The 288,358-nt window shown below is 41.1% G+C and overlaps 2 protein-coding genes across 8 annotated transcripts; both read left to right on the forward strand.

Moving 5' to 3' along the window:
* The first annotated feature begins 3,461 nt into the window (after nucleotides 1-3,461).
* On the forward strand, nucleotides 3,462-166,958 carry TEAD1 (TEA domain transcription factor 1). Of its 7 annotated transcripts, XM_075755206.1 has the most exons (14): nucleotides 3,462-3,805; nucleotides 57,862-58,115; nucleotides 117,785-117,849; nucleotides 120,639-120,701; nucleotides 120,790-120,852; nucleotides 129,769-129,780; nucleotides 130,974-131,108; nucleotides 131,296-131,342; nucleotides 131,927-131,988; nucleotides 134,214-134,338; nucleotides 146,764-146,937; nucleotides 158,260-158,400; nucleotides 159,953-160,105; nucleotides 161,106-166,958. In XM_075755206.1, the coding sequence occupies exons 2-14, from the start codon at nucleotides 57,968-57,970 to the stop codon at nucleotides 161,217-161,219; spliced, it is 1,302 nt and encodes a 433-aa protein (XP_075611321.1). In that variant the 5' UTR covers nucleotides 3,462-3,805; nucleotides 57,862-57,967; the 3' UTR covers nucleotides 161,220-166,958. The 7 variants fall into 7 exon arrangements, with proteins under 7 accessions (XP_075611321.1, XP_075611322.1, XP_075611323.1 ...); XM_075755207.1 differs by lacking the exon at nucleotides 129,769-129,780; XM_075755208.1 differs by lacking the exon at nucleotides 120,790-120,852.
* Nucleotides 166,959-207,700: 40,742 nt separating this feature from the next.
* Nucleotides 207,701-211,233, forward strand: RASSF10 (Ras association domain family member 10). The gene has a single exon (XM_075755214.1). It carries the CDS (start codon nucleotides 208,018-208,020, stop codon nucleotides 209,362-209,364), a length of 1,347 nt encoding a protein of 448 aa, XP_075611329.1. The 5' UTR covers nucleotides 207,701-208,017; the 3' UTR covers nucleotides 209,365-211,233.
* Nucleotides 211,234-288,358: the final 77,125 nt, after the last annotated feature.

Below are 288,358 nucleotides of genomic sequence, written 5' to 3' on the forward strand. Positions count from 1 at the left end.
GTATGGTAGACATAGCATGACATGACATGACAGCCTACAGGATATATGAGCCAAGAGGCAAGAAAGATCAACACTTGCAGAATTTCCCTACCTCTGTGTTCAGGGGCTATTGGTTTCATCTGGAGCTTGCTGGCCCACAGACCAGTGTTCAGTAAGCGCCATGGTTTAGTCACCATACTAGTTTGCTGTTCATCTTGGCCTCAGTTTTGGTAGTTTAATTGGTATAGTTGCCTGTGAGCAAGATATTGTCAGGACAGCATTTCAGCCTTGAGTTGGAAACTGTAGATTGTGGATGAACTTTTACATTGTGCTAATGGAAGATCTCCAGTCTTCCCCAAGCATTTGTTTTGAGACCTCACTGCCTGTGAAGACCACTAATGTACAAAAGTTCAGAACCTGAAGAATAATCAGAATTTAGTGAGCTTTCCCTGCTGCTCGCAGTTAACAGCAAAATGTGCAGGCATCAGGTAAATTTAATTATTCTTCTTGAAAGAGTTCTGAATGGCAAAAGAGCTACTGAACTGTCTGTCTGCAGATACAGGCAAGCCACTACAACCTGGTTTAAGTTTGATTCATGTTCATCCACAACCATGGATGTAGAAGTAACCCCCTTTTTTCTTTTCCACTAGGAGAGCATAATCCTGCAAATATTTCTTCACTTTCATTTGTGAGAGCTGCTATAGGTAAGAAGTTTTCAAACTCTATTTATCCATTATCTAGAAATTTCCTGTTCTCCCTCCCTGTGTACAGAGCTAAGATACCTTTTGGGCCCTGCATGGGCAGAAAAGTTAGAGTCAGTAGTCTTGGTACTTTCTCTGCAAGTCTTATGGGAAAAAAAAAAATCCCATTCATTTAAAGTCTTTTTGCATTTCTGTGCATGCAGTGAACACAGCGGAGTGAGTGCAGGTCTAGTGACTAAAAAATCTATGGCATAGAGTCTAGGGGGCAATGGTTTTCCCCCATTTTTCTGTTCTGGCTTTGGAAAAGAGTTGGTAAACTTTGGGTACACTCAAGAGACTATGGCTTTCGTATAGGCATCTGCAGAATGATTGAATTTTATGAATTGTGCAGGCACTTAGACCCTTATTAGACAATATTACTAGGGCTATTTGGAAAAGAAGAAGGGAAGAGAAAAGAAATTCTATGTGTGTAAGAAGGAGTTCCTTATAGCCTACTTTGGGAAAGAAATTTTTCAGCCAGTGTGGAATGGTGTGGGGAAAAATATCCTAAAATATGTTCATTTTTGCATTCTCCCAATCCTTTGACCGACACCTGCTCAAACTTTAGCTCCATTTGATATTCTTCCTTGTTGTATGCCATTTCTGTAGGGTTGAGTTTTAGTAGATTTCAGGCAGTATCATTCGTGTGATCAGCAGGAACATTGCATCCTCTGCTTGCACTGCCTATCATACACAGTCTGTGCTTGCTCCACAAAGGTAAAACCAGTCACAGGCTCTGTGAGAATTGCAACGTGAGCTTTAAGTAAGTGACTCGTTTTCAAGAGGCTCCTGGGTCAGTCACAGGCTCAAATGGTGACTGTTACCTGCATGGCTGTCTTACAAGATTGGTACTGGGAAAGCACCGGGACAAGCGTGTTTCTGGCATTGAGAGAGAGAGACGTGCTCGGCGTCTTTTCTTAATGTCGTACACAAGTAATATACAGGGCATTTATTGTGAATTCTACCAGCATGACATGAAGTTACACGTGATGTGAGCATGTTAATGCTGTCTGATTACACCAACACGTGGTTCTTCTGAGGTTGTAATGTGATTTTCCTGACACCTCCAAAAGTGGTAGCCCTGCTGGGCAAACTTTCAAAGGTGGATAGAAATGTATGTTTGCACATCAAAATAGGCAATTTATTTCACTAACAGGCACCGAGGTGTCCAGTTATCCACGTTGCTTATGCAAATACAAGTTTTCAGGAGCACAACAGCTGTGCCTGCCATGTAATTATTTCCATAAGGTAGCGGATTGTTAACTGAAGGAGAGACATGACTTGCGATAATGCTTGGGGAGCATTTCTGGGGGATGGGTTGTGCCAGTACCAGAAAGGTAGTCGAACGGCACTTAGGCTCACAACTAGAGTGGTGCAAAACTTGCATTGTGAAATCTGAAGCTGGGGCCAGTTTTGTGAGAAAGGTCATGACCTGGATTCAGAGCGAAGACTGTGGACCCCTGGGCCATGCCATGTCCACATTGATGTGGGATGTGACGTGTACAAAGCCTTCCCGCTCACCCTCTTCCAGGACCCTGTTGGGCCCCGGGTGCTGGGGGTAACCTCCTGGGCGCACATCTGCATTTCCTGGGAAGTGGCAGCGGCTCGTTTGCACAGGGCTCTGCGGTGCGCCCAGGGCTTGGACGAGCACGTGGGTAAGCTGGGCTCCCCGGGAGAGCCTCCCCATCCACGAGGGCCCGGGGCCCAAGGTCCTGTGGCCCATTGCGGACCCCATCGCAACTCCATACTCTGCAACCCTGTTGCGGGACCCCGTTGCGGGACCCCGTTGCGGGACCCCGTTGCGGGACCCCGTTGCGGAGCACCGCGGACGCCCGACAAGCGGGTGGCGGCGGTACAGTGCCCCAAGCTCCCGCTCCCCTTCCCCTCCCGCCGGGCCCCCTCCCGCGGGCTCCCCTATGAGGTCAGCGCGGCGCAGAGGCCCCGCCCGCCGCCCCGCCCGCCCGCCCGCCCGCGGCCGCAGGGGGCGGCGGGCCGCGCTCCGCCCCGCGGCCGCCCCGCTCCCGCGTTCATTTCATTCCTCCCCTCATTCCGCGCATTCCTCGCATCGCTGGCGCCCGCGCAGCCCGGCCGGGAGCCCGGCCCGCCCCGCCGCCGGCCGGGCAGCAACTCATCCTCCGAGGGCTCCGTCCGCGGCCCGCGGCAACCTACCGCCGCGGTATAAATAGCCAGCGGCGGATTAAAAATAGGCGCGGGGCCATAAATAGCCGGGGCGGCCCGGGGGCGGCGGGCGAAGTTTGCTGTCGGAGTGCGGCGCGCTGGCGGTGCGCGGAGGGGGGCCGCGGCGCGGAGGTAAGAGGGGGCCGAGGGCGCGCATGCCGCGCCGCCGGCGCTTTGTGCGGTGGGGCGGGGGGTCGGCCCCGGCCGGGGTCGGCCCGGGGGGCCGGCGCCCCCGCAGGTGCCGGGGCAGGCGGGAGAGGGGCCGCGGCAGGGGGAGAAGTTGTTTCCCGCGGAGTTTCTGCCGCTGCGGGGCCGCGGCCGGAGCTGCAACAGGCGGCTGCTGCCCGCCCCGCGCCGCTCCGCTCCCCCTCGCCGCCGCCGCCGCCGCTCGCACTTAGTTGCCTGAGTCACTGCTCTGCAGCCGGGCGCGCACACACACGCGCGCACACACACGCGCACACACACACACACACACACGCGCTCTCTCTCTCTCTCTCTCACACACACACACGCGCGCACCGATCCTTGGCATTTTTCACATTTTTTTCCACGGGGAAGCAAGAAGTTGGGAGCAGCCCTGCGCTGGCCGCAGAGGCTCGCAGCCCTCAGGAGCAATCCCCCGGCGGTGCGGGCTGCCGAGCGGCCCGGCCTGGCTCGGAGCTCTGCTCGGTGCGCTCCCCCGAGTTTTGCTTTCCATCCCCCTTTTATTTTCCTCTAAAAGATGAAAGAAGGAATGTCCTTTTTCGCTGCTTCTTCTCCTTCTCCAGAGCCGCTGCTGCCGCTGCTGCTGGTTAATTGCACATTCAAGTGGAAAATTTTCGGGAGTCAGCAGAAACATTGTATCCAAAAAAGACAAAGTCGCAGTTACAACAACACCGAGGAGATTGTCCCTGGAAAACTTCCTTTCGGTAGGAACCATAGGGTTTTTTTATTTATCCGTCACGTTTTAAAGAGATCTCTTCTACAGATGTCCACAGTGCTGATGCGGAGGGCCGGTGGCAGCCTTTGTTCGCAGAAGGAGCATTTTCAAAGGAAGTACACTTCTAAGGGGGAGGGAAAAAGTTATACAGTACGGCTTTTGTAACAACATTAAAACAACGCGCCCCCCTCCAAAAAGCTAAATACAAACAATGAGGAGAAATAAAGCTACGGGGGGGGGGGGGGGTGGGGGGGGGGGGGGGGGGGGAATCTCTCTTTTTACCAAGTAAAAAAGTTTGCACTCCTAACTTGGTTGAACATAATCCTAGTCATGATTTTTCTCCTCTTGAAATCTGTTTTAAGTTGAATGGTATTACAGTATAAAAATATTTACGAAACAATGAAATACCAGCCACGCATGTTTCTCAGGAGAGTTGTTAACTTATTAGAAACAAGTGCCTGCCTTTGATACGAAGAAATGAAAAGTGACCTCCAGAAGTGCCGGAAAGTTAGGGAGCAGTTCTGCTCCACGCTCTTCGAATGTAAATGGCTCCCAATATTTTTTAACTGTTCGTGGTTGAACACCGTCTGGGAAAGAAAGGCCGAGAAACATCAGATTGTACTGGCATCTTCTGACGTAAAATAGCGTGTATAAGAAATGTAAGCTGAAATGGCAGAGCCTCAGGGAAAAAAGGTACCTCTCCCACTGTAGTCCTGTCTAAAAGAAGCATATTTGCTTTCCCTTAGCGCTGATAAAGTTTAAAAATGCAATATTGCCAGTTAGCGGTTTTACAGAGATATCTAACCTAGGTAATGGCAAAGTTTGGAGCTGTACTGATAAAATACTGTTTTCTCTAACTGAATGTTCAGTTATTATGCAGTATATCTAATATGGAAATCTCTGTGGGAATGCCTCTTACAGGAAAATTCATGTAAATAACTAAGTGCTACCTGCAATTGAATATGAAAACAAAAATGATTATAATTACATTAGGACTTAATTTAAAATTATGTAGGATTCTTCTTATAACCCTAGATTGGTAATGTGGGTCTGTAATGTATGATATATTCTGTCTCTATAAATAGTTGGGGAATACCATTACAGGGATATTAGATTGTACTGATGGTTAGATGATGCTATCAAAAATGACATAGACCTGTATATTAAATTACTTCTGGGGGCGGGAGGGAAGCTTGCATGTTTGTTTGTATATGTGTGTGTGTATATATTTATATGCATATTTATATACACATATGCATGCTTTATTTGGGAATAGAAATACAGGAATTAATACAGTGAATGTTCTTAAAAGACAAAATTCAAGATTTTCTATTTAAGTCACATTTTGAACTTGCAGATTTTTAAAATCAACTTTTTGAAATTATTTGCATTAAGGGTAAACTTCTTTGAGGTGTGTTTATCATCTTCATGGTAAAACACATCTCTTCGCGCTGCACTGACTTTTAATTAGGTCATAAGGCATTTTGTATACCAGTAGGGATAATTCTACATTTTGTTTGCTGCAGACTTTTTTAGCAGAAATTTTAGATGCAAAGGATTTATTTCAATTTTTCTTCTTGGTAATCTAGAAATACCTTTGGAAAGTACTTTATTGCCAAACACATTAGGTGTATTTTGAGCATCGATTTTACATACACAGTTTTGGTGAAGTAAATATTATTAGCCTTCGCACCCAGGAGAGAGTAACAACAGCTCTTGAGATTCAAATTATGGTTTTATATTCTGTATAGTTTCTTAGTGCTGAGTGGGATGTATGCAAGCAGTGAAGCAGAGGAAAAATTTTGATTTGACAGGGGTCTTAATAAAGACAGCCTCTGCTTAAAGGAGTTTTAATTAAACAGCTAAAAAAGAACAACAGAAACTTAATTATGAGCTAGACCCGCCATGAATCTCCAGCTGAGCAATGATAGCGTATCGTGATGTGTGGAGATGCGTGAGCATATGTGTAACATGTTTGGTATAATTTGTAACTAGTGATTTTTTTTTTTAAAATTGTTGTTGCTGGACGGTGTAGTGGTTTTGGATATTGTTAAAGTGGTTTTTAGGCTTTGTTTGTCCGTGCCTGAAAAAGTTAAGCTCAGTGAAGTCACATGTAGAAGAAAAACGCTTTCTACCTTCTTTCTTTTTAAGCTACCTTTGTATATCATATTGTAAGCAAACTTTCAAGATATAGTACAGGCAAAAGAGTAAGAAAGACTTCTGGACCTAGAGGGAAATTCTGGTGCCTTTCACATAATAAAAAGTGAAAGGTAAAAATATATAATTGTGTATTATGATATAGCTGTCAATTTTCAATCTATAAAGTAGGATGGCTACACTGTTGGAACAATTTCCGTAGAAGTAATCTGATTTTATTGGAAAGTGCCTAAGACTGTTTCCAAAACATGAAGATCTTGTGTACAGTTCTGCATGTGTGTGTGTGAGAGAAGGTTCCCTTCAAACAGTACGTTTTGAATGCATGGTTTCTGACTGTATATAGACACACATACATCACTCTCTTTATCTGGTGTTTCTTTGTGATGTTAATATTAATGCTGTATCTGTCCAGAGATGCTTTTAAAACTGTCTTTTTGAAGTGATTCCATTTATTTAAGAAGAAAAGGTTTACTAGATCCAGTTGTTACTCAGGTTAAAGTGACTGGGATGACTCATAGGAATAAAGGTTCACTGGATCAAATACTAAGATACTTACAGCATATGCTTTATGTGCATGGTTAGTATGATATTTGATGTCTAAAGAAGGACATGGGTGCTATTCTGTGTCTCTGATTAAAAAGTATCAGATTTGACACACATGCTTTTTCAAATTTTTGTGTGGGGCTTATGTTCTACTTTGCTTGCAATCTGCATAAAACTTGCAGGCAAATTTCTATTAAAAGTTGGTTGCTCATTCCATTTCTGCTCTTATTGACAGTATGTGCAAATATGAGGTGAGGGCTGATTTTTAAAAATCTGATCTAAATTCAGGTTAATTCCATTGACTTCATATGGCCTCTTTCTATATTACGTTGGCTGTAATGAGGGTGCAAACTGGCCCTTTAAACATAATTTTGAAATCCACAGTTCATCAGAGGGATCTACTTTTGCATGAGAGAAATAGTAGTTACTTATTTCTGGGATTTGAGATTTAATTGCTGTTTTGTCACCACGCAGCACTTTGCCATTAGTGCTTGCCGCAAGTAGGAATGTTTTATATTCTTAAACTACAGCCATTTACTATTAAAAAAAAATAATTTAAGTGAGTCTCAACAAAATTTTAGACCCTGCAAGAGGTAAATCATCTCCCTGAAAGAAACGGCTGTTTGAGGTTTTGTGGCAGTTTATGCAAGTACTGTATAATTTAAATTGTATCCTGTGATATATGAACGGATTAATGGCATTATTTATTGTAAAGCCAACCAACTCTAAGCCACGCTGAAGACACATTTTTAGAAGAAAAATCTCTGCAATAAATTCCCACTTTATGACCATATCTTGCTCTCTGTTCTTGCACAAAACTCCTTTTGACTTTTGCAAGTGGAACAAGGATGGAATAATATTTCCTGGAATAATTTTGTGTTTGGTTTTAATGATTGCTCATTTCCAAAACATAAGAGAGTGAAAAGTTGCAGAGTGAAAAGTTGCAGACTTCAATCCTTTGAGGCACCAACTTCAAATCTGTTCCTCAGATTTGTCGCATAAAATTCGGCTAGGAGTTTTCCAATTTAATACCCGAAACCTTTCTTGGTTTTGTATGAAAACCTGATCCCGCTGCAATCACTGTGAGTTTTATCTTGTTATTGGTAAAGCCAAAATTTCTTTCTGTGTTGATGCAGATTCAGCAACTTTTATACTATATCAGGTTATTAAAGTTCCACCAGAATTATACTAATTTTAAAATACAGAGATTGAAGAAGTGGAGGGAAGAGAAAGAAGGCAATGAGCCTGTATAAAAATTTGGCTCCTAACGCCTAATTTGAGATATTCTACACAGGAAGTCTATGAATGTCTCTGAGTAACCTGTCATGCACTACATGGCCTTATTGGTTAGACAAATTTTTGTACATACGTCAAGAACACGATGAAAATCTGCAGAGTGTGTAAAGGGTTTATAGATGCTTGCCTGGTTGGTGCAGGGCTGCAACCCCATTTCCTAGTCCCTCCAGCTTGTGTCTGGGTTTGTCAGAGGCTGCTCAAGCAGCCCGTTTTAGTTTGGCTCGCGTCCAGTTGAAGGTATCACCTACAACTTTTTGTTCTTTGTCTTCTAGTCATTGTTTACTGGAACGACGTGATTACTCCCTCTGCATCCTGTTGCACCTTTCCAAATGGCCTTCTTAGATTTCTAGCTCTTACTAGCTTTTCGCTAAACTTTCGAGTCGGAGATAGTCTGTGCGGCAGCAGAAGCATATAAGCACAAAATACAAGTTTATTTGCTAGCAGGTCAGAAGGTAGAATGTGAAATCTCAGTGTGCTTGGAGGGGGAAGGGGAGGAAAGTTTAGGATTATGTGTAAAACTATTAAAATGCTATTGACTGGGAATCTAAAACAATGACGAGTGCTGTTGTTTTTACAGATACATGAACTGAAAACTGCTGCTAATGATGGGAAATGTTAATTATGTGAGAACATATTGAACTTATATTCTCTGGCATGAACTTTTTTAAATGCATCAACTGTGCTGCCTTTTATGCGCACAGCTTTCTAATTATCATAATTCAGTACAGCTCTGGCTTTTGGAAAGAGTTCAAGTGCAATCTCAACTTAATATGAAAGGAGGTTGTTTTTTTTTTTTTTAAACTGAGAATGTTCAAGAACAATTTGAAAAGATAATCTAAAAATGCTACGTACTTAGCTGGGTATAAGTCAGAAAATAAATATGTTCCCATAACTGCCTATCAAAACAGAACAGATTATTAGAACAGAAAGTTATCTATTTTTCTCATTATGTCTTTCACACTCCTACAGAACACAACTAAACCCACATTTTCATAATTGAATACCATAGACAGATCTACTATATATTGATTGACAGTAGTTTTTGTCAATTTTTGAAATGATTGAGTGGATTACTCTGTTGTTCTTAAAAGATTTTTCCTGAAATAGTATACAAGTAACAAAGATTTCCTTTTCTTAAATAAAGCAAGAAGACAACTTTCATGATTTTTTTGTGGTATTAACTGATTGTGTTTCTGTAACATATTAAAGTCCCATTGTAAATCTTCCTTATATGTCAGTATTCACACCTTGTCTTCGTGGAGCTTGAGGGGGTTGTAAATATCAGGTCTTTCTAAAGCTTTCAAAAACATTTTTTTTTGTTTTTTAACAAAAACTGTAACAATTTTTTTTTTCATTCAACTTGCACTCTAAATTATTCTTTCACAGATTTTTTTTTTCTATGTGATCAAATTGTTAGTTTCCACATCCCCCCCCCCCCCCCCGCATTTTACTCAGCTTCTATCTTAAAAAGACTCAGATTTTTTTTTTTCATACTTGTCTTTCCTTTACTACAGTACATGCTACATTTCTAAAATGCAAAGAACAGCCCCAGTGAAATAAAATGACTTCATTTGAGCTGGCACTTAAGAGCAGGAATTCACTTCCATAGTGCTGGAAATAAAAGAAGCCAAGTGTTTTAAATAGCCACTCCCCTAGGCCAGAGTGTTTTTAGAAAAGCTCATTGTCTAGATTTGAGCTGTAGCAGTATGCCTGCCTCTGTTAAATCTCCTGATCCAGACAGCTCGATTTCTAAAGTTGACATCTGGTTTACTCTTTGTTCACCTGTTTAAAAAAAATGCAAATAGGCAAGTGTGCCATTGCCCTAGAGCTCTGCAAAAAAATAAAAATGCTGTTGACAGTTTGTCAAATAGTGCTTCCAGTCTTAAGACTGCAGTAGCCTATTGTTATGCCAGCAACAGGCAACAGAAGTTGTGGCACCATATGGCTAGTATATGCTTCAGATAAGCTATCTGTTAATTTAGCTTATCAGTAGCATTTTGATATGCTTCATGTTTGAATCACCAACCAGTATGGCCTTGGGTATTTTTGGTGCCAAATTATTCCTTAACATTATAGACATCGCAGTTATTCCCTTGGTGGAATCTCTCTCCATTCATTCACCTCATGGTGCCCTGAACAATGGTGCTTATTTTTGGAATTAGCTGGCATGTTTTTTTACATGGTTGTCTTTCTGATGGGAGATTATAATTCAGGAATGACATTTTGGTTTTGAGGGGAGAAAATGTCAGAACAGACTTTAGGAGAAAAGGTAAATTCATAGAGGCTTAATGGATTAAAGCCTCTGTTATGTGTATCTCAATTAAAAAATATATAGTGTTTGGAGGCATTAATTTGTGGGAGAAAGGAAATTTTGTTCATATTTAATCCACCACTACTACCATGCATACATACTTTTTGTCCTAACGGTGGTTTACAGTTTAAAATAAAAGGCAAAACTCTGTAAACAGTTTCATTTTCCACATCCCTGATTTTTACTGTTATTCTTTCAAAAAAAAGTAACCTTTGAAAAGAATTGTGTCCCTATATCTGCTGTCAGCTGATCTTTGAAGATTTTTACTTTTTTATTTCTGCTTTTGCCTGATCAACTGAAAACCTTGTAGAACACTTGAAGATTCAATGGAAGTTTCCTCATCTTCACTCCCCACCCCTGCCTTTCTTTGGCCGTAATTATTTTGTTGCAGGAAAGTCTCAAACCATAAACACAGTCTTCCATTCAGTGCCGCAGTGATGTCCTTAGGGTCGGATCTGTCTGCGTTGCTCTCTGACCTTGTAGCACATTCCTCTGTGTCTTCAGCCCTACGGGCTCTGTCTTGCTGTTCCTTACAGGGCACCGCATCTGCCTCTGGTTGCACGGACCCTCCTCTTCCCTCGGGTATGCACTTACTTGCTCTTGGGCACCACTTGATTGGGCTCTCCTTCCTTTGGACCATGGTGGCTTTTTCTTTACCTCCTTTTGCTCTCTATATTGCTAGGCCTTCCTTATCCTATATCTTCTGCTGCTGCCCATGGTCCCTTTGCCCATCCCGGTCACCATGCTGCTTCTACTCCTTCCTCATTCTGGCTATTGGTAGGAAAGGACCACTTGTGCTTGAACAACGCCTTTCCTGTCCAGGATCATTAATTGCAAACAAAAGAACGAGATTCTCTCTCCAAGAATGTTACAATCATCTTCTAAATCTGTTTGCTGACACCATTTTTTTAGTAATGAAAGGAGGTCAAAAATAAGAAGATTTTTCTCCTCTCCTTTCGGAACAGAGTAATATGATGGTCTGGGACAGCGGCCATTCCTTAATGGCCCACTGGAGTCCACCCAGAGAAACTGCATGGAAAAATGCAGGAGCTAGCAGAGCACCTAGAGGCCAACCAGGTGAGCGGTGAAGTGAGAGGTGATGCTCCCACCTTACCGCTGTGCTCAAGTTGACATGGATACCTGCAGAAAATGAGAAGGGTTTTCTGCACTTGGCTTGGCATCTAAAACTGCTAACAGAGGCTTTTAGTTTCTTTGCAGGGACATGAAATCCTAGTGTCTGTCTACTCAGAGCTGGTTTGGGGATGCCTCAAATTTTAAATCTGTTTTAAATTCAGATTTAGAGTTCAGGTCGACGATGTGACTCGGATGCAGTTGGGTGATAATAGCAATTTTTCTCTTTTGGCTCATGCAGATTAGGCCTGTGATCTCTCATTCTGGTGTTATGGGGGGGGAAAGGAGAGGTATTGAGGCTTCATTCTCTGTAAGGCACGTGCACATCTTCCCTATAAGTAATTTGTAAGTGCTTAACGGTGAAAAGCAATTTTCAGTCCACTAACGTATCTAGTTCTCACCCATAATGAGTATGGTTGTCTTTGAACTGATGGGGCCATTAAAACGTAACAAATCTATGTTTATTTAGTACAATAAGATGCATCTCTCATATGGTTGTGGGTTGGGTTTGTTTTTTTTTTATTATACTTCAGAGCCTGTGAAGTTTTAGTTGATTTGGTATTTGATTGACTTGCCTTTACTAGTGTTTTGTTGGTTCCAGTTATTGTTTTGTGATAGGAAATCCATAGCTCCAAATAATGTGCATTTTGCTCTTTAAATTTACTATTATTTATGCATAGTGATTTCTTGCTCTGCTTCTTGGCATATTTACTATATGCTTACTGACCAGTTGTAGATAAGCAGTTGAAGCGGTTGAATTTGCAAGACAATTTTAAAATATGCAGCTTCCTATACCAATTCACTTTAGCCTCTAGCATTAGTAATATTTTTTGTTGGTGAAACAATGACCCATAAATAACTTTATCTTCCAAAATCTCTAAAAATAATACAAAGAAGTCCAAAGGGTAGTAGAATTATCATAGTTCTTGGTTGCTTGGAAAATTAACTAATATTCTGGCCTCTGAGATTTTGGAAACAAATTAAAGAACCCTTTTTTAGGTAGCAGGCTGCTTTTAATGGTTCTTCTGTATTAAGGAAAGTACAGTATTGTAGGTTATTTATTTCTGGGCATGCAGTACAGGGTGAAGAGCCTGCAATTCAGCTAGCAATGCCTCTGTGCCCTGAGGTAAACTCTATTTCACAAAGGGAATTTTGATTATGGTCTACTGCTCTGTAGCATAGTGGAGGCTTCAAGAGGCAAGTGGTAAATGCTACCAAAGAAAAGCTGGATTGGAGCCACTGACGTCATCTAAGTAAATCTGCTGTAGGACTATAGCCATAAAATGACTGCCAGCCACTGAGCGCACTTTGGCCTTTTCTTGTCAACTGTTTTAACTGCTGGGTTTTTTTTTTTTTTTTCTCCCAGCAACATGCATTTTGTTTTCTTTTTTTGTGCTAGTTGTGCACATGCTGAAATATAGAAATGCTAACATCTCTTCCCACCTGCCCGCCCTCCTCCCCAACACTGTACATAGCATCTGAGTAGCTGCAGTTTGCAGTTCAAAAATTAAAAAGTAAACCAGTACTTTTCCATACATGAGCCTCACAGAATTAAGCTTCTATCTCAAGCTATTTCTTAGATGCAAGAGCCTGGCAGTTCAAGTTACAGCATACTGATGAGATTTGTGTTGTGGGCAAAAAGCATTTTGATGCACTGGAGGGCACGCTTCCCTCTGGAAGAACTAAATGTGTAAAAATGGCTGGTTGTGAATTCTGAATTAGCACAAAACGCATGTGTGTTTGAGCGCTTAAGATCCAGTGTTAGTCATTGCTTTATGATTGACCTCTGAGGCTTCAGTCATCCCCGAAACAAAACTTTCCTGTTGTTTCAAACACCCAAATGTATTGTTACGAGCCGATCTTTTGATGATACTTTTTATACACACCGTGTGCATTAACAATAGTAGCTCTAGGATTCATTGATTAATATGTAGCAGTAGATACATGCGTGCCTAAGGGTATATCTAAAAATGCAATTGATATCCCACCTGTCCTCCCCTTGAAGTTCAGCGCTCAGGGTTGCAACAAAAGTATTTGGGTTTTTGACACTGGATTTTGAATTAATTGTCAACATTCTCTTTAAATGAATTTCCAGGAAGCTTAACATACTATTTTTTTTTAACACAGAGTGCACTGTAAAACACATTTATAATTATTAGCCAGTGTGTCCTGTGACAATATTTACTTGATTTATGTACTTTTTTTTACTTTAAAATAAAAATTAAGCATCGCTGTTTTTGAAGTTTGAGTCTCATGATCAGAAATATATTAAACCCAGTATCTTATCCATGAATCATTAGATGAGTCAGTTCCTGAAACCACTACAAGCCTCACAGTTCTTGGCTACGACTGAAAGCAGGAAATCCAGGCTTCAATAACTTCCTTTCCCAGTACTGGCTATAGCAGTGTTAGTGGTTAGTATATGCTGCTTTTGTAAGCAATAGGAAGATGTATGTCTGAGGAACAAAGGCACTCAAGTCAATTTGCTGAAACTGTTTATAATTTGTGGTCTTGATTTGAATGTCAGGATATATTGGCATATACTACATTTTGTGCTGCAGTATATTTTCCAGCAGTGATATTCAGAATATGAAATAGAGGGAACGCATTATGGCACAATTCTTGGACAAAGCCCATCTAATCAGTTTACCAGAAAACGGGAAGGTATTTTAGTGATATCATCCAACTCCTGAAGAGTAATGGGAACGAGAACTGAACACAGTTCAGTTATAGGAGTAAATTTAAAATGTTTATTTAGCAGTTACTTTGTTTTATGCTTGTGCAACAAACTATTTTTATTCTGTTTCAGTGCTCCAAAAGGGCTTGAAAAAAACCCAACCCAAACTTGGAACTTGTAAAATAAAACCACATGATTTGTTTTTCAGTCTCCTTTTTTGTAGTGAAAACTGTTTGCCTCCTCATAATCAAGGACACATTGATTGTCTCTGTGTCAGTGGAGCATTGTTTGCTGCAGAATCTGTCTCTTTAAACGTGGAGTGCCTATACACTACGACATTTGTGCAAGAGGATGCACTATTTACATTTTTGAGCTAACTGGGCCAGATTCAGGTTTGGTACAATGTTGATCTTAATGTGTTTACACCTGGAAAGTATTCAACCCTTTATGTTTTTCTTAAATATTATGAAAGATAGTTTGGTATCTTGTACTTATTATTTGGTTAACTAATTAGCAGCACATAAAAGCCAAACCTACCACCTTTAATTATTCTTTTTGTTCTTCCCTCCAAACAATAATTTTTTCATAACAAACTGGGAAGAACACAAGTATTGAGAGCAATAAATTAGTGAGGCACTGCATTAAAAAGCTACTTTTGACAGCATTGGTTAAACTGTATATGCAGTATTGATTAAAAACACAGAGCTCTTCATTTAAACAGGCAGTATGGTTATTGCACATTAGGCAACAACATCTTTTGTATTAGATAATATGTGAAATTGCTTTAATAAGGCAAACTACAAGTTGGATTCTTTCTTAGCTGGTGGAGTTCAGTGTTGGTAAACTGACTTCACTGTAACTAGTGGCCATTTAAAGAGTGTTGGAGCCAAACGGCTGTCATCTCATACTGATGTCCAGTGTGGTGCTGCTCGAGTCTTGTGTTTGTTAGGCAGTACAGGAAAAGGATTGGGCTAAGGAAAAGGGAGGGAACACAGCTGAGTGCTGAGATCCTTTTTGTGTGGAGACCCATATCCATAATAGAGGCTTTTCCCACCTCCTTCCTCTGCCTGTGCAACTCCGTCCTCATGGAGTTGACCCAGAGAGGGTCAATCCCTTGCTCAGACAACGAAGTCTTTGAAGGACTGTTTTGAGTTAGAGGTGAGGTTGCCCTTGAGGGAGAGGCAGAGACTCTTCTCTCCTGGTTGACAGGTTTGTGTCAGCACAGTTTTCATGGTCGCTTTTCTGATGGCCCATGCCAACTGCTCTTTCTTCCCACAGTAGGGCTGGTAGCATCCATCCAGGGACAGGACACCAGATGTGTTTTGTTATAATGCAGCTGTGCCTGAGGTGGGTTGCTGGGACTTTTGGCGCAGCAGCAAGCACCCAAGCAAGCTGCTTCGTTGACTGTAGAATATGTAATGGGATGCTATTGAGTCATAAAGGTGCAGATAGCATTTAAAAAAATGTGAACAGAGTAACTGGTCCATAACTGCAATTCTCACAGCACCAACACCTCTGGAACAGGAAGTTTGTGAAGATCTCAGCTGTGGATACTAAACTGCCCCAAGTACCTGCTGCTCTACTTCTGAAGGCAAGTCTACATCAGGCAAGGGGGCTCAGCACAGAGCCGTGTCACAGGCAAGCAGAGATCTGTGCCATCAAGCTTCTGCAGTGCAAAGCATCACTGGGCTTAGCACAGTGTAGCTAACTATACAAACAGCTAGGCTGTTTTGGAGGCACGCTGGCTTGTCTCACCCTTCCTTCTCTGTCACGTTTAAGAAAAAGGAGCAGCCTTTGAAAGAATAGCTAGATGCTTATGTCCAGGAAGGAGGCTCCCGGAGAAGCATGCATTATTTCTTCCTTTCTCTTGGCTAGTTTAAGTGGTGCTTTATTCACAGACGCTGTGCTACAGCACCAGCTGTTTGTGTACACAGGAGAAGAAGCATCCCTCAGGTGTGTCCCCTCTGCTATGGGGAGCCAGATGCTGATGCTTTAGGGACTGCAGTGTTCAGCATCACACCACCTATTGTGGATTTAACGTACTGCATTGTAATTAACTTCTTGTAATAACAATAATTACAATAATTAACTTACTGAAATAACAAGGATGTTCTTCATGCTGCTTCTGCATGCTGCTTTTGGGACAGAAATCTTTCTTCTTTCTTATTTTCTGTTTAAGGGAAAATTTAAGCACTTTAGCAGCAGCGAATAGCAGCAAATTTTCACAGGATCCAAGCGTATGTAAAAGGCATTGTTCATGTTTGTGACCATATGAAGTGCAATTTTCTATTAATTAATGTTAAACAACTCATTGTTTAAGGACAAAGAAACAAAACCTTCAAGTGGAATAAGCATTAAAAGTTTAGAAGCAGGTTATAGTTGTGCTTGATTTAATTTATTTCACTTGCAAATAAATGTAAATCATCTAATATTGTTTTCCTAATTGAACAGTCCTGAATATGAGAATTGTCATGCACAAGATCTGGAGATACATTTTGATCAAGTTCATACACTTTAAATGTGTATGAACTGAACATCTTTGTGTTGCTATCGATCAGAGAGGTATCCTGTTGCTCTAATGTGGATTTTGGTTTGGGATTAGAGACCTGGGGCTTTGAATTGCTTGCTGTCTGTAGACCAAGTTGTCAGTAGCTAGTGATTGATTCATTAATTAAAATCAATTTAAATGGATTTGTAAGCCTCATGTAACAGATTATCTTATTAACAGCATGAGAAAGGTACTGTGATCTGCAAGGAATGTGTTGCTTTAGACAAAATATAGCATGATTTTTATGGGAGAATTTCCTGAATTGCTGTTGCTGTAAGTGATCTATGCAAATGGAAGAGCCATGCTTAAATACTGCATTAAACAGACTCTTCCTGTTGAACATGGTTTTTTTTTATTTTTTTTTGTGAGCCTCCTCCAAAAGACTTGACTTTAATCTTAATGTGTGTGTGCATGCATGTGCCCATGTTTGTGTACATATTCACAGTCACAGAGACATGTTAAGTATTGTCGAGCTTCTGATACATTCTGATCTTGGATATTCTTATTTTTTCCTGTAATATCTCCCTCAATTTAAAAATATCCACAACAAGAAAATTAATTTTCTAAATTACTGAAAACAAAATGACAGAAAGAACATCTAATACTGTTTAATCCACGCTCCGCCTGCTCAGCAGTACTGTCTGGAGGAGACACTTTGGACAGCTGGAGGGGCCATGCGGGCAGAGGGGACTTCTGCCAGAAGTGAAAGTGTTGAAGAGATGGCGATAAAAGCTTTCCTGGCTGGGAGGGCGGGGGCTCATCTGTCCTCTTTGCATTTGTTTTGTAACTTCTTTTTACATCAATATGTATAGCAAGGCATTCCAGGCATCTCTATACGTTATTATGCTCTGTGATCAGGCCTCAAGGATATCTAAGCCAAGGTGTCAGCAAAACCAATGCGAATTTTGAATTTATTTTCAAACAGAGCAGGGTCGTTGCCTCCAAATCATAGCCTTGCACACAACTTTTCAGTAATCTCAGTAATGTGTGTACTCTCCAATCTGATTTGTAACCCAGGCTTCTACAGGAAAGGAGATTTTAAATTGTGCATGCTACATTGTACCATCACTTTACATGTTTCTTCTCTAGTCTGTACTCTGTGCATTTGCGTTTAGGGAGCAAACTGAATTTAATTATGAGATTCCTTTTTCATTACAATGAAGCTAGTTTCACTTAATGTTTCATCTGCTCTATTGTAGAAATGGAAGGATCTATAAAGACAGGCAGTACTAAATTGTTGATATCAAGTGAAAAATTTTAATGAACTTCTTAAAAACTACAAAACAAACCCACTACCATCATATAGCTCTGAATTGCCCCAGACACATAATTCATTCAATGTGTAGGCAATTCTTCAAAGCCAAGCATTGTTGATCATTTTTATTTGCTAGATAATATTACTGTCAGTGGCAGTATAAGTTACAAATCTTCAACTGAAAAAGGCCTGAAACTGGATCAACACAGTAAACCCAACTGTAACTGGGTTTTGGTGAAATTAAATGCATTGCCCGAGATGTGTAGAATTTGCCATGGTAGAAAGCTTTTTCATTATTTGTAGGAAATTGAACAAGATGTTTGGGAGAGATGATGTTATTTTAAAAAAAGTGTAATACCTTACTCATTTAACTTGCAAGAAAGCTTGGTGGTTACCTCCAGTTTACTCCATAGTTATCTGTTGATATTCTTTGGATTTTGACTTTGGAGGATGGGTGATTCACCTCACCATGCATGTGGGCATGTTGCCAGCCTGCTGCTTACTAATGGCTCCAGTAAGAAATTTGGGGGACGATTCAGAAGTGCACAAGGACAGTGCAAACTACCAAAACAGCAGCTCTTGGGGCCCCTCAGTGCACGTGTACACCTTCCAAAAAGCCCATGCCACCTGCTGTCCAGTCCCTTTCCTTATCTGAGCCTGCAGCTGGTGCAGATGTGTTAGCGTGGAGGTTCGTGGCTGTGTCCTGCTAGGTCACTTGAGTCTGGGAACTTGGAAGCTAGCATTGAAATCCTGGGTGTGACAAGCTATTTCATCCTGGACGCAGTCCTTGAATCCAAGGAGAAAGTCGTCTTGCCCTGACTTACATTAACTCTTATATTAGCGTGCCAAATGGAAATCAGAGTAGTCATGCAATAATTTTTTTTTTTTTTTTTTTTTAATGAACCCTTTGGTTTGGAAAGGAGCAAGGAGACTCTTGAACTTAGCAGAAATGTGCTGACCGGTAGCATTTTATTAAAAATGAGAGAAGAGAGGAAGGCAGGACATAAGCAGGATGTCGCTCCCTCAAAGTGGCAAACTTGCAGAGAGGTAACTCCAAGGTAGAAGACACAGGATGTGATGCTAGACCTGTCTTCTAGTACTGAAAAGTATATGGAACTGTAGTCCTTTCCTTCAGCTGCTTCATCTTGCACATCCAATTCCTCAGTTGTAGAACCCCAATTTCAATTAATTTACTTTCTTCAGTTGAATTTCTACCATAGGGCTCTGGCTAAATGGAAAAGAACATTGTTGGTGAATAGCTTTTAAATAGCATACTGCATAACCCTGCTATTATGACTTCAGGGAATGTTTTCCATTCTGTGTTTGTCTATAATGTGAATCTTAGTAACATTTGTCTTGTATTAAGGCTGCAAAGTTTTTTGTATGCATGTTGCAAACCTTGTGAAATGTTTTTTATTCTTGCAAATTATACATAGTTTAGTTGGCTCAACTATCTCTTTTGTAAGCACATGATTTTTTTATAATAAGACATAGTTATGGGGCAGTGTTGTACAAAATGCAATTGAGTTGTACAGTAATAAAATTTCCATGGTGTTCTATGAAGGTCAGTGGTATGCAATTAATTGCTGGACTGATGATAGGTGCTGGGTAGGAAGTGCTGCTGCCCTAGACACTAAATATAATAATTAAGCTCAGGGGTTTGTATTAAAAGCATGGAAAATACATGACTCTGTTGTTAACACAGAATTTGTGCTGATATTTGTTTTAACAATACTCTGGTAGATGTAGGTTCATGCCTTAACATTACACTTGCAATTTATAGTTTGCATCTTCAAGGAAAGTGTCTGTCCTGAAGCTTGGAGGGTCCAAATTAAGAGGACTGGGTACTTAAGTTGTTGCTAAATTTTTGGTGCTTGGTAAGCCAGTCTTACTAAAGAAAGTTTCTAGTTCTCTGGATAGAGCTGTGTGCCTTTGAAGGCTTCCAGAGGGAGATCCTGGCCATCCACTCTGTGCCTAAATTGAGGTGGATGGCATCTCCCTTGTCTGAATAGGGAAAAGTAGTTTACTTGGGTGGGGGTAAGGCTGCCATTAGGTGTGGAAATTCAGGTGTGGATTTGAGCACCTCATTCTTTTGAATGCCTAGATTGTCTCTGTCTGTTTTATACTGTAGCTGCCCTTGCCTGGCCTAATGGAAATATGGAAGTATCACTGGGCAAAGAAGGAAAAAGAGGGAAAGAAAAAGAAGGGAAAGCTTGCAGAATGAGGAAGAATGTATACTTGAAAGGTGCCTGTTTTAACTGCACCTGCAAACTCTTTGGTTTTTCAGGCTCAGCAAGGTATTTCTGTTTTACTTTACTGTATTTAGAAAAATTGTAAGAAACAGTCAAAATGTTAATGTTTATTTTCCCCCTTTTTACAACACCGGCCTGTGAATGTAGCCTGCCAGATCCCATTGTATTTAATTCTGCTGCCATGCCATGAGGCTGACTTAGACAACTGAAGAGCGTTTAAAATATACTGTGTGGTAGATTCCAGTGCGTGAAACTCTCGTAGCACACTTGTTATGGTGTGATGCAAACAAGGCATAATTGTGAGGAGCACAGACTGAATATTCTGCTGGAATAGGCCAGATTGAACACAAAATGTCATAACTGTGAAGACTGGGGGTAAATCTTGGCTCCAAATAAGTCAAAGTCATAAATGAACGGAGTCTCTTCCACTTAAATTTATACCTTTATTCACAAAGAGTCTTCTAGAGCAGCCTTCACTCACTGGCAAACAGAGTAAAGAAATTAAGGAAAATTCAGTTCAATATTTGTCAGTTCAATGTCTCCTCTCAATTTCAGTCATGCAGATTTACCCTCTTTAGACAAACTGCCAGGATGATAATTGCTCTCATTTCTCCCCTGATTTTAAATGTGCACATTTTATACGAGGATCAGTTGGTATTAATATAAAAAGACCAGTCTGCCTTGGTTTACTCCATCTTTGTAAGAGCCATGTCTTGGAAATAGGAGAATGGTTCCCCATGGAATGCTGCTGCTGTTGAAGGCATTGAAAGGTGGTGTGAATCCCTGTGGCTAAGTGCTGTGGGAAATCATGAATTAACATTTCAACATAGGGTGCAGAAGCGTTCATAGATACTTCAGTGGAACAAAAACTTTTAAAGTGATGTTTTAGAGGATTTACCATTCCCCTTGAAGGCATTCCCCCTTCAGTAAATCAAACTGCTGTAGATTCAAAATAGAAAGCTTAAAAGTATTTTGCAACATATAAATATAGCATATACAAATTCTTACTAACCCATTTTTAAAGTCATTGGATTAGAGCTCTTCTAATCTGGTGATTTTAACATGCCTGGGGATTTTTTTACTGCTTCTGGGAAGAAAGGTGATCATGTGATTAAGGCACAAGTAAAGGGGCAGAGATTTGCATTTGGTTTCTGGGGCACAGTTGAGTGAGGAAGCTGGGAGAAGTGTTCATTGCTTATATTACTAGTTGGGGGCAGCTGGGGAAAAATTGGAGAAAAATCCATCCCATTGCATTGGGTGTGTGAGTTAATATTTGCAAAGTCCTTTTGTATACCTGTGTGAGAAGTGCTGTCAGTATAAGTGATTGTCTCCGAGATACAGATTTCCCTACTTCTTTGCTTTACACAATTTTCTGTAATTGGCTTGGAGTGATGAGATTGAGTGTAATTAAGTCTCATAATTAATTAATATGAGAAAGCCTACGCAAAAGCAGAATAAGTATTTCAGATTTCATGATTTGTTCCCTTCTGTAAAATTGTAGTAATAATACCTTGTTACTTAATGCTGTAAGCAATAATTGGGTAATAGTTATAAAGTGCTTTATTATGAAAATGTATGTAAAGAACCATTTTTAAGCAGTGAAACCAATTCAGAAGTCTCAGTCCTTGCAGAAAAGCTGAATCTCCACTGAAGTAACATGCTGAAACTGGTGTATCCCAGGACCAGAAGAAGGTATCAAGCCAATATTTAAGGCTGCTCACAGAATGATCACAGCTTTTTGAAATATTCTTGCTGAGGACTTGTCTTTTTTTAAAATTTAAATAATAGTTAAAAAATCCTTACTTAGAGGAGTAATAACAGTGATTTAGACTTCCCACTACACTAACAGTCACCAAACAGGCAAAACAATCATATACATAATTTAGGAAATAAAATCTCTGAGCGTGTTTTATGATGAACTGTTAATAGACTGCTTTCATCATGCTCTGCAATTCCAGACCCGTGAGGATAAGGCAAGTTACAGGGCCCCCTGGATACCTTTCTGAGAATGACCTGCCAGCAGCATTTCTTCTTTTTGCATTTGTAAAATTGAGTACAGGCATTGACCTGGGCATTCACTCTGCTGATTAGACACCGAATGTACACCGAGGGCTGCCTCCACGTGTCTCTCCAGCAGCCCGTGTAGAGGAAAGAATCACCTGTGCTGCCCGTTGGGCAGACATGTCCACTGGTGAACAAAATGAGGATTGAATCAAAACCAGCTGCCCTGATGGCACCGAGGACAGCAAGCAAAGGTCAATAGGTCTCTGCTGGCTGGTGCATTTCTGGGAATAATACTTGGACTAGGGATGGGCCATCAAAAAGCCCATTCTGATTGCTCCCTGGAAAGGTACCGAAAACCATGAAACTGAAAGCTGAAGATTTTCAGTGAGACCGCAAATGATACGGCCGCTGTGCCAAGCAAATGCAGGCAGTTCAAAGCTGTGCCCAGACCGTACTTTTATCAGCTCTCTGGCTTCACTGTACCAGCTGTGCAAAACTGAAAAAGTGCAGGGAACAACCCTGGAGGAGGAAGGATGAACCTGAAGTAATTAGCCTTCCAACTGTGCAGCAAACCATATTTGTGCCTGGCAGGAGGCCAGGCCACCAATACTACGGGTGAGGATCTGGTGAATGAAGCTTGCTTGCAAGTGGTCTATGACAGCCTTGCCTGAGTGGCTCTTGGAGGTGTTCCCTGACGGATCACTCATGGGACTCGTCAGACGGTGGTGAAGCGGTTCACTTTGTAACTCCCAGCACTCTGGTAGTATCCCAAGTTAAGTGAGGTGGTGATACGTTTGCCTGTTGCTAACCTCAGAAAGAAGCCTCCAGAACTGACTTAGTATGGGGAATATAGGAAGGGTATTTCAGAATATGCCTCCTGTAGATGTAGTACTACTGATATTTAACCAGTATAAATGTTAAGTTTTGGAAATGCATAATCTTGTATGATGTTTGGCAGAGAAATGTAGTATTCTCTTTTATTGTTAGCTACATCCTTTTCCTGTGAAAGCTTATGAGAATGTTTTCATACTTAACATGTTTCCTCTCCTCAGTATAGTTCATCTGCCAATCTGACCCTCCCAAGGAAAGTTAGCTGGCTCTGATCATCAAATAGACAAGGGGAGTGTCATCAGGAAAAGAGCAGGCAAATTTAAGGTCTAACCCTTTCTGTAGAACAGGGTTTGGCTCTGTGTGATGCAGAAGGTGAGAGTCAAAGGCCATCTGTGTATCTCTGCAGCACTGTAACAGACGTCAGATAAATACACTGTCCCTTTTGTAAACTACTTAAGAGAACTTCAGAGCGAACTGTTGTTTATAATAAAGCAGGGGCAGCTGCTGCATAGCTAACTCTGCAGTTGAATTGCCATAGTATATGAGCCTCGTGCTGTGCCCCTCATAAAACTGCCCTGAAAGAAAGTCATATTTATCTCAAAAGTGGCAGACTTGGCATGATGCTCTGGTAACTTTTTTCCTAGCAAACCTGAAGTGAAGCTTCACCCCAGCTCCGCTAGATTTGAGGTCACCTAACTTCCTTTTGAGTGAGGCTGAAAGAAAGAACAGGTGGGGAGAGAGGATTACATATAGTTTTTTAGATTCCCCTGGCACATTTCCACTACCCCACATGAAAGATCTTTTTAAAATCACAGTGAAGTTTGGAATATATTTAATAATTAAATTAAGATTGTTCCTATTCAGTTTTGGCTTTGCTGAGTTTAATGCCCGAGTCAAATAACTACTGGAGACATAAGAAAAACAAATGCTTGGCACTTCTCCCTACAAGGCTGAATGTGAGTCAGTATCTAAGAAGGCTTCTCAATGGAAAATGAGAAAATAATCTTAATAAAAAATTCAAATTATTCAGATGAGCTGCTTTTAAATTACGCCCATAAATATAGTAGTTGCCACAATGAGAAACTTCTCCTAACACTTTCTGGCAGACATTAACTTCAAAATAAAGACTGAGAGATAATTACTATTATTATTCTTATTACTACTACTGCTGTCATTTTGGTTTGTGCTGTATTAGCATTGAGACCCAAATGAGCATCCAAAATCCTCTGTTCCAGACTCTGCTCTACTGTAAAGACATATTCCCAGCTCAGGAAGACTTAGTTTTTAAATGCACAAGACCAGGCACAAGATAGGGTCTCAGGCAAGGGAAGTTAGGAGTCTTGTTGAAGCCCTACAAGAACTTATGGCAAGACCAGGGTCTGCTAAATTCCAGTCCAGACTTCTAACTAAAAGCTGCATCCCTCATGTAAGCCTTTTGAATTCCTCTAATGGGATAAGGCTTTACATTTCTGCAATATCAAGATAAGGTATCGCCATCTTAGAAAGGTTGTACTGGACTCCAATTAAATAGTTCTTCAGAAGGAGGTCATGAGACATCAGGATGGTTCCTGATTTTCTTTTGTTTCCCTTTTCCTTCCCCCTCCCCCCTTTATTATTTTTTTAATAACATCCACCACTTTAATTTTTATTTCCTTTTCTGAGAGACTGCACCTCCCTCTCACAACTTGTGGCAAATCGTGGAGTGTGGAGGTGCAGCATCCAGAACCAAAAGAGGAAATGTGCTGATTTTGGCAGTGGACCAAAATGACCTAATTTCTTTGCTATTGGAAGTTTGTGCACTTTTCTGGCAGGCAGCACAGTTGAAAATGTGATTGCCTAGTGCATAGCATGTCTTCATTGAAAAAAATGCTTGCCAGATACTTAAATGTTTTATTCAAATCCCTTGTAGTAGCAGAGCATACCTTATAGGCATAGGCAGCTGGATAGCCTGGTCAGAGGGAGTAAGAGCGGGATGATTGGATTTAGAGGGCAGAGGAAATGGGACAAACTGTCCTGGCTTTGTGGATGAGATCTGATGCTTTCAGGGCTCTGCAGGTGCATGTGAGAGAGGAGCAGCGTAATGGAACACCTGTGACCTTGCACCTGGGGCTTGTGTGCCATCTCGCCAGGTTTTGGAAATGTTCCCTACCTCCCTGTGGTGCATGGTCTGGCATTCCAGCAGCTGGGCTGTTGGTGAGCAATCGCCCAACACGAAATTCTGCAAGGAACTGTTCTTTCATCGGAGCACTACTGCCTCCCTCTCCCCAAATGAAGCCTGAGACCATGGAAACTTCTGGGGAGTGGTGCAGGTGTATCACTAAATGAGATTATTGTAGGGATGTGCTTTGGCTTTGGCTTGCCCAGAAGCTCTGGTGGGAATGAAAACTGACAGTGGAAAAGGACACAGGAGTCTGATAGACTGATCTAAAGCTGGCCTGCCAGAAAAACGGGAATTACTCAGAATTCACATTGAAGAGTCAGGTAAAAATTAAGTCTTCACTTCTTAAGTTAAAAAAATCCTGAAAGTGGTTAATTATTCCAGGAAAAGAAAGTAATAAAAACCTGCATGGAAAAATGGCTATCTAGATTTGAATGTTGATTATGTGATTGTATCAGAGGTACAGATGTACGTGTACATTATAGTCTGCTAGAAATATGTCATCTTCCCAGAAGAACCTGACTGCAAATCACAGAAATCTTCTTTTACTACTTTCCACCCCTCTTGAAAATGTTTCGGGTGTGTCTTGTGCATCAGAAGAGGATGAGATTGTTGTTTGAAGGTTTGGCCTTGGAGAACATAAGGGCCACTGAAATAGTTTGGCAAAGGAGTTGAGCAACAGCAAATGGCCTATTTCCCTTCACCAGGTTAACTGTGTAAGAGACTTCTTTCACCCAGCATGATTGATTCTCTTTTTTGATTTATTTTGTGAGGATACAACTTTTGGCAACCCACTAACTATTTTGATTACTTTTGGAGACTGAAAATAAAGTGACAAAAGCAAATCTGCTGCAAACCTGCAGAAATATTGATGGACCATTATCTTGCAAGGAGCTCTTTACGGGTAGACTCCCAGAATCTACTTGAAATACTTGAGAACTGCTGCATCATGTTGAACAAGTAGTCTATAATTAAATTGTATCAGGCTCTTCCTGGTAAAGACACTGCAATAAGACATTGCTGCTTTTGGGACATGAAACAGCTTTGTCATGATATCTATTCTGCTGTAGATACAAAGGTTTGAATTCCAATAATAGCTTCTTAAAGGTTGGTTAGATTAGATGTTAGCTGTTTAATTGTACAATTTTAGGTGTAACTGTAAATAGATAAAAATCTCAGCTAAGGATGCAGACATTAGAAATAACAAAGAAACAAAACCCTGCTCAAAACTGCTTTCAGGTTAACTGAGAGTGACGATGAATTTGTAAACTATACAGAAGCACCATATTTAAATAAGTACTTGATCATATTCCATGCACCATATGATATAGTTATGCGATGTTTTTAAAAGACAAAAATGAGATTATCTTTCACTGTGTCACCAGATGGTGTGTAATGGGCAACAGAATTACGGATTATGAGACATAACTTTCACTCCTAGGTAACCTGACTTACAAAACCTTTGTGCCTTATAAAAACAAGACACTCAGGGACTGAGTGGATGGCAGAATTATCTTTTCCTACCTGTAAAAATTCCCCTTGACCAGGAAACAAGTTCATACGTGTTGTCAGAGAAAGAAACATGCAATCAAATGAAAAAATTTCTACCTCACTCTTATTACTGTTTGCATTTTTTAACATTAAAACCAAAATTGTTTTAAAAAAGGCTCTCTCCCTATGAATGTAGTTAAATTTCATTAATTGCTGTAACTTGAACCCGGCTGGTGTTCTTTGTATAAATATAGGCTTGAAATAAACCTGGGGGAAAAAAAAAGTAATCTTAAAATGGAAGGCCAAGCCGTAAGTGATTTGGAAGAGTTTCTGGTTACCTGCATGTACTGGTGTAAATTTTGATTTAGCAGAAGCACTCACAAGGAAGGTGTGAGCCAGAGTCGGTACTCTGGAAACAGGGAAGCAGAGTGGAAGGGCTGGAGCAGCCAGCGGTTCCTTCTCCTTCTCTGGGTCCACTCACAAAGTGGCCAGGTCCTGCTTTGGAGTCAGGAGAATCGCCAGCAGTCAAGGGTTTGAAATGCCAGTATGTTGGATTTCAGCCTCCACATCTGGTTCAGAGAGTGGGCACTGCCTGCCTGACCCCCAGGTGAAGGGGTGCAGTAAATCTGACACTGCCAGTCCCCTGACAGCAGTGGGAAACGCAGATTTACGCCTTTGTTTTCTGGCAGCCAGGAGGCCTAGGAATAGGCACATTTTTTAAATGCATGCAAATTTAAATTCTGAAGAGATACATTTGGTTGCCAGAGAAGAGCTGCCTGCCCAGAGAACTGGCAGCACTGTGCCTTTAAATTGATGCATTCACATTAAAGGGAGACATTTAAATAATGCAAAGGGGTAAACCAGCTTGAGTTATGTGTGGTTTTAGCTGGGTGACTCTTACTGCCTTTTATGGAAATCTCTCATCTGAAGTCCTGCACAATTATCCCCAAGGGCAAGTATTAACCCCATAAAAGAAAGGATATCTACAGTTACACATCAGACATTACGTATCTGTGTGATGGCTGTGGTTGACTTTGGCCAAAGATGGTGCTTTATTAGAGCCGATGCTGGTAGCTGGATAACGGGAGGCTGGGCTGGCTTCCTTTATTCATGAAAGAGAGGGAAACTCTTCAGGCAGAGTGATTAACCCATAGTGCTAATTAAGCACTCACATCATTCTACAGTAATGAGGTGCTGTTCATAAAGGAAGGAAAAAAAATAAAGGACCTGTAGTGGCCTCCTTTTTGAAGGCCGTAAGCCTGGCTGTGCTCTGGTGGGGCGGAGGGGGCCCAGCGAGGCTCCTGCGTGTTTCGCTGCAGAGCCGGGGCCAAGTATGGCCTCTGTTTGGTGGGTGCAGAGTCGCAGTCCCAGGGCTCTTTGTCACCTCCCTATCAGTGGTGCTGCCATTGCTACACAAGGATAACATCCTCACCACGCTGCACGTCTCTCCAGCTGGGAGGGCGCAAGTGGGAGCTCAGATGCTCCTGCGGTGGCCGGCAAGGTTTGGTCTATGCTTTGGTGGGGCCTTTGGGGCTTATGGAAGGGGCCGTATAAACCCATGGTTAGTAAAGCAGGCTTGCAAGGAAGTTGTTTATTGATTGAACCACTGTATAGAGCAGTAAGTTAGCATGGCATTATCTGATGCGTGGCTGCCTGTAGCCAGAGCTGCCAAACCTTCCTTGGATTTATTAATCAGGTGAGGTCATGAGTCCCGGCCAGTATGTCTGCACTGGCCTCGGTGCCTGTCGAAACCAATCTCTGGAAAAAAAAATAATACATGTGCAATGGGAGTAGTGAGCCACGGTCTGCTGTAAAGTGTGCATCCGCGTCTTTGGTCACACCGTTCTACCCCTCAGGAGAAATGCTGGCCTCTGCAAACCTAGTTTGGAGCTTGTTTGGAAGCCACTGTGTCCACATGCGTAATACCACATAACAGCTACTAACCTCAGATAGCAGCAGTGTGCTTTCCTGAGGCAGGATGAGAAGAAAAATACTGTCTCTGGTTGAAGATACAAAGTGAAACTTAAGGAGGGACAAAGCTGGAAGGGAGCCCTGGCTGAGACCTAGCCAGAACGTCTCAGCCACGGTAATGCCCTGCCGCACCTGGGAGGGAGCTTAACAACTGCCCGACCAAAACACAGCAGGTAAAAGTCTCTGTAGAGGGATCATTGAGGCTTCGGAGAGATGGGAGGTGCTGGCCTTTGGGTATCAGCCATACTTAGCTTCCAGAGCAGTCAGTACCTTGCTTTTCGCTATGGCTTTTCTCAGTCCTGGGGTTAGAGGCCAAAAAGGTAGAGCAGCAGTAACACTGCAGGTCATTTTGAACCCTCGCATTTTATGTTAACTGACTCTCTGTTCTCATTAATTAAGAAGTTGCTTTCTATGATACACTGAGCTCAATCTCCCTCTTCCATTCTTTTTTTCTGTCATCTTTCTCCACAAATTTCATTTTTCAGGAGGTAAAACCAGAAATATGTAATTACAAAAAAAAAAAAAAATCTTTGAACTTATAAAATGCAGGTTGCTTAAATTATGCAGTTAAAGGATAAAGAAAATCACGGAGCAATTTTAACAAATTGCTTTTAACTGGATTGCACAAACAAACCTCTCATAAGGAATCTTAGAAAGGTGTGTTTGAGGGTGTAATCTTAGCTTGTGGCTAAGTAGAGTTAAACTTGTTTTTCAAGTTGGTTGTGTATAACTTTCTCATGCTAAAGATGGTGAGCATTCCAGAAGGAAAACAGTTCATCTGTAGCAGGGGTTTGATGGTAAATGTTGATTATTTCCAGTAATTCTGGCCCCCAGTCTATGTACAATACTCTATACAGTGACTTTCCTTTTGATCTGCATTCTCATTGGCTGAGTTGTAAAATACACGTGTGTATATATTTTTATGAAATAGCCTTGATGTTTGCAGCAAGTAGTGCAGTTTTCAAATGAACCTGAATATACCAGACCGGACACAGTCCACTCGTACTTCCAAATATACTTGCCTTTTATTGTCAGATGCAAACCAATTTGTAAAATTTGCACGTGTGAAATACTGTCATACCCAAAATTCCCTTTTTTAGTGAACATTGCTACCCCAGTCTTGGGTTCCAAAGACCTATGAAGTTTCCAAATAGCTTTGTAGGATGGCCAACAGGCTTACTCCAACTTTTATAATTTTTTTCCAGCATATACCATTTTTGTTGGTATTCATGTAGTATATGCAAACTAATGTAAACAGCAGAAGAATTACAATGTATGTATGTAAGAAAGCATGATACCTGCAAAATCTTTCTGTACAACAGCCAAGCGTATGTACATACAACTGTTGATCCTCTATTACGGTTTAATTTGTTAATGAAACAAGATGGACTGAGCTCCTACTACACCTCTTTGAATGTTTGAGGCTAGGCACAATTAATTTATTTGTACTGTCTGTGTAGGCGTATGCCAGCTAATGTACTGTAAGAGCTTTTATCTTTATGTTCATAATGAAGAGGGGCAGGTTTTTGGCAACTAGACAAGGATTTTCTGATGACTCATCCTCTCTGGATTGTAAAACACTTTCTTGTAAAATCAAAAAAGAAAAGTAGTTCCTATTAGAAGTGGGCTCAGCCAGAGTAGTTTGTCCTTCTCAATCAAGGTACGAAGCAGAAAGAAGACTTACCTGCTTTCATTTATTTTAATTGTAATTGGACCTCTTCTGAAAAATAAATCATGTTATTTGAGAGGATGTTCTCATTTAAGGTATTAAAGCACCCTGGAGTAAATATGTTGTAGGTTACATTGTCAAATACCTTAGTTTATGCCCCATTGTCTTTATACTGGTCTTTTGATCACCTTGGCAATGCATTGGACTTTCAGCTAAGTTGGAGTGGGCCTCCTTCAACAGTAAGTTGTACTGCTTGGCTTGTGCTATTCATCTCCCTGCTATCTAGGAAGAAATGTAGAGTCCAGGATTTGACAGAAGCTGGAACAGGAGTTGGGTGTGAGCATCTGAGTGCAGAGCTAAATCCATTTCAGTATAATATTTAGTATTGCTTTCTATTTAAATGACACATTAGTTAATGCCAGTATTGAGTAATCAGAGAGTATGATCCATGTTCCTGATAGTGGGGGAAAAGAATGAACATGGACTATTCTAGGGACCCTAGTACTAAACCAAATAAGAATTGGAATGCATGAGTAATCTACTTTATTTAGGTTCGAAGAGAGAAATCCTGCTTTTAATGAAAAATTATCATCACTATTTACCTCGTAGTAGCTGTGCATGTTTTTATGCATGCACACTCCTGTAAACACGTCCCCTCATGCGTTTGCTTTCTCTCTGTGGAAGAAACCAGAGGGTTTGGGCAGCAGAGGGATATCCACTCATGAACTTCCTCAGTCCTTCTTTGCACTCCGTCACAATGCTTTTCCTGAATGACTTCTTGGGTGATGAAGCTACTGCTCCCTCTTATTAAGGTGATGTTTATGCAATCCAGAGTGGATTAATTTAAATCCTTGATTTTAATCACAATTTAAATCAACAAGCAGAGCACTTTGATTTAAATAATTAAGCATAATCTCATTTTGCATTTTTGCTTTCCAGTTACTTTCCTAAACAAAGGCTCAATTTTATTGGTCAATATCATTTGCTAACCAGAGCTGTTTGTTGTACACAATTGGGTTTCTCTAAATACGTGTGTACTGCTTACATACATTTAATCACATTCTAAAATCTGCTTATGTTAGAAATAGTGAATCATATTTCTTAGAAATAATAGGTCTTTTTAATCTCATGTGGTTCATGTGTAGCAAAATGTTGTCATTTGAATTCAATCAAAATACACAAAAGTGACATTTCAAGACTGCTTTGGTGGTTTAACTAGGTTTGATGTTCTGACATACAAGGCCAAAAATTATGTTGGAACATGTGCTAAAACAACTGATCTGTTACACAAAACTAATATCTACAGTTAGTGCGTTATGCCGATTGTTTCTGGACATCAAGTACTTCAAGTTTTTTGAACTACTTATGTAGTCTATCATTTCATATCTCAATTTTATTCATGAATGGAAAGAGGAAAACATACTTTCCTCTTTTCTGAATTCCTAATTGTTTTCCTAACTTACAATGAATTAATTATAAACTGAACTAGCTGAAAATGAAGAAAACTGTTGCTGTAACTGTTGCAGAACAAAAATACCATTGGAAAAAAACAGGGTAAAGCTTCAACAAAGTGTTTTAGATGCTTAGGCAGTCAAAGCTATCCATTCAGTGGTTTAGCTTTCTCCAGAAAAATTAACAGATTGAATAGTGACACACATACAGCTTCAATATAAGATAAAATCACCTGAACATTTTTTGAAAAAGCTTAGAATAAGATGAAATGTAATATAGGTTATCATAACTTAACGGTTTTATTTAGAAATACAAAAAATGCACTCAATAGAAGGATCTGTATTTTAACAATATATATAAACTTCTTTTTAATACAGGTTTTTATATTCATGGTGGAACACTCCTCATCTGTCACTTAAAATTAAGATTCTTGTTGTATGTACCTTCACACCTATCTAAATTTCATGACATTTTTGGCAACAGATTGCTGACTGTGACAGTCAATCTTACTTTAATGTTTTGCTCATTAGAAGCATCATGGTCTGTATTCTTAAATTAGTGCCAGGGAGTTGTAGGTGGAGTCACAGAACAAAAGATTAAAGGATTATATATTCTTAGCCACTATACTGGAGCACGTGAATTAGTGGGTCATAGCTACCACATAGATGTTAACACCTCCATTCACAGAATAAGAAGGGTGATTTAAGGATTTGACACAAAGTATTTAAATTGTAAATTTAGATTCATTTTCCCTAAATGGGAGAACTACAGCCGCATCTAGATATCATGCACTCCAAAACATTATTTAAATGTTCCCTTTCACTGATTACTCATAAGAGGACTGTTAAGACAGCAAGTCTGTAATACTGCACGTGGGAATTTCAGTATTTAGTGTCACTGGGGAAGTTGCACAGCAGAGGTGGGAGCTCGCTCAGTTTAAGATGTCGGAATTTCCTTCTGTTTCTTTTCTAATTGTAGATTTTTCTCCTCTGATAGTGTAACTAGGGAGTGGGAGGTTGATTAAATTTAATTCCAATTTATCTGGGTTCAGTCATGTTATCTCTTAAAATGTGTCTCTAAAGGTTAACAGTCCTTTGGCATTTTCATCTTTGCTTTCCTACCCTGAAGGAAAACTTAGTGGCTTGAATGTCTAGGAAGTTGAAGATAGCTGGTTGTATTTTTCCATATCTACACAGTGATATTATATCTGGATTCTTATCTGCTCCTGGAAAATTTTTTAGGCTTAATGTTTAATTTCCATATGCTTAAAAGGCAAAGTTGTTAAATCCCAAGGGTTCCATTTCTCTTTGCCTCCAGGCAACTTATCAGTCAAGAAAAGGTCCAAAGTGCTGCACAACCCCGTTTTGTGTTTTGCTTCCTGCCCCACGCAGTGTGGAATAAAAGCTCACCACAAAAGGGAGCGTTGAGGGTGCATGTGGTGCCTTTGTGGTGAGGTTGAGGGGGACGGCGACAGATGCACGTGAAGATGCTGACGCTGCCTGCGCCGGCTCTGCCCGTGCGCCCGTCCCTGTTGTGGCTCTGCCTGGGGTCTGCTGGGTAAAGTCTCCTTCCGTGACACTCTACTACAATCAAGGGTTAGGCCTTAGTGGTCCCACCAACTGTGAGCTTCCAGTAAGGGAAATTATCCACTGAAACACTACCTGGAACTTGATACCCCAATATCTTTATCAGAGACAACCTGGGGCTTCACCCTGTAGTGGACTGTGCTTTCCAGTTTGTGAGTTTTGCAGAAATACCGGACATCTGTAAAATATCTTTAATAGGTTTTTACCTGTAAGAAGTTTTCTTTTACCTGAAAAGAAAAGGCAAATGAACTAAGTTTGGGGGGTGTTTTTTCCTCTCCCAGATGAGAGGATCTGGTTTCTTTCATGATGATTTTTTTTAAGTAGAATTCCAGCAGTCTTCTATAGAAGACAAAGTATTTCTGGAATGCAACACCTGCGCAAAGAAAATGAATTACCATGTGCCAAAATCATTCAGTAAATGCTGTGTTGTGTGGGTAACTTGACAAAAGTTTTGCAGCAAACCATAAACATCTGCAAAACATTTGAAAATCTGGCCCAGACTTGGGGCTGCTTGAATTCTATGGCATTTGTAATAATTTACTGTTCCACAATATGTAATTATTTGTGTGCACCTTAGGACTAATTTTCTTGGCAAGAGTAGAAAAAGGCCTATTTTATTAAATATGTAAGAAGGACTGATATTCTTTACCTGTACAACTCCAGGATCCATGCGTTTATCTTTTACTTCTGGAATGCATTTTACTTGTCCCTCTGCACTCGACTATGCGGCATGGATAGAAATGAGAAAAGGGGCAGCAAGTCCAGCCCAAACTGTGGACATATGTTGCTTTTTTTTTTCCCTTGGGGAAGCACTGAAAGGATTGAAGTCATTCAGCTAGCTTTGTTCAGCTGAGCTGAACTTTGAAAAAAACACACCATGTGTGCTTTTAGTGAACTCTGGGCCTAATCCTAAATCTTTTAAGTTCAGTGACAGGTTAGAGTGTCCAAGAAGTGAATCATCGGCTGTACGCTAGCCGCAGCTATGACGCTGCGCGGGGCATTGTCCTCCTCAGCCCGCTCGTGTGAATAAGTATGTACGGTCTCACGCGGGAGTTTTGGCCTGGGCAGGTTCAGCAATGTGCAGTGCAAAAAGACCAAAAGAGCTGACGCTTTTCTGCTGGGGAGAGCACACAGATAGGTGGTTTCATCGTTTCCCGAAGTGCCTGGTATCTACACTTGGTGCCAGATTTCAAAAGACCTCAGCTTCCTGGAAGGCACCTAAATAAGGGTCAGACTTTGAAAAGAGCTTTAGCACCCAGCCTGCCCAGCTTTTCAGAAAATCTGGCACCGAGTGTCAGTGCTGAGCCTCTGTGGAGATGCTAGGAAGAACGCTGCCTTCCCACATGCCGCGCCTGGATAGTGCCGCTCGCTTTGCAGGGCTGGCAAAACATTGTTAAAGGGAACAAAAGCAACAGGGAAAAGAACCCCCCAACTCTGTTTTAACAGATCCTGGGGGGGAGGGTCCTTTCCCTTTTTAAAGATTCAGTTCAGGCATTGTCAAAAGAAATAAATAAAGCAACATCATTTAAAAGCTTTTGGAACAATAGTCTCTTCCACTTCCCTCCCTCATTGTAGAGCCCTGGGCCCAGCTTTTGTTTATTTTGTGCTGCCAGCCTCATGGTGCCTGATTGGTTGGTGTCTGATTTCATTCCTATGGGTGATGTCAAAAGCTGACCCAGAAGTTCTCGGCAAGTTTGCTTTTAGCTTTTAGTTGTTGTTTTTGTGCGTGTATCCGTGTGCACAAGAGTACTTTTCAGTCCTGGGAGGATTCTGTTACAGGCTGAATATTATTCAGCTGCAAAACTAATAAGGAATAATATTTGTGTCAGGAACTGCACGGCTTGTTTCCTACAAATGCTAGGAATAGCAGGCCATTCAGGCACTGTGAAATTATGGAAGTTGTAATTAATATTAATTATAGTTCTAGTATTGCCATAAGACATAAAAGGAAATTCAAAATCTGTATGAGAATTTTATAACACATAACTGAAAATTGGGATGATTAGTTAGAAAGGCTGATTTCACATTCATATGTAACACTACTACCAATTTTCTTTTTATAGCCGTACTAGAACTGTAATGCTAATCTTTATTTAATATCATTTTTATCAGTTGTCAAACTGACAATTTAAATAGCAGGTTCTCACAGAGGTGTGCATACCACTGACAACAATATTCAGTGTTTATTTTTATAGAAAAATAAGCAGTGTTTAAGAGGTTTTTTTGTGCTCTATCTGCAAATACTCCTATCTGTGTTAAACTTTGTTTTCCATTTCTCTGGCCTTAACACTTGGATATTTTCCTTCAGCAGCCTCTGACCCTCTCCTGTGTTTCTCTTTGTTAGATAAGTAAAAGATGAGTGTTACTTTATAAGGACATAGTTTAATACCCTTGTCCTCTGTTAGAGTACAGTCAAGTTGCTTGTATAAACATGAACAGTTTTGCTTACTTTTCAATTTATTCAAATGCCAATGTAAGGTTCTTGAGTCGTATGTGTGCCCCCCCCCGTCTTTTCACCTCTTTGTCCCCTTGCCTCTAGGGAACTGTGTTGTACAACATCTTACGCACATGTAGTAGGAGTGTGTAACTGGTTCCATAGGGAGGTTATATTGGTGCTTCGTATTGCACAAGGTGCGTTTAACCTCTCCCATTACAGAAAATACTACGTTACAGTCTGGAAGAACATTGTAAAATTACCTTCTCTGTCTCTCTCTCCATATATATGTACATGGTTTTGGCAAAGGTTCGTTGCTGTGTCAGATTACACAGCAAAATACTGTTAATCAGAGTTTTATTTAAAGAAAATGAAACATCCCTCCAGCTCTGCAATTCTGCATCCAGCAAAACATCCCTCACTTGCCTGCCCATGGTCTTTTTTTGAATTGTCAAGGCAAACAGAATTCTTGCCCTGAGTTTCCTTGGAAGCAGGATGCTTAGAGAAATTTAGATGCTTCAGAAATACTCCAATATACAGAAGAAATGCAAGGCTTAAGTGCTTTCCACCTAAAGATAACTCATTGCACAGATTCAAACATGTTATTTCAATGCCTGTAGCTTTATGTTCATAAAGGATGCCATTCATTTAGGGAAGTCTGTACAAAGCCCACCAAGGCGTCCAAGGGCTTAGACTCCAGAAGTTGGCCAGTGGATCGCATTGCGTAGTTGTTGGGTCTCCTTTCCCCTGGTTGGGAGCAGCTTGCGTACAGGGCCTGGGGCTGGCCTTGCCGTTCGCCCCGGTGCCTGCTGGGCGCAGCTCCAGCGTGCGTCCCAGCTTTGCTTCCCAGGTGCTCCGTTGTTTTATGAGCGGCTACTTTGAGAGATGGCCTCCCTCATCTCCCCTGGCCAAAAGCAAACACTACAGTACAAGTGACATAAGCTTTAACAAAGAATTTGTTAGCTGATGGTGCCCCCAGTTCTGGTGGAAATGTTAAGAAGGAAAAATGATTTTATCTGCATTCTGAATCTGTTTTAAATACTATGCTTTTTTATGATTTCCATATGATTCTTGGGGATTTTAACATCAAAAGACCCAGATTATCTTAATTGGTGTAAGAGGTTGGAAAAGTTTTCTTCATGCTAGACTTAAATAGGGTTCCTGCTTGGCTGCTTTTGCACTGGCTTAGTCCTTTTGTGACATGAAAGCCAGTTGCAGTTAAGCAGATTCCCCTTTTTTTGTTTAATAAACTGAAATAACTATACTGTTAAGTATTAAAATGCAGAAACATTGTGCATTTTTAAAGCTTCCAGAAATAGCCTACAATGCATTGCAGAAATTAGTGAAGCCATACTTGTAATGAAAAACATTTGGTAATGGACTCTGGATCAGTTAGTAGGCTGATTTACTGCCTGTGTTTTCCCTTCTCTCCGTAAACTATCGCTTACAGATAGGAACAGTGAGGATTTTTTGGAAACTTTTTTGAGGAGAGAGGAAAACCCCTTAGATTTAAAAGTGCAGTAAATAGCTTTGTACGGTTTTGCTCCCAATAATTACTTTCCCTGTTTAGCAGAAAACCACCCTTTTATCTCGAGGGTAGTTTTCCTACAGAGAAAGATCACGCCTGGGTCGCTGCTCCCGTACAATGGGCGTATCTTCACCGCACAGATGGCTGGGCTCGGGGTTGGTACCTGGCCTGCGCTCAGCCACCACCTGGTGCCGGGAGTATTCTTGCCGCAAAACCCTGCCAGCCCCTCGCCCCCTCCCTGGGATTGAGTGCCAGGCTCTGGAGATGTACCCCGTGCTGTGGGGTGTGCTGTGCTGGCAAAACGTCCAAAATAGCCAAAGAGTCCAGATCTGCTGCATCTCTCTGTATTTTGGCTCCGTGGCTTTGCACCTTGAACAATGACTGCATGCTCCTCTGCGAGGTGGGTTAGAAATCTTCCCTCCGATAGCTTGATGTCTGGGCATAAATGTCCATTTGAGAGGTCATAATTTCTATTTACGTCCTGATGTGTTATTGGGTAAACACGTGAGGTAAAAGTATGCTCTGCTGTTTCAGCAGATGTTAAGAGTCCAAGATGCAGATTTTTTCCCTTTATCCCTTTTTTTACACTCTGCCGTACTTGCTGAAGGCGGTTTGAATAAACTATATTTAGCCTGCTCACTACTAGCAACATCCTCTTGAAAAACTAGGCACCAGAACTTGTTTTGGGGCTGAAAACATTGCTTTGCTCCCAATATATTTCTTTGTGGTTTTGAATAAAATTGCAAGCAAAAGAATAGAAAAAAAAAAAGAAGATGGGGGGGTCAAGACAGGCATCTACGCATGCAGGTTAGATTTGCAGCATTTAAATAACTACTCATTTTGTTGTGCTCTAGCTTCTAAGCTATCTCTGTAAAACATTTACTTGTTTGGCTCTAATCGCACCCTTCACTAAATGTTTGCTTTGCACATGAAACAAAGCCATCCTTAAGACTGTAATGAAATCATTAGTTAGTGTGCATTTTTAAAAAAAAGCAAAAGCCAAAATTAAGTTAAACATTCAAACATCAATCAAGAAGGAAAATAATAGTAGTGTTTCTAATGTGGGAATCTCAGTGCAAATCTTAAATAGAATCTGCAATGTTCTCTGCAGTTTTTAACTGATTTTGGCTTCTGTGACCACAGGTCTGAGGTCACAGCAGCCTCCTGATGTGTCAGACAAGAGACAGTTTTTATTATCTGCATACTGTTCTTTTTATTTCTGATTTCCATCTTGTAGTGCATAGTTACTGGACTATTTCTGCAGTTAGCTAGGTATTTACTTGCATATTTGAAACTTGCTTTTTCATTCCCCCTCCTTCACATGAAAGTAAATCATTGAAAGGAAAAGACTACCAGATAGAAATAGATAATTTATATAGCAGAAAAAATAAATATAAAATAAAATAGAATCCTACAGTCCTTTATGCAACAACCATCATCAAGAATGGAAAAAAGAGTGGAGTGGAAAAGCAATTGGAATTTATGTGAAACTCTCAGTGGGCTCATAGACACAGATAAAGATTCAGTGCTAAATGCCTGGAAAGAACATTTCCTAATTTTTGCCCAAAGAACAGTTGTTTGTAGAACTTACAACATTAAAATTGTGGGAGAAAGACAAGAGAAAGATGAGAAAGGAGAAGATACAGGGATACAGACATTCTGATTTTGGCATATTTTTTACAGAAAAAGTTTTTAACAGCAAAATACCGTGCACACAGTTCCAAGTCCCTGGGAAAGAAATCTTAAGTTTTACTGTGAAACAGAAAAGACTGACACAATTTCAGAACTCTTAGTGAGCTTATAAAGCATGCTGGGGAAAGTCCCTCATGCAAATCATTCATAATCACGTCTGTCCAATTGTAAAAGCCAAACTCTGAAAATCAGGGCAACTTTGTTGGAATAGGATGTAGAAATAAAATATTCTGTGCTCCACAGTGCGTATGAAGTCACTGACAACATCTGACACTTTCTTCACTTTGCAGGATTAAATTCATCATATTTTCCAGTTGTGCATGAATGTGTGTATGTATTTGTTTTTCTTTTGTTCTTTAATATTCCTGTGAAATCAGTCCATGTATTAAGCAAAACCTTTACATGTTGCCAATGCTGTGTGCCTCGATAGCCACTTCCTGGGTTAAGTGGAGGTGTGGTGCATCCGATACTAAGGCCATTCATATGGGCTATTGTATGTGTCTTGGGCTGCTTTTCAAAAGCGTTGTATCATCCATTGAATTCACACTGATACTGGTAGGAATCATTCAGGATTGACTCTCCCTGACCCACAACGCCTAGCGACAGACATCTCGCGTTCAAATTCTTCCACTGTTAAACAGTTTGTGCTCAGTTAGCCCTGACTCACTGCGGGTAGTCCTTTACAAGCTTCATTACCTGAATGAGAAGAGAGAGGAGGCCAGGCATGTGATACTGCAAGCCAAGGTGCCCTTCCCCTACTTGGAGTATGCTGAAAGCCTGAGAAACCCAGAGGGGAAGGTTTTTTTGCCAGCTCCTAACTGATGTAGCGGAGGGTGCAGGGCAACAAGAAGCCACTTGCGGCTCCCTTAATCTGCATCACCAGGTCCTACTGTGCAGCTCTGCTTTATGGTTTTGGTGAGAAACCCTCTTAGCTCACAGCTACTGAAGTTACACCACCTCCAGATCAGTCCTGGTGATGAGCTGGACTGCCACAAGCGGGCTTGTGTGTTACAGCAGGAGCCTCCCAGACAATCTAGTTCACAAGCACAATGTGGCAGATGGAAAACACCCTTCTTATCTTTGAGATTTCACCCTCTGTTTCTGGTGCTGATGGGCTGTGCAGCCAAGTCTGTTTGGTGTCACCAACCCCCATGTACTCACTGTCCTCTCCCTTAGCCTGCTAGAATATCTGAAATAATTTGTAAAAAGGAATAGAAGATTCAAGGATGGCTTGAGGATTTTTTTCAAAATTTGCCATAAATTTACTGTAGTAAAGTCTCAAGCCATTCTCAGATCTTCCGTTTTCTACATCAGTTGTCTAACCCTGATGTTACCTAGGAGGAGTGACCTATAATTCAAACTATTGTTCTGTCTTTAAAGGGTAAAAACTTTTTTTTTTTTCCTCTGCATAGTGTCTAGGAAGGAGTGTAATCTGGACATTCAGCTGTCTCCTCCTCAAATTTCTTCTTTAGCTGATCCACGGTGGTTTCTCTGAGGGAGGATCATCAGGATATTCAGAGACATTCAGAGTTTCTGCAGTCCCTCTACGTCATTCTTGGGAGTCTGGCTCTGCTCTTGTGAGTCTGTGTCTGCAGTGTGGGAAGCAGGACACGTGTAGACAGGGGCTTCTGGAGCGGTCAGATCTTCCTATGTGAACCTTCATGCATTTGAGAGCATTGGAGAGTGAAAACCGTAAGAATTTGGTGATTGCGGTATCCGTAGCTGGCATAGAGGTGTTGTAGCTGTACTTCTCCTGGAGAAAGATCTCTCCTGGCAACGTCTGATATAGAGCGCTCTCATTGCATAGGGAAGGGTCAGAGTAACCTTACGTGTCTTAACTGTAGAAAGCAGACAAAGATAGCCTGGGGAGGCCTTGGAAATTAGGGAGCCATAAAGACCTTTGCTCCTGTTCTATGAGTTGTTTGTGAATTTACTAGTGGGAACAAAATGAATCTTAAGCCCAGGACTCTGAGCTGATGCAGTCATTCCCACAGTGTGGTGCAATAAATAACCCTTCTTCTACACGGACATGGCTAGTAATCAGTAGCTTGCTAGGTACTTCTGGCTTCCTAAAACAGCTGCATGCACTTGTGGGAATCTGAACTTTACATACCAATTTTCTGTCAAATCTGGGAAGTGGCGCCTGTGATTCTGCACCTCACATGAGCAAACTCAGTTCTTGCCCTTGAGGGGTGGTGAGTCCCCTGTGATACCAGTTGGCTTCAGTGGAACATGTGGCGCTTGGCACCTACTGGACTTGTGGGTTGGTTGGTATTTGCGAAGAAGGCCGAGCATGAGGTTCAGGGCAAGAGGCCCTCCTAGGGCCCTGGGAAGGGCTCAACAAGCCTCTGCTCCTACAGGACAGTTTGCAGAGTCAAAGTCCAAATCTTCTTGTAAAGCAGTAGGAAATGCAGCAGATGCAGTCTCAGCATGACAATCTTCTAAATCTGAACCACAGCTTGTAAATCTCCGGTGCTCTTCAGTCCTGAGATATGTCCTCCAAGAGGTCTGAATGCAGACAACTTGCTCCAGTCACCTCAATGAGTTGAGAGCTGTGTTTGCCACCTAGGAAGCAAGGTTCAGCTGCAGTTTAGGAGATACAAGGGTCCTTGATTGCTTGGGCCCACTGCTGAAGCTACAGCCATGCCAGTCTCTCTGTAGTGTATTAGTCCATTCCTTAATGTTTCGGCTTTTCATGGAAGCTGGTCCCCCACATACTGTTGTTATCTCCAGGCCAGCCCCCAGTGCTTTCCTACATGATGGCTGTTGAGGGAGTCCTCAAAGGGCAGTGTGCAGCTCATACCCAGCTGCACAGAGCCTGGTGCCTCTCGCACGGTCTGTAGACTGTGCCACCGCAGCAAGGATGGGTGCAATGTTTCAATGTGTATAAAATAGATAAGGCCACACCTTCCTGGTGAATGGCCAGTATAGTCCTCAGGTGGACAAACTTTATCAGTTATGGCTTCAAAATCCTTTCTTGTGGAGATCTGTAACACTCACCTGTAACTTTTATGACATCCCAGCTGGATTAATATGAAGTTACAGAGGCAGCTAATTTACAGTGGACTTAGGAATGACACCTAAAAATGTGAGGAAGTGCAAAACGCCATCAGATGCTTGTGCTGGGCTTACCTATTAAGTTATTTGGTGAATAGACATGGATTTAAATACATGCTTATGTGTAAGTATGAGTGTGACTTACTTAACAAAGCTAAATTTCCCATTTGCTTCCTGCAAAATCTCCATACCTGTAAAGCCCTGGATCTCCTGGGACCTTATTATCTGTCTAGGAAGTGGCCACTGTCACCACAGTGTATAAGATTGACTAGGATATGCCCGCAGCCTAGCTTGTGGTACCTGATTGATGTGTAATTGTTTCTATCTGGTTAAAAATTGTTACCTGAGTTAAATATCCTGATGAAAAGCAGAACAGCTCATAATGTTCACCCGCCATCTGCTGTCATTTATAATTAGACTGTAAACTCCTCAGAGCAATAACTTGCTGTCCTTCTGTACTCCTACAGTGCCAAACACACCGGGGTCTTGATATTAGTTGAGTTGCCATTAATAATAAATAGAGAGTAAAAGGAGAATGTGTAAATGCATTCAAACGTGTAGTGACGCTTTTAAGTATAATTGTTATCGCTGCAAATCTCTGTGTGGTTGGCAGCTGGGCTGCACTGGAAGTGCAGAGTCCTTGTAATTGGAATTTGCACATTTTACTGGTCTGTCAGAGCCTGCCTTTGATGGGTAGTGTCTAGAGTACCTATAAAGAAAGACCCAGGGGCAGGGCTACTCGGAAGTAAAGACAAGCCTTCAGCTCCCTTTCTGAGAGACTTAAGAATTCTCAAGTTCATTACATTAGGATATGGCTCAAGGTTAAGTAACTTTTCAGTAGTTAATACATAAACATAGGGCTACAATTTCATCCTCTGCTCTGCCTTTTTGAATCCCTGTGTAACACTGAAGAGGCAGCTCTCCGCTGGATGGGGCACAGGGCTGAACAAGCCCGCAGAGTTCAAGCATGCCCTATGCCTGCACCCAGGTCTCCTTCACATCTGTACCACTGCGGAGCAGTCTTACGGGGAAGGAGCTGAGAGCAGGCTCCCTTGGTTTTCTTCATTATTTTACCTATTAATGTCATTTTGTCGGTCCTCAGTGTTCACTTGTTCTCTGCTTTGTTTTGATCTGGTTTTCATTATTTAGTTGGAGTGGTCTGTATTTTGGATTATATTTGTGCTACTAAGGTTGTCTCGTGCCAGTTTGAACATGAGCAGTACTGATTTTGAGAACGGGATATTTGGGGCTTGTGACTATATTTATGTAACTCAAGCAATTACTACGTATGGTGGTTAGTGTTGTAAATACTGGAGGCAGGTAAATTCCATAGAATCTGTGGGAGAGTTACCGGTCTGCTGTAATGACTTCTGATGGTGGAATCTAAACTGAGAATTTTTAAACTCTTCTAAATTTGAACCTCTAGCCTTCAGGTTTGGGTTCCCCTCCACTTCCAGGAAAATTGTTCCCTTCAGTTCTGGGCATTGTATTCTTGTTGTGAGAATTCTTTTAATTTCACATTCCCAGAAAAATTTTGTTTTAGTTTGGATCAGCTGCAGGAATAGGTGGAAATATGTAGATAGAGAGTAAGAATCATTTGGTAGGTACAGCTGTGAAACAGAAATAAATCAAGGTGGCAGAAAGGTGAGCTAGAGAGGGAAAGAAAACGGAAGAGTTTGTTATTGTAAATCCATATGGTTAGTAAATCCAGCTGTCGAATTGCAGCTGCAGTGTCAGAAAATATGAATTATATTCTGTTTTAAAAAGAAAAGCATATTAGTAAACCAGCGTGTAATACAACATCTTCCACGGATAACAGATATAAAACCACTTTTGAGCGCAAATGTATTCATTTTAGAAGTAACATTCTTGTTGATCTAAAATCTCATACACTTATATACTATTGTATCTATCTGTGGTGCAATGACATTGAGCCAGAAAATGCTGTTCAAAAAATAATTCAAACGTGAAAAATAAATGTCCTTGGCTCTAAGTCATAATGTTTCTCTACCAAGAGCTAAGCTTACTTCTATTGTAATGTTCATCAGCATATTTTTTTTTAATACTTTCAAATAAAATAAATCAAAAAAAAAGTCATTTGAGGAAACCAACTGCTAGTCTGAGGAGGAAAGCCAAAATACTTTATTTTTTTCTGGGTCATTTCCTGGCTCATTCCCTTTCTGGGTCATTTTTTGCCTGGGTCACCCTCTTCATCTTCTTCATATTCATTTAATAATAATAACAAAAATACTCAAATGAAATACATTTGCTTAGGATTTCCAAGGATTTAACTGGCAGTAAGTAGAAAAAGGCCTGCTTGGTTTTGAAGGCACAGGATCACAGCCTGACCGAGCTTCTCAACAAAGAGAATGGTAAAGCATAGGAAGGTTTAAAGAATCATATAGCAAGTCAATGACTAGGCAGGAGAAAAATCAAGGGAACTCTAATCCTTTTCTTGAAGTGTTAGGTTCACTAGGAACACCACTAGATAGTTCAAGATTGATAGTCAGATCCCCCAGAGACTTGCCATTTTGACATTTGCTTACCGTGCAAGTCCAGAAGTTGTTCTAGCTTAAAGAGCGGTCTACCCTTCAAGCACTGGAAAGCCTTTAATTTAAAAAGAAAAAAGTGCAGTGTTTAATGGTGTTTTGTGGTGGTGAATTAAATTGTGAAATTTGAAGTCCTGGCTATCAACATGAAACCACCCTTAGCCTCTAATCTGAAATGTTTTGGAAAAGTCATGCTACAAGTGTTCAGTTTTCCCTACAACAAAAGCATCGAGTTAAAGGAATTTTTGTGTATAGACGACATTATAAAAACAGAGGTAATTCTGAAGAGCAAATATGAATTAACATAATTAAAAAGTATAAATAATTGTGTCTTGCCTTTTTCTGAGCTTGACAAAACATTTTGGTATAGAACTGTGTGTATGCATGAGTATTAACTGTTCTCTATAAACAGATGTTGATACTGTCTAACCTTTGGATACTAAATAATGCTTGTGTTAGAGGCATTGTATTTATACCAGACAGTGCAACTTTCAGCTGGTTTTAGGGAGGTATTATTAACCACTGTGGACAGAGACACTTTTCTTTTGTCATTGATGACGTTATTGAAATTTTATTGCATACTCTCCTTCATGTGGGGAATCTGTAGAATTTAATATATTTTCATATTACTACAAAACCATCTCCTGAACACCTCAATTAGGATGGTAAATCTATATCAAAAGCATTGAGAAACCATCTTCTATCTCCTTCAGAGACCTTGCATTCTAAATAACAGCATTATTCTGGGAAGGTATTTCTGCCCGTGGTCAGAGAGCTGAGCTGGACGCTGCGGTGCTCGTGCTGTTTCAGGAGTAGCATGTGCAATGTGTGGCTGACACAACCGCTTCAGGTCTTCCTGAACCTGAGATCAAAGTCTTATGGAGAACACATGCAGTAAAATTAGTTACAGTAGGCAGGACCAGCACTCTGGTGAAAGCACTGGTCCTCCAGCTTAGATGTGCCCGTGGATCCTCTGTGAGCACCTTGGCTAGTTGCTGCCTCGCCACGCAGGAGCAGGTGCTGAAAGGAAGAGCCAGTGTGCTCTGGCCACAGGAGGCTGACCAGGCATGTGGCCTTCATGCGTGAGTGACAGAGCAGCCATGGCCTTGCAGCACACAGGTGTCTGAGGGCACAGTGGCAGCTCCGGCTCTGGAAAAAGGAAAAGACATGAGGCAACTGCTGGGGTGATTGCCCATGCAGAGAGAACCAAAATGAGCCTTGCAAGGGTACGCTCTCCTTTTGCGTCCCTCCTGCTGAACAGAGGAGGACTGACAGACGAGAAGGTGGTGGAGGGTCTTGAGTGAGAAGCAGTAAGGGCGTGTCCATGTGTTTCCTTCCTGTTTTTCTAATATACTCTGTGGGTTTCTCTCGTTGCTTTGAACAGGTTCCTTTCTGCAAGGCTTTCAGTTCATGCTCATTTCCCATCCCCCTCTTCCACATGTGGCGGGAACAGACATTAGTCCAGGAGTCAGAGTGAGCAGTGAAAATCCCCAGCACAGACCTCCACATGTGGGGTCGGATGAGTCTGATGCTCCCTTTCCAAGAAACAACTCCAGCTGCTGTGTGGCAGAAGAGTGACTCAGATGGGGGAAAATGGCAGGGGTCTGCCAAGGTTTGGCATGGACCTGCTCCCACACACCCAGCCAGCTCAGGGAGATCCTGGTGTTATGGTCTCTGCCTCACCAGGCGGTATGCATGCCTTTATCAGAGCAGCTCGTGAAAGGCACTGATGGAGCTGGAAGTAAGAAGCGAGGCCTTGGACAGGCAAGCCATTCTTCAGGCAGAGGGAGAGGCAGGTAATGATTGCCGGTGAAACTGTGAACGGTGAGTGGAGGGGAGGAAAGGGTGCTGTGGCAGAAATGACAGTGCACTGTGAAATGGGTATTTCTGTTAAATTCAAAATTTTTAAAGTCCAGTAGGATTATAAGGATTAGTTCCTAGGCTTGTACTTTTTGTTTGGGTTTTTATGTATGTTTTGTTTTCTGCTGCCTGGACTGCGCCATCTTTTCTTTAACTCTGCCGGTGTCCAGTGAATTCACAATCCTAATGGTTGCCAGCAAAGTTATTTTTGTGGAAAATTGACACCTCCTGAAGCAGGATTAAACTACAGTGAACAAGGAGTTGAAATAGACTGGAAACATAAGTCGGAGCTTAAGACAGAAATTGCTTCCTCAACAGGCGATAACTACTAGAGAAGTGTAGAATAACTACATAACTATTATACTGAGTTTTGAAAGTGCTATAGCCAGTTATTGTAGGTTTTACTTATGTTTAGCAATTAAAGATTGCCACAGTTTGGGATTGTTTCAGTATCTCAGCAGGAGAGTCTTTTCTACTCCCTTGTAGAAGATGTAAGTCTTGCTGCATAAAAGCATCCTTACTTCTCAGGAGAATCTTATTTCAGGTGTCAGAAATAAATTTACTATTATGGACAAAATGTAAGCTATAGATCTGTCATTATCTATATGAGACACTCATACTGACAAAGTAAAGCTGATGCCAGTGCATTCACTACCTGTGGAAGGAAAGGTGTTGGAGACAAGTGTGAGATGGAAGAAAGAAGTTGGAGTGTAGAAGTGCTGTAATAGTAATTCTCATTTCCTTACATTGGAGGCTTCCTTTGTACTACACAGATAAACAACTCAGACTTAAAATGTAATTTGGCAGGTAATTTGCCTATAACACTACTGCTAGCAGTTGGAAAACAAAATAAGTTAAAATATTTTTATTTGACAGCTACTGCATTTGCAAACAAAATTGTTGCTTTGATTTTTCTCTATACACAAAAACACAAGGTGGGGTTTCCAGTTTTGGCTTGTGATGAAGACAAGCCACTAGACATGTTTTGACTAGTCGACATGGACCCCAAGTCCTATCTGATCTCACATGCTGGTTTCTGAAATCTCTTTCTGTTTAGAGTTGGTGAGAACAAGGCCAGAAACCTGGGGTTAAATCCCAGCCCTGGTGAGGGACGTGGTGCTGTGATTTTCACCCATTCTTTTTTTCTTTTTTTTTTTTTGTCTTGCTATTCTGTGTCCTGTCTTGAGAAAACCACAGCCTTTCCCAAAGTGAGCCTCTCAGTATTATCACTCCTCTGTTTCCAGGCTCCTCCAGGGCTGATAGGCAGGGCCTTTTTCCAGCCAAAACAATTGCTAATGGAGATGTGAGGAGCTTCATTAAACTTGGAGTGATTATTCATATGTATAAAATGGCTCTGTGTTGGCAGAATCAGAGCCCGGGGCGGTAGCTCAAGTAGTAACGCCAAAGCAGAATAAAACTGTTTTCTCCTGGTTTTGCCTGGTACCAAATGGGCACATTCAGGTGAGCACAAAGCATTCACAACCTTCTCTAGCAGCTTTAGAGTAATAGAGCTTATAGATGGTGCTTGGCAGAGTTTCTTAATTTGTAACATGAATTTTAGCTAAATTTTAGCTCTTTCAATGGATGTTTGAGAAAGTACGCGTGTGCTTGCACTTAAGCAAAGGAGTGTTTGTATAACATCTGCAAAGCAGAGAACAAGTGGGCTGAAGGATAAAAGTTGCCAGGGCTGGATTCCAGAGGTGGCTTTGGCCAATTGGGTGTTGCAGTTGTTAGTCCAAAACTTGCCTTTCTCCTGCTTCATAAAAGAAGGATCCTTCTTCAGCTTGGTATAGGGAAAGGGTTAATGTTGTGGCTATTTCTTGTTTAAACAAATGCACCTGAGTAAATGAATGAACCTTTTACTTTACTGTGCCTTTTTTGTACCTTTTTAACAGAATACTTAAATCATTATATAAAATATTTTTTATATAGACAAAAGTTTTATGTTACATATGAACCAGTCAGACATTGGACCACCCTTCAAATAGCGTTGGTTTTCCCTTTCCTGACTGAACTTACATAAAGTTGTTCAAGCAGGTGGTTTTCTGTCCCTTTTCCCACCTCACTCAGAGCTGTTAGAGGGAACACTCATGTTTCTGCAGCCATTGTGGAAAAAACCCTTTCATCCTCAAAACAAGTTAAAGGGGGGAAAAAAAAAAAAAAATCTAATATTGGAGTAGAGACACCAGTTATTCATATGCCAGGGATAAAATAAGAGAGCTATGAGCGTGAAGGTTTGGATCTGGTTTTGCAAATGTCCGTCTGACATGGCAACCCCAATAAAATTGTGAAGGCTTAAGGAATCGGGGGAGCAAAAGGTTTCAGGGCTACATCTGGACAGAACAACTTGCTGCCTGGTCTGTCACGTGTGAGCAGCGGATCATACATGGTCCCATCAAGAAGCTAGTAACACACCAGAAATCAAGCATGTACCTAATTGTATTATTTATAGTACTTGGTATGTGGTATTGATAGTTTGTCTGTTGGGGTAAAAAATAACTAGTCACGCTCAGGGATGCTGTGGGAAGGCAGTTACAACAAACTACAAAGAAGAGATTATCTGTTGGCACATATGAAAACGACTGACTGCGTTTACATTATTCACATACTCTCAGGTAGATAGGACTGAAACACCATTAGAAGATGGCTAGCTCCGAAGGCAGTCGGTGTTTGTGTCTGTATCCAGGTCCGGATGCCAAAGTTACGTGTATGGAGGGATAGGGAGAGGTGAACATCACTGGAGCTGAAGGAAAGCCAGCGTCTGTTTTCTTTGGGCTTTTATACTGTAATTCATAATTTGTGGAGTCACTGGGAAGGCACAGAGACTGTGCAGGCTGAACCCCTGCCTCAGCCTCCACTGGGTGACTGAACTTAAGCATTCAAGGAAGAGACAGTTGTTAGATGGAAGCAAGAACTGCAACTATTTTTGTGTCCCTTTTTCCAATCTTGTATGTAAAATAAGCCCATTGTCCTGATAGCTACATGTAGTAGTTTTTATTTTCTGTTTGCATGTGTTGGCAGTGGAGTGAATTATAGTGAACTGCCAAACTGCTCTGTAAACATGCCCCAAGCAAAGCAGTGGCTGCAGACCTTGCCCTGAGGGACTACACTGTGGCCTCTACTTACAGGTCTTGGGGCTGGGGAGTGTTTCTTACAGCCATTTCACCTGCCCTGGGAGCAGAGCCCCCCAGGTGTGGGCAGACCCCCCTCGGTCACAGAGCATTTTTCTAAAAGCTGAATAATTGGCAAATAGGTGAAATATTAATAATCCTCATTTCACAATGTAGCAGCTCTTGCCATAGAAAAGTCACAGCTGGAGTACATCTGGGTAAGCACGCCATGGCATTACACTGGTAATAGATGTTGCCGTTGCCATTCACAAGCCATCCCTGTTGTGTGACAGTAGGTGCAGGCTCAGCTCCCACTGCAGAGCACAGCATCTGGGTTGTTGCACAGTCGCCTCCTGCAGTTGCAAGAAGAATGGCTTCTCCTTCTGAGAGCTGGTAAATATTTTATCCTTTCCTTTGCTTCATATTGGTAATTAGCAAATGCAAGTCAGACACGATGCTTGCTATTCTTCATTCCACCGAGTGCCAAGTCATATGTAGAATAATCTTTGTTGGTTACCACCACAATGCAGTATTTGAGCTGGGTTAAATCCCAGGAACACCCTTACAATTGAAACCAGCTGGGCATAAATGAGCACTAGCACCTAGGATGAATGTGACTGCTTCAGTATCACACGAGGAAGGAATTGCTTCTCAAACAGCTGTGACCATAATGAGACAGGGATTCACAACTGGTACGTTAGGGTTCACCTACCCAGTGATAACTTGGTAATCAGTGCAGACCATGGACCATGAGTAAGTAATGTGTAGTGCCTTACAAAGCACTTTGCATGCTGGATTGCTGGGCACTAGCTAGATGTTGTGGATGGTTTGAAGCTGTAGCTGCTCGCAGAAGGCGTCCTGGTGAGCCAGCACAAAGCTGATGGAGCCCGCAAGCGTGGTGTAGTCACAGTCAGAATCCAGTTGTTTCCCCACTGAGAAGATGAACCATTTTATTAATTGCATGAAATTAAAACTAATGGAAAAGAAAATAGGGTTGGAATCAATGACTCAGCATCCGTACAACAATAATTATATATAAACAAAAGCAGCTTTTGGAAAAAAAAAATAGGGCCTCAGAGTGGTACGAAATACTCTTTTCAGTTGCATAAAGAGTGCAGAGAGACGAAAGCTGTTTGTGAAGGGAAGAATTCCCATGTATTAACATCAGCCCACTCTTCGCTGAGTAATCTGTTTCTATAAGCAAAAAATGAGCAATTCAAGGAGAATGCATTGTTTCTTTTTGGAAATAGTTCATATAATCCTAATTTCACATTTGGGCCTATATGCTGCCTACTCTTGCAGATCTAAGTAATTCTTTGTTCAGTAAGTTTCCTCACAGTTTGTGAAAATACACATGTAAGTCTTCTCAGATGAGCAGATTACAGAGTTATGTTTGAAGGAAACTTATCACTTTACTGATGTTAAGTTACATGGGTTTGGTATTTTATACACTGGCATGGCACTGTCTGTCTTCCTGCTACTTTTATGCATACCCTAAGTGCGGTAGTTGAAGGGAAGAAAGTAACGCCTGAATTCTCTCACTGTATAACGCACTCACTTCAGAAAAAAACATTGTGCTGCTTTTCACAGGTGCTCTCTAGCTGTAGCTGAACTGATCATGTTATTCCTCCACAGATCCCAAAGACAAATCTGAAGTAAGTAGCTTGCAGTTAGTAAATAGGTTGAATCCCAAGTGAGAAATGGTAACTTGAATCCTAGGAGAACAGAACTAGTTTATATGAATGATAGGAAGTACATGGAAGCATCATTACATGCAACTATTTGATTTGCCAAAAAGCACAGCATCAGAATTTCTCCTTGAAGTGTTCATGCAGTCAGAGAAAAACTCTTTTTATTTCATTTCAATGGCAAAAGTGAATGGCTGAATTAGTCTGGCTGAATTTTAAAGGAATACTTTATCCTAGAAATGGGCGGCTTCTCTCTCCTGGTGCTCCCTCTTCTTAGAGGGAATAATTGCTGATAAGTAGACCTTGTAACAAAAACACAATATAAAGTCATTTTAACCTAATGATTTTGCCATTGGATGCTCTGTAGATGATTTAAATTTTTATTCTTTGTACTGTGCTATATCCTTTCCTCATAAAACTAAATTATATATAAAATGGCTTGAAAATATATATAGTATTTTCCTGAAAGTAATGCCATTTGAAAACCTCGAAGAATCAGAAAAATCCATACATGCTTACACATTACAACTACAGAATCCAGAGTATGAATTTGTTTTTAAATAAAAAGTGGGGTTTTTTTTAAAGGCTTGAGCATATTGCTTGATTTGCATAAGCACTGCAAAGATACTTTTACTGGCAAAGTAGAAACTTTAGCTTGTTTTTTATTGGAAAAAGCTCCACTTTTAATACTTAACAATGCCATATGCTGCTTTAGATCAGGAGAAGGCTCCTATCTGGCATTTTTTCTAGGGGTGCTCTGTTAGGGAGAGTCAGCAGCAGTTTTCTGTATGCCCTTGGAGATGCCATGACTCCCGTTGATTTCCTCCTTCAGGAGTAAATCCAACCGTCATGGAGACCTGCAGAATTCTGTACTGATAGCAATAGCAGCACTGTTTTATTGTAGTTGGGAGTTACACTAACTTTCTATTAGGGATAATATAAAATCCTAGTAAAATTCAAGCTTTCCAACAATTCCACATTTACTTTAATCGGTGCAGAGCGAGCTTGAGAAATCCAGATGGGTATGGCGTGTTGGGCAGTTTGACAAATATCTGGAAGGAGAACAGGGTGGCTGGGGACGAGGCAGCCTCATCTCTCAAGACTCCCAGAGAGACCATCAGCAGGAGAAGCAGCCCTCTTCTCCCCAGGCTGACAGTTTGTTCTCCCTCCCCATCCTGCCTGTCTTGATGAGTTACTTCACAGGTGGCTTTTGCCAGTGATGTTCACCCAGCAGACTGCCCAGCAGCTGTGCAAGGAAACCATGCAGAGCGAAGGAACACGTAGCTTCATGGGCATCGGTGGTAGGAAGCCTGCCTTCCCCTGGATTCCTGCTCTGCAGCTGACAAAGCTGTCTGATCACTAGGACATCTATGAAGTCTCTTGGGTTCTCCCATGGCTAGTCAAGGCTGTGCTCCCACTGCAGGTTTCCCTCTGTCTTGGCTGCTGAGCCTCATGACATCATCTAGTTTGTTGCTCTGCCTCAGACAGGGCTAAGCGTAGCTGCATCATTCCTGAGAAACATTTGTGTCACCTGTTCCTAACAACACCTCTCCCCCCAGCAGTGCCCCAGTACCCCAAACTGTGATCGCTTCTGGTGTGCAACTGTTTGTAGGGTCAGAACTGTGTTCCAAATGCCTAACCACGGTTTTCTTGCTGCAGCTTAAGTTCTTGCTTCTTGTCCTGTCCTTGGTAGAAATGGCCGAGAGCTGCTTCTCTGCTTTGCTGTTACCTTTTCCTTATTTGAAACTGGTTATCTTCTCACATCAGTCTTCTCTAAATTTAAACAAACCTAATTCCTTTCCTGGTAGGTCATGTTTTCTAGATCTGATAACTTTCTTCCTCTGGATTCTCTCCAGCAGTTCTTTCCTGAAGCCTTAGTGTTCCAGCTGTGGATTTGCACTGCTGAACAAAGCAGAAGGAAAATCCCATGGGCCTGTAACTTTTCAAGCCTTGAGAGAAAATTTGCCATCTGCAAATTCAGAATTAGTTGGTTTTTACTCTTCTGCTCATTATCATCTTGATGTTTATGAAAAGCTTGTTGGATTCTTGGTCCCATTGTTTTTATATAACTGAAGCTAAGATGATGTTGTTCACAAACTAAAAATAAAATGTATTCTTAAAAGTGTAATTTACCACTTCAACACTCGAAATCTTTACCTCAAGAATTAAGATTTTTCTGAAAGACCTGTTTTAGAAATATTGGGCTGGTTGTAAGAATTATTTGGTAGCCTTCTGCAGCCATTCATAACTAGAAGATCAGTGTGGATAACTACACTGATGCTTTCTCATCTGCAAATTCTTGCAGGTGTCATTGCAAGTTATCTCAAAATTATCTGCACTTGATCCCCTTCAAGCAGATAGAATGTAGAAAACTGGGGAGACATAATAATTTTTTCTCAGACTTCTTTCAGAACCAAGATGTGGTTTTAGTCGTTCTCACGTTCCCGCACCGATACCTGCAGAGTATTAATCCTCTTCCAGTGGTTATGTACATATACAAGTGATACCTCAGTGAAGGCACCATTTGGCACCCGTACACTGAAATTCAAGAAAGTAAATTAACTGAACAGAGAAAACGGTTTAACTTGTGCAGGATGTTGTAAAGTAAGATTCAGCTCCGATGACTCTTGGAAGACAATGTTTCCACGTTCGTTCATTGTGCAAGTATTAAAGGATATGAAACATATCAAGGCCTTAAATCTGCACTTGTCCTACACTCCTGTGAAGAGCTATTGATCTCAGTTGTTGGTCTGTGAGCAGCAACTTTCTGGGCAAGTCCAGGTTTGCCTTGCTCATAAAGTGAAGGCATATGAGAATGCTTTATGCAAGCAAAGAAATCATTCCCTTGATAAGGTGTTGCAGACTATAATTTGGTTTTAGTTAAATTCATTGATTTGATCAGCTCTGACAATAGGTATCCTTGTTTCTCTGAGTTTTTAAAGTAACTTTTCAAGTTACTCTACCAAGTGAACATAATGAAAATGTCATATCTTGTACCTCATGAAGCTGTATTGAATGGATTAGCTATAAAACATATTTATAAAATCCAGTATTGTCCCTAATACTTTCTCCATTCCTAAATGGAAAACGTTGCATTGTTTGAGGGGGGGAACATACCTTCGTCATGCATAGAAAAAGTGTCTTAAAAACTACATGAGAAAACCAGATATACTTAGAATTGACTTAACTGGAGAGAGTAGAAAGCAACTGCAAAAAAGATGCATTCAGGTTTGCAACTAAGAGAGCTTTATGCACAGGGAAAGCTGTCTTGAAATAAATTTGAGAAACTGGTGTTAAAAGGGAAACTGAAGGGAGACCTCCTAAGCTGCAGCAAGTGTGCTTTGGACACTTGGAAAGTACAAAAAGGTTAGCCAAAATCTGGTTTTGGTTTTTGAGGAAATTTTTTATTATTATTATTTTATTTTTTTAGGTTTTGAGGTTTTTTTGGTTGGTTTTCTGGGTAGCGTTGAGGTGTTTTAATTTTGTCAACAGAAAGTACAAGCAGGAAATTGGTTCTCTAAAAGTTAACATGATAAAAAGCAAATACAGAACTCTTCAACTTGATCTGTCACGTGTGCAAGCTCTGCTTTTGAGGAGTGGAGGGGTTAATTGCCTCCAGGAGATTAACTCTTCCTCCACTGAAAGTTGGTATTGTAAGATACGGAGTTTGCTAATATATGGAAGGCTTGCCTATTTTTATTTTTTTATAAATTTAAATTGGACTGTAAGTCCACATTTTTCACATGAGATAGCTCATTAGAAAAGTGCAACAAAGCTCATCTTTTGACAGCTTGTATTTTTGATAATCACGTTGAACTCCAGCATCACAGGTCTGAAATTTTTCATCACAGTTGGGTCCTTCGAATTCAAGCTAAGGAGGAGGTGGAATTGCCTTTTGATATGTAGAGCTGAGCTGGAAGTTATTAACTGAGTAGCTCATTATTTTCCTGAAATAAGAGGGAGCCATTTAGTCGTTGTAATACAAGGGGTTTTACTCCTTGGTCCTCTAGCTTGATCTGCAGCGTCAGTGTTCACCAAAATGGAAATCACTGAAAGCAACCTTCAGTACAAGAGGGGTTTTTTCCAGCAGGTTGCTCCCCACCCCTATTGTACAGATGTTCTGGAAGAAACACTTGGTTGTCTTGCATTTCAGAGGCTGGAATAGTAGCTACTAACGCCTGAAGATAATATCCAAGTAGGGAAAAAGGAATGGGAAGGGAGATAGCACATTAGTGAAAATTCACCAGTAAACACAATGCAAGATCTAACACGAATATCAAGTAACATTAATTACTTTAGAGCCTCTCTGTTTTCCTTGTGTGCATTTTAATTATTATTTCAGCATAATGTAATAACGAGGGCTGGTTTATAGGACGATAATAAGACTTGAGGCTATGACTGTGGCAGATTTTTTAAGCAGAGGGTGACTGGGCTGAGCAAAAGATCCCCGTGGCTGTGCTGCGTGTTGCATGCCGTCGTGCCCGGGATCGGGGAGGGGAAAGATTCCCTCCCTGAGTCACCTTTGAAGAACTGACCCAGCAAACAGTCCCACTCGGTGCTGTCTTCCGGTGAAATACTAAACCGTGGACTCGATCATGTGAGGCCAATAAAATCTCCAGTAGCCATTTTTCCCTGCACTGTGGCAGTAAAACCGAAACCCCCCTAATTATCCCAGTCAACATTCAATTACCTCTCATTTACCTGAAATTCCCCCTGTATTTGAAAGCTTAAGTGGACATGATTGTTTTTGTCAGTTCTTTCCCAGTATTGGTGTGTTTATGTTTTCACTAAACCTTGCATACAATGTCCAAATCGTGCAAAGATTGAATCAACCCTTCGGCCTTCTGAGAATTCTGAAGGATGTTTCATAAAGGTTTACATCTCCCTTTCTGTGATGAGACTTGAAAAATATTGTACATTTTGGATTTCCCAGACAATAAGTGGTATATGTGGCCAGACTTCCCACTCACTTATCAATTGCGTGTGGTTCCCTGTGAATCCATCTGCTCCCTCATTATCAGTTATTAAAAGTTTGAGACACTGATAAGCCTTGAGATTACTGGTGGGTAGGCACTAACATTTTCATAAGCTGTGCTGCATATTCGAACCGATGTGAAGTTAAGAAATGCCTCTTTGTAGAAACAGACATGTAAGGAAGGAAAATGGGAGTCCATTGTGCATGTACTGATCCCTCCGAGCTCCTGTTAGAGCCTGAAGAAGTGGAAATACCCCATACTTTGGACATCAGACTGGTAACATTGGTTAGCGAGCCTGAGAGACTACTCCCTGTTTCTCCAGTTTCAGCTCTGTTTTTTTGCAAGGCGCTGTAGCCTCTGAGGGACCGGACTATCAGGTTTTGGTTATCTCTGGTGATTGGTTGATTGGCTAGTTGAGGTGAGGGCTGCTGTAAATATTTCTTCTTTCAGGCAGTTCTCCAGCCCAAAGCTGTTTTGTCAGAGCTGTTATGGTGTCCGATGTATGGCCTCCCCTTCTACGTCTGCGGGGTGAATGCGGTTCTGCTGCTTGTCACCTGTTATTTTACGATGTATTGAGACCCCACTGAGGCATATCAGCATGAGGATGGAGGTGTGCAGAAGGGGAAGCTCCTCTCTTCTGCATGCGGAAAGGGCCTACTTTCGTCTCCCCCAGCAGAATAAAAATGTTGCAGTTTAGGGTTTTTTGAGTGTTTAGCCAATTAACTGGATTTTTAAGTGCATGTGCAGCTCATGCATGCGTGTTTGAACACTGCCATCCACTTAGATCAGTTAGAGTCACCAAACTTCTTCATTTTTCAAAATAAAACTGCATTATGCCTAGACATGTTGAGCCAAATCTGTTCCTGGTGTTATTTCACTGACTTCCCGAAGAATTACACCAGAGATGAATTTGGTCTGGTATAGCAGCTTTTTTGCCTGGAGCAAGCCTTTATAGCAGAGTTGTATTTCGCTCAAAAATATAAAAGGAACACTGACAGATCTGCAGCTCTGGTGGTGTGAGCAGGTGCAGCTATATTAAATTATTTCTTATTAAATTGATTCAGCAACTTGAAGCTTGTAATTTTTGTTCTGCTATGGTTCTGTGACAGAGACCTTTTAAAACAGGCAAAGTATATATCTTTCCTTGTAATTCCTTTCTCTGGTATTACAATTTGACAGATTTCTGTTTGTATGTAGCTCAGATTCTGATTGTATTATTTATTTGGGTAAGATCTGAAAATTACAGCCTTTTCCAGTTAATCGCATTGAGCTGTGTCATTGCTAGTGTAATTCCGTTTACTCCACTGACATCCGGATGAATGTGAGCAATAGGTTTTTGCGTTTGTTTTTAGGTTTAAGTGGTTTTAGGCTCTGGTGGTCGCTTTGGCATAAATTGGTGTGCTTCCCTTCCAGCCAGTGGAAGTATGCTGATTTCCCCCCACCTGAGGATCTGGCTCCTTATTTTAACGGTGCAAATCTTCAGCAGATGAAATGTGTCATGTGCTGCAGAGTTTTCCCCAGTATTAAGACCCACTTTGACTCTCTGTGAAAAATAACCTGATGCTCTATGCCTTGACATAATTGTACACAGAAAATATGCGGTAAAGAATTCCCCTTCTGACAACCTTATCGCTCCACCTCTGCTGATCTGAGGTAGAACAGTTATTAATTTTTTACTTTTTCTGTGTACTTCCCATGCTTGCCTGACTGCATTACTGCTCAGCTGCTGTAATCATAGTATCAGAAGTAGATAGAAATGTTTGCCTGAAGTTCCATGTCTTTAATGCCTTTTGGGGTTGTTTGTTTGTTTGTTTTGTAGGTATATTTCTTTTAAGACTCCAGGCTTAGGCTTGGAGACCCCAGCCATCACCATTGAGCCCAGCAGCTGGAGCGGCAGCGAGAGTCCTGCCGAAGATATTGAAAGAATGAGTGATTCTGCAGATAAACCTATTGACAATGATGCAGAAGGTGTCTGGAGCCCTGACATTGAACAGAGCTTTCAGGAGGCTCTAGCTATCTATCCACCATGTGGGAGGAGGAAAATCATCTTATCAGATGAAGGCAAAATGTATGGTAAGTGGTACATATTTAGCCTTTGGAAATAATTGTCCCAGTGAGAACTGTAAAGCCCAGCTTGTTTTTACGCAAAATCCTTGGCTCTGATTGTGGTACTTTTGGAGTAAATCTTGAAGAAATCTGTGAAGTTGAGGGAGCTCAGCTGGGCTGACGCGTTGCTCGGGATTGTCTGAACCAGTGCCTTCACCACTGGCACTAGGAAGCAATATTGATGCAGAATTGTGTCTTTAATGAATGCTGTGCTGTGGCTGAATGGAAATGTTTAAAAGAAGCTTTTAAATGTGTCACTCCTTGAGCATAAAAAAAACCCTGAAGCATTTTTATTTTTCAATAAACGATGCAGAAAGAGAAATGGGAAATACAGTCTGTGTGACCACATTGCAGAATATGCAATATTAAATAGCAAAGCGATAAAAGTTCTTGTTGCGTTCAGAAGCCGCTTGATGAAAGAGGCAAGTTAGGGGTGCTTTTGTGCCTTTTTTTTCTTTTTTTTTCCTTTTCTTTCCCCTTCCCTCCATGCAAACGGCTATAAATCAGATGACGTGCTGACAGCATTCCATAAATACACTCTCCGCGGAGGGATACTGACGTCTGCACGCACTATGCGGACCTCCATAGCTTTCGTCCGAGCTCTCGCTCCGTCCCTTTTTCTTTTCCACTTTGCAAACCCCTCTTTGCGGGCGGCGGAGCCCTTGCCGCGGCTTCTAGTTACGCGGGAGCCGCTGTGCCTCGAGGGGGGAGGACGCTCACAGGCCGACCTTGCCCCTACCTGGCCGGGCTGTCCGCAGGCAGGGCGGGGGGAAAGCGGCGGGGAGCGGCCGGCCCGGGGGCGCAGCCCCGAGCAGATGGTGCTGCAGCTGCCACCAGCTGTGCCCCCGCACCTCCCCCCCGAGCCTGAGGTCATGGAAAGAGGGACACTGCTGCTGCCGGCGGCGGGGCGGGACCCGCCCCCCTCCGGCTCCCCTCGCAGCTGCCATGTGACCCTGGCGGCCGCACGAATCGCCGAGTCTGGAAAAAGAGAGTTGTGGTGAAGCATCTCAGCTGCCCTTGGCAGAAAGTTGCCGGGCCCCGGTTTCCTGCCTGGGTGTTTGCTTTTTCCCCCCCCTCCCCTTCTCTCCCTGCACAAGGGAATATAATTTCTCTTGTCCTCTCCTTCTCACCCGTTTCCGCCTGTTTTGATTGCGTTTTGCTGTTGTTATTTTCCTTTGGAAAGGGGAGATGATTTGCTTAATTAGAAGGTTGTGCTCTTCCTAGGAGGACATAAGCGTGTATATACAAACAAGCTCATTGTGTATTTATGCTCAAAAGCTCTACTTAGGCTTGAACAGCCTCATCAGCCAAAATAAGGGTGGCTGCATTTTTTAAATCGGGATCCGTGCAACCACAGTAATCACCCCTGAAATCTGATTTTTGGTGTTTTGAAGCGTTCTTTGTGCCATTGTATAAATTAAAGAAATTAACATATTTATCCATTCATTTCGACAATCACTGATTTAATTTAATGGTTCTCTAATCCTGAATGTTAACATTTGTTAAATTAATATGTAGAAAACTATTTATGCATATCTAATTACTGATTAATACTGCTAACTAGTAACACCATAAGCATATATGCACATCTCATATATTTATGCTCATCCTAAATCAACTATGGTGTCTTTTCAATTGAAATAGGAGGTATGCGTGCATGATGCTGAAAACTTGACTTAAAGTGTTGCCCTGATTGGGAAGGAAAAAATGTGTTAGGAAGTGCAGGGTACTGTATGAGCAGAATTTACATCCTGACTTTGCAGTGGATGAACTCATGTTTTCATTCTTCAAGCTGAGTAACTGCTTTGTAGTGTTTGAGGATTTATTGAAACCATGCTAGGTTTCTGAGGACTTTCTAATAGAGTCTTATGGCCCTGAGAGCATAATTGTTCTCCAAGGATTTTGAAATCAAAACAGTGTAAGTGTTTTAGATTCTGTGTGGCATAATGAAAATAATTTAATGCTTTTTAGTGGCATACCAAGTTTATTTCACTTACAAGAGAGACATTGCAATATCACTAAGCTTCCACAGTGTTGGGGGATATTGTAATGTGTCAGTAATTCATGAACCGTGTAAGACAAAAGGTCAAGAGAGCACCATTTCATTTTTGAACTGAAATTACCTTTAGATATAGGCACTAGAACAAATGTGATCTTTATGGAGGCAAATATAATGATCACTCTGTGTGGATTAAGTTAAGCAATTGTAGGGTTTTTTTGTCTTTGGAGAGATGCTTTGAGAAGAGCAGAGATTTTGCTTGAAGAAATATTTTAAGTCTCTGCCTTTCATTTAATGAGAGCTTTGCGACATTCATGTAAGCAGAAGCCAGAGTTTCTTCACTGTTCTTTGTGGTGGTCTAAAATCGTCCTTAAAAGTGGCGTTTCTAAGAGGGCTGTGTACAGGCTCCTGGGCAGTTGGCTCCGGGGGACCCGGAGGATTGCTCAAGCAGGACTGGGGGCCTTGGCATCCAGGGGGCGTGCGGGGTGGGTGGCTGAGGGGCACCTGCCCGCAGTGCCACCTGGGCAGCAACAGCGTGGCCCGCGCTGGCAGAGCGGTACCAAGGGACATCTGTGACCTCTCTGGGCAGCTTGGACTGCTTCAGCTGTTCCTCTACAGCTGCGATCTTGGATGAAGGAGGGAAGGGGAGGGGAGGGCCTTTTCCTCTCCCCTTGCCTTCCCAAAAAAGTAACTTTAGGGCACCAGAAGAGGAGGAGAACAAAAGACTTTCCATCCTACCCCCACAGAAAAGGGTTGCAGGGCCCTGTGGCTGGGGAGGGGGAAGTCTTGACTCTTTTTCGGCCCTGTCTGTATGAACGAAGTGGTGACCTGTGCAAGGCTGGGAGCATTTCAGGGTGCTGCTGACCCTGCTGCCAGTACAGGGTTATGGCTCCTTGAAGAAACCATCAGAAAACAAAATAAAAGCTTAATGAAACTCTTGTTTTTAAATTTGTAGGAAATGATTGGGTAAGAAGAAGCAAAGACACTCACTTTGGTTCAGAGGGGCAAATTCCAGGAATCATAGTTTGGAAATTCTTGAGAGAAAGGGAGTGTGCTGTAAGGCTGAGGGACCAGTGATAAGGGTTCTGCAGGAAAGCACTATCTGCCACTGCTTTCCCCCCTTTCTCTGTGTGTGTCGTTGTGGTGGTCTTACAGTTTTGGTTTTCCTCCTAGTACAGTATTGACTAGTGGTAAATAAATTTAAAAAAAAAGATGAAGGGGAATAAATGCAAAAGTGTGAAGGAGGGTGTAGGAACACATCTATGAATTGATGCTCACTCTCTTTGTGGAAGCAGTTGAGTGTAGACCACGGAGGAAAGACTTGACTCAGATTTTCATTTGTCTTGCAAGGTATCGGCAAGAATTTTTTTCACCTGTGCTGTTTCAAAAGAAGTATTGCTAAAGCGCAAAGATCATCTGTTAGTGTGAAGCGGGACACCCTATAATTTGTCATCCTTCTCAGTTACGATGAATTTCTGTGTCCTTGTTTATCCAGCGCATAGTAAAACTCTAGCCCATTAGAGGGCATTGGCTGTCCTGTATTTGTGCTTTGTTCCAGTTGTTGGTCTTTTACTGCTGACAGTTTAGTTACTCGTAGCAATTCCTGTGAACTCACTTATTGGCAGGATATTTGCCTGTGCTTGTCTTTGCTCCTGGGAGAGTGTTTTGGAAAAGATTACAAGAATGAAAGCTGCTGTGAAATGCAGCCCTACTTTTATCCCTGGTGTAACACTGAAGTCACCGGAGTTACCACGGGAATGAATCTGGCCCTGTTTGCATGTTTTCATCTCTTTCTTGAAATTTAGCTATAGCAAGATGTAACTTTAGTGCAGGTCCAGGGACAATGCCAAAGTAACATAAGTTGCTAACAAGTGTAGTAATGCCTGCGAACATGTTACTATCAGCATTGCTAGCTTAGCCCCAAGGTAGCAAAGATGGCTTTTGCCTTTAAGACAAAAAATAGTTTGTTCTTAATTTTTGAGACCTGTAAATAGCTCTTCAATTACGAACGAAATTAGTCATCGTGATTTGCATCGGAGGTATTAATCTCTGCAACAAAACTACTTAAGAGTGTATTAATGATTATTTAAAAAGGAAGTTTTGTAGTGTGGTTAGTTTTACAGAGAAGAATGAGAACTAATTAACAAGAGAAGGTGCATAGCAGCCTTTCAAAACTGTTGTATATGTTTATTAGGTCATGCATAAAATCTCTTGGCCTGCATTACCATGACAGTAAAGGGAAAATGATACTTTCATAAAAAATTCTGCCCAGATGATAGAATTTTTGTACAATGAGTAATAATAGTCTTCGTTTCCAAAGCACCTTGTATAAATTGAGTATTAGAATTGAACTTTGAACTAGTACATCAGCAAAAGAAATCCTATTCTGTAGGCTTGTGTGATTCTGTAGCTAACTGCTATTATTAGGTATCTTTCTGGCTTTCTATTAGGAAACTGCAAGGTAACTAGCTTTATGAAGAATACAGTAACGTGTTACAAATTAGTTTTACTATTGCTTTTAATTTTAAAAGTTCCATGCAAGTTACTGCCTCTATAAAGACATCACTACCTTATAAAGTTTCCACAGTATTAAATATATTTGAATGCGAATAAGGTATTTGGAGTGATGAAATACCAGATGTGAAGTATCAGGTTGCATGTTTATTCATCTGTTATTGCAATCATTGCACAAAGATACACTCTTGTGTTTTTTTTCTTTTTTTTCTTTTTGGTCTCACAGCAACATACACAAAATGCACTGGAGATAGGACTCCTATTATGAAAGTTACTATTTGGGTTTCTTAGATTGTAAACAAATCTGTCTAGAAACATTCTTGCAATCCTGTGATTGCTTACTGTATTATGTCATGGCACAGTGCATGCATGAAGGCAGGCTGCAAGCATGTGCTGAGCAATCAGTTAAAAGTGAAGAAAATGAAGGTCCAAAGATACAGTGTCTGTTTCAAAAGTTGCTACTTAAATTACTCAGATTATGAACAAATCTACCCATAAACATTTTTGCAATCCGGTGATATTCTTGCAACATCAGGCTTGCAAGGAGGCAATCTGCTTTTGTGAGCTGAGCCGTAGGCACTGCTGTCATTAGAAACGAAGGGTATGGGGCTTACTTGTCGAGGGTTTCTGGAATGTGGGGGAACACAGTTTAATCTTTCTGTTTGGGCTTTCAAGAGTAAATTGTCAATGGTTTGGGATGAAGTGGAAGAGTCTTCACAAGACAGAGAATCTTTCTTTTTTCCCTGTGCTGTAAGCTGCCATCCCCAAGGGAAAATCTAAGTGGGACTGTAAGAGCTGTGTGTGATAAGGGTATCAGCTCCTACCTGGGGAGCAGGCAGAAGAGAGCAGACTGTGGGAAGCACCACATCTGAAAGTATGAGTAATATTGTGCAAGGTCATACATGGCACAGTGATCAATATTCCATTTGGCTGTGTTGGGTCAAGAGAATGATGTATACCAAAGGAAATGGGAAGTTATACTTGAAAGTTTTGCTGAAAAATTATGCATCAAAAAGAGCAAGATATCCTTTGGAAATGCTTTTAAGCACTTTGGTTTTTGTCCTCTTTCCATATGGATGACTGAAGACAACATACTTAGTAGAGAGGAACTCACAGAAAGTTGTTTATAGCCTGATTATGGGAATCAACATCAAGTAAACTGTATGGATGCTGCCCAAGTCTTCCAGTGTTTAGTAGGTACCCTTGTAAAAAGGAGTTACTAGCAACGTTAGTTCTTGCCTGGAACTAAGTGGAAACTACAGGGGCAGGTTCACATCAGGTATTTGACCAGTTAAGAGTCATTTAATGGCTAGTCCTATTCAAATGGCTACACTAAACAGAGTAAGAGGATGTTTTTCCTTTATGACATTGTTCCTTTAGTAAAACCCTTGTTTAGAAATGACGCATGTTAGCATGAGAGCACTGAAGTGATGCAACCTCACTAGAACATCCAGGATACATTTAGGTGATTGTCTAGTATGATTTATATTAGCTCATTTTTCTCCCAGCACTGATTTCACAAGATGAACTTGTGATCCTGTAATTGCAGAAGGCACAGTTTTGCAGCCTTAAGAAATAGGGTTGTCACACTAAGAGGTAGTTAAATCAGCCTTGATCAGGCTGATGTGGTGTGTTAGTTGGTTGCACAGTACAGAGCAAAGGTAATTGCAAATCCTTCATGTAGATATCATAAAAGAAAATGCAGTCATTTATTTGACCTCATTCCTTGCGGAACTGGGATCCCTCCTAGAAGCATGTCAGGGTAAACACCTTCTGGTTCAGACAACCTGGGGACAACTTGTGTTAGACAAGTAAAGCCAACATAGAACCGTTTGGGTTAGAAGGATGGGCAGGGACACTCTCCACTAGGCCAGGTTGCTCAAAGCCTCATCCAACCTGGCCTTGAACACTTCCAGGGGTGGGCGATCCACAACTTCTCTGGGCAACCTGTTCCAGTGCCTCACCACCCTCATTAGGAAGAAGTTTTTCCTAATATCTAATCGAATTCTACTCTCCTTCAGCTTAAGGCCATTAACCCTTGTCCTGTCATGCTCTTGGGGGTTATGATGGGCTGTCAGGTTTGGATTTCTCTTCATGAGACCACTATGAGATTATGATAGAAGTGTTTCCTTTCTCATGAACTTCAAATACGAGCTGAATTATCTCACACAATCATAGCAGCAGTCCATTGACCCACATCCCCAGTAAAGTGCTTAAAGTCGGGATGTTGAAGATGAGTTATATTCATGTTAGACACCCCTGTTCTGGGCATCCTTATGGAAGCAGAAGAGGTAAGAAAACATAGAAACTGTTGTTTTATAAAGAGAGAGACTTGGGCAGTGCAGAGAACGTCTTACATGACCAGTAACAGAAAAAAATTGATGAAACATTGACCCCTTAACCACCACCAGCAGCACCACCACAGCCAGCACCATCACCATGGCTTGCCACCAGCATCCAAAAGCTGCTGGAATCAGAGACTCCTAGCTGGCTGTTCAAGCAGGCAGAGCTGGGGCCAGTGAAATGAGTAGTGAAAAGCCAGGCATCTGAACCATGTTGGGAGGGAAACTTCATCCTAATGTTCCCCCCTTCCCCTAGTGTATTTGCTCAGTGTGGGTGTGATCACAAGTAACACTACAAGGAACAAGGGGCAGTGGCAGCACAAAGAACTTTTTTACAGCATCTTGGGTTTCTGGGGACATGTGGTCTCCCGAGAAGTGGGCTTATATCCCACCCCACACCTCACAGGAGTGAGCTGGGGCTAACTCTTGGAGAGTAAATGCTGTGGCTGTTGTGACGTGAGTCTTACACAATTCACTGAGGGCCATGCTATTCAAAATTAGTATGTGTCTTAATTGTGTCCTACAGGGATTTCCTCACGGATGCATGCAGGATTTTTTTTGTGATGCCTTTGAAAAGTTTGGTAGTCATACCACTGTATGAATATTTTCCTATCCTATAAGCAATTTAATGTGGGACACTGGTCTGAACATCAGAGGGAAACACTTCAGAGTCCAGGCTTCCAGATGACCGTATAGTTTAAAGAATTGGACACTGAATGGATTAACAGTTTATAGACTTTCAGTAGAAGTAATGATTTAGCTAATAGAAAAAGACTCCTCTGAAGCTTTTTTTGGTTTTGTTCTAGGCGTACTAAAATTGTTACATTGGATGATTAAAGGACATGTTTTTGTAAGCAAAAATAATGTGATTGGCAAGGAGGAGAGAGAGGAATGCAAACGTGCTAATGCTATCTCATGAATGCTCTTTTAAACATAGGAAAACTAGTATGGAGTTGTTAGACCTATTGTAAAAGGGACACAGTGCATCCCAAATTCATGATGAAATTGAAACCCTGAGAGAGCATTGCACACTGTGGAAGTTGCTGGGATGTCAGTCAAACACCATTACAATTTTACCTACAGAGAACTTGATAAGTACTGTTAATAGAACCATGGTCAGCAAGCACATTCCTCTGGTGTGAGAAGTCAGTATCACTATTGCGACTGCTTAATTACAGCCTTCATACAAACAGCCATCTCCAACTAGCTCAAGCCTCCTGAGGATTTTCCTGGATTTAGGCAGATTTCATGCTTTTACTGAAATCTCCTTTCTATCTTGTTTTTTTTTTTTTTTAAAAAAAAAAGATAAATCCAGAGATGAGGCTGTCATGCACCCACACAATCTGATAGAGTTTAGTAACTTGGCACAGAATTAAAGTTAGCACAAAATCTGGCCAGCCTCTGTAGGGGGCAAGAAGCTTGCCAGAGGTATGTATGAGCCATGAAAAAAATCAGATCATCAACCCAATTCCTTGTTGGGTTGCCCTCCTTGGAGTGGATAGACAGGGGACCAACAGGCAGCGATGGATTTGGCTTGGGCTGAATCTTCATTTGTCTGTAGGCAACAGTATCAGACTTGATGTCTGACAGTTTTGGGGAGGGCAGCACAGAATCTATGCCTGGGGGCATATTCCAGTAATTTGTGTGGAAGTAGGTGAGCTAGATTAAACTACATTGCAGATAAGGAACAAAATGCTTTTTCAGCATGCCTAATCATTGCAGCAAGCTAAAACATTTCAAGTTTATTTGCCGTAAGCTGCTTGACTTTTGCTTACTTATACCTTAACATCAACTGGTGTTTGTTTAGCATGGAAAAGAAAATCATTACTTAAATAAAAATAATAGTTTAAATTGCCTTTTATGTCATGGTAGCAATGCAAATGAGTAGGGAACACAGATGAAAAAAGCATCTTCAGCCACTGGGATTCAGCATCAGTTTTATCCCTAAACTAACAGGTAACGCTACTATCTTAGACACTGGGAAACAGAAAATGTTAACTGAAATGATTCCAATTCTATGTGGTTGGGGACAGCAGGCTTACTGTTCTTTATGGATATTGTTGACAACTGTAGATAAGTAGTAAAATAATTTTCCATAGTGAAAGTAGTCTGAATCATTTTAACAGGTGCCTTCATGTGATTTGGTAACTTCAGCATTTAATTCTTTGAACAAGAATTGCATTTTCATCTGTTTAGTTCTTCCTTGGATAGACTGTCAGCAATAAACCTTTCAGTACAATTAATGGTGAAATAAGTGCTTACTAATAGCTACATACATATTGCACACATATATATGTGCAAATATGTGTGTGTGAATATAATGCGTTCCCTTCCAGCCAATTAAAATGTATTTAAGAGACCTAAGAAGGAGATCTACACAGAACGAACTGGCTGGGATCTTCCTCCTTTGCTTTGGTGACTGAATGCAACCCACTGTGAGAGCAATCTGCTAAGAAATATTATGATTCATATTCATAGTAATTATTAGATAAGTATGTAGGCATATATTTAGATAAGTGAGGTATGCAGGCATATATTGTCTCTTACATATTTAGACTGCGTGGTGTATTTTTAGTTATAAGAGGTTTAATCACGAGGGGCTGTGAAAGTGCTGAGGAGAATTACTGTAAGGGATAGCGTACGGAGGAGTTACCCGCAGAATTTTCCATCCTGCGAGGCAGTGAAAAAAGACTATTGGGGCTATATAGCTGGATTGCCAGAGAAGTGTCATTAGCAGGTGGGACCTTCAGAAACCCCTTTGGCCTGGCCTGGCTGCCCCCAAAGGCTACGGATCTCTATCAGGCCCCGTTTGGTAAGCAGTTGTCCCGAGTTACAGCCTCCCGCTGACCTCTGTGCGTGTGACATGCCACATAGCTGGTGGGGACAGGGTGGACTCTGACGTACAAGGTTAGCAAAGCGGGAAATAATAGGAAAGATGCATTAGAACTGGAAATACTGAGCAAAGATAAAAATGAGGTAAAATAGCCATGAAAAAAACCACTTCTATTAAAATTACAAGACAGGAAGTTTTACAAGCTGCCTTTACCCCAGTGAAGAAAAGAAGTCTAGAGAGATTAAATAACTTGTCCTATGTCATCAGAGTTTTATAGCAGAGCTGGGAATTGAACCCTCTTTCCCCCAGTGCCATCTATGTTTTAATGCTGAAGGGCCTCCTTTCACAGTTTATCCAGTGACCCTTAGGGAGCTTAGGGCAACTGTGGCAAAACCGTGTTTCCTGCACCACATCCTGAGCACTGGGAGAGCAGGCTGCATCTTCTGAAAAGTACAATCTCTGCATAATGTGACCACAGGATGCCTTGCACCTCTAATAAGGGAGTTGGCTAAATGCCATTTTATTATTATTAGACATTTGTTTAACATAGTCATTCCTTGAAACCAAACAAGAAGTCGTTGCAGTGCTAATATACCGTTTACAAAATAATGGACAGCTATAAATAATCTTAACATTTATATGAACAAGAGAAGTGTATGGGAGAGTGAAACAATATTTAGCCCCATGTCGATGCTCCATGAGCTGATGTGAAATGTGGCCCTTCCACAGAGTAATATAGAGGCTGGTGAAAATAAGGCGATTTAATTTGTTCATAACATCATCATTCAAGAAACAAAAGAGTATATAGCCTCATCCAGAGACGTAATCTAAGACGTCTTTACTCTGTGCCAAGCAAAAATTCTGCTATTTAATTACCGATTTAGAAAATATCTTGGGCTCAATTTCCTCCTCAGTTAAACTGTTATAAATCTAATAGAGTTCTTAAAGATTTATGGCAGTGTAACTGAAGGCAGAATTGGGTCCCTTATGTTTAAAACTTAGTTTGCCACATAAGTAATAATTTCTGTTTTCTAGGCAAGAGTTTAAGAATCTTGCAGACCTCTGTTTCTGTAAAAGAAATATGAACTACAGTAGTGTGGGTGAGTGATTAATGCTGGAGGGGATGTCTAGGGGCAATCTGAATTGGCTGGTGTGGAAAATCCATGTGCAATTCAGATTTAGGATCTGTTTGCAGATGCCTCATATTTTAAAATGTCAAAAAACTCCCAAACCTTAGACCTTTGTGTAGTAAATTAATATACTGCTTGTTCAGTGTGCAGCAAGCTTTGCTGAAGTAATAGCCTCATATGAGGTGTGAACTCATCCTGTTCCCCTTAGTAAGGACTTAACTTCGAAATTGATTGTGACCCTTTAAATCCTAACAGTATCTAAATCACTAAAAAAAAAATCTGTTTTGATTTTATTTAAATCATATATGTAATGACTTAAAAAGGAAAAACGTTGCCTTATTTATCCAGGCCTAAAGAAATATAGTGTTAGCACAGATGTATTTTATCCTTTGGCTTTTCATCTCTAATGGAAGGGGCTTTCTATTGGTTTTTATTGGTTTTCTCCACTTTCGCTTAGGAAAAGAGGTCAACTATTTAAGTCTTTGCCTGAAAAGCAAGTCAGGATCTGCCCATATACCTTATGGAGGTGTCTGGTCCGACCCAAGCACAGCCTGTGCAGCTGTTGCCCACCAGCAAGGCTTGTCAGGTCTCTGAGTTTGCAGGGGGATGCTGTGCCCCAGTTTCCCCAGTAACACACTGGGACTCCGTAACCGGGAACTATGCTGCTCTGGGGTTTATGTCACTTTTGACAAGTTGATGCTTTTTCTAGAGTACTGTTGACCTACAGTTCATTACAGAAATAGTAAAGAATACATCCCAATATATAAGCCCTTTAAAATAGTGTAATTCAATGTCTGTTCAGAATTGCCCATTTTAATGTAAATACAATATTTAGGTCCAAGGTATATTTCTAAGAACTTTGTTTAAGAATGAATTGAAGAATTAATTATTCTAAGCTTTGCAAGCATTGTAAGCTCATATTTTTTAAGATGCAAGAGAGAATAATAGATTAGGTACATTATGTTGTCCTGTAAGTGATTTTTCAATGGCATTTTTTATTAACTGTGAAAACAGTAACTCTGAATGAACGTAAATCATCGTAATGTTTAATACAGTCCTGACTTGACGCATTGATTCATGATACCTGTGACTTCAAAGTATGGATTTTGTTTGTTTTTTAAATACTGATAGATCATTAATTACCTAAAAAATAGTTCAAATTTAAAGAAATAAACCCCGTTGTCATTTCTTGAGGTATTTTGCAACTAAGCAAAGGCTCAGGTATTCCAGATATGATAGATGTGCAGATTGCATAAGACGTTATGCATTGCTCACTCTAAGATACAGAGTCCTGTCTGCCCTTAAACCCTTTGTTCTCTTGGCTGAATGCAGTTAATTAGCAACCGTCTCCATAGCAACTGCCTCATAGTCCAAAAACATTGTCTCGTTTTTGCAGTTTAGCTTATCACACTGTTTACCTGAAGGGCTTTTCACTGCGTTGAGTCTCATTTGAGTTGGCTGCATGCCTGCTCACGGAAGTGAATTGTCAAGATAGAAAAACACCATGGCAGCAAGATGCTGAACAGGGCCCTGTGTGTGAAAGCAAAAACATTTAAAAAGTTCTGTGGAAACAAAAGTTGAAGTTTGCAATGATTTACATCCAGGTTTAAAGCATGTGACTTGCCAGGAATACTGTGCAATTTAAAATGCTGCTTTACTTCTGGGCCTTTTTTGCTGCATCTTGCAGCCCACCCCACACAGTGTTCCCTTACGGGTAACACACTTCCAAGCCCGTGAGCCTCGCAGGCACAGACCTTTGTCTAGGTTCGTCAGGAAACTTGTCTCCCTCCAAACCTGGGCTGTTTCAGGCAGCTCCAGCTTGGTCATTAAGAGGATATCGCTGTACACTGGTCAACTGTGTTGAACATTGTAGTCCTATGCGTTTTCCTTTACATTAACATCTTTTCAAGGGAAATCTGTCAGTGTTGGTTCCGTATGATAAATTAATTGGGAAGTGAAGGAGAAGAACTATTGTGGTCATATAAATAAAAGTACTCTGGAGATTTAAACTTATTTATATTAGCCATCCAAAATGGTGTTAAAATACCTGCCATGTATTCATATGACTCATACAGTTACAATAGGCATGGATTTGTACTAATGCAACTTTGTCAGTGTGGGATGACATACTTAAATCACGTTTGACGTTTATATGGAGGTGTGTCCACAGATGCACACACCTCTATAGAAGCTTACTTGAAGGTGTGAGTGTGTCATTGAAATGACAGTGAAATCTTACTGATGTCTTGATCTGACGTTTATGTCTGGCCTGAAACCAGGATGCTCCTGGCATGAGAGGCTATGTGAGAAGTACTGTTTTCTTGTTTGCTGGACATTTTGCTTATTAATGCTTGGTTTGTTGGGGGTTTGTTTTGTGGGGGTTTTTTCTTAGTGGGCAGCGCAACGGATGAGAGGCTAATTTAAACTGGGGTAATTCTCATTTTATTCCACGCAGACCAGGAGCCAGAGCTTGTTGTTCAGCCACGCCTGTATGCACTGACCTCCCTTCCCTTTTCCAGTGACAGTTTCACCTGGCAAGGGTCATTCTCCTTTTTAGCCCCAAATGGCATGTGGGGCTGCTGCATCTTGATAAAAAGGCTTCATTCAAAATTATGTGCTTGAAACAGTCTTGCCATAGATTTGAGAAGGTGTTTTGGGCTCTTTCAGGATAAAAAGCAGGATGCATGTAAACCCTGCCAGTATTGCGGGTGTACTCCATTATTCCTATAGAGCTTCTGGTTGATAGAGGGTTATTCTCTGTTCATGTTAATGTCTCGCTCATACTATTCCACATTCACTATCATTATTAGTAGTATTTGAATTATAGCAGTGCTGAAAGTCTGCAGGCAGGATAAAGGCTCTATTGTAGTAGGTCTTGTGCACACAAGATGAGACAATCTCTGCTCCGGCTGTTTACAGTCTGTTTTAAGACCAGTAGCATAAGTGGGTTTATCATATGAATAGCAGGGAGGGAGAGAAAATGCTAAAAATGATAGGAAATCTATGGCTACGTGGATCATTTAGGTATCTCTGAGACATTCAATGTTTGTTACATTTGTTACTGTAGAGTAGAAGCTAAATAAAATGCTTTTCTTTTTCCCAATGGGCAGTTGCTGCTGCTCATCTCCGCAGCCAGCATCGCAGCTATAGGGTGCTGTGAGGAAGCCGCAGGGCTCGGGGCGGGAAGAGGCAGTGGGTAGAGCAACTTGTGGATGCGCTGGACCAAAGGGTAGGCAAGGTTGGTGACACGAGGACTGCTGAAGGGGGGAGCAATTTGACGTGATAAATAGCCTCACTGTTAATCAGGAGCAAGCTGTCTGCACCCTTCAGTCTACCACGGGGCATTACACAGGTTTGTTTCCCATGCTATCCGACTGTGGGACTGATCTACTTGAAACAACAGATACTTGAAGGCAATCCCCCCGTAACTCCAAGTGCGTAAGATTGTTTGCTCGCATTCACAGATCTTACACAAACTCACTTTGGATGGAAATCGCAGAGAGTGGTTTCTGACTTTTAAAAAGGTGTTTAGCATTGTCAGCACCTTTGAATCTATGGATCAGTTCTCCTGAAGCCAGACTTGCTAGGTACCTGTAGGGGTCCAGAAATGGAAAACTCTAATGGCCTGAAAATGCCGGCTTAGAACTTGATGTTATTTAATTAGCTTAAAGTAGAGCTTGGCAGATGGCAAAACAGTGGAAAGGACCTCCCTTTTTAAAAATATGGGCCACATCCTCAGCTTGTATAAACTGGCAGAACTCCACTGAAATAGATGTTCAGCTTCTGTCAATTAGTGGGAAAGAAAAAAACTTCTGGAAACAGGAAAAACAGTTATAACGCCACATAAATTATCAATGGGGTTCAGGTACAGAAATTGTTTTTAACATTTTAAAGACTGATCCATTTCCAAAGTAACTGTATCCTTTACAGTCTTGTTTTTGTTGATGTGCAGTTCTCTGAATGAGAAAGAGTTCGGCTTGTTTTCCCAGATCTGCATTAAGTCTACAGAGCTTGCAGCAGTGAAATGTACTGTATGCTGGTTTTTGCAAGTCATTCACTTGTGAAAGTAAGACATCAATAATTCATTCTAATAAAGCCAGTCTCTAAAGTTGTGTAAATTCACCTATTATGTGATAACCTTAACCAACCTCAACTAAGTTTTTTGGAAATAGAGAGATACTTGATTGAAAGTTGTGAGCTCACCTCAGTCTTTTCCAGGGAAAATTCTTGCTGAGATGAAAGCTCCCATATGTTTAAAAGCTGTTGCATTCTTACATTTTAATGTTTCCCATTAATTGCTTGGGGTTTTTTGTTTTTAATTGGAAACATGAAAACAAAGCCTGAACAACAAAACTGACTGCTCACTTACCCTGTTGTATGGTATCAACCTGACAGATTCATTAAATCTATAAAAATACCAGATCAGAATTGGAAGTGAATTGAACTTGCTGAAAGCAACGCAGTCTTTGCAATCTGCTTTCAGACTGGCTTTTCTGTACCTGCTCATTTTTCTTTGAATTAAACCATCTGTGTAATTTAAGAAGATACTGCAGGTTAACCCCATGCTATAGTATATTGTAAGGCTTCAAAGTTCACTGACTCCAAGCTGCAGATTAACTTCAGAAATAAAAGCAGTAAGAAGTAAGCTAACTTTAAATACAGCAGTAAGAGGGATTTGAGATATTGTTACAGGTTGCTAAACTTGGGCCATGCAAACAGTTGTGAAGTCACATTTCTGGGGCGGGTGCTGAGCTATGTGTGGGCAGCTTGTCTCTGCACCCACCCACAGGGGCATGTGGTGATTTAGCCAGTAGGTGAAGGAGGAGAAAGTGGGAGAGAGATCATGTCTGGTGATGTGCAACAGCCACCATCGCTGCGTGGGTACGGCCAGGCCAGACCGCACTCTGGTCTGACAGAGCTGGGCGGTTGCCTTTTTAATTTTTTATTTATTATTTTGTATAATCATGTGATGTTTCATACGTTCTTCACATTCCATAAATCATGTGATTTATGACCTGTTATGATTTATTTTATTTATGATGCCGCCACCTGCAGCATCATTGCTGCCAGGAGCCCTGGTCCCACCATAGGCACCCGGGCACCCCGTCCTGGCAGCTGGAGTAAGGTAAGGTGCCATCTCCCCAGTCCCCAGCAGGAGCAGGGGCTCGCTGCCCTGTGATGTTAACTCATGCCCCAGCTGTTCTTGCCATTGCTGCCCCCTCCCACCTCGTGAACCACCTTCGCCTTCAGGAAGTTATTTTCTCAGCAGTGGACATGCACGAGACCTGCTGTGGCCAGTGTGTTTGTCATGAGCTGGTGACAAGTCTTCTAACCACCAGCAAAGGGTTGGAGTGGGCAGCCACAGACGGTGGCTTTCCAACCTGTGCCGGTGTTTGACTCCAGGATAGCCAAGCAATGGGCCTTTCTCATGCAGGACCGAGGAGGAAAGGCAAGACACCCTTCTCCTCCCCCATTCGTGACAGAAGTCACCAAGAGCAGAGTCCAGCTCTGTGCCTCTAGCAGGCCAAGTTGACCTAGGTTTCTTCTGTCTTTCCCATCAAGGAGGATTCATATATCCCCTATTAATGAATTACAAACCTTAGTAAATGGCTTGAGAGCGCTATTTAGTGGCTGGAGGGCTCTGCTGTTTATGAAACCATCCATTAAAAAAAATGTATTTTGCTGGTGTATCCTGTGAATTAGAGAAGGTTTGATGAGAGTTGGCATGTGTGCAAGCTGGGAGACAGACACATGACATTTTTGTGATAAGAGTAATATGACAGGTTGGCCTATAGTATGCCTGTTATCGAAACATCTGAAATTACCTGAAAATTCATGGTTAAATGAGTAGACTTGCAATGCTATGTGTAATTCCAGGTCTCATTATTTTTGCAGTACTAGACTTCATAACATGCAGTGCAAAATACTCGCAATTGTCAAATTGCTTGTGAGAATTGGAAGTTGTACTGGACAATCGAATGAATTGATGGGCTGGCTACCACAGGCAAAACTTGATTTCTAAGCTTGTGTAGATTAAACTATAATAGATAACCTAAGGTCATAGATATACACCCTAATAAGAGCTTTCTTTGAAGAAAATTGTCTTGCAGGTTGTTAAGAATGATGCTAAAATACAGAACAAAATTCTCTGGACAAAAATGTGATAGCAGGTTATACATACAAAGCCAGATTCACCCGTGCAGCTCCACTGGAGTTTCTTCAGCACAGATGAGGTGAGATTCTGGTCTGAAAACCAGCTCCTCTGGGAAATTGCATCATGAAAAATCTGGCCCACAGCCACTGCAGTCAGGAGAGTGCTGACAAGGATTATTTTTTTGCATATATTCTTACTGTCCGTTTTGGGATGTCATAAGCCAAGATTTCACATTGTACTGAAAATTGGCAGGGTGGAATATAAGTAGAAGACCACTCTCAGGCAAAACTGTGTGGTCATGGAAGGTTGAACTGAGGTTATGGGTTATTTTTAATGGCATTCCCTCCAAACTGAGGTTGTGGATATGAGGGTGCTGCATGCATGAGAAACCCAGCCCGCTCTGCACAATTTTCCCGGTGGTCCTGTTGTCTGGGTAGCTGCTGCTCTGTCAGAGGTCCCTTCAGGCAGCTGGGGCTGAACACCTGTGCCATGCATGGGTTAGTCTGAATACCCCTGGAGAACCCATACAAAATCAGTAACTTGTTGAAAATGGAGGCTCAAATTAATTTCTGGCCAAAGGAATAATTGTTCAATATTATATGAGTTAAAAATTCTGTTCAGGGCTCTGATATACTACCTTAAATAAAAAGCCACTATGCCTAATAAATAGGGGTGTGCGTGTGTGTGTGTCTGTATGCGCCTGACCACTTTGCGTGTGTTTTAACATAATGGATTTTATTAGGAGCTCTGGGAGAAATCAGCAAGGAAGAGGCATGTGACCATTGAGTTTATTTTACAGCATTGCCCTCTCGATTCATAATCTAAGATACCAAAACTGTGGTGGAGGCTGAAGTGCAGTGGCGTGTTGAGACAAAAAGCAAATCCCCAGGTCTGTGAGTGTGGTGAACCTGGGACAGGAGGGGCTGGTACCCAGGGGGAGAAATGAAAGCCCAGGAGAGACATAGTTTTTGTGTCTGGGTTTTCTGCACTGGTGCCTCACTTAGAGGGTAATGCAGGCCTATGTGTAAAAACAGAGCAAGGCTGTACCAGTCCAGTGAAAACTTGTAATACTGATATGTACAGTTTAAATACCTGAGTTCAGTTCTCCATGCCATGGGCAGCTTCACAGATTTCTGGGTCATCAGTGGGATTTTAGGCTTCATGACGATTTTCTGAAAGAGTGTTCAAAGGGAAGATTTTATGCCTTCAGAACAAGACTGTCCTTTTCAGCTTCCTGGCGTACCTGTGGCAGCATGGCAGTCACCTCTTTCCGTGGCAAGGCATCCATGCTAGGCAGCTTGGAACATCAGCTCCAGCAGCAAGGTAACAGGGGTGCCTGCAGAAAGCCCTGCAGCAGCTGATGGGTCACATCTCTCACTTGTGGGGAGTGGTGAGGGCAAAGGCTTGCGGAGTTTGGATGGCAGGGTTTTAACAGAGGCAGTCAGGGCAGGTTAAACAGGAACAGCTGCTTTGTCAGGTGTGGAACATAGGAACAAACTGAAAAAAAAGTGGGGAACTGGAGGAGGAAATTTCAGAAGGTGAGGTGAATTTGGTTTTTGGCTCTGTTTCTGTGCTGTAAGTAGAAAACAGGGAGTGAAATGGCCATGAGAGAAACGTAAAGCATTTGGCGCTTAAGCAATGGAAATTTGGTGTTAGGGTTCTTGACTCTAGGTTGGTACTAAAAAGACAGAGGGAACGATGTCCATAACGTACAAAGTTACTAGGTAAAGAAACATCAGTGTATTTGTAAGCAGTGGAGTCCTTCATATATATAAACTAAGATATAAACAGATTTTTTTTATGCGCTATATTTCGTAACACTTTAAGTCACAGTGAATATTTGTGATAACAGCCAGATTCAGACCCAAAAGGCAAAATATACAAAACTGGTTGCTTAAATCTCAACCTCTAAATCCATACAGGCAAGAACTGAAAGGGACCTGCCTGTCAGAGATGCTCACAGCGAGTTGCTGTGCCACCTCAGTAACCAGAACTTTACAAATAACCGCTACGTACAGGATTGTAGCTGAGGACACTTCACATCCCAAATGCCACCCAGAAAACTTCCAGGCAACTAATGCTAGACAAGTTCTTGCATACTTTGCTGAACTGCAGTCTATCAAAATTAAACACTTTTGGTGAGCTCCTGGTTTCACTGAAATCTGCAGACTTTGAAGGAGGTTTCTTGTGTATGCGTAAAAATTGAGTGATGTTTGGTGTGTGCTTGAAGGGGGCTTGTTTTTGTAGCTGAGATTAGTGAAAACTCATCAGTGTCTTTAGTGGGATTTGAGCTTCTCCAACTCCTCCTGAACCCACTTACATCAATTGAAAAACTTCTCTTGACTTCTGAGAGCATAAGGGGTGGTCCTCAGAGCAAGCTTTTGAACACTTACAGTAATATATTCTTTACTCTTATGTGTATTAAGGTAGCATTTAAGAAACACAGAGCAGAGATCACTACCATCCAAGACTGTTCAGCTGAACCATCTTTGAACTGGCAGGAGTGGAGCGGAGGCGTCAGGAGCCCGTGCTGCCGTCAGTCCTTGCGCAGGCCAGACCCCCTTTTCTTGGGACCTGCAGAAGGACTGGCGTGAACAAGGGAATTTTTGCTCATCTTGGGAAATGAAAGCAAGCAATTTTATTGGAACTGTCTGTTTTAAAGATAATAGGTTTATATAATTACTTTGTTGCACAGGTGTTGGTTTTTTTAAATCCTTCAACTGTAGTTCCTATAATTATGACTCTGAAGTTCAGTCAAGTTACTTTTGAATAGGTGCTCCCAAAGAAAATAAGTCTATTGCTGCTAGTGATGTTGACGAGGTAAAGTGTTCTATCACTTCGCACATTTTTATTAAGCAGTGGGTTGAAAGGCAGCATAATTTGAAAGCCCTGTCATATCTTTGATAAATGCTTTCTAACATTGCTGTGTTTTGCCCACTTATGACAGAACCCATTAGAATGACATATATTTCAGCTGTCGTCAGTTTGGATCTACATACGCTCCAGGAAAAAAAAAGTGTTTCCTCGAGGAAAAGACCTGTGCTGTGGGAGGGGAAGACCCTTCAATATAGGCTTTGGGTGGCGGGCCACACATGACAGACCCCCACAGGATCTTTTTGCCTTGTTTTTGGGCATGGACTTTTTTGTTCTATAGCCATGGCAGAAGTAGGAGGCAATTAGCCCTGCTGGCCCATCAATTGGACCTGCTGCTGTGTATTTATTCATTTATTTAGTGTTTTTTTTCAATCTAGCACAGCAAGGTTCTGCTCTTGGATTTGAAATGGAGGGTGCTAGTCAATATAAATAATAATCAGATATGTGTGTAACAGGCTTCTTAATGCTAACATTGTTTAATGCAGCATTTTTTATGAATAATTTCCACAGCTCCTCTAGCAAGGAGAATGTATGTACCAGGTTTCTTTTGGCGAATATAGAAGCTAACTGAATTTAAATATAGGCATTATTTGAAACTAGAGTGCCAGCTGCAAGACCCTATGTTGCGTCTACTATTGTGTAAAAATTATAATGGTAGTTAAACCAACATTATTTTCCCCTCAAAATTATTAATTTCAAAATTCCTAATAATACCTATTTGTCACTTTTGGGGGAAGACAGACAGGAACCCCACTGTTTCTCCCCTGTGTAGTCAATTTATTATGGTAAAGAGCTTTTTACATAAGAAGAAAAAAAATCAAATACACTTACAAATAAAACTAGAGCAGGTTTAAAGACTAAAACTAATTATTGTCAGAAACTGGATTTAATAAATGAAATTGGTTGGTTAAAAAATAAAACGGATTTTGCCACTTTAATTATTACCGAAAAATACAGTGTGAAATGCCATTGTAACTAGAGTTGACAGTAAATTCAGCTCTGGATCAGACTTCACATTGCTTGAAGTAAACAGAGATATTACTCTGACTAATTTTTGCATTGTAATAATTATTTAATGCTTACAATGAAGCCTTGTCCTTAGGGTTTTATGCTTTAGCTGTTTCTTACCCACGCCTTGGAGTTATTAAGTACAGACAAAGCTGCCATTTGTAGAAATGACATAATGTATATCAGTGTGTGTCAATGAAAAACATCAAAAATAGGCATTTTCTGGTATAATACATTAACTGCATGAAATCTGGAACAGTTCCTCCTTCATCTTTGGAAGTTTCTTAAAGCTGTACATAAGCCCAAAATAGATTTCTTTAAGTACCAATGGTTGTCATTTCAAAATTAACAAATCTTAATTTTTAGAGAAGTAGAACTGCTCCATTTGTGTCCGTCATATGCTTTCAGTTAATTCCAAACTCCTCCTTTTCATACTTAGGACACTTATTTCATCCTATTGATCAGCAAGTGCTTTGGAATGATTGCCTTTTTATTTAGTGAAAATGCTTATATTTTGCATTTCAGTACAAAGAGTTTGCTTGCTGCTGTGATGTTTAGTGTTAGACATCTTTTAAAAGTCTGTAATGAAGGGCTTAATGCAGCATGGAAACTGAATTTTGAGTGGTTGGGTTGTTTTTTAATGTCAAGACTGCAGGATTAGACCTAAACACTGTGTGTATCCTGCTGATCATGTGACGGGACTAAATGACAAGACTGATTTCAATACATGTGTGAAAATTCAGAAGTCCCAATGCTCAAGTTAGACGTTGATGGTACAACACTAGTGCTTTAGGGCCCTAGCTGGAGGCCTGAACGTTTATGGCCAAGGTAATTTCGGTCTGAATAATTTCATTTGAAGTCGAGGTCAGAATCTTTCCTTCCTGAGGGTGGGAAAAGCCACGTGGGAGTTACCCAGTAATAATGCAGGGAAAATCATGTACCCACGTGAAATAACGTCATGGGCTGTTTCTTGCCCTTGGGCGGTAAGTCCTTGCCCTTGGAAAAGAGCCAGATGCTCACATCGTGTAAATCAGCGTGATTCTCACTGGCATGCATGAGCGCGTGCTCGTTTACACCACATGAGGATGTAAGATCTTTTTTCCTCAAGCTCCTTCTAGTTGTGTTTCTTGACATATACTTAGATATCATCTAAGTGCCGACACTGTCAAATATTGTATTGAATATCAAAAGGCTTCTCCATCTCACATGGCAACTGTGAGACTGAACAAGAGTAGTGTGAAATTGTCCTTAGGCTGTTGCAAGCTCTGTGCGTGGATGTAATCTGTACATGCAGAACAAATACTTATGACCTTTTCTGTACTAAATTCTTGTAATTATGAAAGCTATGTGACTCATGAAGTTTAGCACTGTGGCCAGTACTTAATAACTGAATTATAGATGATCACGCAAAAGATGCACTAATTTGAAGAAAATCTTCTTTTCACAAATACATGTAAGGTAGCATTAATATGCAAAAAACCTCCAATCAAACAAACCTGACCTATAGCCTGTCAGTGACTTACTTATTTTTGTAGCATTAGTCTTAAAACTACCTCAGTAAACTGGGCTGAAAGAGGAAAATCCACAGATGTTATTTAAAAACACCAGTTCTAAGGACATAAATGTTGCATGTTTTTATTCACAGAAGTTCACAAAAGAAATCCATTCATTGGCCTCTTCCATGGGACTTACCCGTCTGCATGTTCTGTTTAAAATATTTCTGTGTACTCCTATCACACCATTTTTAATATAATATTACCATGGAGGTGAGTCCTTAATTTTAACTGTTCCATTTTCGCTATCCTTATAAGAACCCTGTACTACTTTCCTGCACAAGACACTACTAATAGGAATGCTTGCTCTGACAGATTGTCATTAATCTGTCAATAATGAGATTTTTCCATTTTATGCTTAGATGTAAGCTCTTTGGGGAAAGGATCATCTCTTTGCTCTCTATTTGTACAGCGCTTAGCACAGTGGGGTTTGGGTCTGTGATGGGGCCCCCTGGTCCCTCTGTCACATGTACCACTCCTATAAATAATTGTGTTTGATGTGGAGTAAGATGAGAGGAATTCTTTGTGTGAGGAAGACAGTTCTTTAAAACCTAAACAGCCAGATGAAATGCTGGATTTTTATTCTCCTTGAGGGGCCTGTACTTTTCTCCTTACAGCGTACAGCTGGCTGCTGGCACAGACAGGCATGGCGGGGCCTTGTGCACTGCGAGCACAGCGCTGGCGGGAGAGCGTGGACAGAGCCAGCCCGCCCTGGGACACCGCCGTGCTCTTTCGCAGGCATGCAGGAGCCGGACGCCAACCAGCAGCCCTGGGAGCGGGGTTATTTTCAGGGCCAGGGTGGCGTTGGTTGACTCTCCTTGCCTCAGCATGCCAGCGAAGTTCATAACATTTACGCAGATTTTTCTGGCTGGCAGACGCCCGCCCAGAAAGGTGATCACTCTGCGCCAGGCAGCTGTTCCCCGACGCCCTCCCAGTGCCCCCGCACGCTTTTCAGTGCTGCCGGCACGGACCCGCTCCCACAGCGACGTGCTGGAAAGCTGAGAATGGTGTGGCCTCCCACAGCCCCAGGAACTTGAAGATGCCTATGAAAGAGCAGCCAGCCTGGTGTGTTCAAACGAGGTAGACCCACATTTATGAGTCCAGGAAGTCATGGGCTTTGAAAGGAGCTGGTTTTCTTACACAGAGCTGTGACTTGGACCCAACCCCAGCGGCACAGTGAGTTTGGTAGGCACAGGAGAGTCTGAGAGTGCTCCTCAAAATGGGGAGAGCTGACAGTCAGGGTTAGGTAGCCGTTAACAGCCATCATTATGTCATGTCTGCGCTACTGCTGCCAGGACAGGTTGCTGTTGGAAAATAACTTAAAAGTTCAGAAAAGTGAAAAGAAAAAAACAATACAAAAACCCACAAAGAAAACCCCCAACAGTCGGGCTCATTTGCAATCACAGAGAAAGATGTATTTGCTTTAAATTACTCAAAGATTAAAAGTGCTGATAATGGAAAAAATCTTACCTATGGCACTTTCAGTTAACTGAGAAAAGTTCAGCCAGCGATTAAACTGCTGAGAGGGAGGAGAGCACAGATTGCATTTCAAAGGAAAATTCAAGAAATGCATTAACGATTATTAATGTGTGTTATTGTTAAAATAATCATATTTATTATGGTCTAGCCTAGGGAGAACCAGTAAAAATGGAAGCCTTGTTCCGGAGACTGCAGAAACATGCACACAGTAGGTGGTCCCTGGCCTGAAGAGCCTGCAGTCTAAATAGTCGTAGATGGAGTGGATAAAGCACCAGCCCGGTTAAGGAAAGAACGGCAAGAAACACTTGGTTTGCATCTGCTTTGCAAGGGCCTGGATAATATCTGTTGCTCGGTTCTCCTTCCAGTGTTTGTTATAGATATGTGAGGGCTTCTGTATGATCCTGATTTAAAAATAAACAAACACCCAGATGTGAAAAGTAGAGAGTTATTGATTTATTGCTGGTATTGGCTCTCATAGACATAGTGGAGGCTGAGGATGGGAGACAGGATAACGTGATTGCCGTTGCAGCATGAGCCACAGACTTGGTTCCCCACTGCTTTGCCTTAATAACAAAAGAATTTTACACCCACTAGCACAGATATAAACATCACCCATGATTAAAAGCAGCAGTTGTTTAGTTGTCACTCAAATATTTTTAATTGTGTTCTGCCTATTTTAATAAGCCAATTCTGCTTGGACGCTTGTGTCCAGGAATGCTCACTGTAGTAAAGGGTTACAAATTTCATCAGTGATACCAGTTTCCTAGGTGGAATAGTAATAGTATACTGTTTTGACATGCAACCAGACAAAACCAAACCAAACTGGTATTAGGGCAGTCTTCCCTGTGCATCCGCCCATGCCTGCCATTACAAGCAGCTGTTTTTTCCTTGTCTTACAAATTGACATTTCTAAGTATGTATTCCCCTTGTGTTTTTGTTATGCAATCACAATCAGTGACCCCTAATAAAGAATAAATTTGGTGGAAAGCTTTTTGAAAAGCTTGGGCTGGAGGTGCATCCCTGTGACTCTTTTAGGCTTGTGTACACTAGGAGAGGTTTGCTAGTCCAGCTGCGCTGATGAGCCCTCCACAGGGAATGCAGGTTCTGGCAAAAGAGGGCATTTGCCACTGCCTGATGCTTGTTCTTTAGACAAGATATAGCTGCTGTCGGGCTGCTTTTCTAGATAGTTATGGCTTCACTAGATCCAATTGTGGGTACAGTTTAGTTATGCAAAGTTGAGGTTTCTCCCTCCTTTTCTCCCCCACAGCACCTTTCCCAACCCCTTGATCTGTTGCCAGGGCTTCACAGCGCTGGCCATGCTAACCTGGAAACCAAGATGATGTGTCAGCATGGCACAAAAAATATACTATTTATAAGCAGGAAGCTCCTTGCTCCAGGGTGTGCTTCTGTGGCAGCTCAGTTCCAGCAGACTGTTTCAGTTGCTTTGTGAGCACGAGGCCAAGTACACAGTTAGTGACGGTGCTAACACAGCTGTACAGAAAAAGTGCAGCAGGGAGGTCTGGTGAGTTCTGCGTGAGGAATATACCCCAGTCACACACACTCAGAGAGAGCTGTGGCTTAGGAAGTCCTGTCCTTTGTTTTGCTTTGGTGCTGAGGAGCTGCCTTTACCTGCAGAGGGACATAGCTGTGCTGGCTGGGGCATTGCACGAGAAAATTAGGAGGCTCTTCCACCCTCCCCACCTGGTAAGGAGGGGAGGAAAACCAGCCCTGTAGCTCCTGCTTTCTCCTTTGTGCTGCGATCGCACTATAGATAGCAGAGGCCCCTTACCCTGGCTCTGTCTTCTTTGACTTACAATTCAGCCAGCTCTAATTATTAAAAAATAAACAAGCCTGTAACTGCTTAAGATCCTTAAATCCCCTAAATGACAGGGAAATAGCCCCGAACACCACCGAAATAGTCTCTTCTATGTCCGCCTATCCTGGCAGCAGATACAAATCATCATTAGTGGGTCACTCTGACACAGATGCCTTAATGTAACTGCTATGTTACATTAACAAGCAAGTCAACAATAATATTAGCAATAAATGAGAAATTAAATTCCTAGTCATTCATCCCTCTGGGTTTCCCAGTGTGTCTCTTGTGTTTTTCTTGTTTTGATCCTAAGCATTTTGAAACAAGAAGTGTCTTTATTTTGTGTCTTGTGGCGGGATCCCAGCCCATTAAAATGGATGACAGTACTGCTGTTGACTTGTTAGCAATTATTGTAGGGAAGAGCACATGGTGTGATTCAGAAATTAATAATAACCATATACACTAATTTTAAAGAGGGGATGTAAAATTGAACTTTCCTGCTGAACGGATTTTAATACAAACTGGTTTTTCCAACAGTTTTTTCCAACAAAACAGATAAAAAACTAATTTGCATTGAATTGGAATACTTTTACTTTTCTGGACCAAGACTGGTAGTGAGGGAGTCACCACTGCTAAGCAACAATAAAAGATGATGTTTTGTACACACTAAGAAAACTCTAAATGTGAGTGCTCCAAAGCAGAACTGGAGTTTTTGGCTGCTAATTTTAATGGAAGATGTGGCTAGACCCTCAAATGGCTTGACAGCCAAAATATTTAAATTGTTTTGCCTGTGTTTTCTGTTGATATATGTAGACTGGAGCATTGTTTTGTTTGTTTTTTTGAGATTACAGCAGTAGTTTAGTTCCAGTATGTGCTGGAAAATTGCTTATTGGACTCTCCTGATCAGAAATCACTGATTATGGGATATTATCTGTAGTGCTTTTATGATGAAGACTATTAAAGACTGAACTGAAACCACAACCTCATTCCTTTCAGAATTAATGCTCAGAGTAAACCTGTCTTGTTCCTGAAAGGTTAGTCTCGAGTGCACTAATTCTTTGTTTCTGTCTTGCCAAACATATTTATTCACTGAATTGCACTGGTGGCCTGAGGACCTCTAATTTTACTGCCTCTACATCCAAAGTGAAATTGCAGTACCTTGTAGCTACAGCTGGTACAGATTGCATGTAATCAATTATGGAACATTAAGTATTGCAAATATAACAAGGCAAGAAAGGGGGAGACTCAATGCTGAGCATTCTCCTGGCACATGCCTATAATTAAACATCCACAAACCTTCCAGAAAAGGGAGTGAGGTGCTCAGTCCTGCAGTGAAGGCTGGGGTTAGGCCTGCACATGGAGACTGACAGCACTACTGGGGCATAGGGTGGGTGTTCCCGCTCCCTGCACCTCCGAGGTTTGGCTCACTGGGAGCAAGTGGGCCACCGTTCCCTTCTCACCCTCCTCTTTGTACGTCCAGGAGCTCACGAGGATGGTTCTGTCCCCCAGTCCCCAAAGACAATTCTGATAGTGGTGTTTATTTAATTGTCATTTGGGATGGCTACTTTGTTACTGGATGTGTCTGTGTTCTCATTGATTTGAAATATTATCCTTATTTAATGGCTTGATGGTTGTCAGTGTGCACTTGGAATAAAGCATCCACAGTGGTGATGCTACATGGCTGCCTGGGGTGGTCTTGACAGTCTCCTTCCCTCTCCCTGCAGTGCTCTGGAGATGGACTGAAGGGTGTTCAGGCGTGACTGAGCACCATCACCCATTTTCTCTTCTCATGCCTCTGGGACAGACAGAGCAGAATAACTCCATAGGACTAATCCCATTGAATGTAATGTGTGAAGTTAAGTAAATAGGGAAAAATAATACTAGTACTACTAATAATAATTAAAAAAACCCCAACAAGCCAAAAGCAGGAATTGGTTTTAATTACTACCAAGTCAGTAAAACTGGATCTGTAGGTACAAAATGGAACTGTAGAATGGAATACCTGGGTCATTAATTAAAACAAGTCACATGTGCACATAAATATTTAGGAGAGGCTCTTTCAGACTTGGATCCTGAACTGTAGAGCTGGAAGGAAGCAAATTTCCTTTAAGAAGGATCCAGTGGTAATCCTGGGCAATGCAGGTCCTTCTTCAGTACTATGACTCTGTAGCGTGTGAGATACAAGGGAAGATCAGATATTTATGTGGATAGTAAGAACGTGCAACTATGTTAGAGGAAATAAATATTTTATAAGGAATATAAACTTCTATTTTTCATGTTACAAACTGGGCATAAGCTGTGGGAAAGTTATTCTGTCATGTTTTTGAATCTTATTTGGAAAATCTAAAGCTCGTAACTGACAGAAACAGGGTATGAAACTAGGTGAGCTACTGATTGAGGCAGGATTTCTTACATTTCCAAGGGACTACATGATATCAAATGCTAAAAATGTTGCCATATTCTTCCGTTGTAGAGTTTAGGGGATTTTGTTTAGATTGTTCTCTTTCACCAGACTTTCTCTCAGTATAAACTTTTTTGCGGCTTCCTTAGATCTACCCACAAGTCTAAATAATATAAAATAAATATTTATAATCTTTAGATATGTAGATTGTAAGTATCATATTTAGTCTCTGCACTGCAGCCTTTCTACCAAGGAGCTGTTATCCCATGTATTTTTCCCCAACATATGGGCTCAATCATTTTCTTTTCCATAACTCAGGCCAGTCAGTCTCACCTCTGTGCCTGGCAAGATCATGGAGCAGACCCTCCTGGAGACTATGCTCAGGCACATGGAAAATAAGGAGGCGATTGGTGACAGCCAACATGGCTTCACCAGGGGCAAATCGTGCCCGACAAACTTGGTGGCCTTCTATGGTGGGCTTACAGCGTTGGTGGACAAGGGAAGGGCAACTGACATCACCTACCTGGACTTGTGCAAGGCATTTGACACTGTCCCGAATGACATCCTTGTCTCTCAGTTGGAAAGACATGGATTCAATGGATGGACCACACGGTGGATAAGGAATTGGCTGGATGGTCGCACTCAAAGAGTTGTGGTCAACGGCTCAATGTCCAAGTGGAGAACGGTGACGAGTGGCGTTCCTCAGGGGTCGGTACTGGGACCAGCACTGTTCAACATCTTTGTCGGCAACAGGGACAGCGGGATCGAGTGCACCCTCAGCAAGTTTGCCAATGACACCAAGCTGTGTGGTGTGGTCGACCTGCTGGAGGGAAGGGATGTCATCCAGAGGGACCTTGACAGGATGGAGAGGTGGGCCCGTGTGAACCGCATGAAGTTCAACAAGGCCAAGTGCAAGGTCCTGCACGTGGGTCAGCGCAATCCCAAGCACAAATACAGGCTGGGCGAGGAATGGATTGAAAGCAGCCCCGAGGAGAAGGACTTGGGGGTATTGATTGATGAGAAGCTCAACATGAGCCAGCAGTGTGCGCTTGCAGCCCAGAAGGCCAACCGTGTCCTGGGCTGCATCAAAAAAGGTGTGACCAGCAGGTCGAGGGAGGTGATTCTGCCCCTCTACTCTGCTCTTGTGAGACCCCACCTGGAGTACTGCATCCAGCTCTGGGGGCCCCAGTACAGGAGAGACATGGAGCTGTTGGAGCGAGTCCAGAGGAGGGCCACGAAGCTGACTGGAGGGATGGAGCACCCCTCCTATGAAGACAGGCTGAGAGAGTTGGGATTGTTCAGCCTGGAGAAAAGGCGGCTCCGGGGAGATCTAATTGCGGCCTTCCTGTACCTGAAGGGGCCTACAGGAAAGCTGGTGAGGGACTGTTTATCAGGGAGTGTAGTGACAGGACAAGGGTAATGGGTTTCAGCTGAAGGAGGGTCGATTTAGATTAGATGTTAGAAATAAATTCTTTACTGTTAGAGTGGTGAGGCACTGGAACAGGTTGCTGAGAGAGGTTGTGGATGCCCCATCCCTGGAAGTGTTTTGAGACCAGGTTGGATGAGGCTTTGGGCAGTGTGGTCTAGTGGAGGGTGTCCCTGCCCGCAGCAGGGGAGTTGGAACTAGATGATCTTTGAGGTCCCTTCCAACCCAAACCATTCTATGATTCTGTGATTCTATAACTCCAACATTTACCTTTGAGCAACACACTAGTTTTTCAACTAGTTGAATCCATCTAAATGCCATTGCTAAAATACTGATAACTCTGTTGTCTTCTAGGTTTTAGCATTGCTGTTGCAGTGAGGTCAGCATAATATTTCCCCTGTAGGTCATAGCTTGCTGACCAGTGTGGAAATTTATGAATTGCTGGAATTGTGATGTCAGGTAGTAATAAATTGAAGCAAATGTGAAATTTTCATTCTTTCAATCGGAATTTTTCCAGTTTATGATCTACAAAGTTAGGCAGGGCTAGTTAGGAGCAATAAAATGGTTAAATCTATAGGAATATATTGACTTTGTCTCTTGTCTAGTGATTCCATCTTCATGGGTGATCCTTTGCAACAGCAGCCTCAAGCCTTCCATTATGGGCATCTCATAAAATTTATCACTCAGGTTTGTAACGTTTTGTTTCAGTATAATTGCTGATCCACTCTGGTCTTCCTTAAATTTACTGACCCTTTCTTACAGCTGTTCCAACTTTTCAAGGAGTCATAAAAAATTGCACATAGGTCAGCTACTGTGAGAAAATAGTTGATGTTTATTAGTATTTGCCCTAAAAATACAGGCACAATGTCTCTTACAGGGTTTTGGCCATATTCTTCGTGCTGTGTCTGGGGGTTCATAGCTAGTTCAGCTATGAACCCTGTGGTTCTTGGGTTTACCTCCATATTAAGATGCATCCTCACAAGCAAGCGTTAATCTCTCTCATGCCTCAGGTCCAGAACAGTGAACTACACTCGAGCATACACATGTGAATTTAAAGCATGGGAAATGAGCATCAGATTATGTGTAAGTGGTTTTGAATATATACAGAAAATTCCTGAGCAGTTAGTCGTACCGTAGAGGGCAGTTTGAGTCAAACTTGTTTTGTCCCCTTAACTCCCGTTTGGCTGTTTGTTAAAGCACTGAACAGCAGTGTTACTCAGCATGTGGTCTGTGGATGTCTGGAGGTCCATAAAACATCAAAAGATACTGTGAGAGGACTACACATTTCAAAAACTGAAACAATCCAGTCCATGCTAATGTTCCCATACTTGCAAGTAAGCATAAAAATGTGAGGAAATAAAAGTGGCAAGTGATTATTTTATTTTAGCCTTAAATTTTATTAGGTGATAGAAGTGAGAATCTTTGTGGCAGCATTGCACAAAGTGTTCCAGGATTTTTTTTCAAGAATTCTGGCTTTTCCTTGGTGCTGCAGGATTGAGGTTGCTGTATCTGGAAGCCAGGGCAGCCTTGCATACTCTGTGCACTTCAGTTCCTCCTCTGAAAAAGGAAAGCAGCAAACCTGGATAAGATTCAAAGATGGTAACAAGGAGGATCAAAGAATTTCCCTATGAACAGTTTCAGCACAAGCAGTGACTCAGTGGACTGCACCTCTTCAGTCCAGAAGAGGTGTCTCGAGGGGGATAGGGTCGAAGTCTGCAAAATCGAGTTGCACAGAGAAGGTGAATGAGGAGCAGCTGCTCACTGCTTCTTCTGCAGCAATTTAAAGTTTAGGTGAGAGGGTCAAAACAAACAAAAGGCGATACCTCTTGATACAAGATCTAGTCGGCTATGAAGATACAGTGGAAGCTAAATGCTTATGTAGGGTCAGGAAGCAAACAGACAGGAGAAAAATCCCATTGTATATCCAGAGGCACTGCTTCTGGCTCAGGCAAGTTACTTGAATTTGGGAGAACTCTCTTGAGCTGTCCCCACATTCGCCCTCCTTTACTCAGGGGTGAGATGCTGACCTAACCGGATTTTGGCCAAGTCCAGCACCCTGTCTCCCATGTCCAGGACCATATTGCTCTTCTGAGTTTTTTCTTGTACAACTGGTAGTCTCCTTGCTGTTCTGCTCCTTGTTGTCCACCTGTTTGTCTTTCTTCAGGATCCTCACGCTTCTCAGTGCTTTTCTCCCAGTCCAGACTTCCTCTGTTTGTTAGAGATTAGAGAGGGTGATGCTGGGGCACGTTCCCTGTCCTTGGAGGTTGTGGCGTGTTTTAGAGGAAATTCGTTTTTTCATAGAGAAGCAGCACTCTGTATAGATGTCAATAGGGCTCTGGCAGCGTTTGAATTGCTTTGATTTGCCTGCCCCTACGTGTGCCAAAATTTATTTAAAAAGAGGAAAATACTGGTTACTTTATATGGCACAGCTGTCAGGCTATTCTTACCTCTCTGCTGTGCCTTTCGCCTACCCATTACATCTACCTGTTGTCTCTGATTTTCTGTGCTAAGCAAGCTCTTTCAGAAACCATGGTTTTAAACAGCCAGTACCTTGGAATTGAGACCTCAAAGTAACTGCAAATATTGTAAATAATAAATAATATTATAGCTATGTAATTATAATGCAATACTAATTCCTTTTAAGAGTGCCTTTGTGTCAACCTGAGAGTGTGCTGTGATTAGAGCAGTTCATTTTGTAACTGCTGTGTCATCAGCAGTTTAAGATGATGTTTACAATGAAAGGAAACACAACCATGAAACAGACTGGCAATTATTGTATATGCTAATTTTTGCCTTCTATTTACAGTAGACTGACTGCAGTATTGATCTTAGCATTTGCAAACCATTTGTTTTGGGCTCAGTTTTGCCTTTTTTGTCCAGAGTACCTTCAAGATCATTCATATGAATGCCATTATGTGCAACCAAAGAACAATTACCAAAGGCCTGTGAAGGGAGATGCTGTATATTGTATGGTCTAATGGTTTGTTACTTAGCTGAAGCACTGAAAATATGATTGTCTTGTAGTACTCTAAGCGTTATTTTTCATTATACTATAACTGCACAGTCAGAAGGAGGAGATGGTCTCCAACTGAACAACTCATCGTTGCAGAAAAGAGAATGGGTTTATATTACAGAAGAGATAAAGGAAGCCAGAAGGGTTTGATGATCCAGAGTCACAACACATCAGCCGCCTTCCTGTTGGAGGGGCTGGTTATTCAGTAGAGATCATGCAGAGCTGGACTGACACTACAGCCTCCTCCACTCAGCAGCAGCAGGAGAACAGTGGCAAAGTCACGTTGCTGGAGCGAGTGCCTGCAGAAAGACTTTACTTCAGTCTCTGCTGCAGGTCTGTTAGAGTAAGCGCAGCAATTATGGTCTGGAGCAGGACCTCTTAGGAGCTATTTTGAGATTTTACCTATGTTTCTATATGTAGAAGTTCAGTTTTTCCCCCATAAATTCATAGAGGCTTTTGAGAACTGGCCTGTTTTATTCCTGGGGCAAGAAAGGACAATGGGACTTGTCAAAAAAAGTATTGTGGCCTCCTCAAAAGGGTGGTTGCTGCTCAACAGAGGCCCAGCAAGATAAAACCAGCCTTAGCAAATCAAAGATCTGCAGGGAACATCTCTGCAAACACAACCATAAAATTTGCTGTAATGTGGTGCTTGGAAAACATGCTTGTCTGGTTTATCTTACTTTTCACCTGACGTTGGCCCTCACAGCAGCTGAGAGGTGGCAAAATCTCATCTGTCTCGAAAATTAGAATGTGCTTTGCTGTGACTTGCAATTGATCCGATTAGCTAAGTACGTTTAGGGTTTATAATTAAATTTGAAAAGCTGTGTTTGTCAGTGAATGATATTGCACCTTTAATTATGGATTTTTTTCCCCAGGGATTTTACTCATGCAAAGTTCATTTTAAGCAAGAAGTCACCTCTTCTGTATAAAAATAAAATCTGCATGAGTCCAAAAGCAATTGGACATATTTCTGTGACTAAGTCTAAGGAGACAACTTCATTGCCTTAGATTGACTTAGAATAGATTTCACTGATTTACTCTGATCTAATGTAAAAACATGTTTATTATGCTAAGCCTAAATCATGCGGGCTGTACACATCTGTCTTACAGAACATCATCAACATGATGTGGCAATTCTACATCTTCATCAACATCATGGAATAATTTGCAACACGTTTTTAAAAATCTGACACTGCCTTGTGAATAAAATAAGTATCAAGCAGCATTTGCATACTGAGTGCTTTTATTCAGTGTATCTGCTTGAACAGAACTATGCAGGGTTCAGAATCAGTTATGCAGGAGCATGAGTAACTTCTCAACTGATTTCAAAACCAGTCTCCTTTTCTTTCTTTAAGCAGAGTTCAGGATGCACTAGGTTCCATTTTGACCTTGCATGCTAGATTTGAATTGTAAATAATCAGATACATTTTTATGACTATTCTAATTAAATATATGACATAAAATTGATTGCAAAATGATTGTGTTTAGTTTTGTATTGTTATTTAGTTGCAATGATCTTCCTGGTTCTGGTGTCTTTTCTGAAGTGATGATCAGTCAGGATTATTGTGGCCCTCCATTTTGGCTAACAGCAGCACCACGTCCAAGCAAAACATGAACAGGTCATGGTAAAATACTGATCTCCACAGCACTATGGGAGAGAAATTCTAGTTGAAGAAAGAATGTAGAGTTGTGATTCTGCTTTTCAAAACATGTAATTTTGGAAAGAAAAGATTTAAATCTTTTTATTTGAGTAAATTTTTTTACATGGCAGAAATATCATAGAAAGATTTGAGTTGGAAGGGACCTTCAAGATCATCTGCCATGGGCAGGGACACCCTCCACTAGACCAGGTTGCCCAAAGCCCCATCCAACCTGGCCTTGAAAACTTCCAGAGAGGGGCCATCCACAGTTCCTCTGGGCAACCTGTTCCAGTGCCTCACCACTCTAACAGTGAAGAATTTCTTTCTAACATCTAATCTAAATCTAATCTACCCTCCTTCAGCTTAAAGCCATTACCCCTTGTCCTGTCACTCCATGCCCTTGTAAATAGTCCCTCTCTACATTTCTCGTAGGCCCCCTTTAGGTACAGGAAGGCAGCTATAAGATTTCCTCGGAGCTGCCTTTTCTCCAGGCTGAACAATCCCAACTCTCTCAGCCTGTCGTCATAGGAGAGGTGCTCCAGCCCTCTGATCATCTTCATGGCCCTCCTGTGGACTTTCTCCAACAGCTCAATGTCTTTCTTGTACTGGGGAATCTAGAGCAGGATGCAGTACTCCAGATGGGGTCTCATGAGAGCAGAGTAGAGGGGGAGAATCATCTCCCTTGCCCTGCTGGTCACGCTTGTTTTGATGCAGCCCAGGACATGGTTGGCTTTCTGGGCTGCAAGCACACATTGCCAGGTCATGTTGAGCCAATATACCAATACCAATATACTGGTAACATGTTAGAAACAATAGTAATAGTAATAAATATGGTAAATAATAGCAACACACTTGAGAATCTTGCCTTTATTTTCTTTGTAAATGTTATGTAAATAGTTATTACGATGAGGGGAGCTGCTCTCCCAGCCCGCCTAAGGGTGAGGGGTGATCACCTAATGCCCTCTTAAGGCACAGTTGAGGGCTGGTGTGCCACGCTCTGGCCTTGGAGAGAAATCCTGCTTCCTGCTTTTTCTGTTCCCTAGACTCCTTATTCTATAAACGCCCTACTAAGATGTTGTAGCAAGATCTAGATGGATCATGTTGATATCAGAGAGCTGAAAAGAAGTTGGTCTGTTGTGAGGCTGGTTGACAAGGAAGGAGAAATCTCATTATGAGTGTTCTGAGTCTTTGCAATGTTAGAGTCATAAAATGGGGGATGGGAGGAGAGTCAGACCTCAGGTACATTAAAGATCAGTGAACACTAAAGACAAGTTAAGGACAAGAACATTAATTGCAGGTCAGATTTAAGTTCTTGTGTCAAATGTATGGCTGACTGTATAGGTCAATATCTTTTGTTAGTGTAGGGCTTGAAGCTTCAGCAAGGATGTAAGGAAAGGAAAAACACAGGGTCACTTTTTTTGTGAGCAAACTGTCGCTAAGTCCTTGAATTCAATGAATTCAAACCAATGTAAAATCAGATGCAACATGTAAATATTTCCTCCTGTGATGTGATCCTCAAACCCTGCCTTTATTCCAGAAAAAAAATGTCTGAATTTAATCATGTGCGAGAATTTGACTGAATTGAATCATGGCATTGCTGGTGACTTCAGGGGCAGTTCACTCATTTGTGGGGCAGGGGCAGTTGAGACCCTGAGGTGCATTCCTATCTTGAAGTCCATGGGGACGCCTGGTCAGATACTGTTTCTTGTTGGTGTTGTCAGAAAGCAGAGGGTATGACGTTCATGGGCTCACTGGTTTGTTATCTTCTTTCTCATTTGCTTAATTTATCTAGCCAAGACCTGGAAATTAATTTATAGCTTGACCAAAATAATAGATCCTGTTTACCTGGTAGACAGGTAACTTACATTTGTGGGGCTTTTAAGTTACGTGTCTAAAATCTGTGGAATCTGATAAATATTTTAGAGCCGATTCTTCTCAGACAGACCCCAGTTTTACATCAGTTTGACTTTGTTGCCCTGTTTGGTGAAATTACTCCATATTTAAACCAGAAGAACCGATATGAGAAGCTTAATGACTGTGTGGAAACTTACTTAGAATTATTTTCCTGCTGTATGGTTTTTCCTAGATTTTCAGAATTTTCAATATGGCTTTTCATATGGAAAATAAGGATATATTCTAAATATTTTTTCATATCATTATTTCTGGAGAAAAAAAATAACATTCAAAGATATCATGAGCCTTGTGTTTTTAGACTTATTTAATATCCAGCTTTATATAGCTCGCTGTTAATTAATAGTGAGTTCTGTTATGTTTGAGATCTAAGAGCAGTGTTTGAATTCAGACTTTGCAGAATGGGCTCTGACATAAAATTTCTCCCTTTTATCAGTAGCAGAATTGATTGATGCCTTTGCTTAGCAGAAAGATTGCCACAATACAAAGATAGCACGTTTCTTGCTCTACTTGAAATGCATCTCATGCCATTTTGCTTTTAAGCATATAGTTCAGAAGACTAAATAGTAGAGCCCTTAAATTCGTCACCTTGGGCCAGGTACAGCAGAGGTATTCTCCTTACATTTCTGTGGCAGACAACCCTCCCCTCGCACCGCAGGGAACTTTCATATAGATCCAGTGCTAGAGTTTCCCTCCAGCCTGGTGAATTTTACTGGGTCAGAACCAGAAAGTCAGTGAAAAAAATCATGCTGTAAAAGAAATCGGATGAAGGTACTGAGTGGTATATCAGTTTCAGTCTGACAAGATTGACTTTGTTTACTCCAGTTTGTGTCCAACTGTGGAAACCGCAACTCAAAGGTTCTTACAAAGGAAGTTAAAGAATATAATTTCTAGATGGAACAAAAATGCCACTTTGTGAAGATGAAAATCTGTTGCTGCGTGCAGGGAGAGGAGGCGTTCTGACAGGTGTGTGAGCTGGTGGCAGAAGGTGGACCAGCCCCGCTTCTGTCTCACTGAGTCCATAGATGGTAGAGAAAAATATTAACAATAGCTGAACTTAAAACCGGTTTGCTATTCTGCTGCCAATATATCCTACTGTTGGACACACAAGTACTGAAATTATGCATTCTTGGTCCCGTGGCGTCTGGCTGGAACAATTGCGGTGCTTGTTCAGTGACCGGCACGTTGTTAGACAGCAGAGTCTTTTAATGCAGTCAGCTGAGCTGTATGTCCACACTGTTCTTTATGCACTTTATTTTATAGTTGCGCACACAGAAGACGATTGAATCAATTAGCTCCTTGTCTTGCGAACAGGGCACAGCTTTCCAGAAGAGCAGCAAGGGTGTGTCGGAGAGTGAGACAAGCTGGAGATTTCTCTTGGGCAGTGTGTGGGCTGGTTTCAAGTTACTCCGTATTTTATTGTCTCCTATTTGCTGAACCTTGGTTTCAAATAATTGTGCTTATTCACTGTGCTTCTTAAAGGTGTAGGTTCTTCCAGCTCCCCCAGTCCAACACAAGTACCTGTATGCTGTATCCTCCATAAAGCCAGCTAATGGTTTTCACCTGAGGGTGTGTACAGGGAGCCAAAAACACGCGTTGTTACTGATACATAGCGCATAGATAGAGGGGTTAGGCAAGAAAAAAAATCTATTGGCTGTGTATCTTGGATTAAAGGGCTTATCTGCCCTTTAAATAAATATTCTTCAAAGAACAACTACATCATTACTATAATGAGTTCTTTCTCTTATTTTTTTGTAATTAATAGGGGCCAATTTAGTAGGAAGCACTGCGATGTTTTGCATTCCCATAGTTTTATCGTACTTGTTTTATACTGATAGTGTATCTGTGTACTTTGGATCTGATGCTTTGTGGTGTGGAGCGCCCCTCATGTTGTGTTAAATGTACATCGAGAAAAAGGTCTTCTTGACAAACTTATTGTGCAAATTGGACAAAGCTGCAGTGAGTTAGACCTTGATAATAGATTAGCTGGGCCAACCCTAAAATAGGGAAATCCACTTCAATGATTTTTTTTTTGTTTGTTTCATTTGGCTTGGCACCCTTGTTTTCCCATGAAAAGACTGAGAAAGAAGAAATATCTCCTACTTCGTCTGCAGCATCTAATGTAAAGCTTTTAAAGGGTTTGCAGTTTCTTGAAGTTCAAGTACTTTTTATTATTTTGGCCTGTATCAGTGAAGGCTGCAACTATTATTTCAAAACAGCAGCTAGAGAGATGTTGCTAATAACTTTCTGTAGCAATGAATTCACAGGTTGACCATATGCTGAGCAAGGGATCCTTTCCCTGCTCTGAGGTCCTTTGGATGAAAGGACCACTTCACTCCAGTCAGGGGCCATTCTTCACTCTGAGGTCCTTTGGATGAAAGGACCACTTCACTCCAGTCAGGGGAACTATTTTTCCAATATTGTAATTATTGTTATCTTCAGAATTAAAGAACAGCCAAAAAGAACATTAAAAAATGATATTTCTATCCCTGACAATTGTGAAAGAGGAGCTTCTCCTACCTCTTCACTCATCTGTGCCCATGAACTGAAGTCCAAACACTGAAGATGATATAAAAAATTCCTATACCAGCCAAACATATAGAGAAATGTATTCATGTTTGAAGCATAGGTGCTTCCTTTAGGCGTACGTGTTTCAAAATTGTGTTTTGTTGTGTTTCCTCTTCTTAATTAACCATCAGGCCTTTCTTTTTGTTTTCCTAATAAAAATTGCTTTAGTTTTATAACATGAAAAATGGTTCATGTTTTTGATCTGTTTGAAATAATAGGCTTAAAGAGTTGGGTGTCCATCATGGAAGTAGCTTTCCCTGTCACACCTGTTTTTTCCCCAGGTACAATAATGTTACTTGCCAGCTTTCTGCTTCCAAATCCCAGAGATTTGGCTGTGCCCTGTCTAAACTTTCATTTTAAGGGGTTGTTTCCTTAACTCAAATTTAAGCGTATTATCCAAATAATTGTCAGGGTAGCTGGAGATTTCTTTTTGTAAAACAGTAAGTGTGCATTTGATACCTTTGTGTTAAAACTAAAGAATATGATGCCAACGCTTTAGGTCCTGCTACAGGCATCTTTAAACCCAGCACTGATAAATGAAATCAATTTGTAAGGTCACTTTTTTCTTTCTTGTTTAATTGGTAAAGGATCACTTAATTATCGTAAGGTTCTTCCATATGAAACAGAATAAATGTGAAGTTGTACCAAAGATGTCAAGCTGCATTCCTGGTGAGGCTTTCCTAAAGCGATCAAGGTTTCTTCTGCTTCTTGCACTAATCATTAATAACTATGCTGTTGTCACAGCTCAAAAACTTTCCTATTGACACTTCAATCATTTTTAAAGATCTTGAATGTTCGGCATGTATTAAAGTAACCTTTTGCACTCTATTAAAATTTAAGAACTGCTAGATTTTTAGTGAATGCCCAAGCAACTGGATCATGAAAGCATTACCTTGTGCCAAGGGCATGATGCAGAGCACTGATTTCTTTTTAACAAATAATAAGAAGTTTGACTTTTCATTTACACATTCTGCCAATTGCTAACAAGTTTCCATCTTGTTCAAACACTGGATTGATCCTAAGAAATTGAAAATATTGATTTAACCCTCTGCCTGATTTGTGCTGTGGGCACCTGCTAGTACAGTCTTAGCACATTACAATTGCTTGGCCGTAATTCCTCAGGGGACCACTAATAACTACCACATTTGTCTTTTCATCTTCTGAAATTATGCTAGCAGTTGTCCAAGTCAATTGTGATTCATTTGATACTGCTCTCCTTCAAGACATATTGCAACCAAATAGACTTGCTCACCAGTAATATATCTGATGACATAGTTAGTTCTAGTTAATTGACAGAATGATTCAAGCTTTTATGGATGGCATTAATTGGTCCCTGGTGTCCATGCAATAATTGACCAGACAGTGTAGGCTACATTAGCTTCTCATCCAGTCAGAACAGTGGTAAGATGAGGTAAATGTGGTACAAATGATAAAATGGCTATATTTTAAATCAAACATTTATAAACTATAGAAGTGGGAGATTGTGGCATCAAGAGGGTCTGAATAATGGGAATACATAAATGTCCACATTCGAGGGTTGTGTTTTCTTTTTTTTTTTTCCCCACCTAATTAACACATGTGGTAAGTGACATTTAGATGCCTTAATGGACTCTGTTTGAATCGTGGTTTAACGTGTAAAGCAAAGTAGATGGAAGGGCTGCTTGTGGTGTTTCAGTTTCTGTGTGATCATATGGTACAATTTTATGCCTGGTGTTAAGCGTTAGAAGGAAGTTAAAGGTGGGACAGTCCCTTGCATTTACAGTAGGTCCTTAATTTACAGTAGGTCCTTAATTTATTTTATTTTTCCCTTAAAGAGAAAGAGATGACTTGTGGAAGTATTTTGGCATATTCTGGGTGTATAAGAAATGCAGAGTCTATACTTAAATAAAAAATGTAATTTGTTAGAAAAAGTGAGATAAACAAGAAAAGTGACGTCAATACAATACTAACTTGCCACAGCCATTCTTGAAGAGGAATCATCCAGTGATTTATCACCTCCTATTCTTCTTACTCTCTGTTTTGTGTAAGAAAACCAGAAAGATAAGCAAGGCATGTCTTCTCTCAAGTTTATAGGAATGTAACTGAAAAGTGTCATAGAATCATAGTATATCTTGAGTTGGAATTGACCCATAAGGATCATCAAGTCCAACTCCTTGCTTCGCACAGTAATACCTAAAACTAAACCATATGAGTTGAAGTAAGTAACAGTACTGGTACCGAAGGGTTTTTGAGTTTGGGCTGTTTCAGGGGTATTTGTGTTGCAGGCCTTTCGCATGGTTTATGGTGTGCCTAGCAACTGGTGCTCTGTTACAGGTGTAGATTTTTACGTCATACAAGAAGAAAATATTAAATATACATCCACTGAAAAATAAAAGAATTTGTGGAAGGTTCCTCCAGTCAGTATATTTTCTAGCGCATTGCCCAATTTAGTTTTTAGTGCCTCAACATAGGACATTCTTTGTAGCTTGTTTTAAATCTAAAAGGTATTTTCTTGCTTAATCTTTAAACTTTGCTCTGTTAAGATCATCCTTCTGTGTATATTCTCACATATCAAGTAAAAAAAAAAATCTCTTTCTGCTTCTTTTCTGTCTTTATGCAACTCAGATGTCTTCCTTCATGCCGCACTCTTGCCTGTGCCATGAAGTAGTCCCTGGCCCACTGTGCTGCTCTCTCCCCTCCGTTTATCAGCCCCTTTCACTCCCACCCGCAGTGGGTATGTCCTGCTGTGCGCTCCCCCCATGAGTGCAATGTAGTGCCGGAGCTGGCCCACAAACCTCTCCACATACAATACCCACAGCCCTCTAGATTACAGCCTTCTGAAGCACAAGAGAAGCACTTTTACTGTGATTTGTAGGAAATGAGTATGTCAATAACGGGTAGGTTGAGCTGCTTAGGGAGTCGTCTCTGCCCATAATACAGAGATTGCTGTATTAATAGAGAATGCCAACCATCATCAGCTTTGATCACTTTATTCACTTGTTACACCCCTTTTCTCTACCCTATCCCTTTTGCTTAAATCTTTCTGAATTGCAAAGTCATTCACAACATAGATCATGCATTCCTTCAACGTCTAGCTCTTAGAGGGTACTGCCAAGAACAAACAATAAAAACACTCGTTGCCCTGCTTTAATTTTTATGAATTGTTGAATGTCCTGAGCTCCCACTGATTTCAGTCTACTAGTGGGAATTGAGGGCGTTCAGAGATTGCTGGGAGACTCTGCCGTTACACCATGTACATGCTGATTGCAATGTCTCCACTTCGGTGTAACTTCTTCACAAATCAATCCTGCCAATCTACTAGTAATTTACTGCTCTTCCAGATGCCTTCAGCATGCTGGTATTTTTTGGGGGACTGAAACCTGCATTTGTATTCCAGGTTGAGTGGATTGATTAAGGAAAAATGAGAAAATCTTGACCAAAGAAAGTCATTTGGAAATGTGTCCATTTCTTGTGAAAGGGGTCCATTTCTCTCTTCTTACATTCGGATGAGACTGTTCCTAGATGAAGTGGAATAGTTTCTTTGTTCCTGAAAAAAGTGTTGCGTGTTTATACTTGAGGCCTGTTCCTACATGGCTCAGTAGGTATTTCTGCCTTACAGATGTAAGCATATACCATCCTTTGGTTTAGTGTAATCTTCTTGTGAATACAAGAGGTGTTATATTTCCATAGGTCACTTTAAGATTATGATCCTACAAAGTACCAATTTTGTGCAAAGGGATGTTATTTCTGGATAAAGAACCCTGCCCACTGGTTAGGTCAAATTTTAATGTAATCTGTTATTGGATGTATTGGATTTTATCCTGTAGAAAGCAATGCTGATTGGGCCAATGATTTCTGCTGAGCCCAGTATTGAATGCTAGATGGCTTTACTTCCCACATTTTAGGACAAAGACAAAACATTTTTATACACTTTTTAAAAAGTGTATTTTATTTTATGACAGTAATTAAAAAACCCATGTATTTAAAGTCACGCTCGCATCATATACACACCTTAAGATGCCGCTGACAACAACTTCAATGAAACCTTTCAAATTCCAAGGAACCCAATTGAAAATAGGAAAGTGCGTAGACGGGAGAGAGACCCTACGAGCATCTTGCTGGGGAAAGGCTGAGCGTAGCCCTTGGGAGGCAAGGCACCAGGATCCATGCAAAAGCTCATTGTCAGGACCCAGAGCCACAGGAAACCAGGCCTCCTTGGTTCTGCTGCTCGCACAAATACTTGTTCAAACCTACTGTTGGCAGCAACGCAAGATAACGCTGGCAGGATGGACTATGGGCAGGGGATAACAGTTGGCAGTTCTTCAGCAAAGACAGAGACTAAGAAAAGGCATTTTAAAGTGAGAGACCTTGATCCTGCCACAGCATGGTCCTGTGCGTCCCCTGCACAGCGTGTGTATGTACACCATCAAGTGCCTGCCTGGTAGGTGTGAGTCCGACAGCATTCTCTCTTGTGCAGATACTTGGGTGTTTACACCCCTCTCTTGAGAGGCAGGCAGGAGCTTTAGGGGTCTTGCTTGGGAAGGTACAGAAAAAAGATGGACTGAGATCTGATTTCTGTGCAGATTCACTTTCTCACATGCACAAGTCGAAGTCTTTCCAGTGCTCAGAGAATCAGCAAATAATTCAGGCATAAAAGTTTGTGAACTAATTTTTAGAGCTGCTGAGGCTGTTTTGCTCATATTCACCCTTGAAAGACTTTACTTACGCACATAGAAATGTCTGATATCTTTGCTTTTTTTTTTTTCAATCTGGAGAATAGAAGAGAGCCCTTTGTCCAGATAAGAATGAATGGGAAAAGATGCAAACAAAAGCCTGCCGTAATGGCAGATGTTACAATAGAAAATAAATACTCGGATGAAAATATCTGAGTTACTGAATTTTAAAAACTTTTATAAATTGGCCTACATTCTAATTGAAGTCTTTAATTAATCCAGTGGAAATGAAATGATGGAGGAGAAGCCAGAGTGATCATTTAAAAAGCAGTGTAATGACACTTTTGTTTTCAATGTATTTACTTGGGTTTTTAACAAGACTGGAGTATCAAGCACTGATAGGTGTGGCAGGCACTCTGGATGAGTTTCTTTAGCTAGAAGAGAGTGCTGTGAAGACTCAGGTGGTTCAGCTTCAATCATGATACTACAGCAAGGCACTGATTTGCCCTGTATAGATTTGAAAGGGGTTTGTCCATATTGACTTAAGTTTATGGAAATAATTGTGTTGGCTGTTTTCTGTTTCATCAAACATGCACACTCTGCACTTGTGTCTTCAGCTATTTGCAGCAGTTGCTGTAGCAGAGATTCAGTTCTTCTCTTCTGAAGTATTAATGTGGAGCATGAGAGTTTCTGAGGGACTATTTTTAGTTACTCAGATCTATGTTTCTTTCAGAAAATGCTATAGCATAACTGCAAGCCAAGTGTCTGATGTGATTAAGAAAACATAGTTTCAGGGATTTGCTTTAATGCTTCTAAGAGAGTCCTTTTCATATCTGAGGATTATGTTGTATATACCCTCTTTGGGAGGACCATAAGAGATGTTTGAAGACCTGGAAACTGTTTCTTGAGATAATGGACAAAAGCTTATATGATAAAACTGGCGTACAATCATTTCAGTTGGCATTGGCACGGCACTCTCCTCAGCCTTCATTTTGCTAAGCGTACCTCAGAAATGGGTGCTGCTGTGTGCCTGTGGCCCTATAGAAGTAGGGAAGTTCTCCAGCTGGAGGGAGGGATGCTGGCATGTCCCTGTTTCCTTAATAGAGTTTCTGTTTCATTCTGGGTTTTGAGCAAAAACTGTTTGTCTTGCTCCCACTCAAGATCTTGTTGCTGGTGTGCTTCTAGATGTGAGACCAAAGGGACAACCCTGCTTTGGACTAAACATCTCCCATTTAGTTTCATCTTCAGCAAAAGAATTGAGTTAACCTCATTTCACAAAACACCTGCTTTGAGACTGTGGCTTTCACTGAAAATAAAAAATCAGTAAGGACTATACAGCATCAGCCTTCTGACGGTTCCACCTCTGTCCTCTTTTCAAGACCATTGTGCTGGACCTTGGCATCAATTCTGTGTTTCCTTTTTTTTAAAAAAAAAAAAAATCCAGCTGGGAACAAATGTTCACTTATAACATTTTCTAGCTTTAATTCTCCTACCATTCTCCTAGTAAGAGTTGGAAAGGTCATTAATTGCAAGGCATTCTTTTGCACCCGTTCCCACTTGAAAGCCTCACACCTTAGCATACAGCAATCCCAGACAGCTGTAAGAGAGATCGTTCTGCTTCAAGCTTGCAGAAGCTATCCTGGAGGGGGTCTTTGCCTTTGAATGTCCTTTTGGCACTGGGTTGCCATCTCTGTGAACACACTGCCAGATGGTGAGGGTGGTCTCCTGCGCAGGAAGCTGTCCCTGCTGCTCACTGGTGTCCATACAGCGGGGCAGGTCCCTCGGCTGTCTGCTGGTGCGACAAGCTGTATTTACAGGTACAGGAGAAACCTGAACATGTTTTTGCTTTTATCTTCTGTGTTCCTTTTAAATCTCTGTTTTCACATTCATAGCTGTTCTAAGAAATGTCATGGCAGCAATTCTTCCACTCCTTTGACTGACTTTCTACAAGTGAAATGTTACTGTTTGGCAGAGCCAGGTTTTCTCACTGACAGGGTGCAGTGTGCCGTAGGGATGCAGCCCAAACTATTACTGTCGACATCGGTATAATCAGTATTCGGCCCCTGGAGAGTGCTGCAGTACAGTCTCCCATCTGGCTTGAAAAGAAAAAAACCCAATCTCTTAAGTCCAGGCAAGGGGGCCACACATGTTTTAATGACAGATACTTTTTAAAGCTTGTTTGCGTTTGGGTGATAATGTACTTTAGTATAGTAGGGGAAATGAGAAACTTCGCACATGGCATCTGGAAATCCTTGTGGCTCACTACTCTCCTTGACAGCAATAATGTGGCTATAAATTTCCCCCAACAGAAAACATATAACTGCATCAGCCATACCAGAAACAACCTTTCATTTTATTTTAAATGAATGTGTTGTTTTAAATCTCAACTTTTTAATAGCTTCATATAAATATTTGTGAGCCTCTGAGGTAAGTATATTTTTACTTCTTGTTCTTATGTCATAGAATCATAGAACCATTTAGGTTGGAAAAGATCCTTAAGATTATTGAGTCCAATCATTAACCTAACACTACCAAGTCCACCAGTCCTTGTGGAAAATCAGCCTGTGGCTCAATTTAGTGTCTAGAGGGGTGAGTACTGATATATTCATATGCATCTCACAAAAGATGAAAGAGATGTCACTCTTGCAAGCACTCTTGATAAGTCTCTGCAGCACTAATTTAATCTCTTCATGCATATGTTATAGCTATGCCTGATGTCAGGTGAAATTTCTTTGGCTGACCCAATGACCATTTCTTTATGTCTTTTATTAGCAAAAAACTAGTATGTGCTAAAATGTTGATACTAGTGCGATTGCCTGGTTCAGAGTGGATTTGCCAGTTGCCTCAGTGAAAATGCCTTCGTGACCAATACATATACTATAAAAAGATCAAAATGTAGTATAGTGCTTGGAAGTTTGTAGAACTAAGAAATTTGGTGCCAGGTGGACTTGGCAGAAGTTTAGGTACAGTATAGTACTCTGTACGCTGCTTGTGTTTTAGCAAAGCACCGGATGACTATTTCTGTACTTGCATAGGCAGAAACTTGTGAATTAGGGAGGGGGATGCCGATCGCATTGCCACTGATCTGAAATACCCTTTTGCCAAGGAACTCATCTGAATTCATACAAGTGTCAGAGGATTGAAACCAACAGTATTTAACACTTTAAAACCCTTTTTCACTTGTCGGTCTCAGCTGCACACTGGTGAAGCTCAGGACCACTCCTTCACTCGATACTGCAGTTCTCCATGTGACCAGATGCATCCATCGGGCCCCTGGCCAAGTTGGAAGTAAGATGCAGGAGTCTTGTGCAGGGCTGTGCCCTTTAGGAAGTAGCACCTGCAAAATAACCTTCCCGTGGTGTGTGACAGCCTGTGTGTTCATTAGGGTAGAGTCTGTACGGTGTGGGCTGGGCAGAAGGGCAGTGATCTTTAAAACTGAACCAATATGGGATTGAGGGTTATTCTGGAAACAACTGTGGAAGGGGAAGGATTGGTATTACTTGTCCTTACTGTTTGAGAAGAGGGGGGAGAGAGAGGAGAGAGGACAGGGAGAGAGAGAGAGAGAAAGCGCATACATTGAAAGAGTAGAGAGAAAAGTGCATAAAGAGCCATCGTTCAAAAGAAAAATTAAATCATTTTATGCGTCGGCGACTACAGTTTACCATATCAGCAGCTTAGACTAAACAGATGATAAAGTCACATGAGCAAACTGAGAGCTTGGTAGGGGTAGAAATCTCTTAAGTGACATTAATAAATGTTGAGTGCAATTCCAGATCTGTGTGCATGTTAAACTTCCTTCAATTGCTGCATGAGGCTGCCATGCTACAGTTCCTGCCAGTGCACCATTATGGGTCCTTGTGATGTTAGCTGTGGGAACTGCACCAGGACATGTCATCCCTGTCCATGTCCTACTGCCAGCCCTGGGGCCCCGCAGCCCCCAGCAAGACATGTTAGAAGCTGAGAAGCAAAGTCCTTCTGCTCCTCGTGACATGTCCATTGTTGCTGTCAGGACTAGAAGCCACCGGCAGCTGAGGCTGGCCAGTATGATAAACCGTGCTGGCATGGATGCGGTGGAGGGGGAGGTGCATCAGGTAGAAAGTGGGATTGGTCTTTCATGCACCTTTTTCACCGTGATTTTAGAGAACTAATCTCTATACAGGCAAAAACTGTGAAGAGAGTATAGGGACTCAACAAGGAAACACAGCAGAGCTGCAGCTAGAAGCCACTCCTCTCCCAGTCCCACATCAAGAGTACTCAACCATGAAACAACCTGGCTGTAAAGTTTCTAATGCATCAGGCCTAAAGAAAGTGAGATTAAGAATTACGCAGGAAACTCTGTCTACACTCCATTACTCATTTATCCAAAACAAAGAAAAGGTTTCTCAATGTACACTTTTTGGATAAATGCTATGTAAAGTAAAGGCATGAGCTGGGAAGCAAAAGAAAGTAGTGATTTACTGTAGAAACAAATAAGTGGTAAAAAGATTATAAATAACTGTAATTTTCTTTGGGTTCTCTGGCTTCGCCGTACCCCCTTTAAATTATTTTTTAAAAGAGCCCTCCCATCATTCCTAAGCAAACCACTTTAAGTGAAATAGTTTATAATGAAAATTACAAATGTTAGGACTCTAATGCATTTGGTGGATACACAAAGCAAAATTTTCTTATGATTCTCCAAGATAATCCTGCAGATTTTGAAAGGCACAAATGGGTGTTTCAATAATAATGAAATCAGCAACACAGTATTTACACTGCTTGGGGACGTGCTGAGGACTGCTGGAGGCCATGGAGCCTGGGGCAGAGGGGCAGGAAGAGCCAGGCAGGTATTTTTCACTCTGATGAGTGAGTAGGTTATAAGGAACACTTCCAAATTTAACAAAATATATTATGGTGTGGTATTATTTGATTACTCAGCTCTTCATTGCTGTCTCTCGTAGCTGAGCTTCAAAATAAGCAGTGGTATCTTCTTGTCCTTTAACAGCCCGTTGTGTTCTCATACCTGAGTTCAGGATGACATTAGGGTTTCTTTTTCTCCCCTCGGTTGGTGTCCTGGGGATCCTTCAGAAGTGCAGGAGTGTCCTCCACTGTAGCTCGAACATCAGTGATTCAGATGGGATCAACAGGGAGGCAGGAATGGGCAACTGATCTGGACAGGTTCATATCACATCTGGAAGTATGGACAGGTCTTTCTTTAGGCTAAAAAAAGAGTAAAGGAGTCCCAATTTGCAGCTTGTTTTGAGACTAGGTTTGCAAGAAATAACTTACCCTGTAGCTCAAGTATGTTGTGGGTCTCTCTTGTGGGTTTGTAATTGGAGCAAAATATTTATTGTACTGTAGCTAGAATGACATTGTTAGCTATAAAATCTCCACAAAATGTTACTCCGTGCTTGTGAAATAACTTGGAAACCAAGGTTAGCGTTGGATGTATCCCAGGCTCTTTCATATGCCGGTCAAATGTTTCTCCACTTGGCCCATCTGCTGTCAGAAGCTGTCATCTAACACAAACTGAGTCCAAATACCCTGGACATAATGCAAATTTTAAATACCTCTTTACACCTGCTGTGAAAATAAAGCATTTTAACTGCATGGGACACAGACACCAAATAATTCATAAGCTAAATAAACAGTTTTTGCAGAACTGCACGAAATGCCAGTGCAGGGTCTGTGGAGCTGAAAATGAAGGCAGCTCATGGGGCACTCCCTCACCTGCAGATGAACACCCCTTCCTGGGAGCCGTACGGTGGGACCCCATCCCTGGCTGCAGGCTCTGCCATGGACCTGTTTTATACAGCCTCTGGATCTGGCCAGAACCCCCATCACTGAGCGAGAGAAGTGACCTGCTCTCTTAAAATCTCATTATAGTAAATGCTGAGTTGAGAAATCATGTCACAGCTTTTCCCTTTTGTAATGTCATCAGTGGAAGAAATTTACCTCCTTAATGCCTCAGCTTTGCTTTCTATTAATGCTGCTATGGGGCACAGTGGAATATATCACCAGTCTGACTGCAGCCCACCGTTAAAACAGGCGAGGAGTTCAAACACATATTTGGCAGTACACAGACATGTTTTTTAAAATGTACTGGAGTTTCTGGAGGCTCCTTGCTGTTTGCAAATTGGATGAGTGAGCCTTGCAAAGAGGGGGACCTCCATTTCTTTTACAACTCTCGTTTGACAGACAAATCTTGGTTGCTGTCTGCAGGGGTGAGGGGAGATGGTCCATGGACGTTTCTGGACTTTGTACATCTGTTTGTCTATTTGTGTACACTGACTTGTTCATACAGATTTCTTTCATAGTTAGATTGTATAAACAATATAATGCTATTCTGTAAGGCGGAGTCTTTCATTATGTTACCTTTTGTGCAACCATTTCTGAGTCTTTTAAGTGCCATCACTGTGTGCAATATGAATCCAGTCAAAAGAAACATGCAGTATTTCAAGCATCTGCCTCTTACAGTTTTTGAGTCACAGGCCCATACTCAGAACCTCAGTGAAGCATCAATACACAATTTAAAGTAATTTTTTGGTCTTTTTGATCATCTCTCTCTGAACTTAAAACACTTTTTTGGGTATATGCAGCCTAGAAACATGTAAGCATTAAGATATACATACAGTTTAAAGTGGTTAGAACATTGTAGCCGTCTAATGTTTTAATATTAAACATGGGGGGAAAAAGGATATTGTTGTAGTGATAGTTAAAGTGGATTTCTTAAAGAGTAACAACAGAAAAGCAAACTGGCATCCAAAATTTCTCCTCTGCAAATAAGCGTTACTTACTTAAACAATCGTAATTCATTTAAAAATGAACTTCATTTTGCCTAAGAGAACAAACAGAACTGAAGCCACCTACTGAGAAATTCTATTTTGCTAATTTTTATCTATTATAATGCAAATAATGGTTTTAATCCCCTTAACTCATCCATCATTGCATGACAGGTCAGCCAGCCCATTGTCTGTGTATTTGAAGGATTCCTGTCCAAATCAGACTTTCTGTCAGTACTGTTGGGCAAGTCATCGTCTTCTTTCTGAACTGCTCCTGTTGCTGAAAAATTGCAGCTACCTTGGAAAACAGCACAGCAATTACACATGCACGTGAAGTCGCACTGGATCTTCGCAGATAGGTTACTAGAAGTTCCTATCATAGCAGGAGAAAAAAAAAAAAAAGAATGTCAGATTAAGGACATCTAGGTTTTTGTATAATCTACTAAACATCCGTAGCTGATCCAGAGAGATGGCAAAGGTCAAGTTTGGGGATTTTTTTTTCCTATGGGGATTTCTTTGTATATTCTGAAGCCTAAAATTTGCTGTTTGTTTTGAAATGCATTTTTGGTTGCAGTAAAATAGAGTTTATAGTAAGTAGAAAATAGTATAATTACAAGGGAGCAAAAAATTTCCATATATTTTTGTAACATTTAAATTTTAATTAAATGGGGCTTAGAGTAAATTGTAAAAACCTTCTTTTGTTGAGACAACTGACACTTGACAAAATATTAATTAATGAATATTCAGAGACATCTCTGGATTACTCCTCTCTTTGAAATATGTTCTGTCTGTGTTTTTAAAAACTCAGAGGAAGAAAATTAATAAACATTGCTTATGTGGAATATTTCCCAGTATGAAGACCTGCCAGACAGAATCCAATGCATTGCATTAGTGTCAGTGAAGACTTTTGAACCAGATGTGTCTATGGGTCTTTGTCATTGTTTTCTTTAAAACTAAAGCTGGGATAAAACCCAAAAGGTTAAGACTTGACATGAGGAGAATATCTTTCCATGCTACTATTAGGTCATTTCCCTTTTGCAGTATAAATTAAATTGTGGTATTGCTTCAATCTGGGATCATTTTATTGTTGTTGTTTTTAATACAATACACAAAAAGTTCTTTTCTTTGGAAGTACCATTATGATATAACTTCAATGAGTCATTGTAATTGTTCACTCATTAGCATCCAAAGGGATTATTTCAGTGATTTTGTTTCATGGATCTTTTCTTTTCCCTGTCCTCTTGGGCAACCCAGTTACAGTATACTTTGCAAACAGTTAATTTGTGTATAATAATACATAAGTGGCTTATTGTAACCTTGTGTGTGTGTGTCTGCATACACACCACTCAGGCAGTCCTTTTAACCCATTTTAGGAGCCCTGCAGTCTTTGTCTCCGGCCGGTCCCGTCCTGGGATGGCCACTTTTCTGCGTGGTCTCTGCCTAAATTCAGAGCTAGAGCCTTGGCTCTTGAAGGACTTGCTGCAGAGTTAAGCAAGAAGCTCCAGCAGGTCCAAGACACTCAGTTATATTTCTTTTTTGCCCCTACCCTGTTCCCTGGGGGACTGTGGGGACCTGCCTGCATCCTTGGCTGCGGGTGAGCTGGGCAGCCCCTGGCCCCCCAACAATGCCCGTACAGAAGAGATTGAAAATCCTGTGCTTGATGCAGGTTTGAGGCTGATCATTTTCGCTACAAAGGCAAGTGGAAAAGCAGCTCCTGTTCTCTTCCACAGGGCTGGAGGAGTTACCTCCTGCTTTATATTCCCATTATTAAAGGCTGCCTAAACTGAGTGGTCTCACAGATTTGGAGATTTGGGCTAGGGAATAGTAAATTTCCTAGATAGGATTTCCCCTCTTTAAGGCATTACATATACTACTGCTTAAAGAGGAAAAAGAGAAAAAAAAAAAAAGTGGAGGGGGATCAAGGGAGTGTTTGCATTGGCTCACTTGGCAATTAGAAATACGTAAGTGAAAAATTGCCTTGAACTTGCCCGAAGGGCTATAATAAATAACATCCTGCATAACTAGTAAATAAATTGTGCTGTATGGTTTTAAATGAAATGACTGTGTTTGTTTTTAGGGTTGTTGGTTGGGTTTTTTTTCAGAATTGTAACAGTTGGAATACAAATAGGCTTATGTTTCTGTAATTGTGGTAAACATATTTTAAAAATCACTGTTTGATCAACTGTAAATATTACCAGTTCAGAGGTTAAATGCTGTTGTTGAAGTTATTCAGGGAAATCCAGCAGAAGTGTAAATATGGCAGAAAAAGCTAAACAATATGGCAAAGGAATATTTGCTGACTTAAGAGTGCAGGATCAACACCAATATTTTTCCAGTGATGCTAAACCTCTTGTAACTGCTAAATTGGATTTGTAGTTGAATGAAGTATCAGCTGCTGTTGGACAAGCCCATAAAGGCCGGACGGCTGGCCTTTTGTAGGCAGGGCTTAAAGGACGATTGATATGTTTTAGCACTTTTGGGATTATTGTGATTAGGAGGAAGCCATTCTGAATGATAGAGAAAAGGGTGTAAAAAACACAGTCCACAGCTGGTAAGCAGCATGTGTTTGCTATAAGGAGAGGTCATGACTAGTTGATCCTGCTGGTTCTGGCATTGATTGACAGTCAAGAAAACTTGATATTATGAAGCAGACCCTTCTTTTTTCTCCCCATTTTTTTTTTACCCCTTAAAGAAATGATGCTTCTGTTGTGTAAAGCCAAAGTATTTTGAAAATCTGGAACACTCACCGGTTGTAAGCTAAATGTTCAGAGACACAGCTGCAAATTTGGAGTTGTTAAAATATCATCTAGAAATTAGTATTCAACCCGTATCTGTGAGAACAGTAAATAGGAGTTACCGAATTAGCTCTGGTGTCACTGTGTTTGCCTTTTTCATATGTGTTAGTCTTAACTAAAACCCTCTTTTCCATATACTATAAAATTTATGCTAAGTATGTGCAAATTTCAAGTTTGCTGAACTTGTTAACTATTATGCCTCTGGTATATCGAAGATATTTAGTGAGGAATAAAAAGTGTGAAAAATATTTTACCATCTGGAAAACAGTTTTGTCATTTTATTTCTATTAAACACCTGCCCCAGAAAACATGTAGGCTATTTCATCTTATCTCCACTACCCACTTGGAAACGTAACGCATCTTTTTTTTTTTTTTTTTTTTTTTGTGAGCAGCCATCCGAAAGCTCGCAAATGCACATTTAAATAGTTGGATCTCTGACTCTTTTTAGTGGGGCTGTACCTCTTTCAAAATTTGAGTTTAGCATACCACACAGGAAAGAACACAAGCTTGCCAACTCCCGCTGAGCGTTTTTTCAAGCCTGTGAAAAGAATGAATTATTCAGCAGTAAGCATGCTTACAGCTGGCCATTTGGGAGCTTTGATGTGCGAATCAGGCGGTTGCATGAATGCCCTTATTGTCATGTTATGTGTACACAGTGTGTGAATTATTGAAAATAGTGAGGCCTGAGCCTCATCTGGTAGAGATTACAGTGCAGGCATGCTGGGTGAAGGTCTGTAATTGAAAATCCCCAGATGCTGTTTATTTGGCCTGTGTCACGTGGCCTTCTGCAGAAAGCTTGTCTGAACAAAATGCTGCCCGCTTGGGAAGCGCCGCCCAGCCCCCTCCGAAGCCCTTGCAAAACCCAGTGTGTGGACGACTTAAACACCTGCCCATAATATTTTTAAAAGCTTAAATTAGATTTGCCTATAACGTTTTAAATAGAGGATGCCTTACTTAGGGGTTTAAACTGCTTAGCCAGTTGTTGACTTGCAGAGCTCTTTTATCTACAAGAGGCTTTTTGTTAGCCAATTTAGCTTTAAAGCATCTTCAGAAAGCAGCACTGGCAACTTTTAGGCGAGCTCGCCCAAAGCCAGATATCGTGCCAGCAAAATGGAGCAGAAAAGCATTGGGGCCAAGCATGGCAGCAGAGCGGCTCTGCCTCCATGGCCTGTGAGCCCAACCGCCCAAGGGCCCTGCGGCCACCTTCTGACAGCGGAAAGCGTTCAAACCAGCCCATCCCCGCTGATGATGTCCACGCACGGACCCCTGCAATGTCGGGTGGGATCCGGATCGGGCCTATGCTCAGCCGTGAGACAAAGGGCTTAGTGCCACTCACCACAAAGGGCTTAGTGCCACTCACCGGGGCTGTCCCAAGAGAGCACTTGCCTGAGGTGCAACAAGCTGTCAGCAGTCTCCTTGTTGAGCAAAATTCCTACTAGCTCTCCAAATTTGGCCCCTGGGCACATGTGGAGCACTTTGAAATCACCAGGCCATGGTAGCAGCTTCAAGCAGAGGCGACCAGTAATGGAGTTTACCACAACCAGCTGAAAAGCTTTGCTGTGGTGAAAATATAGCTGTGAGCATGACTTGGGAGATGAAATGTTTGTGCAGGTCTGTCCCCAGACTTTATGCTCAGGATGTGAAATACCTGCTTCAAGCCACACTCCTGTAGAATTTGGAGGAATTCATACTATGCCATTTTCTGAAAACAATAGGCTTTTTTACTTGGTTGTTACTTGAATTATTTTGCTGAATATAAAAACTTTTTAAAATTAGCTGTTCATTTTCAAATTGCTAACCAGCTTGATTTCCCACACTTGCCTATTTTTATCACATTCGGATGGTGCCTGTTACTGGGAGCTGGGAGGGCGGAGGTTTAATTTGTGTCATTAATGTTCTAAATGAAGATGCCCACCCGCCACGCGGCCAGTGGCTCCGCAGGGATGTGATGCACCGGCTCACTGCCCTGTTGCTGGCAGAGATTGGGTTTGAGCAGCCATGCCTGTGGCTGGGACCTGGGAAAAGGGACCTGGCATGGCTGGAGATATGTCCACAGCTCATGTAGGTCCTGGTAGAGTTGCCTGGTGGCTCCTGTGCAGAGGTGGTGGTGCCGGTTTTGTAAGGGGTTGCCAGTTATGCCCTCCTCACGCAGGGGATGATTTTCACCTTCAGGGGCCTTGCCCATGCTGGGTGAGTGGGGCCAAACCCGCCCTCATCACCAAGGGTGGCACCTGGGAGCCTTGTGGAGACCTTTGTGGAGGGTGATGCTTGACTGCTTGAGGCTGTTTTTGGAAATAACATTAGTGGGGGGGGCTTCCCTGCACAAGGGCCCTCTGTTAAAGCAACAACTGCCTCCCCTGGGGAGAGGCAGGCAGGAGCCTCCCCACTTTGCAGCTGCTTCTACTTATTTTGAACAAGAAGAGCAGAAATGTCAGTCCTCCGTGCTGCCTGTGAGGTGTCCGGGATCACCACACACTCCCTTGTTTAGGGTGATGCTCCTCAGGGATGGGGCAGAAGTTTGGGAAGGCAGAGGAAGCCCGTGTCCCGCTGGTTGGCAGGAGCAGGGCTGCCCTAGGGGCCTGGCCATTCCCCCAGAGGGGCCGCAGTGAGGCTTTGGCACCCCGCGAAGCCTTGCAGCTTTTCTAACATCTGCGCTGTTTTCTAGCTGAACCCCCTTTTTACTTTCTGCCATGATAAAAAAGATGTTCTGTTGTGTAAAATCCCTCTTTCTCAGCATCAGTCCAGGGAGAATGATGCTTTGCAATTGCACTGACAGTACATAAAGGCACGACAGATAAAGCCTGAATTTAAAAGGGAGACAAAAAATGCAAGAAGCAGCCTATATAAAATATTTGTTGTGGTCCTCTCCTGATCTTTTCAAGATCCTTGGAAAAGATACCTGTGCTGTGAAGATATTTTATCTGACCGCACACTTCCCCATGCCTCTCTTTGATACCTGAACCAAAACATTTAAAGTAGGAGACTGTCATAGCGGATGACAAGAAGAAGGAGCTGAACATTTACAGTTCATAAACCTGACCTCTTCTACCAGACAACTTCCCAGATATATACGACAGAGGGAGAGAGAGAGGGTGTGTATGGAAAGTATTTCCACAGCCGAGCTCTTCTTAGATAAAACCAGATCTATTTATTAATGGGCATTTTTCACCCTCAGGTTTCTAATGGCCAATTAAAGAAGTTCCTTGAACCTCCTTTTGTTTCAGACTCTTCTCATTCCCAAGAACAGGAAAAGTTGTTTTTAGGATTATTAAGCCTTCCTTTCTTTAAAATCCTCTCTGGGTCTTGGTTGATGGGGAGATAAGATCTTTTCTGTTAGTATCTGTCAGAAAAGAAGAAGAGCCATCAGTGTTTGGTAGATAACATAAAGGCTGTAAACTTTTAGTTGGGATGTCTATCTTGTATATGTCAGGCAGTGCTTATGTTTGTGTTTATGGCTTTTTGGTAGTCAAAAAAAGAAGTTATGTCTTTTCAGATCATTGTGGCTGGGCAGAAGGTATTTAGTGTGCCTCATGAGGCTACAGTATCTCCTGCTCTGGCTAAACCTGATGCATGTTTCTTTGCTGTGTTGAAAATATGGCTGCAAGGAAAACATTAGGCTGTTGCCTCAACCACTTTGCGTGGTTCGTTGTAGAGTTTGTCCTCCCTGTAAGTTAAGTCAAATTATTCTGCCTTGTTGACTCTTCTCAAGCTAGGCTCCAGCTAGACTTCACCTTAAGGGGAAGTGATCGCTTTGCAAAAGCACAATCTTGTTAGTCATACCCCTGCCTGGCTAGATAGTGGCTAGAGACACACACGCGCGCGCTCACACACACACACACACACACACATGCGCGTGCCTTGATTTAAGCCAAAGCACTTCATGGATGGGCTGGGGCTCAACTGGAGACAGCACTTGACTGGTATTTTGAATAATGCAGTCTAGACTTTCAGTGCTTGGTGTTTTTCTATAAAGCTGCTTTTCCTGTCAAGTGGCTGCCTAGGAATCTGAGCTTTCCTTTAAAAATAGTTTTTTAGCTCTCTTGACTGAGAAGAAAACTGTGAAACCATGAGAAGGTTTAACTCTTCCTTCCTCAGCTACAACTGAGGGTAGCATAGGACTGCCTTAATGGGTAACGGGTGGCTGGAGTGACCTGTGCTATGACCATGTACCTGAAACATCTTCAGTACAGATGGGGGGACAAGAGACAGCAACATACCCTTTACATCACCTTATAGAGTCGCTGACCTTGCAGACTCATCGACTGCTGATAAGGGCAACCTGACAATGCTTTTTGCACTAAAAAACTATTCTGGTTGCTTAATTCATGCACATACTTAAAGATACACAAAAAAGGTACTTTTTGGAGGGCGGACATTCCCCAATTAAATCAAAATGCGCATTTAGAAATACGAATATGTTCATATCACCTATCCTGCCGGTGACTGTGGAATATGGTGATCTCTGAATCTCACTGGATTGCAGAGGGCTGCTCTTGCAGGCTGCCACCCCTTTGGGGTCTCCGTTGGCAGGTGGTGAAATGCATCTTCCTGGTTTTCTTTTAATTTTTGTGTACCTCCTTACTGTCTGCTAGCCAAGTACTCATTAAAGGGACACTGCAGAGGCATGAAAAGCACAAAGCAAGAAAGTTTTGGAAAACTCTTGTCCAAAGCACATTTAGCGTGATGTGCCATTGTTGTATACCTCGTCCTCTTCCTTCTCATTGCCGTGGCCTCAGGCTCTTGACCACTGTTGGTTCCTTTTCCCAAACTGTATGATATTTTCCCACTGTAGAACTTTTCCATTTAATATTAATGAAGAATAGAGCACCTTCATTTCTGTCCGTGCCCAACACCTGCAAGTGAGTTTGCAGTCCTGTCACTGTGAGGTACCTGCTGTTACAGCATAAGGACATGGGGGAACAGCCACCACTGTGAAAACTAATTCTCCATATTTTAAGTGAACTGTTTGGATTATGAGAAAGAACATGAGCATAGAGAGAGACAGAGATTGAGCATTCCCTAGTTTCACCCCATGAACATAAAGGCTCTTGTTCACTGCAAATGGCAAGTTCCTTGTGGGCACAACAGGCTGCAGAACTTCTGTCCGGCCAAAAGACGATGTCTTTGCATGAAATGAGGTAACTAGCTGCTCCTCTGTTTGCATATGGAAATCCCTCATTTGTGTGCAGAAATGCTGCTTGTTTGCGTAACTCTTTGCTCACGCAAAATTTACCTCTTGAAGTTTGTCCTGAAGAGACCTGCGGAAGAGTTACAAACCTCATGTCACCATTAGAGTGGCACATTGTGGGAAAACTGGCACACGGTCCAGACCAAAACAAAAAGGGAATCAGAGAAAACACAGCTCTACTCTGAAGCCTGTTGATATTTCATATTCTAGTACCCATTTAGCAAACAAATCATGGAAAAGACAGGAACCATGAGACATTTGTTACAAAGGGTGTAAAATAAGTCTCAGAGGGTGAGACAGAAATAAAAAAGAAAAAGGTCTAGTTTGGCTAATTGTGTTCAATCTTCCAGTCAGCAAAATGCCCTTCAGATACAGGCAGGCTACTTCTAAACTTCCCTGTCTCTCCCCCACAACATAAAACTGGAAGAGTTTGAGTCCCTGGCTGATACAATAACTTTCTGCACTCCCCAGCTATGTACTCATCCACTTTAAAATAACTTGGTGGCTGACAAGTTATTTTCTTAACCTCCCCATTTTCAGCTTGCTGCTAAATCAATTTTCTCATTTTCTACACACGGACTGCTTATCCCCTGTGCTGAATGCAAATAAGTCCATAACTTAGGACACTTAGGACTTGTTGAACAAGTATATTTAAGTTATTACAACTCATGGAGAAGTAACATAATATGCAGTGAAAATAAACAAGGCACCACATAAAACTGTGTTATCTTCCATGTCAGCAATATTTAGGAAGGAAATAATTTGGAAAGAAAATGTTAGTTTGTATTAGGTAGCATAATGTGTGACTGAAGAAGAGTCAAATAGCCATTTTAGAAACTTGGAAATACTTTACATTTCCAAGAGAAATAGAGCTCTGAATAACAAACCACCGTGTTGATCAGCCCCACTGCAGCAGGAACTTAGGCACCGCAGGGTGACCACTCTTGTGCGTAGAGTTGAGGGTGTGATTGATAACCTGCTGAACTGGGACACTGATTTCCATCAGTGGAGGAGGCAGAGTGCTTCCTGACAGGAAGGATAGATTTTGCTATCCTCCTCATAGAATTAAAACTTGGAGAAAAGCTGATGCGAAACCGTAACATCTGGGTGATTGGCACTTCACCTTGGGTGGCACACAACCTTCTCAAGGGCAGCTGCTCCTCCTAGCAGGGGGTCGGGGGGCAAACACCCCCCTGGCGCAGTTGGAAACAAACCCAGAGGAGTCCAGACCCATGTCAGCCCCCAGCATAGGGAGTTCTCCAGCGAGAGATCATCCTGGGCACCATAGCTGGCCAAGGAGGTACCTCTGCGTGCAAACAGCTGCAGGACTTCAGGGGAAAACCACTGAACCCGTAGCCCTCGGCATAGTTCTTGTGGTCCGTACAATGTCTGTTAAGGAGAGGGAAGACAAATGCTGATGAACAGTGAGAAATATCCTTAAATAGTTTGCAAAGGACAAGTAGAGTAGGTGTAAGAAAACATAAGCCTCATATGCATGGAGCTCATATGTTTAAATGTGATATTTCTATCGTGTTTGTGGATGTGATGCTGCTTGTCCCTTATAATGATTTTTTCTTTGTTTCAGGTAGGAATGAATTGATAGCCAGATACATCAAACTTAGAACAGGGAAGACACGGACCAGGAAGCAGGTAAAATAACCCAGTGGGGAAGTATGCATGTCAGTGAATGACAAAACATGGCATTTTTGGCTGCGGTGGCTGTCTGTGCTTCAGCTCTGATGAGATGATGTGTTGACTTCACTGTTCAGATTAAATACATGCTGTTTAGAAAATATTTAAAACTCCATTTTTTTATGTTGTCCATCATTTCAGTGGTGGTTTGAGGATGCATTTTTATTAACCTATGTGTACACGAAGCTATTATCCCCCATATTTGGGGAAAAAAATATTCAAAAGTTGAAGCAGAAGCACAAAGCATTGTGCCTTATTTCTCTATAAGGGTAATTACAAAATATAATGATTATTTTGAGATGGTGAATATGGAACTTCTAAAAGTCCAGCCAATTTGCCTGTATAACAGAGGTTATGATCCTTGGATATGAGAGATAAAGAAATAAAAACTATCTGGCAGGACTGATCATAATCACGCTCTCAGTTCATGGGCAGTACTTGCTACAGGATGAAAAAAATAAAAAAAAAAATTCCCCTAAGAGCCTTCAGGCTCCTGGTCTGTGACCGCAGTAACATTTCATTCCTCAAAGAGTCAGAATAAACCTCTAACCAGTCTTAAGTCTTTTTCAGATGATTATCACATAACCATTAACTTATCTCATATGACTAAATCCTTTAATTTATAATATCCACGGTGATCAGCAGCCTCACAAAAGGCACACGCTCTGTAGTTTATGCGGTGGTTACTAAACCCTTGCACTGTTTAAAAATGCTTCGCAGAGTCCCCCTCGCTTTCTCTAACATCAAGTGCAAGGTTCCCCTTCTCCTCGTCCACATGCGTGACAAAGGGGAAGGCAGAGGCTCGTACACTTGCATGCTATGTGTGTTTTGTAGTGCAGGGAAAGGTAATGCTGACTCGGCACACACAAAGATGGCCTGCTGCCAGCGCTCAGATTTAAAGCACTTTGAACTGGGTGATGTTTTGCCCTGGGTGGTGTCCTTTGTCAGTTAGGAAGAAAACATATGTACCAGGGATGAAAAAAGACATGAGAAAGGAGAGGAACTGCAGCGCGTGGAGAAGGAACAAACAAAAGATTGGCAAAGAAATCTGAAACAAATACAAAGTCCCAAGTTCTGCCCTGCTATGCCCGTGCGAGCTCCAAGAGTTGGGGGTTACACTGGGATCTTAAAATTGCATCAGGAGTCAAAATGCAGACCTTGGGGTTAGATCCTTGGCCAGCATGTGCTGGTAGAGCTGCGGTGAAACCAAGAGGGCTGTGGTGGCTTACATGTGGTGATGTTCTTCCTCCGAAATTGTACATCCCTCTATAGCCATTCATAAATCACTTTAGACCAAGTGTTTAGAAAAGTTTGATTGTTGTTACTTTTGAGTTTCAACTGAGCAACTAAACGTTAGGATTGTGCTTCTTGTATAACCTTTAACACCACTAATATCCCACTGAAAGCAAACAAATGAACACGTGTGAAAACTTGATCTATGTGTTTGACTACAAAATTGCTTAGTAAGCAATAGTATAACTCTGAATTACTGCAAACTGGTTCCTGAGCTGCTTCCTGAAGAAGTCTCCGAAGGTGGCCTTCAGGGGCTATGCTCATTTATGCATTACTATTTCCTTCTGTACTAAAAATACAGGCTTTTTGGTACTATTGTCATGGAATATTCTTATAGAGGGAAGAAATTAAGCTTTGTTTCTCCTTTTCTTTTGCTTTGTTTTTTCCCAGACAGGAATTGTAACTAACTTAGGAAAAATGTACAACACCTGATACGGTATGCCCTGGGTCAGAGAAGAATAAGCAGTTAGCTTATTAGCTAAAATTAGCAGTTTTAACCATCACTGCAGGTTTTAAACCTTCCCACAGAGGGCTGTAGGTTGCTGAGCACTACCGAGCAATGCTGGGCAGCATCATTAAACCCTCATCATCAATAGCATGGATGATGTGCCTGAGTAAACAGGAACGTGAATCTGGGCCCAGACCCTTCACTGCACAGGCAACAACATCTGACCGATAACTGATCTACTGCAGGGCTGGGTTTACACAAATTTCTTATCAAAATGTAATTGACAATGGGCCAAACCCAGACATCACTCAAGCTGCTGTCAAGTTACTGGTCCCCACTTACATGAGTGTTTTGTGGGCAGACTTGATGCTGCGGTTACCGAGGAAGCCAGCACAGGTTCAGGGACCTGTGTTGTGCCAGCGTTTTATTGTTTGTACCAGAATTTAAAGCATTTCAGTGGGGTCAAAACACAGCCTGAGACTCCTCATTGGAGCTGGAGAACACAATAAATAATGGATAAAACTTCTCGGTGCCAAGTTATGTCTGGAGCCTAGTGGCAAATGGTCAGAGTGGGCATCTGCATCCCCAGCAGATGGGGTAGAAATCCTGTTGGCTCACCGTGCGAGAGCGCAGGGCCTGGCCATGGATGGGATCCGTACCAAAGCACATGGGCTGCATCCAACTGTGAACTGTCTTGTGTCTTGTAGCTGAATGCACAACCTGGTGGGTTACACTTTGGTTTTTTTATTTTTGTTTTGTTTTTTTCCCTTAATCAAGTCACTGCAGTGATGACCTGTATTGTTAAGCCTCGGTGCTAAGAGCTTGGTATCTGGCTGGGAATGTGGTATCTTTAACAGCAGAACTTACTGAAGATGCAAATAATTTCCTCCCCTCAGAAAAGTTATTTTTTTTAAAGGAAAAAAATAGACATTTTAAATTTGATTTGCTTTTTGTTTTTCTTTTGTTTGTTGTTTTTTTTTCCCCCCCATAAACCTGAACAATGTAGGTGTCTAGTCACATACAGGTCTTAGCAAGAAAGAAAGTTCGAGAAATTCAAGCCGCCATTAAGGTACGTTTGGCTTGCCCAGTTGTAGGGGGCTTTTCATCTCCATGGTTACAGGCTTTTCCTTTGTTTCCTCCCTTCCCCTACCCTGCAGGTGTCTAGTCACATTCAGGTTCTTGCCAGAAGGAAATCTCGTGATTTTCATTCCAAGCTGAAGGTATGCGCTTTTCTGCTTTTGGGCTTGTGGTTGCTATGCCTGTCCCTTCCTCCTCCCCGCGGTGATGGGCGAGCGCCTGGTGCTGCCGTGCCTGTAACCTCGTTTTCCTGCATGTGGTAGCTGTCTGTGTCTCTTTGTGTTTAATCTCCAGTTTCTGTACTAGCATCTACATTAAAAACGTTGTTTTAACACTGTCCAAATGCAAAGTGAACTACTCTTTGTAACAGCTCAGCACCTAAACCTGATTTTTAACCCCTTAGTCTATTTTTTTTTTTTAACAGTTGAGTGCTAGGAGTGTATTTAAATACACAAGGTTTTTATGCAGTTGTGTAGACGCTTTTTCTTTTTTGCTTTTTCCAGAGGGGTAATTGGGGTAATTGTTTTCCATTCCCAAATGTTTTTTGTCTGTGCTTTTGAAATGCTATCAAGAATACTTAAAATAGATTGTTTATTCCAAGTGCCAGAGAGCACAGCTTATCAAGATTGCTCTAACTATAAGGTGTTTCTAGAGTACAATCTAGTATCACCTCAAGTTATGTATTATTTACAAGATTCCCTGAAATTTTATTTTTTGAAGTAAAATAATGGCATTTAATCTTTGGAGACCCTCAGTCAGAGTCCTGTTCAGGGAATATTAAATATGTTTGCTTAATCCGACGTGATGAATTGTACATGTCCCTGTTTTCCCTGCTTTCCATAAAATATATTCTAAGGCTAAAAAGAAACTCTTGGAAATGCTTAATAGGGGTTTCTTGGATTGCTTGTTTTTTCAAGTTTTCCAGTGAAGATCATGAGACCCTTTTTGTTTTGTTTTCACATTACTTAAAAGTGGAAGAGGGGTTTTGCTGTTGATTTTTTTCTTTTTAATAAAAAGCGAAGGAACTCATAAATCTTTTACTTCCCACCTTTTTGCTTTTTGTCGATTTTTTTTTCCCCCCAGACGAGAACAAATCACGTTTTTGTTCTAGCTGAAAAGCAAAATGTTTCAGAAAGTAATTTCACAATACTGAGCGGTGAGCACTGCGGATGCTTACCACAATCCTGGAACTGCAGCATATAAATAACAGCCTGGCTTTGTAACAGGCCTCCTTGACAGAAGCACTGGGTTTTTCGTCCGCAGTGGGCAGCATGCTGGCAAGCTTGTATGGCTGTTGGTGGCTGGCTTTTTAGCTGCACTGGCTGAGCAGTTGGGGTTCATAAAGAACAACTAAGACAACTTAAACATACTGCTTTTTAACCGAGGGTGCAATAATACAGAGATATGTAGCATTTTAAGCTTAAATTGTCAATCCTTGATGCCTAAAATTCAGTATGTAAATAGGTGGCCTTACTTTCAGAGGTGCTTAGCACCAGCAGCTCTCAGGGAGTTTTACAGGTCTGGTGAGGGCTCAGGGCTACAAAAATTAGGAGCCCACTTAGATACCAAAATACAGGCCTAGGAGCCTAACAAAAATACTGGATTTACTGTTCTAAAATATTTCCCTTTCTGAATGCCCGAAATAGCTTAAAATATGAAGACACTTATAAAGCAAAAAAATATTTTTAAGTACTTCACCTGCTGTCTGATTTTTATTGAAGCTTTCCAAAGAAGAAAGAAAGCTAGCTAAACCCTAATAATATTTGAGACCTCTAGTCTAGATGCCATTTGCAGTAAATAGAGATCCAGAGGGATTTTTCATTTTAAGTAGTCGCCTGAAGAAGGAAAGATCTGTTAGGGCAACAAAATACTTTGTAAGGGCTTCAGACCTTGCTGCCCTTTCCCATCCGTTCATGGGTTGCAACTTCCCTGGAGCTGAGTAGAAAGTGGGGGAGCTGCCATTTTGGTGCAAGGAATTAATTGCTTCAGGAAGAGACTCCCACCTCCACCCCCCCAACACTCTGCAGAGGCATTTGCTTCAACTCTCTATGACTACATGGTGAGGAGAGAGTGCACATTGGTGACAGACATTTGCTGGCCCCTGGCCTTGCTGCCCTCCAGGCATCACTGATGGCAAAAGCTGCCCAGCCCTTCCCCAGCAGGTCTTGCTAGCCAGCGAGTCCCAGGCTGCTCCTCCTGCCCTGCTCCTGGATACTCATGCTGCCCCCAGGATTTAGCTTCCCCAGGAGCCCCAACACAGCTCTGGTGACTCCTCCATGGCCCTCAGCCTAAGAGGTGCCCAGAAAGGGCACAGGAACCAGAGTCTCCTCATCTTCCTCCTCTTTTTCTTGCCATTGTTGGTCTCAGTGAATGAGGCGTCATGGCACAACATCTGCCCCCTTGCACAAGCCCCTTCTGGAGAAGCTGTAGCCTCCCACAGACCTTTTTCTCCCCACATGGAAGAGATGAAACTTTGATTGAAGCAAGAGGGCGCTGAGAAAGAGAGCCCTCGCTTTTTGTGCCAGGGAGCTGCAATTACTCCCTGGAAGTGGGAGAAGCTGCTGGTTTTGGACCTGCGATGGAATCTTGCTCCTCTAGATGTTTTGTTAGCACTACTGCTCATTTTCTTGTTATTCCTGTATTGAACCATCTGTATGATCCAATGTCCTTTGAAAACTGCCTGAGAAGGTTATCACTAATGTGAAAGGACGACAAGGTGAATACATTTTGGCATCTACAAGTGCCCATTGTTTCAACGGGGGCCAATTGGCAGCAGCCTGGACTGCCCTATCAAGCTTCTCAGGAAGATGATAGAATCATGGAATCATAGAATGGTTTGGGTTGGAAGGGACCTCAAAGATCATCTAGTTCCAACCCACCTGCTACAGGCAGGGACACCCTCCACTAGACCATGTTGCCCAAAGCCTCATCCAACCTGGTCTTAAAACACTTCCAGGGATGGGGCATCCACAACCTCTCTGGGCAACCTTCCAGTGCCTCACCACTCTAACAGTAAAGAATTTCTTTCTAACATCCAATCTAAATTGACCCTCCTTCAGCTGAAACCCATTACCCCTTGTCCTGTCACTGCACTCCCTGATAAGCAGTCCCTCACCATCTTTCCTGTAGGCCCCCTTCAGGTACTGGAAGGCCGCAATTAGATCTCCCCGGAGCTGCCTTTTCTCTAGGCTGAACAACTCCAACTCTCTCAGCCTGTCCTCATAGGAGAGGTGCTCCAGCCCTCAATGATGGGCTCTTGTTCTTCTGGAGCGGGTGCTGCCCACATTTCCTGGTGAAGGGGCGACCAAGAAGATAGCCAAGGGAAGCACTGCTTCTGACCCAGGCCAATCTCGCCCTTTTAACAATGAGCTGGCACTTGCAATTACTCTGTAAAACCTGTGATTGGTGGCATCCAGGGGAGCAGTTACTACTTAAAAAACCCACATGCATCTGATGTCGTTTCCTACCTACAGCATGAGGGGAAATCATTCTGTGGATTAATGCAGAAATCCTTCATGCCAGTCCATAGCTATGAGTTCAGTCAGCTCTGACCCGAGGTCATCTCCACTTCCCATGTTTCTTTCTCTTCACCACCACACATCCTTCCTGTGCACCTCCCATGCGTACACGAGGCAGGGCATTGCAGAGAAGCTGGTCATTCCCTGTGTGCCAGCACTGCTTTAGCTGAAATAATCATGGGCAGGCTCTTCAGGATTGCAGGGGCACAACGTGGAGGCTCTTATTCTCTAGCAGACGTCCATTGCTAGCAGTTTTCTTCATAATGCCTTTTCTTATCAATCTTTCGAGATGTGGCTGATCTGTCCCGTTGACCTCAGGTCCTGGTCATATGCTTTGACAAAGGGTACAACAAATAACTCTTGTTCCCCAAGTACCTACTGAGTTTATTTTATACCAAGAGATCTTTTTCTGTCTCACCTTGGTCTGAATCCTGCTCATGGCAAGGAGAAGACTTGGGCAAATCTTCTTGTGTTTATCTTCTGCAAAAATCCAAATGGATGGAAGGATTTCCGAGCTATCTGCACCCATGGCATTGGATAGAGTATTACTGAAGCTTACCTAATAGATTGAAATCTCACCTGCATGCTATAAAGTGTTCTTGGTCCAGTAAAGTCCCTTTTCTTTGATGATAGGTGCCTACAGTTGCTCTGGATGGATGGATCCTTAGCCTGCAAGAAAGAGAACTTTTGCCCATAAATGCTATTGCTGCATTTCAAGACCAGCAGTAGAGAATGTCCTATCAGCCCTTCCAGGGATGTTGTAAATTTTAATTCTTTTTACAGCAGGAAAGTACTCCTTATTTAGAGATTTTAATCTTAATTTTCTGAGGTTATTAAAATCTTCCTGAAGTTAGAGAAATTTCATCTCATGAAAATGGAAAGAGAGGCTGAGATAAAGCTGTCCTTGGAGGCAGATTTGAAAAGACAGCTCCTGTTTGTGACATTTCGTCTTACGCAGAGACTAGAGGAGGCAAAGCAGAATTTTTACGCTCTAATGTTGTATTTCCGTGTCAAATATACCAGTCCATAGTGTTAGGTTTTAGCATTTCCCACCTTTGCACTGACAGGGAGCCAAAGTCACCTCTGTCCATTCAGCAGAAAAGATGGATTGGAAGTTGTGCATAAATAGAGAGTAAAGGTCTTCACAGCAGGATATACATCTATTTTGGACTTTCATTTCAGATATTTTTTCATAGTGCAAGATTAATTAGACAGAGACAAAAAGAAGCATTAAAATGCCTACAGTTCACACGTATTACATGTTTTAAAATCCATTATTCTACATTCTGCATTGAGGGATAAAAAGAAAATATTGTTGTCAATTATAAAATGCTAAAGATAGCTCTATACTTTTTAAATGAACAATGATAAAAGCCTTGAAAAATTCCCTTTGATGTGAATGGAGTCTTCAGCATTTTGAAATACAATAAGATGGATTAATTGCTACTCATTAGGCAGCAAGTTGGGACAGCTTTGAATGCGCATTCTCTTCTTGGCATTAGCTATTGCCTGGCTGAAATAGCCAGCTTTTGTATTTACTCCTGTCTTCTCTAATAATAAGCAAATTGGAGATCAGGGCTAGAAACACTGAAGTGCTCTCTATCTTTTGTCCAGAACAATTGTATATTTTCATGATTTGTTTATCTTTTTTGAGCTACAGCTAATTATTGCAAAGGTTATTTGAATCAATATGAGATCTGAGCAGAAATAACATCTGCAAAATTGCTTATTAGGAATCTATTTTATGTTAGTGTTACTGTAATATCCATTTTGTGAGCAAATTGTTGTTTCTTCTCTTATGTTTTTTTTTTCCTTACAAAAAAAGTTTTGTATTTTAAATATTGGTACAGATTTTAGGGTTTCTTGAATTAATACTGTGTTCTGTTGTGCTTACTTTTCCTCATACTGTCTTAGATTTTTTTTTCCCAAAGTCATAGATAACATGGTATTCAAAGCACCATTTATCATTCTAGGATAACAGTTTTTATTTTTTGCTGTAGAACTTGTTTGAGCTGATTGATTGAATTATTCTTCTGTTTATGTTGGATTAAAAGAAAGTCAAGCACAAATCCTTTTGTGCTTGTCATGTATAACTCTTGTTTCATATAGGGCTTTTATAGATATTAAGATTTATAATTGGATGATACTGGGGAATTTTTATTATCTGATTTAACTATGTATTTTACATTCCAAAACTAATGGGTGAAAAGTGAACCTCAAGGGCCTGATTCATTAAAAGTTATATAGTCTCCTTCCATTAGATTCTTAGCACTTATGCCTTCCAAAAACAAAGTGTTTCCAACTGCAGCCAGAAGCAGTTGGCTAAAGCATGAGGCAGATCCTGAACTCCATTACGGTGATGATATTTTAGGGGTTTAGTGGAACTAGACCAGATTTCCACTGATTGTACTTTAAATCCACCTCAGTAACATTAATTTCTAATTATGTACCACAGCACCGAAGACTTTTATAAGGGATGGGGAAGGCAGCAATCTAAGAGTGCAGTCTGTTACTTATACAGTGTCATTCCTGGGCAGCAGCAATCCCATCAGAGCTCATAAATTAAGTAGGGTCAAGCCAGGTCAGGGCCGGATGGGACCTATCCAAAGAATACCTTAGCTTCAGCAGGATTTAATGATTCAGTAGGAGATACTGTCCCTGCAAGCCTCTGCCGAACCTCAGCACGGGACTCTGCAGCACGCTGGGCCAAACTTTTGTTTTATGTACATCAGTGTAAACCTCATTGACCCAAAAGGATTTATTCCAGCTTTACGCGGCAGCGCAAGTGAGAGCAAAACCAAACTCTTTCTGTCTTGGACAAGATAGGAAATCAAAGTCTTAACTATTTGCAGTCATTAAAAATCCCACAACGTTCCTGTTTAGAGTAGGGGTGTTAACCCATTTGTCCTGGCCAAATTCCAACCTGGGTAATTACTGTAATCTGCCTGTTTAAATTACCCCTGCCGTTTTAATTGGATATATTACTTCTCTTGCTGCCTAAACTGTGATGTAATACCATTGTGTGTTATTAATCAGTTACCAAGTTTCATCCCAGAAGCGGCTGTGTTGCAGTGATAGGTAGAAAGACTCATTCCCTCCTGGTTACAAGCGCTCTCCATTACAGCGTAAAAAAACCCCAACGTATACTTGTTTTTTTAAGTGGCAGACAAGCTAATATTTCAATTTAAATAAACAGCTTTAAAATGTGGTTTTTCCATTTGTTTTTTAAGACTATGAAGTCTGCCTGATTATACAAGCATAGGCCATCACCCTGCAGCTCTCTGAAACATTCCTGGAGCTGAAGGTGCTCTTTTGCCAATGGAAGTCAGGACCTCTTATGTATTTGTGTTTGATTTTGAATTTAATTTCTTCATGTTTGAATGTGAAGTTACAGTTACTTTGAGAAAAACTCTTCTTCCAACTATGCAGAGGTTCCTAAGCCTACAAAAGGTGAAACTTCCCATTGTGTGTTGGCCTGAGTCTGTTGATGTCCAGTGGAGCTGGCAGATTTGTCACGATTGGGAAACTTCGTAGGAGTCGTTGAAACTCCTAAAGACTAGCCCTATTGCAAGGGCTGTATTTCTGAGATGTCATCCTAAACATGTAATCAGTCAAAGAGGATGAGATGAATGGCCACCACAAAAATGCAGAACATTCTAGGGTGAAAAGCAGCAATTGGTAAGAAGGCAAGCACATCCCTTCTTGTCATGAAACAAAATCCCTGTCACTGTTCCTAAAATTCAGGATCATCAGACTCACTGCTAATGGTGGCTAAGAGCTCCACGGGACAGTCTTAAGTGTCCCTCCTTCTGTGAACAGGTGGTCTTGAAGGAAGTGTAGATTTTCTTTAATTCATCTGTTTTGGTGGGATTTACCTGCTGTAACTTGCCATCTAGAAGTTGGGTGTCCGGGCTCGTATTCTAGTCCTTGGGTAACGATAACATTACAGAAAGTGATGCACTCCAGTTGGTTTGGTTGTCTGGTGAGGAAGAAATATATCATCTCCCGTAGGTGCTTGCTGCGCTAACAATAGCAGGGGGTTAGCCAGCTGCCTCAGACTGGAGACTTTAGATGGCTAAAGTGAGGCAAGATGAACTGTGTCATAGATATCTAATTTACCTTGGGCTCATGCAGCTCCTAGGTCTCAACTCTTATATCCTTAACAAAGCTTTTACTTTTAAATTCTCCTTTAGTTTAGATCCATCTAATAGCAAGGCCATTGTAGCAGCAGAAGAGTGTGAGTTTGGGAACTTGGCAGGAGCACAGACACTGGCTGCACCTTTATGTGGTGGTGCTGGCATGGCTAGCTGCAGCCAGGAGGCAGTGCAGGAGAGGAGCCTGTAGTGCCGCAGCAGTTCTAGAGATTAACAAGGTAGTTGCAAAAGCAGTGCTCACGTAGTTTTGGAGGTTACTAGGACCCAGAGGCACACATGTCTCTTGAATCATGCATTTCACACATATGTTCAGTTTTGTTATGATTCAGCAGACTATGAGTGAGACTTGCATGGTTTGGCATTTCCAAGCCAGCCCACCTAACAAAAAAAGGGAGGAAAAGGAACAGAAAATTCTGCTGAGGCTAGCATCTCCATATTGCTTAAGGACGTCTCCTCATTTTCATGTTTTCATGGTGGAGGGTCCTTTTTACTGTGCAGGAGGGTAGAGGGGTTGGCTTTCTGGAGAGCCATGTGAATCTCATGATACCGCCACCTCTTAATGCCCACCAAAGCATTTTTTAGCCCAGTGGTCTGCAGACATCCAAAGGCAGCCAGTAAAACATGATGTGCACAAACCTCCTGTGCACAGCCTCCTACCCTGGGGCAGGCAAAGGTGAGTGCCAGAGCTGACTTCCAGCTCTTACCCAGCGAATTGGTTGTGGTTGTATGGGAAAGCTACAAGGTGGAGAAATGACCAGGTTTTGTTCACGCACTGATGGATAGCATGTCCCTCCGCCTGCCACCCACTGCACAGCAACAGGGCAGAAGCTGCTCTGCAGAAGCACTGCCAGCTGTGGCGAGGCAGTCCCGAGACTTAGACGGGTCAGAAAGCAGCAAACGGTGCCACTGTGCAGGAGGCAGCACAGGTGAGTCTGCAGGTGTTGATGCAGCTGCAGGCAGCACTGCAGCGGATCGCACTTCAGGCTCACATCCTGCGAGGTGCAGAGGGGTACACTGCTGGAGCAGCTACTCCCCTGCTCCACCTGCTGCTCTCCCGGGCTGCATCCCACAGAGGTACCCGCAGGGGCTCCTTGCACAGCTCAGGGAAACGAGCTCGGCCACAATCCCCTTCATTCAGTATAAGCAGCTTTCACACAGGGAGGTAGGGGTATTCCTCCCCAGTGTTTTGCTGTTGGGTTTTTATCCTTTTTTTTTTTTTTCCTTTTAATGAATCAGTCCCTAGGTGAAAATAATGCATTTGTTTAAAGCTGATATTTAATATTGAGCAAACTGCTCTTCCTTTGTCTCTTACTATTTTGTTCATATTTTGCTAAGAATCTGCTATTCTACACAAGCATTTTAATAAACTGTTTGTTGTTGTATCCAGGTAACAAGCATGGTAAGTATTTTAACTAAACCAAGTATTATGTACCTTAGCTGTGCTTGGCAGAATTTTTGGCTAGCTTTTCCTGTACTTTCAGCCTGTGCTGTTTCTAAAGGAGCTATTCAAAGGAAGAAACTGCTCACCTATAGTACTACTACATATAAGCTTTAGAGGGAGCATATGTGCAAAGTCATATATCGTATATAAAAGCATGCATCTCTTGCCAGCATGCTTGCCACTTTGCTTGTAAAATAAAACTAGAAAAAAAAAAAAAATCCTTGCCTAATACTGCTTGTGTTCCTTCATTCTAAGTCACGTACCTAAATATTAGCACTTATTAATACAGTACTTCTGGATGAGGAACCCCACTTACCAGATAGTAACAGTCTGTTGTTTACTTATTTTACCTGACCTAAGATATCCACTTAGTTAACCCTGTTGCATTAAGAGGCTTTCCTTTTCTATTCTGTGATCATACGTGATTGCAGTGACTAGGACTCCAAGCGCTGCTCTAATACAAGTAATCGATAACAACCCATCTTTTCCTAAACTTGTTCCTGTATGCTTGAAAACAGCAGAAATTTTATGGCTGATTGTTTTCTTTGGGAACACTGTAAACCAGTAAAATACCGCAATTGGAAGTTTAAAATGTTATTTACATTTTTGTGATCTAACTTTTAAAATACTTGCTGTAAAACCAAATCCAAAACGTTTCTAAACCTGTAAGCATGAAGAAAAAAAATCTGTCATTGTTTGCGAGTCAGTCGCAGTTCTGTGTTCTCATTTTACAGTGTAATACGAAAGGCAAACTTCTCTTAGATTTAAATGATAGAGCTCAAATCTCAGTGCTCCCTGTCTTGCAGGCAGAGCCTTAGCAGCAGACCATGTTTAGTCCAGCCTGATTTAAAATCAGCAGAATTTGCCCAGATAAACAAGTGGGCAGTAGTTTGCTCTCCCAGAACTTCCTGTGTGTTGGCAGAGCAGACTGTGAGAATTCAGGTCTACCATGCATGTCTGAGAGGAGGTTTTGCCTTGAGGTAGTTTGAGTGTTAGCCTCCGTGCTGTATTTTTTTTTCCTGCATGGTTTGCTATTTTTGCATTTTCTGTGTGGCTTTTTAAGTTTTTAGTTATGTGCTTGTAGCTGCAGTTATTTAACATCATTTGTTGTGCCAAATGTTTTAAGACTCCATGTAATTGTCATATTAAAGGATCAGACAGCAAAGGACAAAGCACTCCAGCACATGGCAGCAATGTCATCAGCTCAGATAGTCTCAGCTACTGCTATTCACAACAAGCTGGGCCTGCCAGGAATTCCCCGTCCTACATTTCCTGGGGCACCTGGGGTAAGTTGTTAGCCGAGTCCCAAAAAAATCCCTGTATTCTCTAACAATGTTCAGTAGAAAACTGAGGCTGAATGAATGGATTAATGCTTTCAGTTGTGTTTGCAAAAGGAATTATGCTTGTTCAGAAATATCCAAAATCTTTCAACAAAGAAAACAATTGTGGGTCTGTTTGTTTTTCCTCTTTCAGTTTTGGCCGGGCATGATTCAAACGGGGCAGCCTGGATCCTCGCAAGAGTAAGTCTGAAAATTAAAATATGCTTCTATATGCAGTGTGGGGCTCACTTGTACACTTTGCTGTCAGAGGACATCGATCAGGCAAGAATTTGCAAATTTTTCTAAAAAGGAGGAAAAGATAGTTCCAGGGAAAGGAAGAGCCTTTACAGTGGTGTGAACTCACATTGAAATGTTATAAGGCATCCCAGAGCTCAGAGCTGAGGCTGAATACCTAATGGGCAAACTCCTTTTTCTCCCGTTGCATGGTGAGATGCAATGATAATGCCAGGGAAGCAGCTGGTAAGGTTTTGCCTGTGAGTAAGTTTCCAGCACAAATACTTCCATCCTCTTTTAAATATACGAGCAATACTGGAGGCAAAGGGGACGTATTTTCCCAGAGGAGCTCCTCGCTTTAAGATAGTGGGTGCAGTTCTTATACCCCCCCCATTATCTCTTTACTGTCTGTCTGTTAAATATGCTACTCGAGGAAGAGATATGTTTGTGGGTAAAGGTCATTAACCATGTATTTTCTTATACTATGTGTCTCTAATGGAATTTACTGTGGATGGTGTGGTGTATGATTTTTGTGTAACTCTTTATTCCAGCGTAAAGCCATTCGTTCAGCAGGCCTATCCTATACAGCCATCAGTCACAGCTCCCATTTCAGGTAATTCTTCCATTTATACTCTCCTTTAAAAAGACTTAAATTGTGTACTGAATGTGATGTATTCATTCCTGAGATGGAGAGAGCCACTACTCCATATCTAATGCTTCCTGTAGACAAACCAAACATTAGTCCCAATGTCCTATTATCTGATTATGTATGAGCAAAAATCATTGGGTTTGGAGGGGTTTGGGGCGTTTTTTTACGTTTTAGGTAGGAAGCAGTAGTACATATGCAAGGAGTTGTGATATGTGATCTCCAGTCAGCATTCCATATTGTAGGAAAATGCTTTGTAGAGAATGAGTAATAGGATGCATATTTCTTTTTTAATAGCTAAATCTCACTTCCATCTGTGACAAGAATAGAATCATAAAATGGTTTGGGTTGGAAGGGACCTCAAAGACCATCTAGTTCCAACCCCCTGCCATGAGCAGGGACACCCTCCACTAGACCAGGTTGCCCAAAGCCCCATCCATCCTGGCCTTGAACACTTCCAGGGATGGGGCATCCACAGTTCCTCTGGGCAACCTGTTCCAGTGCCTCACCGCCCTCACAGTAAAAAATTTCTTCCTTAATTAATAAGCCTTAATGTATTTTAAACTGAGGCTAAAGACACTTCCAAAACCATGTATGTTTAGCCTTAAGTATAAAACATCTCTGTGTATCTCGTTGTTGATAACTTGTTCCCCTCCTGAATGTCCTGCTCTGCCTGGTACCACTTTGATAAGTACCTAATGTTTATTCTGACTTCCATCGCTCAAATTGATCAAACCCTTCCCACGACTACTTCCCTACTCCTTTCCCAAGTTGGTTTCATCCTACTTTCAGGAAAGATCATTATTTCTTTGCAGATGATAACTAATTTTACCTCTCCCTTGCTGAATGACACCATGCTTCTGACTCAGTTTGAACTGCAGTTTCCTGACTCTTACGCAGTTTTTTATGATTTTCTAACTTGCTGCTATTTAATGCTTAAAACTAAGGCTATCTTTCTGCATCACTGATTATTTCTTTTTTTTTTTTTTTGGTAATTCTAATTTATAACACTGGTTTTTAAGGCAGACATTTTGAATCATCTTCTTTTATTCTTCCATGTTTTGTCTCAGAATAGGATTATTAGTATTTCTACATCAGTCAAAACTCATATATGAGTTTTTGCTTCGTTAGAATTCCTGTTCATGTCTAACCAGTCACGTTTGTAATTCCCTATTTCATACAAGCCTCACGCCTTGATTGCTAAATGTGAGGGTTGGAGTCAGGTACCATACTCCCGTTACGGGATATGGATACTCTACCTGTGACCTCTCCCTGGTTCTCAACCTAGTTCAGGATTATCTGTGTTTGCTAACCTTTGGTGCCTCTCCCCTGCCTTCCTTGTGCCTGTGTCTCTCCCCAAGATCAGTTTTGTCTTTGAGCTGCTGCCTTTCCCTTCTTCTTTTACTGTTTTGTTTCCTTCTCATCTAATTTTCTACAATGAGGAGCAAGAGATAACATTTATTCCTTCTCTTGAGGTGAATTAGAGATGGTGGTTAATATCCCTTCTCTCTCTAGATCATGTCATTCCCTCTTTATTATCAATTTAAAACCTCCTTTTTCTTTTTAGGGTATGATTCAGCTCTCTACAGTAATTATTTATTATTATCTGTAATATAATGCTACCTAAAAGCTCCAAAAGAAGTCAAAGACCCAATGTGCAAATACATAGTGAGAGACAGTTCCTGCCTTGGAAACCTTATACTCTAAACAGAAGTGGGGAATCGAGAGTGCAGAAGAAATAGGCAAAAAGAGAGGTGATTTACTTGTAACATGTGGCACATTAGGAGCCAGAAATGGAGGCCAGTTCTCTTGACTCCCAAGGCAGTAATATCTCCTGTGAGTCTTGCTGCCAGTTTCCGAGAAAGGGTCAGCTGTAAGTCTATGTGAAGTCTCAATAAATCTCCATAATCTAGTATATAATTTAAACAAAAATTCTACAGTGAGTTACAGCCCCAAGGAAACAAAGAAGTAGATCTTTTATTTGCACCATTATTAGCTTGCTGGGTTGGAACCTCTTTTTCTCCGTATTGTTCTATGTTTTTCTATGTTTTTAAATCATTCTGAATTAATTATTTGCTAAAATTAATACAAACATCCAAGAGCTACATGCATAATTCCCAATTATATTTAATTCAGAAAATATAAACTGAGGAGTTTTCAACTTCTTCATGAAAATGATTCCTTTATTTTAGGATTTGAGCCTACATCAGCTCCAGCTCCCTCAGTCCCTGCGTGGCAGGGCCGATCGATTGGTACAACCAAGCTCAGGCTGGTGGAGTTTTCGGCTTTCCTTGAACAGCAGAGGGACCCCGAATCAGTAAGTTTTGCCATCATGTCCGCTAATCTTCAGCTTTTCTCTGTTGCTCCCCACTGTCTGAGAATGCTTTCCAGGGTTAAGCCTGATGAATACACCTGGTCTTTCTGCATTTGCTACTGCTCAGTGTAATATTCCTTTCAGAGTAGTGCTGTATTTTCCTTTCTTGCCCTCCTTTTTCCTATTTGCAGAAGCGAGAGGCCTCTCTGAAAGCAGGTGTGGTTCACTATGGCCCCTGTCTCACTGTTGACCTAGTTTAGTGGTTGTACCAAACTGCATTGTATTTTTGGCAATAATTCAGTACTTAGAGTTTAATTTAAAGCCTCATCTATTTCCTAACAAAAACAAAATTAAGGAGCTGCATAGAAACTATGCATATTATTTTAAATATCTGACATTTGGGATAGACTCTGAGTATCAGAATTGTCCCTTTTGGTTCCAGCTTCCCAAGCATGTACCATTTAACTGTTATCACTTTTTTTTTTTTTTTTTAATTTTTATTGAGGTTACCTATCTAAATGTCCAATCATTCAGTCTTCCTTGATCTTTAATTGTGTCTTAGGGACCAATCCAAGGTTTGGATTTTACTTGGATTTTTGTTTTAGGAAGCTTTTGGGTTTGTTTTCATTTTTAGTCTGCACACTACACCTGCAAGGGTAGTTTATGAAGTTGGCTGTAATGTTTAATTTACTCCAGTAAGCCTCAAGCCTTGATATTAATCATCATATATTTACCAAGAACATTTGTTAGTAGCCAAGCACTGTTTCTTCTGCATCACAAATAAATCAAAAGGACTTCTTTCAGCTTGAAAACCTGAGAATTTTTACAGAGATAATTTCTGAAAAGCAAATACTGTCACAAATGGGTGATATAGACCGACCATTCTTGTTCAGATTCCTGGTAAAATACGGTAGCTTGGAGCAGAGAGAAGCTATCACTTGGTCTTTATAATTCAGCACTGGAAACCATAGCATTTATGGGCTCTGACCAGAGGTGTTATCCAGAGAGTGTTTACCCAGCATAATGGAGATTGGAGACATAGCCCAGAAACCTTACAACACAGGAATGCTCCTGGTGGAGAAACATCCCAATGAAAATATACCATATCTCAGCTATTCATATACTAAATATGTGGCAGTGTGTTGGTTTGCTAAATGTCACGTTTTGAATTAACTTTGAGGGAGGCAATGTTTGGCAGCAGGTACAGTTATCTCAGCACTTACATGATTTTTAGATACTGCATGGTTTCCTTGGAATCCCTCTGCCTTCCCTTGGTCCTGATTCCCACGCTTTCCCAGCAATCCTGGCTCTGCTGGGCTAAAGCTTCATCTTAGTGTCCTCCAGACTAATCCACAGCTGGAACACCGCCTCCATCCCCAGCCCCGAGTTCATCCAGACAGCTGTTTGTATTTTTGATGCAGAAACACAACGTCCAGGTTTTCTCATCAGGCAGCCTTATCGATATGCAGCTTTCGGAGTCCGTGGCTTGCTGACCCCGTGTACCATATCCTACTGATTTATGGGCTCTGCCATATCCAGATTGCTGCACACTAGGATGTTACGCGTGTGCCTCGAGGTTATCGGGAAAACAGGATGTGGCCATGCAACGATCAGCTTTACTGTGCTGTATGTGAATGAAATGGCATTTCAGTGTATTTTGATTTATTGGTTTGCTAGTATACCACTTAATTATCCTTTTGCCATAGGTTTTTATAACGCAAAACTGTTTGCAAAACCAATGGGCTTATATGGTGTAGGGCCTCTGTGTATCTGTGTGGCTTTATATAAAAGAGAGTAAACAAGAGTTCAGGAGCTAAGTAACTTGTATGTCTTTCCCTCTAAGAAAAATGTCCCTCAAACCAAGTACACTCTTAACAGATAACATGTGGTTGCCGGTCACACCACTAGTGTCTGCGACATGAAACCAGCTGAGTGACATGAATATATTTGCAACGTGACCGACAGACTGAAAATGAGAAGATGCTGCTTTGGCAGAGGAAGGAGCTGTGGGTCCCACTCTGCCATGGTGGCACGGCTCGGACCTGGTTGTGCTCACGCACGGTGTGTGGGCTGGCAGCTTGGGGACGTGTTGGGGTCTCATTTTTCAGGCAGGTGCAGGCTCTGGGGAATGCAACGCATCCACTTGCATTGCAGAGAAAGAGTGGGGGCCTGAATAGGAACATGGTTACCCAGGACAGTCCCATAAATACTGTAAAGCCTTTGTTGGAGTAAACTAATATTATTTGGAATTCCTGAGGGTGCAGCAAGGCCCACCGGAGCTTGTCCCAGCTTGTGAGCATACTGCTGAGAAACCCACCTTTTAAATGTAGGGCATTTATGCAGGAGGGGTACTAGAGAAGCAAGAACATCAAACTAGCCAGACTTGTTTTAAAAAAACCCAGTTACTTGTGTGCAGTAACATTGTGAAAATGAGACACGAAGAAAAAGCTATTCCCAGTCATGCATTAATCCCGATTTAGATCATTCTTTACACCCATGCCACAAGCACAGTGGGGCAGCGCTGTGCAAGGGCAACCAGCCGGGCGGGCACTGTGGGGAGCCAAGGGATGAACCCCCATGGGCAACTTGTCACCACCACTGCCTGCCAAAGGGGAGTCAGGAGAAGGGGAAGCGTTGTTTAGATAAAATTAAGTAAATTTGATTATTTGAATCTTAAAACAAAGGGATAGAAAAAAAAACCCAAGGCAGCATGACCAGTTCCCAGGGCAAATGCAGAAGGACATTTGCTGCAGAGGTAGTGGTGCACGCCTGTCTGCAGGGACAGCTCTGAGGGGCCCTGCCTCCTTCCAGCCTTCCTCATCTGCAGTGCACAGACTTTTCCAGCAAGCACCAAAGTCCTCCTTGGAGATGAGAGCCAACCCCCCAGCTTCATTTAGTGCTATTGAAGAAAATATGACTTCTACCTGCAGTTTTGGACATCTTTCTTTGTGTTGATACAACATTTTATTGCAGATAAGGTTTGTGCAGCATAGGAAGGAAGGGGTTTTATTACTTTTTAAATAACAAAATCATCAAGCCAGGCAAGATGTCTGTTTTGTACAATGTGCTTATGAAGTAGTGTAGGCATGTGCTGTGGTTGCAGCATCTCCTGTATGCCTTTGTGCCTTTGCTGACCTTAGAAATGAATACATGTATACGCTGCTACATGAAAGCCATGTAAGAGTTCTCGTATATCTTCTGAAAAAAGATAGTTATATGTTCATTACACTTCTGACTTGTTCATTACACTTCTGACTTTTTACAGAAAATTGCATAAAGCAGTATTTTGATCAAATGTGTTTCCAAATTTTATTTTAAAAAAAAAAAAGACCCTTCTTCCCTCTCCCTCAACTGAAAACCAGGCCAGAAAGCCTCATAGTAGTGGGAACAAATAGACCAGTTCCACCTTAAAATGTAACCTGAAAGTTTATTGAAAAAGGCTTATTTGACATGGCACCAGGGGCCAGGACTCGATGATCCTGGGAGCCCCCTTGCTGTCTATATTCCTGTACAGCAATTAGAAATTTAAGTCTGTCTGCCTGTGGTGACTCCCAGCGACTTCAATGGGGCTGTGCATTGGCACAAAGGTCCACCCACAGGGAATGCATTGTAGGAGTGGGGCCTTAAACATTTCTGGGGTTCTTCCAATGGCAATTGGTGTTTAAAAGTACAAAAGCCCCTCAATGTCAGGCAGTTATGTTAATTTAGAGTGGGCATTCTGGTGGGTCGGAAATGTGCTCCTGTGCTCCGAAATGTGCTCCTGTGCTCCGTAGAGTCCTGTCACTTGTGGAGGGCTGTTGACTTTTTTTCCTTGCCTAGCCACAAAATTGTTCCATTTACAAAAGAAAAAAATTATAGAAAGGAAGCAATAAGCAACCCTCACTGTAACTCTGCATGGCAGAAGATAGTCTGGGAGACATAAGATGGCACAGTTGCAAAATCTTGGAATACTGACTCTGCAGTTAAGGATGGGTAAAATTACTCCTCCTTTTACATGAAAATCAATTCAGTTTACAAATGTCAAGTTCTATTTTCCTTCTGTGGCATTTTGTGCTCAAGTGCAGTTCCTAAATGGTGCATAGAAGCTGCCCTTGTAGGTCCAAGCACCAGCGTTTTAGTTACCTTTAATTATATCTACCCTATATAACTATATTATCCATGGATTAACAAGTTTATTTATTTATTACCATCTGCTTTCAGGACAGATTTTCCTTAATGGAGGCTTTCCATTTTTACTGTAGTGCTTCTGTGAAAGTTCAGGGTAAATGCTTAAACCAAGTAATCCCATGTTCTCTAAAAAATATAAACTGAGTATGTAAGCAGATTAGAAGGGAGCTAAGCAATTGACTGTTACACACCTAGCTATAAAATTCAAAGACTATAACACTGAAATGATAATAATTCCAATTATTTTATAATATATATTATATATATTGCTTGCTTTCCAGTCAGGGAAAAAACCCTGCCACCAGCCAACAAAAAAAGCCCTTTCTTCTCTTCGTCTTCGAGGTTTCTCACTCTTGCTGCCACACTCATTTCAACTGCAAGCAATTCAGACAGCTTTACATCTAAAATATCTATATGGGGCTATAAAGAACATGGCTGATGGGCATTTTCAGTACTAATCCAGCTATCCAAACTGTCAGATTGTGCTAGGTCCAAATTTCAAAATGTATTTTTAAAAGTGGTGAGGAAATAAAATATTCTTTATGTTTTAATTCAGGTTTTATTGTTGTTGTAAAAGGGCTTTGTGAGCCCAGGGAGAATTGTGCCTGAGAACCAGAAAGTAAAAGCAATTGCTCAAGCGCCATAAAAACAGCCTGCCATCGTTAGCCAAATGCAGTAAAATTCACCAAAGTTAACCAAACCACCTAAGTGATGAAAAATAAATGAGATCTTTCCAAAAGAAGCCCTCCATTTTTGAACAATATCCATTGTTACAAGCATTGTTTATCCTTTCCGTATTCCCTGTAAACAGCATAAAAAACATTTCAGCATTTCAGTCATAAACTCCTTGGTTTAGCATCTTTGTGATGTGAAAGGATGAGGAAGGAAGCAAACCAGTATTTGGATGAATGTCTTGGTGTGGCAGAGTCAGGATTTGAGGTCATTTTAATCTAAAATCAGACAAAGTTTTAATTAAATGCAAAGGTCATTTATTTTGCAGTGCTGGAGAGCTACGTGCTGGCCCTGGGAAGTTAATGTCATACTCTGTAAAGCATTCATATTCAGGTGTCTGTAGTTAGAAGTGCCAAGAAACCACTTTAAGAGGGTCCAGTATTGACACAGGCTCCGATCTTGAAACTGCGGTGTCGCAGAAGACCTCCCGGCTTGCGGTGATCCCAGGGGACCACATGGAGATGTGGCAGGAGGTCTGGGCCAGCTCCCCCAGCCCAGCCGTAGGGTCAGGACATGGGCTCTTCCAAGCAGGGTCCTGAGGTGAAAATACGATGGAGTGGGTAGAGAGATCGAGCACAATTTATTCTTCAAAGTCAGCCCACAGTAAGCGCTGAGAACAGACGGAAAGTCTGCTGGGGCGCAACTGTGCTCTCGCTGCTGCCTTCACACACACTCTCTCCCTTTTCTCAAAACTGACCATTGCTGCTGGAAATTTCCCAGAAAATTAAAAGTGCTGCTTTGGCATAACTGAAGAGTTGCGCTGGCGCCAGCAGCCATGGTAGCTCCCTCTGCCGGGCCCTGCGCCATGGCTGGTGCCCCAGCCCACACTCTCACACAGCCCGGGCTCTGAAAACAGCCAGGGTAGGGGTAGCTGCCTGACGTTATACAGGGCACCGGGTCTGGCCAGGGAAACGTGAAATTGGGGAGGAGGGAAGGAGCGAGAGAGTGAGGTTGTGGGGTAGCTGGAGCAGAGCCCGGGCACACAGCCCCTGCGATGAGCCCAGGAGAGCCGTAAAATCAGGGGGGTCAGCACAGTGGGGGGCCCTCTGCCTCCCACAGCCTTGCACAGCGCTGTGCTGTTCCCGCGGGGAGGAGGAGTGGGGGGATGCGTGGGTTGGGCTGGCATTGGCAGTGCAGAAGGCTGTGGCTGCGCATCTCCCCCACACTGCCTGCCCTGCCTGTGTGCTGAACCCCAAGCATCCACCCTCGCGCTTGCCCCAAGGGGCTTCGTGCATGGCCATGCCTCTGCCCTGCATTTTCCCATCTCGTTCCACTGCAACTTCCCCCACCCCTACAGCCCCCCCCCCCGCCAATTGCTTAGCTGGGCTGCAAAGTCAAGCTCTCAGAAGTTGGGAAATGTCCTCGTGTGTCTGCTTTACAGTGCAGCAGTTAATTACATGCTCACATGTTTATTTGTTCCTGCTTCATTCAGTGTAGATGTAGATGGCCCTTCTTTGATAAGCAACTATTCAGTAGTTTGTTTTCTTCTGTTGTTGAAATGTGTGGCCCCGTGCCCTGCTCGCTGTGCACTGTCTAACCTCTCCTCCAAACGGAATTAATAATTCCTCCCATTTGCATTTCGCAGATGTATTAGTGCAGTCATTTTTTAGATGAAGAGGCATTATTACTCACATTTGACAAACCAAGAAGTTCAGGTGCAAAAGAATGAATGGGCCACTGATTTTGAGGGTCCACTTTCATTTGTCATGAGCCTGATTTTGCAGAATACTTAGCGTTATTGAGAGCTTCCTATGTTCAGGCATAATTTTCCCATCTGAGCACTCAACACTTCTGGAATTGGGACCAAAGGGTCTCAAATCAGACAGGCCAGAACTGAAGGATGCATCTTCAGTGTGGCAGGAAAGCTGATGAAAATGATGTGTGAGCACTTTGCCCAACCAGCAAGTCCCAGTTTCACGCTGGGACTTCTGTGGCAGTAGGTGGGAAGTGCTGGGCAACATTAATGTGTCAGGGCTGGTGACTGCCCTCACTCGTCACCTCCCTCTCCACTTCTACAACCATAAAGTAGCCAAAGATCTCCTCTTACTTCACATTCCTGATTCAATCCCTGAGCAGATCCAGGCAGGAGTCTGAATGGGTGGAGGTCCTTGAAAGAGTAGGGAGGCCATGCAGTTGTGTGATAGCATACCAGCACAGAAAGGTCGATTGATGTTTCACATGAAAGTGTTAAAACCTTAATAAAAGGAGTTGGTACAGACTCTAGTTATAGCATTAAAATGTTATAAATATAACTCCCAATCTGCTTCAGTGGAGGATAACAGCAAAAGGAATTAAATATTCAATTACTAGTGTTTTGGTAGAAATAAGAAAAATTGTTGGCAGACCAAGTGATTTTCTTACATCAGCAGGAAATTAAAGAGCGTCAGATTTACAAGATACAGCGAGGCAGCAGAGCCAAGGCTGGGTAGGGTACAGGTTAGAGCTGCGCGTAGACTGCTGATATACTAGTGATTGTTTTTTAGTCAGTCCACCCACCTGGTTCCTTTTTCGTCCAAAAGCGCAGTTGCTGCACAGGCAGCGGTATTTAAAAGACGGGTTGGACTGGTCTGTGGAGGTACAGAGGGAATCACTGCACAGTGCCAGGCACTTGAGCCGTGCTGGTTTCTCTCTCATTTCAGCTAAAACTCAGGCTGTCCCACCTGCCTTCCACTCACCTGTCCCTCTGAGGTGCAGCAGTAGTCCTTGTGACCTGCAGTACAGAATATATTTGGTCCAAAGAGAGCAGAGAGCTGTCTCTGTCTCAGGGATAGAGAAGACCTGCAGCAGAGCCTTTTTAATGTACTTCTCCTTTGGGTGGTGGAGTTTCTTTGGGCTCGCAAGACTATGATCTGTTCAAGTTGGTTGCCAGCCTCTCCCCATGGTATTTTCTCATAGGGATTTGTTGCTGCAAGTAATGGTATAGACGGCCTCACCCTTGTGGTTGTTATGCTTGAAATTTGCAGGAACTTACAGATCTCATGAAGCAGCCCAGCTAGCAAGGTGCTGTTATTGGGCCATGCAGGGCAGACAAGGCAGCGGGGTGCTGCCACCTCCCTGTCCTGCTCAACTGTCCCATGGGTCTGCAAGATCCGGTGAGCCACCAGCTCGCTGTCCCGCTGCAGGGCCAGGGTTGTCTGGCAGAGGAGTTTGCACCACCCGTGCCTGTGCAGGGATGACTCCCAGGTGTGAATGCAGTTCAGAGGGGTGAAACCACGGCTGTGTCCCTGGGTGCAGCAGGAGGGCGCAGCCTCTTTGCAGTGAGGGTGCTGTGCCCATGAGCAAGGTCATCCCAGCAAGAAGCAGCTGCCATGCAGCCTTCCACCTTGTTCCGCATCCATGTCACCCAGCCTCGGCAGGGCCCTGAGAGCTGCTGGCCCCAACATGCTGCTCAGTATGGTGATGTAGGGCCACGCAGCCCCGGTGGACAGGAGCAGCAAGGGATCAGGTACCCCAACAGCTCTGCATGCCCTGCTCACTCGCAGCAGGAGCGTGGAAGGGTTGGCTTCACTGCCACGGGCATCTTGGCCACCACTGTTTAATAAAAAACTTGGTCCTATACCAGCTTGTCAAGGCTTGGTGTTAGCTCCACAGGTGTGGGGAAGCAGAGAGATGCAGCAGAGAGAGCTGTAGCAATTTGCAAACCTGCGTTTCATGGACCAGAAAGGGTGCTGCCTTAGAATATAAATGCAAAATTGGTGAGGAGCTGTTACAAATACATATGCTGGCTGATAAAACAAATGTAGGTGATTTGTCTTTGTTCTGCACCAGCTTAAATACTTGCATCTCCTGCCATTGGCAATTTGTCTTGGTTCTTTTAAATTCCTAAGTGGATTATAATTTTTCTCGTGGTATTATTTGACAACAGTCATATTTCATGGCTTTACTGCATTCTTTGGATAGTCAGAATTTTTTTAAGGAAGGGAGATCAGTAAGAGGCGGCCATCTCCAGGGCACGTCATGTAATGCAGATGCTGAAGATGTAGCTGAAAATGTTCTTTGTATATTTATGTAGTTTTTATCCTCAGAAAACACACGATTTGACCTATGGTAGTTTACAGCGTCTAAAGCATGTTATTATCCCAATGCTGGATGCAAGTCCTTTAAATGCTGTAGCATTAGTAAATTCCTCAGCACCTAATGTACTTCAGTGACTCTGGAATACTCAGTCTAAAATAACAGTGAATTCTAAATATAATGAGGATGTTTCAAAGCTTTTCAGATACTAATGGGCTCAAAAATATAGACATAAAACTTAGTTTCTTCGCTTATATCTATACATAAATTCCTGTCATGGAGTATATTTGTATAAAAAAGATAGGGATCATTTCAGCATCCATTTACCTAGCTCCTAATATTATATTAGTGTTTGTTAGTTCATATAAATATGCCATATCTAATTAGGTTAGTAATGATTGTACTTAGCATAGGAATTGCAGCAACATAAGGAGAAAATAATCACACATTGCAATATCAAAATAAACATTTCTGTCCTAAGAATGTTATCAGGTGATGTCATACCATCTGTCCTACTGTACCCGCTCGGAAATTTTGCTGCAGCAGCATCTGGTGCTTTGGCGAGCTCCACAGACAACTGTGGTAGCTTTACAGCTGCCTTTAACTTTGCTTTCATATTTAAACTGTATTAAGACTTCATGCTCCATGTTCCTATAAATGTGTTTGCTTTTACTAAAGTTTGAATACTGAGCAATTTGTATGTTTTCCTGGTTTGCATATAGTGTGTGAATTGTCTTGGGAATTTGCACGTGCCAAACTGTAAAATACAGCTCTCCCTTCCTCTTTCATTCCAGAGCCACCTTTGGGCCTGGGGGAGAGACACCCCTTTGGGAAGGACACTTTCCTGGGCACAGGAGAACCCGAGCCCTCAGTTCTGTTCCTACCAAAATGTGGTTATTTGTACAACCTGGAACAACTCCAGCAGAGAAGAGTGAGAGAAACCAATCCCCAAATAAATAATAACCTGGTCGCTAATGGTGGGAATGGTTTTTCAAGCCCTTGTTCTGAACGAGGGAGAGCAGAGATATGCTTTGGGACTTCTCACATCCCCAGGGAGAGCAAAACTGCTGGGCCCTCTTAGGCAGGCTACGGGGGTGCTAAGGGAAGCAAAATGTTTCCGTTTATTTTTTCAGAGAAGGCTGAAGCTCTTACCTCTACTGGGGAATTCTCATCATTCTCCTTGAAAAATGGAGATGTTTGCCTGATCACAGATAGGCTTCCGTTCATAGCTATGTTTGGTGACCCAGCCCATGCCCTGTCCTCCTGCACTTCACCCCGGTAGCTTAGGAAAGCAATAGGAGCAGGTTTCTGGACTCCCTTTCTTGTGTTCCTGGCAGTTCCCAGGCACATAGGGCACTAGTACATTTTACTGAGATCTAAGTTTTTCAGTAGACAGTGAGATACAGAAGAAATGTTCAGCATGACTTTTACTTATTTACTCACAGTAGTGCAAGATAAATACATGACAACAGTGACAAAAAAACCCAAAAGTTGGAGCTATATTATTTTCCATTTTTTGTTTTGTTTGTTTTGTCATGTTTGAATGTCTCTTTAGTCCACTCTTGCCACTACTGCATAAAGTAGCATGCTAAATCTGACCACAGACACTGTTCTGGTAGGCACTCATGGTTGCTAACCAGTACAATGATTTCCTGCGTCATGTGTAAATGATCAGTGTGCAGGCTAGACCAGTGCCGGGTGAGGGCTAGCTGGCACACGTTCATGGGCATACTCACTCCTGCCTGCATGCATTCAGCTCCCCACTGCCCATTTATTTCTCTGCCGTGCCTGTTTTCCTCTTCAAGGTAGAAACAGCTTCTCTGGATGAGCTCTGGCCCCTTTTGGGCTCCACATGCACTAACTAAAGGCTGGGCAAGTTTTCCACTTGTGCACAGAAGAAGCTGCGATGGCATTATTTTGAAAGAAAGAGGGCTGCAAGGAAAATCCCTGGAACCAGTGCTCTCAGTCTTGGACTTGCTTGTGCAAACACCTTAATAAAGTGTTATGCTCTCCTTTTTCCTTCCACAAAATTAAAAAAGAAATACAACCCTGTAAAAAGCATGGAACATATCTCCGTTTTGGCCCCATACACAGATGAGTGTTCTCTGATTCTAAATTCAGATTTCACTGTGCTAGATGATTTTTAAATAGATTTCAATTTAATTTCCTAAGTGCAGAAATATAGCCAGTCCATTTCCTTTTCCCCAGAGATTTGGACATCTGCTAGGGAAGACTCTGCTTACACCGAAGGAAGGCTCTGAGTGGATGTCCAATTAATTTAGATTTGTCATTTCAATTTGTTGATTCGGCAGGTATATTGTAAACAAAATAGCTTAAATGAGGTCTGCTTTGGGGTTTTAAATATTTTATTTGTGCTTAGCTTTTGGGAATTGCTCCTTATATACAGCATCTGTTCAATATGACAGGGTTTTCTAGTGTTCATTGACTGCATATCAGCTTTCCTTTAATTGAGTTAGCAAAATGTTTTGTGATCTGCATGGTTAAAAACTCCAATGTTTAATCCTGCCACTCTTGAGCTCCTTCAGTCTGCTCATATGACACTGTGAGCTGCTGATCGACTAGCAGAGGGTATTCAGGGTTCGTCCTTCCGCTTTCATTTCGGCTGCTGAAAGGTGCTCTTGTCTCGGGGAAATGGCAGCCCCTAAAAGACCATATTGGACTCAGCAGGGGCTGCTGTGGACTTCACTGGGCCATGGATTTCCCCCAGGCAGGAAAGGGGTTGCTGAGGTGATTCCCATGATTATAATGAGGTGTGATGGGATGAAGTTAATAAATAGGAAATTGAAGTTGAATGTGTTTTGGCAGAGATGGTCAGCTATAGAGCTAGCTCCCAAGAGGAGTGGTAAAAGTTTGGCTTTTTAATATTACATAAATCAAAATACTGGAGGACATACTGTGAAGACCACTTCTATTGTAACAGCAACACAGAGTAACTAGCCTTCCCATTATTGTCATTCTGGGGTTAAAAGAAAATCCCTTCCATCTCTTTTAGTTAAGTGGCATTAGAATATGCTATAGATAGAGATTTAGGGGTCTAATCAACAAACAAGAGGTATATATGTGTGGGCTTTGTAGCACTGGCAGAAATTCAGGCTCTGAGGACACGCGACATTAAAAGGCATGGTTTAAAGAGGTAGAAATAGGCTCTCCTTGTGAGCATATTCATCTTATTATGCTCTGCAAAGGGCTCTTTATCACTGTGCTGCCGCTGGGTCTTTCAGTGTAAATTACTCCCTTGAAGATGACCATGTTTTGTGGTTTGCAGTAGGGACACAGGTTTTTTGATGTTGACCCTTGTTCACAAGGGGCTACGACACAATCACTAAAGTTGTTCATGGAAATCATACTGCAGAAAATCATAGTCCCAGGAGTAATGTGCAAGTCATTTAATCCATCAAAGCGTGCTACCCTCCACAGGAGCACATGCAGACCCATACCATAATATACCTCTGTTCTTTTTGTACAGCACTGATTTTCCTGTTTCTTTCTTGCAGTACAATAAACACCTCTTCGTACACATTGGACACGCTAACCATTCTTACAGTGACCCATTGCTTGAATCGGTGGACATTCGTCAGATTTATGACAAATTTCCTGAAAAGAAGGGCGGTCTAAAGGAACTGTTTGGGAAGGGGCCCCAAAACGCTTTCTTCCTCGTAAAATTCTGGGTGAGTAAGACATGACGTGGAGAAACTCTCTTGTCGATAAGGCCTGTGTATTTAGGTATTTAGCACTCTTGAGAAAATTGTGGAAATTGCTTCTGTCACCATTTAAAAGCAGAAAGCTGTACATCCTTCAAGTAGGATGCTGGCCCAAAGCTACTCTTGTTGACAGCTCCACAAGAAGTCTGTGTTGCAGGCGACATGCAAAGGCAGATGTGTGCCTCAACTGTGCTTGACACTGCTGCAGGGCAGGAGCGAACAGGTAAGGAGAGCCCTCGGTTGTAAATGGGGAACTGCCACCTAGTGGTCCAAGACAAATCAGGGAAGCCATAGAAATGGAGGCTGCTTTTTCGCGTTTCAGATGTTGAACTGTTGCCAAATGCAAATAGTACAAGTATGAGTCCTGCCATCAGTCCACACTTATGCAGATAGGACCAAGAAGGATTTGAACTGAGTGTGCAGCAGGATGACTGTGAGCCTGGGAGGGTTCCAGGGTTTTTCTTAAACGTTTTTTGGTTGCTAGAGCACATTTGCTTTCCCCTTGCCTTTTTGATAGTCAGCCATGGGACCCTGCTCCAAAAGTTATCTCTGTTCATATCAGTTGTGAGCAAGAGTGAAAAAAGAATTTGAATGGAAGGCTGAGATGTTGTATATTGATCTAGTTTTGATAAATTTCATTCATGCATCAGATTTTTCTTATTGCATTTACAAAATCTGATGTTAGTGATGCTATAGGTTCATCCAAAAGGATCATTAAATCTCCAGGCTGGACCTTATGCTTACACTGGCGCTTTTTCTACTCATTAATTTGTTGGAGTATTTTCTGTGGTATACTTTTCACAGCAACAGTTATTATCTAAACATTTTAAATTCATCTTTTAAAACCTCAGTGAAAGGGACATATTCAGGGTCTAATTACAGGGTGGACAGGCTGATGCTGAAACCAGAAAAGGTTGATCTGGAGTCACTGCTTATGGTCAGATTTCCTGGTGTTTATTGCTTTCAGTTAAAGTTTATCTATGTGATAATAGACCTGAAATACTCTCCACTTTGTACATACCCAAGAGTTTCTGTGGCACCAGATTTGGAACTGGAAACTGGGAATGAAGGAGACTCTTTTCTTAAATCTGGGTGTAGAAGGGATAAACCACTGAGCAGGAGCTGTGCTGGACTGCAGAGGAAATCCATGGGGCTTAAAACTAGGCATGGGAGCTGTAGACCGAGCATGTGAGGGCTGCCTGAGCAAAGAGGCCAGGAACAGGAGGTGGCAGAGAACTGGGAGCGGAAACACACCAGGCACCAGGAACCTGGAAAAGGCAGGTGAGAATGCAGGGTCAAAAAGAGGGATGCAGTGGGAAGAGGGAACATTTGGGATGTAGGGATAAAGGCACACAGCAGAGACAGGTATGTAAGAGGTGGGAACAGGGCAAGCGTGAGGGCAGAGGAAATCTGGCTGCAGAGGAATAGGGCTTGGGGGTTAAGGGGCTGTGACCACTAAATACATTTCCTTGCAAAACTTGGGGTTAAACTGAGGTCCATCATTTCACCAATCCACTTTGCATAATAAATACTTGCAAAATCCGCTGGTAAAATGAATGTCACCTCACTTGCCTGTTCTCGGTTCCCACAGAGAATGAGAAACCTCAGACTTTATATTAGACATGGAAAGAGCAGAGATTTGTGATGTGGTCATTGATATGTGTATTGTATGTTCTGCTTTTTCTCCATGTGGAAACTGATTTTCAAGCATGCTGAATGCTCAAAGATGTATCTAAAGCCAGTAGAGATCTTCTCTGGATGATTAAGGTCTGTGTTGCACTCGTGATTTTGAAAATTCAAGTGCCAGCCTTCTCTGCTTGATCTCCTACAAGCAGTGCACACCTTTAACACTCTTGCCTCAGTTCCCCATCTGTAATATGGGATGATGCCATCCCTTCACCTCAGGTGGTCATTGAGAAATCAAACTCATGGCTGTTTATAAAGAATCAAGATAATGCCATGAAGAAAATGTTTATAAAATTAATAATTCTGTGTTCTGCACATGTTTGAGTAGTGTGCAGAAAATAGGGACTGAGCCACACTGAATAAGGAAGACAAAGAAATATTGTATAGGTGCTCAGAGGGCGAGTGCGCAGTCGTGGAGCTAAAGACTGTTTCATGATGCAGTTCAGCAATCACGATATGCAGGCAACTTCGACCCATTTCCTAACCTCACTGTGCCTTCCAACATAACGGTCTTTTAGTGCAATTTTGTGTTGTATTAACTTAGAGATTAAAAAACATACAGTGCTAACATCTTGCTGAGTTATACATTTCAAATGTGGAGAGAATGCCCTCCTGAGCCATAACCTTAAAATAGGCCAGTGGATTTTCTCTGTCATCAAGTGAGTGAGGCAGAGGGAAGGTGCCAGAGGCAGTGTTTGGGTGTAGTGAGAGCCACAATGAATGCCCTTCTAGTAATAAACTTCACACCAGTGCCCCTCAGCTAGAAATATGTATAGGAAAAACAGAAGGTGGCTGTGTAATTAGTCATGAGAATTAGATCCTAAACTGTCAGCTCACTGTCCTTAATTTCTTTCACCCCAATAGGACATTTTTTCAGAAAAAAGAACATTGTTCCCATTTTTATGGGGAGTGTTGAGAATCTGTTCTAAACAGTCATATATTACCAGTGTAAAGCTGGCAAAGATTGCTGACAGTCTTTTTGACCCTATTAGTAACTTCAAATTAATTAATATGAAAATAGATTAATTTATGTTTTCTTGTTCTTTTAAATTAAATACCCACATGTGAATCAGTATCCACTCTCTCCTTATCATGGGCTACCTCCTCTTACTCTCAAAGTTCAACTTCTCCCAGGTTCTGTTCACATTGTGTGGTTATTGCTTACTCACAGTACTCTCTCTCACCCTTTATTTAACCATTTCCCCTTCCCATCCTTTCTGTTGTCTTCTCCCTTCGTTACCATTTAACCATCAGTAGTTTGCTCAGCACTGTAAGCTACTGAGTGCACCCTAGCATCAGTGTCCAGTGACAGTCCACATTTTGGTGGAATTTGATTCTAACGTGAGTAAAAGGCGAATATAAATTTTTGTTAGGCAAGTAAGTACAGGTGAGAAAGCACTGCAGGAGAATCAATAAACAAAAACCGGGGACTATGAGTGAAAGGAGTCGAGGGAAACCAGAGAAGGAAAGCAGGCAGGTGTCATGACATGTGGAAGCTTGAAAGCGAAGGTGAGGATTTGTTGCCAGAAGGGATGGTGATCCTGTAAACGGATTTAAAGAGAAGTCAGCATGTTGCTGGAGGCAGCAAAAAGGTTATTTTGTTTAGACATTAAATCTAGCATGGAAAGGAAAGATGGGAAATGGGAAGACCAGACCCAAGCACTCACATTGAGGATGACTAAGACAGAAAGCGGCTTAGCTCTGGTAGCTGGGAAGAGTACTCCTCTTGCCCTTTCCCATTTAGTTCTGCTTGAGGCTTCTCAGCACCATGCTTTTCTCTGTGATAAAGGTAATAAGGTTTGATTACAAAAAAATTGGGAGGGGAAGATCTGAGATCTTGCAAGAAGACATTTGGCAATTGTGGAGTTGACTTTGCAAAGCATCACAGGTATGGACTACAAAGTAAAGTGTTGCTTTGCTTTGCAGAGGTTTATTGGTTCATACAGATTGTATCTCCTGTGAAATACAGCCTGCTGCTGGGAATGGATGAGCTTCTGGCCTCAGTCCTGGTGACACATCTGGACATCACACTTTTGGGCCTCTTCCTACCTAACTGTGCAGGTGGTATAAAAGGAAGAGACTTCTCCTTTTGCACCGCCTCAACCAACCAACGTCACAGCCCTGCGAAGCAATTTCCAGGTCCTTGTCTTGCACCTTGAATGCAGTGACCCTTTGCTGCTCTTTATCGCAGGTAGTCACTGGGAACCAGAGTTCAGGGAAGTCACCCCAGAGACGGGCTTTTACAGTAATAGATAGAAGGAGCTTTACTTGGTATGTTGTACACTCAGTACAATGGGTAAATAAGGAACAACGTACTAACGCTGTGGCACAGGAAATTTGTGTGACAACAGTACGAAACCGGAGATTACAGGGATTTAAAATGAAAACAAAAATAAAGGCTTCTAAATAAATGTAAATGTTATTTGCTACAACACTGACGAGGAATTCAGACAAGGTTGCAGAACATCTGCAGATGAAACCTTTCCCTGAGTGCGTGTTGAGTGCACAATCCTGTTTCTGTTGCCTTAGTTACTAACAACAGAAGTCGACTCTGTGTAAAACAATCAGATATGATTCATGCCATCTAATCTTAATCTGAGTAAGGTTAGTTTGTTGGTTGGTTTGTATTTGAACTGGTTTTGTAACTTGAGACAAACCCCAAAGTTTTCTGGTCTTTGAAGTTCTGATTAACCTATCTAAAAGCTAAGTCAACACGTGTTGCCTCTGTTGGTTTCTTTTATTGGTTGAAGTTCTACTCATATTGATATCTTATGCCATCCCCACTGACTATTCACTACTATTCTTAAATTATCTAATACTAAATGATACACTTTTAGACTTCCCGAAAAAGTTCAAGCTAAATGATAGACTGCACCTCTAGCTTTACCCCAAAGTGACTGCCTAAAATATTATTGCTGGCCTTGCCGCCTTGGCCCCCAGTGCTGATTGCCCGGTGCTCTGCCTCCCCAGCTCTCCGCTTTCTCCTGCAGGAGATGATTGACAGTAAGTCTGTCCCACTCACGCCACCTCCCTTTGGAATCCAGTATCGCTCAGCCGCATCTCCCATACCTTCATTTTGACTCTGCTGTTACGATCACAGACATCTCCATTGACTCTGGCAAGGGAATTGCTCTAGGAAGGCACAGCGCATCATCTCCCGTTACGGCCCTGCTAGGTTTGGTAGCTCTGTAACTTGCCTCTGTCTAGCGCTCGTTCATCTGGCAAACGCTTTTCACTGCTAGGAGCACCTTTAACATTAATTCAGCAGTGCGTGTCTGTCTGCTGCAGCCTAGACTAAATTCTTCTAGTTTAGCTAATTTTTTGTCTCTCAAGTTTTGCCTCACCCCCCAACAGCAAATTCTGAGGCAGGGATTCACTTTTTGCATGACTTCTGTACGTAAGCTACAGTATCATGCAGTGGGTCCGTGCCTCCGTTGGGATCCTTAGTGCTGGGGTAAACACACCTTGCAATAGTGTGGCCATGGGGTTTGGGTCTCTGACACTGCCAAACACGCTGCGCCAAGCCTGAGCTCTGACTTCTGCAGCTACAGGAACAGTTATGGGAAGCAAATAGATCTGAAAGGAGGAGGGATGTTTTCTAACTAGTGGCAGAAGGAAAAAACCAGCTGATATAAATTAATATTGGGCTGTTGGGCTTTCTACTAAGCTGATCCGCTGGCTTAATTTTAAATGTTTGCAGTAGCTTGAACTATTCTTCAAACCGGGGAAAGCTTAGTCAGAGCTCACTGCAACTCTGAAATAAAGACCCAAACTCATCTGAAGATGCATGGATGATATTAATTGATGTTTAAAATGAATGCCTCTATTTGCAGGAATCTGCAATGCAAACTAGGAGTTTTAGAAAGTAATGCATATTATAATTAGGGCAAGCTTTTAAAGATGCTTTGAAGTCCTAAACATTTTTGAAATTCAAATGTGGGATAGAAATAAAGGAATCTACACAATAAAGGGGCATTAAAATATGTCCCCCAAAATTTCACTGTTTGATAGATGTAAATATATGCCATAATTAGTGGTAAGTAACATGAGGAGGATGGTTAAGTTTATTCCTATTCTTATTCAAAACAGCTGTGGCATGAAAAATAATGCTCCTTCTCTTTGTGATACACTGGAACAAACAATTTACCCATGTAATCAGTGTTCAAAAATGGCTTGTGCCTGTGGTCTCCTCCCACCCCCTCCTGAATTTATCCCCATGTGCCTCCAGCCGTCTTAAAAGGTGCAGAGATTCTTTGTGCCCTTCATTCACACACACACAATTGTGGCTACTGCCTTTTTTTTTCCTTTCTATTTTTTACATGTAATTTATATTGCACAATCTAGAATCTTGGATTTCCCTCCACACACACAGACACACATGCACACTCGCCAGCTTTGACTGGCAAATGATCTGCAACTCACAAATGGGATCCGTAATGTGAATGGGTCTATGGCCAGCATGCAAATGTATGCAAAACAAATTAGATATGGAAGAAAGCAGACATCTATTTTCTTTTCCCCATCACAATCCTCTCGGCGCAGGGAGCTCACGTGGTGCCTGTGGAGGACCCCTTTGCAAATTGATGCAAGAGCATTAGCGCTTGAGGCTGGATAATGAGTGGAAGGGGCCGAGCAGCTGGGAAGCCAGAGCAGCTTGGCCTGTCCATCACAAGCCCAACCATGTGGCAGACCTGGACGCAATTCCTGAGCTGCAGCGTAACGTGCGGTGAAACGTGCCAACCACCCAGATGCTCCCGTTGGAAAAAATTGCTTCACAATTTGGAATCTCTGCTCTTTGATCACTCTTTGGAGAGGAGGAGGGGAGGCATGATGCAGTCATATGAGTAACACACCTCCCTGTAGTCAGCAGTTGTTAAAACCTATATGTTGTTAATAAGTGACCTTATGTGCTTAGTGTTAACTACTGAACGCCAGGGTAAATTGTTCTGGCCCTCCCCAAATCCCACTGTTTCCAGTAGGTGCTGTTTTCCTTCTACTCAGCAGGAAGGATTTAGACTCTTCTCAGCAATTTTTGCTGGAGTTGCTTTTTTGTTAGCCAGAGCTGTTATTATTACACAAGCGCTCTGCCCTCTGCCTTTAACACAGAGCCCGAGAACTCTTCTGAAGTGAATGTGAAGAATAATTTTTCTTTTTTGTTCAATTTTTACTCTTTATTTTGATTGCAGCCCGCTCTGTTTTGGTGCTTGCTCTAGCACACTGGCAGCGGCTTCTCTATGCAGCCCGTCAAACACTCAGTGCTCTTAATATGTAATATTTTCAGTGCTACCCATTGACAAGCTATGCTTTATTAATGAATTAATCATGCTCTTACACAACCACTGTAGATAGGGTGCCAGAAAGCTGAGTGCCTCTCCCGCCTCCAAATGCATTCAGCTAATATAAATCTCAGCTCTTAGAAATAAATCAAAATTAGAGTTTTAATCTTGAAATTCAAAAAAATATATATTCCATTTGTATTTTTAAGTTGTTGGGGGTTTTTTCTTAAATTGTATTGATCTTGTATTTTAAAATTCAATGCATAAATGGACTCCTGTTCATCACACGTGATCATACCATAATATTTCAATATGCTATTTGAAATCATGCCAATATATTTGAAATAACCATTCAAAAGGTTATTTATCTGTATATGCTACAACAGTGCTCACCAACCCTAATTCCTGGAGCCATGGTTCAGAGCACAGTTGCATGAGAAGCTGTATGGAAGGGAAAGCTGGTTTACAGCCCAGGAAGACTTGCAATCTGAGTCTGAAATGCAAGAGAACAGCTAGAGACAGAGTACCAAGGAACTAATGAGACCAAGCTGGTTGCAGCATGAGAGGCTGCAAGCACAGCACTCCAGAAGCTTGACTGTTGTCACGTTTTTCACAGGGATCATTGAAAAAGGAAATTATAAGGAGAGGGTTAATTGAGGTTAATAAGATAAATTCCTATATTTCAATTTTGCTATTATTATATTTATCTAGTCTTGCCTCTTCTGTAATATGGCAGTGAACCTCACTAAGTAATGTCTGCCTCCAGACAATAAGCCTACTTGAACTATCCCTGTGAGTTAGATATTTAGCTTGGTTAAAAAAGACCCAAGTAATGGTGATTCCACACATTTGAAAGTGATGCCAGCATCTCATTGCCATCAGGGTTACCAGCCCCTGCCTTGTTTCTCAGTTAGCTTTTGCATAGCTTTAGCTTTCTGTCTTTTAATGTCCTTTTCTGCAAGATTTAATCAATCAGAAGACTCTTCCTCATGTAGCAACTTGTAGGCTATGACAAAGTCGTGGAAAAACTTCCCTTGGAAAAAGTAAGTAGATGGAGTTTCATTAGTCATTCACTACAAAGGATGTTTTCCAGACCTGAAATCATTCTTGTAAGTCTTTTCTGAATACTTTCCAATTTTCCAACATCCTTTCTAAAATGTAGACACAAAAACTGGAATCAATACTGTAGTAAGGAGCCTGCTAAAACTGAATACCAGGGTAACACATCACCTTATTCCTGCTCAAAGCTACATCTACAACTCTCAGTGCTCATTTTTAGCACAGCCTTTTTATTCTTTTGTTGTCGTTGTTGTTAGTCTCATAACCTTTTGGGAGGGTGAGGAGTGGGAATCCCCTGAATTTGAATTGTGACCCACTTTCATCTGTTAGAGAAATACAATTTTGCTTTCACGTGTATGTGTTTAGAGGAAGCCCTTCCTATGTAAGCCATATCATTAGCATAACAATATCATTAGCAAGTCTTTCACCATCATTTTGTAAACAAAGTTTTGTATTTTACTAGAAGTGATTGTCTGTCTTTTCTAAAGGTATTCAACATGGAACAAAGTTTTTAACACCTGGTTCAGAATATTTCCTTGACGCGACAATGATACGCACTCCCTCTGGTACTCAAGTAGTTGCCCTCTGGTGAAAAAATTGAACCCAGACTGAGAGGCAAGATTTGTTATAGTACATGAGAACAGACAAAATTCTTTCAGTATTAAAAGAGGCTTTGGTGAAGCTTTCATTTAAGAGCATTTGCCATTGCCAACTCTTACGATTTTTTTTATGTTGGTGTTACCCTTTTTGGAGGAGTCTTAAAGCTTCAGCTTGCAACAGTTTGTAATTAGCTGAACATGAAAATTCTGTCTTTCCTTGAAAACACCTTTATTGTGTGCTAGACTCAAAAAAACCCAATTAGCAAATAAAGATAATTCACATCTGTATTACCATCGTGGGGCTTTTGCAACAATGTGATTGCATAAGAGTAAATCATGACATTCAAGTGATAATTTCAAGCGTTCCTCATTCAAACATCAGGCCCCAGTGTATATTTTTTGTGTACGCTGGGACCCCTGGTGATTTCAGCAAGAGTTGGAAGAGCTGTGGGAGTGATCAACAGGGTGCTGGTGGCCACATGTGTTACTTTTCCAGGTTAAGTGTCAGCATGTAAATACAAGAAGTAGATTTTTTTCTTTCACTAGGCTTCAAAATCAGAAGGCAGCAGATAAAAAGTTACTCTTATGTTTTAACTTTATAAACAGTTGTTGTTCCAGCTTGAAATGTAAGGTCTATGCAGTTGGCCCTTTCGACAACATGAAATTGTGAGGAGCATTTTAGTTCTAATTTCTTAAATATTTTGTCCCTATCTGAAAGGGGAAAAAAAAAATGTTTTGATAGTAAAATTGTAATTGTGGTAGCAGCAGGAATAACCACTTTTAAAGAGATTACTATTATTATTGTTGTCATTGTTGTTACTATTGTTAACAACAACAACGCTACAACTGTTTTATCAGAAATCCCTGTTCTTCAGAAATTCCAGTGGAGCAGCTGTGACATGGCTGATGGCTCCTACAGTTTGTCACATTTAGATGTTTGTCGTGTTTCGATTGCAAGCCAGCTGTGATCACAAATTGCTTATTTACTATTACCTTAGAACAATTTCTTACAGCTCACTGTGAACACGCTGCTTTAGATGTACATTAAACATTAACTGCTGACCTCATGCAAAACGTGTGCAAGAAACAAGGTGTAATAGCGATAGGATTTCTTTCTGTTATGCAAAATACGTGACTATAGGGCTGTTTGTGTTGCTGTGTGGAAAGCTCAGGAGACTTCTCCACTGATTAATTTACCAAAGCCAGCCTGAAGTAATCTTAGACCTGTGTCTTCTCTGTACCACAAACTAGCTCAGTATGTGCTATTATCAGCACATTGCCTCAGAATGTTGTACCACAAATAAGGACTGTAGACACTAAGTAGAATTAATGAGTTCTTGGCTAGTTAAAAATTAAATAGCAGTTGCAAATGACCTGAACTGTATTGAAGGCAGGATTATAAATGGTCCACGCTAACTAGTAAATAAACATACCTGTAAACTGTTTTTTTAATAAGTGTCAAGGTAGACATGAAAGTATCTGTCAAATATTTTGTTACATTTCTATATTAGCAATAAAAACAAGCAGAGCATGACTTGCGAGTGAAACAGCTGCAAAAGTGCACTTCCCTGCTAAAATGCTCATCTCCGAGTAAGTTAAAAATTCAGACGATTCTTAGATGTTATACTGCAGTAGCTGATCAGCTATTTCCACATAAAAAGAAAACCCTGCCCACTCTCTCCTTGGGCACCAAAGATGTCAGCAGAGCTAATGCCTGAATCAACAAATCCAGCTGCGGCTATCCCTAGGCTCTGCCTGTGTCCATATTAGTGCTCTTTTAAGTTGAGGGCTTTTGAAAATGGATTCGTGATGACAAAGAGCACAGTGGCAGAACAGCTTCGGTGCTGCTGGGGAGGCCGGATTCAGCATGTGACCTGTGCTGTTGCTTTGTCACCAAATTAATCATGCTGTGCACAGGACATGGATTTGGATATAAATAATTAAAGGTAGCACTGTTCCACATTTGATCCTGCAAGTCTCAGTCTCTGTTGCTAGATATCAAAGGTGGCTGGGCAGTTACTGAGGCTGCAGAGAAATACTGAAAGAAATCAAATACTTTCAGTAATGTTTTATTGGTGCGGTACCACACAGCTCATATGAAGCCTGAGTTGCGTCATACAGCTCTGTGAAGTCAAGTATTTTGCTGAATCAGGGCGATATGGCTTGACAGAGCCTTATCAGAGATCGATTCCCATGTTGCGCAGCTGTCTCCCTTTGCTGTGAGGATTTTGTTGCTTTAAGAAAGGAAAAAAGGAAGAGGAGAAAGTGTACGCTGGCCCCTCAGGAGCAGGATGGCTCAGTCGAGTTGGAGGCCGCAGGGCAGGTTCCCTCCAGAGAAGTCAGTGCTGGAGCCAGCCTCCTCCCAGGGGATCATTCCCTTTGCTCCAGGGACTTCATCAGCTATCTGCCAGACAAGCACGTCACCTGTAGCCCAGAGAAATAGGGTTGTCTTTGTTGTTTAAAGTTTGGAAAAATTGCCACTTCCCTAAGGTTTTTACTGCAACAATTAGGCAGGTACTTTCCTGACAGACTGTAACTGTTGTCACTGTAAAACTCCCTCCTCTCTCCCTTATTTCTGAAAAGAACAGTGAGCTAATTACAGCTTATGCTACTGACATATTGTCAAATGAAAAATAAAATCTTCAACATCTATTACTTTTTCCCAACAGGCTGACTTAAACTGCAACATTCAAGATGACACGGGAGCGTTTTATGGAGTCACTAGTCAGTACGAGAGCTCAGAAAACATGACAATCACCTGTTCCACCAAAGTCTGCTCATTTGGAAAGCAAGTAGTAGAAAAAGTAGAGGTGAGTGTTGTGATGGGATGTGTGGGGTGATTCTCTGGTTCCCTTTCACTTTAATTAGAGTTTTCTCTTGCTTGTCTTTACTTTGCTCTTACCTGTCTTTTCCTTCCTTCCTTCCTCCCTTCCTTCCTTCCTTCCTTCCTTCCTTCCTTCCTTCCTTCCTTCCTTCCTTCCTTCCTTCCTTCCTTCCTTCCTTCCTTCCTTCCTTCCTTCCTTTTTTTCCTTTCCCAGCAGTGTTTGGGTTCATTTTAAATCACTCTGTGAACGGTCACACTACAGTTAAGTAAAATCCTAGTTACCTGTTGTTCTGGAGACCATCCTCCACCCTGCCTGTGGCACCCTTGGGTGGGGAACCTGCAGCTGACACCAGCACCACCTCCTCCATCACCTGGCAGGAAAGAGCTGAAGCAAAAACCGCTTTTGTTCCCATTTCCAAACAGTTAGCCAGCCACACAGCCTCTTTGGAGCCATACTACAGTGACAAGCTACCCTCTGTTATCTAGATTTTTTTTTTAAAGATTTTAAAGCCATGGATGGTGTGCTATGTTTCACCTATAGCCATGCTTCTTTTATCTTACTTTATGCACAGAAAGGCATGCTTTCCCCAGTCACCAGCAGCTTTTGAATACAAAATGAAAGATTTTTCTGAACATGTGAGGCCCTTTATTTACTTTTAACCTTTTTTTTTTTTTTCCAAGCATAGAACTGTACAGCATGGTCAGGTGGCTAATTGGTTTATTATACAGTGGTACTGCAGCTATTTAACTTCTTCTGCATACTAAGCCCCACATCTGTTATCTGCAGTATAGTTTTTGTACAGGAATTTTAGCCTAGAGCTGCAGGTTGAGCCTTTATAGATGTCCTGGTCACTATTCATGTCCTTATACTAAATATGTTCTCTGTGCTTGGTGACCATAAACAAGTTTTGCATCATTTCCATTATTCTAAGCTTAGAAAAACCCAAAGAAAAAAACCTCACAAGCCACTGAGTAGCTCATCTGAGCAATTGGCAGCTGGGCAGCAGGAGTCCAAGAGTCACAGCCCCTTGTGAGCCCCGGCGATCTAAATCAGTCTGGTTTTCTTCCGACTGTAGACTTGCATCTTTCTGTAATTCATAAATTGCCTATTAAATCATGCAATAATATAGCTATGTTTATATGCGTATATTTATGCATAAATACATACGCTTATTTTTGCTGTTCCCTTTGCAGACTACTGTAAAATCATCTTACCACAAAGTTTTTTGCTTAATTCATTTTTATTTGACTTGAGCTTACTTTTGTATAATGCTCATCTGTTCAGTGTTTTAATTCACAGGTTAGAGAACAAGTAGGGATATTATAACTTTTAATAATTAAGGGCCCTTGAATTTTTAGCAAGGCACTGCATAGCTTGGGCAGGGAGTTACCAAGTGGGGGGGCTGTGTGTGTGTGCCAGAGCCACTTTCTCTTTTTTTTTTTCTGTCTATGCGAAGAAAGAAAAAAGCAGAATTAGTGTTCCCTTTTTGTTATTTCTGAATTATCTTATTCTAAATGAGTTTTTGGGTTTTTTTTAGACTGAATATGCAAGGTTTGAGAATGGCCGATTTGTGTACAGAATAAATCGCTCTCCAATGTGTGAATATATGATCAACTTCATACACAAGCTGAAGCATTTACCAGAGAAATACATGATGAACAGCGTGTTGGAAAATTTTACGATTTTATTGGTATGGACTCACTTTTTATTTTTCCATTTCTAAAATACTCTCAGGCTTTGTATGGCTTGCTTAACTTGTAATATTTAGAACCAGTTTCCGAATCCCTTAGTCATGTTGCTTACTAAACAAATCATCCCATTGACTTCAGAGTAATACTCTTGGCATTGTGCACTACAGACACTAAGGATGAAAAGGCTAAGCTGGCTGAGAACATGAACAAACATCTTTGTTACTTTCCAAAAATTCAGCTTACTGCTTTCGGGTTTTTTTCATGCAAGCCTCTATGTGGTGTTTGTAGCGAGCCTGAGGCAGTAACTTTGAACCATCCCGTTCACCCAATGTGTTCTTACTGAGATGCCAGTTACAATACTGCGGATGTCAGTGGTGTTAATTAGTTCTTGGGCTGGGAAAGCATGCAGTAATGGGTACACCCAACAGGTGCTCTAAAGCATGAAGAATGGTCCCCATAGTGGCCCTTAGGCCAGTTTCACCCCGTTGCCCAGCTTGCTTTCTCTGTGGCTTTGGGGTGGCGCCTCAGCCAAGCACGGACCCATGCGCTGCTGCTGCTACCGCAGGATTCAGGCAGGACCAAGGGCTGGTGGCATGGGCAAGAGGGAGGGTGGTGAGCACAGAGCCACACGCACACCCTCAGCTGCCTTCTGGCAAGCGAGCACAAGAGATGGGGGTGCGCTTGGGGCCCTTTGCTGAAGCAGGGCACAGTTTGAGGAAGGCTGAGCTGAGAGCACATGATTCTGGCTCATAGTCAAGTGGCCATGGTGGGATGAATCTGTGTCCTCCGCTGGGCGCTACAGCCACACTGCTTAGCCCCAGAGCACAGTGCACGGGCACTGCCATGGAGGTCAGTTTAACTTGCCAAAGATAGAGCGAGAGGACACACATTTAAATCGGCACACTAAAGACTGTCTACATTAAGCCAGCCATTTCTTGTTTTGGCCCTGGTGTTTCCAAGTTTGTAATACACTGTCGACCTCTTCCTTCCCCCGAACAGGTTGTAACAAACAGGGATACACAAGAAACCCTGCTCTGCATGGCTTGTGTATTTGAAGTGTCGAACAGCGAACATGGAGCACAGCATCATATCTACAGGCTTGTAAAGGACTGAGCAGTTATTTATATATACACTTCATTTCACTTCTTTATCAAAACACAGACTGTAAACCTCAACACTAAGTGGCAGTGCCTCTGGCCCAACTTTCACCCACATTTTTCTAAATCCTGTTCTAGTGAAGTCATTTTTAATGTGTTCATATATAATTGTAGCTGTGAAATTCTGGTACAGTTGTAAAAATTATTTCTAAAACTAAGTGTTCTTCAAATTTGTAAACCACAGTTCTTTGGGAAGACTGTATTTAAGAACCTAACGCCTCTGTCTGTGGAGGCCTATTTTTAATTCTGATAGAAAAATGTATGACAGAGCATTTGCCATGGGGAAAAACTGACAGCATTTATAAAAATTTATTTTGGGTTTTTTTCCAACATGAAATACTTGTTTTACGATGCAAGTGAAATTGAAATGAATCTTTAGCTATAACTGTAAATGAGTACACAAAGTTAATAATCTTTATAGAATTATCTTTGTAACTAATTAGGGTGGAAGATATGGACGAATGTAATTCACTAAATTATTTTTTAAAATGAAACGTTTTTCTGTTTGAAACCAAATGAAAAATATAGCCTTAAGAAATGCCTGATAGAAACAAACAGGTCCTAAAATTAGGCAAATTTTGTATTTTTTTCTCAGCGCTAAAACTAATCTTCTAATCCATTAAACTTTCAAACAGGTATTGCAGAGAAAGAAAACATCATCCCTTACCCCTAACATATCTAGTGTATTTTAAAAGAGTATAAAGTTGTATTGTACTAATATGAAAATTTGATTATTTAATGAAAAAGATGGCTCATTTTGCAATAAGTAGGTAAATACTGAAGATTTAGACTCGGATTATATGTAGTCTTGTGTGTGCAGTTATATTTTATATGGACAACTATGTTTTCTAATAAGTTGAGTGAAAAACTTGCAACTCTGAAATTAACAGATGAATGGAAACAACTGACATTGCGACAGCATTGAGTAATTCATAAACTGAAAGCAAAACACTAATGTGTTTAAAAGAATACGTACACCTCTGAAAGGATCAACAGCTTTAATATCTATAAGGCGCTAGAAAAATCACAACCAACATCAGGCAAAGATGATGGGAAAGGGGATATTTTTTTTTTTCCCCCCTCCTTTTCCTCTTTATCACGGTGCTCTTACACCTCTCCCAGTTGTCTCTCCAGTTCCAACTGGCGAAGACCTTATACGAAACAAACACGTACATACCACGTGGGGTCTGACGTCCTTTTGCGTTCATCCTTCTGATCTATTCAGGGAAGACTCCAGAAGTGAAGTACAGCTGGAGATATTTTAATACTGTAAGGTTTCAAACCATGGCTGCGGGTGTGAGTGATAGTCTGAGATACGCACAGGTGAGAGAAGTAGTCTCGTTCCTCCTGGCTGCACCAGAGAGTGTTGCTCAGTTTCTTCTGCTGCACAAACAGCGCTGCCCCACAGTTGCCCAAGCAGCAGCAGTTGTTTCCGCAAGTGCTGGGCCAGCAGCAGGCTCTCACGCAAAACATTTGTTGGAAAGGCTGAGGACTGCCCAGCCAAGCACAAGCCACCTTAAAGATCAGTCATGAGGTCTCGGCAAAGAGCGTTCTTGGAAAGGTCTTCTGCAGTCCTGAATCAGAGAAGTTAACATTTAGCAGGTCCATCCTCCCTGCCCTTTACTGATGTGTGCCCAGGCACAATTTAAGTCTAAAATTTACTCCCAGGCACAGTGCTGTAGTCTTTAAAAAAAGCCAGTCCTAATTTTTGGATACTGTATGTCTGCATAGTACCTTCTGTTAGAACTGCCCGCTGTTGAATTAGCTAGACTAGAATATAGCCTAGACAGGGTAGCGGGTTGCTGCGTGCCTGCATCAGACCAGGTTGATCCTTAATGCTGGTCAGGACTCGGGTTAGAGGATGATACAAATATCACTGAGGGGGAAGGAGACTGCTTACAATCCTTAGCCTGCCTCTCATTGAATTCTTCTAGGTAGATGATTGCTGTGATGTCTAGCTGTTACCTGCTTGTGGATATTAGGGCTGGTGATCTTTCAGTTTATGTTCCATGAACTGAACAGAGAAATATGTCCATGGTAAGGTCTCTTTTAACACTCATTTTTAACACTAACAATCACATCAGGAAAAGCACTGCATTGTAACAGCCTAACGGTAGCCCTTTATTCTAAGCACTTGGTGTTACAAGTCAAAAACTACTTCTTTTGTTTTATTTTGTTCTAAAGTTGTCTTTTATTTAGGGTTTGAATTGTGGTTTTGGTGATTTTATTTTTTTTTAATAACAAGCAAACTCTTTGAGGCATATAAAGCATGTAAGTCAATTCGCAAAACCAGGTACAGTTTTTTTAATAGAATCTGGCACACTACATATGCCATAACTATAGGGTATAAAAAGTCACAATGTTTATTGGTGTTCACATATGTAATATTAGGGAAACTACTTCCATCGTCTTTTCTTTACACTTCTGTAAATGATCCATACCCTGTATATGTTAATTCTTAAAAGCCTTAATCCTTCAACTGTTCGGTGTGGGGTGTGTAGTCCAACAGGCTGCCTGTAAACTGTGAGCTCTTTTGTAAGCTGGAAGTACTTATCTTGTTACTGTTACTTTTTTGTAGGAACCTTTTAATTGAGAGCTGCCAAAGCATTACAATATGCAGTGCCTTAGCATTATATTAGAAGTACCTTTAGCCTCTTAACATAAATTTTATATATTGTTTTATTAATTGGTTCCATTTTTTAAAAAATATCTGTATTTTTTCCCACAGTAACGCTCTTTGACTGCCTGGTCTAAACCAACCTTCTGTACAAGTCAGTCCCATTACTACGCAGTTAAATGTCTATACCAAAAGGAAAGGTTACAGATTCTTAGTTCTCCATGAAAAGTGAATTGTATTAATAAATGCTGCCTTTTTAAATTTCATGACCAAATAATTAATTGTGACTCTTCTGCACTCTAGCATGAAAGTGCCTTTGGTTTGAAATTCCAGCTTAGAAAAGTGCTGCCATAATAATGACAATTTGTAGAGAGACCAAAAATATTTAGTTATCACCATAATGCCTTTGGTTTATTGGAATAAGTTGAATCTACAGGCCTCTATTCACAAAAGAGCACCATTTAGAGCAAAGTACTTTTGCTAATGATCAGCCTGCTGAAGAGTAATCTACTGTTTGCCATTTCTGACAGCATTGCAAACCAGCAACTGATTTGTCTGTGATATAAAAATGAAAATTATTCATACTGATATTCTCTTCATCCAGTCATGCATCTGCATAATGAGAGATCCATATACTGCAGAATTTCAGACAGTGGACAAATGTGACTTTATTGTTCTCCTCTGATAATATTTTGGTATCTGTGAAGATTTTTTTTGTTTAGACAGAAGATTTTGTTTACAAAGTTGTGCATGCTGAAAGTCAGATGCATAAACCAAGATGAAAATGGAGAACAGACAATAGCTAGGGTAAATGCAATTGCGTGGGTTTAAGCATTGAAATGTTGAATGTGAGCATTGTGGATGAAGGTGCTGTTAGAGAAACTCTGGCTAGCACGATTCAAAACACAGGGTTGTTTTGTTTTGTTTTTCTCCCAGATGATGTCTTGGAAAAAAAAAAAAGCTCCTCTTAATAACATGTCTGTATTTGATACCTTCTGTGAACGGGGGCCATACTGTACACTACAACTAAAATTGATGGGACGAGGAGCAAGATTTTAAGAAAACTATGTTAGAAAGAACAAATATGAGCAAAACCAAAAGCTGTCAGAGGGATTATATAGTTGTGAATACAATTTTAACTTGATTTTTAAAGTATTTGATGAAAACTAAGATTAACTTTTTATATATAGAAATATTGTGACACTGTGTGGTAAATATTGTGATAATTCAAGTTCCTTGTCTCTAAAATATTATTTTTGTTATTCCTTCAAGGTCTAAATCTCACTTACCTCTATAAGACAAGTAATCCTGTTGAACTCAATGAGACTGAGGTAGGGCAAAGACACTTTCGCCCCACAAGTAGAGCATATATTTTCAGTTATTACCAAACATTTCAGCTGTACTAGTCAATATTTGTGACAGATTACACTTCTGTCTCATTAAAATATTTAAATAAGCATAATGGTACCATTTGGGGCTGTTAAAAATTACTACTAACAAATGTAGTTTTACTTACTTGAATTCCAAAATGATTTTATGTAGGTACTGCACCACTATTTTGAAGGAATTGCAGACATAATGCCTGTTTCTCACTTTCCCTTTCTACCGCAGCTACAGCTCATTAAGTTTGGCAGTAGCTCCTTCCGTTAAAACCTCCACGGTATAGGCTATTGGAAATAATGAAGGGTGTACATTAATGTTGAATGTAAGTAACTGGCCATTCAAGGCAGATACAACATTTGACGTACTAATCCGTATCTATTTATTTTTTCCACTGCAAGTCCCAGGGCATACTCGCTTCCTGAAGCAGTTCCCCTCACAGTTTTCCTGGGTCACTCAATCACTCATATGAGAAACCTTTTGTCTACCCTTTCCTTAACCCGTACTGATACACATACCCAGTCACACAGCAGATGTGAGTAATAGAGTCCAGTTTCGTACTTTTCTCAGGATGATCTCTTTTCCTCCTCTTATCTTACATGACGAGATGTTTAGCCCCCCTAAAAAAGATTGTCAAAGTACAAGAAACACTTTGGACATCTTAATCTTTTAACTTTTCAGGTCATTCTTGCTGAGATCATGTATTAGTTTTAGTGTGTAAATTAAATCTTAAATGCACTCAGTTGACTAAAAGGAGATGGATCCCTGTTACCTCCTTACAGAATATGTGTTTTTGTTTTTGTTTTGTTTTGTTTTCTGGGCCTCTGATTCAGGCTCATGACTGCAGACAAAAAATACAATATGTGCCTGAAAAAAAAGAAAAAGACAAAAGAATTTTATAACATTGAAAACCTGAATAGCCTTTAATTCTTCAGTACATTTTATGTAAAACAGGTTGGGGTTTTGTTTTGGGGTTTTTTTGCCATGTGCATTTGTTCACATTTGTAAATGACTTAATGGAATTCTCACTTTATGTTTATTTGTGTAATGTGTATAAAATGGGTTTGTGACTTAAGCATATTCATATATGGTCAGTGGTTACTTTAATATTGTACTGCTGCTGGTAACTTTTGATGTAGAACTTGCCTTTTGATGATAAAGTACCTCTAGGTTAGACAGGGAGGGAAGGCTCTTTGAAAAAAGTGAATGTTCTCCAATGTTTTCTTAACATATTTGCAGAAGCTTTCAAAAGGAGTTTCAGTCAAACCTCTTGGCAGTACAGTATTCTTGTATTTGTTATTGTCTGTGTGTAGGTACTGGTACCTTTTTTTGTTTAAAATGTTTTAAGTGTTGGCTTTAAAGTGAATTTATCTTTAGTATGATAGTAATATGAAAATTATAGGTTTTGTGTGCAGAGAATTTTTTTATAAAGTGCTTTGTAAAAAAAAAAATGTATTCTAGCTTTCGCGGTACATATGTGTGATAACTTTAATATCCATGACAGTTAAGTGCAATTATTTCATCACTCTAAAAATGCTATTTTTGTGTCGGTTACTGCAGGTGTTTTCATGTCTTTGCAAAGTGACACATTTTGATGCCTTCTTGATAAAGTGGTAGAATTTTTGTAGCTTTCTAGAAACTTTGTATTCATACAGTATCGATTGAAAATAAAGAAAATGAAAGTGTTTTGTGCATTTATCTTAATCTCTTACATCAATCTCTTTTTAATGTTGGGTGCAACTTTCAAAAGCATTTTCCAAAGTAGCACAAGGCCAGATCTGCAGTAATATCTGTGTACCTCCCTAAAGGTGCAATGGAGATCCAGCAGGATTTACAAAAACCTGTAGGGATGGCACTCAAGGCTGGCACATCTGGAAGCCACGTTCAACAAATATATGTTCTGGCATTTTATCAGCAAGAAAGGTGACTACCTCTAGCTGTGTGTCTTCCTAAAGGAACCGTGGTGGATTTTTGTGAAACATCATTTAAACCATACTTTTTTAAAAGGAAAAGCCCTGTCCCCCTGTATTCCAGAAGCAGGAATGACCTATTCAAAATCTTATGTAATAAATTACATCAAATACATCACTAACTTGGCAATGAGAACTGACTGAGGAACACAGTAGTTATCTGAGGTTGAGGTGTTTCTTCCAGAAGGTCACTGAGCTCTGTGGGAACTGAGGTCCTAAAAATGTGATGTTTTTCAAGAGACTGATCTCTAGTTTTTCTTAAACCACTTCCCCTCAGCTGGCAGCTGTACCTGGTATGATCAGAGAATGAAACAGGATCAAGTTGCTTGCCGCATTCATGAAGTGAAACCACTTAGCTAGGGGAAAAAAAAAGGCAAGAAAAAGAGAATAAGAGGAATATCCTGGATCAACTGAAATTAATGGGAACATGACCAGGACTTGGCAGAGGAAAAAAAAAAAAGTACATCTGGCTCATCTTCTGCTTCAAAAGGAGAGCAGTGGCTTTTGAATAAACCACATGCCCCTCCCACACACCCCACTTCTTTTGGGTGGCAGATGTTCCACTGCCATTTTTAAAATGCCAGCAGAGCACCCCCCACATGCAAGATGAATGGGTTGAGAACAACGCACAGACACGGGCCTGTTTTGACCCTGTTTTCTCTTCTTTGTTCCCCATTAAGTATAAGGCTTCAGCCCTTTGAAGTGGGTTAGCTGTTTCAGAAGCAACCTGCTTCTTAATTAAAGCTCTGTTTCTTAATTAATTTAGGTTAAAACCCATAAATCTTCCACCTTTGGGAAAAATGTCATGCAGCGTTTCAGGTTGGAGTCCCCGTATAACGTCACACCATTAGTTTATTAACGAGCTGCCCTCAGCAGAAGCAGCGGCCTCTCCCTGACTAAGCACAGTCTGGTTTATGCAAACATGGCAGCGTGGGGAGGAAACGAAGACAACAGACCAGTTACTCCGTGCCGTTTTATGAGGTGCAGAATGGTAAGCTCTATGCAGTCCATGCATTTTTCTGTGGATTTTTTTTTTTTTTAAAAAGATGCAGCCTACTTGACACTACAAATACAGAACGCATATAATGCTTACAAACCCAAGAGGAAAAGGAGGGTTTGGAGCTAAGCAGTGTGTTAGCAGATGTCTGTAGTTCCCCCACACAGCTCTAGCTGTTCCTCCCAACCCTGACCTTTCACAGCCATACTATTGTTGTCTGGGGCCCTTCAAGAAGAAACAGCTGAACAATCTGTTACACCAAACAGCAGTAGCTTTGCAATGTTCATAAATAATTACCTACCTTGTAGAGAGGTGTGACACTTAATTGGTTAATGGTTGTAAATCGTTATATGATTGCTGCTGTTTTGTGAGAGCTAGAGCTGTGCTGCAGACACTAGAAACTTGGTGAAGGTGGGAAGGGTAGGAGGGAGTGGGTAGAGAGACTACTGGGAGTGGAGGGAAAAGGAAAAATTGTAGAAACTCCGCGTGCAAGTGGCTGTGAAAAAAAGGAGTAGCAAGGTATTACTTTTCAAAGAAAATCAAAAGCTGAGGACAGGAGAAAATAGGAAGAAAGGAGGGAAAGGAACATTTGAAGACCACCACCACCACCGAAGTCGTCCATTAGAAGGAGGGAGAAGTAAGACTAAGAAAAAGGCTACAACAAAACAGACAAACATTCACCTTCTAGGTCAGAGAATAGAATTGCCTTTTTTTTTTCCCCTCCCATATTGCTTCTTATTAGCCCTTTCCAGTTTTGGTATGTATCCTCTTTAAGCTTAAGGGAAAGGGCTGCTGTAGGCCTCCATTCCTGTGTGCCTCACTGTGGAGAATCAACAAAGCCCAAAAAAATCTCAGCAGCAAGGCCCCCTGTAGCCTCCCTGGTAGATGAAGAGCTGTCACTTTGGTTTTGGTTAGAAAGCAGTGAGCATGAGCTATAGCCAGAAGAGTACCTGAAACAATCAGCTGAGCAAAGACATTTGAGTACAAGTGACTGGTCTCAATTTGTCCAGCACTGGTGATTTCTCAAGCCACCTTCCTTCCATATATGTGTGGTTTAGGGTGCGTGCACAGAGTTCATTATAGGTTTAGGTTGATGAATTTCAAAAATGTTGTTTTCCGTGCTCTTACTCTATCCTAGAGGTGACAGCATAAACAGCTAACTCTGATGTTATTAAACTGGAGCAGAAAGAGAAAAAAAACAAAACAAAAAAGTTTTTTCATAAGTCTGCTTCCAAACTTATCAGCTGTTAGAGATGTCCACACACAGGGACCAGTTTTGGAGCCTTAGGCCTTATAGCTTTCCCTAACTGGTAAAGTCAGTGTCCCTCTATGATGGGGGTTGGGGCCATCAGAGCAAGCGGTGCAGGAGCCGTGATTAACGTGTACACGTCTCTTTTCAATCCTCTCACACAGTTCAAAGGGGATTAGTTCACTACTCGTGCTTACCTTGCACTGCACCTTACTGCTTTGCTTTCTGGACCTCCAGCAAAGACAGAATATGGCAGCAGCTTTCAGACATACTCTCTGAAGAGAGTGCTGAGCTGTATGTGCAGCTGACTTTGGCAGTGGATTAACAAACTACAAACGGATTTCTTTTTTTCTGCCTGAAGCACAATTAGCCGCTTTTAAAGATCCTTCTCTCTTTTTTTTTTTTGTTAGCAGAGCCCAAAGAACAAGATTTTTTTCCAGACTTTTAGAAATTCCTTTCTGCTAAGATCATATGTTCTCTACAGTGTTATCAGAGAATTTATTTTTTTCCAAGACACTTGTCTTTTCTTATCCTTTCACCTGTGATGTTGAACTTCCTAGTGAGCATTACACTTGGCAAAATGTACAAGAACAGCATTCAGGTTATAACCATTCCCTTGAGTACACTATGAGAACACTTCCTTTTTGATGCAGCTCTATCTTAATTGGAGGGGGCATTACCTGTGTCTTCATGTGTTTGGCCTTTCCATTAGTTTTAAACTGAATCCACATATGACAAACTCAGCCAATGAAGTACTAGATTCAATCACATTGCACACATATTGCACCATTCCACAGCACAGAGAATTTGATGGCTTCATTGTAAAATATACGTATTGGTTTTACTATGATTCTATTGCATTTTTAAGAGGTTTTAAGCTAACCTTTATCATCAGAACACCATGATGGGTGGAAACTCAACAGTGCAGTTCACCTCCAGAGTTTACAGCAATAAAGTGGGAGACAGAACACTAGTCTCAGCAGGGTTTGTGCTCCCCTATCTCCCCCAATGATCTCCTGTTTTGAGGGAGGTGGTGGTGAGTAATGTTTGGGAGGTGCCCCAAGACTCTCCCGCGATAGACTCTGGATGTGGTGCAGTGACGAGCAAACTCCAAACCTTTTGGCTTTCCTACCCACTTTCACCTGTTTCCCAGCCAACAAAAGGACACAATGTCATGTGGACAGTGCACTAATACATGAACACAGGGGTCTCGAGATCTGACACCCCCCATTTTTGCAGAATTTTTCTCCAACTGCTCCCTTCTCTGAAAGGCTATTACTTGAGACTCACAATTCCTCTTCACTCTGGTTGAGGCTCCGCAAGGCATGCAGAGCACTCAGACACAACTATGGCATCAGCTTAGCAATTTTTTTCCATGCAAACAAAACATCTTCCCATTAAGAAGATCACTGCTGGAAGTGGTACAAAGGTAATGGCCACTCTGAGAGAGCAAGTCTAAAGGCTCAGAGCCACTGAGAGGAACCAAACAGGGCAGCCCCAGGCAGACAGGCAGGCTCTCTCCATGTGCCCTGCTCTACGGTAATGTGGTTCCTCAGCAAAGGAGGAGGTGGGAAGAGAACTGTCTACCCCTGCAAACTGTAGCACCAAGGGAATAGGTAAGAGCACAGCGGAGAAAGTTAGCTTGAGGTACCCAAATACTAAGGGAAGGAAGCATTAGCCATGAGGATTAGCCATGATTTGAAGATGAAGCTGACGAAGCAGGAGATAGGGTAAAGGCTGTTTCAGAGAACTGCAGAGGAGAAGGCTTTTCCACTACCTCTGGTCAGACACATAAAAGAGCAGAGACAAAAGTCCGTGTTAATCAGCTGGAGGCAGCTGGAAAAGTATCAAAGAAATTAACTCAGAGGACAAGACTGAGGAAAGCATACAGGGTGCTCATTAATATGAATATGGCCAATATCCTGGTAGGGAACCACTGAGTGGTGGAAGGGGTGAAGAACATCAGACAATGCCCAAAATACTGAAAGAACAGGTGCAGAGCTCTGCGTGTTCAAGTGGCTGGATAGTTGTGAGTGACCATTGCCAACATCAGAAGTTACTGCACAAATGAGGCTTTCTCGGGTGTGCCCGAGACACATGGGAAAGCTGTGGATGCAGCAGTAGACAGATTTACAGATAAGAAAGATCTGGGATGAGATGGAGAATTCAAGATCAGGGCTGCCCACAGGTTCCACAGGAGGGAGGCAGATGGGAGGTCAAGGGGAGCAAGGAGATAAAAGCCATGGAGACAGAGCTGCACAGTACCAACCTGTGAAGTGGTCTGTCAGCTCCAACAACTAGCTTTTCCTTACTAGAACAGTGTGTGGTGGTAGGAGACAGCATGGTGTGCTTTTGTCTGCAAAATGGGGAACAGGAAAGTGGTGAGACTAACGGCTCTCCAAACACACACTCGTGGCTGAAAAAACAAGACGTCATCTGGAGCTCATTTTCGGCTGCCTGTTGACAAGACAGACAAGTATTTGTGCGTAAGAGATGGTCACGATAACAAAGGAGATCTGTGGACACTGATACCTGTACAATATAATTCAGAAATTTGTGCAGTGTGGATGGTTTGTTACCCTCATAGTCCCCAAACAACAGGCGTGTAATCATGTAATGGGGGGTGTTCAGTTTCTTTAACAAACAGAAAAAGAATTCTGTATAATATTTAAGCTTTCTGTTCAAAGGTTAAACACAAAGATGCTGCTCAGCCATTAGAAAAGTACCTGATGAGAAGCTGGGACTCTGGGCTCAGAGTACGTGCTGCTCAGCTCTGCTGAAAACTAGGAAACAGCCTTGGTGCTGAGAGTGTGCACAGCCCCGTATCAGGTAGGAAATGCCGGGCATACAGAGGCCGTGCTGAGAGGCAAAAGAGTAGAAACTTCTCTGCCAGTAAGTGAACAAAAAAGCTTGAAAGTCTGTCCAAGAGACAGCCCAAGATGTCTTTAAAAGAAACATTCATTCTTACTCCCTTTCATTTCAAGATTGTATCAATCTGTACAACAACTGGATTTAAGCCTCCATATGATAACAAAGTCAGGTTTTGTGCTTATACAAAGTGTCACTTTGTGATATGAACATCTGACAAAGTCCCTCAGCCAGGAGCCCAGGAGGCTCATGTCTGTTCCAAATTTTCTCCTCAGACCCTCCACCAAAGTGGCCCAAATCTTTGGGGATGTCCAAGAGAAGGATATGGCCCTAAGACAACAGCTAGATCTTGAAGGATTCTGGTGCTTGCTGCCGCAACGCAGTCTAATGTAGAGCATGGAATGGCAGTGAGTCTCATCAGGCTTTGCTGTAGTCATTTCATGACTACAGCATGTCTCAATCTGTTTACCTGCAAGTACTAGGTATAATCAGGTTAGATAAGACCATTACCATGGTACGTAACCTTTGGACTTTGGCTTGAGGCTTCTACTTTCCCTTCTGGAGAGATCATGTCGTATTTCACTGTCTATTTTATTTCTTTCTCCTTTATTAGAGTCATGTTCAGTACCCTACACAGATTGATTTTCCTGGAGGCACAAACAAGCAGATAGAATCTAGAGGATGCTTAAATAAAGGGAATCATTTTAAATGGTCTTTGAATTAATAAATATATATAAAGATAAATAAGAAATATAGAGATATATAGGACATATAGGTAGTACAAACAAATCATGATCCATCTGTCCACTGTGCTCTGTTTATGTGTGCACTCAAGGCTAGGATATCCTGGAAAGCAATAGCTCTCTGTTCTTCATCTTTCTGGATGCACTTGTGATCCCAGCTGGGACACAGGAAATTTTCCACGATCTCAAGTGAGTGAAGGATGGATCTCTAGGTAATATATTGTGCCTAATAGGAAGAGTTTACCCCAAAAGAATACCTAAAAGGCAAGTCTACCTTCTCGACTAACTGAATTTAAGCTGACAGAATATGCACTTCCACTGTAGCAGCTACTAATTAGCCCAAGAGAAAAGAACTACCAATTTAAACATTCTGGTGACCTGCAGGCAGAGGGGGTCACTGTTGTTTTTTAACAGAAACTTCTCACCTTACTTCCCCCCTCCCGTATTCCTGCCAACCACTGACCTTCCTTTGATCTGCTGTAAATCTTGAAGGTCATCTCCCTTTTACTTTCTAGATCTGTGTTCAGAAAGAACAGCTGCAGCACTCATCATGAATAACTATGAAACAACTCCTTCGGAGTCTGCTTTGGAGATGGGCTGACCCCTTCCTGCCTAATTAACAGAATATGGAGTGGGACCCTCAGCACAAAGTGAGCAGGATTTGGTAAGATATTTGGTTTCCTCAGTCTTCTCTAGCGCACAGTCTGAATACGTAATGTAGAAATTTATTCATAAAATAGGCACCAAAGTGGAAAGATTTGATCCACCTAAACAACTACTACAAAAAAATACCTGCTTGTCCTCCTCCCCTTTCTCACTATGGTCTGGTTCAGAAACACAGTTCGGTACTTGGGAATAGCTTGTATCTACTACCTCACTCTATATGTATTTTTAGGAATCTACTGATGTATAAGCAAATGTCATACATTGTCTTTTCCATTCTCTTCCAAAGCTGTCCCCTGGACCAGCAGCATCCTACCTGTTACTTTCAGTTGCTAAATCAATTAAACATTAGCCCAAATCTCTGTTGAAAGGAAGGAAAACTGTACCAGTTACCATAACATATTAGCTTCTGCCAATGTTAACAAAGTTAACATTAAAAAAACCAAAACAACCACCAACCAAACCCTCTAATTTTTAGATCTATTTCAGGTTGATTGTTTATTTCTTTGTATTTCTTCACATCATTGCCAATAGAGTCAGCCATGTATTCTCTTAGCTGGGTTCCAAATTCTCTATCGCCTGGCCTGCGTGATACCCTATGTCACATGGCACATAAAATAACAGAGGCTCTCTCTCCTGGAGACCTCTATGTACCTCTGCAGTAGTTCAAACAGAAATTTAAAGCACCAATTTAGTTCCAGACTTGCTTCCAACTACTGTTAAAGGTAGGTCACTGGAGGAATGAGACTTGGATTTTAGTCAGTCAGACTATCCTTGTATCCCTCCAAAGAAGATCAAGGCCAAATGCTGCAGATACTGGCCTTGCAAGAGATGCTCAGTGGCTTTGCCAGTCTGGGAATACAGCTGTGCTGTGATACACTGGCATGAAATGGTTTAAAAGCTGAGTGAGGCACCTCAATTGAATTACACAGTTCAAGGAAAACTGAGACTACTACGAATATAGAAACCATCTGACTCTCCACAGAAAAGTTATTACTCAAAAGGCTTTTGTGCTTACCAAACAATCTGATCTCTGGTTACTGCAAAATGGTTTGCCTTCTCTCTTTGAACTGAATTTCAATGTGTCCTTGCATGAAGAACATAATGAAGTACATGCCTATAGCAAGTACTGTTTAAAGCACTGTCCTTTATTCCTAGAGACATTTCCAGGAAATGCAAAGCTGTGGTATAAAGCACCTCTGGCTTTATCACAGTCTCTGTCTTCTGTGTCACTTTTTGCTCAGGGGATGACACTTGGCTAGACAGGATTTAGCACAAACACAACCCGGCAGATCTCCCCCTCTCAGGCAGGCAGGTGAGAGTCGTGCCTCACTGGAAGGCAGACATGACGGGGCCTGTAACCTGAAGGCAGCACAGAGCATTTTAGAACTGTGAGGCATAAATCCAAAGATCAATTCCTTCACCTCCCAAAGGTGTGCCTTTGAACAGGCAAAGATAAACACCAAAGAGACAGATCCCACTGTTGGTGTCAATGCTATAGAAATGTAACTGTCCGAGTTATAGAACGAAAGCCGATGGGGACTGGTATTCCTGTTCAAAAATCTCACCCTCAGGGAAGTGGGACATTTGAAAGCGATTATCAGGCACACAGCTCATTCTGGGGGTGGCTGGTGACTCACCCCGGGCATTTCTTGTGGCACTGAACATAGCATTACAAGCAAAATATGAAGTGGCTTTTTTTTGTCTCTTTCTGAAGTGCTGTCCAGGAAGGGCCCCTCATGTTACACACCTTCCAAATTGCTGGCTGGTTAGATACAGAAAAAGCCCAGTGGTACCAGGCCACTCAAGGCAGAGTGGCAACAGCATGGGGCAGCTTGCGTAAGGGGCCAGACTCTCATTAGCATCTCTTAGTCACGCGTGTGAGATCTCTGCCACTCCACCCTGAGGCCCAGGGAGGCATCACTGTTTTTCCAGCTCTGCCTTTACTGAATAACTCAGCTAATAGCATCAGATGAAGTAGTGATTTTCTGATGTTTGGCCAAGCTGTTAACATTGTCATTCTAGCACATTTTAACAAGTACAGACAGGTCTGGGCATTAGTCATATTTCTACAGGCAGGTTTTTTTCTTTGTCTCTTTTTTTCTTTGTCTCTTTTTTTCTTTTCTATCTTACCCATTTTACTGGGCTTCAAAGCCCTCAGTCGAAAGAGATGTGTGAATGTTATAAAATTATGTTGCTAAATCAGGGCTTTTTTCTGACTTTATACAAGTTGTATGTCAAAAGACACTACAAGTAGGAGGGCCAACTGCTCTGCATTGAGAAAAGCTCCATGTATATACAACTTATTCTACAGACTACAATCTCCAAATGGATGCTAGTGGTTTTGGTGGTACGTCTGAAAGTACAAGCTTTTCAATACTTTATCACATCTTCACTGGTCAACAGATGGCCCTAGCATCATTAACTGTATCCTGGAGATGACTTTATGATACGTGAATACTTCGGAAGCATGTATTTATTTTCCTGGGGCTCCTCTGAGCAGAAGTTCAGCCTGCAATCCTCAGCAAGTCTGTGACACTCAAAGGTTTGTTTCAGTGAAGTTCACAGCACGAAAGCCTTATATGCCTCCCAGACTTGAATTAAAGGGTGGTACACAAAGAGTTTCTGAAGAAACACCTGCAGTGAGAGCTGTTTCTTAGCAAAGTATTGGGCCATTACTCTACCTTGCCCATAGCAGCTGTTTAAGAAGCGCTACAAGTAACGTAAGAAAGTATCCCATTTCTTCCCTTTGTGCAAGTCAGACTGACTCACAGTCTGGGATGTGCTTGTTACGTACAAAGCAAATACAAATAAAAATCATTAAGGAATGGGAATGATTAGATATGGACAATAGAGCTGTGAAGCTTGTTACCAGCACCCGTCACTCCTGGTATGTGACTGATTCCTGCCGGGCAGCCCAGACGCTGTACAGGGGCTGTACGGCTCCAAGACAGCAGCTGAGCACAGCGCGTCCTTGCCCGCAGTCCGCCTGCTCCTTTGTGGCCCAACAGGCTGCAGCAAACGTGACAGCAGGGCTTGCACTCGTCAGAGCAACAGATTGCAAAGCATCCGGTGATACCGGGGCCACGCTTATGTGGCAAAATGTGCTACGATACGAAGAGGCGAGCTGCCTGCTGCACTATGGCAAAGCAGATTGCATAGCATTAGCACTGGTGACAACAGGGCACTCATTGTGTGGGACAACAAGTCACACAGAGAATGTGCAAATGTGATTGGTTGGGCCCACTTAACATATGCACAGCAGAGTGACATATGGCAATTGGTGACTTTCCTGCCGCAGATGCTGAAAGGCTTTGTTTCGGTACAGTGCGTGGTGCAGATCCAGTACAGCGTTCCCCCTTTGGTGGGGAGCAGCCTGAGTGCCAGCAGCGCTCTCCCCCACCTCCAGGCGCCACAGACTCCTGGTGCCATGAGTGCTTCTAGCTGTGCTGAGCAGACTCTCTGGTACCGAAACCCTTCCCATCAGCCAGAGCCTGAGGCATGCTGAGAAATATGTGTAATGTAAAAACATGATGGACTCCCATTTGAACTCCTTGTGCCCTTTCCATTTGGGTTTCAATTCACATGAATTCACATATATATATATACATATCACATCACAGCCTGAAACAAACTGTATCTAAAAGTGTTTACTTTTTCATTAGAACCTTTGTTTTCAAAAGTTTCTCTCTATTAATGATATAAACAGATAAGTAGATTATGATAAATAGTGACAAATAGATTTTCTTTTTTTACTCTGTTAAGCAAAAGTTTAAATGGAGGTTAAAAAAGACAAAGCAAAATTATCTTTTCCTGGCTGTGGAACTGAGACAAAATGGAAAAAAAGGTTCTATCAGCTTGCTCATGCAGGAAAAATATTGAAGAAGATTTTGAAATCCTGGCACAGGCTGTAGCTGTGCTCACCTGTGCAGAGCCACGAGAGGAGCACAGTCTGTTAACTACAGTACCAGACTAGGGCAAAGATACAGAGAGCTATTCTCCTCTCTGCCACTGACCACCTGTGTGATCACTGGCAAATCACTTCAGCTCAACATGCCTCAGAAATAAAGATATGATACTCATCCCAGTGCACTGCTTTGCGATTGTCTGCTGACTGTAGAGCGGAAGACAAGATAGGAGCTGATCTTACAACACTGAATCATTTCACATGGGCCACATTCCCCATCAGACAGTAACAGCATCCATCAAGCTGAGGGCACAGGGGTCAAAATTTTTTCATCTTATTCCCTATTGCTGGCATTATCAGTCTTTGCTCACTTGTCATTTTATGTGTTGCCATGGTGAAGAGGAATCCAAATCTACATAGATTTAAAACACTTTGTATACAGACACACAGTCAGGGGCCAAGCAACCAAAGCCAGATGATAACTAAATTCCACCTCCTGCCATGGGATGGGGGTTGATACAAACTCTGTCCTTCCCAGATTTCTGCTTGACCAGACCACAAGATGCAGAACCAGACTGGGACATGGAGTTGGCAGCCGCTGCCGCCTCCCATAAGAGAGCAGCTTGAGAGCTGCCCAGTTGAGAGCGGTTTTCTTCGCTTTATGCTCCTTTTGTTTTTTAAGAGCTAGTGAAGGAAACGTGTTGTTTCAAAGTGAGGCTGTGCAGTAGCCATACTCTAAGTCAAGCGACTTAACATAAGTTGCTACTATCGTGTTGCAGGAGCAAGAGGCGAAGCGACAGCCATGAGTGCTGAGAACACTTTGAGTATAACTGGCTTTGCAACTGCAAATCTCCACCGTATCCAGGCTGCCCAGAGATCACCAGAGGGCTGGGCTTGCTGGCTCTATGATCCTCAAACTAATTTGTCACTGTGGTCCTCAGTAGATCCCTGAGTCGCTGTATTTCCATACAGAAATACGAGCACGTGCGGTAAGTCTGACTAGTTCTGACTGCATCATATTTACTCTGCAAGCACCGACCATCTGTGCAGCAACTGTCCAATACATCCAACGCTGCATCAGACCCTCTGAACCTGTACTGGGGTGTTGGTGCACACATTTGCAGTGCTCGGCCAATAGCCCTGGCTGACTGGCTCATCACTCAAAACTACTGATTCACCTACTCTGTTGTAACGAAATCCCAGACAAACAGCCTCAATTCTCAAACCTGGCCTGGCAAACAGTCGTGTTGGGGAACAACACAAGATATATTCAGGGAAAACTGGATTTTCAGTAGTCCTATCTCTATGGGACTGACAGCAACCTGAAGTGATCACATCAACTTACATGGAGAGGGAATATGGAAGAAGAGTTTTACCTTGAGACTAGCTCCCTCTGCAGCCTGATTTTCAGCACCCAGAACATGGCATGTCTTTCTGGACAAATATTTGTTTAACTGCTACTCACAGGTGGAGAAACCTTCTGGGAATGAATGGAGTCAGCCTGGGAAATTTGTGCTCCCTATCCTTATCAGGTTATTAGCTTGCCTCATGCTTTCCAGTATCATAATGACGGTGGACAACTATCCCAGACTGAAAAGCAGTCGGATTTTCAATTTAAAATTATGTCACTGGAAGTAATGTCACATCACCTGATAAGGTGGTAAAAAAAGAGGTAATTCCTGAATTTCCTGGAATAACGGAGAGCAGAATCTGGCCCCAGCAAACGGACCGTGCAGACTCTCTGCAGCACTTCACGTTTCTTCCCTCTGGCAGGTAAAACCCGTTCTCAGTAGGCACTTCCCCAGTGTGGTGACAGGAAAGGTAAGCGTGGCTGCCCCACGGCAGTGCGGGAGGGGAGCGGAGCGGAGCGGAGCGGAGCGATCGCAGCCGCGCAGCCCCCGCACCTCCGCGGCCCCGCAGCGACACCCAGCGGCCCCCGCGGCCCCGGGCCGGCAGCGGCTGCCGGGGGCTCCCGGGGGGCTCCGCACCGCTTCAGGGGCGGGCGTGCATCAACCCCCGGCAAACACAGCCCGGGGACCCTGCGGCGGCACTGCTAAGGGAAGGAGCCGGCCGTCTCCAGCTCCTTCCTTCACCGTTTGCGAGGCTGGACGGCGCACGGCACTGCCCACCCCGCGCCTGCTCCTCACCGTACAACCTTCTGTCAAGGTCTGGAAAGGTTTAAATTGCAATCGGACACTCGTCTAATAAACATGTTCTCATTGACATGCAGAGTGAGCACGAAGCAGGACTTAAGCCAGGGAAATTCCACAATTTATATTATACAGGAAATCAGATTAGATTATCACTGTGCATCCTTCGGGGCTTAAACCTCTGAATCTGCTGGCAGGTTAATAGCTTCTCCGTCTCCCCTCATGAGAGTAAAAAACCCAGGTCTTTCAGCCACACAGGGAGGTTAAGTGCTCACTCTCTTTATTACACAAGACACCATACCCGCTGGCCACCTTCCTCAGTTCTCATCTGCCTGGCACCTGGTACAAATTACACTGCTACAAGAGGCAGTTAACAAACTCCCTAGAAGTGCAGTTGTGCTTCATCAGCCAGGTCAACAGGCAGGAGGCATCTCCCTGTGTCAGTGCTTTTCTGCCCCAAAAGCCACTGCATCCAGTAGCATCACTTGTGTTGAGCATAAGCTACAGCTGATACGTGATTGGGTTAGTGCAAGCCATTTGCTGAGCCAGTGAGCAGAAAGCACCATGAAGAAACATCGTGCTGCTAAATCTGCGATGCATCAGCGCATAATGGAGCTCAGAGCTGCAGGCATTGCCAAGGCAGACTCTGACTTTACCACAGTTTCACTGAAAACAGATGAATGCAGTATTGTCAACTTCAGCCAGCCAGAAACCATGTCACGCACCCAAAAGTCATGTGATAGAATTTTTTAAAAGCACAATTTCAAAGAAAATTTTGCTTTTACCTTTTGGTATTTCCAGTCCGCTGTACTCAAGAGAATGGAGAATATCCCTTTTTATATTTATAATCATAAGACCTCTAGACATCTCACACAATGCCCCAGGTCTGGCTCTTAGGCCAGCACTAAATATTGAGCCATATCATAAAACTGTGGGAATTGTCAGCACTGAATAGAGGGCACATTTACAGAGACAAATAACCCCATGCAGGCAGACACAAATAACCCCTTTCTTTGCTGGACAGCAGCCAGTTTATTGGCAAGTGCCTCTTCCAAGCTCTAGACTCAGTCCTGAGAGCCAGAGCAAGCATCAGCCCAAAGCAATAGGCAAATTATGTCAATGCAACCAATATAGCTACAGCATTTAAAAGGAGACAGCACATTTACTTGACTGTGTGAAGTGTTCACAATACTTGTAAAGTTCAGGGCTCATATATGCCTACAATATAGAGACCTTATTTTTTTTTGTTTACTCTCTTCAGGATTTGTGCCTGGCTATTTCAACAGCCACTCCTGGAGGCTGAAGGGATGGATTGTTATTATATATAGAAGCCTTTAGCTAGCTAAGAGTCAGAAAAAAACCCTGAGTAATTGTTCTGAATGTTCAAAACACAGTCCACCTAGTGACAAGGCTGCATCATGTCTCCCACAAAAAGAACAACTACCTGGTAGCACGAATTGCTTGTTTGCTTTAGAAAAATAAGACCCAAACTATAAAATACAAAGACTAGTCCTGAACACGTCATCTCTTTATCTGCTGCCAGCTATTAGTTTTGTAAATGGGCTTAAGCAGCCACACCTCATTCTCTCACATAGATCTCCTCACATCTCTCTTTCATCTGCAGACGCACTTATTAAAGCTAGGTGAACACACACCTTTTCAGTGCCTCCCACTGGAGTAAAAGCTCATTGACAACATTGTGACAATAAAAGTTTGCGCAGACTACCTTTTCCAGGCACAGAGAAAGGCTAACAAAAGGGTAAGGCAAACAGTTATCCTGGGGTAACCACTGGCTAGAGACCAAGCTGAACCTGGCCACCAAGCTGCAAATTGGTACAAGCAAACTCAAAGCAATCTGTCCAAGTTTGGCAATTAAAACCTGCAAAGAGACAGTTAGGAGATTCCAGTATAGGCTTCCCATGCTGCAGCTACTTGCCAGAAGATCCCATTCTCCTATAGTCCACCCTCAAAGGACAGTTGGAAGGAGGCCTCACCATCTGGAGAAATTGTTCATGATGTTATGTGACATCAAAAAGCAAAGCAAACAGCCTGGCAAAATATTAGCCTGCTATCATGCTAATTCCCATTTGTTTTCCCTTTTGTCTCTCGTGGAGCTGCATATGAGCCTCTGAAAACTTAAAGATAAAGCTTCAAGTTTGGCTCCTCCAAAGGCACCATCCCTGGCTACAGGTTGTCAGCTGGGGATTCTCAACCACCTGGCTTCATTGCTTGATTTGGTCCAAGGACAAGCCCATCTGCTAGCTTCTGTAGCCAGCCTTCTCCTGCCATGGCTGCCTCGTCTCTAGCACACAGAAGACATGCACCTGGGCTGGCAGCACATTTGTAAATCTTCAGACAGTGTGCTACCATGCAGCTCTGCCATACGGCAGGAGGCATGTAACTGACATTTGTGGATATGGTGAGAAGCAGCAATTAAACTTCTTGGACTTCCAAATACTGTGTATATATGGGGCCGAGATATGGGGCAGTTCAAGCAGCTTAATTGCACATCTTTGACAATAATAACTATCCACAGTCATTATTAACAGCCTTGGCCTCTCCTGCAGACTGATAAACTCCACATGGGAAAACACCTGCAATACTCCTAGTGCACACTTCCAGCTTCCCGTTCCTACTTCTGCTACCAATTTTCTTTTCTCCCAGCTATCATCATTCTATGCAACACAAAATAGGAGACTAATATATCACAAGCCTAAATGCATTGTGGTCCAGACTGAAAAGTGTTGCTACAAGCTTAAACAGCATGTTTGTAAGCAATTTAAATATGGAAAGACACAATCTAATGTTATGAAAAAATAATCTACCACTTTAATGCTTTTGCAAGATTTCCATGGAATTATGATATCGTCGCAGGTAAGAATCTTACCGTGTAGATGGCAGAATTCAAACCAGCTTATGCTAGAAGATCAGTTTTCAAAGAAAATGTTTTGTTCATGATGTGCTTCAAGTGAATCATAAAACTAATGTCCCTCCCTGCTCACATGTGAGCATATGATTACATTTCTGTTAACAGGCACCTGAATCTGTTAATACTTTGGAGTGCATCCTTGAAACAGAAAAATAATTATATCCAGAAATTCCAGGGGCCAAAGTTTTCAGGTCCCTTGTTATTTCCTTGTTTCCTTATTATCCCAGCCTCATTCTTTGAAGTTTATGTATCCTTTATTGCTTGTGAACATTTTGAAGGGATCCTTCTGTTCTGCAAACAGTTTATCTTCTTTATCTGCAGACAGAGCAACAGACCACCTTCAACAGAGTATGTATGCTTATTCTTCTAAACATATCAATAATTATTTTGCTATTTTAATACATAGATTCAAATAAAATCATTAGGTTTGGACTTTGAGTCTCCATCACAGCTCCACTGCTCTCAAGACAGAGAGGCTAAATCCAGACATGGATACAAATATCCAAATAATCTTACATTTGGGTCTGAAGTTCATTATTTCAATTTTAGGTGTATTTTGATTTAGAGCTTTGATGTGCTTCAGAATAAAACTGAACTGCCAGCTGAAAAATGCTCTAGAATAAAACAGAAGACTAAACAATCCCCTGAATAAATGTCATGAGTGAATTCTGAGCATGTTTTTAGGAACTGCTCCACTGCTTGCAGCCATGCCCTCCAGTGTACTACAACCATGTTCAATCACAAGGATTTTTCTCCCCCATAATCTGACATAAGAATGTACTGCAAAACAGGCAAAGGATTTTGCAAGTATGACTTCAGACTACTACCTGAGATGCAAATTCATATTTCCAAATCAGTTACGTTTCCTGCCAGGTCCTACTAAATCAAAATAGAGCTGACAGAGTAGAGCAGTAGTAAACAGAAAAGACACTCAGCACTTGATTGAAAAATGCAAAAGAGCTTCAAAAGAAAAAGGAAGGAACAGTAGGGCATCAATCTCTTGCCTTTCCCTAGGGCTTCTTTGCATCTCCTTATTTTATTGACACTATCATCTCTTTCTGTTTTCTTAAAGCTCAGCTGTGGTGCGAGGCAGGTTCAGCAGTAATGTCAATCCAGTGAAGTAAACTAAGCAGTTGTAGCAGGATTGGCCTGCGGCCACTGATTTCAATGGGGGCTGCTGGATGCTCAGCATGACTGACAGTTAAGCTCTTTGTGGATCAAAAATCAGAATAATTTTGTTCCATCTGGCATTTTTCATGATCCCCACTGTGCCAAATATTGCAGTCACAACACCTCACTTTTTAAAAATCACCCCTCAGCTAAAGGCACAAAAGTTTAACAAGCACTTGAACAAGTAAAATGGTAGCAACAACCAACTTCTTGCATATTACGATTCTTTGGTAATTAGATAGAGACTCCTTAAACAAACCTACTTTTTTCAGGGAGTGACTACAACTGCTCTTTGAGGTACTTCATTCTTAGACCTCCAAATCACTGGTAACTAGAAAATGTAGATGGGTGTCGCGCTGCTAAACTCTTTTCTAGGTCTTTTCCAGTTCTCAAGGCAAAAGATCTGCTGGAGGTCAAACAAGTTAAACTCCAAAGATGACCTAAAGAAAGTAGAAAATAGCAGAAGTAGAAAAGAAGGCAAAAAACATGGCTTGACAGATGGATAAACTGAAGAGTGATAGAAACTGAAGGAAAGAAAGAGAAAAGAAGCTAAGCTGAAGGAAATAAAGTTTTAGACTATAAACATAAGAATTGCTGGACTTCACAGCAGGATACAGCCCAGTATCCTGCCTCAACAGTGCTGAATGGCAGATGGAAGAGTAAGGGAATGGAAGAAGCGTGTAGTCCTTTTTCCCTGACAAAGTCTTTCAGCCTTCAGAGATATACAGGGTAACAATTTCTGGAACCAGAGGTGGTAACATTTGTGTTTAATAGCTTTTGCTGGAGCTTCCTTCTGTGAATGGGTCTAGTCTGAATCCTGGTAAACCTTTGGCATTAACACCACCCTCTGGCAGTAAGGCTCACAGTCTACCTATGTTGTATATAAGTATCTCTTTATTTCTTTCAGATTTGCCACCTATTTCTTGAACTATGCGAAATAGTAACTGATGCTTTCCTAGTCACATTCTTTACTCCATGCATGATTTTTACACTTTTTCTATCTCACTCCCAGCCAGTTGTCTTTTTCTGTCTTAAAAACCACATGTCATGCTCAACACAGAAGGTGGTCCATATCTTTTACTACCCTATCTGCCTTTACCTTTTCTAGCTCTACTATTTTTCTTTGGAGGTATAATCATGTCAAGGGAACCTGGATTTATTTCTGCAAATTCCTTTGAATTCTTCTGAAAGCACCTCCTTGAAAGCAAATGGTAAAATATTTAGCAAATCTCTGCACTTGTATGTTTCTAGAAGTGTTTTCAGAACCATGATGACCTCCTCTCCATACCACATACAACTGACAGAGCCTGGAATAAGCATCAGATCCCAAGAATGTATAAACAAAAGCATGAATGTTAACATAGAAATGATCTTATTGCAGGCTCTGTGTCTTATTGCATATGAGTATTGTACAATACAGTGAGGACTGTGGAGTGCTCATTGCACAAACACTGTGCTGTCATCTGTGTGAAGTTAGCTTTTTTATTGAATTATTTGGGGCAAACAACAAGCCCTGTCAAGGTAAGTGTGTGGTTAAAAAAAAAGCGCCAAGTTGAAGATATTTCCAAGTTAGAAGGAAAATACTGAAAATTCAGAAATAGAAAAAAATGGGAAGAGTCTGGAAAAAAGAAAATTATCTCCAGATGGAAGACATGGGGATGCCAAAAGTCTTGAAGACTTTTTATTTTAATCCCAATTCCCTAAACATTTGATGTTGTTTATAACACAAAATTGCTTGTATTGTTTGTATGTTACTGCCTGATTTCTAAAGCGATGAAACAAGCTGTGGAAGCCACAGCAGGGTTCCCTTTTAAACATTAAATCAATGCACTACATCTGTTGAAATCCTGGAGAGCCCAAGGCAGCAATGCCAAATTCCAGAGTCTGTACTCAGCAGGAGTCGTGTGGTAAACGTCTGCATTTAGGTTCAAAGTTTGGCTTATTAGCTGTCATCCTCTGAAAACTCTTTGGAGGCTGTTCAGTCAAAGTGCTGGAACTGAGAGTTCTCCCCTCCCACCTTCAGCAACATTTCTTATACAGTAGAGGCCGTGAAAAGCCTTGGACCATACAGGGAAGGACAGTGAGGGGAACTCAGCTGAGCCCCATGGTTACTTCAGGACTTCATAAAGGCACTGTCCCAAGATGGTGTTTTAATGTTTTTTACAGAGAAGAGTTTTCCACCTTTTTCTCTGTGGTGAAAGATGGGAAGTTCTCTGAGCTGACCAGAATGTACTGACACAGAAAACTTCAATGGAGTTAAGAAGTCATGAAAAGCTCCCAACACCCACATACAGATATGCCTAATGTTCAAAACAAACAAACAAGCAAGTTAAGAATTTACTTTACTAAACTCTCCAAAAGCCTGATGTCTGTCTGTCCTCCCACTGTTTATGCACACAGGAATCAATCAAGTTGGGAACAGAAAGCCTACCAAAATACCATCAAAGGTCTGTGCAACACTACGTTCAGCCCCAGTGACTCTGGGACTGCTCCCACTACTGCACGCTCAGACCTCTCCAGCAACACACTTAAGCATATTCATTTCATATATCTGCTTAGATGCAATTAAATCCTCAGATTTGGGCCTCATGGTAAAAATACTCTGTCCCCTCTGCAAATTTTCTGGGGAGCACATAAAGAGAAGGGTTAAAAGGACATTTCCCGGTTTCTAACCCTAAGATGCTGCAAGTTTTCAGTGGGCGACATCCCTTGACATGCTGCAGCCTGCCTATCTACCTCAGTGTCTTTGTTTCTAGAATGGAAATGATTCCTGCTTGTCAAGTGGGGGCGTTGAAAGAATGTATTTGCTATTCATTCCTCTGTTCCTGGAATGAATAGTAAAAAACATGTCAGAAGGAGTTCTTGCTTAATGACTGTGATGCAGCACTGTTTTTTTCTGAGGTAGTGATGATGAGAGTCAATGGCACAAAGCAGTGAGGATGACATGCATACTCCTACACACTGGACCCTTAGTTTAAAATGACTGTATAGTCCACTGTGTGGTTTGCCAGACATCTCATATGATATTGCATTTTCTTACTCTAATGTGAAATCCTAAATCTGACCTGAAATGTCAAACAGGACACATTTTTCTTTTGTTTTCATAGCAACCGTCTGCTTTTCTGGATACTGTTTCGGGGCTTGCCAGGAATCTGGCAAAGCGGCCACTACAAACACACGTATGCAGGGATAAAGTGCACAGGCTGGTCAGATGATGTCTGTCTTGGGCTTTTGGCTCACCTAAACAGCTCTGCACAGGTGACCCATTCACAAGCGATTTGCCTGCCTGCAACTGTAGAGGCACTGCATCCAGAGCTTCCAAAAACTTTGCAGTAAGCATCCCTAAGGTATTACAGAGAAAAATTTGGCTCAGGGTTAAATCTAACTTAATATTAGGTGTTGGAACATGGTTGTACCACTTTTACTGCTTGTGTCCAAGTGTTACAGACAGAAGATTTCATCCTAAGAAGCAGTGAAACTCAGAATGATTTGGTGCGTGAAGGGCAATTAGTTAAATGCAAGCTGCTACAGTGGGGCAAAAGAGTGAATGCAGTGCCTGGACATTGAAATGAAGGAACCTTGCCTAGAAGTATACTACTACTACATTTGGTATTACTACAACAACTGTATGGTACCTAGTTCCAGTGCTAAGAAGTGAAGAAAGATCAGCTGATATACTGAAGAAAAGACAGTGGAGAGCTGTGAGAATGATTAAAAGGGCTGAGAAAAGATGCTTTAGTTTCTCATATGAATATAACAAGAAATATAAAAAGATCCAATGATGAGAACCAACCCCTACAATATTCACACTAGAAATATGTAAGATTTTGGAAAAAAAACCCAACAAACCTTTGGAAAAGCATACCAAGATTTATTACAGATTTTACCTCATTACAAATCTTAAATTCAAAATTGGTTGCATTTGCTAAAAGAGATCCTCTAGTTCAAATAAATTAAGATACTGAATTCTGATGATCTGCTTAAATGGGAAGCTAAAATCTATGGTTAGAATTGTCTTTTCTGGTCTGATCTACAGACACAGCCTTTTCATAATGGGTAGGTTTTGAACCCTCCTTTCCTAATTCTGCTGCTTTTCAGAACAAATTGAGTCTCCAAATTTGCAGCTGAAACTATTGAGATTTTGCTTAAAAAAAACCAAACAAAAAACCCCCCAAAACCCCAACAAAAAGTACCCCCCCCCAACCCCACAGAAAACAAAAACCCCACAAACTGTTCATTTCTGCCACTATTCACCTCCTAAGGAAGAGAATTACATTTCAAAATAGTGCAGACATTACTAGTGGTATCTCTGACAAAAAACTAACAGTATTCACTTCTGGAGAGGGTATCCTTTAATCCCCTCATCAGCCTCATTCAATAATTCAGCTAGCTAATCTCTTCCCTAATTTACTCAGGACTGTCCAACTGGATTGATCCCACTGGTTGGATTTCTCACCTGGCCTGTAACAGGATAGAAGACTGTACCACAAGGAGATCAGGTCTCTCTCAGGTTGTCTGTTTCTCAAGAGAAGGCAAAAATAGGTGATTTGCCCAGATAGATAAACTGTAATTCTGTGCAGCAGTATCAATTCAGACACAATGAAACTGCATCTGCCTTAAGACACAACCTAAGCGATTTCCTTGCATGGAATTACAGTTGCCTGCATGAAGGCATAATTTGGTTCTCAAGTTAACACTTCAATGCATTAAGATTTTTTATGTAAAATAAAGCTTAATCTAATTCTACTTTCCATAGTATAATTTACTCAGTATGATCAAATGTGTGTTGCATAATAAAAATACACACACACGCACTGCATAGCACTATTCAGTTTTTAGTATCCTGCTACATTCTATATGCTGCTATTCTTACGTAGTGTGATGTCTATATTTAATGGGAGCCTGCAAACAAGCACTACCCTGAGACCAAAGATGCCCAGCCGGTACCTGGAGGCCACACTCTCAGTTCTCCTCCTCCTGCTGGTCATAATGCCACTCGCTATTACCTGAATTGAAAGCAAAGATGCAACTGCTTCAAAAGGGGAAGTTCTGCCTTTGTACTACCTAATGCAGGGAACTGAAGAGATGATGCATGTGTGTATTTCATACAGGTGTTTTTGATATGGGGATAGACTATATTCAAAGTATCAGAGTCTTCCCAAAACAAACACCCTGATCAACCAAATTATTCAATCTAACAGAAGATGACCAGTTTTTTTACAGGATGCCTCCATGTACGTTCTTGACTGATATATTTTTCAAAATTTAAAAATACAGAGTCTTAACGGCAGCTGTAACTTCAAAAACTCATGCTGAAATCTCTGGCTTCTTTGTCTTTAAACAGAGAGAACCAGCACAGACTGTTCTTATTAGACTTTTCTCTAGTGACACTAAGCCAATGTAACTTATACTCAGTCTTGTAACCTTTGTGCCTTGAATACCATGCAAAGGGTGGGTGGCTTTTTTGGCAGAGCAGATTGGTAAACCTGTGATGCAAATATTTTGACTGCTTAGTCACTCCAGCTCCAATTCTTGTGAGAAGGTTCTAGAGATTGATCTGTGTGTCCTGGCAGGTGGAGAGAAGAAGGGGTTGGGAACAGGTGGAAAAAAAAAAAAAAAAAGATTGCTTACCAGTAATAGGAATTAATTAATGTTTGTAAAGCACTTTGAGACGAAAAGCAGTACATGAGCCTAAATATTATTAAATAATTGAAGCTCTCTGAGTGGGGGGATCATGGAATAACAACAGGGATTTTTGTTGTCTGTGTGTCTGACTATTAAGCTTCTTTTGCTTATATATGACCATTTGTGAAATAGTCATGAAAAAACACCCAACATAGTAACCAACAAAACCAGTGAATCAGAACTGCTGATAAGACCATAGGCACAACAGCGTGGGAGTTCTGTCTCAAATACAAAGGTCCTTCAGGTTAAATATACTGTAAAGTACACAGGAAATAAACACTCACGCACCAGGGGATGAAATTCTGACCTCACATTAATGTCAGTTCCTAAAAACTCCACCAGCCCTGAAGTACATCACTGCAAATCTCATTGGAATATTAACTAAAGAAATTACTGGCACTACAGTATGTGCCACAGAGGAATAAAGCAAGTACAGCACCAATAGTCCTTGCAATTGCTTCAGACACCTGTAAAATATCAACAATACCTAGAACAAAAATCTACAAATCATCTAGCAAAGACTGCAGCTCTGAACAATAAACAATGTGCACTTGCAAAGAAATCTTGTTGCACAAACTTCACTTTTCCTGGGTTGCAAAATTAGTGGATGCACAGAGTATGACAGGCTTTTGCTTTGGGGATTTTATTTAGCCATTTGCTACAGCAGCTTCCTGTCGTACTCAGTTCAAACTGCCTCAGACATAAGCAGTCACAGGATGGAAAATTGGCAGAAGCTCTATAAACAAAGGATAACAATCACCAGCAAAGTGTTAGAGGAGGTGAGACACTCTAATGGAGCACCACAGGGACTGCTAGTGCCTGTCTCATTTAGAAAATCTAAATAAAATTAATAGAAGTACCAAGCAGTAAAAGGGCCAGTTAAAGGAAGGGGGATTCCCTGACCATGTGGAGTACTACGCCTTAATAGTTACCACAAAATTTGCTCAGTTCTGTGTTTCTCCACCACACATGAAATATGAGAAGTAAATTTTACTTAACAGAGATTCCACTGGCAAGTGTCATATACTGCCACAAAATAAGATGGATTTGTAGGTCAATGAAAGTCTATGTGCCTGAAGGAAATAATCGACACCATAAATAATAAATGTGAGAGAAAAATTCCAGTATTTGGGAGGGGTACTAGAGTACAAGTCTTTGATTGCAGACAGTAAGTCACTTGATACATCTTTGCATGTCTCAATACATATTGTTTTCTGAGTTAAGACCCTAAATAGGGGCATTTAGAAAGTTGCGTTTGATTTGAAGGAGTAAGGAATGGTGGAAAACCTCATCTCCTCTGTAACAAAAGAAAGATTTTTCTAATGCTTCTCCGTTAAATACTTCTAAGAAGTATCCTAATGGCACTTTGCTATACCCAGCTTTAACACAGATATGCTGTATAAGGGAGAAATCTTAAAACTTCCTCTGAATCCTATTATATATCCCTATATAGGGACACTGAACTTGGAGCCACATAAAAATGATTGCCCCTATGCTAGATGTCAGACAGGCTGAGTATGAATGATAGTGTTCCTTGACATTCTGATGTCAGAGCTCTTGATTACTACTGTAGCTAAAGTCCATCTCTGGCCTTAATAAGCTACTATGGTAAATTTTTAGGAATCGTCAAATCATTTAGGTTGGAAAAGACCTTTAAGATCATTGAGTCCAACCGTTACCCTAGCACTGCCAAGTCCACCACTAAACCATGTCCCTAAGCACCACATCTACACGTCTTTTAAATACCTCCAGGGATGGTGACTCAACCACTTCCCTGGGCAGCCCATTCCAGTGCTTGATAACCCTTTTCGTGAAGAAAATTTTTCCTGATATCCAATTTAAACCTCCCCTGGCGCAACTTGAGGCCATTTCCTCTTGTCCTATTAATTGTTACTTGGGAGAAGAGACCAACACCCACCTCGTTACAACCTCCTTTGAGATAGTTGTAGAGAGTGATAAGGTCTCCCCTCAGCCTCCTTTTCTCCAGACTAGATAACCCCAGTTCCCTCAGCCACTCCTCATCAGACTTGTTCTCTAGACACTTCACCAGCTTCCTTGCCCTTCTTTGGACACGCACCAGCTCCTCGATGTCTGTCTTGTAGTGAGGGGGTCCAAAACTGCCAAAACTGAACACAGAACTCAAGGTGTGGCTGCAGATGGAGGGGAGAAAACCAAACAGTTGGAGGCTGCTTGTGCAAAAAACATGACGTGCAAATATTACTGTGAAAGACACTTTCTGAAACCTTTGCCCATCCCATATGAATACCCCTTTAGGCACTCCTCCTTTCCAGAACATGAGTGTTGACTGCAAGATGACTGTTATCATCCAGCTCCTGGCACAAATGGTTGTGATAGCTAATGTAGGGAAATGATTGCATCACCTTCAGAAGTAAGAGATTTGATTAGGAGAGTAAAATCACTTCCTTTAACCACTGTGAGTTATATAGAGTTCAGTTTCAACACACAGAAAATGCCCACTGATGGGGCATTTGGCTTCCTGTCAAAATATTTGATCACATTCTTAATTTTAAATATGTAATTCACTAATTTCAAGAACCTACTTTGATTTAAAGGTGACACCTTGCTAAATGAGAATCAGCTTACCATCAGTCTACAACTGTACTTATCATCCTCATAGCAAAAGACAAAGTAAATTACTGGAAATGAGAAATGAATTTACCTCACTTCTCTACTTTCATGAATGAATTCTGTTTTGCAATCGTATTTACGACGCTTAATTAGTTTTCCTCTTTTTACATTCCATGTAATTTCATTTCATCTCATTACCAGTAAGATTTATGCAAATCTATCCCCTGCCAGTGTGTGATTGTGTACTGTGGAGCTGTGGGAACCTACAGCTGATTTGCTGAGATCTCACCCTGGTGCTCAGATCTGGTAGAGCTGGGCTCCAGTGCTGTAATGACTGTCTTGACCTCTCCTTGTTCCATGCAGCCCTGTAGCCAGTTACCCATCTTTACAAGGTCTCAAAATAAACTTCTTTGGGTAAAGAGGTAAGAGTTCAGATCAAAACATGCAGACTGTGCTCTTTTTAGTTAACTCTTGTGCTAGCTTACCAAACTATTATCTGATGCCAGAAGGTTATCTGGTTTGTGCTACAGGTTTCTTTTCAGTAATGTAAAGATACACTGAATACAAAATGTGGCTTTTGACTACCATAGCTTTCTCCAGGCTGGGTTATGGAAGAAAACTCTAGCATAATAAAGAGCTTCCCACGCCAGCATGATCCCTGTTGGAGCCCTGCAATGAGAGACTGGCTCTGGAACTCCTCTGCGACCTCACAGCACAAGCAGGAGCTGTTCTTGTCAAGTCTTCTGTTTCCTTGTGTATCGGCTGATTCTCTGTCTTTCTCAGCCCCTGAAAATGAAGTCAAAGACACAGCATTCCGAGAAGATCTGGGCAATCTGTTAGAAAAAACTATTCTGGGGGAAAACCGTCACACTAGGAAACTATTTTTCCTGTTGTTTTTGCACAACCTGCAACTGTTGTAAAGATTCAGATTCACACAGGCTCAGCTGAAGGCAAAGTGGGCAACCTGTGCTCTGGCCATGCAGAAGTAGGCAAAACGCATGCTAAGGTAAACCATAGCATCCCGGGCAAGGGTTTAGATATGCAGAAGGCTTTTCTGCTGGCCAACCTGAAACAGCGCACCCCGTTTTTAAGAAGGAGACCGACTGCTTTTTATCCAAGTGAAAGCGAGAGCCACGCAGAAGCACTGGTGAAGATCAAGGCGCCTTCGCCAGCTGGAGCCCAAATCCCGACCAACGCAAATCCACTCCCGATGCCCGCTTCAGCAGCGCCACGTTTCCTCCAAGGAAGCCTAGGCCAGGCCCGGGCGACACCTCCGACGGCGGCCGCCCCGCTGCCCGCCCGGCAGGCAGCACCCCCCGGCACCGAGCCCTGAGGTGACCGCGGCTTCTGCCCCGGCACGCGCCCCCGCCCAGCCCAACGGCTCTCCAACGGCCGCCGCGCGCGCCGGCAGAGGGCGGCAGAGACCGGGGAGCGGCGGCGCAGGAGCCGGGGCGCAGGCAGGCAGCCCCGGGCTCGGCTCAGCGCCGCCACCGCCGCGGCGTGGAGGGCCCCGCAGCCGGCGAGGGGTGCTGCCCCACGCACCTCTCTGCCCTGGGCACAGCTGCAGGAGCGGGAAGACGCCGGGAGCCGTCCCACCCAGTGACCAGCAAATGCGTTCTAAGCCGCTCAACACTTGTGTAGGTCAGCGAAGTGGCAGGTCGTGACAGACTTCTGTCGTGCCACCTGGAAACCCTCCCTGACGGTGGCAGAGTACAGACAGACACGGAATACATGTACAGTAGGTGCGACTCCAGCAGTCTGCACACAGCAACTTAACCAGGGCATTACAGCCTTCACACTCTGCGAGGGCAGACAGCACCAGTTAGTGACTGTGTGGAGATGGGCAAGTAGCTGCAGACTGGAGACACAAAACTCTGGCAGGAATCTGAAATTAGAGACACGGTCCTGTGTGCATCCAGCAATCTACAGCCAGTGCTGCTGAGGAAATCAGTAACATCAAAAGGAGGGTGACCAAGTTAAAGCTTTGTGGGGCACCAAGTCCCACATCTCCTGGGAAGGCAGTTCCCATATACCTCTGCAAGGAACATATTTCACCAAGTTAGCGAAATTCCCTCTGAGCAGAAACTCAGAAGAACCTGTTGGCTAGTGGTGGTAGAAGTGGCTGGAGAACTGCAGCAACCAGAGCTGGTGCCTACAGCCATGGGGAGGAGACATGCGGATGCCACCCACACTGGTGTGGTGCTAGGAGCTTGCCTCAGGCCCGGCTGGGAGACAACTAGGAAATTAGAGGGAATAAGGTACTTTTGGAGCCGTGCCAGTATAGTCTGTGATACACAATTCAAAACATTTCATATACTTTGAAACACAGACCTCAGAATTGATGTGTTAATTCCATAATGGCAGGAGGAACCAGACTCCCAGTGACTGCACTGGGCTTTGGAGCAGGCTCAGCAAGAGGTCGATATCATCTAGAAGTCATGGAGTGATATTGTTCTCTCCAACACTGTGTGAACTTGTTTTGACACCTGAAATGGAATGGATCACTGCCTATTTTTAACCCACAGTAAGCCAATGAGAAAAAAAAAAAACCCACCAATAAAAAAACAGCAGGCGTATTGGTATATGGCAGAAGGAGCTGAACAATGCAAAGTGGGATGAACGTGCCAGGTCAAACAGAGTGGAAGGGAGGACGGGGGAAATCCTTCCCCCCCAGTACAATACCTGCTAGGAAGGGGATCCTGTTATTTCACTGTAAGCCTAAATCTCAGGGCCCAAATTTTACCAATTTTCAGTACATATAAAATGTTGAAGAAATGCCATTTCTTAGCAAAACTGAAATTGTAAGAAGCAACACCATACATGCAGGCTTATGATACAATTTTCACCTTGTCTAGAGCATAACAAAACCATCTGTGGGACTTAATCACTTCAGCATTGTCCAACCCAGTGGGAATTGGAAGTGCTCACCAGCCCAAACACACAGTTACAAGATCAGCTCTTTGACAGGAAAATGCTGCAATCATGTGGGCAGGATCTCTTAAAGAATTCTCCTTTCAAATAGTGGGGATCTTCTCTCTCAAGGAGTGAAACTTTGGTGAAGGGGAAATGATTGAGGAAGTTTCTGGGTTTGAGATTTGCTTCTTGCCTCCACTACGTCCCTCAGTCCTACGGAGACAGTCACTAAATCTGCTTCAACTTTCCAGTTCCTGTAGTCTATAAATCAGCCAGAACTCCTCTTGACCTTGGTGGGAGGTTTGCATGATGAAAGCCAGCAGAAGAGAGACAGGAATGAAAAATCACATACAAGAGCCTTCCTTTTCTTTCTTTTTTTTTATTTAAAGAAAAGTATTTCTAGCAATGAGAAATCTTTTCTACTCCTAAGGGCAAACTTTGGAAGCAAAATAACTGTTACATGTGTATATCCTATTATTTGTTAACAGGTTTCACACAAGTTACTTGCTCAAATCACTTTGAAAACATTTCCTTTAATATAGAAACACAGGAGATAGATTAAAAGCATGCAAGTCTCCTGCTGAATGCCAGAGGCTCTGGAACACTGAACTCAGCACTTTGTAAAATTATCTCCCTTCAAAAGAATTTTCTGCTGTACTGGTTGAAAAGGAAAAGAGAGGCAGAAGCCAAGTAATGCCAGAGAGAATTCAAGTCAATTCCATTAGACATCCATATTCATCCTGCATCCTGCTCACACCACCCTCCACTCATCAAACTCAGGTTTCAAACACAGCTGGCCACACCTAGCTGCGGGCTGGACAACTGCAGTGCCTCAGCTATGGAAGGTGCTAGAGCACCATGGAAATAGGCTATTAAAGGGCAACAGTGCCCAAAGGAATAGTTGTGGGAGTCACTGCCTCCTCATTAGTTGGCCTGCACCAGCTTGTCACAGCCGGCAGTGGTGCAGTGAGGGCAGCAGTAGGAAAGGTGATGGCACCTCTGGCTTCAGGGCACAAAGCAGACCCTCTGTGCCCTGCACTGGGGCTGCCAGCTCAACGCCTCCCAACTCAGGCAAGTCCAACACTGAAAAGCTGGTGGCGCAAGTGAGACCTAGAAGTCCAGAGCCAGTATATTTTCAAACTTGCCTGGTCTATTTCTGCATCCTTGTTCTCTCTCTGTAAAACAGAAGTGTAGTTGCTCTCTTTCCCCAGTATACCTTTAACTAGTCCCGGTCCTAAAAAGTATACATGTCTAACTATGTGCCCATACAGTAACCAGCCTGACAGGACCCTGGCCCTGGCTGTGACCTTTCTAGAGCTCTATTTACCTGAAGGCTCCAACCTGCCATTTGGAAACCACAATTAGCCCTGTGAATAAGGAAAACTATATATAACAGAAAGTTTGGGAAAATTATTCTCCAAGTTCTTCACTCAGGTTTCATTTCAATCCTTGGATTAAAAATTTTCACACAAATCCACTCTCATTAAAGATGGTGAGAGCTCTGTGGATATCTAGACATTTCTATCACACCGATCATTGTTATACCAGGGCACCAGCTGCAGGTAGGCTCCATTTCTCAGGATTTAGTCTGGTGTACATTAAGAACTTCACTGTCAAATACCCCGATACAGGATTTCAGCTTCCTTTCAACTTTTAGCCAAAAGGCTTCATATCACTAATTTGGGCTGCAGTTTGAGTAAGCATGTATTCTAATAAGGGAAAGATGAGCTTAATTTGTCCTAGGCTATGAAGATTGGAGGATTGTGCCATATAGCTCTGAGCATCTCCAGCTTCCCTTGAAGCCTGTGGCAGCAACCCAAGATCTCTCTGGATCAAGTCTTCACTCATTCAGAAGGTAATTCTCCTGGGATTTTCAATAAGGTCTATTTTTCACTCCTGACACTGCTTCTATGCTACTAATGTTAGAGTTTCTGCCAAATATGCAAGGCTTCCCTTCCTGTCCTCTATTTCTCCTTTTTTTCTTTCTTTAAAAAAAAACAAACCAAAACACAGAAACCCCCACCAACAAAAAACTCCAAACAAACAAAAAACCTCACCCCACAGTGATGGGTTCAGTTTTCCTTTTTTTTTTTAATTTATTGTTTTGCTTTGTTATTTTTATATAGCACTTTTCATAGTAGGAGTGGTTCAGTGGAGCTAGATCACGCATAGCAGTGGTCAAGAAGGATGTTAGGAGACTGGATACCCAAAGCACAGAGCTATAAGCAGTAAGCAGCTTGACATGTCTGAGACTGTGTCTATGAGTAGTACATCGAATACTGACAAGTTCCTTAGGAAAAACAGACCTCAAGCTGTCAAGAGTGCTAAAACTCTAAGATGGAGAAAAGTCACTTAACTTTTCATGCTCAAAGGTTGTCTTTCCTTCCTTGTATCTGTGTTAAGAAACACTGCCAAAAGCAATGACTGATGCTGGTACAAGTAGGATAGAAATGAAACGGAGGAATAAAAGACTGAAAAGAATAGAGGACTTGTCATAACAATGCGGGATTGAAAATCTGCGGTTAAGGTGTTTTTTTTTCAATTCAAATAGTATCAATTTATACAGTGCCTTCTACTTAAAAACAAGTAGCTGACAAAGTTTTAGAGTTAAAAGTGCATTTTATAATGATAAATTAAATCAAGCTAAGTTTCCTTGCTAAAACAAAGTACATGGGATTCAAAGGTTGCTATGAGTTACAACAACAAGAAACTGTAGGCAATACAGCTTCAAAAAGGTGTCTGGACCAAATCATAAGCTGACATAAGTTATCATAACTTTAAGAAGTTAATTGACTTTAAGCTACTAAAAATCTGATTTATGATGAATATTCCTAGTAGAAGTAACAGACTCATTTGTGTTCTGCATATAAAACACCCAAATCAACTTTATTTATTATTATGTGTACTAATTAGTGATACATAAGTCTCAAGCCCTCGCTTGATTTAAAATATATATGCTCCATTATAACAGCAGCCTTTTCAGCTGGTAAATATTAAATCATTAAAAAATTATGACTCTTAAGTCATTAAAAGCCAGTTAACAGGAAACACTGTAAATGTGGCCTGCTGGTGTTATTTTTCCCACTGAATAGTCAGCTTTTGACAACTGACTTTACAAGCACACAGCAGAAATGCATGCAAGGCATCTGGAGTAATCAACTGCCAGCAGAACCTACACCCACCCCAGAAGCCCCATGAGACTCCCTGAGAATTGTTTATAAAGTAAAGGATAAGACTGGAGGGTCTTTACACTAACAAGAGAATTACAATGCAGCAGCCCACTGCAGCACAAGAAGCTGATGACGGATGGAGTATCATTCTTTCCTGAGTGACAAGTAAATGAGGCAGATACAATCTCACTTTTAATACAGTTGTCAATCTGTAAGCTAACCTGAAAAATCTCTAGTGCAAAAAGCACAGCATTATACAGACAGGCAGGCACATTAATAATCAGTCTTTTCACTTGTTGCATGTAACACCTGTGTGGTTTTGCGAGGATTCAGGCCTTCCAAAAACTTGGACTACATGTCCACTACATGGATGCAGGCTCTAGATAGGGTCCCCATCTCTGCCAGGGTCATTCGCTGTATTTTACAGTGCTGTGTCAATTCTTGTTTTTATCAATGTTGCTGTCACTTCCTTTAAAACAAAACTCTAGAAGCTGCCAGATCCAACTGATTTTCTTGACATCCCCTGGATTTTTCTTTTCTCATTTTCCTTGCACTGCACTTGCTGTCATCTCTCCGTTGCTTTCATTACGATTTAATACTTATAGCTTAGCTAGGGATCATACCATCTTATTAAGCTGAGAAAAAGGATAAAGCAAAAATCATAAGGATAAAGCAAAATCATTTTTTTTATAGCAATGTAAGAAGGTTGTGGAGGCCCCATCCCTGGAAGTGTTCAAGGCCAGGCTGGATGAGGCTTTGAGCAACATCGTCTAGTGGAGGGTGTCCCTGCCTGTAGCAGGGGGGTTGGAACTAGATGATCTTTGAGGTCCCTTCCAACCCAAACCATTCTATGATTCTATGATTCTGTAAGTGCTAAACAATTCAGGTGTCTTCTACAATGTTATTTTTCAGGTTTGTGCTGGGCCATCCTGAGGGAAACAGAGCATTTCCTTAGATCACACCATCTTCCTAGGACTCTGAGGAAAGCCATGCTTCAAAGATTAACACACCCTATTTCCCTGCTGCATGCACCCAATTCCAGGGCTTCTTCCACATTACTTTAACCTAGGTTCCCTTCTCACATTGCATATAATCACTCAAATTTTTCCACCAGCTTAAGCTGCATCTCATTTTATTTTCTGTCCATGGAACCCATCCAGGACAGATCTGCTCAAGGGAAAGAACAGCATCATTGAAATCATCTTGCTTTCAAAAGAGACTTCTGGCCTCCGGACCAAATCCAGCTGCCACTGTTAATGTCAGAATGGGGTCAGGGGCCACGTGAATATACACAGTCTATATCCAGCTTCATATTCTCTTTAAGTCCTTTTGCATTATCTTTTGTTGAAATAATTTTTAAAGCATCCTTATTTATTAATCTATGAATTTTATTTACTCACTTGAACTACTCACAAAGGCTTGGTTTGAGTTAGGCTAGTTTTATGATGATCTACCAAGAATAGGAAAGAAAAATGTTTAGAAATGGGTCAAAGATAAAAATGTCTTAGGGTAATAATACAAAAGTTCAGAAGTAAGGCTTTGGGAATGTTTTCTGCAAAGAGTTAGAAAGATCACAACTGGACAGAATGAGGCTGGAGAATGTAATAATCTCACAGTTTTAATTCAGTAAGGATTTCAGATACTTGAAAAGTAAATTACACTTCTTACATATGGCTTCATAGCTACATATTTAAACCTTTATCTGAATGTGTCTGTGCTATAGAAGCTGAAATCAACTACTGATCCTACAAACAGAACAGGCAAAACATTGCCTGTTAAGTACATTTATAGGACAGACTTCAAAATCAAACAATTTAATGGTAATAGTGGAAATACTGAAAGTTCTGTTCATTCCAACACTGAGAATTCCTTTGTCCTCATTCTAATCTGCCAAAACATCTTACTGCAATGATACATCCTGATTTTACCATCTCGCACTTCAGGGTTCTGACAGTTTTAGAAAGCTCCCTGCAATGTATTTCACCGGAAAAAAGGATGTCACTAAATCTAAACACAAAAGAGATCCATACACAATATATAGGTAAACCCTAAGTTCGCACACAAAACTTCTGATTCTTACAAATTTGAGTGAATGTGTTTGTGAGGTGGCAGAATAAGAATACACACTTCATAGTCGCAGACAAGAATCTACGTCACTAACTCCAGCTCAAATAATATATAATTAAATTCAAACCCTCTCTTTGTACCTGCAAGAATTGCCTTACAGAAATGTAATGCATACAGTATACCTGTGAGCACATGCGAGTCAGACATGCTTGCCAAAATGTAATGCCAAAGTTGATCTCTTTCTTCATGGCAGTTATGTTGAGGAACCGTATCACTCACATTGCCAGCATGAAAACAGATGTTTGCTTCATGCCCAACTAACGTTTCCAACTATCAGGACTCTAGGGCAAGCTCCCAGCGAAATCTGTCAAGAGTTTTGTCATTGATCTCAGCAGACAGAGAGCAGCTCCTCTACCTGGTCTGTACAGAAAAAACAACAGGAGAACTTTTCACTCATCATCACCCCCATTAAGGCCAGAAAGCTCAAGTCTGTCCCATACATATAAAACTGACCTGAAAAAGAGGTCAGCTGAGTGCCTATGTGGGAAACGGTGTATCATCTGTGTTACTGAGGCCACAGTGCTTACTTACTCGGAAAGAAGCGAGGGTATATTCTAATGGCTATTCACAAGTGTGTTGGATTTGTGTGGCAAGGTTTTGGTAGCAGGGAGGGCTACAGGGGTGGCTTCTGTGAGAAGCTGCTAGAAGCTTCCCCTGATAGAGCCAATGCCAGCTGGCTCTGATAGAGCCAATGCCAGCTGGCTCCAAGACGGACCTACCACTGGCCAAGGCCAAGCCAGTCAGCGCCTCTGTGATAACATATTTAAGAAGGAAAAAAAACCCAGCTAGAGAGTGCTTTTGCAGCCAGAGAGAGGAGTGAGAAGATGTAAGAACATCTGCAGACACCAAGGTCAGTGCAGAAGGAGGGGCAGGAGGTGCTCCAGGCACTGGAGCAGGGATTCCCCTGCAGCCCGTGGTGAAGACCATGGTGAAGCAGGCTGTCCCCCTGCAGCCCATGGAGGGAGGATGAGGGGGTGTAGAGATTCCACCTGCAGCCTGTGGAGGACCCCACACCTGTGGAGGCACCTGAAGGAGGCTGTGACCCCATGGGAAGCCCACACTGGAGCAAGCTCCTGGCAGGACCTGTGGATCCGTGGAGAGAGGAGCCCACGCCAGAGCAGGTTTACTGACAGGACTTGTGACCCCGTGGGGGACCCACGCTGGAGCAGTCTGCTCCTGAAGGTCTGCATCCCATGGGAAAGACCCACGCTGGAGCAGTTCGTGAAGGACTGTAGCCCATGGGAGAGACTCACGTTGGAGAAGTTTGTGAAGGACTGTCTCCCATGAGAGGGACTCCATGTTGGAGCAGGGGAACGATGAGAGGAGTCCTCCCCCTGAGGACGAAGAAGGGGCAGAAACACGTGATGAACTGACCATAACCCCCATTCCCCGTCCCCCTGTGCCACTGAGGGGGGGAGGAGATTGAAGCCAGGAGTGAAGTTGAGCCCGGGAAGATGGGAGGGGTGGGGGGAGGTGGTTTAAGATTTGGTTTTATTTCTCATTCCTGTATTGTTTTGCTTAGTAACAAATTAGATGAATTCCCTCTCTAAGTTCAGTCTGTTTTGCTCGTGACGATAATTAGTGAGTGATCTCTCCCTGTCCTTGTCTCGACCCACAAGGTTTTCGTTGTACTTTTTCTCCCCTGTCTAGTGAATGAGGGGAGTGATAGAGTGGCTCTGGTGGGCACTTGGCCCCCAGCCAGGGTCAACCTGCCACAACAAGTTAGTAGGGAAAAAAAAAAAATCAGCAAGAATATTTTAGCCCTAAAGTAGTTGAAAGCCTTCCTGATAAACCTCAATAAGATAATGAATGGCCTAGTACATCAGTTTTGAGCTTAATTGTAAAATCTGAAGAAACAACCACGATGGGAGTTTCAGGCGTTTTTTCAAGGGATAAGAGAACTGTTTAATGTAAAAGCAAAGAAGCTACAAGTGCTAAATAATTAAAATTTTCCTATTTGCACTGAGGATGTCTGCTGAGGAAAGGAATGTCACTACACCTAATTCTTGATTCTTTTTTTGATCAATGAAGACTGAGTATTCAAGCTAAGACTAAGCTATCAGAGTAGTACCAAGCCATATTCAAATACATTTAACACATTTTGGAGAAGGAAGGTTACAGCCATAATGTGAGTCTGATCTTTCTCTTATTTTCCCCCAAAGCATACTAGTGCATCTCCACTGACCTAGAATCAAAGCTTTGTGTATCTATTATGCACATTATAAGGAAAAAAGTTGTTTTCTGCTCTGTTCAATTATTTTTGCTGCTCTTCATTTGTGCTAAATAGCATTCAGTAAGAAAAGAAAATCTGAAACATAACATGTAAAGGGAGAGGGATTCTTTTTCATCCTAAGACTCATAGGCACATAACAAACATAAACAAGTTGTTAAAGACTCAGTTCAAAGATGAGAAGTTGGAAATTGGTATTCTTAGTACTGATCTTTGCTGTGCCCCTAACCTGCTACATGACATTGGTTAAGCCTTCAAGGCAGGGATAGTCTCTTCCCATTTACATTGCATCTAGCCCATCAAGACTTCCAGGCTGTACTGTAATATAAATATACATTATCATACTTTTGTTTAATGGTAGTCTATAGACATACCTGCATTTTCAAAGCACTGCAGAGGGATTTACCCATGCAGCCCCCACTAACTTCACTGGAAGACAGTTTCCTCCTGACGTACCCATTTGTAGTTTGGGTGTGTGCACATTAAAAAAGGAGAAGTTGGATAAAGTAGTCAAAGCAGCGTAACCCAGCATTGGCAGCTATTGTTCAAACAGACCACACCACAGTCTTCCCAAATGGATCACACAAGCATGTAAGTATCACCAACAATATGTAGCAAAGAATTACTCCTGATTGCATACGTCAGCTGTACTGGTTGTACAGCGGGCATTCAGGAGCAAGACAGTACGCAGCAGCCACAAGAAACGGAAGGAAGCGGATCAAGAGTTCACAGAGTATGGAGGCAGATCAAGAGTTCATTACTCTTCTTACAAGTCATCTTTATCAAAAGTGCCGTTCCTTCAGTAGCTTCAACAGAAAACCTGAAAGTAAGAAGCTTTCTCTCATGCCTAAAGCTGTTCAGATACAGACTGAACAACTTTCTTTCAAATGAAAGTCTAAGTCTACAAACTGCTTTGACTAAAGTCTGAGTACTCTTGCTAATAGAAAGGTAGTTTTTCAAGCACTTCATTCTATGCATGCTAACTAGGGATGATTTGGTTATTCACAACATGATTTGGTTATTCAGCTCTATACTTTCAGGAAAAACAAGGTACAAAAGGAAAAAGGACCCATGAGACAGTGACCTGTAAGCTCAAGTAGCCCCTTCCACTATTCATATATCTGTACAGGGAAGCAAGCATTGCCGAAGTCTGTAAAGTTACCAGTCAAATTATGTCCTAGGACTTAATCAACGTTTGTTGCGACAAACGTTAGAAAGTAACAGGTATAAGGGACCAACAGCTAAACCTCACAAAGTAAGATTGCCAGGAACACAGGAAAAGGAGCCGGGAAAGCAGCATTGCTATTCAGCATCACAACAAAGAATAACTTCTTCAGACGGTGATGGCTCAATAGATTACCAGTTGCAGCCTGCCTTTACTCATCTCACCTAGACTGTATTCTTTTGAACTGTAACCTCAGGAAAAATAAGTAAATTGTCCTGAGAGTGATCTAAAAAGTAAAAGCAACTTTACTGTGGAAAAAAAGAAAAATACCCTGAATCTGAATCCATACACTTTTTCCATTTTAAATGCTTTTGAAATAAATTAATTCTGTGTCTCAAATACAGTTTTCTAAGACTTCCTCCACTTTCCTGCTATATGAATTATGGAAGCAGAAAATACATTTTTATTTATTTGGTTTAGATTCAAAGTATTCAAGATAAAGTCTTGCATCATTTTATTTATTAAAAATATCAGGGCTGCAATTTCATTCTGGTAGCTCAGCTCAGAAAAAAAAAAAGAATAAAAAAAGAAACAGACACCTCACTATTCAACCCTCTAATGGGAATTGCTGTTCTTATCACAAAAGACTTGGTAATTTACTTGCACAACTCAATGAAAAGGAAGGAAGAGAAAGAACATCATGTGAAATGCCAGAATACAGCTGATTTCCCATCACTTGCCCTTGTAATTCTTCTGCAGCAGGCAAAAATAAACTAGCCTATACCTGAGCTTGGGCTTTTCAATACAGTCTAAAATGTTAATCTCTTAAATCTCCTTTTGGGGGTTAGGCAGCTGTTAAGAGTATCATCAACTTTGAATTTTTGCAATTAATAAAACAAACCAAAGGAATGTATGCCATGCAGTGATGTTCTGGATAGGATTCTGTCAAGGAAGTTTGTGCGTCAGAGACAGAGCGGGCTGACAGCTGTGCATTGATACAGCAGTACAGAAACAGCCTCCGGATTACAGAAGATCACATTTACTACATTTTAAGCTTTAAATTTTGTGGTATGTTTGTTTCAGAAATTATAGAAGACCTCATATATCACTGCTCTACGGGGAAGGGAGCGAAGAGAAGAACAACTGTCTTTCCCTCGAATTTGATATTTTAATGACACAGCCTCTCTGCATGTCACTGTTGAGGCTTGCAGGTCTGCAGGCACAGCCAACTGAAGGAGATTTGCCTTCACCAGGCAGGAGATGTCTGAAGTAGCCTGTAATGCCACTGTCTCCTATTGCCTCACCGGAGATACAGAATATATTGTCTGCTGAGTTTGCACTTTCATTTTATCACCATCTGTAATTGTTGAACTAATGCATACTTCCTCATCTCCCTTTCTCATGGAATAATTAAAAGGAGGAGAGGAAGGAGGCAGAGCACTAGATAGTCAAGTTTAGTGACTAATGGCACCAGAGTGAAGAAACCTGATGTGCTTTGTGACACTGCTACTGCCTTGCTATATAACCTTAGGCGAGGCACTTGACTCCTTTATGCCATAGTGTTCTTATCTGTAAAAATGAGATAACACTACCCTCCTCTGCAGGATGCTTTAAGATTCTTGGAGGAAAGGCAAAGGGTTGCTTGCATTCAGTGACCTTTTGGGATTCAGCATGGCAGGGCCCAAACTTTGCTTCAGAGATGTGCTTACGTGCTTAAGCTCTCAAACTTCTGAAGCTTTGGTGGCAGTTTCCTGAGTCTGCAGACAGCCTGAAACAAAATTCCTCAGGGCTAAACTTGAGATCTAACAATGTAAATTTCTAATGCCAGCTTTTTAACCATGAATCATATACATAATCATCTGATAGGCTTATCCTACCCAAGTCAAGGGTTTATCTCCGTAATCTTAATCTTACTGCCTTCAACCAAACTGCCAATATCTTCGTTCTCTCTCTGGCAATGCTGCCTTGGGGGCTCCACTGGGGAGGCAGACCCAGTTTTCCATACACAGAGATGTGGTCAAGGGAAGATGGAACGATCACCTTCCAATTTCATTGCACAAAGCCAGGCTTGGATGCTGGATAGATACAGGCTGCCAGACAAGTTGGAGCAGCTTGACCTGTGGGGAGCATAAGATGTCTCTTCACATCACACCCTGCTCTTCCTGTATTGTTCTTTGCAAGAACAAAGTAGGTACAGACATTCCCATAGGAAATACATGTAAAATGAGATCAAAACTAAATGAGAAAAGCAAAGAACCACCCGTAAAGGAGTCAGATAATTTCTCACTGCTTCATTTTGCCTTTTGCTGCACCTGATTCTGCAGAAGACAACAAGGAATTCCCAAGTTTCTGCCAGCCTGATGAGAGCAAGACTTTTCCTACTCTCCCTGAGTTTTTTTATCTGGGGCCTTTCAGAGGCAAAGTTGAATTGTACATCCCATTCCCGTTCATTCTGGGGCAGCGTGCGCTGTCAGGTTTGTCCCCGAGTCCTTACGACCGCCTTTGCCAAGGCCACTGTGTTCTCTTACAGGACTGCCATTCCTGTGTCCACCTTCCTCTGCCCTGGAGCGAATGATGCTTTCAGGCATAATCCACGCATCAAACAAAAAGATCGCGTACCTCAGGAATGATCTTCCATCAGCAAACGCTTCCCTCTGCACAAAGAAAACATAGTGATCTAGCACTTTTGACACGCTACGAGAGCAAAATGACTTCCCCCTGAAATTGGCAGTGACGGACTTTACCGTTGGGCAGGAGTAGACAACTTTAACCTAAGGCGGCTGGGGTCAGGAAGGAAATTCAGCCTATTACCAGCACCCCTATCTTGCGTGTCCTTATTGCAACATGCAGCGGCCACCTCGGTTTGGACTCATTTAACCTGCAATAATACAGGAAAAGGAAGTTAGCAGCAGGTACATGATCTGCGTGATGTTCAGCTCCAGGAATGCTCGCATTCAGTGGTCCCTCAGCCCACTTCCTCCCGGGACAGGAGGCTGCACGGCAGAAACCACCATCGTAATTAGCCGCCTTACGCAGCCAGAGCAGAAGGCAGGCCGTCTTCCTCAGGACTATTCCTTCCAGGTAAATACAGGAAAAGCTAGCGCAGCAGCTGCCCACACTGGGGAAAGGAGGACGCTAGGCTGCAGAATCGTTAACTATCCTGTATGCCTCAACTCTACTGTTTCAAACAGCGGAATTACAGTAGTTAGGCTACAATACCGTAACTCTGTTCTGTTACACTGACTGCGACACGAACCATATTCACGCAAAAATCCTCGCCACATGGCGCACTGATTTTATTGGCTCTAAAAATCCCCCAGAAGGTACGGATCAGCCTTCAGGTTTTAGAGAGCTGACCCCCTTTACCCATTTAATACTTTCTAGCCACGTAGAAAAGCATAAGTCCGTGAACGCCCACGATGCAATCGCAACACAAAAATCAGTGCCACAACCCCGCGTTTTATTACCATTTTTTACATCTCCTCATTTTAATCCGCACTCGGAGACCGATCCTGTTCCCATCAAAGTACACAGCCAGCTCCCATTAAAATCTGGCTCAGCTAGTATTTTAATAACACTTAGACATTCCCATCCTTTGCATATTTCATCTGCGAAGTGCTTTACAAACATGAATTTCCTAATTACAGACGGACGATTTACTAAAACTGGAAATTCCTCACTAGTTCTGGCTTTCACTTTGAAGCTCCAGGATTCGCTCCTGTCCCTCGGCAGTTTGGAAGATCCCTCGACGCCGCTCGTTCGCGGCAGAGGCAGGGCAGAGAGGAAGACACAGAGACGACGGCGACCCGCCTTGAAGTTTCCGCGCCGGCGGATTTCGGCGCAGAGTGCCGGGGCGGCGCTGCCCGCGGGCCGGCGGCCACCGCCGGGGCGTGAGCCGCGGGGGGCGCCCACGTGGTGGGAGAGGAAAACCCGGCGGCGGCGGCGGCGGGACCCGGCAGAGCGCGGGGCGGCGGACGGGAGCCGCGCAGGGCTCCGCGCCGCACCGGGCCGGGCCGGGCCCCTCCCGGCGGACCGCCGCGCCGCACCGGGCAGGAAGGGGTGGAGCGGCCGGCGGAGCGCACGGGCGGGGTGCCGCGGGCGGGGAGGCATCCCGGCCATGCTGAAGGCGGGCGGGCGGGCGGCGCCGCGCCTCCCCTGAGCGCTCCCCATGGAGCGGCTGCCCGGCCAGCCCTGAGCCGGCGGCCCCGGCCGCCCGCCCGCAGCCGCCCCCGATGGAGCCCGAGGAGCGGAAGATCTCGGTGTGGATCTGCCAGGAGGAGAAGCTGATCTCCGGGCTCTCCCGGCGGACCACCTGCTCGGACGTGGTGCGGGTGTTGCTGGAGGACAGCCACCACCGGCGGCAGCGGCCGGCGCTGCCCGAGCCCGGCGGCGGGATGCTGTCGGGGCCGCCGCACTCCTACTGCATCGTGGAGAAGTGGCGCGGCTTCGAGCGGATCCTGCCCAACAAGACGAAGATCCTGCGGCTCTGGGTGGCGTGGGGGGACGAGCAGGAGAACGTGCGCTTCGTGCTGGTGCGCAGCGAGGCCTCGCTGCCCAACGCGGGGCCGCGCAGCGCTGAGGCGCGGGTGGTGCTCAGCAAGGAGCGCCCCGGCCACGGCCTGGGGGCGGCCCGCGCCAGCCTGGCGCTCACGCAGGAGCGGCAGCGGCGGGTGGTGAGGAAAGCCTTCCGCAAGCTGGCCAAGATCAACAAGAAGCGGCAGCAGCCGCTGGCCCGCGAGGTCTCGTCGGCGGAGAGGATGGAGACGTTGGTGCACCTGGTGCTCTCGCAGGACCACACCATCCGGCAGCAGATCCAGCGCCTCCGCGAGCTGGACCGGGAGATCGACAGGTACGAGGCCAAGATCCACCTGGACCGCATGAAGCGGCACGGCGTCAACTACGTGCAGGACACCTACCTGGTGGGGGCCGGCGGCGGCGAGCCGGAGCCGGGCCGGGAGCCCCAGCCCGCCGCCGGCCGCCCCGAGGAGGACTACGCCAGGAAGTGCGAGGAGGTGCTGCAGCTGCAGGAGCAGCGGGCGCAGCAGGAGGAGCTGCTGGAGCACCTGGCCGCCGAGATCCAGGAGGAGCTCAACGAGCGCTGGATGAAGCGGCGACGGGAGGAGCTGGAGCTGGCGGCGGGGCCCGGCCTGGCCGAGACGGACTGCGACACTACGGAGCTGAGCGGCGGCGGCGAGGGCGAGCTGCACCTGGAGCACGAGCGGGTGAAGACCCAGCTGAGCACCAGCCTCTACATCGGCCTCAAGCTGAGCACGGACCTGGAGGCCGTCAAAACCGACCTGGACTACACGCAGCGGGCGTGGGAGGACAAGGAGCGGGAGCTGCAGCGCCTGCTGGAGACGCTGGGCACCCTGGACGTGGCGGAGGCGCCGGCGGAGCCGCGCGGGGCGGCGGGCGGGGGGCGGCCGGCGGCGGGGGGCGGCGGCGCGGCCGGCTGGGTGGAGCAGGCGCGGGCGCTGCGCAAGGACCGCGCCGAGAACGACGAGGACTCGGACACGGGGCTGAGCTCCATGCACAGCCAGGACTCGGACTCGGTGCCCGTCTGCGAGTCCCTCGTCTAACCGCCCGCCGCCCAGCCGGGCCCCGCAGCGCCAGGGATAGAGGGTGGGCTCCGGCCCGGCTCGCAGCGAAACCGGGCGCGGTGCGGGCTCTGCCCCGTGCCCCGTCGGCCGCCCGGGCAGCGCGGCACAAGCTAGCCGTCGGTGCGGGGCTCGGCGGGGACGGGGCGGGCGGAGCGAGGCTGCCGGGGCAGAGGGGGGGGTGTAGGACTGCGGGCAGGTGGGGGGAGGCCAGAAAACTCCCGGTGGAGGAGGCAGTCACACAGAGGAAACGTTTTAATTTTAGCTCTTGAGTTTAAACTTGTTCTAACTAGTCATCCGCGGGGAGCGTTTAGGCTGGCTCGCCGGTGCTTTTATCTAAGGAAGAGAAACCCGCAGCGTGTTTGTGTTTCATTCACGTCTGGGATTGCTCGCTCCTTAAATCCTGCCGCCTGCTTCCCTCCGAAGGGTTTCTCGCTGGGCCTTCTAATCCTGTGGTTCCCCACACTGTCCCCACTGTAGCATAGGCTACTTCAGATAATCTCTTCGCGAGTAAAATGCCAGGACGCGCGCTCCGTAGGGTAAATCAGTTATCTCCCTAACAGTTTCTCAGCATTGCAAGTCAGAGGGTGGGTTATACTGACTGTCATTTACAAATACACCCGGCTCCTCTACAGGCAAAAAGTCACTGAGACTAAAGCTACGGCTCATTTAAAAACTGCGGAGGAGAAGAGGTGTCAATACTACTGAAGCTGACACTGGGACCTCCCAGGACGCAAGCTTTTAGAAAAGTACTGCAGTTCCTTTTGGCAACAAAGAGGGGTGATAAATCACTCTTTAAAAAACCAAAAAAACACAAAAAAAACACAAACCAAAAAAACCCCCAAAACCCAACAAACTAAAACAGAATACAGGCTAACGTTGTATTAACTCTGCTCTGCGTAGTGCTTTTTCTTATGCATAGATAAGAGTGCTTTGTTCAAAGGCATACTAAGAAATCTTAATAGTATCAATGTTCGTTTGACAGTCATTGAAAGTAATTAGCAGTGCCTGTATGTACACAGCCTTCAACTACATTTTTTCACTAGGCTAGCTGATATTTGGCTGAGCTGGATTGTAGATGAACAAAGTACAGAATCAGCTTGAGCTACTGTTTTTAATAATATAGTTCGTATGAGGCCAAGAGATACAACGATAAAAGCATGACTCAAGCCCTACCTGCACTACAGCTTAATCTTTTCAGTTATTCCAATAAAAAAATACAGCATCAGCTGTAACATGCATTTAACTTAACTGCCAAATCTTCCTCTGCAGCTTAACACTTACTGAAAATACATGATCTGCTCTTACAATAAGAGACATTAAGAATTCCTATATTCCAGAATAATTGCAGAAACAGTTTAAGCAGTGAGAGACCAGAGAATGTTTAGTCAGGTCTGAACAAGTGTGAACTTTTTAAAATTTTTGAGATTATTATTTATATAAGGCTATTTATGAAAGTTTTCATTTAACAATAAGAAAGTATAAAAAGGGGTGCACCAATAGACCAGTTCTTTACTTTTGATAAAAACCTCACAGCTTCCTCACCCAAAGACCGGGTTCCACTCTTTCACAGCGTTCTTGCTGGTCAGAATTCTGTTGGGCAACGGAACAATGGACTCTGCAACTGGTTTGAAAGCAATCAGAGAAATACTGTCTGTGGATTTGTTGAGGCTGTACAATTCCCTGTATGCTATCATTCTTGATAAATGTTATTCCACTGAATAGGTCTCAGTTATAACAAACTGTGGTTTATTTTAAAAACTGATTATATAATTGTTTTTCATATTTTAGTCAACATTGGAAAATATTTAAGAACCTATTTTTAGAGCTAATAAAACTCTTAAGACTAAACGAGTGTTCCAAATTGAGTGTGATTTAAAAAAAACAACCCAAACATATCAGGTCTGGGATTTTGTTGTGTTATCTTGTGGTGTCATTTACTCTCTGGCGAAGCAAGCAGAAAGATAGACCAAGTCAGACCTCTCTGGTCTGTCTCATGCCAGCACTGTCCCCTCGCTTTCTGATGGCACAAGGGGCTCCCTCAGGTACCAGTAACAGTGTGGTTCCTCAGATCCATCACTGCAGGGGTAGCGTAGCGGCATTTAGAAGTGGTGGCATGTGTCCAGAGTGAGGAATTTCACCCCAGTCTGCTATTAAAAATACTTACATGGAAGTAGAGCTGAAGAATAAGTTGGGGAGTGGGAGAGTCACGTTGTTGCACTGCATTATATTAACTGGTGCGGATGTAATGGGTGGGTGATGCAAGTATCTGTTGATAGCTTCTCTGGTGACTGATGTAAGCAATAAACCTGAAATTGCTTTACGTAAGTTCTCCCATTAGCCACACCAAGCAAATAAAAAGCAAGCACATTATAGAAATAAGCTGCAACAGGCTGTACATCATTATGCTATTGATACAGACGTCAGGCATTTTGTGAAGCATGAGGTGAAGAAAGCCAGGAAATTCAAAGTTACAAAGCAAAGTCTATCTACTCATTCTCAGCTAGGAAAAACGTTAGAACTAGGACAAAACTATTTTTGCTCTAGGTTGCTGAGGGGCACCATGCAACGCTTGCTTTTGGCCTGTCAGTACCCCAGATAAAGATGCAGTAGATGGTGACCCTGCTGAGCCGCTGGCCCCTGCCCCATGAGGACAGGGGTGAGAACACTGCAGGTGGCACTGTAGTCTCAAGATTTTGGTGGGAGCTGCAGTGACTTCCTACAAGCACATACTTTAATGTGCTCCTATATTGTGCAGGTGAAATTGGGTATACTCATTTGATAGTTAAGCAGTTGCAAACACAATTGCAATGGGCTCAGTTTTGTTCCTACACACAGACTGAATTCCAACATCTTCACAAATCCCTGTCTATCTCAAACCATTATTAAAACATTAGCCTACAAGAGGAAATCACTGTTTGCATTGGACCAGGTACTTCTCCCTTCCCATCCTCTTCTGGACTTACATATCCTCACTTAGAGACAAGCCACAGAGTGCTTGGCTTTGACAGGGAATTTGGCTCTGGAGTTTTGCCAGGCACATAGCCAAGGGGTTAGGAGAGCTGATTCAGAATCACAGGTAGAAGGGCAGGATTTTTTATCTCCTTTCCAGTTCTGAGAGAATGGGAGAGATAACAGCAGAAAAAACCAAACCAACATCATGACAGAAGACTACCTTCTGGCACCACCAAGAGAGAGGAGAAAGCTCCATCCAACACCTGCTTTACTTTTATTTTCTTTATAGCATTCTCTTCTATCTTCCAGAACCAAGTCCAATCTAATCTTTCTCTCATCCTAAGACCAGGCAAGCAGATACAGATAGCCACAAATTAAATGAAAAACTAATAGCATTATGAACAATTTAAGACAAATGGCTGTATAGTACCCCATTGTTCTATTTATTCAACACCCTATATGCTTCTCAAAGCAACTGTCAAGGACCAAGGCTGCCAGGCCCCTCTCAGACATCTTACCCACAGAAATCAAAGGGAGTTTTGTCCAGAACACATAATCAGAGTAGAATCAAGGCTTAGTTTCAGGCATCCTTTTAAACAAGCATTATCAGGCACTACTACACAAGTCCTCTCTGATTGCTGCCCTCGGCCACATTTTTTCTGACCCTACATGGCACTTTCTTTTGTGCCTATACAAGAGTTTGTGGGACCACATAGTGTACTAGATCAGAAAAAAATTAATGAGCTTTAATTTAAGCGAGTCCCTGATGTGGGTCAACGTACAGTTACACAAATGCTTCCACCAATGACAAGGTACAGTGATGAAAATGAGAAACTGAAGCCACTTGGAAGGGTGGAAATGATTCTTTCAGCAATGGGCACTGTCTTATGCTGATTTGCATGCTGGCAAAAGCTTAGTTCAGACTGTAAATATCCCCCCACTCACAGGCTAAAGAGAAGGTTTCCAGTGGAAGACTAAGATGAGCTGAAACTTCATTGACATCAGTTATCTATATTAAACCCAAAATGAGTCAAGTAGTCCAGCTTTTAGCCTTGCCCTTGTTTCAGAAACCCACTATCAAGCCATATTATCAGAATGAAGACTGTGTGTCAAATTCAATATATTTCTAGTCCTTAACACATGTAAGAGATCTGCCAGTTTGAATAAGCATTTTGTAGCGATATCATTTGATGCCTTAAATGGGGAGGGGAGGCAAATACTTTTACTGTAATGAACACCACTGACATGCAAAATGAATGACCTATTAATTATTGCCATTTATGCTAAAGCAGCATGTAGCCAGCCAAATCAGAGCCTGGTTGATTTACAGTGACGGATCCTTTTCCAGAGAACCTACATTCTTGGTTTCAGACAAGATACAGTTGAAGAAGGGAAGCAAGTAAGTGGGTGTGAGAGAAGGAAAACATGTCATCAAGCTTCATTATTGGCTGCTTGCATGAAACATATTTTCAAGGTTTACTTTAAAAATAGTCTGTGTGTCTGGAGAGACATGCACACAGGCCTCCCCCCTTCCCAAATTCTACACTACTATGGGCTTTCCCAGCCCCCCTTTCATTTGCACTGAGCTGGGACTGTAGCTCAATACATGAAAAGAGCAGCACAAGCCTTGAAATAAAATAACAGGTCTGGTGAGCTATGCTGGTTACCGAGTTGAAATACAAGCCATTGCGGATTGTTGGAAGCAGTTGTCCTTTGAAGTCACTTGATATTATTGCTCCTGAGCTGGCATACAAAGTTTAAAGAAATGAGCATCGCAAAGTGCAGGGAGTCTACACGGATGTTACTTCTTTTATACAAACTCACATTGCTAAATGAACTTGGAAGCTTAATAGAAAGGGAAAATTTAATAAGCTCAAAGCAAAATTGGGCTCTATAGGCAAATTACCCAAATATCTCCAAGCAGAATTGTCAAATAGTATTTTAAAAAATACTGCCTGCATAATTTAATAGATTACTTGTGTATATGCATCAGAGCAGAACCTTCCATGCGGGGTGGATTGTCACACCCTTTCACATGCTGAATAACACTATTGAGTTGGCCATTGATTTCTTGGAGCGTACAGTACTAACTCTACCAGGGCATTAGAATATACCCTTAAAATATAACTTCTGCAGGCTTTATACACTACCTACATGTCCATTTGTTTACACTTTAAGCTTTATTTGGGAATTTTTATTAAAAACCCCTTCCCTCAAGTTTGGAAAGTGTTCCAGAAACCCACTGATGTCCCATGAAAAAAATAGTTTCCCTCCCAAGAACTTTCTTCCTCCTTCCTGCCAACCTGCTCCTCCCCTACTCATCAGCATCTGCTGTGAATTTCATCAACAGTCTCGTTCAAACTGGTGGGACTCCGTGGATTCAGTATTAGGATCCTACTTGGTTAGAAACCTGAAGAAAGTTTCTTTCTATGTGTTAGCAAAACCTCATTATTTGCATAGCATGTGGCAATCTCAGCAGTATTTTTGTAGTTCTTTATGTAATAACATATATAGATTAAGGACATACTCTCACCAGCTGTATTATGCCACTGTTGCTCAACTCCTCCCCTCCCCTCTTTTTTCCCCTTTAAACATGTTTCCAAGTTACCTTCTCCTAATTTGAGGCAAGTACTTCTCACACGAGAAGGGAGCACATCTCAGATGATATTCTGGGGGGAACGTTACTGTGGAGCATTGGGGTAGAGAGATACAGTTTGTATCCCCAGTTTGAAGAATTACTGGAGTAATGAGTGGTATCTTATTTCCCTTGGAGCATAAGCTTTTGATGAAGGTATTTACTGTGTGATCATACACCATCTGGCAGAAGGAGGTCTAATCTACTTGAGGCCTTCTAAGTACTGTTATAATGAAAATGTTAAACAATTTCACTCTGTGCCTCAGTTCCCCTAACGTTGAAGTGTGTGTGCTTCCCTTTTCTAAATGGTTTCAAATCATCTTTCCCATTTAATAGCTCAGTGAAACCACTGCAGAGTGACCTCACAACACAATCCTGCTAAGTCAGTCTTGGAATTTTATAGAGTTTACCAGGGAAAAAAAAACCCAAACCAACCAAACAAACAAAAAAAAAATCTGTGACTCATAGAAAGAGCTCTTTCATATCTGAAACATACTATCATCAGCTTACTAGCACTCCACATGGCTTAATTATGTGATTATTTAGTCTATTATCTCTAAAAGAAATACTTTTCATCAGTCAGATTGTGCTCATAAGCAGGTCTTTGGAAAATGTGTTAAAAGCCTTTAGGAAAAATATTTAATCCCTGTTTCAATTTAATGTAATCCCCTTGTTTTAATCTCTTACAGTGTATTTTTTTAATCTCTTACAGTATTTTTTTACATTACATTTTGTAATCAGGCTATTAGTTTATGCATTTAATTATCAGTGTAGCCTAATAATTTTTTTTGCCTGCCTTCCGCTGAATCTCCACTTGATACACATATCTTAAGAAGAGACGAAAAAGTCTTTAGAAATGAGGAGAGATGGATCACCTTTTGAAAACGTTGGTGCTTGTTCTTCCTACCACTAGCATAGAAGCAAATGATTTGCTTTCAACTGCAAACTTGTAGCTTTTTTATGTTTCCCTTTCTTTCATAGTTGGTCTTTGCTTTCTCACAGTAAGGTCTCTCCATAATTCTACTACAGGTTTCCTTTTCAGAGTGACAAGATGACTCATGAATCACCAGTAGGTTAAAAGCTTAAACCCAGAATTGTCATCTTTTTTATAATCCTGTCCTTGCACATTTCCCACATCATCTATTTTCCCTGCTTGCTCTCAAAAAATATTACTCTGACCAGATAATAGAGGGTCAGGCATTCAAATTTTGCCACTCTTCAAAGGAAGACATAGCACACACAGCTCCATACATCCTGTGTCTGACACGCAGAGAACGGTACGTACAGCTGTGCACCATCCACAGAAGTGAGCTGATTAGAAACGTCTTTCCTAGGCTAATACACAGAGAGGCAGGTTTATATTGTAAATTAATTACTCTTAGCCCTGACAGGGGTAACTAATGATCTTCAGCAGGTGATTCCAATGGAAAATAGAAGGATCTGATTATTTTGAATGAATTTTTACGTATTTACTGACTTCAGGGTGTGGATTTTTAAAAACAGTATCCCATGCTCAGATGTACAGTTAGGTAAGAAAACAGCATTCTGGCTTAGAGGGATTTGTAAACTGGTCAGAGTAGTAACGAGCATGGACCTTGCTGCTTTCTCTTCTGTCAGGGAAGCAAAACTTTCCTGCCCCTGCACTACCTAAATGAATTGGGGATGGACAGGGACAAGAGGGTGGAGAATGAAACCGTGTCAGAAGAGAACGGAACCGAGCCCGAACACAAACCGGAGAGGAGGTAGCTGAACAGAATGAACAAAAAAGGACAAAAACCAGCAAGAAGCCTGGACAATAGGAAAACAGCAGGCAGCCTGAATCAACTCCTGCATTGTAACCAGGGAGAAAACTCAGAGTCTGAGATAACCGCTGCAGCGCATGTTGTGCTTCAAGCTGTTTCACTACAACCATCTAATCCAGCAGCCTTGGAGGGGCAGGAGTCCATGTCCCAGGATCTTCACAGTGTAGCGACACTGTACCCAGGTGAACAGGAGGAAAGAGATTGCTGAAAACCTTGTGATTTCCCTCAGGTTTTGTTAACTCAGCTATAAAGGCCAGCCACTGCAGAACTTGCAATAGGCTAGCATGCTGAGGATTTGAGGATGAAATGTCACTCTCAAGTTGGTTTTTTTCCTTCACTTTTAACTCATACTTAGTAAATATGGAGGAATGTTTCCCTAGATGACACATAGTTTATATCATCAGAGTTTCTCCTCAATACGCTCCTTTCCTAGAACATTAAGCCTTAGATGCTCTTTTATGATCCAAGATGTTGTCACGTTGCTCTAAGTGTTTACCAACATGACTTGCCAAAAACAGTGGCACAAAGGAAACAGGGTATTTAGCTTAATTTAATAGCCAAGCTTAAGGTAAAGCAAATCCAGACCTATTGCTCCAGTTTACACAAGCCAGCTTGCAAAGCATGTGCAATGGCGTTTCTAAGTATGTTTTGCAAACTAGTTTGTGTAAAACAAGCCAACTGAGCCAGATTCAAATTTCAGTTGTTTAAAGTCTCTCGTCATGTCTCACTGAAGTGATTCACATGTAGATCACTTAATCTACTTAATGAACACAATTACCATGTTTTGACAATATTAATTGGACCTGTACTTACCCTCCTTTCTGCATTTCACCCTCATAACTACCTCCATAATTATCAACTCCTATGGTGTTAGTATGCCTAAAGGAATAGTTTACCTTTATAGAATATATATTTCCTTAACTTCTCTCTCATTGCCCCCTCCCTCCAATATTTTTCCCCACAGAATTTCCAAGCCTTTTTTCTTTTCCTCCAATCATTAGCAATTGGGCTTCATCTTTGCAAATAACAAGGGTGAGAGATACCCGCCTGTTCAGAAGTGGCCTGTCACACACTTTCAACTCTGCAAAGTCACAGTTGTTCCAGCTGAGTTGCATTCATGCCAGTATTCTGGGATTTCTTTTACTTATAAAACTGAAGAGCAGATGTTTTCCTAGTTCTAAGATGGGTAATCAGACAACCAGCTTATGCAAAAGGGCACAAGCTCCACTGTTTTGCCCAGGATGTTGGAATCTGCTTGTAAAAGGAGACAGGTTAGAATCCCCGAAGATTTACCCAGTTAACCCAGTGATTAATTCGTCCATTTGTAGCTAGAGCTAAATAATATCATTCTTATTAGCATTTGTATAGTAATAGGCCCACATGAGATACAAAGTTATTACTCTATGTATTTTTAAAAGACACAGGCCAAAGCAGCCATTGCTCTGATGAGATCACAGGACAGACAGACAAGCCGGACGTCAGTTGATAGGACAGACATCGGAGCTGCAGTGACTTGCGCTGGGTGCGCAGCAGGTTAGTAACAAAGATGGGAACAGAAGCCAATTTTCTCCGATTCCCAATCTGTTTTCCTCTCTGCTAGACCCACACTTCCAGCCTGTGATGTGCTACAGACAAAAGACGAGAGATAAATTCATCTCCACCCCTTACTGCCATGGGAGCCATATACCAGGTAACTTGTGGAGACTTATGTGAGCTATTGAAGAACTACAGGAGGTCAAAGAGTATTAAGAGAGCATTGTACTACTACTACATTTCATACGCACGTTTCTCAATAGTCTCAAGCCTATAATTTTGTACTCTGAGAATTTATGGTTTGACGAAGATTTTTGATTCATTTACATGTTAGTGGCATAAATAGCTGCTATTTCTATAAACGCGTTTCATTCTCCATCTCCCGGACATCTGCATTTCTTTCCGCAACAAGGAGAACCACACACACTGTAAAGATCTGTCCATGACTATATTTTCCAACTAAATTTTTTCAATATTGTTAGCAATATATACTTAACAAATTACAGTTTTGAGACTCTTAGGGAAAAAAAAAAATGCTTGTGTTTCACCTAGGGCCTCAGCTCTATCATTCGTCTTTTTCTCTATGTACAGTTACGTACATATATTATACACTACTCAAAATCACGAGCCTGGAGAGCTCTCTCAGATTTGTTGATCATGGAAGCCCAAACTTTGTCATTAGTTCAAGTGACACCAACAAATGTTCAGTAGCTGCCTGGAAACACATACAGAAGTTTGGCCTAATGCTTGAGATACCTATCACAGGATATCAGAAATTGGGATACTCACATTGTCCATCAAAATGGGCAGATCAGTGCACTAAAACATGCCTCAGTGAAAAGCAAATTAATTTTCACATTGTGTACAGTGGAGAATATGGTTGGTTGGCAAAGTTCAGGCAAGGCTGTTGTATTTTAATTCACAAAACACTTTGTGAAGAGTGACTCTGCCAAAGGTGGCTCACCCAGTGGGCAGGTATCACGCCCCCAGGCCTGCCCAGCTTCCTCTCAGATGAGCTCTCTAGCTATTGTTCTGCCTGGGACATGGCTGCCAATGTGAAAGTTCCTCCTTTTCCATCACCCACACCTGGCAATTTCAGGCAAAGAGGAGTATCAGAATCAGTACCAGTGGCTGTGGCACATAAGAGGAGACTATTTTCTTCTGACAGACTATTGCCAGTACAGCCATTTGAACTGAGCTCAGTCCTGAGTTTCTCAGCTTTACTTAAAAAAACATAAACAGAGTATTTTTACATTACCGAAGGGCACTGCTATGGAGATCTGTATTGCCCCAAGAGGTTTTATTACAAATATTCAATACTAAGAAAGATTGCATCTTTCGCTAGGGCTCAAAAGGAATAACTCCAAACATTTTATCATGTATCTTTTGATCTGTCTAGATGAAAGCCCTAGTTACTATATAATACAAGTGAACACTATGGCTGGTTCTGTTGTCTAGGAACCCATGGTGATTAGTGCTCTACAAGTTCCAAACAGTTTGGTCCCTCACCAAAAGCCTGTGCGTGGGAAGGTAGCCATGATAAATGGTATATAATTGACCTGAGAAATTTCCATTTCTATTCAAATGGCTAATGAACAAAATAATATAAAACACAAGAACAGAAAGTACAAACCTAGTGTCTAAGTCTGCAAGTATTTTAGATATTGAATTATGAGCTTTAATAAGAGCAGGCCCTGAACAGTTACTGACTAGTTGAAAAAATGCAAATAATGGAAGTCATAGGAAAATGGTGCAACTGGAACTTCCTTTCAACATTTTATATAGCTTTCTATATATTTAGCATATGACATGCATGTGCCCTTTCCTACTGCTTAGTGCTTTGGATTGTCTCTCCTGTTATGGCAGTCAGAGACACTAGTTAAAACAGATTAGACTCTTGCAAAATCTTTCTTAAAAATTAACTGCAAATACAATAAATGTATTTGTCGATTAACTGAACATGATCATTAATATAACTAGATATATTAATCATGTAGCCAATTATTGAACAAAATAAGTAAAATCCTGCTCAGTCATGAGAAAATGAGATCATGTAGTGAAAAAAAGGCCTTAGTTTTATCCTTTGCTTTAAAGTTGACAGGTAGTCAAGACTTCTCTAGAAGTAATTGGTTGCATGTTAACGTACACTTCAAATTGAAGAAAGAGGCTTCAAAAGTACCTCACAATTCCCAACAAATTCTTTCAATAGCGTAATGTTTCCAAAAATTCAGAACCCATGTTCATAAGCTACTCATTTAAATACAGGATGACTAAGGTTGATTTAATTTTTCTCCTGATCCCATATTTAAAGTATGAATATAATTAAGACATCAGTAGATAAAAAGTATGTCAATGAAGGACAAGTACAAATTCAAATTACTAAGGAGAAAAATTAAGTTAATTTCAGTGTGGAATGTTTGTAAGCAGTGTGTAATCAGTCTTCAGTTTAAATGACTCTTAATTAAATAATCTATTATTATGTTCACTGGCAAATCGAGCCTAAACATGTACAAGCACAAAAGCTAAAGATCCAACTGCATTCAACATTCAAATGTAAAGAACTTTTAGTACATTAACATTGGCCAAAAATTTTTTTTTTTTAAATTTTTTTTATCCTTAAGGGTATGCAATGCAGCTGAACAATCTATTGCATGTTTCACTAGGAGTAATAAGGGTCAAATTCCAGCCCAAGGTACAAACGTTAAAATTTCCATGACATTCATGAGTGTCATACCTTCACATCTGAGTGCAGTCTATCCATAAACAAATATAAGACTACAAGACATTCTCCAATGCTATTTGAGAAGTCTGCTGCTCGCTTGTCACTTGGGCACACCCATGCCTCATTTTCTTTTCAGCAAATAGCATTATCCTCTATACCCCCCACTCTGAAGCAATTACTCATTTCAAAAAATAATAGAACAGTAGTCCCTAAGTGACTGCATTCAAACATCTTTCTTGATGCTAAGCAAACATCACGCCATTTGGAGTATCATGCCTAAGCTTGGCCCCGTTTCTGAAAAAGGATTAGCACAAGCCAACCAGTCTGGCAGGACTGACAGTCATTGACTTCAAATCAAACATCATCTCCACCCCAGAGTATGCCTGCAGGGGCTTCCTTTGCGAGATTTGCTGAGGGGAGAGAGGGTGTGGACACAGAAAGCCACCTGTTGACTTAGGAACCCCAGTCCCGCTTTCAGAAAAGGTGCAGGTTTAAGTGTCTTTGATTTCCAGTGAGACCTGTCCTCTGAAAGGTTGTTGCTTTTGAAAAATCACATGTGAAAACAGTTCAAAAATCACTCTTTCAAAATTGTAGCCCTGCTACATAATTCAAATGTTATGCCTTTGATACTTAAAGTTGTAAACTAAGAAGGGAAGCTTATTGTTTTAGACCAGGAGAAAACTTTTGCATAGAGAATTTTTGCAATTTCATACATTGAAGCCTGTCTGAGTTACCACTGGTGACTTTCTCGTAATTCTGAACAATTGTGTCCAGGACTTATTAAAATACAGACTGAGGACAAACATGGAAATATTTAGGATCTTTCCTAAGGCCAGCTTTTCTAGGTCATAGCAATATATGGGTAGGAAGTGAATTAAGTCAGCACTGTCCCACTGAACTGTTTTTTAAAAGCTCACATTCATAACATTGTAGTATTCTCCTTGCTGAGCATACACATCTCAGTGTCAGATCTGACCAGGTCCACAGAGTAACTGAGCAAGATAATCACAAAGATTTATTGTGAGAGCCTAGGTTTCCACAAATCCAGCTGCCTGACTTAGCTGATACTCAGACAATGTCAAATTTGTAGGACAGAAAAAAACCCCAGTTGTCTCAGCTCCTCACTTCTTTCTAAGAAGTGCTCCCACACCCAATTTACTTTCACAGAATGAAACCCAAGTCAAGAGCTGCCACTACTAAAGACATAAGCTTAGCTCTACAGCTCCACCAGGATGCTAAGAATATGAGATATATCCAAAGGTAGCTGGAAGAAACAACACTGCATGTGAAGGCTCAATCCCTGGCTCCCTAGCTTTAGAAACTTATCAATGCCTTTGATCAAAGGAAAAAACCTCAGCACTGCACTCTCACATTCAGGACTGCAAGGGTTTTAACCTACTGTAATTAACATTACAGAACATCAATGCTGATAACAGAATTGCTTCGGCACCGTGAACACGCGAGATTACCAAAAGATCCCCACAACAGCCCCACTTCGCTGACAGGTAGAGGGGCAGAGCGTGCAAGGGCTACCACCTGAATTCATACACTCCTGACACTAACTCACAGACCCACTGTTGGTGGACCCAAGAACACCAATTCACCAGGCTAACACAGGTCGTTGTTCTGCTGTCCAGCCCAGCCTTCTCCTACCGCCATAAATTAATCAGGTATGGTTATCAGTAACTGTAATACAAGCTAGACCAAACTCATATTGTTGTAGGTTCATACTTCAAATACTGGCCAAAGGAGTGAATAATTATCACGTATTTATTATTTTCTGCTATAAGCCTACCCAGTGAAAGAGCTAGAATCCATAAACCTATTGACTTCAAGGGGTTTAGTATTCATGACTGTGAGAAGATGCATCCACTCAAGAGTGAACTTGAACAGAAATCTGACTTTGGAGAATCATGCCATGTAGTGTGTCATTTTTTCCTCTGTCATCATTCTTGTCCTGACTTCATTACACTTCATAAAAGCAGGAAGGAGAGATGCACACACAGATCCCTAAGATGTGTTACGTTGATAGTTTTGAAATGTTTATGGAGCAAAATTGCATGAAAACAGATGTTTACAGGAAGCCTTAACATTAATCTTACACTGGTAAAGCAATCTAGAGGGAAGAAATCCACTTGTACAGAAATGTAAGGCACTAATATAAATCTCCTTTTTTTTCCTCTCCTTTTTTTTTTTTTTTTTTTTCCTATTATTTGGCAAAGGGAAGAGAAGAACCTTAGTCATTACTGTTGGGTGGACTTCTAGCCAAAACTGATTGCTAGAATTAATAAAAAAACCCCTTCTTAGTCCAGTAATATTTCACAGAAGAAAAAACTGCCAAAAGTTTATGTCAGTAAATTAAAAGAGGCAAGATCGTATCACCACGTATTCATATAGAAAAATCTAGTTAATTTTTTATATAGAGAAAATTCATACATCCTCATCTTCAGCATGACCTGCAAACATTTATAGCCTGAAAACAAACATTCAAGGGAGTGTCCAGACTAGCCTTTCTAAACAGCAAACAATTAACTCAAGGCGAAACTCTACTGCAGACATGCCCGAATCCAGACTGTGTTTCATTCCCTCTGGCTGAGGGGAGAACTGAGGTTGAGTGGAGAAATAACTTTTCTGGGAAGCAAGCAGAAGCCCTGTTGCTGTGAAGAAAAGCCATGAGGGAAGAAGTGGGTTTGAATAGCAACAATGCAAGAAGTAACCAACAGCTGAGTGCGGCACTTACTGCTCTCTTCCTATGCAACTGCATGACAGCATCCAAGGAAAGAAATGTGGAAAAGGAACGCTACAGAGTGGGATTGCAGCAGCAGTTTTAATGTGTTTCAAAGTATGTCTTCCTTATTAGGTACCTCATCAGCCAATTGTTCCAGTGGTGGAAAAAAGTCCTGCCTTTTCTGACAAAATAGAGCTGCTGCTAGCTAGCATCCAACACAGCTTGCCCAGGGACTTTGCCTCCCCTCACAGCATGAAGCATTCCAACAGGTCAACCGTTTCATCGTGAGTGTTACAATGACAGTTACCCTCCTCCTCGTTTCAGTAGTGAAGCCAAAGCAAGACATAGAGGAGCTGCAGTGTCTTGGCAAGGGCCCTTATTAGGCAAACAAAATATATTAATCTTTTATATAAATCATCCACTGCGTTGCAGGCAATTTTGACGTGTTTTAGGAGTCGTGAGAATTGCTACGAGATATAATCTATACTTAACAACTCAATCCGCTCATCCAGTATCCTTGCCAGCAGTGATAACATCTGCTGTCTTCACGTGGCTGCATCTTCTCTACACAATTGCATTCGTCTGCATTCTTTCTCCCTGCTACTTATATTCACTTTCTCCCTTTGTCCCCTCTGCTTTTTCAAACCTTAGTACAAGGCACCGCTCCCCTCAGTACACCTCTTGCTCAAACTCTACTGGATGCCAGTGACCTTGGAGGACTGAGAGCAGCGGGAAAGGATACAGGTGGCCAGCTCCTGGGGGAAGCGAGCAGTAGGAAGAGGAACTCCTCCAACCAAAATACCATGTTTCTTCAGGAATTCAAAGCCTTGGAACAGCAGTGCAAGCCCCAGAGTAATAACTGGGCCCAATATTTCTTCTTCTGAATAGAGACTCTCCCTAGGAGATTCCACATTTATAGAAGTATGTTAATTATTCAGATGCTTTTTAGATCCACTTTGTTGCTGTTAAACCAGGACAGAACCACATAACTGAGTGATTTACCAGGCACTTAATTGAGCTACAGACCTGGAGCAGTGCTGTCTGCAGCTTAGTATCACAACTTCATTCATACAAGGGTTGAGAAAGAAACCACAGGAAATGACAAGAATGATATATTATGTCTTAGTGAGCATTTCTCAAAGACAGCACCTTGGGAAAAGCAAGGCTTAGGGGTATTATTGATTCTAATGATTCCAGATGTTCAGATTATGGTATCGGCCAAAAATGATTTTTTTTTTCCTCCTGCACTGTAAAGTTATGAACCTTTCTTTCATACAATGAACAACGGTGGCTTACTATAACGCATCATACAAAGACAGCGGCTCTTAAAACAATCATGAAGATTCACCTAAAAAAAGAACTCAGTAGCAAAGCGCTGTTACTGGCACTACTCCCCATCAATCTCTAGGATATATCCGAGGTAGAATTTATGGTCCATAAAACCAATCTATAATTCTAACTTGGTTTGATTTCAACACAGTAGCTTAAAATTAAATATTTATGTAGCTTAAACAAAAGTGGCTGGATCTATCCTGGACTCTGGAACTGGCTTCCTTCCTTCACCTAACACAGCTTGAATTAGTGTCTTTGGGGCGCACTATTTTGCAACCCATGAGAAGCAGAGAGTCAAAAAAAGAGGTGGATGTGCAAGCCAACTGTGTGGGTTACAGTCTTTTCACAGTGGTCTAGCCTAATATCTTTTCAGTAATTCATTTCAAGAAATCTTTACATCCCCCTTTTCACACTTGAGAGTAACAATAAACTCAGCGCTAAGGAAGAAGTAAGAAGGAGAAGCCTCTCCCTTCCGTACAGTTTTCTACAAAAACAAGCCCTGCCTTTCCCCTCCCTGACCATACGAAGGGGATCAGTCTTTGGCCATTAGGCGAGAGGTATGTGACAGTAAGTTTGCATACCAGCTACTTTAGTTGCTCTACACCAGACGCACTTTGATCTTATGATCAAAACATACTTTCATTTTGAACATTTGCATCCATGCTATACACGCATGAGCTCCAGTCATGAAAACAGGCAGTGCTCATAGGACTATGCAAAACATCACTGAGCTTTATACAATGGTTCCTAGGAGTTGGGAGAAGTAACAGCAAGAAGAGGTCAAGAAGGCATAACAACTCCTTTTATTAAGCAATTTATTATGTTACTCTGCACCCCCACCACCTTGGAGGAAAGGCTGGGATACATGTTCATAGGCCCAGTAGTGAATTAGATGCAACTTGTATGAAAAATATGTGGCTCTTGCCAATACAAATCAGACAGACTATTCCACAATTAACTGCTAACTTCTGATTTTAAGAGGATGGTCACGAAGGAAGAAAAGTCTTTTCCTTAACTATGAATTTCATTTGTATATTTCTTTCAATAAAAAAATAAAATAGAACTTTGCTAGGGTATCATTAAGGTTAGATGTCCGAACTACTTGCTAGATAAAACATACTTTTTTGCTTTTATTTTTTAAAAAGCTGCAATTTGAAATTTCTCAGGACATAGGAAAGTTCAAATAAATTACTGTTTGTATAGCACTCTTAGATCTCCAGATGAAAAGCTTAAGTGCATAATACTAGCCTGAACAGCTGTAACATTACATATAAATATTAAATGTCGTGGTGTAGCAAACTGTAATGGCATCAATTTTCATCTAGTGTCCCGTCCAAAGCATTAAGACCTACGTTAACTTTGTGATCAGAACAACAAAGTCCTAGATGCCTTTTCTTTCTCATACTGGCATTAATTAGCCTCAGATTGCAGGGTTCCACTTGAAAAGTGAGGAACACACAGTAATCAAAGCCACATCTATATGTGTATAAATATGGCAAAAGTCAAAAGGCTTGCATAGATGCTTCTCAACAAATGTTTAATCTTTTGGAAGTTTGGGGGTGGGGGGGTGCAGATTCCATTTGTTTCACATCCTTTTCAGTGCAAAAAAGATGCTTGAAGGACCTCCTCCAATATTGTGCTGCTACTAAACAGATTTTTTTTCCAAAGTGTATGTGCCTAGCTACCATGACACATGTCCTCACTGAAGCTTTTAACCAAAGGCTGGCACCCTGCTCACTCAGGCCAACCTTAACCACCACCTCCATTCTAGTGGGAGACGGTCAGCCTACAACAAGGAACAGGTACACAGGCAGCTTCTGGTACTCGCTGAAGGTATGGGAGAAGGGAAAGGTCAGGATGCTTTTGGGAGGACCTTGGGTGGGCACAGCTTCAGCAGGAACGGTGGAGGTAACTGCCACCCAAGAGAGGCCCATAGCACAGAGATTAAAGTGCTCCAAAAGGAGGTGGGAGCAGTGGGTTTGGATCCCCTCAGGCAAAGGAGGGACCTAAACCTGGGTAACCTGCTTTCTGGATGAGACTTCAAAGCTGGGACTACTCCTCCTCTCCCACTCACACGCCCTGAGGTGTGGTTTTACACACACCCCTTGCACAGTGCTTCCTAATGGCTCTTTCAAGGGCTGCGCACACCGACTGATGGGTGGGGGGTGGCTTCTTTCGCTGAGCTCCAGGTCCCCTCACGCACACCACTTCACTCCGCACGAGGAGCTGTCCTTGGGAGTCTGTAACTCACCTCATCGGCCCTTTCTTTCTACCTCAGTTCCCCTCTCTGGAAAGGAAACAGCACTTCACTAGCTCATAGAGGTTTTCTGAAGATAAAATGCATTAAAACTAAGCTGTCAGAGCATGAAAACAGGTAAGATTTGTAAGACTGATAGATTGAAAGACACAAGAGCCCCAAAAGGCCTCTGAACTACACTCTGGCTCTGAGCAGAGGTGCCAGGAGAGGTTTGCCCACACACTAAAGAAGCCTTGGATCTCCGCTCCTCCGAGGGCCCCGAGCCCATAGAGTTAATTGCATTAAGTCTTATATAGGTCCTGTAGGAGGAAAAGAAAAGCATCTCTCAGGTTACTTAGAGGTTGCTGAGAGCACCTCTGAGGGCATTGAATTGCACAGGCTGATTATTCTCTGTGCCAATAAGCTTTGCTGAATGTAAAATTAAGACAGCTAATTAGTGTAAATTCAGTGTTACATTAGCCATAATCTGTTTAAGTGATATGACTGGAATGAGGAAGCCCACAAACTGCTCAGGACAAGAAAGTGTTCCACTTAAAACAGAAAAGCTTTCATTTGGATATATTGCATTTCTTTTCTCCAATTTGTTTTGAAAAAATCTGGTGAAGAATTAAGTGCCACTAATGGATTCAGTGTTTATCCTTTAGCTCTGCTTAACAACCATAATAAAGTATACATATTCTGAGATATTAATTTTTAATTTTAAGCTTTTGAAAACTTCAGAAATATATTTCATTCACTGAACTTCTTTTAGTTTAGTAACGCCATGAAATCTACATAACTGCTCTAATTTTTACTGGTACTAATCTGTTCCCATTGAAGTCAATAGTGAAAATATCATTGTTTTTACCGAGCACAGGTTCAGGCCCATAAGAATACAAAGAGATACTCCCTTCTTAAAAAAAAAAAAAAAAAAAAAAAAAATTACTACATTTCGAATAAGATAAATTTCATTCTCAATATAACCCAATTTCTTGCACTAGCTTCAGTGCCTTTCCTTTCAAGGATTTGTATTCTTGAAATTAGAAGGGTGATTTTATTTATACTGGAAATTAGAAGGGTAGTTTATTTTTTTTAAAATGCTTTTTAGTGCTTTTTTTAATGCTCATGGATAAATATGTTAACTGGCTCAAAAGATTTATTAGTCAGTCTTAGAATGACACTGTCAGTAGATGAACTCTCCAGCAAGCTTCATTCTTGCTATACTTAAAAGATTAGTAACAAAGGAGAAAACAGAAAATCTGAATTGCGAGAGCTTAGTGTGTTCCACCAGCTGACAAAAGAAAGAGGATGAATCCCTTTGCTCCCACCCAGGGAACAGATATTTCATTGTTCCTCTGTTTGGTGACTGTCCGCAACTTGCCTGAATACCTTTCATTTGGTAATGGCCGGGAACTGTAATCTTACCATCTGACACGGCAGAAGGACAAGATGATTCTCAATAGAGGAGCAGTGGAAAGGATTTTAAACAGACAACCATCCTTTCAACTGCTACAATAAAACAGGTACAGAGACACAGAAGTGTCTTGCACAGGACACTAAGTTGACATTCAATTCCTAGAACAATCTGTCTAATAAAGGAGCAGTATAATGAAGATCAGCTTCCCGTAGCTAGCATTCAAAAGCAGAGTAGTTCAGGCCTGCTTGAAAAAATTACTTCTAGAGGAGATCTGAAGCATTAACAGACAACTCCCCTCCTCCATTTTAAAAGCATACTAGGAGCATGCAAGAACTCTCATCTAGAAGTCAATGATTTGTCATAATGTGCTTGATTTTATCTTGTTTTCAAACTGCTTTGATTAATTATATCATTAAGCATTAATTACAAAACATTTTAGATATTACATATCCAGATTTAATGTATCTACTTTTCCAAAACACAGCAACTTGTATGTGAGGGTTTCCAAAGCATAAAGCAAATCTTTCCAAACACTGCCAAGCACCAAGCTCCCTTTCACAAGGGGCGCAGAGTTTGCATCCACGTACAGATGCCCGGCAGCCTGCGTGCGTACAGTCACCCGTGCTCCCTGTTGCACCACAAGGTTTTTGCAAGCCTTGCCGTATAAACGTCATGTAAGCAAAGTGTCAGGGGAAATGGTGCAGGATATCCTGAAGGGACAAGACCAAAGCATTCTACATATAAGCTCTCCTCTGAGCCCAAAGGATATATTTATTTGCATTTACATAATTGTCACAAAAATGCTTATTTGTAATGCCTCAGAAGTCATTGACAAACACAATGGTGTGCAGTATTTTAAATCTGTTTGCATCAGATCACTTGCAAACAATATCTCCTGCTTATAATAATATTTTTCACCTATTTAAGATGCTTGCAGGGAAAAGAAAAACCTTGTACAAAGAAGTAGAGGATACAAGAAGTTAATGGAATCCAATCATGTAGTTTCTTGAAGGAGCAGGGATCTGGCAATAGGGGGAATAGAATGAAGAACAGAGATGAGTGTCTGCTGAGATAATTTAAGACCAGCAGACAGTGTCCCAGATTCCTTACAGGATCCATAGGTTTTCCCTCATTACTCAGTCTTTCTGTGGTTATAGAACACCACCGCCACAAATTTCTTTGTCCTGAGTGAACCCCTTCACACCCAGGAATTGGATATCTTCCCACAAAATCATTTCCAGGCCAGTTAAAACCCCCACCTTTATTTCAGGTGTTTACATCTGCAGGACTAGCAGGTACATGAAATCAATGTTCTCCCAATTAAAGCACTCATTAAGAAAAAAGACACCCTTGCAAACAGAAAATTAGCTTCACTAATATAATTTATACTTTCTTCTAGAAAAACACTGCAAGCAAGCTGATAGTCTGGTACAACAGCATAGTGTTCAAACTGTGTGATTGGAGGGAAAGAGTTAAACAAGCCCCCAACAATTGGAAGTGAGGAGAGGGGAGACAAAGTTTCATAATTTAAGGAAAAACATTGGATACATGGTACACTCTCAGACAGAAAAAAAAAAAAAAAAAAGATACTCTTCAGGTGTGTTGTTTGTCAGCCCCCCAAAAGAAATAATGAAAAAGGCAGCTAACAAGAACCCAGGGAAATATTCTCCAAGAGCATCCCTAAATTTCAGCTCAAGACTTCAAAAATCTCCCAAGATGAATTCATTCAGCACTGCATAGTCTCTCCCCATGGCATGCCCAGAGCACCAGGAGAACGTTTAAGCCTATACCCTTCAACTGAAGCATTTTAACACTACAGCATCCAGCAGAAAGGAAAGAAAAAAAAATTCACCATGAGTGTAAGAAAAATAGATGTATAGGAATAAATGCTCGTACAATACATGGATGCTAGGGAAAAAAATGATAGATAACATTTTGGCCTAGAATTTTTGCAGATTCTGGAAATAAACAGGTGACAAATGGCTGTAACTAATGAAAGAAAAGAGTAAATTTTTTTTTTTTTTTTAAGAACTTTCACACTAAAATGGATCTATAAGAAATATCTTGTTAAGAAATGATTTTTTATCATTGGGGTAGAAAATAGCTGCTTTTAACCCTTTGGGCATAGTGAAAGGTACAATATCACAGTCCAATGAAAGGGGTCTTTGTAAGACCACAGTACATATATTGTTCTTCTGATGCCCTGAGTATTATAAAAAGATCCACTTTACATCGAGTGCCTGTAGGCATACCAGGAACGTGACACTAGTGGACTGGATGGTGGTAAGAATCACGTAGATAGTCTGCTTTAGCTATTCCATTATGACAAATGTCCCAAATTCTTGGCTGAGGTTAAATGGAAAATAGTGATGAAGATGTCACAGTCAGAGATGTCATGAGGGTCATGACTGTGTGAAATGAAGTAGGAAATCATTTAATTAGGTCATGACTCATTTTAATTGCTGCAAGATGTTTTCACAGACTGGTACCCAGCATTTTGCTTAAATACTCAAAGAACAAATATTTTCTATAGATATTAATATTCTTCGAATTTCCACAAATGTAAAGATGGATAAAGGCTGCATTTGTTTACTGATCCACTCCTGAGAAACAGTAATAAAACCAGAAGCAGTGATTGATTTTGATATTTTAATCTTACTGGTTCTGTATGAAATAAACCCTACGAATCTGGAGGAGCATGGAAAAAGGCAATAAGCAAAAATACCAAGAAACATGTACAAACACCTCAAGAACTGATGAGGTAGGAAAGATGATTCTCTTTACGATGTCTCTGCAAGTTTTCTTCCATGTTTGCTAAATTTGGTGTTCTCTTAGGTGTCACTCAAATACAAATGGCAATAGGTGTAATCTAGAAGTCAAAAGCATCGCATACAGCTGGTAACAAAAACAAGCCAGGAAATGCCTGGGTTTAGTGAACTATGAAAAAGCTCTGGATGCTACTGCTGAACGATTTGTATTATGGGATGATTCTGGTACTTTAATATTGCTCAATACACCATTAAATGGCACACATGAATACAGAGATGTATCAAAAGGTCAGTGCGAAACAGGAAACTTTGAATTTTAGACACTAACAACATTAACTGTATAATTTATGCACCCTTAGTAATAACTGTAGTTATTTTTACACATTAAAGAACCTTCTTTAATGTAAGAGGAGCTAGGAGATAAGCCTGTTTACAGCAGCTTCACTAACAGGTTACGAATTCATTAGCACAATGCGTGGCATTTTAATATTTGCTAAAATTGATATATTTGTTGGTGGCTCCGAGACTATGAATTGATCACGTCACTTACTGCAGTTGGTGCACTATTGTTTAGCAGTCGCATACGAGGGATGGGCATACAAACAGGAGTGAAAGCCCTCCGCTGTCGGGGCTAGCCATGACGAACTGAAGAGAATGAATGGCACGTTTGTTGAACGCCAGTGAGGATTTAATAAACAGTAGGATGAAGTACTTGTTGATTCTACCTAAGAAAAGTCGCAACATGTCACAATTGATCATCCGCAAGCAAACATTAGTTTAAAACCCATACCGCAGACTCTAATCATTTCTGTAGCAGAATAATACATTCTCTTCACCTCTGCAGGTAACGAGGCAGCAAGTTTCACATTGTATAATTTGGGGAATCAAGCACTGAAGGGAAGCTGTTGCATATCTTTGCACGCAGATCAATAATGAATCGGCAGAGAGATTCTTTCAATTACAACAAAGCATTACTGGCAGTAGCCTTCATAACTTATCAGCAGGGATGGAAAAAAGTCTCTGCTACAAATACTTGAAAGTCAGACACACAAAAAATATGCACTGATGGCAATATAAACCAATAGGTGTTATTGTACTTATCTTTTCCTCGTATAGTTTGTGGAAAAGAATGATTGAAGCTCAATATACAAGTCTTAAAGCCAGCCATTTTAAATGACACATCAGAATCAAAATAAACTGATAAAACCTCACGCAGGTCTTTTAAGCCTTTCCTATTTTAGAGACTTGTCTTGGTAAGTCTGCCAAGAGCAGCTACACAATGTCCTACTGATGGTTGTACAGCAGGTAAGGGCCTACAGCCCTGTCACTGAAGGAAGAGCTGGGGAGAATTTCAGAGGAGCAGAATTTTATAATGGAAAGAGTAGATCTGGTTTGGGTTTTTTCTTTCTTTCTCTCCCCTCCTCTGTTTGTCCCCCGTCCCCGTCCCCCCGTCCCCACCCCCAGGCGCATCTATTTACAACCTGCCTTCTGTCCAACATTGCTAACCTGTGAAGGCAATCCCCCCACCACAGCCTATGTTTGCTCGTGGAGGGAGAACAGCAGCAGATACAGCATCATCTGCTCCCCTACTTCATGAAGGAAAAAGTACCAATCAACAACACAGCCAGCTGGAAGAAGAGGGGTTAATTTACAACTTATTCCTCTGTGTGCTCATGTGAGGGATAATAGTTACCTCACAGCAGTACCATTCATATTTCAGAATACGTTATGGTACATTAGTATCCATGTCATGTGAATGTACTGCTTCAAGACACTCCTCAGTACATCTTGGCTTCTGTTCACAGATGAACATCACGTGCATTCCTGCCCAAGGGTCATTAAAATAATGACTAATGATTCTTCTGAGTTTCTCTCAGTAAAACATCACAGCAGATTCTGCCAGTGTCAGATACTTCCTCCCCTTTTTTGTTACTGGAAACAGTGGGAGAGAGGTACCTAGCATTATTCTTGAGAGTCCGTTGCCCAACATCTCAGGCTGCACTGACTGCAGATGCTCCAGAAGGGACAGATCCCATTTACCTCCTGAGAAGACAGTGACCCAGCTGAAGAATTGGAAGAGACCAAAAATGGATTTTATTTGGTGATGCCTCCCCCTCAGATGCACGTACTTAGAATAACTTCTAAGAAGCTGCAAGACAAAATACTCTGAAGGCAGTATTTAGGAGTGAGGATGGGTTAACTTTTATCATTCTAACAGTACATGAATACCATGGTGGTGATGAACTAACAACCTACTTGAGGAGATTACTTTTAAGATATACATAGTGTCTATCTGACACTCCTAGTACAACGAACACCACCCAGCTAACAAGCACTGCACCTTTCTAGAAAGTAGAAACAAGAAATGCAAATGTATTTGTTTGCTAGGTCCTGCCTGGGTTGCTATAACTATGCCAATTTCTCCTCTTAACAAAGATATCTTGATAATACATCGCACTTGTACTGCCAGGCAATAAAGAACAGTCCCAAGCCAAGCTTTACAGTGGGATATTCTTTCCAATTTTAAAAAGATCAGATTTGAAATTTGAAATTACAGTAATAGCCAAAGTTTAAAAGTGAACTACTTTAAAATTGACTGATACCTCTTAGAATATGAAGGATATATTAATTTATTTTATCTGAGTGAAACAGAGAAGGATTGTCTAATTCACAAAGTTTTTCAGGTCATACTGTGTTTTCTCTACTGTAATTTAAAAAAAAAATCCAAAGTGGTGACAGAGGTCATCAGGTCTGTAATCAAATACAACTCACAGCATAAGGATTCTTATTCTTAACTTAATTCAAAGAGGTGAAGAATGGGAATGCTTTGGATGGAGAGGACTTCTCTACTCAGGTATATAGAGATGGAGTTTTCATATACACACTCCATAATTACTGTTTATGTAAACTATACACATAAAATGCAGTTATGAATACATTTTCTTCCTCTTTAGAGCTAAGGCCAGGGTCTGGTCCTTTCATTCTTAGTTTAAAAACACCCTAAAAATGATTATATTATCTTCACTAGAATTAACTCAAAGCACTTAAAACAATTACTACCTATCTAAGATTAATTTCTATCTTTTTGCATGAAAAAATGTGCTGATTTTGGCTGGGATAGACTTAATTTTCTTCATAGTAGCTGGTATGGGGCTGTGTTTTGGATTTGTGCTGAAAACAGTGTTGATAACACAGGGATGTTGTCATTATTGCTGAGCAGTGCTTACACAGAGCCAAGGCCTTTTCTGCCTCTCACACCACCCCACCAGCGAGTGGGCTAGGGGTGCACAAGGAGTTGGGAGGGGACACAGCTGGGACAGCTGACCCCAACTGACCAAAGGGATATTCCATACCATATGATGTCATGCTCAGCATATAAAGCTGGGGGAAGTGGGGGGACACATTCGGAGTGGTGGCGTTTGTCTTCCCAAGTCACTGTTACACATGATGGAGCCCTGCTTTCTTGGAGATGGCTGAACATCTGCCTGTCGATGGGAAGCGGTGAATGAATACCTTGTCTTGCTTTGCTTGCACGCGCGGGTTTTGCTTTACCTGTTAAACTGTCTTTATCTCAACCCACAAGTTTTCTCACTTTTACTCTTCTGATTCTCTCCCCCACCCTACCAAGGGAGAAGTGAGCAAGCAGCTGCGTAGGGTTGCTGGATGGGGGTACAACCGTGACAAAGAATTATATAAATAAATTATTTGCACTTGGAGAAGTATAATTAATAACATATTAAATATGAAAGACCTCAGTTTCTGGAAAGATACTTAAATAGATGAACTACTTGGAGAAAAGAGAACAAATCAATGTACATAAGCTTTGTACGCAAGTAGGAGAATTAGTCTTTTTTTTTTTAATATATCCATGCTTTAAATACTGATCAAAATTCTACAGTCCTTATGCAGACAAAACTGCCTCTGAAATCTTGAGCTGGAAACACAGGATATGGCCAGAGACATATTTTCCATACGTCCATGAAACAATCCTTACATTTATTTTTGTGTAAGAAAGAGAACAAACTGAAGTTGGTAACTCTTTCCTGAAATTAATGGCAATTATTTTCCCAGACACAGAAGCAGAGTGAAGAAAATTATGTTCCAAGTCTTCTCACAGAATAACATGTTCTGAGTAAATAGAATCAAATCAGAACCTTAGCTGTATAATAGAATTTTCAATATTTATTAATTTATTAAAATACTTTAAAAACTCCTCTATTTTCCATATTGTCATTGCTTACTTTTGTACTTCAGTTTAGACAATGAGACAAGCATCTTTGTTTTCCTGCTCCCATCTACTAGACCAAAGCTACAAAGTGCAGGCTTTTAAAAGCCAAGATCTTTTCTGCCTTCATGAAAAACTTATGAAAAATACTATCAACACTAAGTTCATGGGGCGAAATAATAAACAAACACCACCACCTTTAGAATTAAAGGTATTTTAGAACTAAAGCATGGAATATGCTTTTAAGACCTATAAATAATTTTTATAGTATTTTTCTTAAAGTTAATTAAAATAGAGTCAATGATGCCAAAGGCTAGTTTACAACAGGTGGTGTCCAACACGCTCATGTGCACTCACTTATCTGCAGAGGATGACAATCAGTTTTTCCAGACTGACATTTCTGGCATTTTACCTCTCCAACCCCTTGACTGCTCAGTCTTGGAGGGTGGCAGGCCAGCCAGTGCTTCCTAACCCAACACAGGCAACACGGCAGGAGAGGATGCTTTTGCCTGTCCTTGAAAAGTTGTGAGGTTACAAAAGATCATTAGAGATGCACTGAGGAGGCTTTCACACATTCTTTTGCCTTTGTTTCCTTAGAAGTCATGTACTAAGATAACAAAGGCTGCACACTCGGAGGGGCAGAAGCCTAGTGACATTATTTTGTAAGTGTGCACCTAACGCTTAAATGGAGGGTGCAGAGCATCATCCCGCTGTGTAACCAGCTGCAAAGCCTTCCTGTTCTTCTGAATCAGGGTTTAAGTGTCACACACTTCTGCTTTTAGCATGTTTTAAGATCACAACAGTCAATACTTGATAATCCCTCTTCAGTTTACCTCTTTCAATACACATTCATCTAAAAGTAAACTTTGGGCAGACATCATTTATTACCCTGTCTTTACTACTTGTGGCTCCTTGGGAATTAAGGCATTGAAAGAATTGCTACTCATAAAACGTGCAACGATGACGAGGTAAGTTACAGTTCTGTGCAAGTGACATCCTCCAACCTTACTCTCAAATCATTAAGAAATACAGCTCAGCTATAATACATGAGCCATAAAAAATGCCCACAGCCATTCAGGAGAAAAATATAGGCTTTGCTCTTAGTCTCGTACTGCTCATACCTACAATCTTCGAAAGTAATGGAGGAAGAAGGAACCTGCATTTATGACTAGATCTGTTGAACCAACTCATCCTTAGAGTTCAACCAAAATATATTTTTTCTTATTAACCTTCTAAGGATGATCTTCACAGCCTTCCAAATCAATCTGGTCAGACTTAAAGAACTGACAGCTCTTTGATGCCTCCAACAGAGCAAACTCAACCTGTCACACTTAAGGGCATCTGAATCAGATCTTGCAACATCTCCAGGTACTTCTGGGATGCTTAAATGATACCACGTACAACTTCATAATCTGGACTTTCAAGCAGCTGTTTAAAATAGTTGGTTTGATTCAGTTTAGTCCTGCAAGCCTGGCAGAAACCAGAATCATGCCAACAATAATTTGTTCCCTTTTCATAAAGTCAAATTACATTGTAAAGGTATGTGTAAGAGCCTAGTTTTAGTCAGATGGAAGACACCAGCTGCTTAATTCTTTCTAAAACAGAAAGAGAATGGAAAGAAACTTGGACCTCTGCCAGCTTTTCTCCACAGTCCTCCAAGCAGCTTATTTCTTCACAGCAACATAGCTCACATCATTGACTGGATACTTCATTGACCCAAGGAAAGGATATTAGGGAAACCAATTGCAAGTTCATTTTAACATTCAGATGCCCAGTTTCTAATAACAAGGATAGGTCAGCAAACCAAACCCATTTTGTCTCTTGGAGGCAAAGCACCCTTTTAGTGAAGCTTATGAAACATCTTCCACAGCTTCTAGTTGAAGCATACTCAAGTCATTTAGACCATACAGTCTACAAGAGGGATCCCTGCATATGGTGGAAATATAAAAGATGAAAGCAGTATAATTTCACCTAACATCAGAGCACTTGATATCCAACAGCCTTTGAAGATCAGGTTGCTGTACTGCCACAGCATCTGACAAGACAGACAGACAATTAATAATCTTTAGGCTATTTCAAAATTTTAGATGACTAAGCAGCAGTGTGGCTGAACAAGTTTGCTATTTTTTTATTTTCCAGAACTCTGACATCCATTATAGATTTCAATATTCCTGGCTTGGGCCTGATAGCTCTGTTGCTGAAGTTCACATTGTCTTTTTAGGAGTACATTATGTTTCCTAGAGCATGGAGCATTATCCCAGAATCCTTAAGCCTTGCCACTTGTGCCTGGAAAAATTTTGCTCATTTCAAATAGGAAAGTTGCCCAAACCATTCTATGATTCTATGATTTTGGTTTTTTACTTGCTGCAGTACTAATTATAACATTTGATATCAGATGTGAGGAAGTACCACAAATCTTTAGTATCCTCTGTTTTCATTCTTAGCTATACAAGTCAGAGGACCTGAGGTCTGCTAAATGCCTTTTTACAAGGTTTAAAGGGGCCATATTAATATACAAGCATTACATCTGGAATATCTTCGCAGAGAAGGATACCAATAATTTATGTGTTTTTCTGTAGTACTTCAGCTTGTCCTTCCCTTCATTGAAAACAAGTGCTGATAAAGATGTGATGGAGTGAGAAGCATCTCCATCAGGACCATAGCATGTACATGTTAGGAACAGAGGTCATCAAGCCCCACACAGATGCTTAGACCTAGGATCAGAGTCCCTCAACTTACAGCTGTACTAATTCTATTTGAGCACAGGAATAAAAGATGAAAAATCTCAAGACGCACAGCTTAACAGAATACGTTTGCCTGCTGGGATCCGGAGGCAAGGCTGTAGGATTGGCCACAGGGACCACAGCCTGGAGACAGACAGACACAGGGGTGGACGCAGCCTTGTCCTGCTATGGCAACAAATCACCCCACCATGAGCTGTACCTGAAGGACATACTGCTACTGACAGTTGAGGGGGTTGTGTGAAGCTTAGCCATTGATTCAGAATTTGAGAGCTTGTAGGTTGATTTCTTGGATTTCCTGCCTCCCCCCACCCACCAGTCTTATGACCTACCAACTTCCATACTCAAAGCTTGCTTAAGAGCTACAGTACCTAACAGCCTAAGCACCCCATTAGAAAGCAGATTCACACCTCTTCTCAGAGTAAGCACACATGAAATTCTCCTTAGAAAAATCCCAGTTTTCAAATATGGGGCATATGTTTTGCAGTGGGGGCCTCAGCAATCGAGACCTTCCACCAATCCAACAATCTGCCTAGAAAGCCTGCAAATATTTCATTTTCTTTCAGATAGCTTTTTTTCAAAGTGATGCACTTTTCCAGATATACTTTTCTTTCATCAGTGCTGAAGCAAAATATCCTGGAAAAAAGGCCAATGTTCAAAATCTGGAGATGTCAACACTGGAGAGTATCAAATAAAACACCCTAGGGCTCCAAGAAAAAAAAAAATCCCTTCCCACTTAGAAGAAAATGAGTTCCCCCCCCTTACACCAACTCTATTAATTAACAAAGTGTCTAAGTTATTTACACGTAAACAATTGGAACAAGAACAATGTCACCTTCAGGCAACATAGGAAGATTCAACTGGCAGCACTGGTCATGAGAAGAAAGGGAAGGGTGGAGCACCACTGCCCCTTCACACAGAGGCAGAGAGGGCTGTACCTGCTGCCCCTGCAAGGGCTGCTCCGTAAGTCACCAGTTCAGAGGCATTTGGCACACCACCTCTTACAGCAAGCAATGGAATACACACGTGCAAGAATACTTGGAGATGGAATCCTTGTAAAAACTGTAACTAATTTGTGAGATGCTAGAGAGGAAGCCACTATCAAAAGAGAACTCAGGTTGTCTCAGGAAAGGAAGGGACACAGCCTGTAGATAGTTGCAGTAGTCTAACCTACCTATGATTTGTAGAAGGGCAGAATTAGTGCAATGTGTTAGATTATCAGATATGCAACAGTTTGAGAATCGAAGAATGTTTGCTCTAAGTAAATAATCAACTAATGTTTTCCTGCTCTTCAAAATGAAGAGGTTATATACAATCTGAACAAGAACACTACCACAGTCTTTGCTTAGTCAAAAAGCAAAGTAATCTCCAACCCTCACAGGCATCCACTTGTCCTCTGCCACAAAATAATCTTATAGATTATTTTCTAAACATCATTCAATATTTGTCTTATACATAAAATAATAATTGTATGTGTAATAATTTGTGAAATGTACTGAGGTACCTGTTCTCTGCACTCACTGCAGCCTGTCATAGTGCACCTAAACAGCAGCAATGAAACCCACCAACATACCATGAGCTGGCACCACTTGCTTGCAGTTGTGGTATCCTCTAAGACATGGTAACTACATGACAGTAAGAATCTGATTCCTACACACTTTTAATAAAGTGTGAGATGAAATGACTTGGTTTTGAAAGGCTGCTTCCTCTCCCTGCTCTGAACAATAACATTAGTCACTAGATAAGAACAGAATGAGCCTTCATTTATGGATTAAATCATGCTTTTAAATACAGCCTCAGCAAGGAGTACATTTCTTTGTGCCTAAAGACAGAGAAAGTCACATACAGAAGGCAATACCGATGCTGTTGGCTGAGCCACGAGAGAGTCACAGCTTTGCTCCTCTGGCCCAGTTTGCTCAGGGACCAGGGGAAGCACATACCAATGGCTTGGATGCAGTTATGCAAGAGCAAGAGAAGCACTTTATTCATCCTTTCCCCTGTGCTTCTCAGCCACACTCAGAAAGACATCAGCTTGTTTGCACATGTTCAGTCCTGCCACTTTTTACAGCGAGTTGAAAATCTGAAAGGGGTGGTAGGGGAAATCAAATTTAGGATGCTATTTCTCAGCTATTTTATACTACCAGTTCTGCAGGTCATTCAACTAAAGCAAAGGCAAGTTCTGTGGTGGGTGCTTTTATCTAGCCACTGGGATTTTGAAAAATCTTCAAATAATTGGATGTATTACTGTGATGAATTATGAAAGGTCAAAATGCATATTTTACAGAAACATTCCTGACAAAAAAGATGTTGCATTTCCAGTCTAAGAAACAGTTGTAAAACATAGTTACACCACACAGGCTACAAATGGTAAAACCATGACTTAAGTAATCTTGGTCTGAAAAACAAAAGTTGCTTGGTTTAATTTCTATCAGGTATCAAAGTCTTTTCTAAAATATATTTTGTTAAATGGAAAAGGTTTGTGGGCTTTTGGGGGGGAGGGGACAGGGAAGGGGGGTGTGTGTGTGTGTATGGGTTTTGTCTGTTTGCTGTGGTGAGGTTTCTTTTCTCTTTTTTTTTTTTTAAATAGCTATCAAATCAGGGCTAGTGGTTTTAATACCAGAAGAAAAGCCCTGGGAACTTAGCCTTCCATTTTGGTTACAGAGTAAATACTGTACATGGCCATTAGCAAACCACCTGAATTGTCTACCTCAGTTTCTCTGTATTTAATAGAGAAATAATTATAACATTTCTGAACTGTACTGCAAGAATCACTTCGTGAAGCTCAATTTAGCTGATGAATTCATCAGGTATCACTTAAAGAAGCACAACTGATAGTTAAGTAACTTCTTGATATTTGAAAATGTCCGCGCTAGCATGAAGTATTGTTATTTCAATTGTTAATGATAATTTCTCTGGGGCAGTTTGGTAAAAGCTATTCAGCCCAATTAACCACTACTTGTTGAAAAATCACCAGTATTTCTGCAGTATAGACTTTCTGCTGAGTTACCTCAGTGGTTATTTAAAGTGTGCAGTGGTGCACTCTGGAACAAATATTCTAGTGTGGTTTAATATTGTATTTGAATTACATCTGCCTGGAATCTCAAATTAACTTTTAGCACTGAAAAAATACTAGTAATTGTAAAAAAAGCATTGGCTAGGTGCCTTTGTTGCTGTGAAGAAAAAAAAAATAATAGAAAAAAGACTGAATGGTGGTGCTTTTCAAGCTACCATGCTGTTCTTCCTCAGTACAAGAAGAGTATCTGCTCACCCCTATCTAGTGTTGTGTTTCACATAAAATACTAGGCAGGGAAAGGAAGCTTTCTTTGTGCGACAGAAAACTATTTTGGAAGATTCCCCACCACCAGTGCCCACTTTTGTAGGGGAGAAACATGCCCCAAGCATCAAAAGCTTAGAGATGCAACATACAAAATCCAAATTACACTATCGACGTCAAAGTTCTAAGCAGGGTAAAAGGTGGCCCACCAGAGATGCAGAGCAAATGGTATAACAGAGGTCCCAACATCAGAGATTTTGCTTCAGAGCTCTGCCAAGCCCCACCTCTCATAAAGGACGTGCCTCTTACAGCAGTCATTAACAGCGCACAATCCTCTCTCAGTATAAGGTAATGTCCTCAGGGGAGTAAACTATTACTTCAACAGCACAGCTATGACTTTTGTGGCTTCAGAATGCTTATTCTCAAAACTGTTTCTTTTATCCAGCTTCTCACTGCTGCCATCCATGTACATATTCATAAAAATGTGCTTATTCACTTGTCCAAAGTTTTGCTTGGATAGGTCACCTCTAAAACCCGTGACCAAAACCATCATATTTTGTACATAATTAAAAAAAAAAAAATCAGTGAAATACTTGCTTTGAAAATTACATTCCTTGATTTAGAAGTTTTTGCTGGCCCCATGAAAAAAAAAAAAAAGCTAAAAGTAACTCAAATATCATATCTGTCAAGTTTCATTGGGATTTTTTCCATTAGACATTCCCTGCCCATGTCAGGGGGGTTGGAACTAGATGATCTTTAAGGTCCCTTCCAACCCAAACCATTCTATGAACCATTCTATGATTAACCTCTTAGGAAATGACATAAGGCTCCTGTGTTTTGCACCCTTTAATAGGTCTCAATAAACCATAAAATGTTTCTTCATTGATTTTCCCATGCTTGCTTTTTCTTTGGCTTTCCATACTGGAAATTGAGGCTACCACTGCACTGTACTGAGTATAACCGCAGGATCCCATGGCCCTGCGCAGCTCCACAGGGTCCTATAATCTAGTGGGAAAACACACTAAATTCAATTATAAGCAAAAATACTCTCAGGTCTCGATTTCTGGCCCCACACAAGCATCCCTTTCTATTACGAGACCACCATCTGCAGACAGGCAGCAGAGGGAAACAATGGCTGGGATGGTTCCTCCTGCCACTGCCATTTATTTGTGCCAGAGATCCCAGGAACCATTACAGGCTACAACGAGGGAGCACCGCCAGAACACTGATCCAACATACTACCCAACTCATGCTAGACCCAGGACTAAAGGAGAGAAAAATCAGTTTAGAGGTGCTTTTATCTACTCATTTTTAGACAGAAATAGGAAAGTCTTTGAATTCTGAACCACGAAGGAATATTTAGCCCATCTGTGAATTTAATGTATTTTTTGTTAACGACCAGGGAATACAGCTAACAACAACCCGGATCAAAAGGCAGCTTTCTTCACAGTATGTTCATTTACCCAGTTCTACCAAAGTTTCAATGGTGATAAAGAAGATGAAATTCCACATTTTAAATATGTATTAGAGGGTACACAATTAAAGGGATAACAGGATCAAAAAATCCACTCAAAAACCTTCAAATCTTGTAATGAAAAGAAAAAGGAAACAGTCCAGTGATTTAGAAATATTCTGCAAATATAACTTAAGCATTATTTAAGCAGGCAGGTTCTGCTTTCTCTCTTGCTGAAGAGTTGCATACCAGTTGCATTTCCACTTTCGCTAGAGGTGGGAATGCCTGGCTTTACATAGCAGTCCATTACAGTTTCAATTAGCAAAATGAAAGCTGACCATACTAGTACAAGTATTTAATTTTATCTCAACCCGAGCTTCTAATTAATCATTTAAACCCTAGGAAATTGTGTCATCCTAATCTTCTTAACAATTGACATAATGCAACAAAATATTGCCTTATGTAACCTGAATGAAAGCAGTCCAAAGTTCTGCATTCTTCAGGTCATACCTGTGCAATTTTTTTTTATTTTTTTTTTAAGAACTCAATATGTATCAGCATGCTTGCAGATAATTATTAAGGAAAAAACAGTTCTTTGAAACAAAGGCTATAAAATAATCTACAATTCATAGCCTGGATTATAGAGAAGGTTAGGAGAATACAGTAGGGACCTAATGACAAACTGGTTCATGTAACTCCACCTAAAAAGCTGACACACAACTAGAGAAGGATTTTTTGACTTCTTGTTAAACACAATTTCTTAGCAGTTGCATTTCACTAGCACAAAACAGAGTTCTAGAGACACAGTTCAGGTATCATCCAAGCATTGTTTCCTTCCTTGTATTCTTTCTCTACAAAGATCTTTGCTTGAGTTTCTTGGTTGATCTTAGAGATATCATGTGAAAGTATCTCAAAAGCTTCCCACTGTTTAAGTAGTTCTTTGAAATTACATACCTTTTCCAAGATGATCCAGAAGGCATAAAACTACAGTTTAAAACTACTACTTATTTGACTGTATTTGTTCAAATACCTGGAAATTTAGACTTGAGATTACAAAAAGGTATGAAAACTTTGCTTCCCTTTCCACAGAAATCAGAGACAAAACCATCCCCTCCTTGAAATGTAGTAAATTATCTGGAATGTATTTCACTGTTTTAAGAAAATCCCAGCTGCAGACTTGATTTTGGTTCACTTCCAACTTCTCCCAAACAAACATCACACCCTAGCAAAGCTGTGGTTGTCAAGGGACTGGAGCCATGGAGGAGCCCCTTAGCAAGTTCTTAGAGGCAACAGAACCTGTAAATGAACTCTGTGTACCATAATGAACTGAGCCATGTTTTAAATGCATCTGGTTTGTAAAATGCAGAGTCAGTAAATTTATATGCTGTCCAAGGTGTGTAGTTATTCCATTCCTCAAAAGATTCTCAGGTGATGTCACTGAATGGAAGTGTCAAAATATCAGTGCCTTCTGGCAATTCACACAAAATTCTCACTTTACATCCCACTAAAAAACCCACAAATCTCTGGGCTAAGCATGCACAATGGATAAGAAGAGAACTCAAAATCGGGGTTTTCATATGCATATATGAATGATATACAGAACCACAGGAAACAGGGTTAGAAGAGGTTTAAGATTTCAGCTGGGCTGTCCCCACCCTTTCTTTTCAGGTGCAGTCAATCCACACTTAACTAACGAAGATGTAACAAGTTCCTGAAGATCTCCAGTGGAAGCTCCACAACCCAGCAATCATTCCAGTACCACACTACTCCGAGCTAACAAAACCTTCCCTAATGTACTGGTTTAGCCACTTAAGGCTAGAAACTGAAAGAGCATTTAATGGAGTGGAGGATTACTTTACATCTGCTAAAAATGATACATCTAAACATCCCCATCAGTCATTTTTACAAAAAGTCATGTTGACCACTATTTCTATCACAATCCACTAGAAGCCCTAGCAATTTTTAATGCATTTTTTCCTATGGAATGACCATCTAACTATTCCTAATTGCATAAATTGACACTTTTTCATAATTAAAATTTTCTCAATATTATTTTACTACATAGTTTTCAAAGCTATTCTCATTTTCCAAATTGGTTGTAGCATAGTGTCACCTGCCAATGCAATACTCACCCTTTCTATTTTACCATCCCTATCAGCAGGGAAAGCATGGAACTGTACTTGACCCAAGAGTACAAATCCTGTATTAATGCCATTAAAACAACTTTCTCATTTGATAGAGGATCACTGTCAGCAAATTTATTGAATATGCTTTACCAGCCAACTAGTATATGCATTTCAGAATCATCTCAGCAAGTCCATATAACAAATGAGATGCTGATTGATAAGCACGCAAGATAGTATGAAAAATCTTACATGGTATTGGCTATATGTCTGTTATCCGTGCCACCTGCTACATTTTCCCAGAGAAAGACAAGCTGGTTTCAGATGATTAGTTTTGGACAAGTCTGTCTGGATAATCACAGATCTCCTTCTCACCCTATGGCTGCTGTTGGATCTTTTGAGGAACTGATATTGGTCTAACTAATTTGCGGGGGGCAATGAAAAAGACCCTGCCATCTATGTCAGGCAACGAGAGCTCATGAAATGCTCACCTCAACGTTTGTTTTTCCTGACATCCCTGCTCTCATCTTCCTCTTCTTGTCCTGGTCTGGCACTCCTGACTGTCAATAGAATGACCACACTTGGAAAAAATAAAGCAAAACAGAAAAACAAAACAACTTTATTCTTGCAAACACATCTGTATTTTATATCAGCCTGCTGCCTGCAGCAACTTGTTATCTTGCCCATGGTTTGCCAGTCCATCTTCCAGTTTTAAGCTCCTCAAGGCAAAACACAGCACCCTTCATCCTGTGTTTACTTTCAATTATGTACCATGCCTCCTGGAGTGGTTTGACCACTAATTGAAGCTGTAGGTTCCTGTTGTCACAGAGGTAATGCAATGCCATCCTTCTAAATTCAGATTGCATTCAATTGCTACACATGGTGCAAACAGACATTACAAATGGTAACCCATACAGAAGGTAGACTTCCTTTGAATTTAGAACCTTAATGATTTAAAGCCTAATTTTATACAACAATCAGAAACACACTTTTCATTAACCAGAGGCAATCACGGAAAATATGTGTTTTACAATCATGTTTTAATAATGTGTATCAGCAACCCTTTCCCCATGCACAACACGTTTGTATTCAGCAAAGACCAAATAAATTTAATCCACACACTGCTGATGTAATTTCTTTGCCTTCCTCTTGTTTTGTGCTTTGACTAAAGTAATGTCTAAATGGCCATTTGGTTAAATGTTTTTTTTTTTTCCACTTCAGTGGAATACTTCAGGGTGGGGGAAGAAGAAGCCTACCTACTCTCACAGATTTTTAATTATTATTTTGGAGACCCCCAAATCCTAATTTTCCTAGTAAGCCTGTTGCATTGCATTAAACTACCCTCCCTTAAATTATGCCTGAAGCTTGATTCATCACTTCAGCAATGGTTTCAGGTGCAAAAGTCAGTCTTGCAATTCAAATCTCTGAATATAAAGCCGCAAAAGAACATTTCCTGCATGTCCCCACCCACTGATTTGTTGTTCTTCTATCAGCCCATGCTGCTTCTGACAAACGTATGTCCTGATTTGTTTGTGAGTGCTCCCAAGATGATGAACAAAAATATAGACAATTATTACACATAATTAGGTAACAAAAATATTTTGCCTAAGGCGGGAAATTAAGTAAAGCCTGCACTCATACCACACCTTAAAAAGCTTGTGACAGCAATGAATTAGATTTAGACTTACTTTGTAATGAACCAACTGAGTGGATAATACTCAATGTTATCCTAAATATAGTTTATAATCATAATAGTACACTGTAAAGATGTGTGACTTAGTATTTAATTTTTTAAAACAGTAAATTAAACACTACTCTGGCCTTTGAAAGCCCAAACCATCTACTGTTCTTGACACAGCAAGAGAATGCAGTATGGTTCACTGCATAGCTGTGCTGGGATATTAGCAAAACTTCATAGTCTAGATGAATAATTATGTGTATTTTATAAATATCCATAGCACCTCTTCTTCGAGAGCCTCAAGCAAATTAAATGTCTGCTAATGAAGGTTCTTGGCCCGTTCTGAAGCCAGCATTTTATCCAATATGAATGGGCAAAACTAACAGCAGAGGTTTCATGGTTTGCCCAGGATCACACAGAGTTAATGGCAGAGCTGGTGCAGAGTCAGAGTTCCTGTCGTGCTTGTATTTTCCTATTCTAACCACAGGACCACACACCCACATCGCCCCACAAACCTGATGCACTCAGAGCGAAAAACCATGACTTTAATGAAAACATATTTTCAGGATAAGCTTATGCCTCCTCTATACAACTAATACCACAGCCCAGAACAATTGTAGAACTGCACTAATTTTTGCTCTCAGGTTTACAGAGTCATCACTAGGGTATTTAACCTCTTTGCATCGCTGTTAAAGATGTAATAATTGAAAACTGACATTCCTACCTAGATTTTTCATTAACAACTATATGAATATGCAATCAATGATTGAGGCATCAATCCAAGTAAGCTGGGGCAGGGGGATTCCCCAGCATCAAGCTGGTTTTGTGTTTTTTTTTCCCTTGTCTTTTTTATTTGTGGTGTTTGGGTTTAGATTTTTTATTTTTTATTTTTTTTTAAACACAAGTTACTTTGTACAACTTTGATTTCAGCATTTCTCCTACAGGGTTTTTTAATTTACTTTGCCTTTTGCCTGCATAGGTGTTTCACAAGCAGCAATAAAAAAAAAGAACCCATAAACCAAAAAGCCTCCCAAAACATTATTTATAATGAAACAAAACATTTTAAAATGAAATAAATGCATAGGGAGCCATAGGGAGTAGTCAGAAAATATATGGAGCTGGCAATATCCATTGTTTAAAACCCTAAGCTAAGTCACTTAACCATTTGAGTTCCTTCGGTTTTCTTGATGAAGTAGAAACAATATTTACCCAAAGAATATATAGTTAGGATTTCACAAAAGGTTAGTCCATCAGTGGCCCTGAAATCCTGTTACATATGGCTTGATGAAATTGCAAAATATTATGTTTCTAGTAACCTATAGGGTCATTTTTCCCCCCCTTTCTACAAAGGGCTTATACTAGACATCATTTAAATCCTACTTAAAACATTAAAACTGGATTTGAGTGGGATTTAAAAGATGAATAAACCTCATGTAGGTCTTTTAAACCAGGATGAATTTAATTTGTAGCTCCTAGCAGCACATCAGGACAAGTCCTACCACAATTTTTCTATCCTTGCACTATGAGTACAGAATACAAAAGGCACGCTGAGTGAAATCACCCGTGATTTCCATAACTATCACTTCAGTCACTGTCCAGAGAACCAGGCAATACAGTTATTTCTAGTCTGCTTCAGCACATTCGTCAAATGAAGGGAAAAAACCAAGCCAAAAAGCACCAGGAACCCAGCCTCAAACTACAGTGCCCTAACAGAATGAGCTGTAATACCAACAATTATTTTAAAGGTAAATACATTCAATCCCTAATATAATTTATACCTATTAAAATTGGTTTCATGTCCAAAAAAAAAGTGGGAGCACTCACAATGTTACGGTTTTCATGTTCATTCGCCCAAGCCCTATGCTTCTGGTACCTATTAATTATTTTCTGTAAAGTAAAGATTACCAGGAACCAACAAAAATCCTACTGGGTAAGCTTTGTACAAAGCCAGTAGTAAGTACATTCAAGTACAATAGCGTTTTAATTAATTGAACAATGAAACATTCTATCTTAAGGTAATGCTTATAGAAAAAGTACACAGCTGCTCTTCCTCCTTGTTTTGCTGTTCCTACGTTGCAAAAGCTGAGTGCAAAAAGGCAGATACAACCGGCAGTAAGTTCCATGTCACATTGACTCGGGAAGTAAATTTAGAGATAAATAAGTTTAACTTGTCTATAGAAAGTAATCCGTTCTTAGGTATTCTTGCACTGACTGAGGGTCAGTTTTGTTTTTAATTTAACTACCCACTCTGGCTATATAATAAATCTTACGTAAACAAACCCAGACAGTAGGATTAAAGGATAAACATAACTAATGCTCAGATCCAGAGTCTGTGATGAATGAAGGGAAAAGCAAGCCAAACAAAATTGCAGAAGATGCACCATGTAGACACATTGCCTTTAATTTTACAACCTGTCCAAAATTTATCATTTTCTTTCTAAAAACTGACCCTTCTCTAAATACACTTCAGCTGATTTTGAACTTATTGGTTATGGTTGGTTTTTTTCCATTATCACCTAATCAGAAAGGTGGGGGTTTTTTCCTTCAAAGTATAGCTGTACAGAAGAATATTAACAGTAAATGAATTGCTATGCAAATTCATGATTTTATAGCTTCTGTGTTCAAGCCTGTTTACAGGTCAAAATCATTCTGATGCTTGCTGAACACAATCAAAAGGACAAATTTCATTGCAAGGCACTTGGAAAACATATATATGCTACTTTATATCATTCCAATATAGAAAATAACACTTCAGATTGCATTGCAGCAGTTGGTTTCAGAAAAACACTTTAAATTTGGGAATGCTAAACAGATAAAATAGTGAGAAATTCTAAACCCAGAAAAGTACACAGAGGAAGAGTATGATGTGAGCAACACAGTAACCTAGATTGATTTCAAACCATTGAGATTGGAATCATCATGGAAAAAAAAAAATCTTTCTTAAAGAACACATTAGTAATTCATACATCTCACTTCCACAAATGGAATAACCTAAATATCAGAAAGTCCTTTTGTATTTTTTATGTTATTCATAAATTTGAATAGAAATTATTGACTTACATTTATACTGTATCATCAATTGCATTTCCAATTCATTGCATTTGACTATCATATTGATTGTCTTATTTGGAAAAGTTTGTGTTGGTTTATGCTGATGGGAGGTGCTTTTGTCACTGAAGTCCTATGTGAATCTCCTTTCAAGTGCCTACTTGATCCTTCTTCTCAAAGCAGTACAATAACTTAGGGAAAGCACTTGCGTTATAGAACTGACAAGTTTCACAAGGAAAATGAAGTAATTCGTTCTCCACTTTCCGAAAATCAAAGATGGGGTACAATTTTCTCAGTTATCTATTTATGGATCCCATATTTTCCCATACACTGACAAACACCAGATATAATATCTATACAGATATAATTTTCTATTTGAGAACTAAAGGTTTTTTCTAAGAAACTACCTAGACTATTTGTGACCTCTAAGGAAAACGACAATGGTGAACCAACCTCATCTTAAAATATATATAGAGTAGATTAAAATTAGTAAATTAAAATTAGGAGGGCCACAAAGCTGATCAGAGGGCTGGAGCACCTCTCCTATGAGGACAGGCTGAGAGAGTTGGGATTGTTCAGCCTGGAGAAAAGGCGGCTCCAGGGAGATCTAATTGCGGCCTTCCTGTACCTGAAGGAGCCCACAGGAAAGATGGTGAGGGACTGTTTATCAGGGAGTGTAGTGACAGGACAAGGGGTAATGGGTTTCAGCTGAAGGAGGGTCGATTTAGATTAGATGTTAGAAAGAAATTCTTTACTGTTAGAGTGGTGAGGCACTGGAACAGGTTGCCCAGAGAGGCTGTGGAGGCCCCATCCCTGGAAGTGTTTTAAGACCAGGTTGGATGAGGCTTTGGGCAACATGGTCTAGTGGAGGGTGTCCCTGCCCGCAGCAGGGGGGTTGGAACTAGATGATCTTTGAGGTCCCTTCCAACCCAAACCATTCTATGATTCTATGAAAATATTTCCATATATGAGAATTAGAAAAATGCTTCTGGGAACAAGCCAAAGCCCTAGTATGAAAAAAACCACAGGGCTCTTCCAGCCAGGACAGTACCAGCTTCCACAGACTCCCTCCCAATCCTTCACAAAAGAAAGTCTGCAAATTCCAATGAAATTTTTGATTCCCTAAACTTGCAGAATAAGTTTTGAAATATCAAGAGACTTTTTACTGACTGAAAGAAAATTTAATGCCTATTCCAGATCTGATTTAATGCATTAACTCTGGAAAAGCATTTTCTCAGGATATTAATAAATAGAAAAGAGTTGCAGCAATAGGACAGTGACTTTAGATAGGGAATCACAGATGCAATTTGAAGTGTTGCACCTGCAGACTCACATTAGCATTCCCTTCCCTTTAAATCCCTTTTGATATTTACTCCAGTGCAAAGAAATTGGGAGCAGGCTTTTTTCATATCTGTTTTAGAACACCAGATCCACATTCAGAATGCATGTACATTGAAATTACTGCTGCGAAGACACCCAAAACCTACATGGCCCAGTGCACACGAATGGGTCTGCGGGGACAGCTCTCCCATGACTCCATACCTTATATACAGTGCGAAGTCACTAGTTACCCAGAAGCAAGTGAATTTATAGAGCACTATTTCACACCACTTATCTTTAAAAGCATGCCATTTGTTTGAATGCAAGTCATTCGCTTCATGCGAGAAAAACAGCTTTGTCACCAAAAATTCACAGTTGCTTCAGACACGTGAGCCATACATTTGTCTGTTGGAGAATAACCATCCAAATAGTATAGGATAAATATAGCTGGGAATACAACAAACAAAAAGGATTCAAAGTTGTTCTCATTAACAAAAAAGTTGTATGTTGTAGTAGTTACTACCATAGTAAAACACCTTTTCAGAGCTATAAAAACTGTCTTCACTCTCTCTGCTCAAGTGTCAGTGTCCAAGTTTGCTAGCACAAGGCTGAAATAGAATTATCAGATAAAAAAAGCACTCTCTTCTACTTGCTGTTGACTACTTTTCACCTCCTCAAAACACAAGATTTTAGAAATGTTTAATAAACAGTGTTTTTGTTTAAATTAACTTTGCTTCTATAAACCAAATTACATGATTCGTTTTAACATCAACAGGGAGAAATACTTTTGTCTGTGGGATACAAACAATAACATGACACAAGTAGGGCTTCATCTTGTTGTACTTGTTTTATTTTTTAATAGTAAATGTAGCCAGTGATTTAATCCTTCTATACCTTGTATGCATCCTCATCCTGAAAGAAAACACTTATTTTGCTCTCATGTAAGCATTATGACATAAATACCTGACTTGTGTAGCACGAAGCTGTTGACATTTGCCTCAAATGACTGGGTACAATCATGCTTCTGTGTACCTCCCTCTTTCCTCCTGTACTTGTAAGATATTTTTTGCCCTGGCCTTCAAGTCAATGCTGAATCACACAGAGCACTTCAGTGAATATCTTCTTTGAAGAGCTAGGGTTTTTTTCCTGTGGTTCTTGTTACATATAGTTCAAGTGACAACAAAAAAGAGCCCCCCCAAGAGATTGCCTTGCATGGTTTCTTATACAGTATATTGCTTAAAAGTGCAAGAACCCATATTGATTTCAGCTTACCAAGTACTAATGAAATAGCATGCATTGAAATGCTTATATACTGTACAGAGACAAGGCTATTGACCTGAAACCAGAATTCTCAGGGAACATTATATCTACAGTTCAGCACAATTGCAGCTACCCATTGCACAGCTCAACCCAAACCAGTCGAAATCTAAGCAGGGTAACATGCTTTAATTGTACTCATCTAAATGATAAGGGTAATTTTTTTTTTTTTTTAATTCAATAGATACTGAGCACACTTTAAGCTATCCTCCTTTTCCCAACCACCTGCCCAACACAAAACATGCAAGATAAGCAGGAACAAAAAGCAAGATTAGATCTGTGAAAGGAAGCTACTGTTTAAAATCAGAGAATGGCAACCTGGCATTTATAGTCCACAGCTGTCTGAAGATAACTCCACAAAAAGCCTACTCCACAACCCATGAAGAGCAGGGACTTGGGCTTGTAGAAGAGGCAAAGCTACTTTGCTACTAAACGACATTGACTGAACTCTGCTTTCAGAATATGTACTTCTGAAAAAAAGAACAAGGTAAACTTTCCCGTGATTTCTCACTATTGGTTCACTACATAAAGCCAAGACCAGGTAAATGAGCTTGTTAATACCTTTGAATATATTTAGAAATCTATTATTAAAAAAAAAATATTTCTTATACCTTTTTCATTTACTTATCAATTTTTGTTCTCTCAAAAGTAAAATAAATAAAAAATTCATCAAGTTTCTTTTTAGGAATGAAGACTTTTCAAATATTCTCCATATTGCAGGGTGAAAAATAATTGTCAGCAATACAGATGTAATGGAAATTCTGAAATAATTTCAGCTTTGTGACCGGGGCAGAAGGAATATAACCTTCTAATTCTGAGATTCTGGGAAGTAAGGCCTGGTATTCTGCCTTAAGACTGAAGTGGGTATTTGTGTGTGATGTGATATGCGCGCACAAACACTTCCTTGAATAGGTCAGAGTAGCAGCCCGTATTTTGCTCAAAATGAAACTGAAGTCACCCAGGTGGAAACAAATCTTACTGGGGAATGATATTTAGGTAGTTCTTTGGGGGGGAAAAAAAAAAATCTACAAGAAAGTACATATCTCTCCAACAAATCCTAAAAAGATGCAGTAATAAAACAAGTTTCTTCAAAACATCTACAATCAAAATAAACTGAAACAGTTACAAGTTGAAGCCATTTCCCCATCAGTGTTCACTTACGTGTCCCCGGTGGCTTGGGGCACATCCGAAGCCTGGCACTTTTACTAATTCTAGCCTTCCCCCCCCCCCCCCAATAGTCAGGGGAATAAAACATATGCTTTCTTTTCTACTCTAATGACCCTTTAACAGCCACATAAAGATACTGAGTAAGTGTTTGTGGGAGCAGGGAGAAAGAGCAATAAATAACCTCAATTAAATTCATTTAGTCACATGTGTGAAATTATCTCAGTATTCAATTTCTCACAGACAACTCTCATATGTATAAACAGCCCCAGAACTGAGGACAAGCTAAAACATCTACTTTCTCTCTTCTAATTTTCTCTCCCTTTAACAACCTTTCAGACAAGGTCTCCCCACATTTACACAATAGCCACCTGGATCTGCTTTCCTTCCAACAAGTTTCTACTGGTAAGGCTTTCACAGGTGAGCAACTTTGTCATGGCCTGAAAGGAGCTGGAAGCTTTTCTCAAAAGGTCTCATAACTCCATGGAGGTCTTGTTCTGTATCACTTGTGTAACCTCTGCTGTGCATACAAATAGGCTTGGTATCACTATATCCGTGAACGCCACCATAAAAATCAACGTTCTTTGCAAAAAGACGGTGGGGCTCTAGTAACCACCTCTGTTAGTATTTGGCCTGTAAACAGCAACCAGTTCAAATGCAAAACTAACGCTGGCACGTTTCTGAAACCAGCAACTTCTTAGCATGCTGCAAGCCTATGAGAAGCGCAGAGCAAATTAAGTATGAGATCAAACCCAATAATACTTCCAAAGAGAAATGAATCATTGAAAAACCTCATAGTAGGAAGAAAAATAGAGCACTTTTTTGTAAGAGCGAGCAACTGAGGGAAGTTTTAACAGTGTTACCCACTTGTGGGGCAAGAAATGCTAACTCCTATTAGCAGAGCCCACTAAATAAGTAACTGTGAAGCAGCAAAGATATTTGTCTAAATAAAAAAAAAAAAAAAAAAAGATGACCTGGAAGAAGAGGATGAGTATGATTGCCAAGAAAAATATTATGAGATCTACTATTGAAAAATAACCAAATTTGGTTTATGTACCCCCTTCAGCATCCTTCCATAATACTCCGTAACAAATGGCAACAGCCTTGTTTTGCAAATATTGGGTTATTGCTGTTTTATTATAAGAGCTTGGAGGATTTGTTGGTTTTCAGTTCCTTCTAGAACTGACTGGTTCTTTTCCTTGCATGTAGATAGATGCATATAAACAGATTTGTTTCCTGAAAAGTCTTCAGAAAGCAGGCTAATTGAAAAGAGCTTACATACATCCAAGGGAAACTACAGGCAATGACAGGGAATTGTAGCTGGTCATTCAGTCCATAACAAAAATAGATACTAAAACACTCAGCCTAAGCCAATTATTATCCCTCTTACTAAAATATCCAGCAACAGTCTATGAAATAATATCACGTTGAGATATCCTTACTGGTGGCAGTACTGAATAAAGCCATCTATAGACCAAGAAGCTTGTTTGTTGTATTTCATCATTCTGGTATTGACTGCATGCTCTGGAGAACAAGGTACAAGGCTGCTCGCCCCAACAGCAGAACTCCTCTACTTAGCACTGACGAGAAGGAAAGGCAAAAGAACTGTTCCCTCACACTGGCTGCATCACTCTGGGCTGAACTGAAAGCTCACTCGGTTTTCCTGCTCGCTCATACAGTTCCTGCAGCTCTCAGCTACGTTATTTACATCATGTAATGTCAGCTGTGAAGTAATCACTGCCTCTAAGGAAGCAGAAAGGTCAGTAACTCATTTCACATAAGCTGCTGAGCAATCAACACATAAACAGAATCATCTCAGGGCTTCTCTGCAGCAGAGGCAAGCCTGCATGAGAATATGGGACTGGGCCAGCCTGATCTCCTGGCAGGAATGGGAAGAGGAAAGGGAATTGAGAGCAACGATGAACCAGCTGAAGAGGTACATGGATGTTAAGGGTTGGGCACCAAGCATGGCTTTTGGGGCGGCTCTTCCTCCCCACCAGTAGCCGCCTCTGCCTATATGCTGAGCCCTCACAGCAGCAGCTAGCTTTCCAAGGCCCTGGCACAGACAAAGCAGCAGGACCACGATAATTTTGCTATGGCAAAGTGGCGCCTTTACCCAACTGTTTTGCTTAAGCAGAGGAAGCCCTTTCACATCATAAGCACATCAAGATATCACAAAAGAAAACTAAATTAGAGATGTTCTGATCTCCTGGTCCTTGTGACTTGAATGGTATACTCTTATCTTTACAGCAAATTTTAGAACTTTTAATATAATTATTTTGCAGGAAATAAACTCTCTGATATAAATCAGCCCTTATTTTCTAGGAATTCTACATTACTCTAGCAATACCTGGTACATGAAATTAGAAACAGAGGAATGACAAGTGAAGAGTTGGGCGAGAAAGAATTGGGCAGAAAGAGTTGGAGGAAAGACATTAAAAATGAAGAAACATCAGAAGAAAAAAGGCAATGAAAATGAAGAAAGAAAGAAGAAATACACAGTTCAAAGAACAGTATGAATTAGAAAATGCATTATACTACAAGCAACCTCAGCTAGTCTGTGAAAATGAAAGCTGTATGTGCCCAAGTCATTGCAATGACAAGACTGACTGACTTCTCTGAGCTACAGGAACAGATTAGGCAAAGGAGGAGTTTACACAGGGCTTGACAAAACATTTATAATCATGTGCCCACCAACTACTAAGAGTTTACCTTCAAAACTTTTCCCTTCACTGTGTCTAAAAACCCAAGAACAAAACCACCAAAACATGCGCCCCCCCCCGCCCCAAATCCACCACCAAACCAAAAGCAAAATAAACCCCACAAACCCTGCTCTTTTTAAGTAGTACTAACATTATTATTTACTACATTAGTGTGACATTGCCCCGTGGTCAGTAGGTAATAACTACAAAATAATGTAACGGAAGTAAATAGAAGCTATGCACAAAGCAAGACTTAAGTGCAGTGACTAAAACCCGTCAGCTGTGTAATTAAAGTGTTGACAGAGACCTGAATCCCACTAGCACCTTTTTCTTTTCCCATATCACTCTTCCTCAAGAGAAAACATTTCTTCTAATCATCAAAGAGCTTTCAGTGTTAAGACTTCAGCTGTCATTTTAAAAGTTAAGCCTTTTCGACTTACTTCATAACATCAGTGGTATTCCAACATAAACATGAAATGCAATAAATGGTAAGTGTAATCTCTTCACAAAACACACAAACTAATCCTTGTTCCTACAATTGCTCTACTGCCAAATAAAAAACATTTACAAAGAGTACAAGCGAGTTACATTATCTGAAAGGTCCCCATTGAAGTTAATGCTGAAATTCCAGTTATTTAAGAAAACTGAATTTTCAGTCTCAAAACTTTACTTGAAAAGTGTGAGACTCTCCCCTCTCAGTCAGTCAGCTTAAAACCTAGCATTTTATGTCACTGAAATGTTTATATTATCAAGAAGGAAAGAGAATTCTACTGTTATGTACAGCAAATATACTTCACTTTCCCACATCTCTCAGGCGTAGCTTCCTGTGCACGGATTCTGCTGCAAAGGCAGTTAGAGAGAAAAACTGTAGGAAACCTATTACTCCTACCTCTAAGGTCACCTCATTGAGGAGATCTTCAGCACTTCGTGCAAAAACTTCCCGACTCATCTTGCATGTCTGATTTTCAGTACCTGGTGCTAAAATCCAGAACACGGTTAATTTCTTCCAGTTCTCACTGTCCACAGCGTGTGCGGTGGAACGCCAGCCTTGCCTGAAAACCCTCAGAAGCAGGAAGGACTGAAGTGAAGAGGCCTGATCCAGCATCCACTCTGCTTAAAACATGTTTGCGTGGTTGCACCAGTCTTTGAATCAGATCTGCGTTCCTTCAAACATCTTTGTTAAATACACATCAAGCTCAGGCTTTCTAAACCAGAACTTTTCTACGTATCCACTTCAGCATAGGATTGGTCCTTACGGTACTGCAGTTTGCCCAAAGGTTCAGATGAAGCTTTACGAAATAATCTCTCTGTACTACCAGACATACTGCACTTACTGTAGGAGCGGGTTACCGTCACCAAAAAGTTTCGGTACCTTTGTCGTGATTAGCAGCAGAGCTCTGCTGCAGAGAGCTCTGGGAGGTGAATGAGACTGAGCAATAACAGTCCATTAACAAACTCCAAAATAGTATTTATACAGTAGAAAATATACAAGATAAAGGGGGAATGAGCAGATTTAAAGTGGAATCTGTTAGTTACCAGAGCACACTAGCTCCTGCATAGCAGGTATTATTTTTTCTTGTCAGCTAATGCTGGCTCTAGTTAATTATCAAATAAACGATTCTGATTTACTGCAGTTCTGAATATCATTACAAAAGCGTGCTACAATACTTTTGAAAATACTGTGTAAACCAGGAGTTACTCAGTTTGCAGCTGAGTAGCAACTGCGTACGCACATCAGTTCCTGAACATTAAGGAAAAAACAGTCCCTGCTCTGAAAAGAAACTGATTCCAGCATACACAGCTCCAGTTCTTAGCTTTTACACTGGATTTGCCATGCAGCCAGACCCCGATTTTGCAGGCAACATCCACAAAGGAAATTTCACAATGGTATCTGAACTGCTTAGGGAGAAAGTACTACTCAGCACCACATTTGCAGACCCACGCTTTGGAGTACAGATAGCCCAAGTACGCACATATGCGGAGACTCCTCTTGCTAAGAGAAGGAGTATTTTACAGATGCTGAAGGATGGTTTCTGGTTGCAGCTTTTTGTATTACAATCTTAACACAAACTAGCAAAAATTCTAACTGCCTCTGATTAGGGATACAGAAACTGTGATGCTTCCAAAATTATAGAAAGTTGCTGTTGCTTTCCACTTATCTTTTGAGGCCAAAATACGTCATTTATTTCATTATTCCCAAAAGATACCATACTTGGCACACGACCATACTACAGTGGAAATTTCCCGACATACTAGATTGTATCAACATAATTTGTCATTGAGCAACAATTCTTTGCATGCAAATGTCTGGATAGACTCCAATAAAAACTGTGTAAAATGCTAAACTAAAAACATTTTAATCTTGCAGACTGATGTGGAATGTTTGACTCCCGGCCCAGGCCTCCCTCTTCAGTGTGCGCATTGCAACCAGTTTTGCTGTTGGCATGTCACGTTTATCATTATTGTTGTAAAGGGAAAGACATCCCCAAATAACAGATTTTATTAAAAACTGCTTATCTACATGGAATAAAAAACCCAAACAAACCAACAAAAACAAAAAAACAAACTAGGAATGCTACTTCAAGTTTTCATGGCCATAGTCCTAAATACATGACAAATCCACAGAGGCTGGATTTATCTTAGTATTGTCTCCAGCTGAACATGTGTTTCCAATCTAAATTTTAAACACTTATTTTTCTTCACAGCTGTAAAACAATATTTTCCAATCAGAAGATGGTAGTAGACAAGACTTTCTATTTTTAAGTCCACAGGCACTCTGGGAAAGTGAATTAGCTCAATCATCTGAGAGGACTGCCAGTGGTGCAATCCAAGGTGATAACTTCAGTGCAGTGTAAGAATGCTCACAATAACATTTAGCTAATAATCTCAAATCTTTTCCATCTTTTTTAGATGCCAGGACATCAACCATGACAATTTATTATTTACAAAACATTAAGATATTTTAAACTCCATAAATGTGGGAACATCATCAAGAAAAACATTTTTAGATAATATAGAGTTATTGCAGTGATTGCTTTATTTAGCATTGCGTCTTCTCATTAAACTTCTTCATGTAAAACTACTGCATAGTTGGCTTCATCTGAAGCCCTGAAAATCTGTAATTCCTTGCCTGTGAACTGCGGATTGGCAAAGTCTTGCTACGGCAGTTTTTAAATGAGGATGTTAACTTGATGGACATTGCACCTCAGCTTTGATATTGCTATAATTCATTCTGCTACACCTGGAACTGACTCACATTAATGTAGACAAAGTTTAATTTTGCATCCTAAACTAGGGGTGGCAAAATTCAGTGCTGCACTACCAGCCACAGGAAGCAGAGCCGACGTGGGCAGTGTCACACGATGAGCGGAGAGATGCAAAACAGTAAGTGAAAGGACCCTCACTAGGCTTTTGGAGATCCGTGGGAAAGAAAAGAGGTGGAAGTAGTAAGTGAATGTTTCTTGTGCACAAGAGCGAGGACAGATATGACTGAAGATCCTAGGATGTACGTGGGTGGGGAAGGTAATTGGGTGAAAGCAGCAGAAGGCTCCTAACAGAAAGGAGTCAGAAGAGCTGGGAGGTTGGTGGAAGCAGTATGAAACAGGGAGGGAAGAAAAATCTCTCTTCTTCTATTGTTTCTTGGGATACTCTCATAATTAAAGGAAGGAGAGGAAAAAAAAGAAATATAACTGAATCAAACTATTAAATGCTTCCTCAATATATTCACTTTCTTATACCACCTAAATGTGTATATTTGTCAGCCAGAAGTTAAATATCAGATTCTTTAGTATTCAAACTAATGGATGTTTTCAGCATTCACTACAGAGAGGACGAACATTTATCACAACTAACAACTAATTTTTAAAAATACCTGAAGTGTATGTTTAAGTTCTGGGGTTTTTTCCCCCATCTCACGTTGATTAGATCATCTCATGTGGAAGCCCAAAGCCTTCCCAAGAAGAAAGCAAAACACCCACAAAGTCCATTCTCTTTCTTCAGTTGAGAACTTCCAAAGATAAAATACATATTACCTTTTCCCCTAATACATACATACAAATTCCATTTTCTTCTCCCAGAAAAAAACCAAGTTTCAAGTAAGCATTATTCCGTGCTAGCATTTATCCACCCCTTGCTGTACCCTCGCTGAGCTCTGCAAACGTTCCTGGCAGCGCCAAACACCGAAATGGCTGCGTGACAGATGGTCTGTCTGGCAGTTTACATGTCCCCAAGTCTGGCAGGCAAAAATATCTGATGAACAGCATTTTGTGTTTTGGGAGTATTTTTGTCATGGGTTTCTAGGGGCTGGGGAGGTTCTGGAGGGTTGTGTTTGTTATGTTTTGGGTTTGGGTTTTTTGTTTGTTTTTCCTTCCCCCCCCCCCATTTTTAGACAGATGTATTTATTCAAGTATAAGCTCTAAATTGCTTGCTTCACCCCCTTCTCCTTCCCTTTTTAGTACATCTCTAGAGGCAACAAGCCAAAAAAGAATGATCGTTAACTGTGCAACAGTGTCATGCCTTAACTTGCTTCTCAGTATTTTACAGTTTAACTAGTAATCCTCTAGCCTATATTTTAAAATCAGCCTTTCCTGTGCCAAACCAAAAAGAAAGAAAAATGGTACATTTAAAAAAAAAATTAATTTTGAACTCCTGTTTTTAACATCTGTTCAGTAATTTTAATAGATTCTGCTCTATCAAAGAAAAAATAATATAGGAACCTAGGTACCTATAAGTACTTCATTTAATCACATAGGGCAAAATTTATAAAAATACTTAACTCCTATTTCCAAGTGAACAGTCACAGGGCAATAAAGAAAATAGCTACTAAATTCCTTATCACTTCAGTTTAAAAGACAAAAGAGCTGTTCTGAACTGAACTCAATGAGAATCTAAGCAGCAACACTCAATGTGTTATTATGGCCAGATTCAGAATTAAATATTCCAGAATTCTGTCCACAGCCATCATCTCCATTAATTTGTATTTCTTGCATTAAAATAAACATAATTTCCCCGTAGGCAATCTAACAGCTTTCATGGGGAAACTTCAATATTTTGTTTGAAACAATCTCTTATGGTATCATGTCACTTAATTTTACCCACCTAATTTAAATTAATTACCTAGGCTCTCTCCAGTGCCTCCTCACAGGACATCACGCAAGCTGTCCAGGCAAAGAGCGTGCTAAACAAAAGTTAGTTTTCCTACACTGCAGCCTTGCAGGTCTCCAAGACTGGAAAGCTCCCAAAGCTGGCAGAAGACACTGCTTACATGCTGACAAAATACGCCTTGATAATTGGATGAAGGGACTTGCCAGCCAACTGATGGCAAGTGAACCTGTACTGCGTGACCCTCTTAGGTGACAGTGTGAGTTGGCTAGAGATGGTCTTGCAGCTTAGTAGGAAAGACCTGATTTTGCTAAAATGCTAATGCAATAAAGTCCTCAAGATATCAACAATTTATAACTCCCCCCTGCCAAGTTTTATGTATTAAGATTATTGTAACTGGTTCTTATTAGTCACCCTGTCATTACCAAAGGAATTTAATGAGTAACAGGACCCTCAAGCTAAACCCCAGAAAGCTTTATCTTTTACAGAAAACCCCAACAAAACCAAACAAAAACCCAAGAAAAAGCCCAAACAAAACAAAAGCCATGTTTTAGCTACCTACGCTTCTCACAGCAAACTGTCAGCTCTGTTTAGTCACAGAAGCCACCCTAAGTCAACGTAATGGCTCTCCTCTTAAAGCTTTTTCATGACAACAAAATTATGTTTACACACATAATTAAGGAAGATCAAATAATGTTTCAAATAGTCTTAACACACAGAAAAGGAAGCTTCTAGCACAGCAAGATACAAATTCCTCATCAGAAAGCAGCTATCTGAACTGTCCTCTCCTTATTGATACATTTGAAACAAATACAAGGAAGTATCAGACTTAACTATGCAAAGCAAGAATAAAACTGCTTGTTACTTTTTTCTCAAAAAAAAGCATTTTGCTTGAAGCCGTGAATGCCAGGCTTCTTTTGGGTTTATGGGCATCACGTCATGATTTCACCAACACAGTCTGTTTCTGGTGATGTCAATGTCTTTGTAAGCGCTTATTAAGCAGGTTTTATCAATGGATTAAGAAACAGCTCAGCTGCCAAGAGCAGCAAAATAAATTTTAGATCAAAGCATATAATCAACAGACATAACAGGTGACTAAGTACCGTCTGTCAGCATATTGTTCTATGACACAGAAGGGGTATGTATATAAAAACAGCGGTGCAGAGATGATACACTTTTTCCCCCCTTCTTTTTTTGAGTAATATGATCAGCTAGTGTCAGAGTTGAGTATGTGCCAGATACATTAAACCAGCCAGGGGCTAACATGCAATACAGGCCGAGTTTTGCGGAATTTTCCTTTAAAAGATTGGTATTCATGAATTGGCATAGTTTCTTTCCTTACATGGTGATGCTGACTGTTTTTTTGAAATCTCCTGGTTTTGGCTTGTGCTGAATGAATTGCTATTCCAACCTAAGTCAGTCAGTTGATTATTACAAATGCCAAGTTGTTCTTCTTTATTTAAACTAATGAGAGAAGAGCACTTTACTATGTTTTCCAAAATAAACAACATGAAAAATAAGTGCAGAATTCCAAGCTTAAGTAGGTGATACAGATAGATCACTCAACACACTAAGAGCTGACATTAAAAAAAATAATATCCTAGAGTTGTATAAAATCTTCATCTTATCTTGCAGATTTGAAAAGAAAATATCTTTAAAATGAGAAACAGTAATAACTGTGTAAGTGAATTTGGACGCTGCCAGAAGCATGAACCATTTGCTCATTCTCTTACAGCAGGGCTTCACATACAGGAAGGTTTTTCCTATGACATGATTTTCAGCAATATCAGCCCCTAAACTCCACACTGCACCATCAGCTCTCTGGACTGGGCAAGACTCCAATGCAATTCCATCTCCTGAAGCCCTCAACCATATCCCAAAGCAGAGCACGTTGCTTGTCTAACTCCAAATATGTGTTGACCTACAGCCTCACCCTGAGCCAAGCCTCCATCCCTGCTCTCCAGATGGAGCAGGACTCCACTGGAAGTCCTGCCCAGAAGATTTTACCTCCCTAACCCCAAACCTAGACTAAAACACAGAAAGATAAGTCCAGCTGCAAGAATGACTGAGCAGACAACCCATCCTGAGCTCAGCCTACATGCTAACTTCCCCAGTTGAGCAGGGCTGCAAAAGAATTCCAGCTCTGAAAACTCTCACTTGTCTAATTTGCCCTTAAGCATGAAATTCCTAAATTCATTATGTTTTGCATTCATTTCCACTTGCCTACAACTGCACATACATAGATTCATAGCTTCTGAAGTAACTACATTGTTTTTGTTCTACGCTTTCCAGGAGTACCTTCTAATTCTTGACCTGGACATGCAATCTAACTGCATTGCAAGTCAGCGTAAGAAAGATATATATAAAATACACATCAGCTCCTCCTTTCCCAAGCCCTGCTTCACAGAGGCAGGTAGCTCCATCCTTACCCCATGCAGATGACTTGGCATGTTCTAAGCAGAAACACTTTGAAAAATGGAGGGGACCAGTTTCTAAAGCATGTCATGGCATATATCTAAAGGTAATTCTAGACTCAGGCAACAGTAATAAAAATCCTATTAACTTCACCCAAGATCACACTTGATAAGAGATGCTCAAATAAGAAAATTTAAGTCCAATTTTTACACAGCAAAATGTTAAACTTCAAATGACAGCCTCCAAAAAGGAAAATGAAACAAGAAAAAGCAATATTAGATTATGTTTTACAGTAAGATCCTTTGTTCCTCTCAGATCTTGTTTAGCCCAAGCTCTTGGCTATCTAGCTCCACCCATGCAGATTTTCCTGAAGCAATTACCCTCTCTGTCCTTTTGGGCAAGATGAACCTCTTCTTCCTCACCCTTCTCTCCAGCTTGACATTCAAAGCTCACGTCCTGTTTTGTTGGTAGTCTTGTAACTTGGTTTGGAACATAGTTGGATGACACAGAGATCTTCATCAGAAGTAGCTGCAATGATCACACTTCCATCTCCATTCCCATCTCCCACACCCTTCCACATTATCTGAAGTCAAATGCCTTCCCTGTTCCCCTTCCAACACACCAAAGTTGTCAGTGCCTAACATAATGATACATCCATGGCTGTCTGGTGAAGAGATGTTTAAAACATTTTCAACTCTGTGGCAGTACTTTGTCATACAGGTTGAGGAATATTCATAGTAGAAGCATGCTATCATGTCCCTTAATCTGAGATCACATGGTAAGTATTAATAAACCAGAGTACAGACACATTAGCTCATGTATTTTCTCCAAACTACCTTTTCTCAATTTTCTGTTGTCATTAGAGGCTCTTGGCATTACAGACAACACTGGGCATAATATCATCAAGGAGCACGAAGGAGAGTTTTACAAAAGGATATGTCTGTATCGAGAAAGACACCTGAAGTTTGTGTGGGAAGACAAAGATTGACTTTCAGTTTACAGGAGAAAGCTGTCAGATGATTTAGTTCCCTCTGCTTACAAGCTGGTTGTTTCTTAATAGCTTCACTTTCTGCTTTTGTGGGAAGGAAGGAGAACAGTGAAAAGAATGAAGACAGCAAAAGGTGTTTCATTGTTTTAAGACAGAAAATAATCATAGAAAGTCAAAAAGCCTCTTACAAACACCAGCAAGGATTGAGAACAGAATATTCCTATCAAAATGCAAAGCCGTAACAGGAAGACTGGGGGAAGCTTCCCATCCAAAATGTGAAAATCTCACAATAATTTTCAAAGCTCAGACTAGTCAAATAAAAAACTATCATCTTTTCCATGAGACTGGTCATGTACCCTGGTTGATGTGATAATACACATTATTATCTTAATGACCTTTTTTATTAAAGCCAGAAAACCTTATTGTAATTTTATTTCCAGAAGAATTAAAATCTTCAGAAATTGGCATGAAGTTTACTACTACACTTGCAGGTTAGTTTCCAGGATTTACTTTATAACAAGCAGAATATCCCACTCATTATAGATATTACCCCTCCCCCCAAAAGTTCCTTAAAAAAACCCACCCCAACCTATTTTTCAAGCTAATTTAAAGTAAAATTGTGAAAGAACACCAAAAGAATTTTAAGTTTTTCAAATTTACTGTTGGTCTACTTAGAAATCTTGGTTATCAAAAGTTGGAAACCTCAAAGTCCTGGCTCTGGCAATAAATATAGCAAGTAAAGTAATTTATATTTCTTACAGTCTATACTAATCTATGATCTACAATATTTTTCACTCCATATTCACCCAGGCTATTGATCTACTACAGAAGATTAAGATCTGAAAGTCCAAACTGCAAAGTCAAAAAGCAGATTTCATATCCATAAATTAACTCCCACTCTTACAAATCAGCTGTCTCCCCATTCACAAGCACATTAAATTGGTCCCTCCTCAGGCACGGAGGATATTTTAAACTTCAAAGTTAATCTTCTCTTGATCTGGAAAAATTGCTGTAGGAGCTTGTAAGTCATTCTGAGTACTCTTGGCCAGCTGTGAAGACCCAACAGTTTCCTTTATTTATTCCTTAAAATTAAAAATGCATTCCTGTCATGAGTTAACCCTTTCTCTACTAAAAATACATATATCATCAGCTGTGAGTTTTCATTACTGCATTATAATCTACCTTCTTGTTGCATGCTTCATATAGGTATTGCTAAGGGGACAAGTAGACGCTGGCATACAGTCATGATGGGGGACACACTGCATCAAATTAACTGTAAACGGAGGTTTATGTGTATGCAAGCTAGGAATTTTAGATGGAAAGAGGCCTTAGTAACATATAAAATAAGTGTCGAATCTAAGAAATGGTCATATTGAAACTGGTAGAAACACTGAATAAAGTCAGCAGCTCTAATGTTACCTATCTTCCTTTGGATCAACATTACACCACAGAAGAACTCAGAACTTCAGTTTCTGAAGCAGTGTTTTCATGATTGTTTGAGACTACCCAAATTTAATATCTCAAGAGGCCTCATTTGCCCAGTTTATGAAAAGCTAAACACATATCACTAGCCTATAGTTTCAAGCTGCAAGCACATGTCCTCTCTTGGTTCCAGACCACTCCTGATGCTGAAAAGATCTTTGCCTGTGATGTGCCTCGCCATTCACTAGTGTTTTAATGGAGATTATGCCTTTTTCTCCCATCCTCCAATCAGTATAAGTTACTTAATAAAAAAGGCAGCAATAAAACCCCCAGAGTAAGTTAGATGAGTTTTAAAAATACTGTGGTTCTCTTGCATCACACTGAGGTTCCTGCTGGGTAAGAGAATTCTCATTGATGTTAGAAGAAATCCAACTTGTGATTCAATTAATATCTGTAATTTTGTTCAATCTTTTTGAAAACACTATCTATATGATAACAGAGGTGTCAGCAAGTTGGGGAGCTCGCACAGACAGTTATAGATCAACTGCGTTGATCACTGCTATTCTTAACAGCTTTAGTGTGCACAATAGCCATAAGCCATTTGGCCAAGATTATGAGACAGTTTCAAAACCAGATCTGGAGCTGGACTCAGCTTCACATATCACTACCAATCCCGAGAAGCAATGAGGAGATACAAACAATGGTAGAGGAAACTAGAATAAAGTTCTTTTGTTATACTACAAAAGATCAAATAAATATATTTCTACTTTCCTATAGGCTGCCTGACAACACTTATTTTAGGAAAGACTTCCAGGAAGATAAACTGCTCACATACAAGACATGTATTAACGTCCCATCTATTCTGAGAGGTAACATCTCACCTTCATGTTGCAATAAGGCAGGGACTGGGGTTTTGTGGTTTTGGTTTGGTTTTTGTTGGGTTTTTTTAAAGACTTCTGTCAATTTCTGTCCGTAGGTCTCAAGCAGTTATTTTACCTTTATGGGTATCTAATCTTACACAAAGGACTAAGTTTCCTCTCTTTCAAAAATTACCCCAGTTGAACACCAACTTAAAGATGACAGCAGGATGCCCAACTATCTTAAGAGTATTAGGAGAAGCTTTTGCAAAGAATTAGCACTTCCATCACCATGCAATTGAGAAATCCCTCAAAATTACCTTAAAATTACCAAAGTCTCAGAAATTATGTTTTTATAGCCTTCTCTTCTATTGCACTCTTGTGTGGTTTTTTTCTACTTGGCCAAGAACATTTAAGAAGTTTCACTGTCGGTTCCTTGGAGAAGAGTATTTCATTTACCTACCTACAGAGACATATTGTTTCACCTCCTGCGGTATCCTGGCTCCTTGCCAATATGCATACGTAACTATGAAACTAATCATTGTTTGATATCATAGCATTTTAATTTAATTTTAAGAGGGCACAGCGATGCAAACATTTGCAGAGCAAACCAAGAACTACTACAAACAAAATTTCAAAGACCTGAACTTGTCTGTTCCATTCTTATCCAAGAGAAGTCCGTAGCTACCAATAACTTCACCCCAAAGCAATAACTATTAATGAAAATCAGATAATCTTGCTATAATTTGAATTTTCCGGAGGCATTGTGGTCATCCCTCTACTCTCACAGTCAATCCATTTGTACCCAGTGCCAACCACAAGAGAACCTGCAGTTTTCAAGCCAGTCAGGGTGACGACATACAAGTGCTCTTGTGGCCATTTTCCTCAGCTTTTCATTTCTTGGGAACATGCCTATTTTACATCACAGAGCGATCCACAACAGGGTAAGCAAATAAAGATCTGTGATTTTTTTACAAAAACACTTCCCACAGACACTTTAATATGCCAGTAGCTAGAAGGTTTGCCTGGACAAAATAGGTTAACAATAGGGGAAGTTTTTGGTATTTTGATTTTTAAAATTAAATCTACCACGTATTAGAAAGTCATGCCCTACTACGCTTCAAATTCATAAGAAATAATACCTTAGTATTATTTACTAAGGTATTAATAACTAATAAAGGGGAGATTGTAATCTTAAAGATTCACCTGTGTGGTTTCTCAGCCGAAACTCTCTCAGACTTAGAGTAGTCAAAATAAGATTTTAGAAATCCATGTTCAAAAAGGGTTAAATTATCTTCTTTCTATACCAAGATTCGGCCTAGATGTTTACACGTTTCTGTTTTGATGATAACATACCTAGTTCATTTGTTTATCACTCACACCTTCCATCATGAACCAAAAAGCAGACAAATTTTATTAGCTAAACCCTGCACTTCAGAAAAATTAAGATTATGCTATTCTGGGCTGCCTTAGACCTTTGATTTTATCTACCAGAGTATCTCAAGATTTTTTTTTTTTTTAAATAACGGTCATTAACAAAAGCCAAACACACTTACCTCAGCCTATAACCTGGGAAACTCAAATACTTGGCAGAGGTCTCCTATTTTCCAGGGTTTCTACATGCACATAACAATTCTCCCACCACTTTAAAGCTTGACTTTTAAAAATTTTTTTAACTTTTATGTTAACAAATACTCATCTCTGTTGGATTTTTCAGAGCCTGTATTGCAAACCATTACTTACTTCTAAACCAGAGAGTTTCTCTGTAAGGTTTGTTTGCCTGGATGGTACAGTGCCTACAGCTACTGTGACATGGAACTGTTTCTTTAAACAAGAAATATGCAAGATTGTGCTTAGCCTTTTTGATCTTGCAAATGTCAGACTTCAGGGCTGTTTGTTGTATCATCCTATGATTATAATTTATTTGAGGTTTTCATATTACTTATCAGTTATACAACAGAAAACCTATCATAATTATGTTCTCAGCAATACTATCTAGACATTGCGTTACTCTAAGTACTGCTTTCATTGTCTGGAAAACCGCAATTCTTCCAAAAATTTGTAACATCATTTGCCAGCTTCCTTAACTGGAAAACAACAAATGTACCAGGCTCCGAGTACTTTCAATTCCTACTTCCATTAAAGCCAGGGAGCATTCCAAGTACATCTGTATGGCATTAATTTAGCCAACAAATGGACACTGCTTCAACAATAATTATAAAAATATAAAGCTTTAAAATGAAATTTTAAGCAGACAACTTTATTCTAAGAGAGACCAAAAAGAAGAATTTTCTTTTCACAAAGTCAGTACACTTTGTTATTTAGCCTGCAAGTTGAATTTCATACATTTGCATTTCAGAATACTTTAACTTTCCATTCTGATTTAGCCCTATAGTGAATGCTAGTCCCTAAATCAGAAGGTACTGTCCAAAAATAAGCACAACAGAGAGAGAACAGCGCACCCTGCGTTCTTGGCAGTGTTGACCCCCTGAGGATACGCTTTCACTGCGGAGTTACCCCAGGCTCCTATTTGGCTGCTGCCCTTTCTCACCCACAAATAAAAAAATTCTTCCTTTCATATTTAAAAGGACTGTAAGCCTAAGGCTAAACATTGTTGTTACTTGACCTCCCACATAATTTCCCCAATGAACTTACAAGGAGACAAACCTTCCCCACAATTCATTGTGAAAAAAAACATAAGGTAGCTTTAATTCTTTTTCCATGCAAAAAGAAAAGAGCTACATTTCCAGAAGCACCAATGATACACACAGCATCACTGCTGAGGACACAAAATTCAAATAAATCTCTGCAATGTGATGAGTAAGACAGGATTGGGCTATCCTGGCAATTAATTCCGCAAGGTACAGCTCCACACGCCTCCCTGCGGGTGGAGGAGCCAGCTTAGAGCACCCTGGTGTCTCCCATACCTTTTTGCACCACAAGCTGAAGTTCTCCACACCCTCCCTCACAGGGCACCACAGCTTGCACTTGTCAGAGGATAATTATTGCACTAGTTCAGCTTACAAAGCAGCTTCAGAAACAGGTGGAGAACTGATGGGGAAGCAAAAAGCAATGCATTTGTGGGAAGAAGCAACAAACTTTTAATCTGCACTAACCACCAAAAAACCCCAAGCCCAAATGTACAGCAGGCTGTATCTCAGATCAAGTCTGCAGTGTACACGTTCTGTCAGATACTGACAGTAACACAAAATCTCTCTCCCTGCTTTTGCAAGCTTTTAACTATTTTTCAGGTGAAACTTCAGACAAAGCAGCAATAAGAAATAAGAAGCAACAGGTTTATAAAAATGAATAGCATGACGGTTGACAGAAAAATCTTTATGTGGGAAAGCTTTCTCCAGCCTCGTGACCTGAGGCATACTGCTCCCCTCTGGCAGCTGCAAAGGGCTGGGTTCAAGTCCCGTGATCCAGAATCTGTACTTGCTTTTATAGATGATGGGCTCAATTCCTTTACTCTTATTCACACCGAGCACTACTCTTATTCTTCCATGGATTATTCATAAACCAAGAAGGACAAAAGAATTAAAGAGTCACTAGATCACTTACACGCAGAAGCTACATTTCAAAATGTGAATTGTCTATGAGTTGATAAATTCAAGCACAAGGATTTTTGCCTCAAACACACTCCAGACAATAGCTTTGGTAATTATTAATTGCATCTTTCATGTGGAAGTGAACTCCGAAAACTAAACAGCAATTTAAATGTAAAAATGAAGTATTCCACTCTAGATAAGATCTTACCAGAGGGGGGGTTGGTTGACTTCTCACTATAAATTTTTTTCTGTTTAACTGTGCCAGCCAAAACCCTCTTAGAGTTTCTGCTGTTGCATTTTTTAAAAATAAACCAATCTGTTATCAGCATAGCAATGCTCCCAAAACAAATCGCACCACTAACCATCTTCGTTATGCCATGAAAACTTCCTGCTGTAGACATACAATTAATCAGATCAGAAGTTCTACCCAACATGCAGTGAAAGGTATTTCACATGTGGTTACCCTGTGCAGCGCAGCACTGGCGCATACCCACAGGGCAGCGTCAAACAAGGTAGTGCTAAACTAGAAGCATCTACCTTAACACGGTGCTCTGCCCCAAAACAATTAGCCCTGCTGAAACCATTTCCCTCTACAGGATGTTCGCTAGGAAACACTTTTCAGAAAGGGGTATGAACAAGGGAATTAACAGGGTTTAACACCCCTGCTATGAAATGGGTCTCATATACGCAGCACAGTCAGGGCAGGGATAAATGTAAAGAAAAAAAAATCTTATTCTCCTTTATATCTTGTTAAGGATTATTTCCTTCCCCAGTAAAATAAGATTTATTACACAGGTTTTTCTAACAATATAAGTGACTGGGTGTTTTGTTTTGGGGGTTCTGTTTTATGGGGTTTTTTTCCTTAATAACTTTGATCTTGGAATAATATTCAGCACTCCACTTTTTGAAAATTCACAGATTTCTGAAGAGTGTCCAAAGAGATTTCATTTTGTTCACTGAGTGATCCCAAACTGTAAAAAAAAAAAAAAAAAAAAAAAAATGCTGTTTCTCCAAAGTAGATCTGCTCTCTAGCACTTAAAAAGAAGTAATTGTTCAAGTTCTTCAATTTCAGTCAAGAAACAAATCATAAAGAATGCAGAGAGTCCAAAATAAACACACATTCTAAGAGCTAAGTACACACACTAACTTCTCAACATACCTTGCAAGCGCCCTAACAATTCTTATTTTCTACTGTTGGCAGAATACATAGTGATCTTTCTGCGTGACTGTTGCAACTTGCTCTGTAATTTTGTGCCAAAACCAGAAACATGGTAATGACATTGAATAGGTAATTAGTAACTATTAAAACAGTATACAAACTAGGGCGTAGTCAAGGTGCTAGCATCTGTCTAAGCCACCTGGAGGGATTTGGCTTCCTAACAAAGCATCAAAGATGGTGGTGCCTCTGTAAAAGTTTTTGTAAATCACTCAGACGGGCTATCAAAGGGTAAAACAAACCAGAATTTCATGTTAAATCCTATCACATGAAAAATGTGAAGTAGGAGAAAAATTTTATAGCTTTACTGCCCCTTAAAAAAAACCCGCCACCAAAGCCACACACAACAAAACATAACACAATGCATTATGGATGGTGTTTCGAGGAAAATAGGCTGGGGTCTGGTTTGGGTTTGTTGGGGTTTTTTTAAGCGTCAGGGATTTAAGATGACACTGGAGAAGTCTACAGAGTAAGTGACATGGGAGGACTCAGTAAATGTAGTATGCACAAAGCTTTGCTTTCCTGGGAAACAGCAGCCAGCCCAGCCACAGAGCCACCACCTTTTTTTTTTTTTTTTTTTTTTCACTCCCTGCTACCAGCTGCAAGATCAAGAGGAGGAATTCCACTTAATTCCTCCTCCTCAATAGCTAATGGCAATTTTCTTTGCTCCTCCCCTACTCAGACAGGGAAGAGGAGGAGAGAGAGGTGATAAACTCTTGTGAACACACTCGATATTTATGTGACATTAAAAGTGATAATTGTCATGTTCTAAGAGGATTAGTAGAGTATTGGTAATTTGGTAAACTTCGCCATTGGTCAAGTCCAGTACCAAACATTACGGGAAAAATTTTCCCAGAGCTTGTTCATACTGGAGAATCTTTCTGTGCTTGAAAGAAGTTTGGGGACATAATATTGCTCAAGGAGTAATAATGAATCAAAATATATTAATTGTTTCAATCAGATGAAGACAAACCCAGACAACCCTCAGAGTTTCAACCTTTTCCATTTCTTTCCCCTTCCACAAAACTAGATGTCAGTCATAGATCACACAACCTAGATTTGGAACACAGGCATCTCACTGCAGTTTTCCCACCAGCATAACCCCTGCACTACATTAAAACAAGATCAAGTAAACCGGCAATTCAGGCCCTCCCAGCCGTAAGTAGGTCTCCAAATCCAAAGGAGGCAAAAAACTGAGAGCTTTATGTGGATGTGGTACAAGAGGAGGTCAGCCCTCCATAAAACAGTGCTGTTTTCAAAGCCTAGCAGTAAGGCTACTGGTTATGAAGCAAAGCTATAACACCAAAGAGGTCCCCGGATTCCAGCTACCACTGCAAAAAGAAGCATCAAAAATGCTAATAGTAAGTAATAGTTAGGCATATAACAATCTAAGCAGGTAAAGTTTTCAGAGATTTATATTTCAGTGATACATGAACAAAACCCTGAGGAAATCTCTGAAACAAAATCAGGACTCGTTAACCCATATCAACTTTTTAGCACTACTATTTCCTATACAGCAGCTTTTAGAGTTTGTTTTGAACCCATTAGAACCCAAGGTTGTTCTAAAATTTACCTGAACAACCACACCTCTGCTACAGATCAGCTACTGGTCTCTCACAAACTGTTTCATTTCCTTATTTTAACATGGTGCAAGTAATTATTCCAAAGAATATCCAATACAGATAGACCTGAAGACACCAATCTATCCATTAACAGTTAACACAGCAACATGTCTGTGCTTGTGCTTAAGCTACCACAGTCTCTAGCAATAAGAAGGCCATTTTAATAGAGCAAAGTGAGATACACCAACACAGATATTAAGGACTAGCTCTTAAATGCCTCAGCACTTCCCAGAGATAGTAAATACCTTCAGGTCTTCTCAAGGGCAGGCAGAACCGAGAACATTAAACAACACTGAAAAATTGAATATATGTACTTAAGATACCAAAAGTATCTGCTTATCAACTCATGCTTAGAAAAAGTAAAATCCTACCACTTTTAGTTGTTTCCAGCTGCATTCTCTATTAAACAAAGAAAAGGTCAAGAGCACAATCAACTCGTCCTTACCTAAAGGGCTCTGCTCTCATGTTGTCTCTGTAAAGTCTAATAAACACCTATAATTCCAATACAGCTAACATGGGCGGTCAGCCACTACACAGAAAGACACCAGCCCAAATTTCCACGTGGGCTGAAGAAGGAGAAGCTTCCCCTGGCTGCCCACCTGCTTTGCATTGAGTATCAGTTGTAATTACCAGCCTCAGGTGTAAGAGCTAGAGAGGGGCTTTCCCTGACCTCTGCCAGGGAGACAAAAGGGCCCAGAGCCGGGAGGAAAGACTGGAAAGAACAGCAGAAATGGTGCTGCTGAGCTCTCTGATCACTGGGTTGTCTGCACTAAAGACAAGAAGTCTTTGGGAATAGTAGTGTTAAATCCTCTGCAGTCCAAGGTGTCTGTTCTAAGTAGGAATTCCACTTTTTGTTCATCTTCCTTGCTCCAGGTGTTCTTGCCCCTCTCTATCACATAATACTCCATGCCAGAACTATCAAAGGCAGCTATCAAGGATTTAACGTATGATAAAGCTATGAAAATATATTGATACCACTGCCAAAACTACAGCTCCTGTAAATCTGCTATGGCTGTTAAGTGGTTAGTGAATATCTCTTACACTATGTTTTCTGATCAAAATGGAGCATAATTAGTGACAGTAAAATTATGGGCTGGGGAAAAGCAAATAAGGCAGGTCTTAAGTACTTGTAGGATTATATACTGAAGGGAAACAGCTTTTGCTGTATCAGAACTTAAAAAACAGGTGAAAAATAGATGCAAAATTTTCTCTTATACATTAATAATATAAATTAACTTCTGATTTTCAAATAACAGTAGCCCCTTGTACAGATCATGTACTTATTAAACACGATACATGGAAAGTTTTACAAGAAAACTTCAGCAATGTTGATACTGAAACTAGTAGCTACACCCAGCCTGCATCCTACTCATCATAGAGATGTCTAATTCCATCAGAACAAACTGATTGCTTCTGAAGATCAGTCTGCATGAGGTACTACAATGCTGGATTAGCACTTAAGCTGCTTGTGGAACCAATTACAAAATCTTAGTTACCTGTAATGGGTGGAGAGAGTTTTACAGAAATATCTTAAATCAGAATGTCAGAAAAAAGTGGCGCTCAGAATGATACTAACAATTTCCAGTTCACTCTTCTTTATGCAAAGTTCCTTCTTCAGTCCAGCTGAGAGAAAAACAAGCAACACAAACCAGGTTTGGGTGTGCAGTAAGGTGAGGGGATAGTCTGACTGGAGAAGCTAGCATAATGCTTTTATTCTGTGCCAAATCCTTAAGGGCTTCTTTAAAATTCATCAACAGACAATAAGCTACAAAAAGAAGGGTGACATGAGTTCACACTAAAAAAAACTCTCTCCGCTATCTCTACAGAGATATTTTCTTCTCGCCGCCAAATACGTTATCATTCAAGATAACCACGCAGCATGAAGTGCGCCATTACACCACAGCAAGACGCAAGCGTGCATCGGCCTCACAGACGACTCCTTTGGCGTCTTTCATTTGGGTTACAGACCTTAATGAGCTACAAAGAGATATCATCAGCGCTAGATGAAAAATCTCAAAGCCTTGAACTGCAGTCTAAATACTCACTAGTACAGAGCAATTCTCTGCTCTCTGCAAATGTCTGTGGGAAAGCATCACTGTTCGAGGGAAGGACTGTTAAAATGGTTATTGGAGAGTCCGCTTAGAAGGCAGTGACCAAAGTTCTGTTGTGCTCTCTGCTGGCTTATAGAGCTCAGTGATGCAGACTGACGGTAAAAGCAGGCTGAGGATCACAGTCAACTTTGTTGTTAATTATGACAGGAACTAAAGGATAAGCAGGAATATCACCAAGATCCCCTTCTTCCCTAATCATAAGTGAGGCTCACTTTATTTTAAAGTTTCAAAGATGCAGTTGAATTTTTCTACAAGAGCATTAATTATATTAGTTCATAGATAGCTTGTCATCATAGCACATTTTAAAGAAAGACATGTAGTTTTTTTTCCACCAGAAAATGACAAAACAGTACAAAATGATTCTGCTTACACAATGTAAGTAGCCAGTAGGCCGGACAGCTTACACCATTTTCCCAGGGTTGTACGAAACACCATCAGGATCAGACTATGAGCCCTGTTCCTGTTTCCTGCCCTATCTCCAAGGTTTGCTGCCTACAATATTAATAAGAATGTCAGTTACAAAACACATTATCCTCTTTGGCAGATGGCAGCCGCACAGGGATCCTTCTCTAACCAGCTGCGATGTAAACAGTATTTGAAACATCTTCAATGTTTTTTCAGATGGGCATTATACTTCTACAACAGTCCAGAAATGTTTGGGGAAATATTCTACTTGATGTCTGAGCAGACTGACAGGCATAAAATGAGATGTGTCAATACTCTGGTGACATGTAAGGTTTATGGGTATTTTCCAAAGTCACGGTAGCTGGCATCTCACACGGCACAGTCTATATAAAGCTTCAGCCAAAATACACTGATCTAATGAAATGCCATATGTCACCTATTACAAACCTGTGAGAAAAATAAACTGGGATCCTATTTTTTTTCCTAACTGTGATCCTATTTTTTCCTAGCTGTTTTTAGACCATGGAGCGATGCTCTCCGCTACAAAAAGAAATCCATGCCAATTCAGCTAATAGAAACTTTGCTCGTACATTAAGACTATAATACCAGTTTTTAAATTATTTCCCATGCTCCAGAGCCATGACACATGGAAAGCAAATGATTTAGCATACACTAAGGATAACATGCTTAGACAGTGACAAGTAATGTCATGAGGAAGCAAGCTCTCCTTTTAATGTGGCTCTGAGTAAAGCCCAGCAGATTTTTCTCTCTTCTTCTTCAACTGGAAAATATCTTCTTACTTGCTGCTGCCCACACACTTAAGGAGTGGAATTACCAGGAGCGGAGGGATTCAGGAGACTTAAGACCCCTGTTGGTATTGACTTATGCTGTGTGTACAAAAAATCATCTGCTAGGGGATACCTGTACCTCTGCTCTGCCTTTCTCCTGCTCTCTCCTTTTGCAAAGTACTTCTTACCCCTACTCATTGTCTGTCAGACATACTTTAAAATGTAAAATTTGTCATTCTTAATTAAACTACTAAGACTAAAATGGAAATGTAGTCAGAGAAATGTTTCTATTAAAATGTACATTCCAACCATAAACTTCTGCTCTCTGTGTATTTAGTCTTATCTATTTACATGACTCCTTTGTCTCACATATCATTAACAGAACTGTTAATTAGTGTCCCAAGTCTGCAAGCAGTGTGAAGCAACTTCTGCGACTGGTACCTATGTTCTGTCTGAGGTATCTTAACTACTGAAAGTTGCACAACCTTGACTTCAAGTAACCAGAACAAGCTTGCAGAGCCAGTAGTTAACTTTTACATGAAAATTGTAATCTGAAATCAGCATGCTGCATTGACAGAAGGCCTTTAAAAAAGTTGCTTTTCTAAACCAGAATTTGGGCTACTACACATTTACAAAATGAAAAGGAATGGTTCATGGGAACTCATCCTAGAACAAGGCCATGAGTCACAAAAGTACTGCAAAATGTATATGCATACAAGTAAACCACAACATATCAGCTATCTGCTGGTTTTATTGCATGCCCTGCATAACGAAAATTACACTCAAAAACACAAAGGAGGTTTTTTTGTAAATGTTCACAGAACTACTTTACTTGCTATCTCTTCTGAAGTACTTTCAAACTTAACATAAACTTCCAACCAGAATTATAAATTTTGCCTTAACTTTTAGAGGAACACATAGCAGTTTTACTGGTTACAGATGCTTTTTCAGAATGTCAAGAATGCATAGCGATACCTATTCTATAATCTATTCATATTTTCTTTAAAAGGTAATTGATTCATGTCTTGGAAAATATTTATAAAGTATATGACAGAAGTTATTAAACATCAGACCAGCTGTGTCCTTCTCAAGACGCAGGACTGCAGACCAGGTCTCACTTGCTTTTCTGTCTCTAGCACAAAGAAAGAGTCCCATAGCTGAACAGTGCATGATATAAATACACTCTTTAGAGTAATACAAAGCATACAACTGCTCCTATCCACATCAGCAGATGATTTATTGTTGACTGAAAGGAAACACAATTCAGGTCACAATGATATTCCATGAACAATGCACTGCCCAAAAAAAGTCCCATATTGTTTTCAAATTTCTCACCTTTCAATTTAATAATTTAAGATGAGGCACAAGTCAATGTGATCAACAAAAGAAGGAAAGAAAAAGGGCAGTTAGATATGGCATATTGGCCAGAAATTACTTAGAGGGGAAAGAAATAAAGGAGATTGGTTGGCAATGGACAAGGAGCTACTGGCAAGAATATGTTCCTGATGATAGGAAGACAGATGGACCTAGAGACAGATGAAAAGACATAAAGAAGGGAGCAGGAGAGGGATCGGTGAGGCATGGAAGCAGAAAAGCAAGTGAAAAAGTGTGAGAAAATCAATGCAGCCTTTGACTCAAGCCACGAGTGGGAGTGACATGAGGGAAATAGATGATAAAGGAACATACAAGCTGGCACAGAAGCAGCACATTCGTGTGAAGCAGGAGCTGTACTGGGACTCGAAGCTGGGAAGAAACTGAAGGCCTAGCAGGGCTGGGCAGTTAGTCAAAGAGTCACAGTCCGTGGAGTTAAGACTGAAAGCATTAGAGTAGTCAGCAGAAGAGGCTGAGCAACAGAAAAACCATCAGATACTGTTAGTGTGGAGGTGGTAAAGGATTTAGAGAAGAGGTAGTTGAGTGTGCAGTGCTGATGGGAGTAAGGACAGCCACTGAGACTCGAGAGAAGCAATGCGTCCCTAAACTAGTGGCGAAGAGAAACTTCCGTGCATAATGAAAAAGGAGATCCTCTGTGTTGACTGACCAAATGCAAAAGTACAAATGGAGTCATTAACAAGACAAATCAAAACAAAGGCAAAAAATTGGAAAGAAGACAAATAATCCTTTGTTTAGAGACATGTAAGATAAGATACAGCCTTTTTCTGTTAAGCATGGGCATTCTCTTTTCCTTTTCCTGAGACCGACAAATGCCAATGTAATAGCTAAACTAGACCCTGTCATACATCTGGTGTGTCTTGTGAAGTGAATCTATGCTACCACATTACTCCATTTAAAGTTAAACAGAGCAAAATGAAACATCCGGGAAAATATAAATGACCTTTACTATTGGTCTGGCTAATTATTGCAGGTTCCAGTGTTTAATAATAAAACACGACCAGAAGAGCTAAGTACTTAAGGCAATCACAGAAATACTTCACAATTTGAAATTAATACAGGCATTTCCTCAAAGCAATATGTACATTCAAAACCATGCATGTGTCTACATTGTTACTTTGCTTCTCTAACAGCTACAAACAGCAGCATAGTTCAAAAATTCATTTTCCTGGCACGCAAACAAAAGTTCATGTTTCAACATGCAGAATTCCAACTTTCAGAAAATAAATTTATGATTAATCTGAAAATACATGCACAAGATATACATCTATATTAAATCAGCTATGCATATATTAGAAAGATTTACCTTAACAATTTAATTAAAATGCTGATTTATATGGAATTTCCCCAAAAATCAGTCAATAGGAATGAAAAACATCCAAAGTAGTAGTTCCTGTTCAGTTAGGCTTCTGAGATCATTGCACTAAGGCAGCACAGAAGGGGAATGGCTACTCTCTACATAAAATTTAATTTTTTCTATATAACTTTTGGTAGAACATATCTTTGGCTTTATGCTTTTCTTTTCTATGTCTACCTGTATTTCAGATGGGCTTCTACTGAAATTACAAAAACATCCAGGCCCATCGAACTATATGTGTATTTGTCAGTTTGTTTACAAAAATGCAGAAGAGCAGGACTGTCTCTTCCTCCATGATTACAAAGCAGTAGAATATGTTGAGTCTTATTACCCTACCTAAGCAGTATATAGAACAACAGGCAAACTAGCATGCAACCTAAATAAACAAGGTGGTTTAAAGACATCAGCAGTCAGAAATGTTTCTAGTATTTTCTCAGCTCCAAAATAAATACTGCCTGATGATCTCACATTTCCAGTCGTCCTTGCTCCATAAGGGAAGGCAAGCCAGGCATCGAGGGTGATAGCACGGCAGGCAGGGCACTGACCTCACCAACACGGGACACAGTCCCCCACTGCTCAAACAAGAACAGCAAAGCAGCTCCAGTGATGGTAACAGAGTCGGGCAAGAGTCCACATTGCCAGGCAAGTCTGCAGCAATGAGGCAGGTGGCAGGCCAAGCCAGGAAGCCAAGGCTCTGCGTTTAAATGCAGCTCCTGAGTGGGCAGAGGTGTAGGGCTGGAGGCCCCAGGTGAGGCTTCTCACAGCTCTGTCTCACCATTTAGTTGCTTCCACTTCTCGCACCTTGACTGTTTCACAGCAGTCTGAGGAAAGGTTACACAGCTATGCCGCACCAGAGCTGACCAAACACGGGCATCTAAATGCTTGGGATGGAGAAAAGAGATTGCGGAAGAAAATTACAGAGATGGATGGTTGCTGGTTGGTTAGGGCAATCAGAATCTGTCAGTACCCTGACGGCGTGCAATTGAATAACCCCTCTCAGAGTGTAACTTGAGGGACATGAGAACTTGGAAAGGCTATGCCCAACATCTTAAGAGTTGTATATCTAATTCAGATAAATCTCTATGAGACAAACAGCAGTCTAGGGGACAGAAACAGAAGAGATAAAAATTTAAGAACTACTATGTTTTGTTTTTCTTCTGTGATAGACACTCAAAAAATAAAACCAAAATACAGTCACTGCCATGGATTTCATTTACCCCAGACCCCAAACACCAAACTGCTGCACTTGTAACTCTGCAGTCCGGCACTCTACTCCGTAGCACAATCAAGAATAATGCCCCATCTCTGTACATAAAGAGCAGTTTGTACCATGTGCGCCCCTGATGGAAGCATTTTCTCCCTCAGGGATGTCTTACTCCTCTTCCTGGCTCATGGATTAGCTTTCAGAACCAATGAATAATAATACTTTGTACTTAATCTTCAAAGCTTCTCAAAAACTTCAACTCTAAAAAATTTTCCAGCACAGTATTATTCCCATTCCACCAATCAGGAAGCTGAACAAGGAAGTCCACAGATTTTATGTCCACTGAGCAGCAGGAAAAACCCCTGCTCCTCGTCTTCTGCTTAAATTCCAAATCAATTCAAATTTGATTTAGATCAAACTTCTCAAAAATGTAAAAAGAAAGAATATTGCAGGAAATTCCTAGTCATTGTCAGTTATGTCACTGAATGTCATCAGGCAACTTCTATTTGCAGTGGTAGTTTTGATAAAACCATAATTAGGCATTCAGTTTCATTTAAAAATTTGTTTAGTGATATCTTGAATAATTTTTATATGAATTAGGAAGTCATTAACATAGCCTCAAGCAGGATTCAAATTAATGCATGTCAAATTTTTCAGTTATTTTGCAAGCAGAATGCTGTCCTGGACAGCCTTCAATGTCTTACTACAGCACTGAACACTGGCACAGTGCAATAAATTGTATTTTATCTGGCAAGCTGTTAGTCTTTGCTAACACCAACTTCAGCTAGGAAACAATATTGTTTGAAATTGAATTCCACATAACATTCATATAAGGATTTTCCTGCTAGTTCTTTGATGTGATTGTAGCTTTTCCCATAATCAGACTTGTAAACCCAATATATTCTATAGAATCAATAGCTTCTAAAATAGATGTGTCTCTCACATATTTATTACAATATAAAAATCTTTTCTACTCACAATGGTACAGTATATAAAACTGAGGATGAAATTATATTCTCTTCTCTTTTAAAATATCTCATCTTGGCAGAAGTATCTTGAACAGATACAGAATGTTAAACAGTGAATTAATCTCTAATTCCAGAAAAACAGTGTAAGAGCAAAATTATATATAGTATTTGACAAAAAGATCATAAAATATCACAACAAAAGAACTGCAAAGAAGTTTAAAACTATTCTTTGTGTTAAAGATTTCAGTTGTTAAAAGGTATTTTAGGGATTTAATGATTTGATAATTCAGCCAGCCATCTACAATAGGTTGGACCTTAAGCCATTCTTTACGATTCCTTGCTTTGGAAAGGAAACACAGTCTTCATAATGGGACAAATGAAAAAAAAAAAAAAAAAAAAGGTGCAGAATTGTGAGGCTTAGGAAAAAAAAGACCTAAGTGAGTGGAAAGGAATAAGGACAGAAGAGGTAAGGAGCATCAAAAGTTTGATACTTTTAAATATATATACTCTCTTTTGTATTATGTTGAGAGAAATTACTCTTTTTTTTTAAATATATTTGAAAAAATCAACTGAAAGAAAGAGATGCCAATATTTTTACTTAATTTTTCTACATTGCAGGAGTTAGTTACAAATGCAGAAATTCAGTTACAAAAAGTAACTAAAATTTAAATTTTGATGGTAGCTTTTCTTCTTAAATGTTTACCCTATTGTACCAATAATCTTTTCTGTGTTTCAAGTACTTCTTTTCAGTTTTAAAATTAGCTCTAGCCAGTCCTACTACAAACTTGCTATGGAAGTTCTAGTTGAAATAAACAATTGTCAAGAAAAATTAGCTTTAAAACTCCAGGAGTACGAAGAAAGAATATTTTCATTACCTGTAGATATCTTACATTGCAAAAAAGTTCTAAGAAAGGTATTTAGTGTACTTAATTCTAAATAAGGTACAATTCAGTGCTCTTTTATGTACTGTAATATGTTCACCCACTTGGCAGATATTGCATAAGATTTCCTAAGCTAATACAATGTTTCCACCTCTTGATAGCCAGGATTTTTTTATTCTATTGGTTCAACCTGCTGTGTGTCAAAAAATGTTGCTGGTTATTCCTAGACTACTTTAACTCTAAGGTGCTCAAAAAGACAGCATAGCAAACAAAAATTATAGTTTGGAGGCCAGTGAAAGGACAAGCTATCAGGGTCTAAAATACACTAAACCACTGCAGCTTTGTACTTTCTCTAAACTTCTTCTTAGGTGACAAATGTGAATAAAAATGAAGCAGCCTATATTCTTATCTTCTGTTCCTCTTTCCAAAATAATTTACATTTTCTTTTACACAGTTCTAAAGCACCGTTTCTCCCAATGGGCAAAACTTTCTGCTAGCTTCTGTTTAACTCTCTTACTTCATCCAGTACTTACTTACTCTACATCTTAATATCCTTAGCATAAAGTGCATTTGTATCGTTAAATGTATTGAATATAATAGCTTTACAAATATTCAAAGAAAAGATTAAAAACTTACTGAGCTTTATAACAGGGTTTTTTTTAAACATCTGCAACAGCTTATATACAGAAAGCCTCTAACCAGGGAACCCAGAAGAGGCCCTGTGGTGTTTCCACACCCAGTCAATTAAAGGATTACTACTATTAAAAACCAAGTCTTTCTTTGGGACTATAGATTTAAGCGCATTATCTGAAATTGGTAGGGATCATCTTTGCTTGTAAAATGCCAGTAGGCTTACTGACATCAAATTTTGAGCTAGGCATCTTTGAGACCAACACCAAAAATCTGAGAGGCTTCTACAATAAGGACCAGATCTTATACCAGTGCAGAAATGTAGTTCCTATATTTTGAGTTCTCTTTTGATAGGACCAGTTATCAGCAAATCCGTTCCATTTTCTCTTCAATGACTAAGAACTTATGTCCAAACTGAAAAATATGTCTCATCTGTTGCGTCTTAAGACAATTGTTCCTAAAGAAAAGGATTTGTTGAGCTATCAAAACAATGTATGCACAGCACAAAATAAGTATTTTTTTTTCAGTTTTAGTTTTACCTAGATCTAGTAGTGACACTAATTAAATGTCAACGAAGTGTTCACTGTTTTTATATTGTGGAATCCCATAAGTGCTTTGGTAGATAGAGGTCAATAGGTTGATATAAAATAAATCAGGCATGCCCAGAGTAGAACAAATGCTGTGCGTATTACACAGTGTGTATCAAGGCCTGCATAGTTCTTATCGTCACTGAGGACTGGAAAAGGGCAGAAAACAGGTGAATATATTAGGGTAGACTTTTATATGGAAAAAATGTAAAAGACACAGAACAGAGATAAATACATATACATACTTCAGGTCCAGCCTCTGACCTTAGTGACATTAAACTAATCCACAAAAACTCTTTGGGATTCAATTTAACTACTGTGGCTCATAGATCGGCCAACCACAAACCAAAATTGCTATGCAAGATGGTGCAATTTCTGTAGACAGCCACCTCTGGATTAAGTGCTGGTTTAGGGCTCTCGCAAACTTACTTAAGCAGTATTGCAAAAGGTAACAAATATGGTTGGCATTCGGCCTTTAACTGTCTGCCATTCATTATTTCCTCACAGAGGTCAGAACTGAGGCTTTATACTGAAAAACAGCTTCAAGCAAAACATCTGGAAGGGGGGGGAAGCTTCAGAGACTAGTTCTGCAAGCTTTATCTGAATGAATGAGTCTCCTGCACTGCCTCCTGACTTCTCTAATTCAAGTGGAGACACTCTGCAATAAGTTACCCTAAAGTTACTCCCATGGTATCAAGAAGGTAAGAGAAACTCAAACCAAACCAAACCATACTGAAATAAAGAGATACACTTTGGCCAATGAAATCAAGCTTCAAATGTTATCCATGCAACATACCTTTCTCTCTGTGAAACATGAACAATAGCTGACAGGATCAAAAGCAGCTGTGGTCTGGACGTGCCTGTATTTTGAAAAGAAAAGAAAGAAGAAAAAAAAGAGCAGATGGATGCAACAAAGTACTTAAGCAGCTTACTTTACAGCAGTATGAAATTTTTTCACTTGACCAGCAAATACTGGATGAGTTATGAGTCCTGCCATGGCAGGTGGCACCTGTAGTTTTGACTATCATAGGAAATGTATTTAACTATACCTAAAAAGCATAGATAAAATAAAGAAGCCGATTACAAAGACTGGGACATATTTAGAGCCACCCTTGAAATAATATTACCACCACAGAATGTGATATATGCAAGCTTAACATTATTAAAAAGTAGAATGATGTGATCTAAAGGGTGCTGATTTTATATACAGAGATTGAACATATAACTCAATGTTTACTATCATACTTAAAGTTCCTTGTAGATTATATTTTATCTTCCTATATCCCATTACAGGGTCCTTCTACTTTTCAAGTCCTTTTATCTTAATTAGAGAATATGTAACTACACAGCAAGCTCTTCACTACAGAAATACACAATATTAATGTAAGCTAAGCAGTTAAAGTTCTTTAGTAAAGCTTACTGAAGAGAAGGGGATGTAAGACAACTAAGAGGTGGGATTTAAAATTCTTCAATCACACACATAGTCCTAATACCTTTAATTTTCCTGATGACCTCGAGACAGGCAAGATCTAAATAACATTTAAGGAGAGTTACTGATCCTGATCGTGCTGAACACAGCTGCTCATGCAAAATACACAGAATCAAAGATTTCTGTGTAGACTATTCTCCACTATTTAGAGGTTTAAGTAGTATTTAAACAACATTTTGACTTTGAAGCATACTTGCTAGGTGTTAGATAGCTGGCTATTGAATAAATTAGGTCTACACTGCAGAAGATCAATGATTCTTTGATAGGTACTGCAATGAGAAAATCTCCTACCTTTACTGATAGGACTATTTTGGAAGTTTTTCATCTACAAATCAAACTCTCATTTACCTAACTTATCAGTCTGCACAGGCAAAGTTCAGTGGTTGAGAAAGCGCCTACAACACCATATTATTACCTTCATCTAATCTAGGCTAAGCTCTAAGCAAATGTCTCCATTTTTCTCAGCAACCTCATTTGTTTAGCCAGAACAACAAAGGAGGTCATGATGACATACTGTTATACTAACCTTGACCAGACCATGAGAAGCGTGCTAATCACCACTCAACCTTGCTTCCTAATATGAAGTTATATATATACAATCTTTTTTTTTTTTTTTTTCCTTGGCTAAGGAATTTGTTTACAAGAACCTGAAAATTTACCTGTAAAAAATTTAACAAAACCAGACTTTATCTTCCTCTATTAGTACAAAATCAACCAAAAATCAGTTTCTTAGTGGAAAACAGTCTTCAGTTAAGCAATACAAAAGCTACGTCTGCTCCATCACATGAAATTCATTATCCCATGCATACTAATATAATCTTTGGGACAAAATGAAGTTCAGTGCATATGGCCACTGCTGGCTTTTAGAAATCAAGTAAGATGTCTCAGGGTAAGAAATACATTTCCCACAGCATTGCTTCAAGCATTTTCAGAAACAAGGTGGAATGCAATGTCACCATCTAGAAAGCAAGAATGTGTTTATAGCCTTGTGTTTAACTGACCTACAAGCATTGTTTCCACTGCTTTTATCCAATTTCTTCATATTCCTGGCAAAAATTCAATCTAAAATGATTTCTAACTTCTCTGCTTCATCCCCTGCAAAGTGCAGTACCCACTTTATTTGAAAAATTAGCTTACCATTAGATCTGTGGCAAATTCCCTCACAGATGGTGTTTCTTTATCTTTTCAATGCCTTAATTGGATTTTTATTTTGCAGTGATCAAGCTTAATAAAGGTCCATTTCACAAGACATCCCTCTTGCATTTATCACATTGTCTACAAATGTAGTTTTCAATTTGAAGTTTTTTAAGTAATGTTTCTTTAAATATGCTAAATTTATACCTAAACACTTTCTAATGCAGTTTTGCATAGTCTCAGAATAGAATAAAAACTTTGCAGACTATTCACAGACTGCATTTGTTAATGATTACAGACATGGGAATGTTTATAGACAGCCTTTATCTCACCATTTTTTTATTGCCATGTTTTCCTTAGTTTCTACTTTTCATACAGTCCTACACTAATTCTTGGTCCAATATTGATCTGCATATTTAAATTTCAGATGACTTTCCCATAAGCCTTTTCATAATTGAGTTATCATAAATCACTGACATACAGTACTGTTCTACATTTGCAAATTAAACACACTAAAATTTGCTGACTTAAAAGTTCTACTTTTTGTCCCCCCTGCCACAGTAGTGATTAACTGTGATATTTGAAGCTTAGTTTCTGTGATTATCTCATCCAGGCTAAACAGAATTCTCAACTAAATCACTTAAGAGAAGTTCACTACAATTCACTTCAAAATTAAATCAGAAGTGAAAGCTAAGATTTACTGCATCTGGGAAATAGTTCCTTGGATCATGCTATCATTGATTAAAAAGAAAAAGAAGGACTTATGGAGTTACCGTTGCCCTATTTGGGAAATTTACTTAGAGTAGTTCAATATGTTACTATTTTGTGGTAGCTTATAGTACAATTGCTTCTAACAAAAATACTGTTGTTTTCTGCAATAATGTAAACTCTTTCATGCTCCCTAAGACTTATCACCCATGGTTTCCTTCTCCCAGTTTGAAATGAAGGTAATATGAAATCTGTCATAGCAATCTAAGGCTACAAACGACTTCCTTCCAGAAGCCTCCCATATTATCACTTCCAAAGCTGTGTAACACACTAAATACTAATAGGATTAACTTGGTATCAACTGTAACATGAACTAATGAACATGTAACGAAGTAGTTCAAAGCCATTGTGATACATAAGCAGATAACTGTAGATAAGTTTCCCTTCCCCTTGCTCATCACCCAAATATTTTGCCTCTTACGAAATTGTGGGATTTCACAGGCAGACAGGGGAGAGGGATCTAGAAAGTTGTGAAATTAGCAAATTATGTAAACCCAATATAAGCTACTTATACTTCTTCGGAAATACTGTTTACTATCTTCATCGTTAGACACCTCTAGATCCTTGTAAATATGACCCTAATTCTCATTCTCCGAAGAGATTTATGCCAGAATCCACGAAAGAGCTTCTGTATTGTTCCATTCAACACTGCAATGCCTAATCCTAAGTGTCCTGCAATGTAACGGAAATCAGCATTCTGAGACAGGCACCCAGAAGCTGTACAAAATGCCTGTGCAAAGCAAAGCACCTTACAAAGAGATCATCAAGGACAGGAAGTAAAGAAGCTACCTCTGCCAGTCATTAGAAAAAATATAGGAGAAGATAACTTGCCAGTTCATATCCAGCTCCATGCCTAGTTCACCTGTGTCTGAAATGAAAATTCTCTCTTGGCACCAGGAACATGAGCCAAGTCAACCTTTT

Source organism: Balearica regulorum, chromosome 5 (genome assembly GCF_011004875.1).
Source record: "Balearica regulorum gibbericeps isolate bBalReg1 chromosome 5, bBalReg1.pri, whole genome shotgun sequence".
Taxonomy (NCBI): Eukaryota; Metazoa; Chordata; class Aves; order Gruiformes; family Gruidae; genus Balearica; species Balearica regulorum.

Excerpts from the sequence above, each read along its gene's own strand:
- TEAD1 (XM_075755206.1), top strand. The coding sequence starts at position 57,968 with ATGAGTGATTCTGCAGATAAACCTATTGACAATGATGCAGAAGGTGTC. Across the intron at positions 134,339-146,763 it reads AGCAGAGGGACCCCGAATCA|TACAATAAACACCTCTTCGT; the intron begins GTAAGTTTTGCC and ends TCTTTCTTGCAG. Across the intron at positions 158,401-159,952 it reads AAGTAGTAGAAAAAGTAGAG|ACTGAATATGCAAGGTTTGA; the intron begins GTGAGTGTTGTG and ends GGTTTTTTTTAG.
- RASSF10 (XM_075755214.1), top strand. The coding sequence starts at position 208,018 with ATGGAGCCCGAGGAGCGGAAGATCTCGGTGTGGATCTGCCAGGAGGAG.